Genomic DNA, 285,161 nt, shown 5'->3' on the forward strand with positions numbered 1-285,161 from the left:
CTAATTCAACACGGAAAGGGGTGAAAAAGACACAAGAACACAACAATCGAAGTTCTGACAGCACGCAACGAAAACACAACAAGCAGTCACCCATGAGGGGCTGCCTTGCTGCGCCCAGGCGTGGAAAACTGCGCCCAGGCGTGGGAAGGCAGTAGCCCACCTGCGACGCAGCTCTGTGCAGTCCCATTTTTTTCGGTTTCACCGTTTCGTCCGTAAAAACCTAACCGTTACTCCGAATCCGATTCCGTTTTCGCCTACGCGTTCTATTCGACAAATCCTATCATATTTTACTGAAAAATCATATTTTTAAATCTCCAAAACAGCTTATCCTAGAATCACTTACTTCTCAAAAACACTTAAGATCACTTTTTCTCAGAATCTCAACTTTTCATCCATTCTCATGTTTCTAACCATCAAACTACTTCTAATAACATTCCTATAGGATATCTAAGGGTTGTTCATGATTCTCTCATCAATTCTACGGTTCTTCATCATCTAATCATCAAAATCGCTCATAAACCCTAATTCTTAAACTCACCGACTTCTCATCTAATCATATGTTTTAAACCTCAAAACTATTCCAATAATCATTCTACGGATTATCTAAGGACTGTTCACAGTTTCTACACCAATCTAACAATTTTCATCCATTAATCCTCAATTCTTCACTCAAAACCCTAATCATCTTAATCTCACAAACTCTCCCCAACTTTGTTAGATGTAATCTAATGATTTACAACTTAATATTAAAGCAAGATAGTCTCACCATTACCTTAATTTTGCAGAAATCGCAGCTCTCTCTTCTTCTCTTCTTCTCTTGGCTTTTCTCCTCTTTTCTCCAAAACTTGAACATACGTTGTCAACTATTCTCTCAACCTAGCTTCCTCTATTTATAACCTTTCTATTCTTTCTAAATCTATTTGGGCCCAACAACTTAATCTCCTTTCTATTATAACCCCCAATTCTACTTACACTAATAATTCTCATATTCTAATAAATAATAGAAATATGCCACGTAATAAAATACTAACACCTCTTATAAATAATTAAATCACATAAATAAATTCTAACTTAATAAAAATAATTAAATAAAAGGGAGGGCGTTACATGCGGGTCCCTTACGGCTTGAATCGTTCTCATGATGAGAACCCCTTGTATCCCCCTGGTGTGGATAGCAAGAGACATGCCACCTACTTAAAACTTTTCATAAATTTAGAATAAACCTAATCATGCATACATGTTTACCTCGGAACCTTAATCGATCCGATTAGTGGTAAATTCATACTTGTTCATGCTTGTAGTTTCTTAATCATGGTGGAGTGATTAACTAATCAAACCACGACTTAACATGCTTGCTAAACACTCTTAAACATACGCGAAGAGCTTATACTTCGCGTCTTGTCATTCTAAGAATTCATGCTAACTAGCTAGTTCTCGACAACTATGTCGAGGCTCTAGTTTTCCCTTGCTTAATGAGTAACTTACTACCCGATTCATGACATGATTCTTTCGTATACCATGCCTTACTAACATGCATAATACTTGCCTCTTTAACATAAGAATCTTGCTTTCCTTGATCATCAATTGGGACCTTGGTTTGAGGGGTTTACATTCGTAAAAAGACTCCACGGAGAAAACCGCGTCGCAAATCCCCATGCCTGCCTGAAGCAAGCAAAACAGTGAGATTTCTCACTGTCTTACTCACCTAGGCGAGTGATTTCACTGGGGAGGCGAGTGGTAGCTCGCCGTGGCAAGTTGGGGGCGAGCAGGACCCCCCTTTCGGAGTTCTAGCTCGCCGTGGCGAGTAATAGCTCGCCGTTGCGAGTTAGGACAGTCCAGAACACTTAAAAATGGTATTTTTGACCCAAAAACCTCAAACCAAGTGTCTCTATGTGTTTTGGAACATATTTGATCATTGGAAACTTATAAAACATTCATTTGGCAAGTATAAACATGTTTTGCATGCATGGCAAGAAAAGGGGCGACTATCACAATACATAATCCTAGACTTTTCATAGTTTTCATAATAAACTAACATGGCATAAACATGATCCCAAAGGGTAGGAAAACTAGCTATGGAACTCACCTAGTAAATTTTCTTGAAACATCTCCAAGCTTATAAGCTCAAGAATCAAAAACCCTAACTTGATTTCCTTGCAACCTTAGCTCATGCCTTTCAAACTTGTTGTCCTTATCTTGCAAACCAAGACACCATTTCAAGCTCAAAACCATACTCCAACATTACCATCAAAACACATATTCAAAACTTAAAATCAAAAGGAATTCTTGGTGAGGAAGAATAGAGATATTAATCCATTCAAACTTAATATTATTACCTTGATCAAGTGGAGACCATACCTTGTACCAAATTAGAATCCATCTTCACCATACACCAAACCCTAGTTTCCAATCACTTCTTCAAGAAGAGGAATAGAAGAAATCAAACATAATCCATACTTCCTTAAGCTTAAATGATCATAAGGGAACAAGTTTGGAAACTTACCATGAGAGGATGAAGTTTCATGAAAGATTGGTGAAGAGGAAAAAGAGATGGGATGAGCTTCATGAGAGGTGGAAAAAGGGAAATCAAACCTTAATCAAGCTTCTACTTGTACAAGAGATCATGAGGGAACAAGATTGATTCACTTGCCATGAAGGAAGGAAGATTTGGAAGATTTGGTGGAGAGAGGAAGGGATGGGCGTGTGGGAGAAGAGAGAAGGAAGAGGAAATGTTTTCCCAACTTAGAGAGAGAAAGGATAAGGGAAAATAAGATATTTTCCATCCAAAAACATATAAATATCCTTTTTCCGTGAAATTACCATTATGCCCTTGCCTCAAGCGTGTTTAAAACGACTCTGATACTTTTTCGTAAAAAGCTGACATCTCATAAAATATTAACCTTAACTTACTTTCCATGAATTAAATTCATCTGACACGGTCAAAGGGTAATATACTGATACTGTCAGGCGGGATATTACAGTTATAAATTTCTTAAATGAAAATTTACATTCTCCTTAATTATAAATGCAGAATATGTGGTTAACTACGAAACCCAATTCTTGATGATATCTGCCATTGATAAAATATGTATTTGAGGGGTTTTATATTATCCTTGAGTTACCACTTGTGTTAATAATTCTGCTATGCTTATGTGCAAAATATGTGGTTGAGTTCATGAAACTCTGTTAGTTAAAATTATATAACCACTTATGTTAATAATTTTGCACTAGCAATTAAGTATCTCACTGTTGAACATTACATTATTATAATATTTTTATATCAGTGATCACTAATGAGAATCTCACTTACTCTTGTTTATATATATGTGAGATCAAGAGAAATGTGTACACAATATTATTCTCGTTATCGCCATATAATCTTGTGCACACTATAATATATGGCATAACTTATGAGACTTTAAATTTTAGTCTCATTCTATTGAGATATATATTAAAATTCTATCAATCTCAATGAGCATCATAATTGGATGCTTAAGTCAATTTTGTTGGAATATGCACAATAACTTCTTGGCATGCAAATATACATTGTGCTTCTGTTTTACCAACATTCCACATTTTTGAGGTCATAAATAGTAAGTACAATGTATAATATCAATATGATATTGTGTTCTTGTGGTACTTATAATTTGAGATAATCATAGATGTTCTTTTGTTATTGACATTCTAGTGGCCACATTAATCCACATTTTTTCTTTAAACTAAGTGTCTATGTTAATCCAATTTGGGGATTATTGAATTTCCTATTTTCCTTTTATGGATTTTCATAGTCACAATTTTTGTAAAACTTGGATTAATTGAATGTCGTAGAACATTTATTGATTTTGACTATATGTAATTACACTCTTAATAGGCTATCCCTATAAGTAATTACTATTCGTGTACCTATGTGGATATAGGACTTCTGTAATATTGAAAACTCATTGGCAGAACCACTAACCACAGACTTATATATATGAGTATTGTAACTCATAATGATTTGATCAAGTCTATGCTATTTTTGGTTAGTGGGAGTTTGTTATTGCATTTTTTAAAATGCTTGGGCTATTCTTTAGTGACACATTCTTTTTAATTCAAACGTGTCACTATAAAATCATCATTTGTTAGAAAAATGAATCTTTGATCTGTATGATTTGTTTTCCGTATCGGATTCAATTTCTGCAACATTAAAGCTCACTTCTCTTTTGATTTATTAGTGCTTTGACCAAATTCTTTATGACAAGTGAAATTTTAAATTCTTTTAGTAATTGAGTATTGTCATCCAAGTGGGAGACTGTTGGATTAATTATTTAATTAATCAATTATGGATTGACAATAATCAATTATTATAAGTTAATATTATATTATAAATTATGGTCTATTGTGTTAAGCACTAATTAGTTGATGAATTTGAGTGATTGTGCTATTGTTACTAAATGGACCGTGATGGGTTGAACCATTTAGATAAGCCCAATGAGAGGTCCCTGCCCTCAGCCGTTTAGCTATTTATTCATCATCCCATCAGACGGTTAATTATGCTGAATGTCATGGTGAAAACCTAGAGCTAGACGGAATGAGGGTAGTTATCCCTCTCATAGTTGTCGGAGTTGTCTACGTTTATCCTTCATCAACCTAATTCAAAGGTACACAATTTCTTGTTCCTTCTTTGTTACTGATGATATGCTATAATTTGTATCTAGTGATCTATGGCTAAACACTAAAACTTTCATCACTAAAGTGACTAATTCCCCTTATTTTAATTTGTCCAAGGCAACGAAGATCTCAGGATTAGCCCTCATTGTGAATTTGAGGCAACTGGTAAAAAATTAATTATGAAGTGTCAAGGATTACCTTTAGCTTTGGAATTAATCGGAGGTTTATTGTTCGTACAATTATTCTTGTTGGAAGGGGAGAGGATATCAGAAAGTGATATATGGAACTTACGAGGAGAAAACAATATTATCTTTACTTTGATGTTAAGTTATCAAAAGCTTCCATCTCATCTCAACACATTTTTTGGGTATTGTGCATCAATCCCTAAAGGTTATCTTTTTGACAAGGATCATTTGATTTTATTATGAATTGGTGAAAAATTTCTTCAATGTCCTCGATAACAGAATGAGAGTATGAAACAAGTTGATAAGTGGTAGGGTTGTTCATCGTTCAGAAGTTGGTTTCTTTGTATTTTCTTACAAAAATTGTTACCAATAAAAGGCATTACCTTATATACTGATGTGTGCCATATGAAGGCATTTCTTGGATTTTACCTTTTGAAAGTGGAATTTTTCAGCTTTTTTTAACCATATATCCAAAAGGATCTTGACCCTCAAAGGTGGGTAATTCAACTTTGTATAAATAAGAACGAGAGATTTCATCAACAAAATCTTCATGTCCATAGGAATCTTCTGGACCTGGTGGTGTCTTGTTCTAGAAATGCTCATCATCCTTAAGACTTATTATCTTCTTTGATTCTTGGAGTAACACCTTGAAACCAGCTCACAATTCGTCTACGACTTCCTTTAATTGTGTTGCATCTATCTTAAATTCTTGAATCACTATGTCGTGATCACTTGTCATTGTCCATAACACTAAAACGGGTTTCTGTGGCACTCACCATGGATCCGGTAGGTCGGACCAATTGTTATATTTTTCTTGATAAGAACTGGAACGGGACTGGTTAGGTGTAGGGGAATTATTTGTCCCCAAAGTTTATTAATTTTTGAAAAAGGGTAACAATACACCGAGGAAAGATATTTCCCACTACTAGTGATTCCCATCAACTAAACTAAAAGCCAAAAATCCTTCTAACAAGGGAGAAGAAGGTCTTTAAGCTACTGACTCTTAAAAATCAGAGCATCCAACAACCTCTAACTGCCTTGGTAACAAATATTTAGTAATAGAAAACAAAATCTCTTTTTAATAGAAAACAAAATCTCTTTTTTTTTTTTTATGGTGGTCGGGGTTTGAACCTCGGACCTTGCATATATTATACATTGTCCATACCAACCGAGCTAAGCTCACGAGGACATAGAAAACAAAATCTATCGACTCCTAAAAGAAAACATAAGATGAACCCCTAAAAACATAAAACAAAGAGAAAACATAACAACTGATACAAAGTATTAATTATTCCCATTTCTATATTTTTTTCTAACATGAACCCTTAGAGGTTGAGCCTCTGTATTCTCACTCCTATCACAATGCCTTATATGAATGTGGTACCTCCATTGAATTGTTCCAAATTGAAGATTTCCTTGAGATGAATATTCCCTTACACGATTGCTACAATTTCCTTGTAAAGTTAGACATCACTGGTAGCTATGACTCTCTAATGACCTCCCGTTGAATCATATCCCAAATCTTGATTATCTCGATGTTTATAAGTGTACTAATTTTGAAATGATTTCCTAGAAAAATGAACATCTTATACTTAGATATCTCTCAATTAGGAAGTGTCCTAATTTTGGATCATTCCCCAAGGAAGGATTGTCTGCTCCAAGTTTACAACACTTTAATATTTCCAAATAGGAGAATTTAATTTAAAATCACTTCCTAAATGCATGCATATCTTTTTTCCATCTCTTCATAACCTATCTATATTTGATTATCCACAATTGGAGTCGTTCCCGGATGGAGGTTTGCCAGGAAGCCTTAGAAGCCTTTTTCTCGTGAAATGCTTTACCTTCTCCTCAACTCACTGAAATGGGCTTTCCTAACAAATACATCTCTATATGACATACATATTGAAGATTTTGATGTGGATTCTTCATTACAGTGATGAACTTAAGAGGGAATCTAGTGGAAATACTTTTATGTTAAATATAGAAAGTTGTGGTCCGGGATTGCAACCAACATATGGTAGATACTATGTTTGTTTTGATGGTTGGGCAAAGGCTACGGTGGGAGACCTCTTTAGGTCTCCTACCGTAGGAGACTTGACTTTTTTATTTTTTTGTTTACAAAATGGATGTCAACCATTGGATGTACTTGAAATTTTTTTAAGTCCATAGTATTATCATACTCTCTCAATACTAGATTCTTCTTACACTATGTTCCATCATCATTCTCTCTCCCCCCTCCATGTCTCTGCTTACCCGCTCGCCCACCACCACCAACAGCAACCTTTCGTGGTTTTTTAACTCATCCTTTCAAGATTTATGCTAAATAATTTTTTCCATTTGCTTTAACATCTAGTTTCTCGTGGATTCATCGTTGCAGCTACCACACAACACTATTAAATCAATTTCAATCAATTTTTTTTCCATTCAATAAACATCTATTCAAATCTTTTTTTTTTTTTGAAAGAATCTATTCAAATCTTTTAGGGTGTGTTTGGATAGTGGAAGGAATGAAAGTTAGAGGAAAGAATGTTAATGGAAAGAAAGTAAGATGAAAGTGTGTAGAAAGTGAGATGATTTGTTGGTTGTTTGGTAAGAGTGAAAGTGAAAGAGGAAAGAAAGAGATGAATTTAATAAAAGACATAAATAACCCTATGTTATTGTGTTATTTAAATAATTTTTCAATGAAAATACATTTAAATAATTTTGCTATAAACACTATATTAAAATTGGTCCAAAAAAATGGCTATCCATGAGTATGTCTCATAAGAAATGTGTATAAGTATTAAAAATAATAAAATATTGTTTGAGATTACTATGCAAAAGACAAAAAAAAACATTGAAACATGGATTGTAAAAATATACAAGACAGAAGGGCACTTTAGTACATTCAATAAAAATAGGGGTATCTTTCCACTTTCTCCCCAATCTATGTGGGACCTGCCAAAAAGTTTCTTTCCTTTGTTGTGCCAAACCGTAGAAAGACCATCTTTCCACTCTCTTTCCATCCACTCACCTATCTTTCCTCTCTCTTTCTTTGGAACCAAACATACCCTTAGGCTTTGTTTGGACAGGAAGAGAAAGTGAAAGGAAAAAAAGTAAAAGGAATGATTGTTGAAGGAATGAAAGTGAGTAGAAAGTGAGTAGAATGTGAAATGATTTGTTTGATTGTTTGGTATAAGGGAAAGTGAAAAGAAAGTGAATGGAAAGAAAGATTTATATATATTGAAGGACATAAATACCCACATATATTAAAATGAAATATTATATATATAGATATTAATATATTAATATTTTATTTATATTACATATTGTAAGTATCTAATATAATAATATACTATATGAATATCTTTCTTTATATTTTTATATAATATACGAATTAATTAATAACTGATGGCATAGAGATAAATGTAAAATACCATTTAATTTTACATAGGGATAAAATCTGCACGTGAGAATTTTTAAAGAAGGTCAACTTTGTCATTTTTCAAGTTCCAGCCTTTCTCACTGCTTTCTTCGCATAATTGAGCGGAAAGTTTTTTAAGCGTGGACCCCACCTAAACCACCCTTTCCTTCCTCTCTGACAGAGAACCAAATGGTGGAAGGAATGTGTTTTATCTTGGTTTTCGGGTGTCAAACATTGATTACGTTTGAACCTTTTTAACCGGTGATATCTTATTTTTTCTTGGGAAGGGAAAAAGTAAGCAAAACCCTTGAGAATCGAGGTCCGGGAGTTGTTTTCGCTATGGGAAGGTGTTAGGCACCCATAACGACTATAGCTCCCGGACCTCGATTCTCAAGGGTTTTGCTTACTTTTTCCCTTCCCAAGAAAAAATAAGATATCACCGGTTAAAAAGGTTCAAACGTAATCAATGTTTGACACCCGAAAACCAAGATAAAACAGCTGGCGACTTCACTGGGGAATAAATTCTTTTCATTGCCCCATTTTTGCTTAAATTGCCTTCACAGGTTGTCAATCAGCGGGGTGCTCATTTTTGCCTAAGCCGCCCTTTCGGGTTTTCAACTTAGCGAGCTTTTCATTTTTATTTTTTCAATTTTTTCATTTTCATTCTTTTTTCATTCTTGCCATTGACCACAGATCACCCTGGGGAGTAACCTGCTTGTAACATGTATTGAAATAGACATTGACATTCATTCATTCATGCATGTTTCATTGAAATGTACCCTGTTGCTCAGGTTTGCTTTCAAAATAGATAGAAAAAGATGTTTCAATTTACAAAAATGTTTGTTTCAGACATTGACATTATCAAAATGGAAAGAAAATATTTTGTATATAACATTGAAAGTAGAAAGAAGAATAGAGTTTCAAACAATAGCACATGCTCAAATTGATGTAGAAGAGTGAGAGTTAGCCAAAGGCATGACTTCACGGATTTACAAATCTTGGAAAATGGTAATTTTATTGGTTGGTGATACATTGAACACGATGACCACTACATTTCATAGAAATTTTGAATTCACAAGTACAGAAGCCTCTGATGAAGATGATCATTGACAGTTGCAGATGCCCCAAGGGGTGATGGTGATTCGCCAGATATAGTTACTTGTCTTTTATTGTCAACCTCATTTTTGCATGAACCGCCCCTTCGGGTTTTCGGCTCATCGAGGCGCTCATTTTTGCCTGAGTTGCGTACAATCTCAGCGAGCTTTTTCACATTCATTTTTTTTGTCCCTAACTTTTGCCTGGATCGCCCTTTCGGGTTTTCGATCCACCGGGAAGCGCATTTTTGCCTAGGCCGCCCTTTCGGGTTTTCGACCTACCACGCTGTTCTTTTCTTTTTAGACAAAGTATTTCTTGACTATATCGGCATTAACAGGATTTGAGAGTTCAACACCATCCATGTGTGTAAGAATCAAAGCACCACCAGAGAAAGCCTTCTTGACAACATAAGGACCTTCATAGTTAGGTGTCCACTTGCCCCTTGGGTCGGGTTGCTGACTTATCCTTCTTTTCAATACAAGTTCGCCTTCCTTGAATTCTCGAGGTCGGACTTTCTTGTCAAAAGCATTCTTCATTCGCACTTGATACAACAGTCCATGAGTCATAGCATCCATACGTTTCTCTTCAATCAGATTCAATTGATCATACCGACTTTGACACCATTCAGCCTCAGTTAATTTTGCTTCCATGATTATTCGAAGAGATGGAATCTCCACTTCCAGAGGGAGAACTGCTTCCATACCATATACAAGAGAGAAAGGAGTTGCCCCGGTTGAACTACGCACTGTAGTACGATAACCATGCAAGGCAAAAGGTAGCATTTCATGCCAGTCTTTGTAAGTAGTGACCATCTTCTGAACAATCTTCTTGATGTTCTTGTTAGCGGCCTCAACTGCACCATTCATCTGAGGTCTGTAAGGAGAAGAGTTGTGATGTTCAATCTTGAATTCTTCACATAAAGCTTGCATCATGCTATTGTTCAGATTGGAACCATTGTCAGTGATAATTTTGTTGGGAACACCATATCGACAGATAATATTATTCTTGATAAACTTCACTACCACTTGCTTGGTCACATTTGCGTAGGAGGCAGCCTCAACCCACTTGGTGAAGTAGTCAATTGCCACTAGGATGAAACGATATCCGTTGGAAGCCTTTGGTTCAATTCTTCCGATCATGTCAATGCCCCACATAGAGAAAGGCCATGGGGAAGAGATAACATTGAGAGCATGTGGAGGCATATGGATCTTGTCAGCATAAATTTGACATTTGTGGCATCTCTTAGCATGTTTGTGGCAATCACGCTCCATAGTTATCCAGTAATAGTTAGCTCTTAACAGTTTTCTTGACATGGTGTGACCCGAAGCATGGGTCCCAAAGGTACCGTCATGTACATCATGCATCAATTTCTCAGCTTCTTGTTTATCAACACACCTCAATAGGACCATGTCATAGTTCCTCTTGTATAGGATTTCTCCGTCCAGAAGGAATTTGCTAGCCCATCGTCTCAAAGTCTTTTTATCCCTGTTGGAAGCACCAGGTGGATATTCATGATTCTGCAAGAATTGTTTGATGTTGTAATACCAAGGCTTTTCATTATTCACACCCTTATCCGCTTGATCTGGCATATTTTCAATGGTAAACACATGAGCAGGTCTGTCAAGCCGTTGCACCATAATCACAGGCACATCATTCCAGTGATTGACACGAAACATAGAAGACAAAGTACCAAGAGCATCAGCCATCTGGTTTTCATCCCGAGGGATATGGTGCAGCTCAACCTTGGTAAAGTATGTCAACAGACGTCTTGCATAGTCACGGTAAGGGATCAGCTTCTCATGATGAGTCTCCCATTCACCCTTTATCTGATTAATAACAAGTGAAGAATCTCCATAGATGTCAAGGTGTTTAATTCTCAGATCGAGGGCTTCTTCAATGCCCAAGATGCATGCTTCATATTCAGCTATGTTGTTCGTGCATTCAAAAGTTATTCGAGCGGTGAAAGGAATGTGGTGCCCCTGCGGAGTTACAATGATGGCCCCAATTCCTTTACCATAAGCATTAACAGCACCATCAAACACCAATCCCCATTTGCTATTGGGATCCGGCCCTTCATTGATCAGTGGTTCCTCACAGTCTTTTGCTTTCAGATACATAATCTCTTCATCAGGGAAATCAAACTTAATTGGCTGGTAATCATCAAGAGGTTGACAAGCAAGATGCTCAGCAAGGATGCTTCCTTTGATTGCTTTCTGAGCTTTGTACACAATATCATATTCATACAACAACATTTGCCAACGCGCAATCTTTCCAGTAACAGCAGGCTTTTCAAAGATGTATTTGATTGGATCCATTCGGGATATCAACCAAGTTGTATGATTCACCATATAATGACGCAGGCGTTTGGCAGCCCAAGCTAAGGCACAACATGTCTTTTCAAGCATTGTATACCGAGTCTCACAGTCAGTGAACTTCTTGCTCAGATAGTAGATAGCATGTTCTTTCTTACCAGTTTCGTCTTGTTGACCGAGAACACAACCCACTGAATCATCTAACACCGACAGATACATGATCAAAGGCCTTCCTTCCACTGGTGGGACAAGGATAGGTGGCTCTAACAGGTATTCTTTAATGCTATCAAAAGCTTCCTGACATTCATCATTCCATACAACAGGCTGATTCTTTCTGAGTAATTTGAAAATTGGTCCACAGGTAGTAGTCATGTGAGATATGAATCTTGAAATATAATTCAGACGTCCGAGGAAACCTCTGACTTGCTTCTCAGTTTGAGGGGCCGACATCTCTCTGATGGCTCGGACTTTGTCAGGATCAACTTCAATGCCTCTTTGACTGACAATGAAGCCTAGCAACTTTCCAGATCTTACACCGAATGTACACTTGTTAGGATTCAACCGCAGCTTGTACTTTCTTAGTCTTTCAAACATCTTTTTCAAATATACCACATGCTGCTCTTCATCACTTGACTTCACAATCATATCATCAACATATACTTCAATCTCTTTGTGAATCATATCATGAAACAAGGTGGTCATACCCCTTTGATAGGTAGCACCAGCGTTTATCAAGCCGAACGGCATCACTTTATAACAGAAAGTTCCCCACGGAGTGATGAAGGACGTCTTTTCTCTATCTTCAGGTGACATTCGTATCTGGTTATAGCCAGAGAAATCGTCCATGAAGGAGAACACTTTGGATTGAGTAGTACTGTCAACAAGCACGTCAATATGAGGCAATGGGAAGTTATCTTTTGGACTGGCTTTATTCAAATCTCTATAATCAACACACATTCGAACTTTCCCATCTTTCTTTGGTACTGGTACGATGTTGGCAATCCACTCAGGGTATTCAGCTGTCATGAGGAAACCCGCATCAATTTGCTTTTGTACTTCAGCCTTGATCTTAAGAGCCATGTCTGGACGAGACCTTCTCAATTTCTGTTTGACAGGAGGACATTCAGGTCTTGTCGGTATCCGATGTTCCACAATCTTGGGATCTAGACCCGGCATATCTTCATAGGACCATGCAAAGACATCTGGATAATCGTGGAGGAGCTGAATAATCTTCCTTTTCACTTCTGGCTCAAGTGCAGCACCAATCTTGATCTCTCGCTTGTTTTCTTCAGTACCCAGGTTGATGAGTTCAATCTCTTCCTGGTGAGGCTGAATGGCTCTTCTTTCTTGCTCAAGCAGTCGTGTGATCTCATACGGTATCCCTTCATCATCATCCTCATCTTCAGCTTCATACACAGGGAATTCAAAATTTGGAGGAATCATAGGGTCACTATGTTCAACGGGTTTATTGTGGTTCAATCTGCATAATATGATTGGGATGATTTTTAGAAAAAGTTTTTCATGCAGATTTTTGAAATTAATAAGAAAATACAGATGTTTTGGTTTTTTCTGGCATTACCATTATTTCCAAGAAAAAGGCACTAAAAAGTATAAAAAACAAAGAGTCGCGGAAAAGACGACGACTTTTATTAATAACGGCAATGCCGAAACAAACATGCCCTTACAATGATATCACTTTCGCCTTGGGTAGGGCGAAAGGATTGTTATTTTGAAAACAAAGAAAACATGAGCAACAAGACACATTACATGGAAGCATGCATGACTAAAGGAACATCAATGGCCTCCCAATTTCTCACAGTGCCTCCTGGTACAACAAATGTAGGCACATATCTACTCTCAGCAGCATCTTCAGCAATAGCATTGATAAACCCAGCACTGTAGAAAGTTCCTGTTGAAACGCCAGAGGTCGGGGAGAATCCAAGGCCCTCTTTACGCTTGTTTTCCAGATTCTGAATCACTTTGCCCCAGCCAGCAGCTTGCCCTTCTTGCACAGCTTTCTGGGCGTCTTTCAATGAAGCCATAGCAGTACCAGCCCTTCGAGGCTCCGCACCTTCAACAGTCAAGCCTTGAAATGACGTCCCTTCAGCGGACCCTGCTTCAACACAAGAGAAAGATGACACTTGGCTAACCAGATATGCTTCTTCACCATGCACATTGACAATCTTACCGTTCTTCACAAACTTGAGCTTTTGATGCAAAGTAGAAGTGACTGCTCCAGCGTCATGAATCCACGGTCTTCCGAGGAGACAACTGTAAGAAGCATTGATATCCATGACCTGGAAAGTGATCTGAAATGTCTCAGGACCAATGGTAATTGGCAAGTCTACTTCCCCAAGAACATCTTTGCGAGATCCGTCGAAACCCTTAACCAAATAGCTGCTTCCCCTCAGAGAGATTCCATGATGACTCAACTGTCTTAGTGTAGATTCAGGCATTACATTCAAGGATGATCCAGTGTCCACCAGCACGTTGGATATCATGTCAGACTTACAGTGTACTGAGATATGAAGAGCCAAGTTGTGGTATTTCCCTGCTTCGGGGAGTTCATCGTCACCAAACCCTAAGCTATTGCAAGCAGTAATGTTACCCACTATTCCATCAAACTGATCCACAGAGACTTCATGATCAACATACGCTTGTTCCAGTACCTTCATCAACACTTTCCTATGAGCTTCTGAGCTCATGAGCAGAGACAGGATGGATATCTTTGACGGAGTTTGCAGCAGCTGGTCAACAATCTTATAGTCACTCTTTTTAATGAGCCTCAGAATTTCATCCAGATTAGACTCGTCAATAGATTGGCCTGTTGGGCCGGGGCTCTTGTCAATAGGCGGAGCAACTGGTGGAATTATTGTGGCAATAGGTGTAACCACCTTCTTTTGGAACAAGGGTGGACGGACTTTTCCACTTCTCAGAGCTGTAATTTCACTAGCAACGTTATCAATTGTAGCTGGGGATACCAGAGGCACCTCTACTCCATCCTCAATCATGGTTGCATTGCACTTGTAAGGGATTGCTTTTGTAGAGGCATAAGATATTGGACCAGGTAACCTGATCACTAAGGGCTCAACATTCCTTGTCTTAGATACACTTTCAGCCGGGGAATCATGAAACACTGGCACAATCACACATACATCACTGGCAATCAAGTGCTTGTCATCCATCAGGCTCTGTATATCATCTTGCACCACACAACAGCCCATGGGATTTTGAAGACATTCTGAACAAGAAGCATGATCGTGATTGAACAAAGAAGCTTGGCAAAGTTTGACATGTAGCGGCACCAAATGAGTAACAACATTGCGGACATCCAACATGGGATCCTCTTGAGGAACAGGAACTCTTTCAAAAGCCTCGATCATGTTAACTGCGGCATGGTTTGGAAGTGGATTGTCAAGAACATGAGGAACATTATTTTCGAAAGTCAACCGTCCCTTTTCTATCAGGTCTTTCACAATATATTTCAGAGCATAGCAACCTTCAACATCGTGGCCTTGGGCGCCCTGATGGAATTCGCATGTAAGATCCTGTCGGAACCTGGGAGGCAATGGATTAGGCGGAGGCTTGCCTGGCCTAGTGACACAGTGTCCCTTAGCAAGTAAAGTTGGGAGCAGCTCAGCATACCGCATAGGTATTGGTGGAAGAGAAGGTTTGGGTCGGGGACCCTGTTGTTGCTGTTGTTGTTGCTGAACAGGAGGCTGGTGATGCACTTGTTGAGCAATGGCATTAACGGGCACTGATGGTTGACCCGGTGGCAGAGGATATTGCTGATAGAATGGCGGGAAGAAAGGATGTTGGGAGTATTGCATGTATTGATAGGGCAAAGGTATTTGAGTAGCATTAGCAGGCGTAGACTGATTACCAAATACCATCCCTACTTCAGATTCTTTCCTCTTGTGATGGCCATTACCATACTTCTTTGGTGCACTGGCTGAAGATTCACCCTTTTCAAGAACAATGATACCCTCTCTGACAGCCTCCTGTTTGGAGAGGGTATCATTGTTCTAGACGAGTTCCCATAGTAACCATGTCGGAGAAGTTGTTTGGAGCAGAGACTATCATTCTTTCCTTATATTCCTTCTTCAGAGTCTTCAGGAATGTCTGTGTCAATTCTTCCTCATCGAGTCGAGGAGAAACACGAGCAGCTGCCCCTCTCCATCTCTGGGCATACTCACGGAATGTTTCATCTGATTTTTGAGACAGGGACTTAAGAGAGTCCCTATTTGGCTTCAGACGGGTGTTGAACTCATAATGGCTTTCAAAGGCAGCAGCAAGATCCTCGAAAGTATGGATGTTGTCTTTGCTCAAACCAGTGTACCAATCTGCCGCATCTTCTGCTAGGCTGTCTTGGAAGCAGTGTATCATCAGTGCATCATTATCTGCATAGTTGGCCATCTTTCGGACGTACCGAATGACATGGCTATGTGGACAAGAAGATCCATTGTATTTGTCAAAATCTGGCACCTTAAACTTCTTAGGGATCTCAAATCGGGATACCAAGCACATATCACGAGCCTTAGCAGAGACATTGTTCCCACGGCTAGCCTTGACTTCACGGAGTTCTCCAGCCAACTCCCTTAACTGTCTTTTCATGGCTTCCATTGCAGGATCTTGTCCACGCGGAGTATCGACATCAATCACCTGTTGCACAGTGTGGACAATAGGATCGGTGACAACAGTAGTCACCTGAGGCATAGCAGTGGATACGGGAATCTGTCCTTGACCAGCAAAACCAGAGACACCAGCAGCAGTATTAGGAGAATAGTAAGCTGAGAGCCCATAAGGACGCCCATTGGGCATAACAAACCGAGCATCAGTAGCCACAGTAGACAGTGGGATAGATGGAATTGCCTCAGTAGAAACTGGGACAGATGTGGCTGGTTGTTCCTGTGCAGCCATCAGAGTGGACATAGCGTCATGAGCCTTAGCCAAGTCTTCTTTCATAGTAGCCAATTCGGCACGGAGCTGAGCATTTTCTTCTTCAAAGTTAGCCATAATCCTTCTCTTGTGAAATCTTGTTTGATGAACACTGTCTGGTTGGTAAACCTTGCGAACACGAGCCACTTTTCAGACTGCGGCGGACAAAACCAGGAGGCAATGAGCACGAGAGAAGTTTTTTTGTGACCAATGAATGCATATGATGCATGAAATGTGTTAATGCATATGCAAAAAGACTCTTTTTATGTGTTATCGAAGGGTTTTAGACAAACTAGAAACTTGTAAACATTACTAAACAACAATAAACATAAACGGGGAACAAACAACCAACATATAGTTTTACAAGACGATTCCCTTTGAAATGCTAAGCCAAGGGATAGACTTTGAAATGTAAAACAACATAAACAACTGGAAATAACAACAGGAAAAAGAAATCCTCAAGCATAGGAAGTGGAAGCATCATCCTCGGACTCAGACTCGGACTCATAGATGCAGTATCGTGCATAGAAGTCACGGGCACCCCTAGCCCTCTTGGAGTCTCTCATAAGCAACCTATCTTTCTCTTCAATCTCTCTCCTAGCCTTAGCTAACTCTTTCTTCAGTGTCAAGACCTCATGAGTCTGATGCTCATCCTTTCCATCCAAAGTCATGATCAAGTTCTCAGCCTCATAGTATCTAGCCCTCCACTGATGCTTCTCCCGACTCTCCATAGCTAGATGCTCCTGATACATCTCCTGGGTAGGTGGGAGTAGAGGCAAAGGCATGGTAGGAACAGATGCAGACACATATCTCATAGAGGGGTAAGGCATACCAATCTCCTCAGCCTGATTTATCACCCACTGTGTATAGGCCTCATGAGCAACACCGGACCTTACACCCATATGCTTCACCTCTTTCTTTCGAAGTCTAGACCAAGCTTCCATGAAATCCTCTCTTATTCCCGTGGGAGCATTGGAGTAGTGGAAGAAGTAAGGAGATGTAGCAAGATTGATGGGCTTTCCTTTCATCGGGAAACCGAATTGTCGCAAGGCAAGCTCCGGGTTATAGTTGATTCCACCCCGGGTACCAAGAAGAGGTACATTAAGAAATTTCCCACCACCAAAGATGATTTCCTTGACCCTAGAAGCAGGAGTGAGCCAAACCACTTCATTAGGAGTGAGAGCCATAATCCTCTGTGAAATAGACCAATTCTCTGGATTGTCGTGGAACGACTTCGGAAGGTGCGAAATAAACCACCTATAGAGGAGAGGCACACAACAAAGAATGTATCCACGACCTTTGCCGGAACGATCATGAATAGCATGGTATGTGTCAGCTAGCAGAGTAGGAACCGGATTCTTGGAGTGGAAGATCATAATGGCATTCATATCCACGAAGTCATCAAGATTTGGAAAGAGAATAAGCCCATAGATGAGGAGTGCAAGAATAGCCTCAAGAGTGTCCTGACAAGTGGTATTGAGGTTGGCTTTCCCCAGAAGATACTCTGAAGTGAACCCTCGGATGCGTGCCTTAGTGATAAGATTCTTGGAGACATCAGTGGTCCTGAGATAGAGATCTTTAGCAATAACCAATGGAGTAGGAGGATTCTCAAGTCCCGCAAAGGGCACCCCCTTAGCAATAGATAGACCCATCAAGTGAGAATAAGTCTCTAGAGTAGGCACCAACTGAAAGTCCGGGAAAGTGAAGCACCGATACTCCCGATCATAGAATTGCACTAGAGTGTGCACAAGCTTCTCATCCACATTAGTCTGGAGAATGGTAAGTAAAGCCCCGTAACGATGTCGGAAACCAGTCGGATCCTCAATCTTGAGTGCCAGGTCTCTTAATCTAGCCAAATCCATTTCCTTGAACTTGTAGGACTTAGTCTTCTTCATTCCTACAATGTTTACAAATTCAACTTGTCTAAGCCCTTCGATAACAATGCATGGAAAAAGTTTGTGCATGTATGCATGTATGCATGAATGCATGATTATGTTCAAGTTCGGAGAAAACATGGTGGGTTGAAGTTCAAAGTCGAGGAGTCACGGGTGGACACGGTGTCCGGTGAAACTAGGGCTTTAGGAAATAGTAACCGGGTTCTAAAAAGGTTCCCAAGTTGCAACCTCTCCGACGTGTATCATGGTGTCACGAGGCAACACTCGCTCCATGATTATCCGTGGAAGGCCTAACTTGAGTGTAGTATCGCGTGACGACTAAAACTCGAGACAACACTCGGTTTAGCCTCCGCACTACGTCCTAGAAAATGGCCATGGATGGGTTTGGTTATCTACGGTTCATAGCGTCATAGAACAATTAGAAGTAAAGTGCCTAAACGCGACAACACGCGCCGACAACATCACTCCCAAAATGCCTTAGCTATGTGGGATTGATCGCATAATCCAAAACACGAGGCAACCCCCGGAATGAATTGTCGATTATATCCCTCCTAAATCCTAAGGTCACTCCGCCCGGGTGCAGGACTTTTGATATTCTCACCCCACACGTTTGCAAGAAATTAAACATTTATTCACATAGGAAAGCAAGTAAAAGAAACAAGTAAAAGAGCGCAAGCGTGGAAATAAAGACTAGGCGTAACTCTCGAATCCCCCCAGCTGTTTTATCTTGGTTTTCGGGTGTCAAACATTGATTACGTTTGAACCTTTTTAACCGGTGATATCTTATTTTTTCTTGGGAAGGGAAAAAGTAAGCAAAACCCTTGAGAATCGAGGTCCGGGAGTTGTTTTCGCTATGGGAAGGTGTTAGGCACCCATAACGACTATAGTATCCTATAGGAATCGTCTTTATTTTCTACGCGCGCGCTTTATTTTTAAATGCTATTTGAAAGTGATATTTACACCTAAGAGTTTACTAAGTCAAGAATTGGAAGGAGAAGAATGTGTTTGAATTTTTATTTTATTTGAATTGAAGGAATTTTGTTCCTTGCCTACGTACCCGTTTAAGGGATCAAATCCACCGTAGTTCTCTTCCAAAAATATTTTTGTTTTTTGTTGGTTGATTTCAAGTTTGAAAATGGGAGTTTGAAGAATGGAGAGAGAGGCCTCAAGGGCATAAGATTGAAAAAAAGGTGAGATGGGATTAGTTACTTTGCAAAATGTGGTCTAAGTATGGTTAAGATTCATTAAAGTTTGATTAAGAAAAGAAAGGGAAAATTCAATGGGATTTTGATCCCAAGGTTTATTAAGAAAAATATTTGAGTGATGTTGCTTATATTTTTTGGAAAAAATGATTTTTCTAAGTGTAAATCCTAGGCATTCATCTAAACATACAATCCTAAACATACATCTAAACATGCATATTCTAAGCATACATCTAAAGTGAGGTGTGTGCATGTGTCGGTGCTTGTGTCGGTGTACATTATTAGAGTCCATTGTCCATATTACATCCTTTCCTAGTTTACATTCTATGGTCTTGCAAGAATTTAAAATTGCATGAAGTAAAATACAAAATCCCTAGGCTTTACATTCTAAGTCTTGGTAAAATTTAAAGTGTAGGAAGATAAAAACCAAGAATGTGAGATGAAGATTGAAATGCTTATGGGATGTATGAAATATGAAATGAAAGGGTTAGTATCACAAGATGCAATAGGATAAAGAAATAAGGCAAGAAAGTGTTAAACAAAAGTGGTAAAATCAACAAGAATAAAGTGTTAAAATATACTAAAAGTTTACCATAACTTCCCAATATGCACATGACCTATAATTCTCTTATCATGAGCAATGTTCAAAGACTTCATTGTATTATGAGTGTGACAGTCATAGGGCACATTCAAGTCAAGGATTATGGCACATTTTTAGGTCCATTTTAGCACTTTATTTTCACTCACACACATTTACATGACTTGTAACACAAGAAACTAATTACACATATCCATATGCAGCAAGAAACACACACAAACAGTAGCTAAATTTCATACAATCAAGTGGTATAGGTCACAAGTATTCATCAAGAAATTGGAATTGGAATCAAGCAAATTTTCATCAATTTTTAGCACAAAATATCACAAAATAGTAAGAGAACCACCACACTATCTTTTACCAATTTTTAATATGTAAAATTTATCACAAAATACTACAAAACTATCAAGAAGCCTATATGAATCTTTTTAGGAATTTTTAAAGGACTTTTAGACTTAAAATGTGCAAGAAAATTACTAATTTTATCAAGAATAGTAAAAAATGCTACACATATTTTTTATCAAATTTTATTATGCAAAAATGTTATAAAAACATCAAGAAAGTTATCAAGAACTCATGGAAATTTATTTGGAATTTTTTAAAGAAATTTTGAATGAGCAAGGGGCGTAAAAAACAAGATCCAGTGGTGCACATAGCAAGAAATAAGCAAAAACGAAGAATCTGCCAAGGACAAGCCCAGGCCCAAGGTTATTGATGGATCTTGGACTATCCAAACGCCATAGGGACGTTGGATTGATCCGACTCCATCACACCCTAGATCCAAGGGTTGAGAGCATGCAGCACATGGTAACAAAACTCAGACACATGGAAACAAAGGATCACAAGCATACACGTGGCAAACCATGAATCAAACGGTGCAGATCAAAAAGAGAATGAACCAAAATGAACCAGACCGGTTCAGGTGTTTATATAAACATGAACCTACCGGTCCAATTCATTCCTCCTTCTCTCTTCTCTCTCTACAACGTTTTAGAGAGAGAAGCTCTGCAACTTCTCTCTTCTTCTCCGTCGTCTTCTCCGACGAACACCACGATGGAGGTACGGTGGCTGCCGGTGGCGCCGCCGTACCTGAACCCTTTTTTGAAAACTTTTCATGTCGTTGTGTTCGTCTTGGACTCCTCTTCATGATTTTGACACTTATTTTTGGAAATGAGTCTTAGATTCAAGCAGATCTAAGCCTGAAGCTTACGTTCCTAGGGTTTCGAATTTTTTTGAAATCTTTTGGAATGAAACCCTAACTTGAACTATTCTCTACTCTGATGTTGAATTTGGACTCTATTCTGAAAAATAAACGGTGAACCTTCGTGATTTTACATCTTAGGGTTTCGTTTCAGATTTTTTTTGAATCTTTTCGAATTTCACATCAATTCACCGTTTATTTTCCATTATGAACCTTCGATGATGATTACGAATGAGAAGGAGAGGGTTTTTCATATGTTTACCTAGATTTGTTTGGAGATTCGAACAAAAGAGATCCTGCGTTCGTTCTTGATTGTTCTGGTAAGCTTTCAAAACCTTCGCAACCGAAAATAAATCGGTGAATCTTCTTCTCCTTCTTCACCGGTCTGATTCTTGCTTCGATCTCTTTCTTCTCTTCCCTCAACAAAACCCTTCGTGATCGCAAATTCGTCTTCGACGGATTCTTGCTTGAATTGCGAAGGTGAAGATTTAGTGATGAGGTTTTCTCTGAGAATCTTCTACGAATTCGTATCCATTTTGTGTAGATGTTGTTGAATTGAGTTTTTCTGATGATGATTGGTACGAATTGGTATGAATCTGAGGGTTTGTTGCGGTGGTTTTGAGTTTGTTACGGTGGTGACTTGGTTCAGTTACGGTGGTGACTTGGTTCAGTTACGGTGGTGACTTGGGAGAGAGAGAAATTATGTTAGGGTTTTCTGATGATGTGGCAGTGATTGAATGGTGATTGTTCTGTGCAATTGGTGATGTGGCTGCTTTTATAGGCTGCCATGTGTGCTTGGTGGCCAATGGCTTGTCGACATGTGTCCCTGGACTTGCTTGGGTTCGAAATTGGACTATCTCTGGATTTGAGGACCTCTTTGCAATTTTGAAACTTTTAAGGACTGACCTGCAAAAATTGTTAAGGACTATTCTGCAAATAAAACAAAGACTTTAAGAAAAAATAAAATTTCGAAATGGACAACAACAAAAAAGACTTAAAAAAAATATAAAATTTGGACTTAGAAAAAGGACTTGAATGCAAATTTGGAAACTTTAGGACAAAAAATGAAAAAAATAATAAAATTGAATTAAAAAACGTAATTTGAAATAAACGTAAAGTGAAACGACTAAAATTTGACAAAACGGACTAAAATGAACCAATGGCTTAAATGAGGTACTTTAAAGTAACCTCTCTCTGCCGAAATTTCGTGTGAAAAGACCAAAATGTCCCTAGGGACTAAAACGACTCAAAATGACTCAGATGCAAATTTTAAAATGGTTTTTTGGCAGGGAATTAAAGCAAGAATTTATACAAGCAACTTAAAAGACTCAGAGACAAATTTTAGAATTTAAGCAGGGTTTTAACACATGAAAAGACTAAAATGCCCCTAGGGGCTAAACTGACTAAAAATGACTCAAATGATATTTTTGGAATGGATTTTGGCATGAGATTGAAACAAAGACTTATACAAACCAATTGAAGAGACTCAAACTATTTTTCAAAGACTGAAAGAAATTTTAACATAGGAAATGACTAAAATACCCTTTTTTGTGAATTTTGCAGACAACATTGAAATAAAATACAGAGAAAGATGTAATTGATCAGAGATAGTTCATATGGCTTGAAATGCAAGAATAGAAGAATTGAGTTAGTGTTTTTAGGTCCAAAATTAGGGTATAACAGAATGAGTTTCAGAAAACTTTCATTCATGCTGGAATCCGTCGTCCCTACTTTCTGTGGAACCAAACAATACCTTAACGATGGAAAAATGTTATCCTTCCATCACGCTCACGTCCAGAATTTCTCAAGACAACATTTTTTCTAGAAAAATTGTAAGTTCATTAACAGGAAGAGAAATGTGGCTCATCACAGCCTTTGATTTCACTTACGGTTGTTGTTGTTACCATAATTGCTCTCCATTAAATTACATGAGAAGAGCAGCAACAACCCAGTTGCTATAGTACACGTATCTCTCTCTTAGATCTACCAAATGAAAAAAAAAATCTAGTGTGGAGGGATTTGATGAGTCATAGATAGTATAATTTATTGCCTTATTTAGTTTAGTTTTATTTTAGATTTGATTTAGTTTTATTGCATTTTATTTTATATTGGAATATTTTACTTCAAATTATGTTTTATTTTATTTTAGGAATAAATATATGGTGGAAGGTGCCTTGGAGCAAAAGAAAGAGGACTGGAGCAAATACAGCGCAAGAATACGAAGATACGGGACAAAAATAAGTTCCCCCAAAGTCAGAAGCTTGGCACGGCCCGTGCCAACATGTGGCACGGCCGTGCCCGTCCCCAGAGTCTCTTTTGCTGCTTTTTCTTCGGGCCCAAGTTACCCTGTTGCAGCTTTACTGTTTTACCCTTTTAGTTGCTTAGTTTCTAAGTCAATTGTAAAGCTATAAATAGAGTAGCTCTCCACCATAAACAATCACGCTTTACTTTGTTTATTTCAATTGCTATTTTAATAAAAGTCTTTATTTTCCCTTTTACTTTCTTTGCAATTTATTTTACCGTATTTCTCTCTTCTTCCTCCATGTCTACGATGAACATGAGTGAGTAGACTTCTTAGTCTTAGGATTATTGGGGAGTCTAATGACTCAATCCTAAACAAAACATGTCTAAACCCTAATTTCTATGTAACCCTAATTTCTAATCTAGATTCACCGTCTTAACGTGGATTAACAATTATCAAACTGTGGAAGCGAAAGCGGAGGGTTTGATAATCGTTAATCCATCATCCCAAACATCAATTCATAAAGCGAGAGCGGAGCTTTGATGTTGGAACAAGTGAATCTAGACAATAATTGCAAAACAGTGAAATAGTCTTTGCAACTATTGAGACAAAGAGTAGTTTCAATCCTCTATGCATCTTCTAGTAATCATGTCGGTGAAATAGGCTTGGTTGCTAGAAGTAAACTCTCACCGGACTTTCATCGGAAAGGTGAGGGGCTAAGGGAAACCGGTCTTTAGAAATTAGTGTGTAAACCATGAAATTAGAAGTTTAGGTTTTGTCTAGTGAAGGATTAGTTATTAAGATAAACCAATGATCCTAAGGCCCTTTTATTATTATTGTTTTTACCTTCAGCAATCAAACCCTTTCTAATCAACTTTCTCTCCTCTAATCATTCATTAAAAGTTAATTAAGTTGACCAACTCCCTAGCGGAACGATACTCTACTTACTACTATTACTTCGATAGGCCGTGCGCTTGCGGTTTGGCTCTATCAAGTTTTTGGCGCCGTTGCCGGGGAGTTGTTGAAATTTGATTAACTTTTTAATAGTGATTAGACTATAAAAAAAAAAAAAAATCTTTTTCGTTGTTTTATTTTATTTTATTTTATTGTTTCTATATTTCCTTCTAAAAAAAAAAAAAAAAAAAAAATCTTTATTTGATTCTATTTTATTTTATTTACTTAATATAAAAAAAAATCTTTCTCTTTATTTTATTTTATATAAAAAAAAAAAAAAATCTTTTTCTATTTCTTCTTTTGCCTTTAACTTCTTGGGAAGATAATAACGATATGGCTAAGGAATGCACTCTCATAGAGTATGCAATCCCATCTTCAAATGAGTCATACGATGCTATTGTGTACCCAACGGTTGATGACAATTTTGAAATAGAACCTGAACTTATTGAGTTAGTTCAGCAAAATCAATTTTTCGGATCAACCACTGAGGATCCGAATTTTCATATTTCAACTTTTTTAAGACTCAGTGGAACCGTGAATGCAAACCAAGAGGTCGTAAGGCTGCACTACTTTCCTTTTTCCTTAGGGGGAAGAGCTAGTGCTTGGTTTAATTCATTAAAACTTGGTTCTATCACTTCATGGCAACAAATGAGGCAAACTTTTCTTGCCCAATTCTTTCCTCATTCTAAAATTGTTCACTTAAGAAAACAAATCATACAATTCACTCAAAAAGATGGAGAATCTCTTTACGATGCGTGGGAGCGTTTCAAAGAAATGCTTAGACTTTGTCCCCATCATGGTTTAGAGAATTGGCTTATTATTCACACTTTTTATAATGGCCTTTTGTATCCCACAAAAATTTATGTTGATGCAGCTGCAGGTGGAGCTCTGATGAACAAAACATACACAAAAGCATATGCTTTGATCGAGGACATGGCACAAAACCACTATCAGTGGACCTACGGAAGGGACACCACTAATGTTGCTCCTTCACCCTCTCAGAAAGAGGTAGGTATGTATGAAAATTCTTCCCTTGATCATCTAGCTGCTAAAGTTGACGCACTCACAGAAAAATTTGATAAAATAAATACTAGTGCTGTCACACCTCCCCCTGTATCACCTCTTTGTGAAGTTTGTGGTGTATTTGGCCATATTGGCATTGATTACCAACTAGGTAGTGTTGTTAGAAGTCCTGAGCAAGTAAACTATGCTCAATATAATCAAGGGTTTAAAAATAACCAAATTTTTTTTCAAACCCCTCAAAATCTTTTTGGACAAGAAACAACACCACTCAGTTATGCAAACAACCAAATAGTCCCTCAAAAATCCAGCTTGGAACTTTTTTTAGAAAATTTTCTTATAAATCAATCTGAGCAGCTCCAAGAGTTTAAAAACCAAACTGAATTTTTGAAGGACTCTCTTGCCAAACATACATTGAACGTAGACTCCATAGTTACTCACAGTAAGATGATAGAGACTCAGACTTCCCAAGTACCCCAACAGCTGGCTACTCCCTCTCAAACCTCCGAAGTCCTTCTAAGCCAAACCGAAACCAACCCCAAAGACCATATACATGCTATTATTTTTAGGGATGGTAACCAATTAGAGGACCCCGTTGTGAAAATTAAGATCAATGAACGAGAGATAGGAAGTGATAAGCCTCAAAGTGAGAAAGCTATAGGAGAGAATGACAAGCCATTTGTTTCACCATCTCATGAGCCTAAAATTCCTTTAACACAAGAGTTTGCTAAATCCAAGTTAGATGAGCAGTTTAGAAATTTTATTGAAATACTTCCAAACAAATTGCCACCTAAACTTAAGGATCCAGAGAGATTTTCCATACCTTGTGTCATAGGATATAAAACATTTGAGAAAGCCATGTGTGATTTGGGAGAGCATGTTAGTTTGCTGCCATTATCTCTTTCTGAGAGATTGGGTATAGGATAGATAAACCACCTTCTAACCGTCAAGCTAGTGACTCTAAACAAGCGCTTCGTGGGAGGCAACCCATGACTTTTATTGCTTTTATTTTGTTTGTTTTGTGTTGTTTTAATTTGTTTTATAGGTACTTGTCCAAATATGATGCGAAAAAAAAAATGAAAAAAATTGAAGTCATTGACCCGTGCATGGCACGGCCCGTGCCCGTGCATAGCACGGCCGTGCTAACCAAACCTGCCCACAACCATTTTTTTTCCAGAAGCTTGGCACGGCCCGTGCCTATGCATGGCACGGCCGTGCCTGTCCAAAACCAAAAAAAAAAAAAAAAAAATCCCGTGCATGGCACGTACAGTGCCTGTGCTTGGCACGGTACGCACTTGTGCATTGCACGGCCGTGCCTGACTTTTTCTCCCTAAATCCTTAATAACCAGAAACCTTCAAACCTTCATATCTCCCTAAAAACTTCACCAAATCAATCAACTCTTAACTTCATTCTACACAAAACCCTTCCATCAAAAACAACTTTCATCCACCCAAACCCATAATTCACCAAAGCCTTATTTCCCTAAAACCTAACCCAAAAACCACATATTCTTAACCAATCTCCACATATATACTCATAACCCTTACTTGAACATCAAACCCAAACCTAAACCAACCTTTCCTACCAAAATTCTTCCCAACCCTAACCTTGACCCAAACCACACAAAGTCAACCTAAGGTTAATGGCTTCAAGAAGAGGTGGTAAAGAAGTAGCAAGCTCTTCCGGAGGACCTCAAGCAAAGAAGAAAGCACCGGCAAAGAATCATGGAATCCAATTCAAAGACAACACACAAAGGGATAGGTATAAAGTTCTAACTTCTAAACCTGTACATCCTTGTCGATATCCTGATTCTCATAGCTTGAATGTGCTAGGCATTAGAGATAATGTGTATAAGTTGCTAGGAAACTTAGGATGGATTGAGATATTGAAACCTATGAGAGGGTATGAGAATTTCACCTATGAGTTCCTAAGTTCAATTGTTTTTTTTCTAAAAATAGGTTGACTTTTGATAATCCTAACCATAGAGTTGTTTCCACTTAGGCTATGAACACTTGTTTCTACTTGCTTGATTATCTTGCGATGTAGGTAATAGACCTGCCGGAAAGGGAGAGATAGTAGTGGGTGGCATCATCACATACATAACTAGGCAATTTTGAGTGGGTGAAAATGAGGGGGTAAATCCAATTGAGAGAAACAATAGGCTAAACATAGAAACCCTCATTGCAATGAACTTCATAAAACATCATCTGCCCATGCAATATTCACTCAAGCTTCATGTGTCTATTTTGTTACTACTTCCTAACCCATCTCGGACTAGCATCGAGGTGGAAGCAAATTTGTTGTATGTTGATCAGGTACATGAAGAGAACAATCTTGATGAAGGAGACAGTGCTAACTTGCACCAAGAGGAGGAGCACCATGGCCATAACACCGATAATCTAAATGAAGATCAAAGATGGACATGGATCCACAATGAGATTGAGAGGATGAGCACCGAGCAACAAAGGCAAGGTGTTGAAATCTTCGGGCTTCGAAATGATGTTCAAATTTTTAGAAGCAACCGCTTAACACAAGAAAATAATGAAATGCTCCGCCGGATGATGCAACACCTTCATCTCCAAGGTCCTCCCTATGGACCTCAATGAACAATTGTGAGCTTTCATCTTCCTCTCTTTCCTTATCTTTTCTTCTTCATCTTCTTCTCCTATTCTTCTTCTTCTACTCCTTCTTCTTCTTCTCTTTTAATTTCTTTTTCTTTTTGAATCATTGAGGACAATGCTTCTCCTAAGTGTGGGGGGGGGGGGGGGGGGCCTAATAAAGTGTCTAGAGTCGTAGTGTTCCCAAACTCCCTTGAACTTTATTCTTTTGTTTAGTTTTTATAGCAAGAGGCATGACTAGTAGCTTGTTTTTAATGTAAATATGGCATGAAAATTTTTGTTTTGTCTCTTCTTTAGGTCGCCTCTTGTACATGAAAATAGTTTCTTGTGTTTCTTATGTTCTTGCTATACCCATATCATGTTTTATTGTGAAAATTCTCCAATGAGAAAAGCACCCGGTTGCAATCCTTGAGTAAATGTATGAATAGGTATTTTAAGGAACACGTTCTATCTTTAGTGTTAACTTAGACCCTTTAAAGTCTTAAGAGTAAAAGTAGTATAAGTTTGTGTGGGAAAATTAATCAAATTGTTCTTAATTGTTATATTCTTTTTAATTTGTTAAATGTTAAATGGGGCGGGAGAATGGCACCAACATGTGGGGGAAAGGACAATTACATCTTAACTTCCTAATTGTGGTGGTGACTCCTTAATTTGAACCTAAAGTGAAACAAATTCATCAATGCTAGGGGGAAAGGACAATTACATCCAAAAAGACTTCCTACGCGGAGATGAAACAAACAATAATTTTGCAGCACTACTTAGGGTGATTTTGAATCTAGGGGGAAAGGACAATTACATTCGAGAAGACTCCCTACGAGGATAGATAGCCCCTAAGCATCTGCAGCCCCTTGTGCTTAATTGTTAAATCTAATTTAATTTTAACTCAAATTCCCATCACTCTTATATGAAATGAAGAAAGGACTTTTCTCGGTTACTTTAGCATTAAGGATAGAACCTATTCCTCATAATATCTGTCTTATACAGGAGCAAGAAAAGGGTTGGACTGCACACACACACACTCACTTGAGACTTGATGTTGGGTAGAATAGGTTCATGAGAAGTATTTGAAATTGTAATTAGTGTACTTGAGGCAAAGCCTTTCTCTAGAGACATGTGTTCTTAATATTGCCAAAGTAATCTTTTTGTTGCTGCTATGTTTGTTGCCTTTTGCTTGAGGACAAGCAAAGATTCAAGTGTGGGGGAGTTTGATGAGTCATAGATAGTATAATTTATTGCCTTATTTAGTTTAGTTTTATTTTAGATTTGATTTAGTTTTATTTCATTTTATTTTATATTGGAATATTTTACTTCAAATTATGTTTTATTTTATTTTAGGAATAAATATATGGTGGAAGGTGCCTTGGAGCAAAAGAAAGAGGACTGGAGCAAATACAGCGCAAGAATACGAAGATACGGGACAAAAATAAGTTCCCCCAAAGTCAGAAGCTTGGCACGGCCCGTGCCAACATGTGGCACGGCCGTGCCCGTCCCCAGAGTCTCTTTTGCTGCTTTTTCTTCGGGCCCAAGTTACCCTGTTGCAGCTTTACTGTTTTACCCTTTTAGTTGCTTAGTTTCTAAGTCAATTGTAAAGCTATAAATAGAGTAGCTCTCCACCATAAACAATCACGCTTTACTTTGTTTATTTCAATTGCTATTTTAATAAAAGTCTTTATTTTCCCTTTTACTTTCTTTGCAATTTATTTTACCGTATTTCTCTCTTCTTCCTCCATGTCTACGATGAACATGAGTGAGTAGACTTCTTAGTCTTAGGATTATTGGGGAGTCTAATGACTCAATCCTAAACAAAACATGTCTAAACCCTAATTTCTATGTAACCCTAATTTCTAATCTAGATTCACCGTCTTAACGTGGATTAACAATTATCAAACTGTGGAAGCGAAAGCGGAGGGTTTGATAATCGTTAATCCATCATCCCAAACATCAATTCATAAAGCGAGAGCGGAGCTTTGATGTTGGAACAAGTGAATCTAGACAATAATTGCAAAACAGTGAAATAGTCTTTGCAACTATTGAGACAAAGAGTAGTTTCAATCCTCTATGCATCTTCTAGTAATCATGTCAGTGAAATAGGCTTGGTTGCTAGAAGTAAACTCTCACCGGACTTTCATCGGAAAGGTGAGGGGCTAAGGGAAACCGGTCTTTAGAAATTAGTGTGTAAACCATGAAATTAGAAGTTTAGGTTTTGTCTAGTGAAGGATTAGTTATTAAGATAAACCAATGATCCTAAGGCCCTTTTATTATTATTGTTTTTACCTTCAGCAATCAAACCCTTTCTAATCAACTTTCTCTCCTCTAATCATTCATTAAAAGTTAATTAAGTTGACCAACTCCCTAGCGGAACGATACTCTACTTACTACTATTACTTCGATAGGCCGTGCGCTTGCGGTTTGGCTCTATCAGGATTATGGTAAGATCAGTGCTCTTCATCAATCTAACGGTAACACATGTCATTTTTTGTTATATAAAAAAAAATCAGTCTTTTTAATGTCTCCTACCGTAGGAGACCTATTCAAGTCTCCTACCGAAAACGGCACCTTGATGGTTGTAAGAAGGCCATAAACTTGTATACCCTTTATAGGATTGGATGGCTTCCACTTGAAGAATAAGTATGAGGACATATTGTTGACTGTTGTAGGCAAAGATCCAAACAATCAATACCTACCTCTTGCATTTGGTGTTGTGGAGACAGAAATTAAGGATTCATGGATTTGGTTCATGAAATTACTCTTGTTGGACACTGGTGAAATAAAATGGTGATTTATCTCTGATCAACATAAGGTGCACACTCTGAAATTTTGCAAGCATACTTTATTTATGGTATTTTTAGTTGTATATGTTGAAGTTGGTTTTGAAGTTCTTTGTAGTTTATTATTTGTCCCACATTGCTCAAGTTTTCGGGTTGTTTAGTGTATAAATATGTTTGAGTACCCTCATCCTTTGGAATTCTGCTCTTCTCCCATAAAAAATTGCTCGCTTCCAACCAAACTTCCGATGAGATCCTTTGAACTAGCTTTTGTGACGAGATCCAAGCCCATTTAACATGATATCAGAGTCGGGCTAAGGATTTCAATGTGGAAATTGGACCCAGGCCCATGTTATGCGTGAGGGTGGGTGTTGAAGTTAGTTTTGAAGTTGTTTGTAGTTTGATATTTGTCTCACATTGCTTAGGTTCCTGGGTTGTTGAGTGTATAAATATGGTTAAGTACCCTCATCTTTTGAGCTAACTTTTGGAATGAGATCTGATTTGTCCGGTGAGGAACTGATGGAGGCAACAGTGGCGGAAAGTGCTCTGGTACAGTGACGATGAGTCTTTGCGGTGGGACGAAAGGTGCTTGCAGGCACGCGTTAGCACTCCAACGCTTAAGTAAATATAGGAAATGAGATGGAATGTGTGAAAAGTGTGGGAAAAATGAATCATACCCACTGTTGCCTCCATCAGCTCCTCACGGGACAGATCAAGATCTAAGCCTATTTCACAATATAATCCTTTTATAGGGTTTGATACAAGTGTTTGAATAGAAACTTTCCAGAACAGAACATAGGTTCTGCTTGCGATGTTTGTACGCCAATTTTAAAAAGAAATTTGGTGGACGAGCACTTTTGACTTTTGAGGGACATCATGATGGCAGCTTACTTATTTTGAAGCTTGCGAAGGAAAAATGACACAAATAAAGGAGTTGAATCAAGCTCCTTATGACTGGTTAGTTGCTATACCTGCAAATAAGTGTTGCAAACATACTTTTCCTTTCTACTCCAGGTGAGATGTATTTATGAACAACATCAGCAGTAACGGATCTTGAATTATTTTGTTGTGGGTGCCAAATGTATGTAATATATATTAAGCCGTTTCAAGAAGTAACCATGAGTAATTAACAAGTAAAATGATGTTTCTTTTGATTATAGTGTGAGGAGCCGGTTCAAATCCACACAGAATTTTGAATAAAATATAAAAAATACAGTAGAAAAATTAAAAATAATAAGAGGCGGTAGGACACGAACCTACGCCATTTGATGAAAGATTGGTCACACTTCCGCTGCAACCAAGGGAAACTTGTTGTATGCTTATGTCTAATATGATATATGTAGCAATCTTTTAATGCCACTATTATCCCGCAAAGAGACATGCCCATAATCACAATGTTTGAATGGATAAGAAATTATTTGATGAGGAGATTTGCAACTCTTAGAGATAAGCTCAAAGACAGGAGTTTTTGTGTCAACAGTTAGGAAGTTGAAGACATAGGGACATATACGACTTAATTTCACACAATGATACTGTTGCACCTATTTTATTATGGATTGAGGAAATCGTGAACTTTTTTACTTTGACTAGCATATATTGGATTTTGGGTTATTGTATAATCAGTATTTTGAGTCATGTGTTTTGGGTCATTTAGTGGCTAATCTCATTTGGAATGACCATTATTTTAGGGTCTTGTATGATACATATTTTCTATGATGCTTGTTGGTTTCTTAAGCTTTGTTTAGCCAATGTTAACAAGCAAGTAGCTAATCATTATTATATGATGATGTTGATGGTTAGTTAGGGATATATTATATAGAAGATAAACATTAGGTAACACCGTAACGATATGGGACCATTCAAATTGATGGCCCTATGAAAGCCAACTACTAAGGTTATTTTAGGATGTGTTCGATGGTGAGAGCAAAATGCTTTTCCCATTTTTGTGGTTTGGATTATGAATTGTGAGTCATTATGGATAAGTCATAACTAAACATATATCACATCTTCAACAACAGTTATAACAACAACTAGATCAAGAAAAACCACCCTTCTTTTTTCATTTGTGGGTCAAGAATATCATATTATCCTCTCATATTATCCTAAACATTAATATTCTTTTTTGAAATATAAACATTAATATTCTTATATAGCAATATTTTATCTCAAGCAAAAATATTTCATTGTAGTCAACTTAAGCAACTCCATGATCTTGAATGTCTTTAGCAACATTGAGACAAAAATTACTTATTCTAATACTCATAAATGTATGTAGCAGCTCACACAACTTAAATGTTGCTCACCTTTTCAACCTTGATTTGTGCACTTCATTTGAAGCACATTTTATTACAATTTAATTTAACAAACAAGAAAATGGGATAAACTTAACCAAACTTGAAGATATTTCCAATCCTTAAATCATACAGATTAATTTTTAATTGATATATACTACTATTATATAAAAGTGATATTGTGTCTATTAAACCGTCCCAAATATAATTGCAAAGTGATCTTTTGTGGACTATATAAATAGTGGCCCACATTCTCGTTGTATCAAACTCTACTCGTGAGTGGAGTGCTTATAACAAAAAATCACAAACACAATTGACATAACATTTCACATCACAACATTTTCCAATACCCACCTTAACACATAAGCTATTAAGTGACTACTATCACTATTTAATTGCTTTATTAAATTTCCACATCAATTTAAAGAGTAATAATATTTGTACAGTCATTTAATCACAATTTTTGTGATAATTTTTTTTTATTCTTTTTTCTTATCAATCAAAAACAATAAAGAGAAAAAACAGAAGAGAAAAAATATGAATATTATATAAGTATAAGAGAGAAAGGTGTCCAAGATTTATCACAAAATAATTATATAAATATCGTTTCTCCAATTTATAACCTGAAACTTCTAGTATTTAACCACTTAACCAAGTAAGGTCAGCTTTTTTTTAACAATACAAGCAAGGCTAACTTGTTGTCCAAAAGCCTCGTTTAAATCTTTGAATCAAATAAAGGCAAACATTATCCAAAAATAATGGTTAAAAGCAGCACCTTTCTCATGTATGGTTGTTAGAAAGAAGAGTGAATAATAAATAATAAAATATATGATAGAAAAAAGAGAAATGATATTTGTACAACCATTTTTTGACAACTCTTTAAACAACCCTCTCTCTCATACTCACATGTGTTTTTTATTCTCTCTCTTCTTCTTTCTCTCTCCATTGTTTTTGTCCAATCACAAGAGAAGAAAATTGGTTGTCTTCAAAGTTGTCTAATTTGGGTTGTACAAATATCACTCCTCTAGAAAAAATTATCAATAATGCAATAATGTTGTAAAGTGATTTATAATAAAACACAAATGTCTTTTTAAAGTAAATTACAATAAAATACGGATAGAGTAAGAATCTATTTAAGACATATAGTAAGTTAAATATTTCAAAGGAAAATTAGGTTGCATTCCAATGATTTTAATAGAATGTTGTATTTTAACTAGGGGTGGACAGATGGGTTACACCCGCCCGAACCCGTCTGACCCGTAAGCAAAAAAGGGGAAACGGGCGGGTCGAAACGGGTTGAACGGTTTGACGGGTTAAAAATACGGTTTAGAACGGATAAGACCGGTCGAGTTCGGATGACAGAATCAAACCCACGGTTCACCGAAACCCGACCGTATCAATAGCTGTATTTTATTTGATTTGACTAGACACACTAATAAATTAACTTTCTCTCTCTCTCTCTTCCTTGAAAAGTGGAAACCACTCTCAAAAACCATCAACTCTCTCTCTCTCCAAAACCATTGTACAGAAAAAGAACTAGGGGGTTACGCTTCTTTCAACTTGCTTTCTAAATTTCACTTTACTTCATCAAAGTTCAAGCTATTCACGTTGATTCGGTCGAAGAACACAAATTGATTTTTTTTATGTCCATTTCCCATTTTACTATACTTCATCAACGTAAATGACCTTTCATGCTCCATGTCATACAAATTGATTTGTTTTCATAGGATATCCTTCTCTTGACTATGAAGGTCGAAGAACACTGCCATTGAGAATGTTACAAGGCCACAATTTCAAGCTATTCTTCATCTTCTTTGTTTTTTTATTTATTTTCATTCTGTATCACTTCTTCCATCATCTTCAACAATGGATCTGACCAACTTTTGACTTTTTTTAATTGTTATGTTTATGGATTTGTGCTTATATGTCATATGAGGACTTCTTTGTTCAAGTTTTTTCGTGTTTAAATGCTGGATTTGTAAAGCTTTTCTATCAATTTTTTTACTGTAAAACCGATACAATCCGTCGGAGAAACCGTCAAAACCGCCAAAACCGGAATTGTTGAAACCGAAGTCTCTATTGGACGGAGACGGAGGGTGATATTCAAACCGTCGGTTGACACGGTTTTGGATTTTGAACCCGAAAACCGGCCGAAACCGTCCGCTGTCCACCCCTAATTTTAACCCTTTTGGATTGATTCAATAGTGTTGATTTGGAATCTTATTAAAGTATGTTTTCACCAGTGTCTTGTCTCATATTCAATTATCTTCAATAATAATTTAAAGGGTTAATTATGTTTCTAGTCCCTATAAAATAGCGACCTTGTAAGTTTAGTCCCTACTTAATTTTAATAGCATTTTTAGTTCCTAATTTTGTTTTTCTGCACTGAGTATTAGTCCCTACTCAATTCAAATTTGTTTAATTTATGCTTAAACTCTTAAATTTTTGAACAATTTTTTGCAGACATGTTTAGAACATTATTAAAAGTTCGTCCGCAAAAAATTATCGCAAAATTTGATTTCTACATCCAGATTTTATTACTTTTTATCTTTAACTTTTGTCGTTTTAAAAAATTCATATTTAATTCATTTCATGTCAGAAAATTCTAAATTTTAGTAAACGAATCTTTCATAGTGTTCTAATCTTGTCTCAAAAAAATCGTTCAAAAATTTAAGAGTTTAAGGATAATTAATCAAACTTTGTTTTAGCAGGGACTAAAATTATAAGTAAATTTTTTTTATAGGGACTAAAAATGCTATTAAAATTAAGTAGGGACTAAACTTACAAGGTCGCTATTTTATAGGGACTAGAAACATAATTAACCCTAATTTAAATGGATTACATTAACTTTTTTAAAAAAAAAAAGAAAAAAGAAATATTGCCTTGTGCTTACAAAAAAAAAAAAAACAAAGAAATATTGCCTTTTGATTGCATCGATGTGAATGAAAAAATTGATGCCATTCACGAGTTTGCAGCTATCACACGATGTATTATTATATTTCTAAATATAGAACTAACTAATACAAGACTTTATCAATAAAAAATCTGATATTGCATGAGAAAGTGACACCTGGAAAACTTTCTTTCCATAGGTGTATAGTCTTCAAATTATAGTTTATAGTTATAGTTATAGATCTAGATAGATAGAATAAAATTCTCTCACCTATTTTTGTGTCTTGAATTGATTGATTGAATGCAAGAAAAGCCATGTCTTCTTACTCTTCTCTGATCTGCAGATCCATTGAATTTTGCTCTGATAACATCCTCTATTTTGCTCTGGTAATTATTATTCCTCATCTAAATTCAGTTTATTTTATGCTATGCGTTTCAATTTTAGTTGTTCCAAACTGTGTAACTTGGTATACTATTCACACAGGTCAACATATAAACCATGAATAGGTCCTTAATTATTTTTTGCCAATTATAGTTATTTGGTTTTATTTGATATTATGAGTTTTTTAAAAAAAATACTAAATTAATTCAATTGTTAACTTTCATGCTTATGCTTTTGTATGCATTTTGTGTAAAATGGTAGGCAATTCTGCAGCTCTTTATAAATAAATAAATTTATTATATAATCTTCTTAACTTGATATTATGTATTGTGGATTGATGGTGGTATTAGAGATTGGGGTTAGGCATTAATTGGGACTATTGTGCTTACAAGCATTATGGTCAACATATGAAATACAAATATTCTTCGAATTAGGCGTGTTTTGGTGTCGAACATTATGCATCGACACGACACCAACACAAATAATTATGTTGAATTATATGATTTTTAAATTTTTAACGATACCGGCATGTCCGATGCTCGTGACCGTATCCGTGCGTAATAGTGGTCAGCAATGGAAAGATTGAATTTTAGTGTTTCTTTCTCTGTCGCTGTAATGCAAATGTGCAAATGCTAAGTTCTGAAAGTGTGTGTAAAAAAAAATGAATAAATATGTCAATTTTATCTAAGATTGAAAGTTTATTACATCAATGAATGGCTTATGAAAACTACTCACATTTCGTTTGTCAACATTTGTTAAGGCCAGGAGCATGATGATTAACCAAGTGGCATTTTAACACTATTATGCTGAAGGGATGAAAGACTCCAAAAGATGCTTGGCAGGTTTTTCTATCTCAATATTTACTCTGTTATGCTGCTTCTCTTTATTCTTTGCATCATTATCTTTAACTATTTTTCCTCTTTGGATTTTGTTAGTTATTCTCTTCAGATACCATTTTTTTCAAAGCAGAAACTACCTAACTTAAGTTTCTCATAGATAATAAAGGGAGTGGTGATAGGAAGTGAAAGACGCAGTCAATATGTCGATCATTTTCACAAGGTTTAAGGTATTGTTATTTGTTACTATGCTAGCTAGAATTGAGACCTATCATGCATCATGTACAAAACTAATTTTTATCATTTGATCAATAAATCTCATCATTCAATTGGTTGAAATACGATGTGACTTTTTGATCTAATAGTGAAAAATACATTATACATAGTATAAGATCATTTTGTTTATGCATGTTAGACAAAACCATTAATTGTAAAGTGATTTATATCAAAGATGTTGTTTAATAGTTTAAATACGTAAATACCTTAACATACACTCCCTCTATTTTGGATTTCAATTGTGTGACTCTGATTACTTTAATGTATTTAAGGGATGAATGAATGATCAAAATAATTTATTTAGATGAAAAAATGATTGATTAAGAGAGAGATAAAAACAAAGGCACCAGACTCACTAAACTCAAACTCATCCAAGTGAAATCCATCCATTTCAGTCAATTCATATCTTTAAAGTAAAACCAATATTATTGTTAGAAATCTACGCATGTTAAAATAAAACGAATGGAGTATAAAAACTCACAAGTCACAACACACCATTTGCAACAAAAAAAGAAGTTAAAAGGTCAATTTTTGATCCCAATTTTTGTGATTTAAAAAACATTTCAACCCATCCCTCCCTCTCAATGGAATTGGCACCACCCACTCTCTATTTCTCCATAAACATGATAGTATGAGTCGAGTTGAAATCCTCTCTATTTATCAAAGAGCAATGCTATATATCAAGAAAGATTTTATCAAGAAAATTTCAAGAATGACATGGCAGAATAATCACCCTTAGATTTTATCAAGAAATTATTCCGAAATTAATATTAGCCAATAAAATCTCAACCTGGCCGGAAATCATGGGGTGATGGGTGTTATGTATGTTTTTTTTATGAAAGGTTAATAAATAAGATTGAAATCTAAGGGTGATTATTCTGCCATGTCATTCTTGAATCTTTCTTGATAAAATCATTCTTGATATCTAGCATTTTCCTTTATCAAAATAAAAGGATGATGTTCTTTGAATAGTGATATCTACAAAAATAAATAGTGGATTATACCATTAAGCGGAGTTAGTTCCACCATTATTAATTATTTTATTATTCTTATAATTTTTTTTTGTGTTTCTCTTTTTGAATAAAAGAAATTGAAATACTCTTACATTGAAAGGATCCTAACTCATATAGTATAAAGGATCCAAACTCATATATTATGCTAGTTCATTTGATTAACAAAGGGAGTTATGATCATCTCCAGTCACACGATTACTATAGTTTTGAAAATACGACATTAAATAAGTTAGTGTTTTTGATTTATTTTAAAACTTCAATAATTACATCACAATTTCTTTTGAAAAATGGAGAGGATCTCAACCATAACAAAATATGTAAAGGGAAAAGTTTCAGTGTTAGAATCTTACCAAAAAAAAGAAAATACAAATATAACAACTAAAACAAACATTAAAAACAAAATAAAGAGAATGGTAATGAATACCTTGGAGAATTGGTTAAAGACTTAAAGAGTTAAAATTAGTAAATTTGCATAAAAAAATGACGTAATTATTGTTAAAATAAACGTAAAAATTTATACTCATTCCGTCTCATATTAAACGACACAGTTGACTCTGTCACACATATCAATGTATATTTTTTATCATTAATATCTTTAATTATCTATTAAAAAAAATTATGAAAATTTAATATTTTAAAAATATTCATCGAGACGAATCCAACAACATCTTATATGATATTATTTATCTTTGTATATTAGTAGAAAAATATAGTCAAAGTATATCAGATTAACATTGTCGATGCAAATCGTCAAACAAGTCATTTAATATAAGATGGAAGGAGTAATTAAAAGCAAAATTTATATTAATGGATTTCTCAACCATATCATTAGGACACTGATTAGCAAAAACCAATAAAATAAAATAAAAATAAAAATTTATTAATACAAAATGACGATGTACATAGAAGCTTGAGAGGGTCCCACATTAATTAGTTATTACCAAGATAAACCATACTCCCTCCGGTCACTATTATAAGCAAATTTTGACTTTTTAGATTCATTCAATAAATGATGTATATGGTCTACAATATAGACCACATACATAATTTATTGAATGAATCTAAAAAGTAGAAATTTGCTTATAATAGTGACCGGAGGGAGTAACAATCATGTGTCAAAATCTAGGCTAAACAGGTAATAATAGTAATAATGCAGAATCAATTAACAAACATTTGGCTGGACCCACTATATAAAAAGAGAAAAGCTCACCTTATCTTCTTACACTAATCGGATTTATCTCTCTAGTGTTAGTGTTCAGTGTTGTTTGTGCATTTGAAACCCTAGTTTTCCTGCTCACTTGCTTGCTCCTTTTTTCTGCCATGGCTGCTGAATTTGTTGGCGGTGCAATTGTTAATTCAATCATTGAGGTCTTGGTTGATAAGTTAGCTTCAACCGAAATGATGGATTACTTTCGAACCAAACTCGATGAGAATTTGCTGAAGAAGTTAAACAATAGTTTGATTTCCATCAATGCTGTTGTTCAAGATGCTGAGCAGCAGCAGATCAGAAGGCCTACTGTCAAGGAATGGATTTGTAATGTCAAAGATGCTATGATGGATGCTGAGGATGTTCTTGATGAAATCTACATACAAAATTCGAATAATGAGGGACACTCTTTTAGAAATCAGTGGTTCATACCCTAATGATACTAATTTCACCCTGGTTCAACGTAAGTTAGCAAATGAACTGAATGGGAAGAAGTTTTTTCTTGTTTTGGACAATATGTGGAATGACAACAAAATGCAATTGAAAAAGTTGAAGATTCCATTTCAGCGTGGGGCTAAGGGAAGTAAAATCCTTGTCACTACGCGCAGTAGTGAAGTTGCTTCAGGCATGGAGTCAGATCATACTCATCTTCTACAAAAATTAGAAGAAGAACATGCATGGGAGTTGTTTTCCAAACATGCATTCAAAAATCAAGAGAGTTCTCGAATAACCTTTGGCTCGGGAATTTTGGAGGGAATTGCCATAGGTGTCATGAGGAAATGTGATGGATTACCTTTAGCTTTGGAAGCAATTGGGGGTCTGTTGAGCGTACATTCATCCTTGCAGGACTGGAATAGGATATCGAAAAGCGGTATATGGAACTTACCAGGAGAAACAGAAATTGTCCCTGCTTTGATGTTAAGTTATCAAAAGCTTCCATATGATCTTAAGAGGTGCTTTGGGTACTGTGCATTATTCCCTAAAGGCTACCTATTTGACAAGGATGATTTAATTTTACTATGGACGGCTGAAAACTTTCTCCCTAGACGAGAGAATGGTGAGTGGTACTTTAACAATCTACTGTCAAGATCATTTTTCCAGCCATCAGAAAAATATAAAAATTATTTTATCATGCATGACTTACTTCATGACTTAGCTGAAACTGTGTTTGGGGATTTTTGCTTAACATTGGGAGCCAAAAGAGGGAAAAATATATCGGGGAGGACTCGTCATTTTTCATTTGTATGTGATAAAATTGGATCTTCAAAAGGGTTCGAGACCTTATATAAAGATAATAAGTTGCGGACATTTATACCACTGTCTATGAATTCTTACCAACATCGTTGGTTGTCGCCCTTGACGTCATTGGAGCTTCCAAAGTTGTTCTCGAAGTGTAAGTTGTTGCGTGTATTGTCATTGTGCGGGTACATGGATATGGTGGAGTTGCCGGATACAGTAAGAAATCTTAAACATCTCCGTCATCTCGACCTTTCCCGGACTGGGATAAGAAATTTGCCGGATTCTTTATGCTCCCTTCTTTACTTGCAAACATTGAAGGTGAAGGATTGTGAGTATTTGGAAGAGCTGCCTGTGAATTTACACAAACTGGTGAATTTGTCTTATCTTGACTTTAGTGGAACTAAGGTTACAAGAATGCCAAAGCAAATGGATAGACTACAAAATCTTCAAGTTCTTAGTTCTTTTTATGTGGACAAGGGCAGTGAGTCCAATGTGGAACAGTTAGGAGATCTCAATCTACATGGAAATCTGTCCATTTTAGAGCTACAAAATATTACCAAGCCATTGGATGCAGCTCTTGCAAAAATAGAAAGTAAGTCCGATCTTTTGAAACTAAATTTAAGGTGGAATGCTACTAGTACCAGTTCACAAGAAGAAAGGGAGGTGCTCGAGAACCTTAAACCTTCCATATATTTGACAGCGCTCTCAATCGAAAAGTACGGTGGTACATCGTTCCCAATTTGGTTTCAAGACAACTCACTGGTAAGTTTGGTGTCCCTAGAGTTGAGCAATTGTAAAAATTGTCTTTTGCTTCCTTCGCTTGGAACTATGTCATCACTTAAGCACCTTAGGATCACTGGGCTCTCTGGGATAGTGGTGATTAGCACGGAGTTTTATAGGGATGTGAGCTGCTCTTCTCCATCTGTTTCATTTCCATCCTTGGAAACTTTAATTTTTAAGGATATGAATGGATGGAAAGAATGGGAATCTGAAGATGTTGTGGGTGTATTTCCACGCCTACAAAAGCTTTATATAGTGCGATGTCCAAGTCTGAAAGGCAAAATGCCAAAGTCACTTGAATGTTTAGTGAATCTAAAAATCTGTGACTGTAAACAACTTGTTGATTCTGTTCCATCTTCTCCGTTAATCAGGGAATTACGTCTAATCAATTGCGGAAAATTGAAATTTAATTTTTGTTCACCCTCTCTGATGTTTCTTGAAATTCGTGGATGTTGCGTGGGAGGATCCTCCATGCATTTCATCGGGAGTGCCTTATCTGTATGTGGTACCAACATTAAAGTGTTGAAAATTGAAGACTGTCCAACTGTGCAAATTCCACTACTTGGTCGCTACAATTTCCTTGTAAAATTGGGCATCAGTGGTAGCTGTGACTCTCTAACGACCTTCCCTCTCAAACTGTTCCCGAATCTTGACACTCTTGATGTTTATAAGTGTATTAATTTCGAAATGATTTCACAGGAAAATGAACATCTTAAACTCACATCTCTCTCAATTGGAGATTGTCCTAAATTTGCATCATTTCCAAATGGAGGATTGTCTGCACCCAGGCTTCAGCAGTTTTATCTTTCCAAATTAGAGAAGTTAAAATCACTTCCTGAATGCATGCATATCCTCCTCCATCTCTTTATAAGCTGTCTATAAATGATTGTCCACAATTGGTGTCCTTCTCCACTAGAGGTTTGCCTTCAAGTATAAAAAGCCTCCTTCTCATTAAATGTTCCAACCTTCTCATCAACTCCCTGAAATGGGCGTTTCCAGCAAATACATCTCTCTGTTACATGTATATCGAAGAAATAGATGTGGAGTCTTTTCCCAATCAAGGGTTGATTCCACTCTCTCTTACCACTCTAAATATCACTGGTTGTCAAAATCTCAAACAACTTGACTACAAGGGTCTCGACCACCTCCCCTCTCTTTCATCACTAACTCTTAAAAACTGTCCCAACATACAACGTTTACCGAAGGAGGGTTTACCTAGATCCATATCAACTTTACAGATTTCGGGGAACTGTCCATTACTTTTAGAAAGATGCAAGAAACCTTATGGAAAGGATTGCGAGAGGATTGCGCATATTCAATGTATAATGATTGACGGTCCTGAGAGGGACCAACAGTCATAGTGCCAACAATTACTCAGGTACCGACTATTTACATGTTTTCTTTTGGTATATCTCATATCAAGTGGTGCAGATTTATATTCAAATAGTATTTACTTGAACTGGACCCACTTTAAAATGACAAAGTTTGAGAGTGCGTATGGATCAGTGGGATTTATGTTGTAATCTGAAATGCAGTGTTTAAATACAAATTTGTACCCTGTAAATCCTAAGTGGGTAATAATAGAGATCAATACAGTTGGAGACGTAGACGCAATTGGCCGAGCTTAATTAGTTACCAAACGTTGTGTGTTCATTGTTTGCGTTTTTTCCTATCTTTAATCTTTTGGACTAGAGTTGCTGTTCTAACACTATCTGATCTGTGTTTGCTGATCTCTACTTATCGTAACACAAAAGTTTAATATTTTCAAATATTCATTTAACCTTGAATTTCACTCGTATTGCTAGGGATGGGTATTGAGCTATCAGGATTCTGGAACTTGGTTTCTTGCATCGTTGAAAAGTGTACGATATAAAGGTAATGTGTTTTGTTATTAAACATGAATGATATCTTTGGACTCCTGCTATGCATACTGAAGTGTGTAGTTACCTGGCTAATTGGTGACATATGCTATTTTAAACTTTAAGCAAATACATAGAACACTTTGTACAACTTTATTAGATGACGTGATTTGTTTTTTGAGTTTCTAAAAGAACATTGAGTTTTATAGCAGAATTAATTTCTTGTTCAAATCTGTCACAATAAACTATTAATTTCCGCCTCATCCTGTCAACTGTGTATTATTCTCTTCATGATGTGATTATTTCAGAATTAAAAGGCATGCATAAGCTATTTCATATTGATTGATGAATGCTCCATTTGATTTTTCACAATACAGGTTAGAAGGACAATCCAGTGAGAGTTTGGTTTGCTTAAGCATTACAGGAAGAACTTTTTGCTTATTCAAGTGTTGGTTTTTGGTTCTGATTCAAGTGTTGGTTTCATATTGTGTGTCATGTACCGAGAACTCATGTCTGATTATGTTTTGGTTTCATATACTCAAGTCATATTTTGGTTTGGTGGACAATTTATAGTCATTTGCTTCTGTATTTTCAGTTTCTCTGTACTGTATGGACCTATAATTTTTTGTCTGATTATTACTTTGTCCTTGCTTGTTTAAATTTTTGAATATTTATGAGCTAAGCGTTGTTTATTTGAATTGATTGCATATCATTTGTTTTTGTTGAAGAAATTGCATATAATGGGTGAGGGCTCACTTAAGATGATGCTGATGGTTAGTTAGGGATATATAGAAAGATAAACATCATGTAACACCACAACGAGTGGGGACATGAAAGCCAGCAACTAAGGTTATTTTAGGATGTGTTCAATGGTGACAGCAAAATGCTTTCCTCGTTTTTGTGGTTTGGATTATGAATTGTGAGTCATTATGTATGTTTATGCCTAATATGATATATGTAGCAATCTTTTAATGCCACTATTATGCCGCAAAGAGATATGCCCATAATCACAATGTTTGAATGGATAAGAAATTATTTGATGAGGAGATTTGTAACTCTTAGAGATAAGCTCAAAGACAGGAGTTTGTGTGTCAACAGTTAGGAAGTTGAAGACATTGGGACATATACGACTTAATTTCACACAATGAAGTTGTTGCACCTATTTTATTATGGATTGTGGAAATCGTGAACTTTTTTACTTTGACTCGTATATTTTGGATTTTGGGTTATTGTATGATCAGTATTTTGAGTCATGAGTTTTGGGTCATTTAGTGGCTAATCTCACTTGGAATGACCATTATTTAGGGTCTTGTATGATACATATTTTCTATGATGCTCGTTGGTTTCTTAAGCTTTGTTTAGCCAATCACTAGTACAAAAATCACTTTTTAACTCAGGGATATTAAATAGGTTGGTATCCACATGATTTAAAAGCTCAAACCGGTGATAAGGCTTTAACAAAGAAGTTTTTTAAATTGGTCCACCTGACTTAAAAAAGTTTTTTAATAAATTAAAAACTATTAAAACAAAATACACTAGTTTGTCCAAAAAAAAAAACACTAAACTCTATCTTCCATCTCATTACGCATTAACGCGAGATCTCGTATCTTCACTGTTCAGAAACCTTCTCTACAGTCGCCTCCCCTCCGCCGAGCCTTTCCACAACCACCACCTAGCACCTCACTCCTTCAACGTTCTCTGGTTTTTCTATTATTATTTCCACGCAATTTGTAGATGTCAAATCTAGGGTTTGCGATTCGAAGTAGAAGAATGGTTGTCTCGCAGATCTACACGAACCTGTCACCATTAGTGAGTAAATTTCCTCTTCCTCTTCTTATTTGATTTTGATTTTGTGATTTTGATTAGGATTTCCTTCTAGCGATTTTAGCTTTCTGTGACCTGTGTTTTGGATTTCGAGATTTTGGCAACATGCAATTCATGGCTTCAGAAAGTGAATATCAATAATTTCATATTATAGACTCTGGTTTACATTCAGTTATTTGATATGTTGCTGGTTGAACATGAATTGTTTGATAAATGTTCTTGTAAGTGATTATTTGATAAATCTACGCTATTTTATATGAACTACGTAAGGGAATGACTTCAGGATGGCATTCTTACTCGCAAAGTTACAATGTGTTAGTCATGTTTGGTAAATTTGAGAAAGTTGCTGCTATAATGCTCAATCTACGAATTATCCTTTCTTATATGCATTGGAGATTTTTAGTAATGGTTCCGTTTTTATTTGTGATTCTTTCTTGTAGGCATTTCTTGTTATGTTTTTATGGAATTCTTGGCAATTGGCATTGGCTTCATTCTCATAAGGAGATAAAAGAAATTAAGATTTGAAGGTAATATCTATCTTTCTTGATTGTTTTCGAGTCTTCTAATATTGGATGTAGAAAGAAACAAAAGTCACGAGTCCATGACTCATAGTATAAGTGAATCTTCTTACAGGCGCATTGTTCATTCTCTAAAGTTATTATACTTTTTTGTCTTCATCGCCATGATACTGAATTAGCTTATACCTTAATGTCAGAGAGGGTTGTTGATCATTTAGCATGACGTTGTGTGGTCAATTTGGTAGGAGTGGAGTGGTTTTATTTTTAATAATAAAGTGGTGACAGTTGATATGTAAATTTGGTTGATAGTATTGTGAGGTAAGAACTAGTTTTCTGCTGTTAGGCTGAGTCTGTTTATGTTCTGTGGTTTTGTGGTGGCTGTCCTGTTTCAGCCCTGGTGCTCTTCGCATGCTTTTGACAAGCTTTTTTGCTACTGCTATGGGGATTTGTATCTCTGATTTTTTTTCCTTCAGCTGCAGTTTTCTTTGGAGCTTGGTGTGAGCTTCCGATGGTTGCGGTTCATTTGTTTTGCTTCATGTTGGGTATGGAGGTTTTGATTGCGTCCTTTCTCTTGTTTCGTTGCTCCCTGTTGTTTTACTAATTACCTTTGGTTATTGTTTGGCTTTTAAGTTGTTTGAGGTGTATGTGGGTTTGTTTCTTTGTACTGTATTTTTGGTTTATGCTCTTGACAGTTTTGATGTGATCTTATCTGATAGTGCCACAAGAGAAGCTCTTAGAGAGGGATGGCGCCATCGAAAACTCAACCTGGTAATGATGCATCTTATTTCAATTATCAGATTTTTCTGTCTTATTTTTCTAGTTCAATTTTAAATTTTTAAAGTGAATGGATGCATAATGATGATGGTGGTGCATGCATCAGCAACTTAACTTCTAGAGCCTTACCGTATTCATACGTGTGCTAGTTGTCTTTGTTCAATTCTTTGAATTTCCATATTTTTTTCTCTCTATATTTGTTCCCTCTAAACTATCTTAATTGGTGCAGACTTTTATTGTTCTTTATTGGTTTAAAAAAATCGAATTGTTTGATTTTATAGTAAGGAGGATACTATTGTTCAGTATATATTTATTAAGAGAACACTCTGTTTCTTTGATTTTGTTGGAAGGAAATTGACCATTGAATTAAAGATATTAGTTAAAAGTTCACTTACATAAGGAACTTGGATTTGAGTACAATTTAAATCTTATTTGTAATGTCTTTAATCTCTTGAGAAAAACCCTCTTTGCATTATTTTACTACTTATAACTATTCAGCAGCACATACACTTTCCATGATCCCATCATTTATTCAAACAAGAATTTGCTCAAACATCACCATCCCACAGCTCCTCCAAGGTTTTGTAAGGTCCATTATCAGATACAAACATTTCTGCCTTTTGAAATCTGCTTTGATGAATCTGATTGATTTTGTCTAATTCTTCTTGGTTCAATTCCCAATCAAATATTTCAATGTTTTGTTTCATCCTCTCCTTGTTGAAGCTTTTCACAATGGGAATTGCCCCTTGCTGGTATATCCACCTTAGTGCTATCTGCATAATATATATCCACATTAGAAATAGACTTTCTTTCAGTATAACAGTCATCTCAATATACTAGTTTATGTATGACTTTGAGAGGTTTCAACTGTTAAAAGAGATAAAATATAGAACCAATTATTTGTTCTCACCTAACAATCTAAGGTTTTGAAGAGTTGGTTTATGATGTGATATTATATTAGGACTTCTATGACCAAGTCTAAAGTTTTACCATTGAAAAAAAGAAGCTGAATTTTAAAACAAAAGGATGTATATTTTAAAAACCTTATTAAAATTTTAATTGGCTAAAACATATGAAATAAAATAATGAGCTGCGGGATTTCGTGCAGAATTGGATTCTCCATCACTGTAGGCGAACCCCAACTTAGTTTGTATCCTCCTAGTGGTGACCATGCACTGACATGGATTCCTTTCTGCTTTCAGAATTCTCTGAGTTTCCCCTGTTGCCATGATGGGTTCATTTCCACCTAAATCCAAACAAGAATTTGTAACAAAAACATATAACACTGTGACTATAATTAGTAAGATGTATCATATATAGATGACAATTGTGTGCTTAGTCCGTACGAAAGTATTGAAAAATGTATTTAAGAAATATCAGTGGAAATTTTTCACACAATTCACAATTGTCTCTTGTGAATGTTAACTTTGAGATTTGAGTTGTGGTTATAAAGGATAGTTTAAGACAAAAGTAAGATATTATAATTATTATATTATTGGCTATTTGACTATTTAATAGGGGTTTGCTTGGTGACTAGGTTATCACTAAAATTGGTGCAATTGTTAAATATATGACAATAGTTAAATATGACATCTCTTATGCATACAACACAATTCACAATCAATAGAATGCCTAAATACACATGACATGTTTTCTTGACATTTTCAACAAACATTATATGTGGCATTTTGTTTAATCATGTGCAATACTTTAACAAAATTGGTTTAACCCATTGACAATTGTTATATTAACTCATTCATTTATTTTAATTCATTCCATTAAATTGTGGTTCATAGTGGTTTGTGATCTTGTGTTCAACAATATTTACTTCCTGTTTTCCGAACATAATTACTCAATATAGTCGATACTTTAACAATACTTTAACAATATTTTTTTCCTGTTTTCCGAACATAATTACTCGATAGTCGATACTTTATTTTATAAGAGCATGTAATCATGAAAAATTTGTTGACATCAGGTTGGACCTATACCGATTGACGATGGAGTGGGCAAAGAAATTGCAACTGAGATTAAAACAAATCTAGCAAGCAGCAAAACCTTCTATTACTGATTCTAATGGACGTGATTTCATCGAACGGGTATGTCAAACAGGTTTAACAATTATTTTCTAGTTAGAGTTTTTCTATGACAATACTAAATACAATGAGTTTTTAACTTCTATGATGATGCATACTTGTACAGGTTCGAGACTAGAGAAAAGACTGGAACTTGGAAGTGAATCAACCTGTTACTGGAAATTATTACCCTGTATGTTATGTTGATTGTTAAGCCATGTGTATCACAACATCTATGATTTTATGTTGAGCCTTATTATTGTAATCTGTAGGATCTTGGCTAGTTGAATTTCTATGCAACCTTGAGATAACACTGATTTAGAATAAACGTGTGTACTAGTGCTACCCCATGATGTTAGTGTATGTTTTTTATTAGAACTGATGTTGGAAATTTATGCAAGGTTGTGCATTCTGTTATTGTTCTATAATCGTGTATAAAAAAAAAATTAAAATATAAGAGAGAATTTAAATGGGGTGAACCGATTTAAATTCTAGGATTTTTGACTCTTGTTAGCCTTTTTTAAATGGGTTCAACCAATTTAAATTAAAAGATTTTAGATGGGTTCAACCGATTTAAATTAAACGATTTTAAATCGGGTAAAGGGGGCTGACTTAAAATCAAATACACTTTTTAAATCGGCCACCTATAAATCGGATGTTCACCCGATTTAAAAAGTCATATTCACCTGATTTAAAAAGTGTTTTCTGCACTAGTGAATGTTAACAAGCAAATAGCTAACCATTATTATATGATGATGTTGATGGTTAGTTAGGGATATATTATATAGAAGATAAACATTACGTAACACCCTAACGATATGGGGCCATTCAAATAGATGGCCCTATGAAAGCCAGCTACTAAGGTTATTTTAGGATGTGTTCAATGGTGACAGCAAAATGCTTTCCCCATTTTTGTGGTTTGGATTGTGAATTGTGAGTCATTATGGATAAGTCATAACTAAACATATATCACATCTTCAACAACAGTTATAACAACAACTAGATCAAGAAAAACCACCCTTCTTTTTTCATGTGTGGGTCAAGAATATCATATTATCCTCTCATATTATCCTAAACATTAATATTCTTTTTGAAATATAAACATTAATATTCTTATATAGCAATATTTTATCTCATGCAAAAATATTTCATTGTAGTCAACTTAAGCAACTCCATGATCTTGAATGTCTTTAGCAACATTGAGACAAGAATTACTTATTCTAACACTCATAAATGTATGTAGCTCCTTGATAGGAGTATGTAGCAGCTCACACAACTTAAATGTTGCTCACCTTTTCAACCTTGATTTGTGCACTTCATTTGAAGCACATTTTATTACAATTTAATTTAATAAAACAAGAAAATGAGATAAACTTAACCAAACTTGAAGATATTTCCAATCCTTAAATCATACAGATTAATTTTTAATTGATATATATTATATAAAAGTGATATTGTGTCTATTAAACCGTCCCAAATATAATTGCAACGTGATCTTTTGTGGACTATATAAATAGTGGCCCACATTCTCGTTGTATCAAACTCTACTCGTGAGTGGAGTGCTTCTTATAACAAAAAATCACAAACACAATTGACTACCATCACTATTTAATTGCTTTATTAAATTTCCACATCAATTTAAAGAGTAATAATATTTGTACAATCATTTAATCACAATTTTTGTGATAATTTTTTTTCTTCTTTTTTCTTATTAATCAAAAACAATAGAGAGAAAAAACAGAAGAGAAAAAATATGAATATTATATAAGTATAAGAGAGAAAGGTGTCTAAGATTTATCACAAAATGATTATATAAATATCGTTTCTCCAATTTATAACCTTAAACTTCTAGTATTTAACCACTTAACCAAGTAAAGTCAGCTTTTTTTTAACAATACAAGCAAGGCTAACTAGTTGTCCAAAAGCCTCATTTAAATCTTTCAATCAAATAAAGGCAAACATTATCCAAAAATAATGGTTAAAAGCATCACCTTTCTCATGTATGGTTGTTATAGACATCATCACTTGGATTCAATTCTTTAGCCACTATTGCCAACAAGACTGAGTTGAGTTCCTTACGCAACAATGCCTCCAACATCAAGTAATACACTAAGCTGTCACTATCTTATTGGTTCATTGTATCCAGCTTACAGAGTTGCACTTAAAACATTCTTTAAATAAAATTGAACTAGAAATTTTAATTTGAAAATTTGTTACTAACGATTTCTTTATGAGAAATTATGAGTTTTCTTTGGTTCTTTATTCTCACCTGACTAGAGGTGGTATTTTAAGATATATGGACGGACTCTTTTATTTTAAGATTATATAAATCAAACTCTTGCTACTAACTCTAGGCCTCCAAAATAATAAAATTTACTTTATAAAAATTCCTATATTTAATTATTTTCAAACTTAAAGTTAAAAAATAAAGTTGTTAGAATTAAAACTCTTTCCACAAAAATTAAATCAATTGACTTTATTACTTAAAAAATTAGCAAATGAAATTGATTAAATTAATTTAAATATTAATTTTTATTCTAAAGATTATAAAAAAAACATTTAGATCAAAATTTATAATTTTACTAAAATATGTATATGTTTTTAAAAAGACTTCCTCATTAAATTTTCTTTAGACCATATAACGTAGTGGGCGGGACATGTAAGTAAGTGAGATTGTACTTGAGACATAAATTGAAACCCCCTTGATTTTTTCTTGAGAAGTATACTAACATGTACCATAAAGATAGATATTATATATTAGAAATAGTGTCAATGTAATTTTTAAAATTTTAAAATTATTTTTCCTTCAATAAATACTTATTTTTTGAAAATTCTTAGTTGGTCATAACCACAAATATTAATTTTCTTTTTTGTTAAACAATATTAATCATTTAATCACACACATAAAATATATCCATCATTTTAATTTAAATATTTTAACAAAAAGAACAAATTGAGTATTTTCTTTCTTTCTACCTTTTTCAATTTATTTGAACGTAGTTAAATGCTTAAATTTCAGCTTGTGACCACACAAGCTTCACTCCCATTTACAACTTCTCTCACCAAGAAAATAATTCATAATTTGGTAGTGTTACGTGTGAATAAATCAATGTAAAAATATGTGATAAAATAGCAAGAATCTTTATGAGTGTCAAGATTAGTTGAGGACTTAAATTTTTGTTTGAATGAGATTGGTGGTGCAGCTGGTGCTGATGGAGTGATGGTTGAAAAAGGAAAACATATGCCACTTGTAGTTTCAGAGTCAAGTAAAGCTGTATTATTCATCATAGAACTCACCCCAAAAAAAAAAAAAAAAAAAACCATTCTTAACAAATCCGCAAATATTGATCTATAATTATAAATTATACGTGCTTTTTTTGAGGCATAATTAACAACTATATTTTGAAGGAAAAAAAAGTTCAATATTGGTGAAAGTTCAATTCTTTAAGGGGAATCAGTCACTTTAGTCCCTGAATGGGAGAGGATTCGTCACTTCAGTCCTTGAATGAAGAGAAATTGCAAAACAGTCCCTGCATGGTCAATTTCAGGGACTAAAGTGACTAACGGAGACTACATTCAGGGACTAAATTGACTAACGAGGTTTGCATTCAAGGACTAAATTGACTAACAAAATCTACATTCAGGGACTATTTTGCAATTTATCTGCATTCAGGGACTAAAGTGGCGAATCCCTTCCAATTCAGGGACTAAAGTGACTAATTCCCCATTCTTTAACTAATACGTAATAAAGTATACAAACGAGTCAATGATGATATTTTATTATTATTGTCTTTAAATAAAGTGCATGTATCTTTCAAAAATAAAAAATAAAATAATAAAGTGCATGCAATTTTCCTAATATGTATTGTCAGTAGGGCTGTCAAAACGGGCCGGCCCGAAAGTCCGAATTAAATGCAGGGCCTGGGCCGAAAATTTGGAGCCCGAATCGATTCAGGGCTTTTTGGCCCGGCCCGCAAGCCCGCCAAAAAATACAATTTTTTTTTTGTCTTTGTGTGTATATGAAATTCAGTTCTTAGTTCTCACACAGGCGCCAGACAATACCATCTTCGCAAGCTCACTCAAGTCTCAGAATTAATATAAAATAATATCCAGTCAATTGAGAACCCTTTTTTTTTCGTATTAATGTTAGTTTTTTTTTTGGTCACATTAGATGTGCAAAAGTGCAACACTTATAAACTTCAACTGTTCACATCACACCCATGTTAATTGCATCCAAGTGATTGCCTCGATATTTCATTTTCAACTTATTTTAATAAAATTATTTTTTGATTTTTGAAAGGAAAAAAAAAAAAAAAGATACGGGCCAGGGCCGGCCCGGGAGCCCGTGCAGGGCCGGGCTCGGGCCCCAATTTTCTAGCCCATATTCGAACCGGGCTTTTTAGCCCGGCCCTAAAAAGCCCGTTGCCCGACCGGGCCGGGCCTAAACGGGCCAGGCCGCCCGTTTTGACAGCTCTAATTGTCACTATCAAATTTGTCTTTTAACTACCAACCTTGTTTTGTCACCTAAGTAAGCAGACCTAATTGTTTATGTTTTGAAAATACAAGCTCTCACTCTAATCCATCATCTCTAATAATACAATTCTGACTTTGTCATATTATTTCAAGTAAACCCAAATAAATTATAATTTGATCAAAAATTTAAGAAGTTGGTGGAAGGTGCAGGCATCTGATCCATTAACTTTTTTTTTCCAAGAAAAAAAAATAAGAAAAAGAATTCGATTATTAAAGCCTTAAATGTGGGGTTAAACAAATATCTCATCAATCTCTTATTTATGTTTTTCTTTTTTTAATTGAATTTTCTATTTCTTTTAGAAAAATCAACAAGGTCTCAGCTATTGAGGTTTGGATTCTTTAAATTTATCAAAGTGAAAAAAATCAAAGATTTTTATTTTAATAAATTCGTGATTTATTATGATGTACTTATAATATTTACTATTAATTTATTAATTAACGATTTAAAGTGAGTTGTTCACTCTTGAAAGAAATTTCCTCTTATTGAATGTGTGCCATTTGTAGCAAGACATCATAAACCATTTGCACAATAATATTTTTTTTCATATAAGGATACTAGTTCATTTCATTCAAAATCAAACGATCAATATATATATGCTAGAAAATCAAAGAGAACTTGAGAACAAGCATTAATATGATGGCCACTTTCTAAGACTATGAGCATTCGTGCTAACTAGTCACATGTAGTGAACTATACATGAGAGTTTAAACGATAAAACGAAATTAGTTACACTCTTGAACAACGGTCAACGGATCCAAGATTATATGCCGGAATACTTAGGTTGAACATCATCTAAAAAACACACCAGAAGGACATTGGAATACTTCGGTACCAATTTGATTGGTTTCATTATGTTAACGTAAGTGATGCATAATTAAGATAATTATAGATTGGTAAAACATAGCCTTTAACATTTGGTACAAAGTATCAAGCAATCATCTGATAAAGAGCATAAGTAGTTTATATTTATTCATAGAATTTTTCTATCATGTGCAAATTTGTAAATGATAGAAGTTTTAAATAGTAATATTCATATAATTAGAATGAAGAGTTACTTGAAGAAATATATTGTTGTATGAAGTTTGCACGCGAAAATCAAAATAATATTTTTTAATCTTACAACTTGGTCATTTAAGAGAGCATATTAAGCGGTGTATGTACTTGAATCGAGGTTTCTTCTCTACGATGACTACATGATCAACGACTATCTTTCTTACACTAACAATGACTTGCAAATAAACACTCCAACCAGATGAAAAATAAACCATGCAACAAAGTCTATGTAATGGGTAGTTGAAGGAGATGAAGACATGGAGTAGGTATGTGCCTTGAAGCAGTAACCAAAATAAACATTACAACCACACGAACATTGCAACAAGATGGAAAATAACCTCTAGAAAAACAAGATGGAAAATAAAAAAGTATCATACTAAGAAGACGAAAAATACAACACCGCCTTCAAACGAGAAAATCGTGGAAAAAAACCAAATTTATGTGTAAACAACTTGTTTAAATAATATGAGAAATAACGTTGCAAAATGATGATTTTGGGTTAAATAAATGATGCAAAACCACTCTTTGGAGGAGGAAGAAAGAGGAAATGAGTAGAGAAAGATTGAGAGAATAAATTTCTAGAAATAGTAAGGTTTTCTTGTTTTTAACTTTACTAATTATAAATTTCTTGTTTAGGTTAGGGTTAATTGTTTAGGCTAGGGTTAATTGTTTATCAAACTTGGTAATAGTAAGGTTTTCTTGTTTTTAACTTTACTAATTATAAATTTCTAGAAAGAATAAATTAGTTGGAAAAATCTGAATTGCGAAACAAACAGATATGTCAAAAAAATGGTCAAGGATACATTTAATTGCAATAGACTCTAACATTATATGTTGAATGAATTATATTTTGTATTTTGTCCTTTAAAAGTAGTTTATATTTTGAAAGTGAAAGATATGTTTAGTTAAGAGCGATATATATAACGAACACTTCTTTATGTATGTTTTCAAAGTTTTTAACACGTATTTCCGTCAACATCGTCTTCAATGATGGATTGAGAGACTTATTTGTTGAATGATTAGGAAAAGGATATAACACTTTAGATATATATCATTTTCATGACATTTTTTTTTGAAGGAATCATTTTCATGACATGTTAGGATAAATATAAACACTAGTACTATTGGATTGGATATATTCAAAAATAAATAAATACTAGTGCTATGGATAGAGAGTGGAGTTTTTGGATAAATTGGAGTTGAGTCCCCGTTTATAAGTTTAATTTTACAAACAATCAGATAGAGTTTTGCTATAATAATAATTTTAAATATATACATTCAAATTAACTATTGAAGTTTTTTTTTTTATATATAAAAATAAAAGATATTCATTTTACATTGATACAATACAAATACAAATTCAAAATCGCAAAAACAAAAATGATGATTTTGCGAACAAACTCACATCATCCATGTTAAAAGTATAAAGCGGCAGAGTATCTATACCTACAAATATGGCTATATTCAAGTCTCCGAAATACTTATGTCTCGGATCTGCAACGTTGACGACGCCAAAATCATTTATTAAATTTCCATTTTCTCAAAGTTAATCTTTCCACTATAATCAAATAAACATTGCACTAAGGCGGAAAATAAAAAAAATACACCGCACAAAGACGGAAAATTAAAACAAACAGGGTCGTGCAAAGAAGACGAAATCACATAAACAAACGAAAGAAGACTGAAAATATGTGAAAATCACTAATTTAAATAAAAAAATAAGGAAAAACAATTCGGACGGATGATTTTGGGTCAAAATTGAACCTAAATCACCCTTATTCAATAGACAAGAAGAAGGAGTGTGGTGACGACTATGGTTTGGGAAAGAGAGAAGAGAAATACTCAATAGCAAATCAAATTAAGTATCGTAGTTATATAGTTTTTTTTTCTTTTTTTGACAAGATATAGTTTTTTTCTTAAAATTTATATAAATAAAATTAAAATATTTTCCTCGTTTTTTATATATGGATCCATCAATCAATGATTGTAACACGATAATAAAAAATATCTTAATTTTTGATAAAAGTGATAGATACATTTCCCTTATTTAAATAATCATTTTTATGTCAACTTATGAAACAATAAGAAATATACAAAAAATATATATATATAGTCACTAATAAAAAACCCAAAACAATAGAGAGAAATAAAAAAAATAAGAACATCATGATTGTATGAGAAAGTTGTTGTTGACGCAAAATGGTCGTAAAAATATCGTTATATATTTTACTTCGTTTATTTTGAAGGTTTACGCATGACCTCATGTATAAAATATGTCTATGTACTACATGCCATATACTGGTATCTTATTATGGTATTTATATCTACCACAAAGTGTCGAGTATAACAACAGATTATCGAAGACATTAATTAGAGTTTTAATTTTAGTAAAGTAATCTTTGTAGGAAAAGTATGTTAATTTGTTCATCCATATGTTAAATGAAGTGAAATTATAGTGAATAGAACTTAAAACAGAACAAGTTTAATTTTATTTTTCTTTAAATTAATCATCGAGCTGGGAATAATTAAAGCTTATTTCAAAGTTCTAAGGAAACTAGATGCTCACGTTTCAATTTTAAAATCAACGGATAAGACTTTGTATAAAGGCTTTCTGGATGTCCTTTGACTAAATGTGTTCTGAATTATATAATTTTAAATTGGCTTTGATCAATATGGATTAGGAATTTAGGATGATGGACTTATCTGTATATGTTTATTTGTTACATAAGAGAAAAATCTGTATATGTTTATTTGTTACATAAGAGAAAAATAAAAAGAACAAAAACTAAAAAATCTCACTCATCGGACGGCCGATGCAAGGATTCTTATAATATATTAGTTTTTTTTAGGGAATATTATTAAGTTACAAATTGAATGACAAATATTATTAAACTGACGTATGAATCGTTTGGCAACACAGAAATAATTCAAGATCCATCAACTCCCTGCACATCAGCAAGCATTAACAAATCTTTCGAGTCCGCACCGTCCTATGTCAAACATAATGATAACTAGGATACGAAACCACAGAGTACACATGATCGAAATTATGTCGAAACCGAACCTTCTCTTCCGACGTTTGACCCATCTTCTCTTACACGACTGACGCAATCCTTAAACTTTGAAATCCTGCAGATCTTAACAAATCTGTAATGGAATCAGAAAAACAAAGTTAAAAATGAACTGCAGCCATCTTGCAAGTGAAGCACGGATCCGTCGCTGCCGCCACCTCCAAGGAAGATAAACCAAAAAAACTGATCCAGATGTTGCAGATCTAGCAACATCGAGTATTCAACCATCTCGGCCCAAAAAACACCAGAGTCGTGTGTTGAGAGCACCTAGGACCAAAACCCGCGAGGGTTTTCATAAGATCGTCGACAAAGGGAGAATCCAACCCGTGAGGATGGATCGATGATGCGGAGTTGAAGACTCGTCACACCATCACCAGGAACCACTACATGAGAACGATGAGAGGGTTGGAGAATAAGGGAAGGGGTGCGGCGGCTGTTACGTTAGAAGAGAGAGGTCATAGAGTTTTTTTCAAGTTTGATTTTCGGATTGAACCAGAGACAACTTAGGAAAAAACACACATTATTAAATTATAACTAAATAGGCTAATCAGTTCGCTCTCATTTTTCAATGATTTCTTTAGGAAGAAAAGTGATAACAACCTTATCTTTTTAATACTTCCTTTAACATTCACTCTTTTATTGGATAAAATTAATGTAAATATCCAACTACCTTAAATGAGACTAATTTCCCCAATTTAGAATCCATATTTTTTATTCAATAGAAGAGTAGATGTTAAAAAAAAGTGTTGCTAGTACCATTCTCTTCACCAACATTCCCTTTTCGAAGAGTATGTTTTAATATTAACTTTTTTAGAAAAGGTAAATCAACGTTACCTTATAAAAAAATAAAATGAACCATTAGAAATGCTAAATGGTTAGATAAAGAAATTAATTCTAATGGTTCATATTTTCTATCGGTTAATGTTGATTAACTTTTTCTTAAATAAAGTTAATGTTGATTTCTTTTTACCGTTCCTTCAAAAAAAAATTAATGTTGATTTTTTTTTTTAAAAAGAAATAAATTTTACGAGTTGAGTTTTGAAAGTCTATCAAAGCTAGTTAGATAAGGTTTTAGAAAAATTGCTCTAGAAGTCCCACGTTGCTCAACCTTAAAAAGAGGTCATTCAAAAGATAGTTTTCAATTTGGCAAAAAAAAAAAAGATAGTTTTCAATAAATTTTGATTAAAATAAATCCGATTAAAAGTATATATCTAAGTAGGTTTATACTTTTAAAAGATATGTTCAGATAAATTAAGGAACTCTCGATGAAAACTGAGAGATTCATAAAATAAATTTCCAAAATTTTAACTGGCCTGGCAGAAAACCCTTCAAAATTATAAGGGATCGATATAGTAGGAAAAGATAGATTTTAGATCTCTATGTTGCTAGTTGGAACCCCAATAGTTTCCTTCAAGGAAGGTAGATGTAAATTTCGGTATGAATGATCTTTAAGCTTATGTTCTTTATTTTTAGATTTGGGGCACCATCTCCTTACTTTAATTTTTTTCCATAAAAAAAGCTACAAACGTTATTTACTTATTCACAGGCTCTCATCTTATTAGCATTTATATTTACTTGTTTATTGTCTATAATAATAATAATAATAATAATAATAATAATAATAATAATAATAATAATAATAATAATAATAATAATAATAATAATAATAATAATAATAATAATAATAATAATAATAATAATAATAATAATAATAATAATAATAATAATAATATATTCATGATATTCCTTCAAAAAAAATATTCATGATATGGTTGTTATCAAAGAAAAGGGCTAAGAAACTTAGAAGTCATAACCGAAGGATTCGTTTCTACCAAACCATGTTTATCAACCAAAAGATTTCATTCACACCTTTTCTAAAAGCAATAGTTAATCATATTTTTGTGGACTGCTTAACTAAATTAAATACATGATAATGTATTCTTATTTATTTGTAGACTTTCCCTAAAAAATAAAAAAATTATTTGTAGACTTAACCATGTTTTTTTGAGGAATTGTAGACTTAACTATGTTTGTAGTAACCCACTTGCGTTGGCCTAGTGATATAAACTTGGGATCTGAGAGTGTGCTCCTGGTTCGATTCTCTCTGATTGCCAATTTGAGGAGGTTAGTTTAGCTTCTTAAAAAAAAAACTATGTTTGTAGCCCGTGTAAGTTTAGTCCCGGATTAATTTTTGTGTGAATCCCTCACATTTTTAAACTGTGTACATATATGTGGGAAAGAGCCGATAATCGATCGACCATCAATAAATCTTTACAGGAGATTATAAAAGATCACAAAAAATTAACCTAAATTGTTCAAGATGAACAATCCATAATTTCTCATGTTTTCTCCCAATCCTCGATAATTTTCATTATACGACTCAATTGAGAAGGATTGAATCCTCTCCGTAATGATTCATAATTACCCAAGATGCTCACTATTTGTTTCCCAACAATAATAAATTTGTATCCCTTTGCATTCCCATGTTTCTACATCGGGTTTAAATTGTTTCTACAATCCTATTTTTCATAAAAATCTAGGCATGTTGTATAGAAAGCATACATGGATTGTTTATCTCCCTTTTGATTCTTATGTTTGATTGCTCCTATATTTGTTGATTCTTCTTTGTTTGATTGGTCTTCTCTCTATTGGTCTCTTCTGTTTGATTGTTTCTCTCCCTATTGATTATTGTGTTTGGTTGCTTCTCTCCCTCTTAGTTCTTCCGTTTGATTGTTTCTCTCTGTAGGTTTTGTTCTTCTCTATGATTGTTTATCTCTTCAACTGCTCTTCTTCTTTGGTTGCTCCTCTCTATGCTATTCTGTTTAGCTGCTTCTCTTTTTGTTTAGTTTGGTTACTCTCCCTAGGTGCTTCTCCTCTCTTCGTTGGTTCTTCCCTTTGGCTACTTCTCTTCTCTTTGATGGTTCATCTATTTAGGCTGTGGTTCTCTTTCTGTTGGTTACGATGTTAGTTGTTATGGATTTTATTTCTGTATTATTGAATAATTTTTTCATTTTTTGTTTGACAAATTCTCAATGTTTCATGTTAATGCATTGTGAGTTTGTGTTTCATGTTAATGCATTGTGAGTTTGAGGGGAGATGTTAGACAATATATAATGAGTCTTTGGTTGTAATTAGGCTAAGGGTAGTTTAGATTTTTCTAGTATATATCTAATATTTATATTCTATTATAACTCTTTCTCAATTGAACTATTGTCATTATAATGAAAACCCTAGTCGCTTTTCTCTTTTGTTAACGATTACCTCAATTGTATATTAAAGAAATTATCATATTGCATGGAATACCATCAAATATTGTATTGGATAGAGATATGAGATTCATAGTGGCGGAGGGCCTATAGGGCCAAGGTGGGCCATGACCCACCCACCTTACCAAAAACATTATTTTTTTTATATGGGAAATTATTAAAATATTTTTTATTTTTAACTAAAATTACCTTGCGACCCACCCTCTTTTACATCTCAGTACGTTTTATTATCACAATTTCAAGTCAATCGAAATGTATAGGTAATTATCTTGAATTTTTAAGATATACAATTTAATTTTGATGGTCAATCTTGTGTTTAATGCTTATTATAACATAAATTTTATGTTTATATTATAGTTTATTTTTGTGACTCATCCAAAAAAAATCTGACTCTGCCATCGGAGATTCACATCTAGAGTACCCTTTGTATTTCTATATATTATATACTTTTGATTATAGAAAAAAAATGATTTTCACAGACTGAAAAATTGAAACAATATTGACAATATCTTACGTTTAGGTTCTTAAATAAATATTTGTTACTTAAGTAGAAGGAAAAATATCTACTATTTATTACTATTTTTTTCTCGAAAACTCGATATTCAATCTAAGAAACGATATTAATCTCGATGATCAATCCCACCATGCACTAGTAGAGGGTTCAATTGCTATGTATTGGCTAACAACACATGAATTGTTGGGACACGTGGGTTCAAATCTGAGACGGAGCACATTCTAAGTTTCAAACCGTGACAACTATGCAGGTAAATCTCCCCCCAAAAAATAAGTTAAATGTAAGCAAAGGGCTGATATTAGCCTCTAGATTCATTGTTTCTCATTATAACATGGTATACCTTCTTGCAACAAATTATTCTTCCCAATTTGAGAAAGCTCTCATGTCGCCGTAGCCTATATGCGGCAACACTACGGTGCCATACTCGTTTGCATCACCTCCATGTGAAGTGAATCATCCTTGAGGGACACTAAAACTATAAAAAGGTACTCTTTCTTAGTACTTCTTTTCAGTCCTTGTCTTATTTTTTTCTTCTTTTGTGTTGTGTTTGTTTAATGTTAAGTTAGTTTCCTTAAATAGAAAATCAACTTCACTTATGCGTCTTTTACTTTCACATCTCTTTCTAACTTTTCCCTTTTATCTCTCGACTCTCACTTGTAGGATGTTTATTTTGCTCCTTATTCTTTGTGAGGTATAAATCAATCCAAGAGTTAAAAGTTGCGGCACACCGTAGACCACTCTACTGTAAGGTATAGCGGTCGTTAGGGGTGGGCATGGTTCGGTTAACCCAAAAAACCGAACCGAACCGAACCGAAATTTTGAAATGGTTCGGGAAAACCGAACCGAACCGTTTTAAGTTTGGAGCTAACCGAACTGAACCAAAGTTATGGTTTGGTTAACCATTTGCTTACCTATTAACCATACCGAACCGAACCAAAACAAATATTTTTTATCCAATGAATAAAACCACTTTTATTATAAAAAATAACAAATTAAAATTAAAAGTTAGAATAGTTTATTCCTTCAAAAATAGCTTATCTTATGCAAAACAGTTTATTTTAAAAAACAGCTTATTCAAAAAAACTTATTTTATGAAAAACAATTTATTACGATCTCTTTTTAAAAATAGCTTATTCAAAACCGCTTATTTTATGCAAAACACCTTATTTTAAAAAACAACTTATTTAAAACAGCTTATTTTATGAAAACAACTTATTTTTAAAAATAAGCGGTTAGTGTTGGTTAGTCTTGGACCTAACAGGCTAATTCAGGTCGAAAACAAATGTCTAAAAAATAAAAATCCTTTGAAAAACGAAAGTCTAAAAAGAAGATAAAAATCTAGGATTTGCACTAGAAGCACTTAAATTGGCCCAATCACGTGAGCATGAGCTCAATCTTGTCACCTTAAATCTTTTGAAATAACTTGAAAATACCCAACAAACAGCTATCAACCCATGGATACGAAAGTGCTTATTGGCGGAGAATAATTCACAAAGTGAATGAAATGTCTGTAAGTTACTCAAGGTACTAAAGCTACATATAATGAAAATATTTCAAACAATTTCAAGCTTAACCAACACTAACCGCTTATTTTTAAAAATAAGTTGTTTTCATAAAATAAGTTGTTTTTTAAAATAAGGTGTTTTGCATAAAATAAGTTGTTTTGAATAAGTTGTTTTTTTTTTAAAAATAAGCTATTTTGCATAAAATAAGTTGTTTTGAATAATCTGTTTTTCAAATAAGCTGTTTTCAATAAGCTGTTTTTTTAAAATAAGTTGTTTTCATAAAATAAGCTGTTTTTAAAATAAGGTGTTTTGCATAAAATAAGCTTTTTAAAATAAGCTATTTTAAATAAGTTGTTTTTTTTGAAAGATCCAACAAAGAGTTCAAGTGGTTTCCTTAAAAAAAAAAAAAAACCAGTTCAAGTGGTTTGGTTTGGTTCAAACGGTTCGGTTCAGTTCAAGATGGTTCGGTTATGGTTCAAGAACTGTTAATAAATTAACGGTTCGGTTCGCGAACCATTATAATGGTTCGGTTATTTTTGGTTCGGTTCGCGCGGTTCAGTTCGGTTCATGGTTCTTTTTGCCCACCCCTAGCAGTCGTAGAAATCGTTGGATCTCATGGTAGAAAATTATATCTTTAAATTCAACGATCTTTACAACCGATATACCGTACAACGGTAAAAACTCTTATTCATTATTTTTTATTTTCTATTACACTTATATGCATTTCAAAAGTATATATGAAATTCAAAATATACAATATTTGACATCAAAATTTTAATTTTTTATATCAAAATATCATTTATCTTTTTTATGGACCCACTATTGCCACTTGTAATTTAAGTATATCTACTTATCTTCAACTCTCTCCAATACAAGAAGATTATTTGGTTCTTAATTTATTCTAAGGTGGTCTCACAAAGGACCCCACATATTTAATACCTCAACATCTTTTTCATATAGAAATTACATTTTTATTCTATTAACAACCATTCTTCTTTTTTCTGATACTGAACTATTAAGAACTTTCTACTGTCATAATTGTTCTTACATACAAATGTACAAGCTAACTCATCTTTCTCCAATCTTATGTGAAAACAAAAACCGTCCTTAGACATTCTTAAAATTTAAGAAACATGCAATGTAGTTGTTCCAATAATGCCTTTAGTAGTTACGTGTGAAGAAAAAAAAAAATGGAAATGGGTCCCATACATTACTCTCTCCTCTTCCTATCTCTCTCAAAATTCTATATAAAGAAGGTTGCAGTTTTATTCCCTCCACTTCAACTCAACCCATCAAAATAACACACCTTACCTTATAACATTACCTTTTTAATGTTTCAAAAACTACAACAAAAGTGAAGAAACAAAAAACAATGTTAATGGAGAGTTTTACAAGGAGGAGAAATTGTTACATATTGTTTTTGTGTTTTTTTGTTTGTTATGTCACAGCTTCTGTGACTTATGATCATAAAGCTATTGTGATTAATGGAAAGAGAAGAATTTTGATCTCTGGTTCCATCCATTATCCTAGAAGCACACCTCAGGTACACTCCATTTTAATCATGTTCATGAAATTTTGTTTTTTGTTTCATTTTTCAATCATGTGTTGCAATTTTTGTTTTCTCATTGGTGTCACGGACTTATGAATAATGAGTTCTCAGGTTTAAGTCTTGTGAATAGAAAAATAGATAGAGTCTAGTCTATGAAGCTCGGATACGTATACGGACACCGGACACCACATGGACACTGACACGTATGCGGACATCAGACAATACATGGAGACAATACATGGACACTGATACGCTGACACCGCTAAAAATTTGAGAAAATCATACAATTATGAGTAATTATATGTGTCAGTGTCGTGTCGCGTCGGACACGACACATGTCTGACATCGGGATGCGACTACTCTGAGAGTTGACTCTGCTTCATAGGATAGAGTAGAGTTTTGCCATTTATATTGATCCACCTAGCTCAATGATCCAATCAAAAACAAATTCTCATAGATAATGTTTGTTAATGCAGATGTGGCCAGATTTAATTCAAAAGGCTAAAGATGGAGGTGTTGATGTGATTGAAACCTATGTATTTTGGAATGGACATGAACCATCTCAAGGAAAAGTAATGAATGATATTTATTTTTATGATGGTGTTTTTTCAATTTTTATTTTTTATTTGTTATTTACTAATTCATGTTGAATTTTTTTCAGTATTACTTTGAAGATAGATTTGACTTGGTTAAGTTCATCAAAGTTGTTCAACAAGCTGGACTTTATGTTCATTTGCGTATTGGTCCCTATGTTTGTGCTGAATGGAATTTTGGGTAATGATTTTAGAGTTTAAATATTTTTTACATGATTTACAGTTATAATTGATTGACGGTGTAAATATCATTTACACTGACGGTGTAAATATTATTAACAATTTCTTAGCAATTACTCAAAGCTAACATGTTCTGTTTTGTATGCAGGGGATTTCCTGTTTGGCTAAAGTATGTACCAGGCGTTGCTTTCAGAACAGACAATGAGCCGTTCAAGGTTGGTGTTATTTTCTGTTTGGTGATTGCTTCATTAATTAATTTTAATTATTGGTTGTTAGAGAAATTTAATTAATTTTGATTCAATTAATTTTCTAACAACCGTCCTAATTATTGTCATGATGTATGTTAGGCGGCTATGCAAAAATTCACTACCAAGATTGTCAGTATTATGAAGTCAGAGAATTTGTTTCAAAGCCAAGGTGGTCCAATTATTTTGTCCCAGGTAAATAAATAAATAAATGGTATTTAAATAAGTTGTTATTTGTAGCATTTTTTTAAAAGATATTATTTTACCATAAAGTTCATGCAGCCCATTATTTGTAATAATAAACTGTGATGATAAATTTACTGTTGAATTAAACCTCTAATCCGGAGTTTGGCTGTGAGATAGTTATAGTCTGGCCAAAGATTGATCTGGTCAGGATTTGAACTTGGATTCTCCTGGACGGATCATCTTGAATTGAAGTTTATTAACCACTGATTTGAATTGATACAGATTGAGAATGAGTATGGACCAGTGGAATGGGAGATTGGTGCACCTGGAAAATCATACACCAAATGGTTTTCTCAAATGGCTGTAGGACTAAACACTGGTGTTCCATGGGTTATGTGTAAGCAAGAAGATGCTCCTGATCCTATTGTAAGCCATTCATCCCTTTTCATATATTTGATAAATGTTTTTGTGTGTTGAATGGCTTTGAAACTGTCTTTTTCATAATAAAATTCTTATCTTGTTCTTTTAAATTTATATGAATTATGACTTGTTTGGTGGTGGGGTTTATGACAGTGTTATGATTATTTGTTTTGATTTAAGGTTGTCCATTTCACCTTTTTCTCTATTGTTGTTGTTTTTCTTTTGTTTGAAGGAAGGTGCTTTTTGGTTTTCCTAAGTACTTCTGTTATCTTCTACTGTTTTCTTTTCCACCTGCTAAGCTTTAAATTCACTTCAACTTTTTATGAAGGGAAACCTTTGTTGATCCTTCTGTCTTGCATCTTTTTCTCTCTGTTGAGTATAACTCATAGTTACTGATAAGTGTAGAACGACTAAACGTTTGTTGGGTTGCGACTGGGGGGTGCGGGGAGGTGAAGCCTCCTGCTGTATATTTCAGGCATAATGTTGTGATTTGAACTATAGTATTTAGATACAAATTTGTATACTGTAAAACACTAAGCGTGAAATATTAGAAATGAATGCAGTCAGAGACGTACACGCAATTGGCCGAACTTAGTTACCAAACATCGTGTGTTCAATGTTTGCGTTTTTTGAATTTCTACTCTTTCGAACTAGGGTTGATGTTCTAACACTATCTGATCTATTTACCGACTGTGTTCTGTAGATTGATACCTGTAATGGATATTACTGTGAAAACTTCTCTCCCAACAAGAACTACAAGCCAAAAATGTGGACTGAAAATTGGACTGGCTGGTATGTTATGTCATACAAATGCAACATTTAAGGCTGAGAAATATTTCGTTTTAATTCCGATATTTAGTTGCGTGCTTCTTGTTTTTCAGGTACACTGATTTTGGTACTGCTGTCCCTTATAGACCTGCAGAAGACTTGGCATTCTCAGTTGCCAGATTCGTACAGAATCGCGGCTCATATGTTAACTACTATATGGTATTTTTACATTATCCTTCTACATATTTGATTTGTTCGCAAATTTATGTTCTAGAAACTTCGATTTGAGTCTAATAATATCTTATATTTGAGTCCAGTACCATGGAGGAACTAATTTTGGAAGAACATCTTCTGGCCTTTTCATTGCCACGAGTTACGACTATGACGCTCCTATCGATGAATACGGTATGCAATAGTAAGGTTTAAATTGTTAATCTGTTTTGAATGATGATGATTAAATATATTGATGTTTGTTCGACTCTACCATTATATCAGGACTTATAAGTGAACCGAAATGGGCGCATCTAAGAGATTTACATAAAGCAATAAAACAATGTGAGTCGGCTTTAGTGTCTGTGGATCCGACAGTGTCATGGCCTGGAAAAAACCTTGAGGTAAAGTACACGATGTGATGGTTCATTATAAAAGGTACTGAATTACGACTATGTCGAAGTTTCATTTGATTTTTTATGTTAATGTAATTGTAGGTACACCTTTACAAGACAAGCTTTGGTGCCTGTGCTGCGTTCCTTGCAAATTACGACACTGCATCATGGGCAAAAGTTCCATTTGGAAATGGCCATTACGACCTACCGCCTTGGTCTATCAGTATTCTTCCTGACTGCAAAACTGAGGTTTTCAACACCGCAAAGGTAACACAATACTGCAAAAGTGATTTTGAATGAACGGGATTTTGTTAAAATTAAGTTTTAAGTGAAGTTATTTATTATGTATAGATCTTTTTACACTAAAAAAGTGTTACATGTAAAATTTAGTATAGTTTTTTCAATCTAACAAGGAAACTTCGTTTTACCATTTCTACTTAAATAGATTTTTTCCTAAAATCACATTTAACAAAGAAAAAGTCAGTTATGATAGTTTCGACATTTGAACCAAACATTCATTTCTTTGAAAATCTGGAAAATTCCACTCTAACCGTTCTAGAAGGACAGACAAAGATTATACTGTTTTTAGCATAAACTGTTTGTATTTACCATGTCAAGGTTTTTTGAAGTGTGAACATTTGGGAACATTTGCCAATTTTATCCAGGTTCATGCACCAAGGGTCCATAGAAAGATGACACCTGCGAACAGTGCGTTTGCTTGGCAGTCTTACAATGAACAACCTTCCTTCTCCGGTGAAGGTGGTTCCTGGACAGCAAATGGACTTTTGGAGCAGCTCAGTCAGACTTGGGATAAGTCAGATTATTTGTGGTACATGACAGAGTAAGAATCTTTCAACTTCTTAAACGCAATGAGTAATTGGAATGCTAATCTATTGAGTATTTATTGATACTTCAAATTTTTATCCTTCTTCAGTGTAAATATTAGTCCTAATGAAGGTTTTATAAAGAATGGCCAAAATCCTGTTCTTACCGCAATGTCAGCTGGCCATGTTCTGCATGTTTTTATTAACGGTCAATTTTGGGGTAAGCACGCCTATTTTGCTAGGCATTTTTCTATTAGGAAAATTCCAATTTCACATACGAGAAATACTTATTAGTATGAAATCCAGAGATAACATATTTAAAAAATGTACCACATCAGTATTCACGTGTTTCGTTAAAAAAGTTATCATACTAAATAAAGCTCTCTTTACATTTTCATCTCTCGTTTGAATGTAGGAACTGCGTATGGATCTTTGGACAATCCTAAATTAACATTTAGCAACAGCGTGAAGTTGAGGGTTGGCAATAACAAGATTTCTCTACTTAGCGTTGCCGTCGGTCTCTCGGTTAGTTGTCCCTTTTCTAATGTTATGTTATATGTGACATTTTCAATTTGCTAATGAGAAATATGTTTTTAATCACTTTCTGTATCCAAATTGATACCAGAATGTTGGCGTGCACTACGAAAAATGGAATGTTGGGGTGTTAGGTCCAGTAACATTGAAGGGTCTAAACGAGGGGACACGAGACTTGTCTAAACAAAAATGGTCTTACAAGGTTTGCTATCATCTTTATTTTGTGGTGTTAAGAAAACATTTTACCATTAATCATGTACATTGTTGAGCATATTGTGTGTATTTACTATCATATTTAGAGGCACATCAGTAAAGTTTATGTTAATTGGCAGATTGGACTGAAAGGTGAATCCTTAAACCTTCATACCACAAGCGGAAGTTCTTCTGTTAAATGGACACAAGGATCATTTTTGTCTAAAAAACAACCTTTGACATGGTACAAGGTAAGAATGAGTTTTCAACAAGTGTTACAATTTTGTTATGATTACCTGCATCTGCATGAATTTAGACTCATTTTATGTTTCAATGTTATTAGACAACTTTCAACGCGCCGGCTGGAAACGATCCATTGGCTCTAGATATGAGTAGTATGGGAAAAGGTGAAATATGGGTTAATGGTCAGAGCATTGGTCGCCATTGGCCGGCATACATAGCACGTGGTAATTGTGGCAGTTGTAATTATGCCGGAACTTTTACAGATAAAAAATGCAGAACAAGTTGTGGACAACCCACCCAAAAATGGTAAGAATTCATCCAATTTACTTTACAACAATGATGTAAGTACTTGAATATCATGAGATCTTATTTCGTCGTTCGACAGGTATCATATTCCTCGATCATGGCTGAACCCAAGTGGGAACGTCTTGGTTGTGTTGGAAGAATGGGGAGGTGACCCTACCGGAATTTCATTGGTGAAAAGAACATGAAGTGTGCTCATTTGATTTTAGTTTATTGAAAAGGTATTGCAACAAAAGTTTTAAAAGACGGTCCGTGTCCACAATCGATATTTTCTCTCTAATATTAATCATCGAAACATAACTGTGTCCACAACTCTTTCGGATTATCATTTTTTTCTGCTGCTTATTATCCTTGTGATCTAGTTTGCAGAACTGCATTAGCAAGCAATAGTTGTCTAGTGACTCATGTCTAGGAAAGCAAAAGAAGCTCTCAGCTAAGTCCCTATGCAACTAGGATCCTCTGATGCAGCAAAGTACCAAATAAATGTGATTCAGATCATATCAGATTCAGTATATAGTGTTTCAAGTTCAACATTGATGCTCCTTAGTTCAATTTTACACACAAGATTGCCAAGGTCTAATATTGGACAACTTGGCCAAAAATAAAATATATTTATATATACACATTTGAAATTTGATGCAAAGATGCTGTATAGTGTACACTGTACATAGCCAAACTATTCTGCTGAATTTTGTTTCATGTATTACAGGGCTTGATATAATGAAAATTGAGCCCTCATACATAGAATAATAAAAATTTGAGATTTGGACACACAAAATGTGTGTCATTGTCACACTAGTGTTATACATTTTTTCCAGAAATAAAAGTTGCTTCAAATAGTTTATGAAATGATTCCTTTTAAATCATAATTTTTTGTTATTTGTTCTACACTTCTACTTGATATTAAATTTTTGTTCTAAAGGAAAGTTCTAAATAAATTAACAAATCTTGCATTAAGATTTATAAGAATAAGATGCTCTCTCTCTTTTTTATATGATTAGAATAAGATCCTCTCTCAAAACATAAGCACTCTCTTGGAGTCTAAGATAAGATATAATATTTATTATAAATGGACCTACATTAGGTGTCTTTCTCTCATCTAGCAATTTGAAGTTGAATTGATGAATTGATAAACTTGAGCAAGAAATAGATTGTCCAACCAACCCTTGCTAAGGAACATATGTAGGGACAGACACTTTGAATAATACCTACTAGTAAAGATCATATTCTTCCTTAGAAGCAAAATTTTGCTGAAACAAAATTCAAGGGTTTAAAATTGGTAATCCATTATCCATCTCTTAATACTGAATGTTTCACACAACTCTCCCACAAACACATGAACTTTCATATTTATATTTTTATGTTTTGAATTTAAATTTAAAGAAAACTTTTTTTTCTTTTTTTTTTTTTTTGTGCATAAATCAAGATATCTCCATTCGCAATTGCTGACTAATTCCACGGTATAACTAGAGATGTATTCAATTATGGCTACATCGATTGATTGATTATAAGCATGCAAAAGTTGGTCACTCAAGACATGTAAATAAAAAATATGATAATTTAATTGGAATAAACAATAAAAATATGAAATAAAATAAGATAAAACTAAGACATTAACGGGGTTTTTCAAACTTCATAATGCAATGGAGACTCTATAAGAGATATTATCTACATATAGTGAACAAGAGTAAAAAGAAACAATTTATTATAAGCGAAATTTATACCCCTATACTCCTAAACTCCACTCTCTTGCTTCAACTCTAGGGTTTTCAAAAACATGGCTCCTAGGTTTCCAAGATGGCTCCTCCCTCTCAAAAGGGATAAAATTAAGTTATTTATAGCCTACAATACCTAGAAAGGTTTTAAATAAAGGATTTCGCGATTTCGGTTGTTTATGGATATTGCATTGCGGATTGCGGTTGCAGTGTGAATTAATCATAGCATTTCATAACTCATAATAGCTTCAATAACTTAAATGAGACAAATTTGAAGTTGTGAACTAGAGAAAGAGCTTAAAGGAGATAACATTATGTGATTTGTATCCATCTCAATTGAAAAATAACGAGATTACCCGTCTATTGTCATGAATGCCATTTTGTTGCGGTTGTAATGGTGTTTCGTCGTGATTTTTTTTTCATTTTATAAAAACAAGAAAAAAATTGTAACGGTGGCTACCTATACCTTTATGAAGCGGCTTTTTTCTTGGTAAAGAAACTTTATTTAAAACCTTCCCTAAAACTCGCGCCCAGAAATTGAAACTATTTTGGTTAAAGTGGCACAATCATGCCCACCTAAATCAAAAATTTAATGTGTGTGTAGTGTAAATTTAATTTGCTAGTGGTTGACAACTTTATGGTTGCTGCAAGACACAAGAAGGGGGGTCTATCTTTAGGCTTTGTTTGTGTGTTGGGTTTTGGAGGGGAGGGGAAGGGAAGGAAAAGCTTATGGAGAGGTAAACCTTTGTTTGCGAGTTTTAAAAAAACAAGGGAAAGGTTTTGGGGGGTTTTTTGAAGGGCTTCATTTGTCCACTTTTAAAGTTCTCCCAAATTGGGGGGTTTTGGGGGGTTAAACATACAAATTGACAATTTTATCCTCATAATAATTCAAAATTTCAATTTTAGACATGACTGAATTATTACAATCCTTTTTTCAAAAACAACTTATTCAAAACAACATATTTATACAAAAAAAACTTATTACGATCTTTTTCTCAAATGCAACTTATTTAAAACAACTTATTTATCCAAAAAAGCTTATAACGATCTCTTTCAAAAATGACTTATACAAAACAACTTATTACGACTTAAAAAATATTGGTTGATTAATTAATTAAGCAAGTTGGAGGCTTGATTAGTCATCAGTTCTAAGACCGATTGTAGGAGCTTTTTTAAAAATAAATCAGACTAAAAAATTGAAAAGTTCAATAGCGTACACCCTATCCCTTTTTTCAAAAGCGTGTTGTGTGCATGAATCTTTACCAGATACATATTCAATTATCTTAACATTAATAATCTAATTCCACGTTTTTGTTGAGTAAAATAAATTCAACATTTTTACTCACGGATGATCTTTTCTTTTTTGACCAAAATGATATGTGGTGAGAGATGGTGTCATAATTCAAGATAGAATAAGTTGTTTTTGAAAAGAGATCCTAATAAGTTGTTTTATATAAATATGTTGTTTTGAATAAGCTGTTTTAAAAAAACAGTTTTTGAAAAAGAGATCGTAATGAGTTGCTTTGGATAAATAAGCTGTTTTGAATAAGCTGTTTTTGAAAAAGATGTCGTAATAAGTTGTTTTGCATAAATAAATTGTTTTGAGTAAGCTGCTTTTTTGAAAAGAGATTGTAATAAGTTGTTTTGTATAAATAAGTTGTTTTGAATAAACTGTTTTTTAAAAACAGAATAAGCTTTTTTTTTATAAATAAGTTGTTTTTTAAAAAGATCGTAATAATTTGTTTTTTATGAGATAAGTTGTTTTGAAGAAATTACAAGATAAATTACAAAGTATAACACAAAGTATTGATTTTAAGAGAAAGAAAGGGTAAAATAGTAAAATTATAACATATGCCTTCCATCTTCTTTCCTTGTTGGTATCTTTAACTCCCAAACAAGGGGAAGATTTTCCCTCCTTTCTCCCTTCCCTCCCTTTCCTTCCCTTCCCCTCCTTATCCTTTCCTTTCCTTCCCCTCGCAAACAAAGCATAGACGTGGATCAAAAGAGAAACGATCTATGATAAATATACGTCATGTGATAAAAATGTTATACTATTTGGTATATTATACTTACTAAAAAATCTAAAAACTCTGTCTATGTTTAGCCACAAGCCCACATATGCTACAATATACATTCGGCCCTGGGAGAACAAAGATGTTCTTTTTTTGTTGAGTTCAATGCAACCATCACTGCTATTGAGAAGGCCAAGATGGAAGGTTGGACTAAAGTATGGCTTGAATATGATTCTGAGGTTGCAATTATGGCATTTTCTAACAACATAAGTGTTGCTTGGACTAGAAGAAACTACTCGGTCAACGGTTTACGGTATACAAATTCCATCAATTTTCATTGTAGTCATATTTATAGGAAAGCAATGAATGTGCACGAGCATGGATCTACTTACATTAGAGTGGGGGCAATTCCCCAAACTAATGCATGTGTTTTATTGCGAAAATTTTATATATTATTTTATCACTTATACATTTCTAAAATTTTATTTAAAAAAAAAAAACTCTGGTATATTTGAATTGATGGTATACAATGAAATGAAATAAAACATAATATATTGAAATGAATCTATATTGCATTGTTTAGATTACTTAAAATATTAGGGAATGAAATTCAATAGGATAGAATACATTTCATCATATCCCACAACCTTCAAATTTGTTCAAGGATTCAGGTACATCCAACTTCCACGGAAATTGCTCTTCTAACCTTGATATTGTCCGAAGTATATTTTTTTTCTTTTCATTTTAAATTTTGATCTAGTACACTTTACATGTTTACTTGAGTGAGTTTGTATATGTACCGAATAGCTCACCACTCACCAGTAACCAAAAATACATTACATAAGTAGTGCCTAACTTTTATTTCCGAAAAAAAGGTAGTGCTTAACTTTTCAAATAATGCCTAAGCATTATTCTTTTACCGTGTATTTGAATATTGTGAGATAAGATTTCTGTTCTTAAAACATGAAGTAAATATTATATTAGTTCCGGCAATAATAAAATTTGTACTTTTTGATACTCTTTTGGCTTTTGAGTTTGACCAAGGTATTGAGACACACTATGAACTTTGGAAGTTTATTGACTCCAACAACACTCAACTTTCATTGGAGTTTTTATCTTTCAATTTTTGTGGCTCGAGATATGCAGGTCCAGAATGGAACGGTAATTAATTACCATCGGTAGCAAACAGCAATTAACTGCTGTGGAGGATATTTTAGTATTTTTTGGATATTAAAGAGCAATACTTAAAGTTAGAAGAGCAATTTCCAACTACTACCACCATTTTTTTTTATCCAAAACAAATTGCATTGTTTTTGGACCGTTACTTTTTCCACTCTATCCATTTTTTGTGCTTCCTATTTTTTTACGAAAATGCCCATTAATTTTCGGATTTTATAATCTGAATTGAGTTTTCCCCATATTTTAGGTGGAAAAAATGAGCTTTTCACCAATTCAGATTTTATAATCCGACCACCCAAAAAATAGGGCGTGTTCCTTGTTTTTTTTTTTTGGATTATAGAATCCGAAAATCCCTAAACACCCTTATTCAGAGAAAAACAGTTCGGATTATATAATCCAAATAGTATCAGCACAAAGTCTGAGCCTGTTTGTAACATGGATAGCCAACTTAAGGACCATATTAATCTTCCTAACTCACATCCTTCTGTTTTAGTTCATTGTTAGTTGTTTCCAGTCGAACATTCGGTTTTCAGGTTACTTGATCTGATTGCTCCGAAACTTTCCCAAAAAATCAGAAAAAAATAAGGATCAAGACTCCCCTGGAAGGGACTTCTTACGGGGCTCCTCCCCTCAAAATCCAAAATTTCACCGTTTAAACCCTTTTTTCATTTTTGTAATTTTTAATATTCTCAGAAAAATCTGAACAAAATTTGCATTACTTTTCTTTTCATTTTTAGAATTTTTTGGTGGTATTTTTATATTTTTCTTGATTTTATTTGACATGTTTTTATCATTTTTTTACTTTGTTTTTTTTGTTGTTTTTAAAAGTGAAATTTGCAACGGCTGAAATGAGAGAGATTCTGATTGCAGCATATGTATAAACATATTTCAGATTATATAATCCGAACACATCCAAACTGTGTTCGGATTTTATAGTCCAAAACCCCGTGGTCATTTTTGTATAAAAAAACATAGGACGCATGAGAAGGTAATAGGGTGGGAAAAGTAATAGTATTGTTTTTGCCATATTTCAATGCCTTCAACTACAAGGCTTGGGTCAGTTCCAACCCAATCATAAATATTTAGGCCCAGAATTAATATTTTATAGGCTATCATTTTTTTCACCCTATGACCTTCTCATACACCTTAATTTTTTCTCTTTTTGAAAATGCCCTTAGAATTCCGGATTCTTTATGCTTATACATAAGCAGCAATCAGAATCTTTCACATTTTAGCAGTTGCAAATTTTGATTTTAAAAACAACCAAAAAACAAAGTAAGAAAAAAAAATCTATCCAATAAAATAATATATATATATATATATATATATATATATATATATATATATATATATATATAGACACACACACACATAACAATACTACCAAAACATTCTAAAATTCAAACAAAGCCAGTGCAATATTATTTTGAAAGGAAACCCAATGCAATTTTGTTTTTTGGATTTTTCTAAGAATGTGAAAAAATTTAAAAATTAAAATAAGGGTCTAAACGATAACATTTTGGATTTTAAGGGGTGGATTCATCCAAGAAGCCCCTTCTAGAGGTGTCCTGGTCTATGATTTTTGTATGATTTACTGGACAAATTTTGGAGCAATCCGATCAAACAGCCCAAAAAATATATTTTCGACCGCGACAACTAACAATGAAATAAAACACAAGAATAGGGGGTTAGGATGGTTATTAAATTGGTTGTTACAAACAAACTCAATCTTTGTGTTGTTATCTGTGAAGCCCGGATACGAGATAGGATACGGATACGATACTGCACCGATACATCGATATGGAAAAATTTCAAAAATCAAGATACGATACGGCTGGGATACGTTAATAAAAAAAATTATATAATTAAATGTATAATATAATTATAACCATTTTTTTAATATGCAAATATATTAACAAACAAAAGAAACTAGACATAGTCTCTCAAAAAAAAAAAAAAAAACTAGTCATAGGTTTGTAGCACATCAACATAAATATAAATAATATTGACGATTAGGAGAGATGGTTAGTCAATTACATACACAATATATCCCAAAAAGAGCACCATCAATGCTATACTATATCCGTTAGTGTTATACTTTATCGATCCAAAAAAGAAGCATTATATCCAAAAACAGTTAAGTTATTTTAGTTAACATTAATTGGGAAATATTGGGGCAGGTATCGGTGCATGATAATTATCGGATACTCTCCTGATACGTATCGGGAAGTATCAGATAATTATTTTTTAAAAAAATAAAATTTAATCTTCGGATACTCTCCTGATATGTATCGGGAAGTATCGGGCAGGTATCGGTGCAGGATACGCAGTGGATACGATACGTCATCTATTTTGAAGTATCAGAGCTTCACATGTTGTTATAGTTCGGATTTGATATTGTACATGAGGTGTTTCGAATTATAAATCTGAAATACTTACTGTATTCGAATTTGTATAATCCGAATAGTGAAATCTTCCACCAAAAAAACCGGGGAAAAACTCATTTCAGATTCTATAATCCGAAGATCTTCAAGGGCATTTTTGAAACAAAATATAACGCGCAAAAAATGAATACGGTGGGAAACGTAAACCCCCTAATTTATATAGTATCTTAAAGATTTAATTATTTTATAGTTACTTCAAGTTTTTGGAAAAGTTTGATTTGGTCTTTGTGGAATATATAGCCCTTTGTTCTGTCGATTTGAGAGGGGAATTGAAAAAATTGCTTAGATCCAAGGGAATGGTCTAGAGATCGAAGATGAGTGTGTAGAGCCACGATTTAGAAATTAAATTGGGAAAAAAAATCAAGCATGACAGTTAATAAAATAAGAGTTTTAATATTAGCCATTGATTTTGATAAGTGGTTGATAAAAGATCCTCTCATCCTCTCATAACAAAGAGTCTTCTCATTATATATATATATATATAATTGAGTATTGAAATTTGGTCTTGGTTTTGATGTATGAGATTCAAATTTGCTGGAACAAAAGTCTATAAAACATTATTTGCTACACTGAATCCATGAATACTATTGATCTGGCACAACATGTACATGTTTCAACTCATCACTACGAGAATGAGATAGCTATAATAAAAAAAAAATACATGGTAAGGATTGGATATTTCAACTTTGTCATGCCCTCGAGTAGTTCTTTGAGCGGAATGTTTATTGTTCTTGTTCCTCCAGTTGAGCTTCATTTGGTGCTTCATACATCTGGTTCATACGCTCAACCACCTTGTGTTGGAACAAAATTGAATTTGTACAATGCTTTTAAAGTTTTGACGATAACAAAAGTATTGAAGGACAATTCGATATGCTAATATATGTTTAAGTGTGCAGGACCATAGATTAAATTTTAGCAAGGTATGCACATATATAAGAGCATCAGAAGCACAAGAGAAGCTAAAGACCTCATAGAAGATATAGAGAAAGGTCAATCAGAAGTCAACAATGTGAACAGAAGTAAATAATTCATCCAGAAGCTACAGAAGACCAAACTCTGGATCATCAGACTCTGAATCAGCAGATTCTGAGCCACCCAGACTATGAGTCATCCAGACTCTGAGGTGTCAAGACTCTGAGGACTTGGAAGCCATGTCATCTTTGTCTTCTTCTTAGAAGGGTCGCTTTCAAGATATGACCAAGTACAATTTGTCTTCTTTTGAATCACGTGCTAAGTCAAATTCAAGGACAAAAGGAATGAAAGAGATAATTCTAGTTGTAGCAATGGTTTGCAAATGTCATTTCAAACGATATTAACCATATCATGCAACATTCCAACGTCTTGATTTGATAGCTTCTCAAGAACTCTTAATGCGCTAGCACTTCTCCAACGTCTTTCAAATCATTCCCTATTAAGGAACTGAAGACCGGAAGAACATAACAAGTCTCTGTCATTTTAACTTGTGTTACTACTCTGTCAAATTTAGAAGCGCATAAACACTTACGAATGTCTTACTAAGGCTCTGTTTGGTAAACCCAAAAAAAGAGCTTTTAGCTCTTAGCTTTTAGCTTATAAGCTCATTTGACAAAAAAAGCTCTGTTTGGTAACACTTTAGCTCTGTTTGGTACAACGAGCTTATAGCTTATTTCAGGAGCTTATAAGCTATTTTTCAGAAGCTACTTCAAGTAGCTTTTGAGCTTATAGCTTTTAGCTTCTCATTTTTTCTTCCATATTTACCCTTATTATTCAAAGCAAAAGCTATCAGCTAATTTTACCAAACACTTCAACTAGCTTATCAGCTAAAAGCTATCAGCTATCAACTAATTTTACCAAACAGAGCCTAAGTTCATATCTTATATATTCTAAAGTCTTTAGAATTTTACTCTATTTTGTAATTGATTGCACCTTTGATTGTATATCAAGTGTAAAACCAAACAATCTTTTATTTAATTAAGTTTGTTAGAAGTCTCTTTCAGATGTGATTGAGCATTAGAAGTCTCTTGCTTGTTTGCTTGAACATTTGTAAGTCTCTTGCTTGTGTGCTTGAACAGTTGTAATCTTTAGTGATTATAGTGAAACCTTGTAAGTACAAGATGACTTGACTACTTCTGATTTGTAGGAGGAACTAGTATGATTGCTCCGTGTCTCTCTTTCTCTCTTCCTCTCTTTGTGTTTAATTTAATCCACTGCTATAAGAACCTGAGTCAGACTCTGATTCCATTCAGACTCTAATTAGTGAAGCACTTAGAAAAAGTTTGAAAAAACCAACCCAATTCAACCCCCATCTTGTGTTTTTCTCACCTTCACATTGTTGTATTGATGTGAACCTGTCATAATTCTTTCCATTCTCAACCAAGGTTTCAAAAAACGGACCTGTACCTGGATTGCGGCCGTTACAAATCGGTATCGGCAGCCACCGTGACCGTTTTTGGATCTTTTCACGTTGAGAACAAAAATCACAGCAAAATCGCCGTTACGACGTTACGGAATGCCGTTACGGCCGCGAAACGCCGTTACGGACTCCGTTCAGACTTGAAAATTCAGTCAAAACTTTTTTCTCACTTTTCTCTCTATACAAACATTCATTGTGAAATATAAGCTTAGATTCATGATCAGCGCGAAAATCCAAGTAAAATGGTATTTTAGTTTGTGAGATTTGGTGAAGAATTGAGATTTTAATTTTTGAAGTGATAATGATGTTGTTGTTGGTGTTTTACGTGAACTAGAGGAAGAAGAAGGAGTTGACCTCCTTCCTTCCTTGTTGACTGCGGGCCCCTCACCTTCTTTTGTTCATATGCAGCTTGTTATTACACCCCCTCTGTTTTAATTCTGCACCCTTGTTTTTTTAACTCTTTGATTTAGATCTTGTGGCTGTGATGAACCCTTTAGTGATTAAGTTTGGACCCCTTGATGCATCAAGTGGTCCAGATTTAATCCAGCTGAGCCAATTTTGTTTTTATTTATTTCTTCACCATTTTTATTATTTTTTACACCATTTTTGGCACTTTAATGCCTCTTTTTTATTCATAAAAATTTATGATGTGAACTAAATGTGGTTAATTGATCATGAACTTTGATTAAAGATATGTTATGAGTAGTTATTTATTAGTTAATTTCTTTTTAATCTGTCAAACATTCTATCTTTACTAAATGTAGTCTATTTTTATTATTATATTTACTTTAAACATGTTATAATTATGGAAAAAAAGTATTAATCTAAGTTATTATACATTATATGATAATATAAATAGTTTTAATACGTTTTGTGAAACGTTTTGATTAATTCACATCGCAGCGTCCGTTACAGCCGAAATCGCGACAACCTTAACGCAACCGCGACCGTTTTTTAGAACCTTGATTCTCAACCCTGTCTCGTTTTCTGTAATGGTTTTCCAATTCTTAAAAGACAATAAATGCAGAATAATAAAATTAAAAGATTGATAAGAAAGTTCGGCCAACTACGTCTCCGGACTATTGCAAACATTTATATTGAAAAGAGAAATTTACACAAACCATTTTCAAACACTCACAATCTCTTGTTACCCAAAACTGAATTACACCCCAAGAATTTCACTAACTAGATTTTTCTCTATAGCTCTCTTGAAATCTCTCTCAAGGTTTTAGATTTATTTCTCAATGTTAGAATGAAGTAAACCTTCATTATACCTCTATTTATATATGATTATGAGTCATATGTCCAAGAGTAATAAAAAAATTCAACCGAAACTGTCAAGGTTTGTGTAACCTGTGTGCAATTCAACTGTCAAAATACTTGTTTCGATCGTGTATTATTTTCTTTTATCCTTTTTTACTTTTGTAATTTTGATTCTATCAAATAAAGTAGTGGAAAATTATTAGCCGAGCATTGAGTTTTCCTAGTGTTGCAAGAAAAAATTGATGAATTGCCAATCAATTTTGGTAACTTAGTGCTTGATAAGAGAGGACAACACCTCAAAGTAAATCTTGTACTCACTTTCACATAATTCTATTGTTTGCCGTGGAAGCATTAAGTCTCTAACATGCTACTCATTAGACAAATGAGCTTAGATCGACTATAAAGCATTCAAGTTGGATTTAAAGAATATTGTTGATGACAAATAATTTCGTAAGGATGATCAATATGAATATGGCCCTAGCTATTATTTTAAATTTTAGGAGTACATATATTTTCATTTTCCAAAAGTGTGATGTTCCCATATGTATTACATAAATGTTTATTAATGAATTTCTTAGTTTTGCTTTTGTAGTGTCAAGACATTGATTAAAGACAAAATCTCTAAGTGATAAACATAATTCCATTGGCTTTTACATATCGAGCCCTCAAAATCACCATCACCATCAATGGTGGATCATTGATGCCAATCAATCCAGGGATTGTGTATCACTTTCTTCAAAGCTCACTTCCTTTTGTTTTTTGTGTGAGTTGAAAGAAAGGAAAAGGTCATTAGTGCATCTTAAGCTTAGCTTTATATAAAATTGGCAGCTATTACCACCTTTTGCACCACTCAACAGGTAAATAGAAGAAAAGAAGTGATTTGGGGTCATTTCATTATCATTTATCATTTTAAATATAGTAGTCTTAGATGACAAATTATTGTATTAAGATACTAATCAATATAAAATCTCTTATCTTGTTATGTCTTTAATCATACTATTCTTTTCACATTCTTTTGTTGCTTCTTAAACATCTTAGTTAAACCAGGTCGGCTGCAAGATCACAAACTTCAATCTGCTTGGATCATAATATAAAGTGAATTGATTAAATGGACAAATGAATATGAAGAAAATTCTAGGAAGTAGCTGTTAAAATTATAAAGTGTCTATAGTTAGATTGAATTGATTGATAAAATTTAGTTTACCTCTTGATACTGTTTTTTCGAGAGAGATACTCGGTCATCCATGTTCACATTATGAATGTGTGGGGGGAACGAACTATCTATTGGACCAGTAGTTTGCTAGAAAGGGGATGTGTTTAAGTGCTTCTGAGCGGGGTCTTGAGTTTGTTTCTTGATCTTTGCGTATCTGCTCTTGAGGTAGTAGATTTGGCTCATCTTCCCTTGGGTTGGCTCTTTTGATTGAGGGTTTCTAGGTCGGCCGTTGAGCGAGTATGTGGTGTTTTCTCCAAAAAAAATTGTTGTTGGTGGGTTGGACCGGGGTTTGTTGGTTTTCTTTCCTTTTCTATGTGGGGATGTAGAGTGTGTTGTTTTCTTTTGTTAGCCTTCAGGGTTGCAATGTATTTCTTGTACTATAGTACATTTGTACTCTTGACTCTTATTTAATTTATGGGTCTTGCTAACCAGTGCGCTCAGGGCAATGGTTAATGAATCTATAAATAAAAATTTTGTCTTGGAAATATAAAATGTTAATTTTGATAAAGTAATGATTACACAACTTTTTCATTAAAACTTACTTGTTTTAGATGTCTATAATTAGATTGAATTGGTTGAAAAAAATTTAGTTTACCTCTTGGTACTGGTTTTGTGAGAGATACTCAGTCATCCATGTTCACATTATAAATGCGTGGGGGAACGAACTATCTATTGGACCAGTAGTTTGCTAGAAAGGGGATGTGTTTGAGTGCTTTTGAGCGGGGTCTTGAGTTTGTTTCTTGATCTTTGTGTCTCTGCTCTTAGGGTAGTAGGTTTGGCTCATCTTCCCTTGGGTTGGCTCTTTTGATCGAGGGTTTCTAGCTCTGTCGTTGAGCGAGTGTGGGGTGATTTCTCCAACAAAAAAAAATGTTGTTGTTGGTGGGTTCGGTTGGGGTTTGTTGGTTTTCTTTCTTTTTCTCTGCAGGGCTGTAGAGTGTGTTGTTTCCAAAGGTTGTAAAATTGATTTTTATCATATTTGGATGATTTAAAAGATGATTGATTTTGTTTACAGAATTGATTATACTTGAAGGTAGAATTCGCAACTTTTAACTTCTAATATTCATTTTACCATTAATTTATTGCTAAAATCACTTTTAAATAAATATATTTAAAATATAAATCACTTTACATTCAATTCACTTTTATCAAAAATCAAATTTACAGAATCAATTCACTCAAAATCAATTCTTATCAGAATAGAATCAAACATACATTTATCTCATCATCTTCGTATATTTTCCCCCGGTTAATAACTAGTAAGTGTTGTAACATTGTGTGGTTTATTGCTAGTCAAAAGAACATATATAACAAGGACTGTCCTTATCATGTCATGGACATTTCCAGCTAAAATACTATGCTTTGCTTCAATCATCATGATAAAGAATACAAATTTGCAAAAAGATACTCCCTTCGTCCCGTTTTATCTGAGTCAGTTTGGTTTTTCACACAGATTAAGAAAAATGTATAAATAAAGGGGAAAGTGAAATATATTGTATTGAGAATGATGAAAGTAATATTAATTAGAGTTATATTGTATTGGGAATGATGAAAATTGTATTGAAAATTGAAATGACTCAGTTATTTTGGGAACCTTTTTTTATAGAAAATAGGTCAGATATTTCGGAACGGATGGAGTAATAAATAGTTTGATCTTCCACTTCAAGTATATGTGATGGAAATCTCATAAAGAAATTTGGAAAACCTCAAAAACAGCCCTATTAGCCAAAGACTACGACTATACCTAAAGATTCCATACTCAAGATTTAAGTGGCCTACTTCGTGATCTTTCTTTACTATTATTAAACAAAAGGGTCTACATCTATCTCTACGTAGACCTTCATAAAGAAAATTCCAATATGTGTCATCTTTTCCTTTGTCATCATTGGCTCTCTTGAGCTATAGAAAACCGATACAAATACGGATATCAAACACGATACTTACACAGAGACATTAATACTAATACTTAAAAAAAAAATCTTGTAAAAAAAAATACTTTCAAAAAATATAAATTATTGAATGTTTACATGAGTTTGTGTCGGTGTCAATGTCATGTCAGTATTTGACATTAACATATGTCAAAGATCAGACACACCTTTGATCTGAATTCTTGTTCAAAAAAAAAACCTTTGATCGAGAATGTAAAAAAAATGTTATTAACATTTTTTAAAAGAATAAAAGGATAGAGCCCTCTTAATTAATCATCTATCATTAAACTTTTAATGTAAGATTTGCAAAAAAGGAAAAGCAGAATCATTACAATAAAGAAGTTGGACACGTAAAATTAAAGAAATGTTTGTTCAAAGGTGAAAATGATAGGAATAATAATTTTTGAGAATGAGAATGATTAAAGTACATCCAATTAACTGAATAAACAGAAAAGAAATATTGAGGTTTAGTGGTTCCTAATAAGTATATTATATGATCACTTGTCAAACATCAACTGTTTATAAGAGAAAATGGTGCATCCTCACAAGCTTTGGTCCTCTGAACCAATTATGAGACTAATCTCTGCTCAGGCGCTAAGATCGCATCTTAAAGTTTTTGGACCCACTTTAAAAATGTATTATGTGGGGAAACATTGGTTCTATCCCCCACAAACTTGGTGATGCTCAACCAATTGACACATCAACTTTTTATTTGGCAATTATATATTTATTGAGGAGGGAGAATTACAAGTGAAGATAACTATAATGATATTTACAGTCAAAGATGTCAATTTTAATGGTAATTAAGATGTTGGATTAGTAGGTAAGAGGGTAAAGGAAAGGAAGTTAGATTCTGATTTAGTTGTATATGCATGAGACAAAGACTAAATGACAGATTGGTCTGTGATATGCAATCATCAAAGGGTGATTGAAGCCCACAAGAGGCTAAAAGAGATAGCATGTGGGCCATTTATGTTTTTTTTTCTCTTTTATTTTCCTTATTTTTTCTTTTAAAAGGAGGATGAGTGATGATGAGTTAATTAGAAGATGAGAAATGTTACAATAATTGAGAGTCACTTTACATTGCACTTGATTTGACCACACAGTCTCCAAACAGATATTCTTAAGATAATTCTTGTCATTTTATTATATCAAGTTAATACATCATACTATTGACAGACTTTTAGTGACTGAATGACACAGGTTGTTATTGCATGTGATGTTTGTTTTGTGTTTTGGTATGAAAATGAAGGATGATTATCATACATGGACCCCTTTAGGGGTCTATTTATAACCATCAAATTTGATTGTATTATGCTTTGCTATATCAGATAGATCATATTAAACATGGTGCATAAAACATGTCATTGACATAAGTATTTTTGTAATGCCAATTGGGCTACCTCAAGTGGTTAAGAATTAGGGAGCTAGCACTCCCCTTCTTTAAGGGTGGGGTATTGATCCCTTTTGAGACCACTAAAAGTTTCTCGGTAGACAACCCTACACAGATCGATCCAACTATAACCAATGGTGTGGACAACAATTTTGAGATACTATTTGGATACGAGCCTATAGGGTTTGGATTCCACGCATTAAATGGGTGACACGTAAATTTTGATTGTCCAATCTCAATTCAATGGTCGAGATCAATTGATATGTGCATTTGTTAATGCATGGAATGCAAATATGAGCCTAGGTAGGAAAAAAAGCCACACTTTTAGGTTTTAACCACCTTAGTATATCATTAGCACTTTGTTCAATTATTAGAAAAAACTCATGTCTCACTTAAAGTAGAGATAAGGTCGGAAAGTAATTTATAAAGAATATGTTTTTTTTTGCAGGGGTAGACTCAAGTTAGACCTAAAACCTAAAAACTTAAGATAATATTTGAGTCTATTTTAAAAATAAAAAAAAATCGAGTCTTACATTAACTACTGACAAGTCTGAAAAGAGTATTCTTAGAAATGGTGGTTGGGTCTAACACAACCTCACAAAACCGGCTTATGAGATGAGGATTGTCCCCACTTATAAACACATTGTCAGGTCATCTCCAATCCGATGAGGGACTCTTAACAAGTATATAAAGAATAAGCATCCGTCATCTTAACCGTTGGGATTGAGTTAAACACAAAATCTAAATAGGACCATATGATGCCTTTCCTCCTCTTGCTACCACTAGGTTGAGGGGGAAAAATGTAAGTATTTTTGTAAAAAGGACAAAAGAGTAACAAGTAAGGTGGATTTGCATTGAATAGATCCAACTCATCAATAACAATTGGTAGGTAAGAACATTTTGTTACTTGGAGCAAAATGGTGTACATGTATATGTCTGTCCTGTTACATTGTATATGTATGTACTACTGCTTAAGGCAGGGAGAGGAATGGGACCAGTCATTTCATTTTCATGAATCATGACCAATAGAGCTTCTGCACAAAAGATCACTACAATCAGATGGCTATATATGCATCTACAAATTCTGTCTCATTGTTAAAGGACATTTTGGTTATTTGTTTCGTTTTAGACACCACAAACTAGTCATGAGGGTAGGAGAGGTGCAACATGGGACCCCATCATTGGTGTTTTATTTCTTCCCATTTTCATGTGATTCTTTTACAGTTTTGGCCAGCTCATTTATTGTCTCAATTTCTCAGAAGGATTTAATGCTTTTGTATTCTAGTTCCTTATGTAAGTTAAGTGTTTTGTTTGGAATGAAATAAGTACTATTTGCAATCTTGTGCATGTTTAGAACGGTGAAATATTGCACTCACCTATGAGAAAGTAAATAGGTAAATTGGTATTTGAAATTGTATGTCTAGGTAAAAATAGTCTTTGGTTTTCGCGAATTGGTATATCCATTAGTAAAATTGTGAAACAAAATAGTTCATCTATTAACTTTTATCTTTATAGATTATGACTTGATAAGTAAGTTGAATATGCGGACCTTTTACGTTGATTCCACATTAATCTTACCACAACGTATACTAATTTGCATATGAAATTTAGATTTCTTATTTACTTTTGTGATGAAAAATTTGACCCTAAGATGGTCCAAATTACATAGAAACATTAGTCTTTAGTGAGCTGACGTTGATGCAAGATCAACTTATAATCTTGAATTTTTATGATTTCGGAGGTATATTTCCAACGAGGTTGATCGATGATTACAACTTCGAGGATTAAGTTGACTATTTTCTCATTGCCTGGTGAGAAGGTATCATATGTGGATTTAGGATGGACACATGGTGGTGGATGGCCTTAAAACTTAGTTCCAAAGACACATTTGTAAGGCCAAAGCATATAAAAATAATAATTTAAAAGGCTATTAGATTTAACATAATCATATGCATTCATGATCTCAAACATGCAATTATAAGTAGAGTTTGGATACATAATAACAACATGAACATCTTATCACTTAGCATACAAATATATATCATGTCAAGGAGGGACCAATTCTTATATAGAGAGGTAGGGTAGCATCAAAGATGAGTAGAATTTTATAACATGACAAGAAGGACACATAAGCCTGAGCAGTTGACAAGCCATATTTCATTTCATAGATGAATGAATAGCCGTGTTTGGTGGATCATGTTATTTGCCTTGATAGAAGTGAAGCCAGAAAACACACATGGAGGAGAAAATTGATTCCCTATTGTATGCAGATACAGATCTCGATCGTCCGATCTCAAATCAATAAAAATTAGTTTATCGAATGTATACATCGAACCTCAAATCAATAGTTGAGTCTGTTTATTGTGGGTGACACTTTGGTGCCATTAATGGCACCATGCCATTAGATCAGGGCCACATATTGCCCCAAGTGTATGTGTGATGTGTGTGTTGGGTGCTATCAAGGCCAGGATTTAATGGCACGATTGTCCGTTTATCGTGTGTAATTACGTGATATTTTTAGTGCACGGAATCCAAGTGCGAGATAGAATCTTTAAAGATTATCACAGAGATTAATTAAAGGAAAGACAAGTACACTCATAAATGAAGAGATAAATAAATATTTGGAGAAACTTTACTTCAAGTAGTAGTACAAACAAGCTTAAGTCCCCATTTTTTTCACTATTGATCTTGACCCTTCTAATATTGATTTTTTTCCAATCACTCACTCACTACTACTTTACCTATAGAGAAACAACAAAGACCTTTTTTTAAGTTGAAAATGAGAATAATAATAATAATAATAATATGATAGAGATTAATATTCAAAAATTTAAACTAATTGTTAAAAATCCCAACACAATGATAATGTTGAAGAAGCCTATTAGCTTCCCTAAGACCACTGAAGTAAGCTCCATGAGTTGTTGAATAATGAGTTCTGTGAGTTGCTTCACCTGCAAACAAAATTTGAAGTGGATATGAAAAATTGCTATTATCTTTCATCATTGGTAATGGTTCAGCCATTGTATCTAAATCTTCACCACTTGAACCAACTGCAACATAACTGTATGATCCTAAAAACAAAGGATCAGTCCCCCATTTACTCTTCAAAACTTTATCAAATTTCACTTCATTTTGAGGTAAAAAGCTTGAAACTGTTGATGTAACACCATTGATTATTTCATCATCTTTGAGTGATTCAAGTGCTAATGCTTCTTCACCAGCAAACCAAGACAAAAGAACACTTGAATTGTTGTAAATAGGAAAAAGTGTAGCTGTTTTTCTCATCCACCATGGTATTTTCTTGTCCTTTGTTTCATTTTGAGGTGAATGAAACACCATTTGAAGAAAAGGAAACAACCCTTCTGAATTTTCATCATCAAGATTTGTTGTTTTTTGAGTACTCAATTGCATAAACAACTTGTTCACAACTCCAAAACCTAGCCTTGAAATTGCTTCAACTTTGAAAGATGGAAGCTTAGGACTGAATAACATACCTTTATCATCATCATGATGAGAAATAGAAGCTTTTAAAATACCTAGTGAAACAGTAACAATGACATGATCTGCATACATAATAGATCCATCACAGAAATGTAGCTTAACAGGCCTAAAACAATTATCATCATAGCTTTTTTTTTGTGACTGCCATTCAATTTTTTTTACTTTTTTACCTAACTGAATTAAACCAGGTGGTAAAACAGAAGCTATGTGCTCAATTATACTCAAATAGCCTCTAGCAATTGTGATTTCTTCACCTGGAAACATTCTATACTCACTTTCAGCTTCATAATCTAAACACTCCAAATCACCAGCTGAAGTATAAGTCCTCTCAGTATTCTCATACATTGCAAAAACTGCTTCTTCAAGCAATTTCTTGTTCCAATCTCCATAACCATTTACCTCTTCTTCTTCTTCTTGAACTGATTCAAAGTAAGCATCAAGCCCTTGTCTCAAAAAAGAACCAATACTAAGATTCTTTTTAGATCCAAAGTTTGAAGAAGCAGCTTTAACAGCCATGTTATAGTAACTAAGAACCTCTTCACCTTTTGCAGTTTCTTTAGTTAACTTTCCTTGAGAATACTCCATGAGATATTTGAAAAGCTTTGAAACAGGATCAACAATAGAAGGTTGAAGATTGAAACCACCTTCAGAAATTGTTGTGAGAGATTCATCATTGCTATTATTACCATCCATGCACTCCCAAGGTTGGTCAGAGTGAAGTGAATGGATTTGTTGAGCAATCTTGTGAATAGGACTGTTACCAATTCCATGGATCCATGTAGCTCCCATCTCAATCTTGTCACCACCAAATTCTGATGTGTTGATTCTTCCACCAATTCTTGTTCCACCTTCAACAACAATGAGTTCAAATAAGTCCTTTGAAGCTGTTGAAGTGTAGAGCTTGTTTGCTGCTGTTAAGCCTGCCATTCCAGCTCCAATTATCACAATCTTTGGTTTTTTCACCACCATTGTTGCTTTTGCTATAGGCTATATCTTTGTTTGTGAATCTATCTCAATACACAAGATAGTTACATATAGAAAAAGAAGAAAGAGTGGTAGAAATTAGAATAGAATAGAATACAAAGTGTGTGAAGGTGAGATTTAAGTTACTGACAATGAATTTATAACTGATTTCTGCTTTGTGGACTGAATGGACTTTTTTTTTTGGGGTGCAGTGTGAGGCCAACTTGGTCCTTTAATGTAAATTATTATATGTAGGACAAAATTATTGAATACTGCATGGAAAAAAAAATAATATACTGTTCAAAGTCCCCTACTTATTAAAACAGTAAATCCAAACAAATAGTTACTGATTTCAAAGAAATCATGTCTGTGAGAAAAAGTGGAAATCATATCATATCATAGTAATTACAAGCAAATTGGATCCTATAGTACATGTAACATACATCATCAAATAGTGTAGCTTGATATCTTAGTATGGCATTAAGCTAAAGCTATAAACTGTAGCTTATTTGATAAATTTGCATTGGGATGGAATAATTCCAATTAAGACATGAAATCAAATATAAACTTGTTACCTCAATTTCTGTGTATTTTTAAACTAGGCGTTTAAAATACACAAAACGGAAAATGAGGTATCAATATACAATTGAACCATCATATTTATATTCTCCTCGTCTGTCTAGAATATATGATGTCTCACTCATCAGGTTGCCTTTTAGATCCCTTAGTCACCATTCACCGCACAGCCACACCGCTCCATTTCGTCATTATTCCACCCATGATCCATCTCCCTTCCCACTCCCGTCTAAAATCCACTCGGAGCACCATCTTTCGGCTAACTCACATCTCACCCCAACACCATCTTTGACTCATTTACTACAAGTATGACGATTTTGACTCGTTTACAAACATGTCTCACAAACAATTATAACTTAGATTTTAGTCAATTTATATATCGATACACAAATACGGTAACAAAATGCATGCAATTGCACATTAGAGTCAATTTTAGCCTTCAATTTTAAATCGAACCATTCAAATTACACAATAACAAAATTAACTTCAAACAATCTTAACCCTTAAGTTGAGATGCATTATTGCATGATGCAATAAATGTAAGAAATCCAAATCCCTTCTTTTTGCCCTAGACAACTCAACTGCACCACAATTAAGACCAAAAATGATTCACTTTGAAAATGGAACTATACCCCACATCCATAAATGCCCACGAGTGAGTAATAAACTAATAATTCACAGACAATCACTGAGCCCTGAGCTATAAGACTAGTGAATAGTGATCACCTAGACCAGGTAACCCACAGGCGAAAAAAATACAAAACAAGTTACATTTTTTTTTTTTGAAAGGAACAAAACAAGTTACTGGTAACAAGGAAAATGTGAACAAAAATATAAATAAATAACTAAATAAATAAAAAGGTTGATAGTGCCTTTCACCAACCTCACATGAAAAATAAGATTTGGGACTCCCTACCAAAACAAGTCAATGGTCTAGATCAACTGATGGGCTGTCCTTAGATCAGGTCATATGGCGGAGACCATACAAATCTAACTATTATAATCAAATTGTTGCATACCACCAGCTTCTTTTCTTCGTATACTATCATTTTTAGGGTATCCCTATGACTTGTGATATTATAGCAGCCATGTTGGAGCTTCCATGATCACATTTTTTAAAACTTTGATGTTGGAGCTTCCATGATCACATTTTTTAAAACTTTGATTTTTTTTCCTCTGACACCTCATGAATGAATGTCATGAATGAATTTCTATAAAGAAAAACTTTTCAATCAAGTAAAATCTTGGGTTTAAACCCAGATGAACAAACCTAACAATATTAGCATTATCAATTGAGTTACGTCTTATAAAACATTATCTTTTTTAAAAGATATTACTTTAAAAATATTATTTGATTCTGTTAGTAATCATGGAATCCAAGAATATAGATCATAATGATCATCAAGAAAACAAACATAAGAGTACTCATGTGAGAAATACTTATAAAAATTCATAGTAGAATGAATAGATTGATAAAAGATAATGATAGAGTACAATAGTGAGAGTTATTTATAGGGGTGAGTGATGAGATAAATCCGCAGGTGCACGGTTTATCGAAGTAGTAAAAAGAGAGTATCGTTCCGACAAGGAGTTGTTCAATTCAATTAACCTTAATGGGTGATTGGAGAAAAGTTCAGTTGTAAAGTTTGGATTTTTAAGGATTAAAATTGACATTTAATAAAAAGCGCCTTACGATTATTGGTTCATCTAAATAACAAGCCCTTCACAGAGAAACCCTAACCAGAATTTTATATTGGATTTACTTTCTAAACACAAGTTTCTTTTAAGTTTATCACATCTCCTTTCGGTTTCAGTGAGTGTGTTCCTCTAGCAAACCACGCTTATTCTCATGGTTGGTTGCTATTAGAATCCTTGAAGAATGAAACTTTATTTGTCTCAAGGTTTGCTAGACTATTCTCATGTTTCGCAATCCTTGTCTAATTTCACTTGTTCCAATATCAAAACTCCACTATCGCTTTATGAATTGATATGTGAGATGATGAATTAACAAATACTAACCCTCCACTTTCGCTTCATGAGTTTGATATTTGTTAATTCATTATAATAACGGTGAAATTAGATTAGAAAGTAGATTTATATAAAATTAGGGTTCAAGGCTTGGTTTGATTAGGGTTATGTCATTTAGACTTACCCAACAATCCCAAGACAAGAAGAGTCTACTCACTCATGTTCATCATAGACATAGAAGAGGAGAAGAAGAAGAAATTAAAATAAAATAATAAAAAGGAGAACTTTTATTAAGAGAAAACAATTGTCTATTGAATTCCAAGAACAAAAGATGATTTGTTATGATAGCTAGCTACTCTATTTATAGTCTATATCGACATAACCCTAAGAAATACATCACTAGAATGTTCCACAAGAAACCACGGACTTTTAGGTCGGAAATAAACTAATAGGTAGCTTGTCTTTGAAGCAGAAGCAGCAAAAGAATATCTTGGGAGGTGGCACGGTCGTGTGGCTGGTGCACGGGCCGTGTCAAGCTTCTGACTTGGGGAAAATGTATTTTTGTCTTCAATCTTTGTATTTTTAGCCTGAAGCAGCTCCAAATCTTCTTTCTTTTGCTTCAAGACTCAATTTTTCAATTATTCGTTCCTGAAATTAAATAACTTGCAATTGAAGTAAAATAGTTCTAAAAAGGAAATAATAATAAATAAAACGGAATCAAATCTAAATAAAACGGACTCAAATATTATATTAAAAACACTAATTATTGACTCATCAAACTCCCCCACACTTGAATATTTGCTTGTCCTCAAGCAAAAGGCATAAACATTAGCAGCATAAACAAGATTAACATATGACAACACAATTAAAAATTTATGTCTCCTCTAAGGCTTCATTTCAAGTGTACACTAATCACAACTTCAAGCATTCCTTGTGAACCTATTCAACCCAACAACAAGTCTCAAGTGAGTGTGTGTGTGTGTGTGTGTGTAGCCCAACCCTTTTCTTGCTCTTGTTTAAGACATATATTATGAGGAAACAAGTTCTAACCATAACACTAAAGTAACCGAGAAAAGTCCTTTCTTCATTTCATATAAGAGAGATGGGAATTATATGATCATTGGATCATTTGACATTTTAAGAAGGAATCACATAAGCTATATTTAATTGTAAAGGAAAACACCACATTCACGTGGGAAGTCAGCGAGGGGTATCCTTTCCCCCCAGATCCAATGATGTCTCCTCTAAAAATATATTTGCTCTCAACCCTCTTGATAATCAACCAGTTTTAGGCACTTGATCATTTTAATGTCTTAGTGACCAATCAGTTTTGGGCACTTGCTCACTTTATTTATTTTTCAAGTCTTTTCTCCCCACACAAACTTATACTACTTTTACTCTGAAGACTTTTAAGGGTTCAATTTACCATTAAAGTTAGAACGTGCTCCTTAAAATACCTACTCATACACTTGCTCAAAGGCTGCAACTATGTGCTTTTCTCATTGAAAGTTTTCACAATAAAACAAGATGTGGGTATAGCAAGAACACCTAAAACACAAGAAATCATTTTCATGCACACAAAACAACCATTTTGGAAGAGACAACAAAAAATTTATGTCATAATTTATAATAAAAACAAGCTGCTTTTTGTGCCTTTCGCAATAAAACATAACAAAAGAATTAAAGTTCAAGGGAGTTTGGAAAACACTACGACACTTAATAAGACAAGACACTTTATTGGCTCCCCCACACTTAGGAGAAGCATTGTCCTCAATGATTAAAAAATAAAAGAAAGAAACAACAATAAATAATAGGAGAAACGGGTGCGGAAAGCTCACAATTTGGCGAATGAAGAGCAAAACTGGCTTTTCAGCCAAAACCTCTGCGCACGGCCGTGCCTCTGCAGGCACGGGCGGTGCCTTCCTTCAGCTGTTTTGATGACTTGTTGGTGCATGACACAAGCACAACCGTGCCACCACAGGCAGGGGCCGTGCCACTCTTCTAGCAATTGGCTCCTAAATTTTTTTTCTCCTTTCTTGAATCGTAAGCGGACAATTACCTACAAAACAATACAAAATGAAATAAAGCAATAAAAATTGTGGGTTGCTTCCCACCAAGCGCTCTTTTATCGTCACTAGCTTGACGAAAAAGGGAGTGAAGTGTTTTTCAAGGGGGTCCCTTAAGAGCTCAGACGGCTTTTTCTTCAACGGCTTCACCTGCATTGTAAATCTTTAGCCTTTGGCCATTAACTTTGAATGGTCCGGTTTTTTCAGAAAAAATTTCAATAGCTCCATAAGGATAGACCTTGCGGACTTTAAACGGACCGGACCACCTTGATCTTAGCTTACCTGGGAAGAGCCTTAACCTAGAGTTAAAGAGTAGCACGAGATCACCGCTCTTAAAGTCTTTTTTTAGAATATGCTTGTCATGCCATTTTTTAGTTCTTTCTAAATGCGAGCATTTTCATAAGCATCCATCCTAGTTGAAGTTTTCTTTTTTCACCAGATAATTTCGGGTCCAAGTTGAGGTTTCTGATTGCCCAATAAGCCTTGTGCTCGAGCTCAACCGGAAGGTGACAAGACTTCCCATAAATTAGTTTAAATGGAGTCATTCCAATGGGGGTCTTGTATGCCGTTCGATAAGCCCAAAGAGCATCATCGAGCTTAGTTGACCAATCTTTTCTAGAAATTGAAACAATTTTTTCAAGAATTGCTTTGATTTGTCTATTTGACACCTCAACTTGGCCACTAGTTTGTGGGTGATAGGGTGTTGCAATTTTGTGTCTCACTCCAAACTTTTGTAGAAGTTTTTCAAAAAGTTTAGAAATGAAGTGAGATCCTCCATCACTTATTACAGCCCTTGGCACTCCAAACCATGGGAAAATAAATTTCTTAAACAATTTTATAACAACTTGTGCATAATTGGTAGGGGAGGCAATTGCCTCAACCCATTTGGACACATAATCAACCGCAACTAATATGTAATGATTTCCGAAAGAAGAAGGAAATGGTCCCATGAAATTAATACCCCAAACATCGAAAATTTCTACTTCAAGTATTTCTTTTAGTAATATTACCGGTGCGTTTGTAACGCCCACTTTTTCATAATTAATATTTAAGTGATTTATGGCTTTTTATTAGAATATTATGTGAATTATTATATATATGTGTATATATATATATATATATATATATATATATATATATATATATATATATATATATATATTGGTAAAAGATATGTTAATAATATAAGTATTTTCTTAAGTGGGGGAGAAATATTGTTATTAGTAGAAATAATTAAATTACTAGGGGAAAGAGTAAGTTGTGGTGAGAAGAGCAATTAGGGAAAGAATAAAAGTCTGAAATTGGGAGAGAAAATTAGAACGCGTACAACAGAGGAAAGAAGAGAGAAAGAAGAGAAAACCAGAGAGAACCCTAAAGAACGAAGAACGCGGCTGTTGGATTTCAGAATCATAATCTAAGGTAAGGGTGAGACTAACTCTCATTATTAACAAGTTTTAATTCATAGAAGTGATCAATTGTTGTAGGTTTAAGGGATTGGGATTAGGTCAAAAATCATTAAAAGTGGAAGAATTAGGTGAATTTTGATGTAGTTTGATGTAGACAGATGTTAATTAGTCATAGAACACGTTTAGATGCTGATTGGTGATGAATTAGAGGACTGGGTAGTGAGAATTCGAGTGCTGAGATGTGTTGCAGAGCTCCGACAGAACCCTGTTCTGTCATCGCTCGCAACTGCGAGCGTTCCTACTCGCACCTGCGAGTAACCCTTTTAGCTCGCCACTGCGAGCAATGTTGTACGCAACTGCGAGTTGCCCCGTTGAACTCGCCATTGCGAGTTGTTTAGCTCGCAACTGCGAGTTAGTGCAGTACAGACTTGATGTGGTGCGAAATTGTGTCTTTTCGCCCGTTCCTTTGATGAGTTAGTTTCTGATGTTTATATTATAGATGATGTTGCTAATTACGATGTTCCAGTGATGCTGTTTTGATGTAATGAACTGATATGGATCTTTTGTTAATTAATTTAACATTAAAAATGAAGATTGTTGCATTTAGAGTCGAGTTGTTGCATAGTCGGCGATGGGGGCTTAATGCCTGACAGGTTTTTATGACCTTAGCGATGGGGGCTTAATGCCCGACGGTCCAAATATGACCTTAGCGATGGGGGCTTAATGCCCTGGTGGTACCACATGCATGTTGTTGTTGTCTAAGTTGTTGTTGATGTTGTTGTTGCATTGTAGAGTCATCATAACTAAAAATAAATGATGAATATTGTGATGATGTTGCCGTTTTGATGCTGTTGTTGCTGTCCCATTATTTATAATGATGTAAATGGAGTGAATTAAGATGAATATGTTACCTTCGAATAACTATGAAGTTGTGGATTACTTAACCTCGTTAAATGATGACTAAATGATGATATTAATGTTAGATATATGCTGTTGGTTATCTTTTATGAATTTTTATTTGTTTTTAATGAATGTGAAATCTCACCCCTTCTGCGTATATGTTGCCTCGACCGTGGGTAATGTGCAGGTAATAAAGACTAGATGTGTTCGTGAGTAGACTCCTCACTTCGTGTCGTCTAGGATGCTCTTATACGTAACGGGATGGGGGTGTCTGATGATTGTTTTCCTTGTTACGTATTTTATTTAATAAATGTTGAACATTTTATGAAGACTATTTGAGATGTTAAGTTGTGGCCTTTTATGCCAAGATTTTATGTGACGTTGCGAACTAAATTTCCGCTGCATTTGATTATTGAATTTTATAAAGACAGGTTGCTTTAATAAATAGTATTTTCCCATTATTATATTGTTGTTAAATGATGTATTGATGTATGTGATGCTCCGTTATGTTGATGAACTCTGATAAATTTAATGAAATTTTTAAGTTGGGAAAACGGGGTGTTACAATTGGTATCAGAGCAGGTCGGTCCGTCCGGCCAAGTAGTGAGTCAAGTTGTGTTAATTTAGCAATTGGAATACCATTATTATGTTATTCTAAACGTTGTGTGTTGTGCAGTAAAGAAGAGTAGATCTGGAGGCTGCAAACCTTATCTGTTACAAGAGGACTAGAATGGCTGGAAGAAATGATGCTGCGATTGCTGCTGCTTTGGAAGCTGTCGCCCAAGCTGTAGGACAACAACCAAATGCTGGTGTTGGTGTTAATGCTGATGTAAGGATGTTGGAGGCCTTTCTGAGAAATCATCCTCCCACTTTCAAAGGAAGGTACGACCCTGATGGAGCACAGGCATGGCTCAAGGAGATTGAGAGGGTGTTCAGGGTTATGCAATGTACTGATGATCAGAAGGTGCGTTTTGGTACGCATATGCTATCTGAGGGGGCTGATGACTGGTGGGTGGGTCTATTACCTGAATTAGAGCAAGGTGGTGCGGCTATTACTTGGGCTGTGTTTAAGGGAGAGTTCCTAAACATATATTTTCCTGAAGATGTTCGTGGAAGGAAAGAGGTCGAGTTCCTTGAGCTGAAGCAAGGAAACATGTCAGTGACAGAGTATGCGGCAAAGTTTGTGGAGCTGGCTCAGTTCTATCCACACTATACTGGAGACAATGCTGAGTTTTCTAAATGTATCAAGTTTGAGAATGGTTTGCGTCCTGATATTAAGCGAGCCATTGGTAACCAACAAATCCGTGACTTTTCTGCGTTGGTGAGCAGGTGCAGAATCTATGAAGATGATTCGAAGGCTCATTATAAGATTATGAATGAGAGAAGGGGTAAGCAGCAACAGAATCGTGGGAAGCCTTATAGTACTCCAGCTGATAAGGGCAAACATAAAGTGAATGATGAGAGGAAGCCTAAGAAGAATGAGACTCCTGCTGGGATTGTTTGTTACAAATGTGGAGAAAAAGGTCACAAGAGTAATGCTTGTGGTGCTACTGAGACGAGAGGGTGCTACCGTTGTGGTGTCAAGGGGCATACAGTTGCAGAATGCAAGCACGATGACACTATTTGTTTCAATTGCGGTGGGAAAGGACATATTTCTGCTCAGTGTACTGAACCAAAGAAGGCCCCGGCCAGGGGTAAGGTTTTTGCTCTGACTGGTACTCAAACTGAGAATGAGGATCGTTTGATCAGAGGTACTTGCTACATTAATGATACTCCTTTAGTTGCTATTATTGATACTGGTGCTACACATTGTTTTGTTGCTTTTGATTGTGTTTCTAAGATGGGCCTTGCTATGTCTGATATGAATGGAGAAATGGTTGTCGAAACTCCAGCTAAGGGTTCGGTGACCACTTCTCTCGTCTGTTTACGTTGTCCCCTGTCTATGTTTGATCGTGATTTTGAGATTGATTTAGTATGTCTACCTTTGAGCGGAATGGATGTGATTCTTGGTATGAACTGGTTAGAGTACAACCATGTTCTCATTAATTGTTTTAGTAAGTCGGTGCGTTTCTCTTCTGCTGAAGAGGAAAGTGGCGCGGAGTTTTTGTCTACTAAGCAGCTGAAGCAGCTAGAACGCGATGGAATCCTAATGTTTTCTTTGATGGCATCCTTATCTTTGGAGAATCAAGCAGTGATCGATAAGTTACAAGTAGTGTGCGATTTCCCTGAAGTTTTTCCTGATGAAATTCCTGATGTGCCACCGGAAAGAGAAGTTGAATTTTCTATTGATCTTGTTCCAGGAACGAAGCCTGTGTCTATGACACCTTACCGTATGTCAGCTTCTGAGTTGGCTGAGTTGAAGAAACAGTTAGAAGATCTACTCGACAAGAAGTTTATTAGACCAAGTGTTTCACCTTGGGGAGCTCCAGTGTTACTGGTTAAGAAGAAAGACGGCAGTATGAGGTTGTGTATTGATTATCGACAGTTGAACAAAGTAACTATAAAGAATAGGTATCCACTTCCAAGAATTGATGACTTGATGGATCAGTTAGTGGGTGCACGTGTGTTCAGCAAGATTGACTTGAGGTCGGGTTATCACCAGATTAAAGTAAGAGATGAAGATATGCAGAAGACGGCTTTTAGGACGCGATATGGACATTATGAATATAAGGTGATGCCTTTTGGTGTTAGTAATGCACCTGGTGTATTTATGGAGTATATGAATCGCATTTTTCATGCATTTTTGGATCGCTTCGTGGTTGTGTTCATTGATGATATTCTGATTTATTCTAAGACGGAGGAAGAACATGCTGAGCATTTGAAGATTGTCTTGCAAGTGCTGAAAGAAAAGAAGTTGTATGCTAAATTGTCTAAGTGCGAGTTCTGGTTGAAGGAAGTAAGTTTTCTTGGCCATGTTGTTTCTGGTAGTGGTATTGCAGTTGATCCATCTAAAGTTGAAGCGGTATCACAATGGGAGACTCCGAAGTCAGTTACAGAGATTAGAAGCTTTTTGGGTTTAGCGGGTTACTACCGACGATTTATTGAAGGATTTTCTAAGTTAGCACTTCCGTTAACGCAGTTGACGTGTAAAGGTAAAACCTTTGTGTGGGATATTCATTGTGAGAACAGTTTTAATGAATTGAAGAAGCGTTTGACGACGGCTCCGATTTTGATCTTGCCGAAACCTGATGAACCTTTTGTAGTGTATTGTGATGCGTCCAAGTTGGGTTTGGGAGGTGTACTTATGCAAGATGGTAAGGTGGTTGCGTATGCATCAAGAAAGTTGAGGACTCATGAACGAAACTACCCTACTCATGACCTTGAATTAGCTGCAGTTGTATTTGCACTTAAGATTTGGAGACATTACTTGTATGGTTCGAGATTTGAGGTGTTTAGTGATCACAAGAGCTTGAAGTATTTGTTTGATCAGAAGGAATTGAATATGAGACAGCGAAGGTGGCTCGAATTGTTGAAAGATTATGACTTTAGTTTGAATTATCATCCGGGTAAAGCTAATGTTGTTGCAGATGCCTTGAGTAGGAAGACTTTACACTTGTCGGCACTGATGGTTAAAGAGATGGAATTGCTTGAACAGTTCAGAGACTTGAGTTTGGTTTGCGAGATGTCGCCACAGAGTGTGAAATTGGGGATGTTAAAGATCAACAATGAATTTCTGGATAGTATCAGAGAGGCGCAGAAAGTAGATGTGAAGTTGGTGGATTTAATGGTTGCAACCGATCCTGCTGTAGACAGTGACTTTAAGGTTGATGACCAAGGAGTGTTGAGGTTTCGAGGAAGAATTTGTATTCCTGATAATGATGAGATGAAGAAGATGATCCTTGAGGAAGGCCATAGAAGCAGTTTGAGTATTCATCCAGGAGCTGCTAAAATGTATCAAGATTTGAAGAAAATGTTTTGGTGGTCAGGTTTGAAGCGCGACGTGGCACAATTTATGTATGCATGTTTGACTTGTCAGAAGTCAAAAGTTGAGCATCAGAAACCTGCTGGGTTATTGACACCGCTAGAGATTCCGGAATGGAAATGGGATAGTATATCCATGGATTTTGTGACGAGTTTGCCGAATACCAACAAAGGGAATGATGCAATTTGGGTGATCGTAGATAGATTGACGAAGTCGGCCCATTTCATTCCGATTAATATTACTTTTCCTGTGTCCCAGCTAGCAGAGATTTATGTTAGAGATGTCGTGAAGCTACATGGTGTCCCATCAAGCATTGTGTCGGATAGAGATCCGAGGTTTACATCGAGGTTCTGGAAGAGTTTGCATGAGGCCTTGGGCACTAATTTGAAGTTAAGTTCAGCATACCACCCGCAGACGGATGGACAATCGGAAAGGACAATTCAGTCACTGGAAGATTTGTTGAGAGTTTGTGTGCTTGAGCAAGGTGGAACTTGGGATAGTTATCTACCCCTGATAGAATTCACGTACAACAACAGTTACCACGCTAGTATTGGAATGGCACCCTTCGAAGCATTGTATGGTCGGAGATGCAGAACTCCGTTGTGTTGGTTTGAATCCGGTGAGAGTGTGGTATTGGGACCAGAGATTGTCCAACAGACTACTGAGAAGGTGAAGTTAATCAGAGAAAAGATGAAAGAATCACAGGATAGACAGAAAAGTTATCATGATAAGCGCAGGAAGGATCTTGAGTTTCAAGAAGGAGACCATGTGTTTCTGAGAGTCACTCCGGTGACGGGTGTTGGACGTGCATTGAAGTCAAAGAAGTTGACTCCGAGGTTTATTGGCCCGTATCAGATTTCAGAAAGGGTCGGAACGGTTGCTTATAGGGTGGGTTTGCCACCACATCTTTCGAACTTGCATGATGTGTTTCATGTATCGCAACTTCGAAAGTATGTGCCGGATCCATCAGATGTGATTCCAAGAGATGATGTGCAGGTAAGGGATAACCTTACAATCGAGACCCTACCGGTGAGAATAGAGGATAGAGAAGTGAAGAGGCTTAGAGGCAAGGAGATACCTCTTGTGAAGGTTGTTTGGGAAGGAGCAGCCGGTGAAAGTTTGACTTGGGAGTTGGAGAGTAAGATGCGGGAATCTTACCCAGAGTTGTTTGAACAAGGTACGTTTACGAGGACGTAAATATTCTAAGTGGGGGAGAGTTGTAACGCCCACTTTTTCATAATTAATATTTAAGTGATTTATGGCTTTTTATTAGAATATTATGTGAATTATTATATATATGTATATATATATATATATATATATATTGGTAGAAGATATGTTAATAATATAAGTATTTTCTTAAGTGGGGGAGAAATATTGTTATTAGTAGAAATAATTAAATTACTAGGGGAAAGAGTAAGTTGTGGTGAGAAGAGCAATTAGGGAAAGAATAAAAGTCTGAAATTGGGAGAGAAAATTAGAACGCGTACAACAGAGGAAAGAAGAGAGAAAGAAGAGAAAACCAGAGAGAACCCTAAAGAACGAAGAACACGGCTGTTGGATTTCAGAATCATAATCTAAGGTAAGGGTGAGACTAACTCTCATTATTAACAAGTTTTAATTCATAGAAGTGATCAATTGTTGTAGGTTTAAGGGATTGGGATTAGGTCAAAAATCATTAAAAGTGGAAGAATTAGGTGAATTTTGATGTAGTTTGATGTAGACAGATGTTAATTAGTCATAGAACACGTTTAGATGCTGATTGGTGATGAATTAGAGGACTGGGTAGTGAGAATTCGAGTGCTGAGATGTGTTGCAGAGCTCCGACAGAACCCTGTTCTGTCATCGCTCGCAACTGCGAGCGTTCCTACTCGCACCTGCGAGTAACCCTTTTAGCTCGCCACTGCGAGCAATGTTGTACGCAACTGCGAGTTGCCCCGTTGAACTCGCCATTGCGAGTTGTTTAGCTCGCAACTGCGAGTTAGTGCAGTACAGACCTGATGTGGTGCGAAATTGTGTCTTTTCGCCCGTTCCTTTGATGAGTTAGTTTCTGATGTTTATATTATAGATGATGTTGCTAATTACAATGTTCCAGTGATGCTGTTTTGATGTAATGAACTGATATGGATCTTTTGTTAATTAATTTAACATTAAAAATGAAGATTGTTGCATTTAGAGTCGAGTTGTTGCATAGTCGGCGATGGGGGCTTAATGCCTGACAGGTTTTTATGACCTTAGCGATGGGGGCTTAATGCCCGACGGTCCAAATATGACCTTAGCGATGGGGGCTTAATGCCCTGGTGGTACCACATGCATGTTGTTGTTGTCTAAGTTGTTGTTGATGTTGTTGTTGCATTGTAGAGTCATCATAACTAAAAATAAATGATGAATATTGTGATGATGTTGCCGTTTTGATGCTGTTGTTGCTGTCCCATTATTTATAATGATGTAAATGGAGTGAATTAAGATGAATATGTTACCTTCGAATAACTATGAAGTTGTGGATTACTTAACCTCGTTAAATGATGACTAAATGATGATATTAATGTTAGATATATGCTGTTGGTTATCTTTTATGAATTTTTATTTGTTTTTAATGAATGTGAAATCTCACCCCTTCTGCGTATATGTTGCCTCGACCGTGGGTAATGTGCAGGTAATAAAGACTAGCTGTGTTCGTGAGTAGACTCCTCACTTCGTGTCGTCTAGGATGCTCTGATACGTAACGGGATGGGAGTGTCTGATGATTGTTTTCCTTGTTACGTATTTTATTTAATAAATGTTGAACATTTTATGAAGACTATTTGAGATGTTAAGTTGTGGCCTTTTATGCCAAGATTTTATGTGACGTTGCGAACTAAATTTCCGCTGCATTTGATTATTGAATTTTATAAAGACAGGTTGCTTTAATAAATAGTATTTTCCCATTATTATATTGTTGTTAAATGATGTATTGATGTATGTGATGCTCCGTTATGTTGATGAACTCTGATAAATTTAATGAAATTTTTAAGTTGGGAAAACGGGGTGTTACAGCGTTGACATTGGTCACACTTAGAAACAAAAAGATGCACATATTTAAAGAGCGATGGCCAACAGAAACCAGATTGAAGAATTTTGAAAGAAGTCTTTTGAGTACTGGCGTGGCCATAATAGGGAGAAGAGTGACAATGGTTCAAAATATCACTTACCTCGTTTTCAGGAATGCATCTTCTGAAGATTTCATCTGATCCCCTTTTGAAGAGGTAAGGCTCATCCCAATAGTAGTGCTTGAGATCATGAAAGAACTTCTTTTGTTGGTAGTTCAAATCAGGGGATAATACTCTTGATGCAAGAAAGTTAACAAAATCTGCATACCAAGGTGCTTTAGTTTGTGCCAATGAGAAGAGTTGATCATCCGAGAAGGAATCATCTAAGGGCAACTCATCCTCATTGATTTCCCTAAGACGGGACAAGTGATCAGCTACAACATTTTCAATATCTTTTTTATCTTTTATTTCAAGATCAAATTCATGGAGGAGCAAAATCCACCGGATCAGTCTCGGTTTGGCATCTTTTTTGTTTAGCAAATATTTTATCGCCGAGTGATCCATGTAAACAATGATTTTTGATCCTACTAAGTATTGTCTAAATTTGTCAATGGCATAAACTACCGCCAACAATTCTTTTTCTGTTGTGGCATAATTTACTTGTGCCCCATCAAGGGTCTTAATTGCATAGTATATCGCATGCATCTTCTTATCTTTCCTTTGACCTTACACCGCCCCTCACACATTATTTCAAAAGGTAAGTTCAAATCTGATGGTTGTATGATCAGGGCTGTGACCAAAGCTTCCTTCAACCTCCAAAATGCCTTTAGGCATGAATCATCAAAGACAAAATCTACATCCTTAAGGAGCAAGCTTGTTCGTGGCCTAGTGATCAATGAAAAATCTTTAATAAAGTGGCGGTAAAATTGTGCATGACCTAGAAAGCTTCTTACTTCTTTGACCTAGGTAGGGGGTTGCATTTTTTCAATAATTTCAATTTTTGCTTTGTCTACCTCTATTTCTCGCTCGAAGACCAAGTGTCCTAAGACAATCCCTTCTCTTACCATGAAGTCACACTTTTCCCAATTCAAGACTAAGTTCACATGTTAACATCTTTCTAAAACTTTTTCTAGGTTAGCCAAACAATCATCAAAACTGGATCCATGCACAGAAAAATCATCCATAAAAACTCCCATTATATTTTCAACAAAATCAGAAAAAATAGACATCATACATCTTTGAAAAGTAACAGGAGCATTACAGAGACCAAAAGGCATCCTTCTATAGGCAAAAGTGCCAAAAGGGCATGTAAAAGTTGTTTTCTCTTGGTCATTAGGGTGAATGGGTATTTGAAAAAAATCCAGAATAACCGTCCAAGTAACAAAAATGTGAATGCTTAGCTAACCTTTCTTGCATTTGATCTATAAAAGGAAGTGGGAAGTGATCCTTATGGGTTGCCTTGTTAAGCTTCCTATAATCAATGCACATCCTCCACCCTGTGATAGTTCTAGTAGCAATGGATTAATTTTTTTTATCATTTTTAATAACTGTAAGACCACCCTTTTTAGGTACTACTTGAACCGGACTAACCCATTTAGAATCAAAAATTGGATAAATAACACCTGCATCTAAGAGTTTTAAGACTTCTTTTTTCATAACTTCTTTCATGTTAGGATTTAATCTTCTTTGATGTTCAATGGAGGGTTTATAGTCCTCTGCAAGTAGTATCCTATGCATGCATAATGAGGGGTTTATTCCTTTAATGTCTTCGATGGTATACCCTATAGCTTTAGGATATTTCTTGAGGACATTAAGTATTTTTCAGTTTCACCCTTATTTAGGCTTGCATTAACAATAACAGGGTAAGTAGAGTTAGGACCCAATAATTCATACCTCAGATTTGGTGGGAGCGGTTTAAGCTCCACCTTTGGTGCCACTCTTGGAGGAGGGATAACTTCTTCTTCCCTCAATTCTTCTATATCTGAGCCTTCTATAGGGGGGTTTCCATCTAGCAGCTCTTCATAGGCTTGGGCATCTCCTTCTAGTGTTGTACCTGAATTGTTCATCAAACACATTTCCAGGCCATCGTGTGTAGGTGATGCTAAAGAGCATTCTTTCACATAATGGTCGATTATATCTATCATGCAACATGAGTCCTTAACGGAAGGACTCTTCATGAGGTTAGCAAGTTCAAATTCAACAGTTTCTTTGCCAACATTAAATGCCAATTTGCCATTCTTAACATCAATTATAGCCCCTGCAGTAGCAAGGAAAGGCCTTCCCAAAAGAATCGGTACTTGGCTATCTTCCTCTATTTCCATCACAACAAAATCGGCGGGGATATAAATTTCTCCTACTTTGACCGAGACATTGATGACATGCTGTCATTATGTAATTTTTAGGACTTATTGTGACATTTTATTAGAGTTCTCATGCAATTTTCACTATTCCGGGGTGCAAAAAGATGAAAAACTGAAGTTCTGCCAGACCAAATCGCGCCACGCCAAATTGAAGCCTTGCCGCGATTTTGAAACAACAAATACACACTTCCTGTAAAGAGGAAATCGCGGCGCGCCTATTAACAAGGCGTGGCGCGATTTTGCTAGGTCAGGCCCATAAATCTCTATAAATACTGCACTCATTCTGAAGAAAAGGGTTACGATTTTGGAGAGCAAAGTGCTATTTTGAGACATCGGAGACGGCTAGAAGGGCGATTTCTTCAACCTTTTACCCATTCATGTATATTTTAATTATTTCATTGATTATGCTATTTGTAATCTCGATTATGAGTAGCTAAATCTCTTAGAGATTAGATCCGAGATGAATCTTTGTAACCCTTGATGACAGTCAGTCATTCACTATTTTTAGAGTCCTTTTAGTTAAGTTTTTATTCTATCATTATTAGTTTAGTACTTAATTTAGAGTCATTTTAAATAAATTACCATTTTATTATTTACTGTGTCAAGTAGAGAAAGGATTGAAAGCATGGGTTTATTATTCAATTAGTAGCCACATGAGTTAGCAAAAGATGTATCACGTTTTGGAGGGCTGAATAGCATAGAATAATTAGAAAAGAAGTTGGCTTCTTTGCATTCAGTGTTGGCCCAATAGAAATACAAAGGAGGCATGCGATTGGCTGGAAGGAAAAGAAAAAAATTTGGTTTGGAAGGATATAAGAGAGAAGCTAGCCGCACATAGAAAAGGAGGGGAGGAGACGTTTTGGAAAAGAGAAGGATGGTCACGCAGCACGAGGCAATATTCCAAGGAGGGAGGTGACATCACGTTTTGGGGAAAAAGGTGGAGAACTAGCTACACACATCAGTGGGAAAACAACAACAGGAAACAGAGAAATTCATGAGTATTTTCCTTTTGTCTTGTTTGTTTATTCCCATAGATATGATTAGCTAATTTTCTGTGATTAGGTCATGAGATGATTATGTACTAGCTCATGTGATGTAACCTGAAACTCTTTCGTTTATGAATGTCAATCTAGTTTATTCAGCATATTTTGTTCCTAATGTTTTTATGATTCTGACCCAATATAATTGTTTTAAGAGATTATATGACTACTGACACTAGCGTGTATCTCAGAAATATTTATGTTGTTCTATCTAACGGACAATCTAGGGATGAAGCGTTGTTAGATAGTGATAATTGAATTAACGGACTAAATAGCCATTGATGATTATAGGTTCACCTAAGGAATTAGGGAATTATGATTAGATGAGAGGATTTAGGATCAAGGGATTGACCTAAGTTAATTTGTTAATTCGTCGTTGACTTTGTGACGTTCGTAGGCTTAAGAAACAGGTTACTAATGAGTGATGTATAGATGAATCGAATGACCTAGTCATTTCTCTAAAATTATTTCAAAACCAAGTTTATATTTCAGTTATTTATTTATCATTGCAACCAACAATCAATTTTCCTAAGGCAACCCACTTATTTACTTACAACTTAAATGTTAATGAAATTGCCAAGTAGAGATTAGAACAGTCCCTGTGGATACGAATTAAATTATTACTTCGATAAAAGTTAATACACTTGCTAATTTTCTATCAAGTTTTTGGCGCCGTTGCCGGGGACTGTTAAATCATTTCAACTTTGCAATTTTGTTTCTATTTAGGATTTTTGTCATTTTTTTTTGTATATATATTGAAAAAAATTGAAAAAAAAATATTATGATTTATGCTCTTCATATCTCATTGTACTTTGCTGCTAAAGAATTTATCTAAGTTTTGCAGCTATGATAGACAGGTTAGTAGACATGTTACGCCTTTATGACACAGAGGAGATTGTTACGTTGGAGTATGAAAAACATTTGCTTTCTTGGAAGATAGAACAACGGGACAATCAAATCTCAAGATTAAATGCGAGATGTGATCATGAGGCGCATCATCAGGGTACAGATTGCGAAGGGCTGAAAGAGCTTATCAACATCGATTACAATACTCAGCTTCAAAATATTTTAGATGATTTCTTGATATTAAATCAAAGTTCATTTGAGAAATTTGAAGTTCAGTGTGGTGATCTTGTTGGGAAAGCGAATGAATGTGAGAAGCAACTGGTTGAGATGGAGACTGAGTGTCATGTTGTGGTGGAAGAAAATGCACAAAAGAGGAGTGTTGGTCTCTACCTGAAGTCTCAACCAACGGGGTTGAAAGAAATCATTCCTCTGCAAGGGTATATCTATTCTTCTTTAAGGTGGGATAGCTCAAATGCCAAAAGTCTAGCAGTTGGATCATGGGAGCATCTGCTACTTTGTATGAAGTTCATGGAATTCCTACCAAACAAGAGGAAGAAGAAGGATGATGTGTTCTTTCTGTCATATTTTCCACCCTAACAGTGGTTGAGGCGTCAAGCTTAATGACGTAAAAGAAAGTGCTTGATGGGAGGCAACCCATCCTTTTTTTTTTTTTTTAATGTTTTTTATTTTGCAGGTATTTTTATTTGGTAAAGAAAAAAAAATGAAGAAAAAAAAAAGCAAAAAAAAAAAAGAAAGTGAAAAGATGGACAAAAAAAAAAATCAGAGTCCACATCAGTTCTTATTTTTTTTCAATAACTTGTCAGATGTCAGTCGTGTCAGTTTATTTTCATTTTTCAGTAAATTTAATTGTTTGCTTGTTTATTATTAATGAATTTTCTTGTTCTTGACTTTTTCCAGTTTAGTAACAAATGTTTGTTCAAGTGGTATTCCAAAAGTTCAAAAGGAGGAGTGACTTGTGTTTCAAAGGCGAAGTGTACGGCAGTTAAAGATAGGTAGTCACAACTCCCAGAAATCTAAATTGTAAGGTTCATGGCCAAATTTTATTTTTCCAATTTACTTATATAGAGTGTTCCATGCATTTACATTTCTAGAACTTGCAATTTTTCTCTACTGTCGATTGATCTTTGTCATTAGCACACTGAGGCAAAAGTGCTTGGTCCTGTGAGCCTTTTGAAGCCTACCCTGATTTTAATTGTTATAATTTATCCTTTTCTTAGCCAAATTGAGCTGGTAGGTTTAGAACTTTTTGTTCGGTGACAAACTACATTACAAGCTTAGAGACTTTTAGGACTTGTCCCATATTGTTTTTCTGAGTTAGGCATTGTAGAATGTTGCTAAAGATTAAGTTTGGGGTTGCTATTGGAATTTGCAACCAATTAAGTTTGGGGTGGGGGTACTAGAGAATAAAGAGAACAAAAAAAGAACATTATCATAAAACATAAATAAAAAAAAAAACACACAAAAATGGTGTAAAAAAAACAATAAAATGAAAAAGGGACAAAACATTGAAAATCCGAGTAACTTTAAACTCGATTGTCCCAATAGTTACAAGTATTCTCTAGTACCTTTACAATTGTTGTTCCATAAGGTGAATGAATGATGGATTGAATTTTGTGCTTAACTTCCGTAGTAATGCCTAACTCAAATTTTGTGTAGCCTACTTATCCAAATATTATCCCACCTTCACCTAAGCCCCGTTATAACCCTTAAAGACCTCAAAGTGTGCATTGACATTGATTTTGATTGACGTTTAGAAACTTTTCAAGCATATGGTAATATGTAGATTGCATGTCGACTGTTGATAGGGCCAAACCGCAAGTGCACGGCCTATCGAAGTAATAGTAGTAAGTAGAGTTATCGTTCTGCTAGGGAGTTGGTCAATGATAGAGGTTTGGCAAGTGCACCAAATACTATCGAAGTAGTAAAAATATCGATCCCACGAGGACTGTGTTAATCTCAATTCAGCAATAAGGTTAATATTTAGGATGTGTAAAAGTTATTTTTAGTTTGCCACTAGGCAGTAGATTTGATTTGCATAAAAAAGTAAATGAACATAAAATAAAGATTTGGTTAGAAAATAAGAGAGAAAGATGAGATCAGATCCTTCGAATCCTCTAAGTTCCCCTAATTGGTCTACTGCACCTATTCGTTATGAATCCTTTTCTAATTTATGATGATTAACAAAATAGCTCTAATCAATCCCTTGAGTTAGAACCCTCTTCTTAAACTACAGCCCCTAATTCCTTAGGTGGTCTAATAACTCTTGAAGGTTTTACCGAACGTTAGCCTATTATCACTAACAAACGATTATCTATTCCTAGACTAACCCTGTTTATTAGAACAATTCAATTAGGTCTAAGTTGAAAGCCATGGTCAGTGGTCATTCATTCTCACGAAATCAAGTTATATGTGATCAAGATATAAAAAGCATTAAGAACAATTGAATTGAATAAACTAGAATTGAATTCATAAACAAAATAGAGTTTCACAGCAACATGTGTCAATTAGGGTTACAAAGATTCATCTCGGATCCAATCTCTAAGAGATTTAGCTACTCATAATTGAGTTTACAAATAGCATAATCAATGAAAGAATTAAAACATACATAAACTGGGTTAGAGATGATGAAATCCTCTCCGCTGCAGCCTTCTGGGTGTTAAAATCGCACTTTCGTTCTCCAAAATCGTAACCCTTGTTCTTCAGATTGAGTGCAGTATTTATAGAAGTCATGGGCCTGACCCATCAAAATCGCGCCGCGCCATGTATATAGGCGTGCCGCGATTTCCTCTTTACAGGAAGTGTGTATTTTTGCTTCAAAAATCGCAGCACGACTTGAAATTGGCGTGGCGCGATTTCCTTCGAACAGACTTCAAATTTTAAGCTTTTTGCACTCCAGAACAGTATAAATTGCATGAGAACTCTATCAAAATGTCACAATAAGTCCCTAATATTATGTAATGACAGCATGTCATCACAACCCCAAACTTAAACCATTCCTTGTCCTCAAGGAATTTGCTTGCAACAGTGACAAATGACAGTAAAATAACAGTTACCTGACAAAACGATAGTACCCAAAAGTTCATTCTCCTTCTAGCTAAAGATGAGCTAGTTTGACTTGTTCGCATCCACCAATTCACAACTCCTCGCATCAAATTGAAACAGGGTTCTACCAGTCGACATGCAGGTCTACATATTACCATACACTTGAAAAGTTTCTAAACATCAATCAAAGTCAATATCATTACACACTTTTGAGGTCTTTAAGGTTATAACGGGGCTTAGGTGAAAGGTGGGATATATTTGGATAAGTAGGCTACACAAAATTTGAGTTAGGCATTCCTAAGGAAGTTAAAGCACAAAGTTCAATCCAACACATTCATTCACCTAATAGAACAACAATTGCAAAGGTACTAGAGAATATTTATAACATTTAGGGACAATCGAGTTTGAAGTTACTCGGATTTTCAATGTTTTGTCCCTTTTTCATCATTCAATTTTTTTTTTTGATACACCATTTTTGTGTGTATTTTGCATGACAATTTCATATTTCTTTCATTTTTGTTCTCTAATTCTCTAATTCTCTAGTACCCCCACCCCAAACTTAGTTGGTTGCAAATTCCAATAGCAACCCCAAACTTAATCTTTAGCAACATTCTACAATGCCTTAACTCAGAAAATACATTAAGGGACAAGTCCTAAAAGTCTCTAGGCTTGTAATGTAGTTTGTCACCGAACAAAAAGTTCTAATCCTACCGGCTCACAATTGGTTAAGAAAGGATAAATTCAACGAATTAAAACAGGGTAGGCTTCAAAAAAGGCTCACAGGACCAAGCACTTTTGCCTCAGTGTGTAATTGACAAAGACCAATCAATAATAGAGAAACAATGCAAGTTCTAGAAATGTAGTTGCATGGAAAACTAATCTAAATATAAGTAAATTGAAAAACAAGATTTGGCAATGAACCTTATGGCTGAGATTTCTGGGAGTATGTGACTACCTAGCAACGCCGTACACTTCGCCTTTGAATCAAGTCACCCCTCCTTTAGAACTTTTGGAATACCGTTTCATCAAACAACTGTTACTAAACTGGAATAGGTCACATGAAACAAAACAAATTCATTAATAATACAAGTGCAGGAGCAATTACAATAGGGAAATAGTTCAATGGACTTCGACATTAAAAAGAAAAGAAAGAAAATACATCAAAAGAAAAATGACTGAAAATAAAATACAAAGCAGAAAATGCTAATCCATCAGTAGATCAGCCCATGTTCACATCATCATCCGAGTGTCCAGCCCCCGGTGTCCTCAATCCTTCAAAGATGCCATCCCCTTGATCTTGCTCGGTGGTATTGAAATCATCAGTGATTTCCCTCCTCAGTTTCTCAACCCAACACTCCTCCGGCGGTTGAACATTCAGCAATGCATTAAGGGCTTCAGGGCTGAAATCAATGATCTTGCCCCAAACAAAAGATTGAAAGGGTGTATCAGAAACCCGTGCATTTGCAAAGAATTCGACGATCACGATTTTGTTGTTCGCTTCATCGATCATCTCATTCAACTTTGTCCACCCTCTCCTTCGTAACTCAGCCTCAAAGAACGGATAATTCACAAGCTTTGTGAATTCAAACTTCCTCTCCCCCACAACTTCAAAACTTTTCATGGCTTTGTGGAACTCTTGGGCTTGGTCATTGATAAAATGAATGGTGTTTTCGGGTGGTTCGGATGCGGTACGAGGGCGTTTGGCTTTGCTTGTGGATGGCTTGGGGTTGGTGGCTTTCTTTGAGCGGGTGTTTCTTTGGTTGGAGGCCATTTGTGGTTTAGGAAGATGGTGAAAGGGAAGTTTTGTGAAGTTTGGGAAAGTTGGGAATGATGGTGGTTTGGTGGTGGTTTGGATTGATGAATTGATGATAGGATTGTGGGTAGATGATGTTTAGGAAGTGAAAATGGAGATGAAGATGAGAAAAATTTGTGAATGGAAGTTTAGGGAAGTTTTGGTAGAGAAAGGTAGGAAGACTGGAATGGGAAAAATGGTGGAAAAGCTGGGTTTTTATAGACTGGTAGGCAAAATCGCGGCACGCCATATAACAAGGCGCGACGCGATTTTGATCATACAGGGAGCATGCTTTGCTTCCTCAGGCCAAAAATTTTGTTTTCTTGAAAAATGCCTGAGTTCATTGAATTTTTGAAAAACTTTTGAGGAAAGAATCATGCAAGACATCAGTACCTTGCATGATTTTCTTTGCAGGAGGTATACTTGAACAATTTTTTAAAACTTTCCTGCCTCGTATTAAAAAGAAAAGAAAAATATTTTTGTGTTTTTGTTTTTGAAAGCAATAAAATCATACCTGAAAATTAAATAGTGGGTTGCCTCCCACCCAGCGCTTTCTTTTACGTCATTGAGCTTGACGTTTCAACCACTGTTAGGGTGGCAAATATGTCAAAAAGAACACATCATCCTTCTTCTTCCTCTTGTTTGGTAGGAATTCCATGAATTTGTAACAAAGAAGTAGATGCTCCCATGCACTCACAGTTAAACCTTTGGAATTTAAGCTCTCCCACCTTAGAGAAGGACGTGCATCCATCTGCACACGAGTGATTTCCTCAACCTCCGTTGGTTCAGACTTCGGGAAAATGTCAACACTCCTTACTTTGGGATTTTCTTCCACAACAACCTTGTGACATTCAGTCTCCATATGAACTAGCTTCCTCTGAGACTCATGTGCTTTCTCAACAAGATCACCACACTGAACATCATACTTTTCAAATAAAACTTGATTTGACACCAAGAAATCATCTAAAATATTCTGAAGTTGAGTATTGTAATCGATGTTGATCACCTCTTTCTTCCCTTCACCATCACTACCTGGTTGATCCGCCTCATAATGACCACAACTCGATTTTGTTGTCCAAAATTTTGATCTTAAAAGATAGCATATATTTTTCATACTGCAACTTAGCAATCTCTTCTGTGTCATAGAGGAGTAACCTGTCTATCATAGCTGCAAAACTTGGATAAACTTTTCAGTAGCACAGTACAATGAGAAGAAAACAAAGAGCATAATATTTTTTTTTTTTATAAATATATATACAAAAATATAAAAGACAGAAATCCTAAATAATAACGTAATTGCCTTGTTGAAATGACTCAACAGTCCCCGGCAACGGCGCCAAAAACTTGATAGAGGTTTGGCAAGTGCACCAAATACTATCGAAGTAGTAAAAATATCGATCCCACGAGGACTGTGTTAATCTCAATTCAGCAATAAGGTTAATATTTAGGATGTGTAAAAGTTATTTTTAGTTTGCCACTAGGCAGTAGATTTGATTTGCATAAAAAAGTAAATGAACATAAAATAAAGATTTGGTTAGAAAATAAGAGAGAAAGGTGAGATCAGATCCTTCGAATCCTCTAAGTTCCCCTAATTGGTCTACTGCACCTATTCGTTATGAATCCTTTTCTAATTTACGATGATTAACAAAATAGCTCTAATCAATCCCTTGAGTTAGAACCCTCTTCTTAAACTACAGCCCCTAATTCCTTAGGTGGTCTAATAACTCTTGAAGGTTTTACCGAACGTTAGCCTATTATCACTAACAAACGATTATCTATTCCTAGACTAACCCTGTTTATTAGAACAATTCAATTAGGTCTAAGTTGAAAGCCATGGTCAGTGGTCATTCATTCTCACGAAATCAAGTTATATGTGATCAAGATATAAAAAGCATTAAGAACAATTGAATTGAATAAACTAGAATTGAATTCATAAACAAAATAGAGTTTCACAGCAACATGTGTCAATTAGGGTTACAAAGATTCATCTCGGATCCAATCTCTAAGAGATTTAGCTACTCATAATTGAGTTTACAAATAGCATAATCAATGAAAGAATTAAAACATACATAAACTGGGTTAGAGATGATGAAATCCTCTCCGCTGCAGCCTTCTGGGTGTTAAAATCGCACTTTCGTTCTCCAAAATCGTAACCCTTGTTCTTCAGATTGAGTGCAGTATTTATAGAAGTCATGGGCCTGACCCATCAAAATCGCGCCGCGCCATGTATATAGGCGTGCCGCGATTTCCTCTTTACAGGAAGTGTGTATTTTTGCTTCAAAAATCGCAGCACGACTTGAAATTGGCGTGGCGCGATTTCCTTCGAACAGACTTCAAATTTTAAGCTTTTTGCACTCCAGAACAGTATAAATTGCATGAGAACTCTATCAAAATGTCACAATAAGTCCCTAATATTATGTAATGACAGCATGCATCAGTCAATCCAATTAGCTTTTAGAAATTGATTAGAAGAGAAAGGAATAAGAAGTTTGGAGAGTGCAGTTTTTGAAGGTAAATAACAATAATATTAAAAAGTCTTGGGATCATTGGTTCGTCATAATAACGAATCTTTTCACAAGCAAGCCTTAAACTTATAATTAAACGTTAATCCTAATTACTAAGGACAAGTCTCTCTTTAGCACATCACAGCTCCTCTCGAAGTCAGTGAGTGTATCCCTCCAACAACCACACCTATTCTCATGGGTGATTGCCTTTGGGACCCTTGAAGATCGAAACTTTATGCGTCCCAAGGTTTGCTAGACTATTCTCATGTTTCGCAAACCTTGTCTAAATTCACTTGTTCGGATATCAAAGCTCCGCGTTCGCTTTATGAATTGATATCTGTGATGATGAATTAACCATTATCAAACCCTCCGCGTTCGCTTCCACAGTTTGATAATAATTAATTCATGTTAAAACGGTGAATTTAGATTAGGAATTAGGGTAACAATTAATTAGGGTTTAAGACTTGGCTTGATCCGGATTACGTCATTAGACTTATCCAACGATCCTAAGACAAAGAAGTCTACTCACTCATGTTCATCGTAGACATGGGGGAAGAAGAGAGAAAATAACAGTAAAGTAAATTGCAAAGAAAGTAAAAGGGAAAATAAAGACTTTTATTAAAATAGCAATTGAAATAAACAAAGTAAAGCCTGATTGTTTATGGAGGAGAGCTACTCTATTTATAGCTTTACATCTGACTTAGAAACTAAGCAACTAGAAGGATAAAACAGTAAAGCTGCAACAGGGTAACTTGGGCTTGAAGAAAAGTAGCAAAACAGGTCCTGGAGACGGGCACGGCCGTGCCACATGTTGGCACGGGCCGTGCCAAGCTTCTGAGTTTGGGGGAACTTATTTTTGTCCCGTATCTTCGTATTCTTGCGCTGTATTTTGCTCCAGTCCTCTTTATTTTGCTCCAAGGCACCTTCCACCATATATTTATTCCTAAAATAAAATAAAACACAATTTGAAGTAAAATATTCTAAACTAAAATAAAATGCAATAAAATAAAATCAAATCTAAAATAAAACTAAACTAAATAAGGCAATAAATAATACTATCTATGACTCATCAAACTCCCCCACACTTGAATCTTTGCTTGTCCTCAAGCAAAAGACAACAGACATAGCAGCAACAAAGATTGATTTATGGCAATATTAAGAACATAAGTCTCAAAGAAAGGTTTTGTTCCAAGTACACTAATTATAATTTCAAATATTCCTCATGAACCTATTCTACCCAACATCAAGTCTCAAGTGAGTGTGTGTGTGCAGTCCAACCCTTTTCTTGCTCCTGTATAAGACAGATATTATGAGGAATAGGTTCTATCCTTAGTGCTAAAGTAACCGAGAAAAGTCCTTTCTTCATTTCATATAAGAGTGATGGGAATTTGAGTTAAAATTAAATTAGATTTAACAATTAAGCACAAGGGGCTGCAGATGCTTAGGGGCTATCTATCCTCATAGGAAGTCTTCTCGGATGTAATTGTCCTTTCCCCCTAGATTCAAAATCACCCTAAGCAGTGCTGCAAAATTATTGTTTGTTTCATCTCCGCGTAGGAAGTCTTTTTGGATGTAATTGTCCTTTCCCCCTAGCATTGATGAATTTGTTTCACTTTAGGTTCAAATTAGGGAGTCACCACCACAATTAGGAAGTTAGGGATTATCCTTTCCCCCACATGTTGGTGCCATCCTCCCGCCCCATTTAACATTAACAAATTAAAAAGAATATAACAATTAAGAACAATTTGATTAATTTTCCCACACAAACTTATACTACTTTTACTCTTAAGACTTTAAAGGGTCTAAGTTAACACTAAAGATAGAACATGTTCCTTAAAATACCTATTCATACATTTACTCAAGGATTGCAACCGGGTGCTTTTCTCATTGGAGAATTTTCACATTAAAACAAGATATGGGTATAGCAAGAACACAAGAAACACAAGAAACTACTTTTATGTACAAGAAACAACCTTTAAAGAAGAGACAAAACAAAAAATTTTCATGCCATATTTACATTAAAAACAAGCTACTAATCGTGCCTCTTGCTATAAAAACAAAACAAAAGAATAAAGTTCAAGGGAGTTTGGGAACACTACGACTCTAGACACTTTATTAGGCGCCCCCCCCCCCCCCCCCCCCCACCCCCACACTTAGGGGAAGCATTGTCCTCAATGATTCAAAAGAAAAAGAAATTAAAAAGAAGAAGAAGAAGAAGAAAGAAGGAGTAGAAGAAGAGGAGGAGAAAGAGATGAGTAGAAGAAGAATGAGAGAGATAGGAAGAAGAAGAAGGGAAGAGAGGAAGAGGAAAGCTCACATTTGTTTATTGAGGTCCGTAAGGAGGACCTTGAAGTTGGAGGTGTTGCATCATCCGACGGAGCATCTCATTATTTTCATTATTGACACGGTTGCCCCTTTGAACTTCATTGCGAAGGCCGGAGATTTCAACACCTTGCCTTTGTTGCTCGGTGCTCATCCTCTCGATCTCATTATGAATCCATGTCCATCTTTGATTTTCATTAAGCTCACCGGCTGCATGGCCATGGTGCCCCTCTTGGTGCAAGTTAGCACCTTCTCCTTCATCATGGTGCAAGTTAGCACCTTCTCCCTCATCATCATCTTGTTCACCAAGAACCTGCATATCATTAACATACAACCAATTTTCTTCCACCTCGGTGGTAGTCCGAGATGGGTTAGGCAATAAAAACACGATTGGCATATTTAGCTTAAGTTGGTAATGGAGCGGTGGACGATGTTTGATGAAATTCATAGCAATAAGGGTCTCTATGTTAAGCCTATTGTTTCCCTCAATTGGTTTGATCCCCTCATCTTCACCCACTCCAAAACACCTAGCTATATATGTAATGATGCCACCCACCATTATGTCTCCTCTACCGGCCGGTCTAGTACCGACAAAGTCTAGGTAATCAATCAAGTAAAAACAAGTATTGACGGGGTGGTTGTAGAGCATTGCCCATAGCATGAACAATTCATCGGTTCTAGTGTTTCCTAGCTCGGTTCTACCCCAAATAGTGCAAGCCATTACCCTTTGGAGGTACCTAAGTACGGGGTTGTGGATGTTGCTAGCTTTGTTGGCTCTAGGAACATAGTTGGAAACGCCGGTGATACGTGTCCAAAAGGCAGCTGGGTCATAGTTATTCGGTTTTAGGCTAGGATCCCAATGATCATGAATATATCCTTCATTTGCAAAACCTAAGGCCTCACAAAAGTGCTGAAGTGACATGTCATAATCAATATTCATCGACCGAAAAACAACTCTATGGTTAGGGTTATCAAAATTCAACTTATCTTTAGTGAAAACAATTGAGCTTAAAAATTCATAAGTGAAGTTTTCATAACCCCGCATAGGTTTCAGCAAATCAGTCCAACCTAACTTTCCTATCATCCTAGAAACATCATCAAACAGCTCTAGCACATCTAAAGTATTGGGATCAGGATAACGAGAAGGATGCAAGTGTTTAGAGATTAGAATTTTATACCTGTCCCGTTGCTTGTTGTTCTTGAAGTTTATTCCATGATTCTTCACTTGTGCTTGCTTCTTTGGGGGAGGTCCTCCTTGAGAGCTTGCTGGTTCTTTACCACTTCTTCTTGAAGCCATTTACCCCTGTTGGAATTGGTTTTGAAGGTTTAGGGTTGGGGTTGATGTTTAAGGAAGGTTTGTTGGTTTGGATGTGGAGATTGGTTAGGTTTTGTGGTGTTTGGGTTAGGTTTTGAAAGATTAGGGTTTTGGTGAATTATGGGTTTGAATGGATGAAAGATGTTTTTGATTGGTGGTCTTTGTTTTGGATGAAGTTTGTGGTTGATTGGTGAAAGAATTGAGTGGTTTGGTGAAGAATTGAGGGAGATATGAAGGTTTGAAGGTTTGAAGGTTATGGAGGTTTAGAGAGAAGTTTGAAAGATGAAAGAGGGTTGTGGTTTAAGAATGAAGAAGAGGAAAGAAAAAAATTGTGTATATAGGCAACAAGAACACGGGCACGGCCGTGCCACCCTTGGCACGGGCCGTGCCATCTTCCTGACTTCAATCTTCAATTTTTCTTTTAAAAACTTGGCACGGCCGTGCCATACCTAACACGGGCCGTGCCACCTCTCTGATCCTGGGGGCTTCAGAATTTTTCAATTTCTTAATTTTTCTCGAATCACACTTGGACAATTACCTACAAAACAACTTAAAACAAAGAAAAACAAAACAAAAGCAATTAAATGCGTGGGTTGCCTCCCACGAAGCGCTCTTTTAATGTCATTAGCTTGACGGTTAGAAAGAGTCCTTAGAATGGATCAAAGATATCATATTGTGTAGATGACGCTATAAAACGTTCTTTCACAACATGATCGTTAAGCATGCAACAAGAGTAAAGAGCGGGACCTTTCATAACGTTTTCCAACTCAAATCCTACCATCTTATCACTCACTTGAAAGACTATCCTACCGTGCTTGACATCTACGAGAGCTCCCGCAGTGGCTAGGAAAGGTCTACCTAGGATTATAGGGACGTCATCGTCCTCTTCAATGTCAACGACTACAAAGTCAGTGGTGATGTATATCCCCTCTATTTTGACGGGTATGTCCTCGACAAATCCTACAAGTTTCATGGTAGAACGATCTGCTAACTTTAATTCCATTTCGGTAGGCTTCAACTCTCCTATCCCTATCCTTTTAAGAAGAGACAAAGGCAGCAAACTAACACTAGCTCCTAAGTCACATAAAGCTTTGTTTATGGTTTCATTCCCAATTTCACACGGTATGGCAAAGCTACCTGGATCTCTAAGCTTAGGGGGTGCTTCTTGGATGATTGCACTAGTTTCCTTAGCCAAGGCTATTGTCTCATTATGCTTTATAGCCCTTTTCTTTGAAAAAATTTCCTTTAAAAACTTGGCATATAGAGGCATCCTAGACAAAGCTTCAGCAAAGGGAAGTTTAATGCAAATCTTCCTAAGTATGTTAACAAATTTTTCAAACTTACCCTCTAGTTTAAGCTTTTCAGGATTTAAGGGGGATGGAGTTTTGTTTTCTTCAAGTGGTTTTGCTTCTTCTATCACAACTTTATCACCTAAGGGCTTGACATTTTCTTTCCCAATGTTTTTAACCTTAGCAAAAGTTTCACCTAACTTACTACCCCTAAAAGATATGACATTAACTTGGGCTTTGGGATTGGCTTCGGTTTGACCAGGAAAGACTCCCGGTGTTTGGGAAGATGTAGCCACTTGTTGGGCTATTTGGGCGATTTGTGTTTCAAGCATTTTAGAGTGAGTAGAAATAGAATCAACCTTGGTATTGAGCTTGGAAAGAGAATCATTCAGAAATCCAGTTTGGTTTTTAAGTTCTTGAAGTTGTTTGTTTTGGTTGGCAATGGAATTTTCCAACAAAATTTCCAAATTGGATTTTTGAGTGAATCTTTGGTTGTTTGCATAACCGGGTGGTGCTACTTGTCCATAGGGATTTTGGTTTTTATAAAAATTTTGATTTTGTCTCATCCCTTGGTTGTATTGAGCATAATTCATTTGTTCAACACCATTAATAGCACTACCTAGTTGGCAATCAACACCAGCATGACCAGTTATACCACAAATTTCACAAGAGGGAGTAGAAGCAGAATTGATAGCGCTAACATTGAGTTTTTCAAGTTTTTCAGTTAGTGTATCAATTTTAGAAGCAAGGTGGTCATAGTTAGAGACTTCGTGTATACCTGCCTCCCTTTTGGAGGATGAAGAACTAGAGATGGCTCTCTCGTCGGTCCATTTGTAATGATTCTGAGCCATGTCTTCAATTAGGGCATACGCCTCCGTGTAGTTCTTGTTCATAAGTGCTCCACCTGCAGCTGCATCAACAGACATCTTAATGGTATAAGACAAGCCATTATAAAAAGTGTGGACTATAAGCCACTTCTCTAGGCCATGGTGGGGACAAAGTCTTAGCATTTCTTTGAAACGCTCCCACGCATCATAGAGAGACTCCCCATCTTTTTGGTTGAACCGCGTGATTTGGTCTCTAAGTTTAGCGGTTTTAGATGGTGGAAAGAAACGGGCAAGGAATGCTTGCCTCATCTGATCCCATGAAGTAATGGAACCGACTTCGAGGGAATGGAACCAAGCGCTAGCTCTATCCCTTAAGGAAAAGGGAAAGAGATGAAGTCTTACGGCTTCTTGGTTCTCCTTCATGGTTCCACTAATTCGTAGGAAAACAGAGATGTGAAGATTGGGATCCTCAGTGGGGGATCCCGAGAATTGGTTTTGCTGCACCAAGTTAAGTAGGGCAGGCTTAATTTCAAAATTGTCATCCTCAACCGTTGGGTACACAATAACAGCTTGTGGCTCAGCCGTAGACGGCATTGCATACTCTTTGAGAGTGCGATTGGCCATGGCGGTGTTATTTTGTGCTGCTCTCCTTCTTCTATGTAAGAACCTTTCGATCTCAGGTATGAATACCGCTTGATTTCTAGTTCTTCGCATACAAGGTTGAGAACCCAAGAAGTTAACGATAACAGAAAAATAAAAAGTTAAAAATAAAAAGAAAAAAGAAAGAAGAGAGAATTCTAATCACTAAGAAAAAGCTAATTAAATTAGTTAACTCCCCGGCAACGGCGCCAAAAACTTGATAGGGCCAAACCGCAAGTGCACGGCCTATCGAAGTAATAGTAGTAAGTAGAGTTATCGTTCCGCTAGGGAGTTGGTCAATCCAATTAGCTTTTAGAAATTGATTAGAAGAGAAATGAATAAGAAGTTTGGAGAGTGCAGTTTTTGAAGGTAAATAACAATAATATTAAAAAGTCTTGGGATCATTGGTTCGTCATAATAACGAATCTTTTCACAAGCAAGCCTTAAACTTATAATTAAACGTTAATCCTAATTACTAAGGACAAGTCTCTCTTTAGCATATCACAGCTCCTCTCGAAGTCAGTGAGTGTATCCCTCCAACAACCACACCTATTCTCATGGGTGATTGCCTTTGGGACCCTTGAAGATCGAAACTTTATGCGTCCCAAGGTTTGCTAGACTATTCTCATGTTTCGCAAACCTTGTCTAAATTCACTTGTTCGGATATCAAAGCTCCGCGTTCGCTTTATGAATTGATATCTGTGATGATGAATTAACCATTATCAAACCCTCCGCGTTCGCTTCCACAGTTTGATAATAATTAATTCATGTTAAAACGGTGAATTTAGATTAGGAATTAGGGTAACAATTAATTAGGGTTTAAGACTTGGCTTGATCCGGATTACGTCATTAGACTTATCCAACGATCCTAAGACAAAGAAGTCTACTCACTCATGTTCATCGTAGACATGGGGGAAGAAGAGAGAAAATAACAGTAAAGTAAATTGCAAAGAAAGTAAAAGGGAAAATAAAGACTTTTATTAAAATAGCAATTGAAATAAACAAAGTAAAGCCTGATTGTTTATGTTGGAGAGCTACTCTATTTATAGCTTTACATCTGACTTAGAAACTAAGCAACTAGAAGGATAAAACAGTAAAGCTGCAACAGGGTAACTTAGGCTTGAAGAAAAGCAGCAAAACAGGTCCTGGAGACGGGCACGGCCGTGCCACATGTTGGCACGGGCCGTGCCAAGCTTCTGAGTTTGGGGGAACATATTTTTGTCCCGTATCTTCGTATTCTTGCGCTGTATTTTGCTCCAGTCCTCTTTCTTTTGCTCCAAGGCACCTTCCACCATATATTTATTCCTAAAATAAAATAAAACACAATTTGAAGTAAAATATTCTAAACTAAAATAAAATGCAATAAAATAAAATCAAATCTAAAATAAAACTAAACTAAATAAGGCAATAAATAATACTATCTATGACTCATCAACTGTGTGTGAACCCCTTTCATATTTTGGCGTGGAGTTGTGAATTGGCGGATGCGTACAAGTCAAACTAGCTCATCTTTAGCTAGTAAGGTGTTGAACTTTTGGGTACTTTCGCTTGATCAAGTAATTGTTATTTTACTGTCGATTGTCAATTTAACAAGTTTGTTCCTTGAGGACAAGTAACGTTTCAAGTTTGGGGTTGTGATGACAGTCAGTCATTCACTATTTTTAGAGTCCTTTTAGTTAAGTTTTTATTCTATCATTATTAGTTTAGTACTTAATTTAGAGTCATTTTAAATAAATTACCATTTTATTATTTATTGTGTCAAGTAGAGAAAGGATTGAAAGCATGGGTTTATTATTCAATTAGTAGCCACATGAGTTAGCAAAAGATGTATCACGTTTTGGAGGGCTAAATAGCATAGAATAATTAGAAAAGAAGTTGGCTTCTTTGCATTCAGTGTTGGCCCAATAGAAATACAAAGGAGGCATGCGATTGGCTGGAAGGAAAAGAAAACAATTTGGTTTGGAAGGATATAAGAGAGAAGCTAGCCGCACATAGAAAAGGAGGGGAGGAGACGTTTTGGAAAAGAGAAGGATGGTCACGCAGCACGAGGCAATATTCCAAGGAGGGAGGTGACATCACGTTTTGGGGAAAAAGGTGGAGAACTAGCTACACACATCAGTGGGAAAACAACAACAGGAAACAAAGAAATTCATGAGTATTTTCCTTTTGTCTTGTTTGTTTATTCCCATAGATATGATTAGTTAATTCGTCGTTGACTTTGTGACGTTCGTAGACTTAAGAAACAAGTTACTAATGAGTGATGTATAGATGAATCGAATGACCTAGTCATTTCTCTAAAATTATTTCAAAACCAAGTTTATATTTCAGTTATTTATTTATCATTGCAACCAACAATCAATTTGCCTAAGGCAACCCACTTATATACTTACAACTTAAATGTTAATGAAATTGCCAAGTAGAGATTAGAACAGTCCCTGTGGATACGAATTAAATTATTACTTCGATAAAAGTTAGTACACTTGCTAATTTTCTATCAACCCTAATTGACACATGTTGCTGTGAAACTCTATTTTGTTTATGAATTCAATTCTAATTTATTCAATTCAATTGTTCTTAATGCTTTTTATATCTTGATCACATATAACTTGATTTTGTGAGAATGAATGACCACTGACCATGGCTTTCAACTTAGACCTAATTGAATTGTTCTAATAAACAGGGTTAGTCTAGGAATAGATAATCGTTTGTTAGTGATAATAGGTTAACGTTGGGTAAAACCTTCAAGAATTATTAGACCACCTAAGGAATTAGGAGCTGTAGTTTAAGAAGAGGGTCCTAACTCAAGGGATTGATTAGGGCTATTTTGTTAATCATCGTAGATTAGAAGAGGATTCATAACAAATAGGTGCAGTAGACCAATTAGGGGAACTTAGAGGATTCGACGGATCTGATCTCATCTTTCTCTCATATTTTCTTAACAAATCTTTATTTTCTGTTTCTTGATTTAATTAAAATCAAACCAAATCTACTGCCTAGTGGCAAAACAAAATAAATTTTATACATCCTATTTCTATAACGCAATTGAATTATTGAAGTTAAAAACAGTCCTCGTGGGATCGATATTTTTACTACTTCGATAGTATTTGGTGCACTTGCCAAACGTCTATCAAGTTTTTGGCGCCGTTGCCGGGGACTGTTGAATTATTTCAACAAGGCAATTACGTTATTATTTAGGATTTCTGTCTTTTATATTTTTGTATATATATTTATAAAAAAAAAATATTATGCTCTTTGTTTTCTTGTCATTGTACTGTGCTACTGAAAAGTTTATCCAAGTTTTGCAGCTATGATAGACAGGTTACTCCTCTATGACACAAAAGAGATTGCTAAGTTGCAGTATGAAAAATATATGCTATCTTTTAAGATCAAAATTTTGGACAACAAAATCTCGAGTTGGGGTCACTATGAGGCGAATCAACCAGGTAGTGATGGTGAAGGGAAGAAAGAGGTGATCAACATCGATTACAATACTCAACTTCAGAATATTTTAGATGATTTCTTGGTGTCAAATCAAGTTTTATTTGAAAAGTTTGATGTTCAGTGTGGTGATCTTGTTGAGAAATCACATGAGTCTCAAAGGAAGCTGGTTCAGATGGAGATTGAGTGTCACAAGGTTGTGGTGGAAGAAAATCCAAAAGTGAGGAGTGCTGACATTTTCCCGAAGTCTGAACAAACAGGGGTTAAGGAAATTACTCGTGTGCAAATGGATGCATGTCCTTCTCTAAGGTGGGAGAGCTTAAATTCCAAAGGTTTAACTGTGAGTGCATGGGAGCATCTACTTCTTTGTTACAAATTCATGGAATTCCTACCAAACAAGAGGAAGAAGAAGGATGATGTGTTCTTTTTGACATATTTGCCACCCTAACAGTGGTTGAAACGTCAAGCTCAATGACGTAAAAGAAAGCGCTTGGTGGGAGGCAACCCACTATTTATTTTTCAGGTATGATTTTATTGCTTTCAAAAACAAAAACACAAAAATATTTTTCTTTTCTTTTAAAAACAAAAACACAAAAACCCACTATTTATACCTCCTGCCAAGAAAATCATGCAAGGTACTGATGTCTTGCATGATTCTCTCCTCAAAAGTTTTTCAGAAATTAAAGGAACTCAGGCATTTTTCAAGAAAACAAAAATTTTGGCCTGAGGAAGCAAAACATGCTCCCTGTTTGACCAAAATCGCGCCGCGCCTGTATATGGCCGCAGCGCGATTTTCACAAGCAAAGAACCAAACTCCCTGTTTTGAGGAAATCACGGCACGCCTGATATTAGCCGCGGCGCGATTTTCCTCCTCAGCCTATAAAAACCTCACTGTTCATCATCATTTTCATTCCATTCTTCCTACTTTTCTTTACCAAACTTTCCCTAGACTTCCCATTCACGAATCTCTTCCATCTTCATCTACTTTATCACTTCCTAAACATCATCAAACCACAATCCAACCACAAATTCATCAATCCAAACCATTATCATTCACAGTCCTTCACAATTTTCCCAAACTTCACAAAACTTTCCTTTCACCATCTTCCTTAACCACAAATGGCCTCCAACCCATGAAACACCCGCTCAAAGAAAGCCACCAACCCCAAGCCATCCACAAGCAAAGCCAAACGCCCTCGTGCCGCATCCGAACCACCCGAAAACGCCATTCATTTCATCAATGACCAAGCCCAAGAGTTCCACCAATCCATGAAAAGTTTTGAAGTTGTGGGGGAGAGAAAGTTTGACTTCACAAGGCTTGTTAAGTATCCGTTCTTTGAGGCTGAATTACGAAGGAGAGGGTGGACGAAGTTGAATGAGAGGATCAGTGAAGCGAACAACAAAACCGTGATCGTCGAATTCTTTGCAAATGCACGGGTTTCCGATACACCCTTTCAATCTTTTGTTCGGGGAAAGATAATTGATTTCAGCCCTGAAGCCCTTAATGAATTTCTGAATGTTCAACCGCCGGAGGAGTGTTAGGTTGAGAAACTGAGGAGGGAGAGATTTGGTATGACGGAGACTTCAGACCAACTGTGGGTGAACCGTCCTAGGTTCTCAGCTGCGTTTGCTGCAGAGGCTCAATTGAATATGGGTCCGATTAGTGGGTCCTATGAGAGGTTTGGAGGCTCCCGTGAGCGCATGGAGCAATATTTTACACATCAGGAGGAGTATGGTATGCGCATGAGGAGGGAAATCACTGATGATTTCAATGCCACCGAGCAAGATCAAGGGTATGGCATCTTTGAGGGATTGAGGACACCAGGGGCTGGACACTCGGATGATGATGTGAACATGGGCTGATCTACTGATGGATTAGCATTTTCTGCTTTGTATTTTATTTTCAGTTATTTTTCTTTTGATGTATATTTTTTTTTTTTTAATGTCGAAGTCCATTGAACTTATTTCCCTATTGTAATTGCTCCTGCACTTGTTTATTATTAATGAATTTGTTTTGTTTCATGTGACCTATTCCAGTTTAGTAACAGTTGTTTGATGAAACGGTATTCCAAAAGTTCTAAAGGAGGGGTGACTTGATTCAAAGGCGAAGTGTACGGCATTGCTAGGTAGTCACATACTCCAAGAAATCTCAGCCATAAGGTTCATTGCCAAATTTTGTTTTTCAATTTACTTATATTTAGATTAGCTTTCCATGCAACTACACTTCTAGAACTTGCATTGTTTCTCTATTATTGATTGGTCTTTGTTAATTACACACTGAGGCAAAAGTGCTTGGTCCTGTGAGCCTTTTTGAAGTCTACCCTGTTTTAATTTGTTGAATTTATCCTTTCTAAACCAATTGTGAGCCGGTAGGATTAGAACTTTTTGTTCGGTGACAAACTACATTACAAGCCTAGAGACTTTTTGGACTTGTCCCTTAATGTATTTTCTGAGTTAAGGCATTGTAGAATGTTGCTAAAGATTAAGTTTGGGGTTGCTATTGGAATTTGCAACCAACTAAGTTTGGGGTGGGGGTACTAGAGAATAAGAGAACAAAAATGAAAGAAATATGAAATTGTCATGCAAAATATACACAAAAATGGTGTATCAAAAAAAAATGAAATTGAATGCTGAATAAGGGACAAAACATTGAAAATCCGAGTAACTTCAAACTCGATTGTCCCTAAATGTTAAAAATATTCTCTAGTACCTTTGCATTGATTGTTATTCCACAAGGTGAATGATTAAAGGATTGAATTTTGTGCTTTAACTTCCGTAGGAATGCCTAACTCAAATTTTGTGTAGCCTACTTATCCAAATATATCCCACATTTCACCTAAGCCCCGTTATAACCCTAAAGACCTCAAAAGTGTGTAATGATATTGACTTTGATTGATGTTTAGAAACTTTTCAAGCGTATGGTAATATGTAGACCTGCATGTCGACTGGTAGAACCCTATTTCAATTTGATGCATGGAGTTGTGAATTGGTGGATGCGAACAAGTCAAACTAGCTCATCTTTAGCTAGAAGGAGAATGAACTTTTGGGTACTATCGTTTTGTCAGGTAACTGTTATTTTACTGTCGTTTGTCACTCTTGCAAGCAAATTCCTTGAGGACAAGGAATGGTTTAAGTTTGGGGTTGTGATGACATGCTGTCATTACGTAATTTTTAGGACTTATTGTGACATTTTATTAGAGTTCTCATGCAATTTTCACTATTCCGGGGTGCAAAAAGATGAAAAACTGAAGTTCTGCCAGACCAAATCGCGCCACGCCAAATTGAAGCCTTGCCGCGATTTTGAAACAACAAATACACACTTCCTGTAAAGAGGAAATCGCGGCGCGCCTATTAACAAGGCGTGGCGCGATTTTGCTAGGTCAGGCCCATAAATCTCTATAAATACTGCACTCATTCTGAAGAAAAGGGTTACGATTTTGGAGAGCAAAGTGCTATTTTGAGACATCGGAGACGGCTAGAAGGGCGATTTCTTCAACCTTTTACCCATTCATGTATGTTTTAATTATTTCATTGATTATGCTATTTGTAAACTCGATTATGAGTAGCTAAATCTCTTAGAGATTAGATCCGAGATGAATCTTTGTAACCCTAATTGACACATGTTGCTGTGAAACTCTATTTTGTTTATGAATTCAATTCTAATTTATTCAATTCAATTGTTCTTAATGCTTTTTATATCTTGATCACATATAACTTGATTTTGTGAGAATGAATGACCACTGACCATGGCTTTCAACTTAGACCTAATTGAATTGTTCTAATAAACAGGGTTAGTCTAGGAATAGATAATCGTTTGTTAGTGATAATAGGTTAACGTTCGGTAAAACCTTCAAGAATTATTAGACCACCTAAGGAATTAGGGGCTGTAGTTTAAGAAGAGGGTCCTAACTCAAGGGATTGATTAGGGCTATTTTGTTAATCATCGTAGATTAGAAGAGGATTCATAACAAATAGGTGCAGTAGACCAATTAGGGGAACTTAGAGGATTCGACGGATCTGATCTCATCTTTCTCTCATATTTTCTTAACAAATCTTTATTTTCTGTTTCTTGATTTAATTAAAATCAAACCAAATCTACTGCCTAGTGGCAAAACAAAATAAATTTTATACATCCTATTTCTATAACGCAATTGAATTATTGAAGTTAAAAACAATCCTCGTGGGATCGATATTTTTACTACTTCGATAGTATTTGGTGCACTTGCCAAACGTCTATCAGACATCTTCTACAATTCCAGCTGGGTATTTAACGGAACGGTCCTCTAATTGTAGGGTCATCCATGTTGACTTAAGTTCCCCTATGCCCTTTCTCTCATAAAGGGATAACGGCATTAAACTGACACTGACTCCTAGGTCACACATTGCTTTCTTTACTATTTCGGACCCTACCCTAGTTTCCTCTCCTTGTGGCTCACTACTTTCTTTCTCAGTCTCACTTGGTTTGGCTTTTCCTATAGGGTTCTCTAGTTGCCTACCATTCCTAAGTGTAACAACATTTATTTTGTTAGGTTGGCTAACTTTTTGGGCCACTTGGGAGATTTGTGTCTCTAAGATTTTGTTGTGAGAAGAAATAGAATCTACCTTCGATGTAAGTTTGGTGAGAGAGTCGTTTAAAAGTCTAGTTTGATTTTCAAGCTCTTGGAGTTGTTTGGACTGATTTAAGAAATAAGTTTCCATTAAACGTTTCAAGCTAGACTTTTGAGCGACTCTTTTGATGTTTGCATAACTGGGCGGTGCCGCTTGTCCTAAGGGATTTTAAGGATTTTTACAAAAGTTTTGGGCTTGCCTCATCCCTTGGTTGTTTTGAACAAAATTTATTTGTTTAACACTCTCAGAAGCAGTACCTAATTGTCATTCAATGCTAGTATGACCAGATATACTACAAGCTCCACAAGAAGGTAAAATAGAAGTTGGTGTGATAGCACTAATATTCATTTTGTCAAATTTTTCAGAGAGTGCATCTACCTTAGCAGACAGATGATCAAAGTAAGAGATTTCATTCATACATGCCTCTTGTTCAGAGGGTGAAGAAACAATGTTGGTTTTCTCATTGATCCGTTGATAATGATTTTGAGTCATATCTTCAATCAAGGCATAGGCAATCGTGAAATCCTTGTTCATTAAAGCTCCACCTCCAGCTGCATCAACAATCATTTTTATGGTATATGACAAGCCACTTCTCTAGACCATGGTGGGGACAAAGTCTAAGCATTTCCTTGAAACGCTCCCACGCATCATAAAAGGATTCCCCATCTTTTTGAGTGAATTGGTAGAGTCTTGCCCTTAGTTGGGCGGTTTTAGAAGGGGAAAAGAATCGGGCGAAGAATGCTCGCCTCATTTAATCCCATGAAGTGATGGAACCCACTTATAATGAATTGAACCAAGCACTAGCTCTATCTTTTAAGGAAAAGGTGAAAAGGTGCAGTCTTACGGCTTCTTGGTTTTTATAGGTTACACTGAGTCTAAAAAAAAGTTGAAACATGCAAATTTGGATCCTCAGTGGGTGATCCAGAAAACTGATTTCGCTGCACTAACTTAAGGAGTGCAGGTTTAATTTCAAAATTATTTCCCTCAACCGTTGGGTACACGATAATAGCACATGGCTCTTCCATAGAAGGGACTGCATACTCTTTGAGAGTGTGTTCCTCAGCCATGTCGATATTATCTTGTGCCTCCCAAGAAGTCAACGGTAAAAGAAAGAAATAAAGAAAGAAAGAAGAAAAGAAAAAGTAAAAAGAAAAGAAAAATCTAACCACTACTAAAAAGTTAATCAAATTAGTTAACTCCCCGGCTACGGCGCCAAAAAACTTGATGAGATAAATCCGAGTGCGCACGGTTTATCGAAGTAGTAAAAAGATAGTATCGTTCCGACATGGAGTTGTTCCATTCAATTAACCTTTATGGGTGATTGGTGAAAAGTTCAGTTGTAAAGTTTAGATTTTTAAGGATTAAAATTAACATTTAATAAAAAACGCCTTGGGATTATTGGTTCATCTAAATAACAAGCCCTTCACAAACAAACCCTAACCAGAATTTTATATTGGATTTACTTTCTAAACACAAGTTTTTCTTAAGTTTATCACATCTCCTTTCGGTTTTAGTGAGTGTGTTCCTCTAGCAACCACGCTTATTCTCATGGTTGGTTGCTATTAGAATCCTTGAAGAACGAAACTTTATTTGTCTCAAGGTTTGCTAGACTATTCTCATGTTTCGCAATCCTTGTCTAATTTCACTTGTTCCAATATCAAAACTCCACTTTCGCTTTATGAATTGATATTTGAGATGATGAATTAACAAATACTAACCCTCCACTTTCGCTTCATGAGTTTGATATTTGTTAATTCATTATAATAACGGTGAAATTAGATTAGAAAGTAGATTTATTTAAAATTAGGGTTCAAGGCTTGGTTTGATTAGGTTTATGTCATTTAGACTTACCCAACAATCAGTGGCGTATCCAGGACCCTGGGTCATGGGGTGCAGAGTCTTGGCTTAAATAATTTAAACGGCAAAATTTATAATTTAATAATTTTTTACTTAACCAAAAACTATTTTTTCCAAATATAAATAAAAGTAAGCACATAAATTTTCATGTTTTTCATGATTCAAAAGTATGTAGACAATATTAATTTAGAAGTATATTTAGATAAAAAATTAATATAAAATTAAAAAAGCAAAATGATATTTATTTTAGACATTTTTATATGACAAACTGATGATCCACAATAATTTTAGAATGGATATAGTAAAAAAAGAGAATGAATGAAATAAACAAAAATGATTTGTTGAGTATTATATGAACTAGTTTCGGATGAACACAATACAAGGGTACACTCACATATTTGAGAATAACTGTGTAAAATATAAGTAACATATAAGTATTTTTCGTATTAAATATGCAAACTGTGAACTTGGCCATGTGCTATAGTCCTGATCATGACTTGAATCTATTTGTTCTACATTTACTTTTATTTTAACTCTGAACTTAATTTGAAGTGATAAAATATAATAAAAAAATGAGGAAAACTAATCTACACACTTTTAAGAAAGTAGACGCTTGTGTTGACGGAAGACAAGTGGAAATATTTGTCAGAGCACCTCTTTATGCTTCAGAAGGTGAGAGAGAATAATTGGATAAGTGCAAAATCCCGAAGTGAAACAACATGCTGGTGCAAAATAAATTTTTTAGGGTGTGCAAATGCAAATAAACTGAGATAGTTGGTTGAAATTTTACAATCCCAGGGGGTGCAGGTGCACACCCTCACTAAGAGGTGGCTCCGCCCCTGCCAACAATCCCAAGACAAGAAGAGTCTACTCATTCATGTTCATCGTAGACATAGAAGTGGAGAAGAAGAAGAACATAAAGTAAAATAATAAAAAGGAGAACTTTTATTAAGAGAAAACAATTGCCACTATTGAATTCCAAGAACAAAAGATGATTTGTTATGATAGCTAGATACTCTATTCATAGTCTATATCGACTTAAACCCTAAGCAATACATCACTAGAATGTTCCACAAGAAACCACGGGCTTTTAGGTCGGAAATAAACTAATAGGTAGCTTGTCTTTGAAGCAGAAGCAGCAAAAGAGTATCCTGGGACTGGGAGGTGGCACGGCCGTGTGGCTGGTGGCACGGGCGTGCCAAGCTTCTGACTTAGGGGAAACATATTTTTGTCTTCAATCTTTGTATTTTTAGCCTGAATCAGCTCTAAATCCTCTTTCTTTTGCTCCAAGACTCAATCTTTCAATTATTCGTTCCTGAAATTAAATAACTTGCAATTGAAGTAAATAGTTATAAAAAGGAAATAATATTAAATAAAATGAAATCAAATCTAAATAAAACAGACTCAAATATTATATTAAAAACACTAATTATTGACTCATCAGTGAGTTAGTCTAATTAACTCCTAACTACCTAACCAACAAACTAACCATAGTTCACCTATCAACTAACTATGGTTTATTCAATATACTCTAATAGATTCCATAATATAAATAAGCCTTCATATATTTGCATTGTTGAATGGGATAATAGTCATTTTAGTCCTTGAATGTGTAAGGAGTAGTCACAGTAGTCCTTCAATGTACCAAAATTTCAAAATAATCCTTAATTGTGCATTTCGTTTTTCAAAATAGTCACCGACATTAAAATACTTCGTTAATATTGTCATATTAGTCTTTCAATATACTTATTATCATATTAGTCATTTATTGTCATTTCAGTCTTTATATGAAAAGAGTTATTGTGAATATTGTAAGATTGTTTTAACGCCAGAGACTATTTTGATTAACAAAGTGCACAATCAGACATTATTTTGAAAATTTGATACATTGAAAGACTATCGTGACTACTCCTTATACATTTAGGGACCAAAATGACTATTACCCCATTGTTGAATCTTTGAGTGTTTGATTGATTCTAAGTTGGTTTGATTGACTTAAAAAAATTCCCTTCACACGTACCATTTGCATTCATACGATGCTAAGCTGAAATAGCGGCAAAAACTTATTGTGTGATAAACATCGAGTTGTTTTTTATGTTATAATATTAAACAGAGATGCACAAACCTCATACATACAAATTATGGCATATTATAAAAACAATAAGGTAAATGTATACCTTGATAGATGGATTGTTTTTGAGGCGATTGAGCAGCGATCTTGACAAAGAAGCTAGGGTTGACAGCCTTATTCTCTCTTCCAATGTTTTTTTTTCCTGTTTGGTATTGAGTTATTTTTACCTAATGGATGGTTAATATATGTAAACACCAAGTATAAAGTAAATATCTTAATTAAAAAAAGTATATAGAGTGCATCTAAATCATGAGAAATAGTCTGATCCATCACGACTCATTAATAAATATCGTTTTCTTAAAAATTTAGTGCAATATATAATTAGAAATTAATAGTTTATAAAATAATTTATTATTTAATTGTTGTTTGAGGTTAATCCATAAAATCCAACCATTTTCCCATTTGGATAACCTTAATCAATTACTAAAATATCAACTATTTACAAATAGCATTTGTTATTATAATAGTATAAGAAACACACACTTTAACAATGCAGAAATTGAGTCTGATAGAAAAAACAAAAACAAAAACATATACGTTAAATATTTACGTTTCTTTTCTTAAAAAAAAAAAATACTTACGTTTCGCATAATGATAATGAATATGGTATCTAATGCAAGAATGGTTTAAACATCAGAAATGTTGTAACAAACTCCCATTAACCCAAAATATCAAAGACTTAATCAAATCATTATGAATTACAATACTCATGTATATATGTCTATGGTTAGTGGTTCTGTCGATGAGTTTTCAATTTTATAAAGTCACATATCCATATAGGTCTAAGAAAAGTAATTACTTATATGTATAACCTATTAAAAAAATAATTATTTTTAGTTAAAAATCAATAAATGTTCTACAATGTTTGACATTTAATTAGTTTAAGTTTTAGCAAACAATTGACTATAAAAACTGATAAATAAAAGTGAAGAATTTCCAATTAGATTAACATGAACAGTTAGCTTAAAAAAAATATGATATGGATTAATTTCTCCACAAAAATGACAACAATGAACAAACGTTTATGATTATACAGTTTATAAGTAATTTAAGAAGATGGGGACGGAGTATCATATGATATTTTAAGCTATCTTTATAGTTATTTTATTTCTATTTTAAGGCAAATAAGATGTCATTTAGAGGAGTTGTCAATGGTTTGAGGAGCATTTTGTATTGTTTTCATTCGAGACGTTACAATTCACTTTTTTAGTAAATCATTCAACTTTGTAGGTGTCTTGAGTCTTTTTAGTGAGAAATCATGTAAACCGACAAAACAAGACATCACGTGAAGAATCAAGGATATGAAAAATTAATATCAATGGTTCTTAGAAGGTTTTTGAAGACAATACAAGTTGGGGAAAATTCTTCCCATGTTCTAAGGCTGTCCATTGTGATGGAATAACGCTAAAAAAGAACGAGAAACTGCAGAATTCACACTTGTCTCTCAGTCCGTACGCCCCTGCTCACGAGACCGGAAAAAAAATGTAGTTTTAGCTTATTTTTCAAGATGGATCGGAGAAATAAACTCAGTTCTCATCTATTAATCATTAAGTAACAATGAACTATAAATAGAGACCCATGCACACTATTTTATTCCTTCATAAAGCTAACGGTACAAGGCATGGGTCAAGCATCAAAGCTTCAAGGCAGATCTCCATCCTCTGCTTGTTCTCACTAGAGTATGTTTTTATATTATTTTGTAATGATGTTTGTTGTCAGGTGCAAATAAATCTCTCTTGATTATGGTTCCAAGATGAACCCCTTCTTATTTGTTGGATTTAATTAAAAAGTTTTTCATTCAGCTTGTGATTTAAGTGTCTGATTATTTATATGTTCTCTAATGCTTTTTCAACGTGAATATTATTCCAAGGTATTTAGAAAAAAGATGTTTGCTTAACATTATAATATTCATGGGAACCATAAAAATAGGAGTTATAATAGGAAATTACTCATGAATTTATTCCCATCTCCATGGGAACTTTATTCCCACCATTTTCTTTGGGAAAATTTTTCTATTCCCAGGAACGTTTTATTCCCGGGAATAAAATTTAGTAAACTTGTAACAAACATAGGCATGTGTATTCCTATCGTTTTATTCCCGGGAATCTACGAAGATAACTTGAAACAAACGCACCCTACTATTTTTATTACTTACGTACGATTTGCTGCACTTACCAATTTTCGTCATCAGAACATAATAATGATAGGAGTATTTACATTTTATATTGTACATATTATTTATAATTACACAAGATGCGGACTGTTGGTAAAAGAAATGGAAAATTACGATGTTTACCGAGATTAAATATTTTTAATTATATATCTCAACATAACATAACAAGACTGAATTTTTTTGTCTCTCAGACAATGCCATATTTTATACTCCCTCCGTCCCAGATTAACTGAGCCACTTGCTCATTTCACACATATTAAGACAAATGTATAAATAAAGGAAAGAGAAAAATGGTTTTAAGTGTTCTTGTTAAGTATTGGTGCAATCTCCACTATCATAAATGCAAAGTGGGATATATGAATTGGGAGTGATGAAAGTAGTATTAATTAAAGTTATAAATAGAAAAAAGTAATTAATGTTGTATTGAAAAGTGAAATAGCTCACTTATTTTGGGACACTTTTTTTTTTTTTGTAAATGACTCAGTTATTATGAGACGGAGAGAGTATTATACACAAAAATATATGGCAATGATTAAAAAATTGAAAAAATTAAGTTCTATGTTTATAATACAGTTTACACATTTCCGTTGAACTAACATATATAAACAAAAGTTAGATTTTTCAATCAATCTCTAGGTGGATTATAGGATTGACAACCCTACTTCTGTTTGACCTGACAATAGTAAATTGCTTAGTTTCTCAATTAAATTCTTTTAATCGAATCTAAGTATGAAGTTATTGTTTTAACTCATTTTAAGGGAATGCCGCAATTGTAACTGTTTTAATTGCGGTGATATAAAAATAAAACTTCCACTGTTATATCACGGGTCATAATTCTATTTTCTTACATCAAAAGATATGCATGTCATAAACTAATGATTAACCGCATTATCAATGGGATCTTCAAACAAAGCATAATCAATGGACGTCCATTTTCAAGAGAAGATACTTCACTAATGGCATGCCAAATATGCGATATTGCAAATCATCTGTATGGGCTGGAATTAAATCGCAAATTGCTACTGTCTTGGAAAATTCGATGTGGGTTGTTGGATCAGGATAGAGTATACACTTTTGGAGGGATAATTGGCTAGGAGAACCATTGGTTGACTTAATGCATCTTGATACTAAATTTCATGCGCAACTTAGAGGTATGGTGTCGGAAGTTATAGACAATGGAACCTTGAGGCTGCCTGCGGCTCTTACAGCTGATGTGGCCATCCAAAATTATGTCAACAACATAATTTTACCAATAAGTCAGCTCCCTGATGTGTTGGTTTGGCGGCATACATCAGATGGGAAACTATCATCGAAGCAGGCTTTTGAATTTATGCGTCCTAGTGCTCCTTCTTTGTCTTGGGCAGAAAATATTTGGAGCACCGCTATTCCTCCCTCGCATTCTTGTATTTACTGGAGGCTACATCATAATAAAATGCCAACGGATGAGAATCTCAGACGTCGCGGTTGCATAGTAGTCTCGATTTGTAGCTTGTGTATGTCAACAGACGAGTCCTCGGAGCATCTTTTTCTTTGGTGTAATTTTACCAATCAGTTTTGGGACTAGATAGGTACAAAAATTAATTGTATTATTGACCGTTCTACTGCTGGTTCTCTTCTCTCTTGTAGACCAGCTAGATGTTTTTCGCAAGTCTCTGATATCTATATTGTTGCGGTCTTGCACACCATCCATTCTATTTGGTGGGCACGAAACTCTTTGCGGTTTTCATATGTGGTGCCTACGTTGCATGCAGCCAAGGTCCGTATACACTCCTTTATAGCAATGTCAGGTAATGTTTCTAAGGGTTTTTGCCTTCCTTCTGACTCTGTGTTGCTGGACTCATTTACGGTTTCACCTCATTGCCGTAAGATTAGAGATATTGTGCCGGTTTTGTGGAAGACTCCCACCGCTCCGTGGTTGAAAGTTAACACGGATGGCTCGGTGATTGGTGGGAATGCTGCTTGTGGGGGGTTGTTTCGTGACCACCGCGGGACGTTCCGTGGTGCTTTTGCTTGTAATATTGGAGTCCAATATGTTTTTTATGCAGAGGTCTTGGCCATTATTATTGCTATTGAGTGTGCTGCCCGTAACGGTTGGAGGAATATTTGGTTGGAGAGTGATTCAACAAGCGCTATCATGATTTTTTCGAATCCTCATTTGGTTCTTGTTTGGCTTCGTAACAGATGGCAAAATGCTCAAAATCTTGGGATTCAGGTGATTGCTTCTCATATTTTTCGTGAAGGTAATAGCTGTGCAGATTATGTTGCGAATATGGGTCACTCTGTGGTTGGTGCGGTTTGGATGGACTCTCTCCCTCGTGCTTTATCGCTAGATTTCTTTCGGGACAGATGCGGTTTACCGAATTACAGATTTCCTTAGTCTGTTTGTGTTTTTTTTCTTCTGTTTTTTATGTTTCAGTTGTTCCTTTCGGAGGGTTTTGGCCTAGTCCCCCCTCCTTTGTAATTATTTTTCCTTTTTTTTTAATAAAATTTCTTTGAGTTAGGCGGCAGAGGATGGCGGTGTCTCGGGATGCCAACCTAGTTGGGATGTCGACGATGTCTCCTGATGCCTGTCCTCGCTCCTTGCTTATCAAAAAAAAAAAACGGCATTAATTCCAACAAAGATAGAAGGGGGATTCAAGGATTTCCTAATCACCGTTACGCATCTGAATCAAACAAACCTAATCTCGTGTTGGGCGGGACAATTAAATCCATGTAACCACTTTCATATTTTATATTTTATTTACTTCTAATAAATTTCGCTAATTTACATTGTACATATTATTTATGATTTCACAAGATGCTGAATGGAAAATTACGATGTTTACCGAGATTAAATATTTTTAATTATATATCTTAGTATAACATAATGAGACCGAATCTTTTTGTCTCTCAGACTATGCCATATTTTATATTATACACAAGAATATATGGCAATGATAAAAAAAAAGGGTTAATATGTGTTTACCCCCTTGTAATATAGGTCATTTCCGGTTTTCCCCCCTGTAAAATATTTTTTTTGAATTTCATCCTTGAAATTTGAAAATATTTTGGTTTTAGACCTTCATTGAAAATTTCACCCCCTGTAATTTGAGCAAATTTAGGTTTACCCCTCTTGTAATTTGAAAAAAATTTGGTTTACCCCCCTGTTCATTTGAGCAAATTTCGGTTTACCCCCTGCCATATCTTTGATTTTGTACTGTCAAAGCTCATGAAGGTCCAAAACCAAAAATCTTCAAATTACGAGGACGAAATCCAAAAAAAATATTTTACAGGGGGTAAAACCGGAAATGGCCTATATTACAGGGGGCTAAACACATATTAACCCTAAAAAAAATTAAGTTCTATGTCTATAATACCGTTTACACATTTCCGTTGAACTCACATATATAAACAAAAGTTAGATTTCTCGTTTGAGCTCATAGTATATAATATTCTGTACACACCCTCGAGTGTATATATATATAAACAAGAATGAGTGATATTCTCATTAGTGGTCACGGATATATATAAATATTATAATAATGTAATATTCAACAGTTAGATACTTAATTGCTAGAGCAAAATTATCAATATAGGTGGTTATGTAATTCTATTTTATTTCATTAATAGAGTTTCAAAAACTCAACCACAAATTTTGCACATGAATGTACCAGAATTATTAACTCAAGTGGTAATTCGATGTAAACATTAATCTCAATATATATACATAATTTATCAATGACTTTTATCATAAGATTTGGATTTGCATTTAGAGTTAAGGAGATTGTAATTATTTTTACTTAACAATTTATTAAACAAAATTTCCTTATCAAAGATAAAAAATTTAAAGTAATTTAATTCATATAGTAATTTTTATGTGTTGTCAGATGTCATCCTTTTGGTGCAAGAATTTTTTACTTCAGGTGTCTTACTGCCAAACTTGAATTCAAATACCATGGTTTTGATTCCTAAGGTGTCAGGAGCCTCTTCCATTGGGAGATTTCCGTCTTGTTGCTTTGCCTAATTTTCCAACTTGAATTTCTTATTGAGCAGCAAAATTTACACTACAAAAATTTGCAACGTGGCTTGGAATACGATTTGTCTTCCTTAGAACTCTGTGTAGGTTTGTAATTTGAAGCCTACACACTTTATCAATGGTGCACTCGTCTTGCACTTGAGTTGGAAAATCTATATACTACTATTAAAATTGTAGCAATATGAATTTCCCATTTTACCTATAGGAGAGGCATTTTTGTAATTTTCTAATTAGTGGAATTTGGTTGTTGCCGCCTCACTATGATATGGGTGCATTTTCCCATTTAGCCCCTTACCAATTTTTTTTAAGGTTAATTAAGTTTTTAGTCCCTATAAATATTCACAGTTTTGTTTTTAGTCCCTATAAAATAAAATCAAACTTTTTAGTCTCTGTGACATTTTCCTTAAGCATTTTAGGGACCAAAAATGTTGATGGAAATTTTTTATAGGGACTAAAAATGTTAATGGAAAAATTTTATAGGGACTAAAAATGCTGATGGAAAATTTTATAAGGACTAAAAAATGTGATTTTATTTTATAGGGACTAAAAAACAAAATTTTGAAATATTTACAGGGACCATTTACTTAATTAACCCTTTTTTAAATTATTTTATAATTTTTAGGGTTAATATGTGTTTACCCCCCTGTAATATAGGTCATTTCCGGTTTTCCCCCCTGTAAAATATTTTTTTTGAATTTCATCCTTGAAATTTGAAAATATTTTGGTTTTAGACCTTCGTTGAAAATTTCACCCCCTGTAATTTGAGCAAATTTAGGTTTACCCCTCTTGTAATTTGAAAAAAATTTGGTTTACCCCCCCTGTTCATTTGAGCAAATTTCGGTTTACCCCCTGCCATATCTTTGATTTTGTACTGTCAAAGCTCATGAAGGTCCAAAACCAAAAATCTTCAAATTACGAGGACGAAATCCAAAAAAAAATATTTTACAGGGGGTAAAACCGGAAATGGCCTATATTACAGGGGGTAAACACATATTAACCCTAATTTTTATATCTTTAATAACTTTTAACTATTTTCCAATTTTTATGTTTATAACTATTTTTCAATTTTTTTCTCCCAAATTCAGTTGCATCTACATTGCCGTTGTGGGAGATTAAGGTATCGTTTGACCCGGCTTTTTTCCAACTACTCTATATTTTTAAGGAGAAGTTAGTTCAAACACAGTATCAATTAAGTACTTACTAAAAAAAGTTATTTTTTTGAATGCAATAAAATTGAATGGAATGAGCTTTGGCCAAAAATTGTTGAATGTTACTTTAAAAAACTACTTCTCGACAATTTATTTCACAAGCACCTTTTTCAACTCACGCAGGGAGCCTTTTCTTTTATTTTTAATATTATATTTCAATATGTTTTTTCTTCCATTAAACTTAATTTTATTTTATTTTTTGAACCGTTCCATTTAATTTTTTAAGGAGGTTCTATTTAATTTTATTATCTTTTTTTCAAAGGAATTTTATGATCTTTTTATCAATTATATATTTAATTTCAATATCGTTTAATCATCACAACCACACAAATATTTTTATTCACGCTGTCATTTAATGATACCAAATATTTTTATTTCCTTTCTTCAACCTCGTGAATATATGCACACACACACACATTAATGTTTAGGTCAATATTTTATGTCTGTATGTCTGGTTTTTTTGTTACACTAATGCATATAATTTTTGTTAGTGTTGCTTGGTTGAGTGCTACCTCACCGATTTTTTTTAACTATTTTCCAATTTTTATATTTTTAAATTTTTTTACTATTTTCCAATTTTTTTATTTTTAACTTTTTTCCAATTTTTTCTCCCAAATTTAGTTGCTTCTACACTGCCGTTGAGGGAGATTAAGATATTGTTTGACCCGGGTTTTTTTCAACTTCTCTACATTTTTAAGGAGAAGTTAGGCCAAATACAATATCAATTAAGTACTTACTAAAAAGGATACATTTTTTTAATACATAAAATTGAATGTAATGAGCTTTGGCCAAAAGTTGTTGAATGCTACTTCAAAAAACTATTTCTCGACAATTTATTTCACAAGCATCTCTCTTCAATTCACGTTAGTAACCTTTTCTTTTATTTTTTAATATTATATTTCAATATGTTTTTTTCTTCCATTTAATTTTTTTTTTGAATCGTTCCGTTTAACTTTTTTTAAGGAGGTTTGCATTTAATTTTATTATCTTTTTTTCAAGGAATTTTATTATCTTTTTATCACTTATATATTTAATTTTAATATCGTTTAAACATCACAACCTCACAAATATTTTTATTCACGCTGTCATTTAATGATACCAAATATTTTTATTTCCTTTCTTCAACCTCGCGAATATATACACACACATATTAACGTTTAGAGTAATATTTTATGTCTGTCTGTCTGGTTTTTTTGTTACGCTATTGCATATAATTTTTGTTAGTGTTGCTTGGTTGAGTGTTACCTCACCGATTTTTTTAACTATTTTCCAATTTTTATATTTATAGAAACTTTTAACTATTTTCCAATTTTTTCTCCCAAATTTAGTTGCTTCTACACTGCCGTTGAGGGAGATTAAGATATCTTTTGATCCGGGTTTTTTTCAACTTCTCTACATTTTTAAGAAGAAGTTAGGCCAAATACAATATCAATTAAGTACTTACTAAAAAAGATACATTTTTTTAATGCATAAAATTGAATGGAATGAGCTTTTGTAACACTCGTACTAGACGTATCTAGAAAGTCTAGCATGTGTATTAGTTTAGTACTGGATACATTAAAATTTACAACAATACAACTACGAATGAATATATATACAACCAAATGCGTTCGTACATAATAATACAACTCAACTTTCTAAAGTATAATAGATGCATCCTTGAATATCCACATCGTCCTGCAGCGGTACAAACGAACACTTGTCGCATCATCCATTCGGCTACTAGCTTGCTAATCCAACTTGTTTATCTGAAACAAATAAGGATTGGGATGAGACATAATGTCTCAGTGAGTTCCCCTGAATCCTAGGCTATAGGCAACCTCAAGGGAAACCTACGTTCACCACGTGTCTAAAATACAACCTAACGGTTGATTATACGTGTGTGGGGACTTGCATACTTAGACGGTCGTGCATACTAGGGCCGTCATAGCCTTATCTCACTTGTTATAGGCTTCACTTCCTATACGTGTCATGGCGGTCAAGGGGAATCTAAAACCGCAATGCCAAGAATACGCTCTACGTATCCAGGCCTAATTCTAACATAATCATGACACGGTTCTAAACCGGACGATTAGGGGAAACCTAAGATCGTCATCGGCATATCTTTCTCTATTTGCTCTAATGCAAAATACGATGTTTCTAACAACGTATCTTATCTTGCTATCATACTAGTTTTGACGATCTACGTCTATGTTCTACTATTCTTGACAATCTACGTCAAGGATCTACTAATTCTTGACGATCTACGTCAAGGCTCTATGACATAACATAAATATGTCTAATAAATATGCACAGTCAGATTCATTCATAAGTTAGCGTTTAACAAACAAGCATTATTTGAGTTCATTTTACGGAAAGCCTCGAGTGGAGTAACCCCGAGCGCAATCCCTATCTATCCGATGGAAACCTATCTAAGGTATAACCAACGGCACTCCTGCAGTGACGTGCGGGATCCTTACGGCTAACCCCGTTTCTCCTAATGGAAACCCCTTGAACCAACCTAGTGTGGACACAAGAGACACGACCACTACATCTTGTTTACTAAGTGACATGCGGGTTCCTTACGGCTAACCCCGTTTCACCTAATGGAAACCCCTTGAGCCAACCTAGTGTGAACACAAGAGACATGGCACCTTTAACTTAAAAGTCTTGGTCTATATATATGCATGAGTATTAAATCTATACGTGCTATTCCTTTTACCTCGGATTCTATACGATCCATCTAAAGGTAAACTATATGCTTGCTTAACTTGCTATGTGAAGAGATATCTAATCAATTCACGTCTTGCCATAGTTGTATGGCACTCTAGGTTCTATACGAAGAGAATACTCTATATCACTTCGCATCTAATCAAGCATAATACTCATGCCTAGCATTCTATTCTTTACTAACTATTCTAGTTCTTGACAAGCTATGTCAAGGCTCTACTTTCATCCCATGCCTAGTTCTTTGCTACCCGAGTAATTCGGCTAATCTCTCTTGAATCACTCTTGCCATTCATGTTAAGATTGCCATGATTTTCATTTCAAGAATCGTTTGATGTTAGGTGCATTGCCTAGATGTTGTTTTGGGGTTATAAAGTTATAAAACGATGAAAGAAAGGCTATGGAATGCACCACCGACCCTAGGATGGACCAACAAGCCAAAGCATGTTGGCCAAGACCAGTGAGCTGCGCTAATAGCTCAGCTGGGGCGTGGCTCATCCTGAAGAATTTCGCTATTAGCGTAGATTTCGCTAATAGCGTAGTTCTTCGGGTATGTGGTACCAAATTTCCAATTTTTGACCCAAAACTCATTCTAATGGTTCCTGCAATGCACCAAAACATCCAGCAACATATATATACCTTATAAAACGTCTTTCATGGCAATATTAACATGTACAAGCCTAGATCAAGGCTAGGGTACTAAAAATCTTTTTTCTCTAAACTTAACTAAAATCATGATTTGCTTGCAATTAAACACATAATCCCAATGGTGGGTTCTATCTAAGAACTCACCTAACATATTCCTTGTGATTCCTCAAGTTCCAAGCTTTCCCAAGTTCAAACCCTAAGCCAAGAATCCTTGCTCAATCCTTTCTCTTTGTTGTTTCTTGTCCTTGAAGCTTCTATGATTCTTGTTTGGTTACCAATTGCATGATTTGGAAAGCCTTGGATGGATTGGAGAGGGAAGGAGGGGCGCATATCTAGAGAGAAGGAGGAGAGAATTCTTTACCCAAAAACCTAGAGAGAGAAGGAAGATGGAAAATGTGATATTTTGGTGCCAAAATCCAATAAATATCCTTTTTCGTGCAATTACCAGAATACCCTTGCCTCAGGCGTGCTAAATCCGATACTGATGCTTAACTTGTATTAAGTTGACATCACATAATAAATATTTCCGTCAACTTACTTTTCGTAAACTTTCTTCCTCTAGCACGCTTGACTGATAATATTCCGATACTGATAAACGGGATACTACAGCTTTGGCCAAAAGTTGTTGAATGCTACTTCAAAAAACTACTTCTCGACAATTTATTTCACAAGCATCTCTCTTCAATTCATGTTGGGAACCTTTTCTTTTATTTTTTAATATTATATTTCAATATGTTTTTTTCATCCATTTAATTTTTTTTTTGAACCGTTCCATTTAACTTTTTTTAAGGAGGTTTGCATTTAATTTTATCACCTTTTTTTTCAAAGGAATTTTATTATCTTTTTATCACTTATATATTTAATTTCAATATCGTTTAATCATCACAACCTCAAAAATATTTTTATTCACGTTGTTATTTAATGATACCAAATTTTTGTATTTTCTTTCTTCAACCTCGCAAATATAGACACACACACATATTAGCGTTTATAGTAATACTTTATGTGTGTCTATTTTTTTGTTACGCTAATGCGTATAATTTTTTTTTGCGTTGCATAATGCGTATGATTATTTTTATAAAATTTTGATTTTAATTAAAAGTAAAATTGTAAATGTCTTTTCTTCAAAAAAAGGTCTAGATGCCTAAAAAAATTATACTTATATATATATATATATATATATATTGCACCTTTATATTGTAACAAGCTCAGTTGGTAAGGACAATTCATAATATATGCAAAGTCCGGGGTTCGAATCCCGGCCACCACAAAAAAAAAAACTATGCATATCTTTTTCTTATTCAAAATAACTAAACATATATGTTTCCATGACACTGACAATGTAACAAATATAATATCATATAATATAAATTCTTATCTTTGTGTAACGAAATTTGTTATAGAGTATAATTGAAATAGAAAAAACCAACTATTTTGATATTATTTATGTTATTATTTCAGGCTCCTTAAATTGTTTCTCCTATTCAAATAATTAACAAGTCATTTATATGATGATACAGATTTGTATTCATGTTACACAAAATAAACGTTATTGAGTAAATATAGTATTTGTAAAATAAAATATCTTTTATTTTTTAACATTTTTAGCCTTCAGAAAATATTTTGAACATTTTTTTATTTATTATGTTAATTCATAATAAATTCAAATTTTTGTCCTAGTGAGTTTAGCTCAGATGATAGGAACAATGCATAAATATATGCCAAGTTCGGGGTTCGAACCCCGGACACCATAAAAAAAAATTAAAGTTTGTACAATATTTTGTCAAACAACATTTAACTTAAAAATAGCTTTAAAACTAACAAAACAAAGAAACCAAACAACTTTACCTTCTTTCTTAAAGACCTTTATTTTAACTTTATTTTGAAGTAACTTTTAGACCATAAAAAACCTTGGCCAAACGGTATCTAAGTTCAGCTGGGAACACTATTTCACTTTCTTCTTCATAAGAGCTCATTTTCTTCCTTTTTTCATGGTTCTAAGACCATGCATGACTTGAGTTGACTCATTTTTATGGCTTGAGGGATTCATTTTTCAACACTGTTTTAGTTTTTGCTTCATCAATAGGTGGTTTTCTTCCCTTTTTCAAGATTCTGCTTTTTAAGGTTTTTTTTTTATTTTTAAATTGTTAGTGGATTATGTACCAGAAATTGTTATGTTGCATGGCTGTAGAAAAATCTTCCTTTGTTATGTGGAGTATAGTAGAGGTCATGATGATTGAATATTAGCTCATGGTAAGGTTTTGACACAATTGTTATTTTAGCTTCTGGTACTGTAGTTGAAAAAATTGATGCATGTGGGTTATTTTAGTTTTTGTGAGTAATCCTAAAGCTGTAACAGTTTTCATATTTGGTTTATTCTTTTTTATATCATTGAGCCGTACGAAAGTTGATTGGTGTAAATTTGTTTTGATCATATCAATGAGGACCAGAAAGTTGATGATACAAAAATTTGTGCATTTAAGATCAGGTTGATTTGATGATACAAAAATTGATCACATAGAAATGTGTTAGCTTTTTTTGATATCAGAATGAACAAAGGGAATAAAATTAAATGATGCATTATTGTATTTCTATATAGGAATTTCAATGTCAAGGGATTATGACTACATTAAGGATCTCAAAAATAATTTGGACATTTGGAAAATAGGATTTGGATTGTTGGATTCTTTGATTGTGACTGGTAGTAATGAGAATCAACATATGAAGTTCATTATTTGTGATGCAAAGGTTAGATTAGTTAGTTAAGATTTGCTGTAATTTCCTTTATGATTTATCAATGTTACTTATTAATTTACAATTTGATTTATTTATATTTTTTGGTTTCTTTCTCGGAATTAGGGTGATCGAGTTCATGTAATAACTCGATATAGAGAATTGGAGCATTGGAAGGCTTTGATCGAGGAAAACAAGACTTATACTTTGTATAATTGTCAAGTGTTTGATAATGACATTGCATTTAATCCTTTTAAGGTTGTTTTTGGTTCTGGTACAAAGGTGCAGAAGTGTGACAAGTTAACAAACGTTCTTACTCATGAATTTCGCTTTAATTCATTTAAGGAAATTCAAGATGGAAAATTCAAAACTGACGTTTTATATGGTATAGTTATGTGCTTTAATTTATTTATGTGTTTTCTTCGATTATAATGTTCTTATAGATGTAAAAAAAAATAAGAAATCATCGGCCTTCTTCATCATTCATATACAAGCATCCCCCTGGTGTGGATAACGAGAGCCGCGACACCTACATCATTTCATTCATATACAAGCATTTAACATAATCATGTTACGTCTAAGTATGTGCTTTCTTATATGTTCTAGACCACTAGGTCGAGGCTTTAATATTTCTTTGCTTACATAGGTTCCTACCCATCCACGTTTAGGAATGACTCACTTAGAGATCTACGTTTTTGCTTAAAACTATGTGCTTCTCGTACATTCCCATTTCTCTTCAAATAAAAGATGTCTAGGGTTGCAAGATACTTGTTCAAGTAATGAGGCTTTTCTCTTGAATATAAAGAAATTTAAGGATGAATTCAAGTGGTTTAATGATGCTCCAAGTAATCAAATCAAAGCGACAAAAGTGAAAGCCTGTGCTTTGTTTGCAAATGGCGAAATGTCCAGAATTTTCCAGACACTTTCGCTATTAGCGAACCTTTCCATACTACCTTCACTATGGGAATCTCTTTGCTCCTGAGAGATTTGACGTCACGGTCTACTATCCTCTCTGGTTCTGGCTGAAATGTCAAGTCCGATTTCAACTCTATAGAGTCTAATTCAATTGGCTGAAAAGGATCCGGAACATACTTCTTCAACTGAGATACATGGAACACATCGTGTAAACCCGACATAGCTGGATGTAAGCCTAATTGATAAGTCGCTGGACCGACGCGCTTGAGTATTTGAAATGGCCCCACATACCTGGGACACAATGTTCCCAACTGTTTAAGAAGCATTTTTTTTCCTTCGTTTTGTCAGCCTATTCACCATTATTTCAAATATTCCGTCAGGTTAGGTATCAAGGATCATATTGAATTAAATTGAATTAAATATGATTTTTTTCTTTTGTAAACAAATTTGAATTTTTCAACGAGATATGAATTAAATATGATTTTTTAAGCGTTAAAAATTTAAAAATTTATATTTAATTCATCACTTGTTAAAAAAATTAATCTTTTGCAATAGAGATTTCTATAACGTACTAAACATGACCACAAAAAATAATACAAAATTTTGAAGAATACACATAATTTTACTTAAATGCAGGGACTAAAAGTTGTGACAGAATTTTTTTAAGGGACCAAAAATCGACGAAAAATTTTATAGGAACTAAAACTTGAAATTTAAAAAATTTATAGGGACCAAAAATATATTTAACACAAATAATTATGATACCAAAGTGACAAAAAAATAGTTAAAAAACTAAAAGAACAATTTAGAAAGAAAAAGTAAATCATTCTAGGACGATTTGATTTATGAAATACTCCAGATCACTCGTTGTGACTGATAATACAATGACAAAACAATGCAAGTAAACAATTTCTAGATTTGTTTTACCCATAATTTTGACGACTAACATCATAAACTTTTTCCTTTAAAAAAAAAAAAAAAAACATCATAAACTTTTTGCTTGTTGAAAACATAGAGAACTATTATATGTGTAACGTCCTAGTAGTAGTACTGGTCGTACTTGAAGACATAGAACTATTATATCAACAAAACAAAAACAATTTGGTCAAATAAGACAAAACAAAAACAAAGAGAACTATTTTACCAAAAACCTAATAAAAAAGAGTAAGAGAACAGGGAACCATATAAAATGTATTCAAATCATATATCGACAACGTGCCAAATAAAATAGTGGAATGTAGGGTTAATCACCACCATACACACCCCTCAAAAAATAATCACACCATACGCAGTTTTTCTAAATTATTTATTGAGTTCGAATCTTTACAATCATTTTTACTTAATTACAAAATATAATGCGCCATTATCAAGGCTTAACTAATTACAACAAGTCAAAGCCCTAAGTACTCCATCATTTATTATCACTCCACATTGAATGTTGTAAATATTTTCTCTAAGCTTGAATCAAAGGGGTCCACAGCTGTCACCTGTCTGCTGACCTTTTATGTAAAATTACTACTCCTTCCGTCCCTTAATACAAACCCTTATTACAGATTTCACAACGGGAGAAATACTAGTAAGATTCATTTTTCAACACTATCTTTAACATTTACTCCCTCCATCTTAAATTATAAGCAAAAATAACTCATTTTCTTTGTCCCAAATTATAAGCAAAAAAGATCAACTTTTATCATATTTAATTATGTTTTTTCAAAAAATTATCTTTTCCAAAGAAAAATTAAATGCAAAGTGCTTTCAATTTGCTCTTTTTTTTTATTTTCTCTATAATCAACTACCAATGAAAATTGTTTTTACATCTGCCTATAATACTTATTTCAAAGATAACACAAAAAACTATGTTACAAACTACTATGTTTTAATTTTTTTAATAAGTGAATTTTTTTTCTTATAATATGGGACGAATGGAGTACTTTTTTATTGGATGAAATCAATGTATACTTCATCCCTTTTCGTGGATTACAGTTTCAAAGTGTAGAACCATAATGATGGAGTAAATCAATAAGAGAGTGTGTATCAAAGAGCGTGTTCAAAAGAGAGTATCGCTAGCATTACTCTTCACAATGATTAAAAATAAAAAGTGTAATTAATATGTTTATTTTGTGTGGGGATGTCATACTAAATTGTCATTATTTGTAGTGTATTCAAATTTGACTTTTTCATATAGGTCATGCTAATTTGTGTGTTTATGGCACAAGTTAAGAAGCTTAAAATAGAAGTCAAAAATTAATTTTATATTGAAAATATTACTCCCTCCGTCCCTTATTAGATGACTTGTTTGAAAATGTACATTTTTGACCTGATATACTTTGATCGTATTTTTATACTAATATACAAAGATAAATAATATCATATAAGATATTGTTGGATTCGTCTCGATGAATATTTTCAAAATATTAAATTTTCATAATTTTTTTAAATAGATAATTAAAGATATTAAAGATAAAAAATATGCATTGGTACGTGTGTCAAATTCAACTAGGTCATCTAATAAGGGACGAAGGGAATACTTTTGAAACTTTTAAGACATTGAATGCACAATTTCGAATAAAAAACTTCTACATTTGACTTCTTCACTTGTGCCCCAATGACACAAGTTAGCATTTCCCTTTTCATATTTCAAGGTGAATTAGTAGTATTAAATAGGATTATGTTTGGAAAAAAAAATAATACAGTTAAAACTCTATAAATTAATAATGTCAGGACCGGAGAAATTTATTAATTTAGAGAGTTATTAATTTATCGATAAATTAATAATTATTAATTTAAAGAGTTTTTAAGTAATTATATTATACATACCAAACAAAAAGGCAAATTAGTCTATGCCTCCTAGAATTATGTTGCAGCGAACCTTGGGGCTCAATGTAAATTAGTAACTACTGTGTTCATATGCATTGGAAATCAATAATGACTTTTGAAGTACAGTAAATATAAACAAGAGGAATAAATGTGTTCAATGTATTCTTGATATATTTTTTTCAGTTTCTATGAATTATTAATTTATGATTTTCATGGGACCAAAAATTATAAAGGGATCTCCCGAAAAATTATTATCTTATTATTTTATCGAGTTTTTCAATTTTTTACATTGGCCCAAGTCGGGACCAGACAAATTTATTATTTTAGAGAGTTTATTAATTTACCGAGTATTAAATTAAAGAGTTTCTACTGTAAATGCATCTAAAAAATTGAAACAAATGTTATATTTAAAGACACAATTTTTTCTCAATGGATGCTTATAATTTGGGAGGTAAGGAGTAATATTTTATGTACAATCTTATTAACGAGTGTTCTAAAAGCGTCGGTTAAAAAACTTATTAACGGAAAATCTATGTTGAGAATAGAAGTCAAACATTTGTCAGTGTAATAAAAACAAAGGTTAAATATGATTTTAATCTTATAAATATACAAACTTTTCATTTTAGTTCATTTAAAAAATTTATTCAACTTTTAGTCGCTAAAAGTTTTTTATTTTTACTTGTCCCTCCTTTTAAGTAATCTCATATGTAGAATTCATATTTTTTAATATATTTTTACACAAAAATTTATACATAGTGTTATGGACCGGCCAAAAGGACTTTTGGCCCATTTGCTTAGGCCCAATACAATCCAAAGCCCAAACGCCACGTTTGGCAACGTTACTTGCGACACACCCCTTCCGCGCGAGGGGGTGCACGGAGCGAGCGAGACCGGTTCAAAAGAGCCACAACGTCTCTCTGCACGTTCCCGCAATAAACTCTCTGGCGGATACACTTCCCACGATTTCGTAACAGCTAGAGACAGGTGTGCCACTACAATGGCTCTGCAGCCCTCCACCTCTATAAATAGGGGACTCACTGGAGTCCCCAAGGTAGAATATATCTCTTCTTCTAAACCTTCACTCTCTAATCTCTACTGACTTAAGCGTCGGAGTGCCTGTAGGTACACACCCCCCATTCGCTCTAAGAAGCATTCTGACGTATTCCACCACCGTCTAAACCACCGCATTCAAAGCACCGGCAGTCATCTTCTGATCAAGTACGATCAGTGGCGCCATCTGTGGGAACATAAGCTCTCCCCGTTTTTATACTCCTAAGAACCAAACCTTTCTAAAAAATTACCATGGCTGCCAACGGTGCCAGCTCCCAAATACGAAGTGAGATACGCTTTCCTTAACGGGATGATATGACGTCCTCACCTTCACCTGTGGGCACACCCAGAGGGGAACCAGTACAGATAGTTCCTCTCCAAGAAAGACCTCTACAGGATCCTCTACGACCTACAGAGACACCTAAAGATACCGCGCCAACTAGTACCCTCGTCAGCAACCTGCTCCGCACGGTTCAACAACAAATGTCGTTAATCAAGGAGCAGAACCGACGCCTGATGGATCTGGAGCAAGCGCGCCCACTAGTCCGGACCAAACAGACTCCTTCCCCAGTACATAGCAGAAGAAGAAGGAGCCCTCGCCAGTCACGTTCCAGATCCCTGAGGCACTCAGTAAGCATCAGATCCCCGAGTTACACCAGGAGATCGACGAGAAGGAGGTCACCCAGACGAACTCCTCCAAGGCGGTCTCCTCCCAAACGATCTCCCCCGAGGAGATCCCCTCCACGACGATCCCCTCCAAGGAGATCTCCACCAAGACGTAACGGGCGCTCTTGGTCATCCTTTAGCTCTGAGGACACTCGTGATGCCTGGAATGATCGTAACGCCTACGGTTCATTCACACGGCGCATCCGAGAAGCTCATATCCCCCGCGGGCTAGAGAAGCCTCCCCAGATGGACTCATACGATGGGACAAATGACCCAGATGAGCACATCGAGAACATTAAGGCAGTTCTCACCTACAGATCGGTGCAGAGCGCCGTGAAATGCAAGCTCTTCGTCACCACTCTGCGACGAGGAGCCGTAACCAGGTTCAAGAACTTAAGAAGAAACTACATCGATTCATGGAGCGACATCTGTTACGAGTTCACAACCCACTTCACTGCGTCAAGGACGCAGCCAAAATCGGTGGCATCACTTGAAGCCATTGTCCAAGGAAAGAGCGAACCTCTCTGAGACTACATCGAGAGGTTCAACAAAGAAGTTGTTCAAGTAAGAGATGCCGACGAAATAATGAAGCGGTACCTAATCGCCAAAAGGCCTGCGCGAAGTCACAGACGTGAAGAAAGCCGTTCGCTTAGATCGCCCAAGGACTCTCAACGAGCTCTTAGCGATCACAAAGATCTACATAGCGTACAAAGAAGAGTTGTACGCGGACAGCCTCAACAAATCCAGGAATGAGGAACCTGCTGCTAAATCCTCCAAAAAGCCCTTCCATGAGAAATAGAAGGAAGGCAAAGCAACTCCTGAAGGCAAACGACCCAACGGTCACTTCACCCCTTTGGTCAGGCCAAGGGAGAAAATCCTCGCCGAGATCGCTGTAGCCGATCTAACAGAAGCTGGCGTCAAGCATCGAAGGCTTCGTCTCAAGAGAGGAAGGGAGTTGACAAAACAAAATATTGTCGATTCCACAAATGTCACGGACACACCATAGATGACTGCATCCATCTGAAGGATGCTATTGAACTCCTCATTCAACGAGGACGACTCAAGCAGTTCATCAAGAACCCAGAGGCGGAAGGAAAAACCGCTGAACTCATTGGTAACGGCACCGAGCCTAGCAAAACGATTGTCATGTTCGTGGAACACCTAGTTGATTTCCCCGACAACGTGGATATCACCCCCTATTCATGCACCTGGGAGCAGTTCCCCTCTACCAACGTCATCACGGGAGGAACGCTAGACATCTCCATGGGAAGCATAAAGAGGAAGTTCGAGGAGCTCATAAGCATCAGAACTACCTGGTGGAGCTTCGAATTCTGCCATTACCTTGCTCGTGCGAGCATCGATGGCCAACATAGATATCCGTCGATTCCTGATTGACACAGGGGCCTCATGCGACATGTACACCAGCCTGTTCAAAACTCTTCAACTGACGGAGAAAAACCTTTCTCCCTATGTTGGAAATGAACTCTACGGCTTCAACAGCTCGTCCACTCAGCCATGGGGCTATGTAGAACTACTGGTCACCTTCGGCGAAAAGGAGCCCAAAAAGACAATAATGATCCCATTATAGGGAGAATCGGGCTTGCCCAACTGGGTGCAGCATGTTCAACCGCTCATCTCACGTTGAAATACCATGCAAAAGAGGGCATTATCGCCTCTCTCAACGGAGACATCGAAACTGCAAGGAGATGTTTCCTCTAGGCTAATAAGTCCCAGAACTCGGTTTCCCAATCGAGCAAGCCTGCTGAAGACAAAGGGAAAGCTGCTGCGAGCTCTCTGGATGCCAACTTGGTTGAACTTTATCCCAGGTTCACCAAGGAAGACCTCAAGGAACAAAAGATGGAAAAGAAGGATCCGCTTAACGCGAAACTTCTTAGACCCATTCCTAACGGTGAATTCGAGCTGGTCCCTTTGGGGAACGACCCCTCGAAAAACTTCAAAGCACAGCTGATCGCCTTTGGTAAGGATCTTCCTAAACTTGTCAAAGCACAGCTGATCGCCTGCCTCAGGGAGAACGCCGACCTATTCGCATGGAGTGCGGCCGACATGCCCGGAATCGACCCTAGCGTCACTTGTCACCAGCTGACAGTAGATCCCGGTGTAAGCGCTGTAGTTCAGCGATGTAGAAAGCAGTCTCTTGAAAAATCAGAGGCTGCAGAAAAAACTGTAAAAGACCTCCTAGAGGCAAATTTTATTTCAGAGGCCAAATACACTATTTCAGAGGCTTTCCAATGTTGTACTTATCAATAAATCAAATGGAAAATGGCATATGTGTGTTGACTATACCGATCTTAATAGGGCGTTCCCTAAAGACTCATATCCTCTTCCTAACATCGATAAACTCGTGGATAATTCCTCCGGCTATAAACTTTTATCCTTCATGGACGCCTATTCCATGTACAACCAAATACCCATGGCCGAAGAAGATAAAATGAAAATAGCCTTCATGACAGAATTAGTGAACTATTACTATAACGTATTGCACTTCAGTCTACCAAATGTGGGGGCTACTTATCAACGTATGATGAACAAAGTCTTTGACAAGGCACTTCTAGGCGACATCCTTGAGGTCTACATGGACGACATGATTGTAAAATCCCAACAAGAGGTTGATCATGCCGCTCATCTCAGAAGCATGTTTGAACAAACTCGGAAATACAACATGCGGCTCAACCCGGAAAAATGCACCTTTAGGGTTCAAGCGGGTAAATTCCTTGGTTTCTACTGAACGAAAAGAGGAAATGAAGCGAATCCAGATAAATGCCGAGCATTTACTGAGCTTCCCACACCCCACTCCAAGAAGTGCATCCAAACACTCAACGGTATGATGACTGCCCTCTCAAGATTCGTGGCTAAGTCCGCTCAACATGCTCTTCCTTTCTTCAAACTCTTGCGAAAGAAAACGAAGTTCAAATGGACAGACGAGTGCGAGAACGCCTTAAAACATCTCAAAGAAACCCTCTCTGCACCACTAGTGCTCTCACGACCCGACCAAGGTGAAGTATTGTACCTATACCTTTCTGTTTCTTCTAACACAGTAAGCGTCGTCCTCATCAGAGAAACAACAGAGCGACAAAAACCAGTCTACTTCACTAGCAAAGCGTTTCTAGGGCCGAAGATGAGGTACCAAAGGATCGAAAAGGTGGCTCTCGCCCTCCTCACAGCAGCTCGAAGATTGAGGTAGTACTTTCTAGCTTATACGGTAATGGCCGGTCGGATGATGAAGTGGTCACTCGAGCTGTCCGAGTTTGACATACACTACGAATCCAGAAAAGCACTGAAGGCGCAGGCGTTCGCGGATTTCCTTGCCGAAATGACATTCCCGATCGAGGACAACACAGAGGAATGAACCGTCTTCGTATCCAACTCCAAAGGAAGCAGAGCAGGGATAATCATAAAAAACAACAAAGGTATCATTGTTGAAATCTTTCTTGGTTTATCTTTTCCCGTAACCAATAACACTACAAAGTACGAAGCCTTCTTAGCTGGTCTGCGAACTACCCAAGTCCTGGGAGCCAAAAAGGTAAAAATCTTTACCGATTCTCAGCTGGTAGCTTCCCAAGTCACAGGAGAATTCCAGGTCAAAGAGGAGCACCTCCAACAGTACGTCCAGCTGGTATTAGAAAAGATGAAAGAATTCAAAACTGTCACGGTAACTCATGTTCCCCGTGAACAAAACACTATGGCAGATATGCTTTCGAAGCTCGCCAGCACACGGACTGCTAGTGGAAATAAGACCGTCATACAAGAAGTTCTCGACAAACCAAGCGTCCACAGACGAGATGCTCAACTCCTCGAAGTTAACACAATTATTGGGATGGAGGATTGGAGAGGACCCATTTCTCGTTACATAGAGAATGGCGAACTTCCTTCCGATCCACATGAAAGGACAAGGCTGAAACGAAGGGCTTGCTCATTCACTTTAGTGGATGGAACATTATACAAAAGGGACACGATTACGTAAACCATGCTGAAAGATGCCCAAGATTACGTAAACCTTTGTGACAAATGTCAGCGACACGGGGACATGCATCTCGCACTTCCCGCTGAGCTAACGCCATTGGTTTTCCCTTGGCCCTTCGCATGGTGGGGCATTGACCTTCTTGGACCATTCCCTCAAGCCCCTGGACAGCTCAAATATCTCGTAGTGGCCATCGACTAGTCGACAAAATGGATTGAGGCTGAACCATTAGCGAAGATCACAGCCAAAAATGTACTTTGATTTTTCAAAAGGAAAATCCTAGCAAGATTCAGAGCACCTGCTTTAGTGATATCCGACAATGAGACTCAATTCACAGACCAAAGGTTCACACAACGAACTTCTCGCTCTCCAAACGAGCAATTAAACGGAAGAGGAAAGTTGTGCCACTCCAAATCCAAAAAATTAAAGGATAAGAGGGATCTACACAACAGATTCTCTTACTCCTCAGTATGTACGCTTACCGCTGCGACATCATTGCTCGGCATGTTAGGTAGAACCCCAGCTCGTGATGGGGATTCACGCCTCAATGCATCGAAATTAGATTGATTTCTTCGTTCATCCGTTGTTCTACGTCCGAAAGCACAACTTTGGACACACATCCAGATAAACTATCTCTTGGATGTGAAATGCTTCTGACAAATACTCCGCGTAACAGTCAGAACCCTCGCCCTCGAACTCTTCATTGCAAAACAACGCAAAGGGTAAAATGTTCCAAACAGAGCAACTAATGCCTGGGAAGAGAAAGGCAAAACTTGATTCAAAACAACAAGTCAAATCAACAAGGCCGCAGGCGGGCATGTAAAACTCTCCAGCCATTAATTCACTTCGTCGAAATAATGACTACCGGGGGGTAGGCCATCCCACCTCAGCTGACTTACATCACTTCAAGCCTCGTTTCTCAAAAAGCGAGCATCAGAATACAGTTAAAAACTAAGAGCATACGAATTGTTACACACGCAAAATGAACAGTTCGCTCTCAACAAATACTTCAAACAGTATAAATAAGCATCACACAACGAGCATTCATATTCAAAACATTATACTTGAAAATAAATCATACATTTTCAGACAAGTGTAATTGAGAATAGACTAATTATATTGCAAAGGTTCTAAAACCACGAAGGGCTCACAATGTCATTACAAGCATGGTTGTTGAAAAAGATATTAATTACAAGGCCTCATTCGCCTAGGCGTCATCAACATGCCCTTCATCTTCCTCCAAGTCTTGGGGAGGCTCGATCAGTCCATCTCTTACATCACGAAGATGGTGAGTTCCCTCAACAATCAGGTCGACGTCAGGGTTCGCCACATTCAGCTGAGCCACTGCACGATCAAAACCAAGCTTGACGTCGTCCAACAAGCTCCCTTCAAGCTCACCAATCATGTCCACAAGCCCAGCACGCTTCAGGACAACCGTGTCTTCGGCTTCATCCTCTCCAGGAAGGTCCGCCTTCTTCAGAGCTTCCTCCAAAGACACCTTCTCCTCAGCCAGCTTCTGGGAAGAAACGGCCGCTTGCTCAAGAGCAGTTCGAGCTTCCGCCAATTGCGTCTCCATAACAGCAAATTGGCAGTCATGCTCCTCAGCAGCTAACCTCTTCCTCCTTGCCTCTTCTTTAAGAGCAACAACCTTAGCGGTCAAAGCGTCCCTCTCCAGAGCCAATGCATCGGCTCGGACTTCACTCTCCAGCGAAGCATTATTCAGGGTTGCAGCAACCTCCAAAGCCTTCATAGTAGCAATAACCCCATTAGTTATCGCTTTACTCCGGCCAGCTGGACCTAAGTCCTGAATAATCTTCAGCTCGAGATCGTCCAAGAAAAGAGTCGACTGAGGGCCGCACAGATCCGATTCAGGCCACACTTTCGGAAGCTGAATGAAGTCTCCCCTCTCAGAACAAACAGGAATCGCCCTGATCGGCGTGATCGGCTCCTTGGAAGGCGTCCCCACCTTCTCCCTTTTTGCAGACTCCTGCACCAGCTCTTCAGGAGGATCCTCACCTTCCAAGTCCACCACAGGACTAGAGGTTGAGCCGGGACCAGAACCGGCTATGAGGTGCTCCAAGGACTGGACATTCTTGCACCGCTTCTTGACAGAGATCTTCTTGCTCGTTGCGTTAACAAGAGCCCCCAAGTCTTTCATTTTTCCTGCAAAACATAGAAAGGGAAAATTCGTCAGATAGGGGGAACAAAACAAGAAAACAAGCAGATAAAATATGAAAAGAGGGTACAAACTACCGAGGCAATCTTTAAAATCCTGTGATGTCAACAACTCGTGGGTATTGATGAGGCGGGGCTCTGTTACTTATGTTTCGTCCGCGTTCGTCAATGGGTTCCCCCGTTTGTCGGTTTTGACCCTCCGTGGGAGAGATTGAACAAACGCCCAAAGATGTTGGCGCACGTCTATCTCCTCCTCCGTGAGACTAGAGGGGGTTTGGCCAAAATGCTTCGGCTCGTAACCAAAGTGGTCCTGAGACCAGCAGAGATGGAAGAAAGGACGGCGCTCCTGAACACCATCATTTGCCGCCCTCAGAAGGGAAGCCAAAGTCACTTTGCTTTTCAGCCTTACCAAAAAGAAGCGTTCTTTGAAACTCCTCACTTTTCCAGCAAAGATCTCAAACATTTTCTGGGTCTGACAGAAAAAACCCAGTCCGCACCCCTGTGTACGGTGAAGACGGAGAAGAAAACGTTCTTAGAGGCAGGAAGTTGAAGATAGTCACACAGCAACTCAAAGGCCCTCATAAAGGCATAGGAGTTAGGATGGATTTGGGAGGGCGGCAACTTGGTCCACCGAAGTACCTCCCGTTGGAAGTCAGAGAAAGGGAGTCTAAAACCCATATCTTTGAAAACCACTTCATACATGGGAAAGGCGTAATTCTCGTACTCCGAACACACCCTATCGGAAGTGCTCGGAAGCACCAGCTCCCAATCCTCTATGTTTCCAATCAAGCCGAAAAGGATCTCTCCCACACCACCTTAGGCAATGACGACTCTGTTTCCAGGGGCTCTTCCCCCAACCAAGAGAAGACAGGCGCAGTAGCTTCCTCGTTCGCCATGGAACCTGAAAAAGGAAAAGGAAAAGTGAATCCAACATTCAGATCCACCCTTCCTTCACCCATCAGGTCTACCACGGTGAGGAAGGGATCAAACAACACCGCTAAAGGTCAAAGAAATAAAATAAAGCGACGGATCTACTACACACATTAGGGAATCCGCTTCGAGGCGAACATGGTTCTAGCTTATGGACTAAACTAAAGCCTGTCGCCAATGTTTTTCTAATACATACAAAAAACAGACAGCAAATCCTAATAACTCCTCACGCACGGTGGAAACCCCCGTAACAAAAGACGGAAACCACTGAGTCGGAGTAACTTCTACCCTAAAGCATGCATTTCTATGGTTGCTAAAAATAGAAACTAAAGAAATCAAAGCACAGAAACAAAGGAAAAAAACGGGTCATTTGAGCATTACCTATTACGATGGATGGTTTGGACTTGAAGTGAGAAGTTGAAAGTTCGGAAAGGCTTCACCTTTGAAGGGACTCTTGGAAAAACTTCTAAGTTTCTGAGAAAAATGAAAATGTAGTAATGTTCCAAACAATGTTTGAACTATTTATACTCGTTTCATAAACCTCTCACAAGTCGCGAGGTCCCAATTCGGTGCAACCCTACACGTACAACTCTCCACTCAAGTAACATGCCTACGGTCCTGATTAAATCAAATCATCAACCCAAGGGTTCTGATCACTCGCAACAGTTCTCTAAACGTCAGGATTGAATCAACAGCACTGATGACATCTTGGAAACACAAACCAAGAACACTGTGCATACTATAGGTACTCAAGTACTACAATAGTCTTTACACGTGTCACTCAGAAACCAAAGGTCATGTCTTCTCCGTTTCTCCCTCGAGACGTGGGCATTAATTGCGGAATGACATTCGACCAAAATTCCTGGCGAGGGAATCTTCTCCTTCCAATCCTGCTCGGTCGGGCACTCAAAGGCCGAACATAACCCATCTCACTTTCGAACAAGATAGTACATAAAAGTGAACCTCCTTTCTACGACCGACCACGAGCGATCAAAATGCCCGCACTTAAGTCATCACTCTTCATCAAGAGCAACGACTTGGGGGGGCTACTGTTCTGGACCGGCCAAAAGGTCCTTTGGCCCATTTACTTAGGCCCAATACAATCCAAAGCCCAAACGCCACGTTTGGCAACGTTACTTGCGACACACCCCTTCCTCGCGAGGGGGGTGCACAGAGCGAGCGAGACCGGTTCAAATGAGCCACAACGTCTCTCTGCACGTTCCCGCAATAAACTCTCTGGCGGTTACACTTCCCATGATTTCGTAACCGCCAGAGACAGGTGTGTCACTACAATGGCTCTGCAGCCCTCCACCTCTATAAATAGGGGACTCACTGCAGTCCCCAAAGTAGAATCTATCTCTTCTTCTAAACCTTCACTCTCTGATCTCTACTGACTTGAGCGTCGGAGTGTTTGCGGGTACACACCCCCCATTCGCTCCAAGAAGCAATCTGACGTATTCCACCACCGTCTAAACCACCGCATTCAAAGCACCGACAGTCACCTTCTGATCAAGTACGATCACATAGTAATCTCTCCAAAAAAATTACCATTTTATAACATTTTTTATATTTTTAGCGATTAAAAATTCATATTTTGTTAAAAAAAATCCTTTTTTTTTGGAGAGATTTTTACAATATTCTATACATTTTTGCACAATGTTTAACCCTAAAAACAATGTTTTCCCATACAAACTTACATCATTTGATGACTTAATCAATGCTCTAAAGGCATTCATTTTGTGGCTTTTAGCATGGGACAAAGGAAAATTTTCCAACCATGGACCAGTTTGATTTTAACCATTTGATCAAATAAAGTGCACATTATTACTTTGTTATTGGAAAATGTTAACTTGGGGCACAAGATAAGAAACCAAAAATAGAAAGAAAATCTTGAAAATTGTGTATTCTTAATTTTAAAAGATTCAAATTTTATCTTTTTAACTTATGCATTTATTGATTATTTTCTTTTTTAGTTTCTTAACTTGTATCTTCCCCAATAATTCTCTCTCCTCCTAGTCTATCTCACCACCACCGATCCACTACCACCAACAACTCTCCTTCGAACAATCAATTTCAACTCAGCGCTAATGATATTGTTGAAAAAAAATAACTTATTACAATGACTCTAATTAGTTGTCGCTATATGCATATTTTCACCAACAAGTTTATTCTTGTAGTGCTTGAGTAACAGGAAACTGCATATCACATTTTCCTTCAATGTCTCTTTGCGATTGCTTTTTGAATTGGCTGCAGAATATTCTAAACCTCAACATTTACTTAACATCCATTTTGACCATTTTTTATGTTTTTTTTGTGGTGGCTTGAGTTTGAAGCCCAGACCTTGCATATTTTATGCATTGTCCATACCGACTGAGCTAAGCTCACGAGGACCCCATTTTTTATGTTTGTTATAAAAGCTTGAGCCCTTAAGTCAAATTGATTATTTACACCATACCAACTTTTAATTATGCAGTTGCTAAGATAACTGCTAATGCATTTCTCTCTGAAAACCTTACAAAAGCATTCACTGGTCCAGCTATCTTTGATTTTGTGGTGTTAAAAGCTTTCAAATTGATTCAGCTCCACAGGAAGACAATGCAACTATATTGCTTCCTTCTTAGAACTCCATGACACCACTGCATTTCCATACATAAACACTATTGTCTGGTTAAAACATCATTAATTATTATTAGAATTTCGATTAACTTTTAGGTACATACCACTTATCAAAATAATCTGCAGAAAAAGTATTTTCTTTTCACTCCCCTAGAAAAAAAATGTATTTTCGTTTAACTATTTTTTTCAAACAAAAAAAGTTAAATATAGCCTGGTTTTTACTTTTAGGGTCATGTTAACTTGTGCCCCAAGGGCACAAGTTAAGAAACTAAAAATGGAATTAAAAAGTAACTTTTGTATTGAAAAGACAAAATTTCAAACTTCTAATATATTGAATGTACAATTTTCAAGAATAAGTTTCTATGTTTAGTTTCTAAACTTGTGCCCCAAGGGCACAAGTTAACATTTCCCTTACTTTTATCAAGTAAATCTTTATACTAACAATTTAGAGTTTTTAGAAATAGCCTATTCTAAAATTTTGTCCTCTAAAGATGTCCACATCATCATAATCCTACTTGGCCTTTGTTCCAAAAATTCCTCCTAATTTTTAATACAAGCTTAATAATTATAAATATTATTAAAAACCGTTTTTTATTTAACATTAAATTGTACATAAAAAAGATAGTTGGTTACAATCAAATAATTATTAATATAAGTATTGTTTAGATTAAAATATATATGTTACATTAAAAAATTGTTACGTTACAATCCAATAATTATTAATACAATTATTGTTTTGATTAAAATTTATATGTTACTTTTAAAAATTGGTACGTTACAATCAAATAATTATTAATATAATTATTGTTTCGATTAAAATTTATATGTTACATTAAAAATTTGTACGTTACAATCAAATAATTATTAATATATTTAGTATTTGATTAACATTTATACGGTACATTAAAAATTTGGTAAGTTACAAAATTATAATATAAATAACTTGAATAAATTATATTTTGAATTTTGGTCCATTATACTATGACAGTAACCTACTAATTAAAAATTTAATTGTAGTAATTAGTTTTTAAGGTTATATAATTAATTTTTATTCGTTACAAAATTATATTACTTAATATTAATAAGATATTATTAAATTTCAAATGTTATGAAGTTAATTTTTTGTAGGTTACATGAAATATAATCTAATCGTTTAATGCACATTTTATAATATTAAAGACGTTGATAATATTAATTTTAAAACGGTCAAATTAATAATTAATAGATATTAACCGTTATGGTACTATTTTTCTATATAAATAGTAGCGCTTTTGGGTACGAGTACACAACAATCACAAAATATAGTTCTTCTTTTACTGTTATCTAATATCTATATTCTAAGTTATTTATATAATTTTTTTCTATTGCAAAGGAAAATGTCTATGAAACACGAGTTCATCTTTGATGTTTCGCCAAGAAAACAATCGTGGACATTGGTTGTGAGGGTTGTTAGTGTTTGGTTTGTTCAAGACTACAAAAATAAAAAACTACCATTTTCCATGGAATTGGTTCTAATGGATCGAAAGGTACTTTTTTCATATCGTTTTTGTTTTTTTTGTTTAAGGTATAGTGTTTTAATCTTTGTTATCTAGGGTGATCGAATTGGTGCGTCTATACAAAGAATATTGATCTACAAGTTCATGGAGCAACTCCAAGAGGAAATGGTGTTCACGATTTCCTCATTTGATGTTGCTTGCAACAGTGGTTCATATCGACCATCAACTGAATTTCACAAAAGTCAAACTATCTAAAACTACTTTGGTCCCAACAAACATGTATTCATTTACATATGCATCTGATGTTTTCAATGATTTTTACAACAACTACTTGGTTGGTAAGTGACTATCCCTTTCTTCGTATCAATTGAATTATTTGATATTGTTTATTTACAATAATACAATAATGACCACTTTGCTTTCTCTCTTACACTCAGATCCGCCGCCCTCCCTCACCCTCCAAATCCTTTACGATGTAGCTACAAATCTTGGTGGTGCGACGAGCTACGCCTCCGCATCGCCGGCTAGACCCCGTTTCTCTCCAGTCTTGGTGAATTCGGGTGCAGAGAATTAGAGATTCGAGAACTGCCGACGGCTTTCCGGTGGTTTTGCGTATGGTTTCCGAAACGTGTTGGTGGTTGGGTTAAACCACCATCTTTTCGTCTGTTACAGCGGGTCCTTTCACCGCGCTACTGCAAGATTGGTACACAGTGGTGTTGTTCAAGTTCCGCTCCAAAACTCGTCGTGGTTGCACCGTTTCTATTTTTCCAGATCCAGTGTTGCTTCGTGTGGGGTTCGATAGGCTCGAAAGGGCTTTTAATGCTTGCTGTGATTTATCCAGGGGGCTTACATGGTTCGTGAACTTTTCCGTGTTGGCGGTAGTATCATACACCATACATAATAAAAACAAAAGTTCCATTGGTATAAGGTTGAATTTGGCCTCGGTTGTGCTTGTATGATCTCTTGTTGTAGGCCAGAAATGGTTGATTTGCTGATCAGTTGGTGCACGTGGATTCGCTACTTACCGTGTTGGCGGTCGAATTCACCCCATTTTCAAGCATTAGTCGGTGGTTATCTACCTACCAATTGACATGGGACTGTATGGACTCGAAAGAGTTGTCAATGCTTGATGTCGTTGTTGCAGGGAGTTGCTGGTACGTGATCCGATTCGTGTTGACGAGTGGTTCATTCGCCAAACTTTAGACCCGCGCTTAATGTTAGAATTGTTTAGGGTTGGATCCACCTTGTGGATTTTTATTTTTATTTTTTCTTTTATTTGCCCGTTAGGGTTGCTGACTGGGTCAGGTTTTATGTCCCCCCAGTTTTTATGTAATTTTTCCTTTTTTTTTAATAATATATATGAGCAATTGGCAACAAATTAGAATAGGGTACCAACTTAGTTGGACACTATTCTTTTTGATGTCATCTTGCTCTTGGCTTATCAAAAAAAAAATTAATTATTTTTGGTGAAAATAGTTTTATTTTTCAATATTTTTTTTTCAACCTTGATTTTTTTCATTCATATATATTTTGTTTTTTAATGATATTTCAATGTTACACATTATTTTTAAACGTTGTATAATTACCTTAAAGGTTGAATTAATATGTTTAATAATTAAGTAACCGTTTAGATCTTTTTTTAATGCTAATAAAACGTTTTGTTTAATATGATTCAAGTATACATTATATTCTTATAATATTAAATTGTAATTTAATCAATATTTTAATTTGTGTTATATATGCAAATGTAATTGGAGTCATGACTAGAGTGAGTGTTGAAAGAGGATATGAAGAGATGGTGGAAAAACTAAAATGAATGTCATTGAACAGGATTCAAATTGCTAAGCTTTATTTTTTGTATGTTTTTTTTTTTTTTTTTAAACATGTATTATGGGTAAGCTTAAATGTACTCTTTAGACAATTTTTATGATAGGATTTAATGGATAAGTTTTCTGAAACAAGTCCCACAACTCCACAGGATGTAAACTCGAAAGATGTTATTGACTCATATTCTTAATCATTTGCACCTCCTAAGAAGAGAACATTGCCAATAAATGAAGATTGCGGGACATCTGACGCAATTGTTCAATTGGTCAAAAAGATTGTGAAGATGGAGAAATAATATTTACAAGTGACTTGGTTACGTTTAAGTTGTTTATCCATTATGTCAATGTTATGTGTCTGTTTTTAATGTAGTAGAATAAAGTCCATGTTATAGACAACGGAATTACGATTTTCAATTGAATAAATCAATATGGTTGCATGTATTGACACTTCAATGAAAAATATTTCAGTTTTCATATTATCAATTTACGATTTACTTATGTCTTAAACTTTACACAAATTCAAAAATAAATATAATAATTAAATTAAGGATTCTATGGAAGAAGTTATGTATTGAACAAGATACACCTTATCTCTCTTAATCCAATTAACCTTTCTAGATTCCTTACTCCCTCCTCACAAAAACAAAAAGAAAAAAAATAAGGATTCAATGGAAGAAGTTATACTTGTGGGAGCCTTAAAGAATGAAATAAATTAAACCAACTGAGGTGGTATTGGAATAGAATACAAAAGATATAATACAAGAACTAAAATGAATGTCATTGAATTGAATTCGAATGAGTGACCTTTATTTGTTTTTATTTTTTATTTTTAATATGGAATAGACTATGGTATTTAATTATAATTTTGATTATTTGTCAATTCATTTTAAGAGATATCGGTTTGAATGTAGTCTCTTCATATATTATGTTGAGGAATTAAATTCTTTGTTTATAATTATCAACTTGATTGTTTAATATGATTGGAAAGTAAAAATCTATTCATTTACTTAAAGCGTTTTATTTGTTTCTTTAGGGATAGGAAAATCAATGTTACAAAATCTTTTTTCATCAACTAGGATCACGTTCAACCCTGAAATTATAGAGACAAATGAACTAAAGAAAATGTATTATTATTTTGGTAGAGAGAATTTTTTGGTCACACTTTACTTATGTCTTTTTTATGCTCCATATCTTGGTCACACATTAACTTCAAAAGGTTCCATATAGATTATGATATTAGATGAGTTCAGTCTTTATAATGAAAAACAATTCTACATTCAATCGAGGGAGTTGACACATATCTTATACCTTTTTATTCTCCGCGTTTAGGTTTGTTGGTTTCAATTAGGAACTTTGAGAAGGAGGGATGGTTCTTTTTGAAAAATGGAAAATAATGATTTGAAAATCAGAATTACGGTAAAGTAAAAGGACATTAATTTAGAGTGTTTTAATTTGTGACCCTTTGATCTCCAATAAAATAAAATTGAGGGAAGATATTAAAGAAAATTGTTTTCTCATTTTCTCTCTCTTCTGAGAAAAATACTATCTTCAATATTTTTTTAGGGACTCTTTCCAATCTTAAATATAAATAAATAATTAATTTTTTTAATCTCAAATCAAATATAACTTACTTTGTCTCTATTTAATGTTGTTTATCCTATGTGGTATTGTAGAAATAATCAGATTCAATAATTCAAGACTTTTGTAACCCAAAAAAAAAAAACCAAGACTTGCTAGAAATGCAATTATTGCTATGATCACAACTCAAGTTTCTCTATCTGGTAGGACAAAGCTAACAAATGGTCCAACTATCTTTGATTTTGTTAGTTTGAAAGCTTTTAAAATGGATACTCATCATCAAAGAACACAAAAATTATTGAGGTTATTTGACAACCACCTATCCATAGTTGGATAAAGTGTAATACTGATGGCATAACTTAAGGCAATCCAAGACCAACAACTTCTGTAGGCATCTACAAAAACAATCATGGAGAGAGTATTGGTTGTTTTGTTTCAAACCTTGCAATTTGTAATGCTCTGTTTACTTAGATTATAGCAGTCATTCTTACAATGGAATGTGCTTACCAGAAAAATTGGCATAGTATTTGGATTGAAAGTAATTCAAAAATGGTTACCTTAGTCATCAAGTAATTCAAATTGTTCCTTGGCATATCAAAAATAGATGGCTTAACTGTCTTACTCCATTGCAATCAATGAATTTCATGATGTCCTATATGTTCAGATAGGAGAACTGTTGCGCAGATAAGTTGGGTACTTTAGGTCTGTCTATCAATGATTTTATTTGGTGGTCTTTCACACATGTTTAGATTACTGAAGATTTAGTTTAGAATATACTTGGTCTTTTATGTTATAGACTGTTTTAACATTTTGAGGGTTTGGTTTGCACACCCTGTAACACCCATACTAGACGTATCTAGAAAGTCTAGCACGTGCGTTGAATTTAGTACTGGATACATTAAAATATACAACAATAAAATTTCGAATGGATATAATTTACAACAATATGCGTTCGTACAAAGATATACTTCTCATCTTTTCTAAGTATCATAAATACGTCCTTGAAAATCCATGTCATCCTGCTGCGGGTACGAACGATTACTTGTTGAAACATCCATTCGGCTACTAGCTTGCCATCCATCCTGTTTATCTGAAACAAATAAGGATTGGGATGAGACATAATGTCACCACGTGTCTACTTTACAACCTGACGGTTGATTATACGTGTGTGGGGACTTGCATACTTAGACGGTAGTGCATACTAGAGCCGTCATAGTCTTATCTTACTTGTTATAGGCTTCACTTCCTATACGTGTCATGGCGGTCGAGGGGAACCTAGAACCGCGTTGCCAAGAATACACTCTATGTATCGAGGCCTAACATAACATAATCATGGCACGATTCTAAACCGGACGATTAGGGGAAACCTAAGATCGTCATCGGTATCATGTTCATAACTTGCTCTTGTCTTGTAGCATCTAATGCTCTTGCTCTTAACTTAATCATAAACATAAACATAAACATAACATAATCATATCGTGCATAACGTATCTAAGTTCATTCATATTGGTTAGCGTTGAACAAACAATTATTATCTTGATTCATTTTACGGATAGTCCCGGGTGGAGTAACCCCGAGATCAATCCCATACATAACCGATGTACGTACATCGGACTCCCTCGGTGTCGTGCGGGTCCCTTGCGGCTTAAACCGTTCCCCTTAGGTCGAGAACCTCCCGTATCCCCCTAGCGTGGATAACAAGAGACACGAGCACCTACGTCTTGTTTACTCAGTGACATGCGGGTCCCTTACGGCTTGAATCGTTCTCATTATGAGAACCCCTTGTATCCCCATGATGTGGATATCAAGAGACATGTCACCTACACTTATTAGTCATGGTCTTGTCGTATACATAAGTTAAACATGTACATACTTGATTGTTTACCTCGGAACCTTAATCGAACCGATTTGTGGTAAACTCTTACTTGTTCATATACATACTTATTCATGGTGGAGAGATTAACTATCCTATCCACATCTTAACATACTTGTTCTATCATTCTTAATCATGTGCGAATATAATATAATTCGCGTCTTAACATCCTAGGATTTCTTGATACACTTGCTAGTTCTCGACTACTATGTTGAGGCTCTAGTTTTCCCTTGCTTAATGGATAATTTGCTACCCAATTCATAACATGTTTCACTCGTATGCCATGCCTTGCTAACATGCATAATACTTGCCTCTTTATCATAAAAAATCTTGCTTCATTTAATCATCACTTGGGACCTTGGTTTGAGGGGTTTACATTTATAAAAGACTGCACAAAAGATCTGGAACGGAAAAACAACGAATCTGCCTGAACGAGCAAGCAGTACCAGAAAGTACCACTTGCTCGCCATTGCGAGCTCCTTTACTCGCAGTTGCGAGTTCACTTACTCGCCGTTGCGAGTTGGTGGCGAGCAGCACTCCAGGGAGAGTGTTTTGCTTGCCTTGGCGAGCTGTTTACTCGCCGTGGCGAGTTATGACAGTCCAGACCTGCATAAATGGTGTTTTTGACCCAAAAACCTCAACCAAGTGTCTCTAATCATGTTATGACCCTTAGAGGTCATAGGAAACATTGTAAAACATTTTCTTGGCAATTATTAGCAATTATAGCAAGCATAGCAAAAAGGGGCAACTAAACCTACACATTAAACCCTAAAATTTCCATGTGGTTCATATTAATTTTATCATGGCATAAACATACTCCCAAAAAGGGTGGGAAAACTATCTATGGAACTCACCTAGCAAGCTTCTTGAGACATTTCCAAGCTTCCAAGCATCAAAGCCCTAACTTGATTTTCTTGCACTCTTAACCCATACCATTCAAACTTATCATACTATTCTTGCAACCCAAGACTCCTTTTCAAGCTCCAAACCATGATCCTAACATCACCCTCAAAACACATAATCAAACCTTAACATCAAAAGGAATTCTTTGTGAGGAAGAATAAAATATCAATCCATTCAACTTAATATTCTTACCTTGATCATGTAGAAACCATTCCTTGTACCAATTTAGAATCCATCTTCACCACACACCAAACCCTAGTTTTCCAATCACTTCTTCAAGAGGAGAAAATAGAAGAATCAAACACAATACACACTTTAGCTCTTCAACCCATCATCTATTCACCTTCTTTAATCATAAAGGAACCACTTCAAGCACAACTTCATGTTTAAACTCCCAAACTACCAAAACCCTAACTTCTTGAAGGAGAGGAGAAGTAGAGTAATTAAACAAAATTCAAGCTTTCCTTAACTTAAGAGATCTTGAGGAAACATAATCCAAAAACTTGCCATGAGAGGATGAAGATTTGGGAAGATTTGGTAGAGAGAAGAGAGGAAGAGGGCGTGTGGGAGAAAAGAGAAAGAAGAGAGAAGTTGCTTCCCAACTTAGAAAGAGAAAGAAATGAGAGAAATGAGATATTTTTGCCCAAAAATCATTTAAATATCCATTCCACGCGAATTTACCATTTTACCCTTGGCTCAAGCGTGTTAAAAACGACTCTGATACTTTTCCTGTAAAAAGCTGACATGTCATAAAATATTTCCAATAACTTACTTTCCATGAATTAAATTCATCTGACACGGTCAACGGTAATATACCGATACTGTCAGGCGGGATATTACACACCCCCCTCCTTTTTTTTATCCTACTTTTCATTTTAACACATCTATAGTGTGTCCTTCATAGGCCTTCAATTTATAAAGTAATGTTATTTATCCTAAAATATATTTTAATTCATGTAAGTTTATTTTTAATGACTTTTACATTCTCATGAAAGAAAGTTTTAATAGATGAACTTTTGCGAATGTTGTATTATTTATGAAACCCAAAATAATAATTGATACAACTAAATTTTTGAATTTAGGTATTTTTGTTTATAATTGAGATCTGAGAGAGTATTGAAATTAAGTATTTTTTTTTTATTAAGAGTGGAAAATTAAAACATGGGTAATCATATCCATTTGATAAATGGATATATTCAATGACTGATAAACCAAATCTAATATGAACTCTTACTAATTTCCCTTAAAAAAATGAACTTTTACTAATTGGTTAATTTTTTGGGAGTATATTAATTATTTATAGTGTTTTTATCTTTTAGGCTTAATTGTACTTTTGTTAAATATTTTATCCCTTTCACAAAAATAATCATCTCTTTATAAAATTTAACATTTTTTATCTCAATAAATGATGATTTATTGTTTCAATTTTAAATATAAAGATAAAATACCACATGAAGCCGAAATTATAGATGAAAAGAAACAAAAACAATAATATTTAAAAAATATGTTAATATGTAAAACCTGTTAAATAATTTTAAATAAAATGTATCTCGTGCTTGGCACGGGGCGTTACACTAGTAAAAAACAAAAGAAAGACGATTGAGACCATATCTAGGCTCAATTTGACAGGTAGCTATTCATCACTAAATGATTGTGTTGTGAATTATTACAAATGTTATATAGGAGTGGATCATAGCTCAATAGTTGCGGGTGTTGGGTCAAGAGAGTATGAGTACTCCATTATATCGGACTATAAAACACATGAGAATTTAACATTACATTTAACCAAAATTTTTGAAGCATTAGATACATGGATCGTTTCATTTATGTGTTGTTTAACATCTACTTTTTCATTCGATATGAGATTCTAATTCACACTTATTATACCAACACTCTCTCAAGTACGAGTCAATCTTGGCATCCCCCCAAAGAATATCATCACATTGAATAAAGAGGGAAAATAAATTTTCATTAAATTTATAGTCTTATAAAAATACGATGTCAAACAATTTTCTTATTGTCCAAATAATTTTTCTACGCTATTATTTTCGGACTATCAAAGTTGAAAAATCCGAATGAGATACCATAAGAAATACAATAAAGTTCATACTGCTGCAGAGGAGGCACATAAAATAAAAGGAAATCAGTTTGAACAATAAAGTTCAGATGGACTCAAAGACATAAGAATTTCTAAGATATAAAAGTTTATAAGAAATTCTCGAAGTGTTTATGCGCTATTAATTTTGACAGAGTAAGGGCACATGTAAAAATTCAAGGTGTCTTATTTTTCTTCAAGTCTTCAAGTCCTTATATAGGCAAAGTCTTGAGAGAGTTGGAAAGTGCCCGTGCATAAAATGAGTTCTTGAGAAGCTTGAATTCAAAGGCATTAGAATGTTTTTTGATTTGGTTAATGTCATTCAAAGCTCATTCGAAATTCTTTTGCTTCAATTGGAATTATGATCTATTTCATTCCCTTGTCCTTAAATTTCTTTGTTTGTTTCTGCACGTGATCAGTAGAAGACAAATTGTACTACTCAGAGTCTGATAGTATCATTTCTTCAGAAGATGACAAAACTGGTTAGAGTCTTATGATTCTGACGCGGCATCAGAGGCTTGACACCTTCAAAATCTTCAATCATTGAGATGCTTCCTACCTTCATATTCTTGACTACTTCAAAGTCTGTTCCAAATCGTCAGCTTCTCACTTGTTTCAGATGCTCTTATATGTGCTCATAATCTCATTCTTTTAGAACCCGAACTTAATTTAACGGTTTGAATTTAATTCTAAGGTCCTACCCACTTGAACACATATTAACATATTCAATTGTTCTTTCATATTTTGTCATCATCAAAACTTCAAAGACATTGTACAAAACACATGTTGGTTCAATGGTTACCACTTACACTTAAACTCAACACAAGGTTGATATTTATTTTCTCTTATTTGTGTTGAACCAATTTTGATCAAGTCAACTCACTATCTTAGTTGCAAGAACATAGAGAACTCTAAACATCTAGTTGAAGGGGGAGGAGATTGTCTCCTGTGAGATTTCTATCCAGTGGAATCTCCTCCACTCATGTTATGTTTATTAAATGCAGGTCCAATTATCCAAAAAAAGGTAAACGGTGTGGATCAGCACTAGACAGCCTGCAGTGGATTTCTCAATGGAGAGGATCCCTGCCCAGTTGAAGGTGTTGACGTTGACAGCAATTTCAAAACATTGATTCACTATAGACCACATGGGACACTTACTGGCCAAGAAATGTTATTTGAACAACTATTTATATACAACTTATTGGACAACTAAAGATGTTTTTGATTTTGTATTAATATCCACATTGTTTTGTATATATTTGGTTGTCGCATAAGTTGTCCTAAATAGTAGTTTCAATAATATAACTCTACAATCCTATTGGCGGTAACTTTGTATAACATAGTAGTTTTGCTATAAATCAAATGATTTCGGTTAAAATTAATATGAAATACAACAAAGTATGATTAGATGAACCTTTCAAAAAAAAAAAATGATTAGATGAAAACACTCATGGAGAAGTGATATCACTGATGTGAAATTTTGGCTTGTAGAGGTGCAAGTCGGCATAGGATTCTTGAGCCACAAACTCCCTCGTCCAAGTTTCTTTTGGAGTTTAGTGGATAAATTAAATATTTTTTTTCTTCTATTTACCCTCTACTGACAAATCTCTAGACCAAATATTCACGGTAAGGTACAACTAAAATGTTACGTGTATCTATTGACTTAGTGGTCCAAAAATTCTTTTTTTTTTTGAGGGATCCAAGAATTCTTGTTCTATTCTAATTGACTTATTTTAATTCTTCTAGACTTGTTTTCTAGCCTTTGATGATCATGTGATAGTGTTCCTTGCAAAAGAGAACAATGATATGATCGATGATACTCATTAATTTGATTTTTTCGAACCTTGCCAAAGTAGATTCACCCATTATTGGTCATAATCAATTAAGTGCACTCGTTTTGTCATTGATTTCTTATTAAGGCATTGACTAAGGGACAAAATATGAGATTATGTTTTGTTCACACGCAAATGAAATTTTATTGGGAAATGTTAACTTGTGCCCTTAAGGCATAAGTTTAGAAACCAAATGTAGAAATAATGTATTGGAATGCGTGCATTAATTTTAATCTTTAATGTTTTAATAAATTGAATGCACAAAGTTTAAGGGAATATTTCTTTTTTTGGATTTCTTAACATGTGCCCTAAGGGCACAAGTTAACACTACCCAATTTTATTACTCCCTCCGTCCCATATTACTTGACCTATTTAGAATATTTGCACTATTCATGTAGCATGCTTTGACTCTATTTTTATACTAATATATAAAAACAAAATATAGCATATAAGATGTTGTTAGATTCGTCTCGATTAATATTTTCAAAATATCAAATTTTCGTAATTTTTTCTACTAGATTATTAAAGAAATTTAAGTTTAAAATTGTGCATTGGCATACGTGACAGAGTCAACTAGGTCAAGTAATATGGGACGGAGGGAGTACATGTTAATCATTGTCTATGCTATGACATGAAAGTTAGGAAGATTGTCTATCATCTGAGACTAATCTAAGTCTTTGTGTTTTTCCTTAAAAAAAAAAAAAAAAAGTATTTGTTTTGTTTGTAAAACAAAAAAATCTAAATCTTTGTTGGGCAACTTTGTATAACTACGACATCCTAATCTCAATATCTTTTAAACTAATTGTATCTTGTCACTTGTAAGACATAGACGAGTCAAAAAAAAAAATTGCAATGTATAGATCCCTTATACTATAGTATTTTCAATATGTCATTCACTACTAGGAAAAGCAAAATTTGGGAGGGAAATTAGTGACGGAAAAAATAAATTTCCTCACAAATTCCTTGGTCACAAAATTTAGTGACGGAATTAAAGAGGGATTTCATGTTTTCCCTCACTAAATTTTCCTCACTAATTTTTGTTTTTTTAATAGTAATTGTGAACTTAGCTCAATTGGTAACAATGTATAATATATGTAAGGTTTGGGGGTTCAAACCCCGACCACCACCAAAAAATAATATTTTCAATATAATACTTCTATTTTTATTTTTTAATCGATACTTTAAGTGCACTATTAATATTTTTTTAAATATTTCTTAATTTTTTTGTCAAAGTAAATATACCATATATATTTTGTTTTAGTTACATACTAAAGTCAAATATTTTGTTTATAGTGGGCTAGTTCATTTGCTCTGCCTTTAAATAGGTCTTTGTAAATGAATGATAGGATCAAACTCTTCAAATTAATCGATCATCGAGTCAAATATTAAATATTTTGAAAAAATGTATTTTTTCCCCCACTATAATCATTGCTTTATTTTAATTTATATAATATTTTTCTTTGTTTTTGTTCCATGCATGATGCATGTAATATCTTGTTTGTGTCCAATTAGTCCCTGTAAAATAGAGACATAAAGAAAATAATGTATGAAAAATTATTGCAAATATAATGAAGGAGAATTAAAATGAAGAAAATATAAATTAAAGATAACATTTTTTAAAATGTGTTAATTTTAACTCAATTCTACATTATCAATTTTAAAGGTGAGAGATATGTCTTACTTTTATAAATACATTTTCAAGTCATGTCTCATTCAATTGAGATTCTGAACGTACATCTGTGACTAAACATTTGGAGCGTATTTCGAATGAACCACTAGTAGAACAATAGGTAATCCAAAAAATCTAAAATAACTTTGGATATCATCTTAAAATTTGAGTTGAGCATAACACACAACTGACTTTTTAGGTTTTAAAAGTTAGGTTTGGTCCCTTAACTATAAAACCGACTAATTTGGTCACTTTACTTATGCAAGTTAATGTAACTTGGTCCATTAACCTATGAAAATATATTATCATATTCATCTATTGAGGTAGAGCTAAAGTATGAACAACAACTAAGTTGCATTTACTTACACAAATTAAGAGACCAAATTGCATTAACTTACATAAGTTAAGGGATCAAATTGATCAATTTTAAGGTTAAGAAACCAAATTGACTGATTTAAAAGTTAATGAACCAAACTGAATTTATAAAGTAAGTCAAGAAACCAACGTTGTATTTAAGTCTATGACCATTTAGGTTATATTCCATTTAATATAGGACTTCAGAAAAAATTGAAGATAAATCACACAAAATGAAATAAAATATGTCATCTACCACACATAAAAAGTTATTGTGTGAAAAAAAAAATATATCAATCAAGTCTTCTCTATTTTGAATTGAAGCATTGTCCCTCACCATAATTTTTTCAGACAATAAAAAACAAAAATCAATCAATAATTTTTAAAAGAAATGATATTTGTACAACCATTTTTTTGACAACTTTTAGAATAACTCTCTCTCTTTCTCTCTCTATTTTTTTGCCTAATAAAAATGGTTGTACAAATATCATTTTCTCAATTTTTAGTGGTACATATTTTTGGGTTGTGGAAAAAAAAATGATAGAAACGACTATATTATCCATTAAATTGGAAAGAAAAACTAGCTGGAGAGATCCATAGCAAATCCTAATGTAAAATTTGTGTTTTATATGATCAAATTAGCCAACCAATAATCTACACACGTATATCTGCTTTTCTTCCGTTGTTAAATAGGGAAACGGTACCTAAAGTCACTCTCAATAACAACGTTTTTGTAACATCCTATGCCATATTTAAACCAAACAAAAATTCCGAATTTATACATAAAAAGGAAGAGCCAAGACCAATAATGGAGTTATATATGAAAATCCATAAATTCGTTGGTTGTTATCACCACGAAGAACACGTTGATACTAGCTTCTATTTAATTTCCTTTATATGTTCCATCCGGCTTGACACTCAATCCAATTATCATATGAGGGGAAACGCCACCAACTTATACTCCATCATATATTTTTAGGAGGAATCATCATTCGGTTGGTGCCATTGCTTTTTGCAGGGGAAATAATTTGCTCCAAGATAAGTATGTGGGAATAATGTGGGGTTTTGCATAGTTATAATAAAAAATCTAGTTGCTTCACTTCAAAATCATCTTGGAAGTGTTACGTATAGGTTTAGCTCAGTTACTAGGGACATTGTATTATATATGTATGATTTGGGTTTGAACCCAAACACGCCACTTATACACTTTTTTTTTTTTTTGAAAGAAAGAAATATGCTTATAGCATTTCATTAATAATAAGAGATTCAATACAATCGGGTATGTTAAAATAAACAATGGGACTAGCTAGAAACGTGGCTTCTCCTGCAAGCACATGAGCAACAGCATTTGCTTGTCGCTTAGCAAACTCCACCTTAGAGCTGGTAAAAGAAGAGCTGAAAAGAGATCGACAAGAAGAAATAATGCACCCAAATTCAGAAATGTCGTCTCGAGTAGAATGAAAAGCGTCACGAGTAATCTTGGAGTCAGTTTCAAAATCAACATTGTCAAATTGCATATCACTCAACCATTGCATAGCACTATGTAACCCCAATGCTTCACCAACATCAACTGAGTAAATACATGGAAAACTAACAACTTTTACCAAGACAAACGTACCTTCAGAATCCCGAACACAAATGCCAATTCCAGATCGGTTAAGACTAGATGAGAATGCAGCATCGATGTTACACTTATACCTTCCTGACAAAGGATGTTGCCAACAATTGGAAACCACTGGTGCCGTACTGCTACCTGTATCCAAATTTACAGCCGAATGCTCCCCACCATGAGGCTGTTGCGCTTGCTGTTGAGTTGCGGGAGCAGCTACGCTAGAGCTGTTTGCAATATGCCAATCGTCGACCAAATTATTTGCACGCTCAACAACCGTGGCACTTACCTCTGTGACATCATCCCAAACTTTTAGATTACGATGCTTCCAAAGGCTCCATAATGTTGCTGCCAACCGTTGGTTTTGTTCAGCAGACAATGTATCCAATAACAAAAAGATAGTTTCAGCTGCCGAAGTAGTAGATTGAATAGCATGTTGAATGGCTCCCAAAATACCTGTCATGTGCCAAACTTGGACAGAAAAAAGGACAATAAAAAATTAAGTGAGCAAGATCCTCATGGTTCGAGTTACAACTAACACAATGTGTGGGGCATTGGACTCCTTTGTCAAGGAGACGAACACGAGTCGGCAGGCAGCCCCGACACATGCGCCATACTAAATTTGTTACTTTAAGAGGAACCTTAAGCTGCCAAATTCCTGACCAAGAACCCGAACGACGGAGATGAGAAGAATCAATGAGCTCGTCCACACAGAGCCGATAAGCACTACACACAGAATAACGACCATTCTTTTCCGCTTTCCAGATTAAACGGTCATCTTGGACTTGAGCAATAAGTGGCGTGTTAAGAATCTTAGCAACTAGATCAACACTAAAAACCTGGCGAACTACCTCTTCGTTCCAGCTCTTGTTATTAATGGTAACATTCTGAACAAAATGAGCTCATATAATACTTCCATCAATACACTCCCCATTAGATAACCAAGGGTCATTCAAAATAGAAATAGAAGAGCCAGAACCAATACTCCATCGAGCACCTCCACGAACGATAAATCGGGCGCGTAGAATGTTGCGCCACACATAGCTAGGATTGTGGCCAAGTTGGGCCGTGAGATAGGTATCAGAGGGAAAATATCGTGCTTTAAAAATACGAGCAACAAGAGAGTTAGGTTCCGTAAGAAACTTCCAACCTTGTTTACCCAACATAGCCAAGTTGAAAGCGGAGAGATCCTTAAAACCCATTCCCCCATGAACCTTGTGTACTGACAACTTCTCCCAACTCATCCAGTTAATACCACGTTGGGTAGTTCTACCATGACGCCACCAGAAGGAATTCATCATTTTTTTTGATAGTATTAATTAACGTAATTGGTAACTGTAAAATGCTCATAACATACGAAGGAATGGCCTGCAAGATAGATTTAATCATAACCTCACGTCCTACCTTAGATAAGCATTTGCTACTCCAGGAATTAATTTTCTGCCAAACTCGATCTTTGATATAAGCAAAAGTTGCATTTCGATCCCTACCAACCATAGATGGTAAACACAAATATTCGCCGGTTCCCAATACTGCCTGAACCCCAAGAATGTTAGTAAGAGTTTGTTTGAGAGGGTCAGGAACATTTCGACTACAATAAATCTCAGACTTAGGCAAACTAATGGCCTGGCCATAAGCTGATTCATATATAGAGAGAATATTCTTCATAACATTTGCTTGGCCCTCATCATCTCTGAAAAAGAGGAAACAATCATCCACAAATAGAGGATGGGAGACAGGGGTCGCCCCTCGACAAACTTTGGTTCCTGTAATAACACCTTTTACCACTTATACACTTTTAAAAAGTGAGTTTTTGGTAATTAAAAAAAAACACCCTAGAAGTAAAATTTGAAGACACGACTACCATATTATCTTATTAGTGGGAGCGACATGATAACACATCTGAATGGTATGAAGTCAAAACGGTATGCATTTTTTATGTCAGAAGACCATCCAATTAAGATTAGACTGTCAAAAATTTAAGTTGACTTTGTAATACTTATTATCAAGTCTTGCATCTAAGCTTGAAATATGAATTATCTAATCGTAATCGGATGATCTCGGATCTTTTGATTGCAAGGTTGCATGAAGTTTTAATTATATGCAATCTGGATCTAGCAATGACATATGTGTTAGTTTAAAATGTTATTTAATGATGGAATATCGAATAGAATAAGTTTCCACTAAATATCGAATAGAACAAAACCTTGTTCTTTTTGTTGTTGTAGGGATATAGTGCTTAGTCGATCGATCGGTCTTTTGCTCGGCAATTAGAGTACATGTAAGTTAAATTGCATTGCTAAAAATAATTCCTTTTTTCTTCAAAAATAAAATTAGTTATTGAGTTCCTTAAAGATGGGTTTCAATTCAAATTGGGGGATGGTAACTCTAGTTTTTGGTATAGCCCTTGGCTAGATATGGAACCTCTATGTACTCATGTGCCTTACGTTCATTACCATGATATGAACTGGAGTATCAAGGATGTTGTTGATGGGAATGATTGGAAACTTTATCGCCTATATTCCATACTTACCACCAACATTATTAATAAGATTAAATTGGCTCCTCATTTCTTATGCATGACATTCTTGATGTGTGGGTGTGGACCAACTGCACATCTGGCGTATACTTTATTCAAGAAGGCTACCAATGGTTAATGGGAGCTCGTACTTCATTGCTCGGGGAAGAAAGTTGGAATTGGATTTGGCGCCTTTGTGTTCCTTCAAATATTCGGTTCTTCTTATGGCAATTGTGTTACGACTCTGTTCCCTTCAGGTCCGTTTTATTGCCTCATAGTCTTATCTCTTATAATGTATGCTCTATTTTTAATCAAGGTAGTGAAGATATGTTACATGCTTTGTGTCCCTGCCCGCGTGCCAAGGACGTGTGGGGAAAGAAGAGAAAAACAAAGCAATGCCATCGGGTCTGGATTTATCGCGTCGTTTCAGTCGTCCTTTTGTCTCCATAAGTTGGTCTCTTCTCCAGATTGAGATAATTTGTGTACTTGGATGAAATAATTTATTTCAAATATTGGCCTCATTGGTCCCATTATCATGTGGAAGATTTGATGTTCTCGCAACAAATGTATCTTTGAGGATATCAAGCATTCTATCCAAGAAATTGACACTAAAGTGCTATTATCTCTGCATCATATATTGAAAGCATTTGCTTATCCTATCTCTCACAGTGTTCAACAGCATGCGGTTAGCCTGCATTTTATCTTGTGTATATTCGATAGGTAAAAGAAGGTTTAAAGTTGTAGGATTCTCTAAGTCCATGACTGGGAGGTGCTAAGTTTGATGGATACTGAGAGTTTTTGACAGAAGCCACAGTTCGACAGGCGTTGGAAGTTGTCGACAAAAAGGTGGAAACTGACGGGCAGTTAATTTAATAAAGAAGTTGGTTTCAAGTAGTTTCAAGTGTCCAGATAAGTGGAGAGCATGCAGGTCTCGTCGAAGGCATACAGTTTTTAGCAGTTTAAATCTTTGCAGTTATTTCTTCTATGTATACATAGTAGTTTGTCATTAGGAAAAAATGTCGCAAATCACTTATAGAATTCTAGCACTAGAAGTACGAGCGTCCAGAGAAAAGAATCATACAGAATATATGTAATCTAATTTGTCGAGCCACGTTTATATTAATGCAATGCAATTTACCTTTTCTTTAAGTTTTTGCATTTAAACTTTTAAAGTCTTTTACTTGCATTTTATTTACTTGTCTCTGTCGAAAGGCAGTTATCTTCATACAAAAACAGTTTTCTTCATTTTGTTCAAAAAGCAACCTATGAATATGATGAACATTCATGTATTTTCTAGAAAAAGATTGCATAACATGTCATACGATTTCTGGTTTGATCCTACTTGTAATAATCAAATTTAGTCCTATTGTTTACCAAAAATACTGGTAAACAAATTGACACGCTCGGTGGGACCCTATTTGTGCAATTTTTAAAAGAGACTTCCAAAACTTTTAAATTTTTTCTAAGTATTCTTGTGAAAATATTTCTAGAAAATTATAACTGCTTTTAGTAAACTTTTTCTGGGAAAAATACTTGTTTGTGCATGCATTTATGAAGTGGTAAAGCCTTGAAAGAAATGGCTCGACCCACCAATAGTGGTACTTTGGAATCACCATAATCATCATAGTCTTCTTCACAAGCACAATCCACACAGGCATCTGCCCTTACAGTGGGTGTCAATGTGTCAACTACCATGGAGGCAACCATGGCAAAACCAGTTTTGACAGAAATGAGAGTAACTGCTTCCCAACTGTTTCGACAACTGTTTTTGCAATGACACAACCACACACAGGCATCTGCCCTTACAGTGGGTGTCAATGTGTCAACTACCATGGAGGCAACCATGGCAAATCCAGTTTTGACAGAAATGAGAGTAACTGCTTCCCAACTGTTTCGACAACTGTTTTTGCAATGACACAACCAGAAATGAGGAATTTTGTGCCACCATTCACTACTAGTATTCATGTGTCTACTACAGTTCATATGTCTCCGTACTACCAAGTTAGGGCTAGATTAGATGATAGGTTTATAGCCATGCAAAACCTCACTATACCCATGACCACAAGGGAACAACCTTATGGATTGCCAACATTATTGATGGCAAGTTTGCATAACAATGCATCTACATTTGTAGATCATGCAAATCCATTCACACCATATAATGAAAATAGTCCTTCGAGTTCTAGCGTTCTTAGTCGAAATGCTCCACCAGCCTTAACTACAAAATCCATGATTTCCTTAAGGCAACAAATGGATGAGAGTAATCATGAGATGGTTAACATGTTAACACAACAAATTGGACAACATTGGACTCAGATGGAAAGGTTATTTCATAAACAATTCTACATGGGTCAATCTAAGATAAGTCTAAAAGAATTGGCCAGTGTTAAGAGAAAGACACTTGAATCCATTGATGATTATCTGAATAGATTCATATTATTAAAGACTAGATGTTTCACTCAAGTTTCTGAACATGAGTTAGTCGAAATGACTGTTGGTGGTCTAGATTATTCTATTAGGAAGAAGGTAGACACTAAACAATTGAGAGATATGGCCCAATTGGCTGATAAAATTTGACAGGTCGAGAGACTAAAGGCTGAAAAAGCAAGAACTCATAAATATCATAAAAGAGAAAAGGTTGCTTATGTTGAAACCAATGATAGTGACCAAGAATTTGACATAGCCTTTAAAGATGTCGAAGATTGTGAGGTTAATCTTACTGAATTAAAACATGGGCCTCCTTACACATGTAAATTGTTAAGGCCATTTGATAGGAAGAATCCTATCGAGACAAAAATGAAAAATATGTTCCTAAAACCTACACATTTGATGTACAAAATGCGATAAGATTTTTTATCTCTTAGTTGCTGGTGAGCAAGTGGTAGTGCCAAAGGGCCTAAAAATTTCACCACTAGAGCAACGCAAGAAGAGAGGTTTTTGTAAATTTTATAATTTTCTGGGACATGAAACCTCACAATGTGTTCTTTACAGGAATTTGGTTCAGAGAGCTTTGAATGAAGGCAGACTGAAATTTGGAGACAAATCAAAGCCTCAGATACAAGTGGATGTTGATCCTCTGAAAGTTGTTCTCATACACCCCTCATACTATCGACATTCGAATCCACTAGTCTCTCTAAATATGATTTAGCTCCTCTGATCTTCTATATCCTCTCCATCCACTAGATCGTCATAACACAAAGGTATCAATGAGTTATTGGTATACTCGTGATCATATCCGTTAACTTTCTTATAATACTCTTTTTTTTAGCTTCTTATTCAATTGGAGTTATTTGGGCTTCCAGTTGGAAACATACCGCTTGTTAAATAAGGAACACATTTAGGAGTTAGTGAGAAAATAAATCATAGGCACAAACGAATTGCCATGAAACGTTCAAAATAGTTGTTTTCTAATGAATACCCTACCGGAGCATGTTGTTATTATATTTATAAATTTTAAAATTATACCCTTACAATGTAGATAGTTTAATCATTCTATAATAGTTTAATTACTATATTGCAAATACAAATTTGTAATTGAAAGACTTTAAAAAACTGGAAGTTACTTTATAAAAAAGTTCAAAAAGTCTCTTTTATAAAAGTTATTTTAAGAACATGCATATTTTCATCTCTTATTATTATCATTATTGTAATAGTTATTATATTTTTAATAAAGACATGTAATTATCAAGTTTAACTCCGATAAGGACAATACCTTGAATTTTCATGAAGTATGATTAACGACTTCAAAAGTAAAAATATGTTATAGATTGACATCGGTGATTTTGACCGACAATAACTTCAATATTCTATAAAGTATGGTAACAACTTCGAATATGGTAAGGTGTTATAGATTGTCATCAGTCACACAAAGTTGTCATATTGTTAATTGGATTATTGAAGCATATGATTTTATCCTCCCATAATTGAATAAAATAAACAAATATTTAATAAGCAAAAGTTAAAAAAAATAAAAATAATAAGGAGCTTTATTTTGCTCAGTCAACATGTTTTGCTGTTGAATGTTTACTCAACATATTAAATTATATATATATATATATATATATATATATATATATATATATATATATATATATATATATATATATAATACAATTATACACAATTTACAATTACTTTGTTTGTTATGCCAACAAAAAAAAACTGTAAGAAAAGAATCATACTGCTTAGCAACATGTGTTAGTCCTGACTATTCATTGCATCAAAGCAGGTTCATCCTTTTAGACTAGACATGCATTGTTATAACATCCTTTTTGACTTGAAGTTGAACCAAGGTTAAGATCAAGCATGTTGCTTGGAGCATTGGTTTTGGAGTTACTAGCACCATTTAAGAACTGTTGTTTGAACTGAGATAAAAGTGTTTGATTCTCTTCACTTAGAAGTTCAGCTTTCTTCCTCAACTTTTCATTCTCTTTCATTAAGCGACAGTTTTTCTTGTACAACTCTCTGTTTGATTTTTCCATCACAATGAAAAATAAAACAATTAAGACAACTTAAAAATTATTTGGTATTAGGACATATATTATCAGAAAAAATATAAATATAAATATTCTTCACATCGTGAAAAAGATAAGCATGATAAAAAAAACAAGGAAATGATATCATTAAAAAATTATATATTATAATGAAGAAGCTTCTTATAATAATTTATTCAAATACAAACGGGCTAAAAAAACCATATTAATAATGAAATAGGTATGATTTGGTTTGTTTAATTGTATTTGGACAAGTTTATTGTTTTATTTTTGGTACACTCTGCCTTCGATAGTTTTTATTAATATACTTATCTGGATTCTTAAAAAAAAAAAACTACCCTTAGTTTTAAATAAAATAATATAATACTAATGTATAACTTTTACTTAGTCAATATCACAAGGAGTATTTCGTAAAAAATAAAATAAAAATTATCCCAAGATTAAAAAGAAAATTATACCAATGGGCTGCATCAGTGGTGTACGATTTGAGAGTTAAGATTGAGTTCATTTCTAGGTCTTAGGTTTGAATCATTGAGATTATAATAAGACTTTGATAGTATAGAGTAGGATTGTTCTCCAAAAGAAAATTATACCAATGGGCTGCATCAGTGGTGTACGATTTGAGAGTTAAGATTGAGTTCATTTCTAGGTCTTAGGTTTGAATCATTGAGATTATAATAAGACTTTGATAGTATAGAGTAGGATTGTTCTCCAAATTAGTCAATTATTGGTCGAATACCTTGAAAAAAGAACTTTAACTTATTCATATGGGGAAGAAAGTAAGATTGTGTTTAATAAATTTATTTCCAATATTATTGAGAGGTTTCTCTTAATTTCACGTCTTATATTCTCCGTAATAATGAGAATATCATGTTTAACCATATGCACAAAGTGTTTGCAGTTACGTAAAAAATTAGAGTTGATAAATCTTATAATTCATTTCCTCACTCACAGTGTTGATACCAATAGTTTCTTTAAGTTATTTCATGTTTGAGTCCCCACTTCCAGACGCATCAACAAATTCTTCTATATAAATTGCATTGTCCTATTTTAACATTTGCAAACGATCCATCTTTATTATCAGCGGTCTACCATTTTGATGAATGGCCTTATTCAGCCCACCTAGACATAATTGGGCTTTTCATTGTGGGCCGAGTCTAGTCAAGCACCTAGAAATGGACAAGCTTTGGATTGAATAATCTAGTACCTTGATTTTTTTCTAAATCGATAAGAAATGTATATTTGCATCCTATTTTGGTCCAAGATTTCCATAATATTTTCTCTTTAAACTTCATTATTTTACCTCTTAGGGCTATCATGTCCAACTTGTGTTAAAATTAATTATCTCGATTGTTTTATCTATCAAGTGGATCCTATTTTGTTTCCGTATGTACTGTTTTATAATTTGTTCCTTTTTTTTATGCCATGCACCACCTTATTATCACGTACATGGATTTCACACCATAATATGCTAGATTATGGTGTTGTCACGTACATGTAAAACCTCATTCATGATATTTCCTTCTATAACTTCCTCATTTTTCTCTTGCATTAACGCAAATTCCAAATTCGAATTTCCCTCACTTAATAACACAAACCTAGATCCCACAGTTTGTAGTGCACCACTAGAAATTCCACACAGCGAAATACTTCCTTTGTCCATTCTTCCATCTTCCCTCTCTTTCATTCTTGGACGAAACACTTTTTGCTCCATCTTTCAAGGTTCATCAACAATATTATTTTCCCCCTCCAATATCATTCATGTCCACACCATTCATCTCCTCTTCTTGAGTAATTCACCTATTTGAACATCCTTCTTTATAATGTCACAATTTGACACAAGTGAGAAATAACAAATGAAGTCGTTCATACTCCACGTGATAATGTCCACCCTTGATCGAAAATTTGTCAAACAAAAATTTTTGTGGTTGGTGGTTGTTTTGTGGTTGTATTTATTGCGCTCTCGGGGAAACTATATGCGTAGCTTTGATAAAAACTATTAAAAAAGTAGTCAAATAAATGAGTAAGTGAAATAAGGGGATGAGAGAGATGGCACAGTGAATGGGTAACACTCTCTGTGTAAAAAAAATAGAGATAAAAAATGATATAGTGGAGTCCGTGAGGGTGAAGAGGACCTCGGAGGGAGGAGAGATTGATGAATGATCGAAATAAATTTATGCATACGTTTATCATAAGTGATGAAAATGACTGATGAAGAATAATAGTTTCTTTCATGATAATGACTATTGTGGTTCTAAAAATATCTAGAAAAATATTTAAGATTAAAGAAATTATCAAACATCTTAATTACTTTTCATCGTGTGAAAAACCTTCTTACCTGGTTTGATAAACATGTCCCAATTTAACTCTTCAATTTCTCAATAGGTGTTCATGACCTATTATCTTCACAATCAACAAAACGATATATATATTTTATTTTTATTGTACAATATATATTATCTGATCAATCTAATCTTATGATTATTTTATATATTTTGTCTGAAAATCTCTACAAATAAACATTGATTGAATTCATATTTGACTACAGTATACTCTTAGTTGATCAATGATGAAAACACATAATTTTATCTTGATATTTTTTTGTGTGCAGAAATCATTATCTATTCTGTTGGAATTAAACCATCCAGAGATAGAAATCAATGTATATAAATAAATTATAAGTGCAATTAAATTCTTCTTTTACTATATTTGATAAAAAAAAAAATTGTTGAGTTGCAGTTGGTGCAGCAAAAGAATCCAAAACAAAAATTGGGATAAATGGTTGGGAAGACTAGGAAGTTGGGGAAGTGGAGGAGATAAAGAAGGTGGAAAGGGAGGATGATAACAAGGAGAAGCTGAACACAATGGAGGTGTAAGAGTAAAGGGAAGTGGAAAAGACAACTAAAGTGGAAGAGAAAATGGAAGTGGGAATGTGAATGGAAGTGGATTCAATAGTGAAAATTGGAGAACTTGGGGACGCTGGGGAGGTTGGGGAGGTTTCTTTTCCCACAAAAATGGTACATTGTGAAGTGTGTATTTGAAACCACTTTTCTTGATCAAATTTTTGCGAAATGATAAGTTTTAATATTGTTTGTAGCCGCTTTTCTTGATCAAATTTCCGTGGAAGTAGGTGTTTTTTTACCGCAAAAAGTGAAGCTTCAGTATCTAGTATCTATCGAAATGAGCAAATCCGCGGCGTAAATTGTGAAATTCATTGTTAAACCGAACATAAACTCTTAGTCATGTTTCATCAAATACTGAGAGAACGAAGTTGATTGTAAATAACAATAATATTGAAAGAATGATTTATCCACCAATATTTTCATTAAGTGTGGGTGTAAAAACAAAAACTAATTTACTACATTGTTGAGTGTGTATTTAAAATTAAAACTGCTTTACTTGATCAAATTTCTACGAAATGAGAAGGTTTAATACCTAGCTTCTACATAAAGGAGAAAATTCAATGTGGAGATAGTAAAAAGCCACCGTTAAATAAATCAAATGTATGATCTCAATCATATTTCATTAAATACTGAGATAACAAAGTTGCTTGTAATTATATTAAGTGTGGGTGTAAAAAAAATTACTCCAATTTACATTGTGTGTTTGGAGCAGTTTTTCTTGAAAACAAAATCGCAAAAACGTGCATTCTTTCACCGCAATATGAGAAGCTTCAATACCTAGGTTTTACCCAAATGAAAACATTTGCCACAAAAATGGAAAAAGACATTGCTAAACCAAATGTATGCACTCGATTATAATTAACTAAATACTAAGAGAACGGAGTTGATTGTAATACAATGTTTATGTTTGATATTTTTATGATAACGATATTAAGAGAACATTTTATTCATTAATTTTTGTTTAAGTGTGTCGAAAATATATCTTAAAAAACAAAGTGAAATAATATATTGTTTAGTGTTATTATCTATCAGAGTAATATTAGAAGTGCTCATAACTAAGAATGAAATGTTTAGACCTTAATATTGTTAATTGGCTTATTGAAACATATGATTTTATCCTCACAAAATAGAATAAAATAAACAAATATTTAATTAGCAAAAGTCAAAAAAAAATAAAAAAATAGGAAGCTTTATTTTGCTCGGTCAACATTTTTTGTTGTTGAATGTTTAGTCAACATATTAAATTATATATATATATATATATATATATATATATATATATATATATATATAATACAATTATACACAATTTACAATTACTTTGTTTGTTATGCCAACAAAAAAAACTGTAAGAAAACAATCATACTGCTTAGCAACATGTGTTAGTCCTGACTATTCATTGCAACAAAGCAGTTCATCCTTTTAGACTAGACATGCATTGTTATAACATATATGAGTCAATGTCAACGAAATTGCATCTTTTTATTGTACAATGATTTAAAAATAAATTAAAATATGTGTATCGAAATAGAGTAAACAAATCATAAACTAGTATAATTTTTAAAAAATAATAATAATCGAATATACACTGCACAAAAAACTTAAAAACATAGTCATTTTAAGATAAAGATAAAAAAAAAATTATTCCATTATTGAAGATAGTCTAACATCATTACAACCACAATGTTCAGAAATTCATATCTAAAACAGATTGAAACAACTACATTGCTCACAATTTGATTTTTTTTCAAGATATAAAAAATCCCCTAGTAATTGGGTCATGATGATGATGATGCCTCATATATCTAATTGTTGGATGAAGGATTTTGACTTGAAGCTGAACCAAGGCTAAGACCAAGGTTAAGATCAAGCATGTTGCGTGGAGCATTGGTTTTGGAGTTACAAGCACCATTTGAGAACTTTTGTTTGAGCTGAGCTAAAAGTGTTTGTTTCTCTTCACTTAGAAGTTCAGCTTTCTTCCTCAACTTTTCATTCTCTTTCATTAAGCGACAGTTTTTCTTGTACAACTCTCTGTTTGATTTTTCCATCACAATGAAAAATAAAACAACTAAGACAATTTGAAAATAACTTGGTATTTGGACATATATATAAGAAAAAAATATAAATATAAATATTCTTCACATCGTGAAAAAGATAAGCATGATAAAAAAAAAAAACAAGGAAATGTTATCATTAAAAGAATATATATTATATGAAGAAGCTTCTTATAATAATTTAGTCAAATACAAACGGGCTAAAAAAACATATTAATAATGAAATTGGTATGATTTGGTTTGTTTAGTTGTATTTGGATAAGTTTATTGTTTTATTTTTTGTACACTCTGCCTTCGATAGTTTTTATTAATATATTTATCCGGATTCTTAAAAAAAAAACGGAGACTACCCTTAGTTTTAAATAAAATAATATAATACAAATGTATAACTTTTACTTAGTCAATATCACAAGGAGTTTTTCGTAAAAAAAAAAAAAAAACTATCGCATGATTAAAAAGAAAATTATACCAATGGGTTGCCTCAGTGGTGTACGATTTGAGAGTTAAGATTGAGCTCATTTCTAGGTCTTAGGTTCGAATCATTGAGGTTATAATAAGACTTTTATAGTATACAGTAGGATTGTTCTCCAAATTAGTCAATTACTGGTAGAATACCTTAAAAAAAGAACTTTGACTTATTCATATAGGGAAGAAAATAAGATTGTGTTTAACAAATTTACTTCCAATATTATTGAGAAGGGTTTCCTTAATTTCACATCTTATATTTTCCGTAATAATGAGAATATCATGCTTAACCATATCCACAAAGTGTTTGCAGTTACGTAAAAAATTAGAGTTGATAAATCTTATAATTCATTTCCTCACTCACAGTGTTGATACCAATAGTTTCTTTAAGTTATTTCATGTTTGAGTCCCCACTTCCAAACGCATCAACAAATTTTTCTATATAAATTGCACTGTCATATTTTAACATTTTGCAAAAGATCCATTGTTACTCTCAGCGGTCTACCATTTTGATGAATGGCCTTATTCAGCCCACCTGGACATGAATTGGGCTTTTCATTGTGGGTCAAGTCTAGTCAAGCACCTAGGAATGAACAAACTTTGACTTTGGATTGAATAATCTAGTACCTTGATTTTTACTAAATTGATGAGAAATGTATTTTCGCATTCTATTTTGTTCCAAGATTTCCATAATATTCTCTCTTTAAACTTCATCATTTTACCTCTTAGGCCTAGCATGTGCAACTTGTGTTAAAATTAATTCTCTCAATTGTTTTCTCTATCAAGTGGTGTAATATCCCGCTTGTCAGTATCGGTATATTACCAGTCGATCGTGCCAGAGGATTAAAGTTTAAGGAAAGTAAGCGTAATGGAAGTATTTATTATGAGATGCCAGCTTAATACGGATAAAGTATCAGTGTCGGATTTAACACGTTTAAAGGCAAAGGCATAATGGTAATTTCACGGAAAAGGATATTTATATGTTTTTGGTGGAAAATATCTCATTTTTCCCTTATCATTCTCTCCCTAGGATGGCAAGCTTTCTCTTCCTTCTCTCCTCTTCTCTCACGCCACTCTATCTTCTCCTCTCCACCAAACCTTCCAAACTTCTTTCTCCTTCCATGTCAAGATTTCACCCTTTCCCTCTCATGTCACCATAAGTTTGTGTAAGCTTGGCTTTAGGTTGAATCCCTTATTTTCTCTCATGAAGTTCATTCCATCTTTTCTTCTTTGGAGCAAGAATTCTTCCGAGTTTGTTATAAGTGAACCAAGCATGGATTGTTAACAACATAGCAAGCAAGAACAACTATGATTTGGTAATGAAGCTTTGAGATTATTTTGGGAATCTAGGGTTTGTTAATTGGTAAAGTGGGAGCTTGTTTAGGTTATGGTTTCTTTGAAATCAAGAACCATAGAGAAAGAAGTAATATGGAGGTGGGATGGCAAGAGCTAAGGACTCAAGAGGATCAAGCTAGGGTTTTGGAAGATGAAAAGTGGAAGTGATGCTTGGAAGCTTGGGAAACAAGTTCATATCTTGTTTTAGGTGAGTTCCTTAGTTAGTTATCCACCCTTGGGATTATGTGTTTTACTTGTGTAAGATAACTATGATTTCTAGGGTTTTTACATAAGAGTTTAGTTACCCCTTTTTATGCCATGCTTGCTAACCATGTGAATACTTGCTATAAAGATGTTTTGAGGCTTTTGGGTCAAAAACACCATTTTTACAAGTGCTGGACTGTCACAACTCGCCACAGCGAGCTGGTAGCTCGCGAGGCGAGCTGGAAGTCAGAACAGGGGGTCTTGCTCGCCCCCAACTCGCCACTGCGAGTGGTTACTCGCCACCAACTCGCCACCAGCTCACCATGGCGAGCTGACAACACCAAAGTGTGCTATTGACAACACCAAAGTAGAGCCTTGACATAGCTTGTCAAGAACTAGAGTAGTTAGAAAGAAATAGAATGCTATGCATTAGAGATATGTTTGATAAGACGTGAGGTGATAAAGAGTATTATCTTCGCATAGAAGCAAAGTACCATACGAGTATGGCAAGACGTGAATCGATTGATATCTATTCACTAAGTAAGTAAGCAAGCATATAAGTTTACCTCTAGTGGGATCGTTTAAGGATCCGAGGTAAAATAGATAGTATGAATAGGTTTAACCTTCATACATGCATAAGACTAAGATTTTAATAAGAGTGTCATGTCTCTTGTAATCCTTCCTAGGTTGGATTCAAGGGGTTCCCCAAGGGGAATGGTTAAGCCGAAAGGGAGCCGCATGTCACTAAGTTAAGGTGTCGTGTCTTTTGTATTCCTTCCAAGGTCGGATATAAAAGGTTCTCCAAGGGGAACGAGGTAAGCCGTAAGGGACCCGCACGTCACTAAGGGAGTCCGGTGCGCTCTTGCTAAGCATTTCACCGGTAGTAAGGGATTAACTTCCGGGGTAACTCCACCCGGGACTAATCCGTAAAATGAACTCAGATAATGTTGTTTGTTACACGCTAACATAATCAATGAAGCTGACTATGCATATTTATTATACATGTATATGTACTTTATAGAGCCTTGACGTAGATCGTCAAGAACAAGTAGAGACTTGGCATAGATCGTCAAGAAGTAGTAAGATAGCAAGAATCACTTTTGTGATAAGAGATGATATGTTGTAGATGTTATACCCTAATTTTGGACCTAAAAATACTAATCAATTCTTCCTTTCTTGCATTTCAAGTCATTTGATATGTCTCTGATTAATTGCATCTTTCTCTGCATTTTATTTCAATATTGTTTGCAAAATTCACATGCAAGGGTATTTTAGTCATTTCCTATGGCAAATTTCTCTTAGTCTTTCAAAATTTTGTTTGAGTCCTTTCAAGTAGTTTGAATAAGTCCTTATTTCAATTCTATGTCAAAATCCATTTCAAAAATTGCATTAGAAGTCATTTTGAGTCAGTTTTGCCCCTAGGGGCATTTTAGTCTTTTCAAGTGTCAAAGCTCTGTTTAAACCCTTAAAATTGTCTCTGGGTCTGTTAATTTTGTGTGTATAAGTTCTTGCTTTGATTTCTTGTTAAAAATCCATTTTAAAATTTGCATCTGAGTCATTTTCAGTCGTTTTAGCCCTAGGGGCATTTTGGTCATTTCACACGAAATTTTGGCAGAGAGAGGTTACTTTAAAGTACCTCATTTAGGCCATTGGTTCGTTTTAGTCCGTTTTGTCAAATTTTAATCGTTTCACTTTACGTTTAGTCAAATTACCATTTTTATTCCAATTTTATTTTTAGTTTTTTTTTTTAAGTCCAAAACTTCCAAAAAATTGCATCCAAGTCCTTTTTCTAAATTTCAAGTTTTATTTTTAAGTCTTTGGTCTATTTCGAAATTTTATTGTTTTTAAGTTTTTATTTGCAGATTAGTCCTTAACATTTTTGCAGGTCAGTCCTTGAAGTTCTCAAAATTGCACAAAGGTCCTTTTGTCAAAAATCCAGCAAGGCCGAATCAGTTAGAGTCCAGTCCAGGTGTCACAAGTCCATTGGTCAAGGCAATGCACATGTCAGCTATAAAAAGATCCAATCATCACAAGTTCCATTCAGAAGGGAACACATCATCAGAATCACAGAAACAACAAACAAATTTCTCTCTCTTGGCAGTTAGATCAAAATCTCAGAATTCTTCAAGAACACGAAGAACACACTCAAACCCTAACTTTCCAGTAACAAAAATTTCAATCAATTGCAATGAATTCGAGGCAGTTCTCAGAGATTCACTGAGGAATCTTCATCATTGAACCCAGCCACTGCAATTCAAGCTCCAATTCAAAGAATTCGAGCGATCACAGTTCGAAGAAGAGAGAAGAAGAGAAGTTGAAGCAAGATCAAACCAGTTCGAAGAAGGAGAGGATCAAAACACCGATTTATTTTCGGTTTCAATTCTCATCGAAAGAACCAGAAGCTCATTCAAGGATCTTTTGTTTGAAACTCCAATCAAATCCAGGTATATTCGAAGAAAACCTTCTCGTTTGTTCATAATCATCATCGAAGGTTTAAAATCAAAGATAAACGGTGAATCGAAGTGAAAATCCTGAAAAGCTTTTGAAAAATTCAAAGTCGAAACCCTAATTTCAGAAATCACGAGGATTCACCGTTTGTTTTCCAAATCAGAGTGTATAATCGTCATCAGTGAAGGAAATAGGACGAATTAGGGTTTAGTTTCAAAAAAAATTAGGAAAAGAATTGAAAACCCTAAAATCGTAAAGTTGCGAAACCAAACCTGTTCGAATCAGTGTAGAATGAAATGTTTTGAACAATTTCCTTCAAGAAACATCCAGATCGAAACGTTTCGAGCAATTTTCTTCAAAAAGTATCAAGATCGAAACGGTTTGAACAAAGAATCAACGAAATCGAAACGTTTTGTGTACAAACTACACTGATTCATGGTTTATTCATGACTTACGGTTTGGATCAATGAGTATTGTGAGAAGAAACCACGAAAGAAGCCATGAGAGAACGAGAGAATCTGAGAAGAAGAAAGAGGAATTAGGTTTTAGAATGATTTGGACCGGTTTCACTTGCTTTTATACAGGTGTGAACCGGATTGGTTCATGTGAACCGGTCTGGTTCACCCCTGGATACTTTGTCAGCCGTTGATCTTGCTATGTGATTAGATGTGTGGTCCTGATTTGCTCTTGTTGTGTGTCTCTCTTAGCTTATGATGCATCATGCGTTCCCAGCCCTTAGATTCAGGTTTGTGATGGACTTGGATCAATCCAACGCCTCTGAGGCATCTGGATAATCCAAGATCCATCAAGACCTTGGGCCTGGGTCGTTTCTTTGTGTTCCCCTGGATTTTGGCTTGTTTTCTTGCTATTTGTCACGCAGTCTTGTATTTTTTACACCCTCACCATGCCTAAAATTCTTTGGAAAATTTTATAAAAAATTTTGTGAATGTTTCTTTCCATTTTTGCAACCTTTGTATGATTTTTTGTACTGAAAATGGATAAAAAAAAATAATAAATAATAATGTGTTGTGTTTTGCTTTATTTCTTGAGTTTTATGACAAAAAACTAGTGAAAATGTGCATCAATTTTGATTCCAATCCTTGATACATGCTTGAGATTTGTGATGTGTGAATTGGTGATGGATTTGTCACTGTTTGGATGAGTTTCTTGCTGAGTGTGAATATGTGTGACTAGTTACTTGTTTTACAAGGCAAATTAGTGCTTGTTTGAGAAAAAATAAAGTGTTAAACGCATCTAGAGATGAGTCATGATCTTGCAAGTAGAGTAGAAACTTCTAATTCCCACACTTTTGCTGCATTAAAACTCACTTTAAAATGGTCATAATGTGGAAGTTATAGGTCATGTGCATCTTGAAGTATTGTGATTAATTTCTAATATGCTTTAGCACTTTATCTTTGTGTTTTTGCCTTTGTTTAGTATCTTCTTGCCTTATTATTACTTCATTATACTTGGTACTACTAACTCCTTTCATTTCATGTTTCACATATTTCATAAGCATCTCCATTTCATCCCATATTCATCTCTATTTCCCTTGCAATTTAAATTTTTACCAAGATTTAGAATGTAACCCTTAGGAATTTTGTAATATTTTCCCTTATACCTTTTAAATTCTTGCAAGACCATAGAATGTATCTAGGCCAATGATGTAATAAGGACAATGGACTCTAATGATGTACACCGACACAAGCACCGACACATGCACACACACCACTTTAGGAATGTAGCTAGAATATGCATGTTTAGATGTATGTTCAGGATTGTATGTTTAGATGAATGCTTAGGGTTTACGCTTAGAAAAATCAATTTCCAAAAAATATGAACAAACATCATTCAAACTATTTTCAAAATAAACCTTGGGATCAAAATCCCATTGTATTTTCCTTTTTCATTTTTCTTAATCAAATTTCAATGAAAATAATCATACTTGACCTCTTTTGCAAAATGACTAATTCAACCCCACTTTTTTACAATCCCATGCCCTTGAGGCCTCTTTCTATTCTTCAAACTCCATTTTCAAACTTAAAACCAACCAACAAAAACGAAAACATTTTTTGGAAGAGAACTACGGTGGATTTGATCCCTTAAACGAGTACGTAGGCAAGGAACAAAATTCCTTCAATTCAACTAAAATAAAAATCCAAAAACATTCTCCTCCCTCCAATTCTTCACTTAGAAACTCTTAGGCTTAATATTTTCTTTCAAAATAGCATTTAAAAATAAAGCGCGCGCGTAGAAATTAAAGACGGTTCCTATAGGATACTATAGTCGTTATGGGTGCCTAACACCTTCCCGTAGCGAAAACAACTCCCGGACCTCGATTCTCAAGGGTTTTGCTTACTTTTTCCCTTCCCAAGAAAAAAATAAGATATCACCGGTTTAAAAGGTTCGAACGTAATCAATGTTTGACACCCGAAAACCAAGATAAAACAGCTGGCGACTTCACTAGGGAGATTCGAGAGTTACGCCTAGTCTTTATTTCCACGCTTGCGCTCTTTTTTTACTTGTTTCTTTTACTTGCTTTCCTATGTGAATAAATGTTTAATTTCTTGCAAACGTGTGGGGTGAGAATATCAAAAGTCCTGCACCCGGGCTGAGTGAACTTAGGATTTAGGAGGGATATAATCGGCAATTCATTCCGGGGGTTGCCTCGTGTTTTGGATTATGCGATCAATCCCACATAGCTGAGGCATTTTGGGGGTGATGTTGTCGGCGCGTGTTGTCGCGTTTAGGCACTTTACTTCTAATTGTTCTATGATGCTATGAATCATAGATAACCAAACCCATCCATGGCCATTTTCTAGGACGTAGTGCGGAGGCTAAACCGAGTGTTGTCTCGAGTTTTAGTCGTCACGCGATACTACACTCAAGTTAGACCTTCCACGGATAATCATGGAACGAGTGTTATCTCGTGACACCATGATATACGTCGGAGAGGTTGCAACTTGGGAACCTTTTTTAGAACCCGGTTACTATTATCCTAAAGCCCTAGATTCACCGGACACCGTGTCCACCCATGACTCCTCGACTTTGAACTTCAACCCACCATGTTTTCTCCGAACTTGAACATAATCATGCATCCATGCATACATGCATACATGCATAAACTTTTTCCATGCATTGTTATCGAAGGGCTTAGACAAGTTGAATTTGTAAACATTGTAGGAATGAAGAAGACTAAGTCCTACAAGTTCAAGGAAGTGGATTTGGCTAGTTTGAGAGATTTGGCACTCAAGATCGAGGATCCGACTGGTTTCCGACGTCGTTACGGGGCTTTACTTTCTATTCTCCAGACTAATGTGGATGAGAAGCTTGTGCACACTCTAGTGAAATTCTATGATCCGGAGTATCGGTGCTTTACTTTCCCCGACTTTCAGTTGATGCCTACTCTAGAGGCTTATTCTTCCCTGATGGGTTTATCTATTGCCAAGGGGGTACCTTTCTCAGGACCTGAAAATCCTCCTACTCCATTGGTTATTGCTAAAGATCTCTATCTCAAGACCACCGATGTCTCCAAGAATCTTATCACTAAGGCACGTATCCGAGGGTTCGCTTCAGAGTACCTTCTTGGGAAAGCCAACCTCAATACCACTTGTCAGGACACTCTCGAGGCTATTCTTGCACTTCTCATCTATGGGCTTATTCTCTTTCCGAATCTTGATGGCTTCGTGGACATGAATGCAATTATGATCTTCCACTCCAAGAATCCGGTTCCTACTTTGCTAGCTGACACATACCATGCTATTCACGATCGTTCCGACAAAGGTCGTGGATACATTCTTTGTTGTGTGCCTCTCCTCTATAGGTGGTTTATTTCGCACCTTCTGCAGTCTTTCCACGACGATCCGGGGAATTGGTCTATTTCACAAAGGATTATGGCTCTCACTCCTAATGAAGTGGTTTGGCTCACTCCCGCTTCTAGGGTTAAGGAAATCATCCTTGGTGGTGGAAAGTTTCTTAATGTACCTCTTCTTGGTACCCGGGGTGGAATCAACTATAATCCGGAGCTTGCTTTGCGACAATTCGGTTTCCCGATGAAAGATAAACCCATCAATCTTGCTACGGCTCCTTACTTCTTTCACTATTCCAATGCTCCCACCGGCATAAAAGAGGATTTCATGGAAGCTTGGTCTAAGCTTCGGAAGAAAGAGGTGAAGCATATGGGTGTAAGGTCCGGTATTGCTCATGAGGCCTATACACAGTGGGTCATAAACCAAGCTGAGGAGATTGGTATGCCTTACCCCTCTATGAGATATGTGTCTGCATCTATTCCTACCATGCCTTTGCCTCTACTCCCACCTACCCAGGAGATGTATCAGGAGCATCTAGCTATGGAAAGTCGGGAGAAGCATCAGTGGAGGGCTAGATACTATGAGGCTGAGAATTTGATCATGACTTTGAACGGAAAGGATGAGCAGCAGACTCATGAGGTCCTGACACTGAAGAAAGAGTTAGCTAAGGCTAGGAGAGAGATTGAAGAGAAGGATATGTTGCTTATGAGAGACTCTAAGAGGGCTAGGGGTGCCCGTGACTTCTATGCACGATACTGCAGCTATGAGTCTGAGTCTGAGGATGATGCTTCCACTTCCTATGCTTGAGGATTTCTTTTTTCCTGTTGTTATTTCCATGTGTTTATGTCAGAATTGTCTTGTAAAACTATATGTTGGTTGTTTGTTTCCCGTTCATGTTAACTGTTGTTTAGTAATGTTTACAAGCGTATAATTTGTCTAAAAACCCTTCGATAACACAAAAAGAGTCTTTTTGCATATGCATTAACGCATTTCATGGATTCATTGGTCACAAAAAGCTTCTCTCGTGCTTATTGCCTCCTGGTTTTGTCCGCCGCAGTCTGAAAAGTGGCTCGTGTTCGCAAAGTCTACCAACCAGATAGAATTCATCAAACAAGATTTCACAAGAGAAGAATGATGGCTAACTTTGAAGAAGAAAATGCTCAACTCCGTGCCAAATTGGCTGCTATGAAAGAAGACTTGGCTAAGGCTCATGACGCTATGTCCGCTATGATGGCTGCACAGGAACAGCCAGCCACATCTATTCCAGCTGCTACTGAAACAATTCCATCTATCCCACTGTCTACTGTGGCTACCGATGCTCGGTTTGTTATGCCCAATGGCCGTCCCTATGGCCTCCCAGCTTACTACTCTCCTAATACTGCTGCTGGTGTCTCTGGTTTTGCTGGTCAAGGACAGATTCCTGTATCCACTGCTATGCCTCAAGTAACCACTGTTGTTACCGACCCTATTGTACACACTGTGCAACAGGTGATTGATGTCGATACTCCGCGTGGACAAGATCCCGCAATGGAACCTATGAAAAGACAGTTGAGGGAGTTGGCTGGAGAACTCCGTGAGGTCAAGGCTAGCCGGGGAAGCAATGGTGCTCCTGCTAAAGCTCGTGATCTATGCTTGGTATCCCGATTTGAGGTTCCTAAGAAATTCAAAGAGCCAGAATTTGACAAATACAACGGAACTTCATGTCCACACAACCATGTCATCCGGTATGTCCGAAAGATGGCTAACTACGCAGATAATGATGCACTGATGATCCATTGCTTCCAGAGTAGCTTGACAGATGATGCGGCAGATTGGTACACTAGTTTGAGCAAAGACAACATCCATACTTTTGAGGAACTCGCTGCTGCTTTTTAAGGTCAATATGAATTCAATACCCGTCTGAAGCCAAATAGGGACTCTCTTAAAGCCCTATCTCAGAAATCAGATGAAACCTTCCGTGAATATGCTCAGAGATGGAGAGGGGCAGCTGCCCGTGTTTCTCCCCGGCTTGATGAGGAAGAATTAACACAGACATTCCTGAAGACTCTGAAGAAGGAATATAAGGAGAGAATGATAGTCTCTGCTCCGAACAACTTCTCTGATATGGTTACAATGGGAACTCGTCTAGAGGAGGCTGTCCGAGAGGGTATTATTGTCCTTGAGAAGGGTGAATCTTCAGCCAGTGCACCGAAGAAGTATGGTAATGGCCATCATAAGAGGAAAGAATCTGAAATAGGGATGGTGTCCGGCAACCCATCTGCAGCTGCTACACAATTACCTCTGCCTTATCAATACATGCAATACTCTCAACATCCTTTCTTCCCGCCATTCTATCAACAGTATCCTCTGCCACCGGGTCAACCACCAGTGCCCGTCAATGCCATTGCACAACAAGTACAACAACAGCCTCCTGCTCAACAGCAACAGCAGCAACAACAGGGTCCCCGACCCAAACCTTCTTTTCCACCAATACCAATGCGGTATGGTGAGCTGCTCCCAACCCTACTTGCTAAGGGACACTGCATGTGAATTCCCAGGTTCCGTCAGGACCTAACATGTGAATTCCATCAGGGTGCTCAAGGCCATGATGTTGAAGGTTGCTTTGCTCTGAAGTATATTGTGAAAGATCTAATAGAGAAAGGAAGGTTGACCTTTGAGAATAGTGTTCCTCATGTTCTTGACAATCCGCTTCCAAACCATGCTGCTGTTAATATGATTGAGGTCTTCGAAGGAATCCCCGCTCCTCAAGAGGATCCCAAGTTGGATGTCCGCAATGTTGCTACTCCCTTGGTACCGCTACATGTCAAACTTTGCCGAGCTTCTTTGTTCAATCATGATCATGCTTCTTGTTCAGAATGTCTTCGAAACCCTATGGGCTGTTGTGTGGTGCAAGATGATATTCAGAGCCTGATGGATGACAAACACTTGATTGCCAGTGATGTATGTGTGATTGTGCCAGGCTTGACCGTTGAGGGTGCAGAACCCCGGAGGGCTGGTACTGCTATGGCTTCACTGAAAGACGCCCAGAAGGCTGTTCAAGCAGGGCAAGCTGCTGGCTGGGGCAAAATAATTCAGATTTTGGAAAACAAGCGCAAAGAAGGCCTTGGATTCTCCCCAACATCGGGTGTTTCAACAGGAACTTTCTACAGTGCTGGGTTTATCAATGCTATTGCTGAAGATACTGCTGAGAGTAGTTATGTGCCTACATTTGTTGTACCAGGAGGCACTGTGAGAAATTGGGAAGCCATTGATGTTCCTTTAGTCATGCATGCTTCCATGTAATGTGTCTTGTTGCTCATGTTTTTTGTTTTCAAAATAACAATCCTTTCGCTCTGCCCAAGGCGAAAGTGATACCATTGTAAGGGCATGTTTGTTTTGGCATTGCCGTTATCAGTAAAAGTTGTCGTCTTTCTCACGACTCTTTGTTTTTTTTTACTTTTTAGTGCCTTTTTCTTGGAAATAATGGTAATGCCAGAAAAAACCAAAACATCTGTATTTTCTTATTAATTTCAAAGATCTGCATGAAAAACATTTTTCTAAAATCATCCCAATCATATTATGCAGATTGAACCATAATAAACCCGTTGAACACAGTGACCCTATGGTTCCTCCAAATTTTGAATTCCCTGTATATGAAGCTGAAAATGAGGAAGATAATGAAGAGATACCGTATGAGATCACTCGACTGCTTGAACAAGAAAGAAGAGCCATTCAGCCTCACCAGGAAGAGATTGAGCTTATCAACCTGGGTACTGAAGAGAACAAGCGAGAGATCAAGATTGGTGCAGCGCTTGAGCCAGAAGTGAAAAAGAAGATCACTCAGCTTCTCTATGATTATCCAGATGTCTTTGCATGGTCCTATGAAGATATGCCGGGTCTAGATCCCAAGATCGTGGAACATCGGATACCGACAAGGCCTGAATGTCCTCCTGTCAAACAGAAATTGAGAAGGTCTCGTCCAGACATGGCTCTTAAGATCAAGGCTGAGGTGCAAAAGCAAATTGATGCGGGTTTCCTCATGACAGCTGAATACCCTGAGTGGATTGCCAACATCGTACCGGTACCAAAGAAAGATGGGAAAGTCCGAATGTGTGTTGATTACAGAGATTTGAACAAAGTCAGTCCAAAAGATAACTTCCCATTGCCTCATATTGATGTGCTTGTTGACAGTACTGCTCAATCCAAGGTGTTCTCCTTTATGGATGGTTTCTCTGGTTATAATCAGATACGAATGTCACCTGAAGATAGAGAAAAGACGTCTTTCATTACTCCATGGGGAACATTCTGTTATAAAGTGATGTCGTTCGGCTTGATAAACGCTGGTGCTACCTATCAAAGAGGTATGACAACTCTGTTTCATGATATGATTCACAAAGAGATTGAAGTATATGTTGATGATATGATTGTGAAGTCAAGTGATGAAGAGCAGCATGTGGTGTATTTGAAAAAGATGTTTGAAAGACTGAGAAAGTACAAGCTGCGGTTGAATCCTAACAAGTGTACATTCGGTGTAAGATCTGGAAAGTTGCTAGGCTTCATTGTCAGTCAAAGAGGCATTGAAGTTGATCCTGACAAAGTCCGAGCCATCAGAGAGATGCCGGCCCCTCAAACTGAAAAGCAAGTCAGAGGTTTCCTCGGACGTCTGAATTACATTTCAAGATTTATATCTCACATGACCACTACTTGTGGACCAATTTTCAAATTGCTCAGAAAGAATCAGCCTGTTGTATGGAATGATGAGTGTCAGGAAGCTTTTGATAGCATTAAAGAATACCTGTTAGAGCCACCTATCCTTGTCCCACCAGTGGAAGGAAGGCCTTTGATTATGTATCTATCAGTGTTAGATGATTCAGTGGGTTGTGTTCTCGGTCAGCAAGATGAGACTGGTAAGAAAGAGCATGCTATCTACTATCTGAGCAAGAAGTTCACCGACTGTGAGACTCGGTATACAATGCTTGAAAAGACCTGTTGTGCTTTAGCTTGGGCTGCCAAACGCCTGCGTCATTATATGGTGAATCATACAACTTGGTTGATATCCCGAATGGATCCAATCAAGTACATCTTTGAAAAGCCTGCTGTTACTGGAAAGATTGCGCGTTGGCAAATGTTGTTGTCTGAATATGATATTGTGTACAAAGCTCAGAAAGCGATCAAAGGAAGCATCCTTGTTGACCATCTTGCTTGTCAACCTCTTGATGATTACCAGCCAATTAAATTTGACTTCCCTGATGAAGAGATTATGTATCTGAAAGCAAAAGACTGTGAAGAACCACTGATCAATGAAGGGCCGGACCCCAATAGCAAGTGGGGATTGGTGTTTGATGGTGCTGTTAATGCCTATGGTAAAGGAATCGGGGCCATCATTGTAACTCCGCAGGGGCACCACATTCCCTTCACCGCTCGAATAACTTTTGAATGCACAAACAACATAGCTGAATATGAAGCATGCATCTTGGGCATCGAAGAAGCCCTTGATCTGAGAATTAAGCACCTTGACATCTATGGAGATTCTGCGCTTGTTATTAATCAGATAAAGGGTGAATGGGAGACTCATCATGAGAAGCTGATCCCATACCGTGACTATGCAAGACGTCTGTTGACATACTTTACCAAGGTTGAGCTGCATCACATACCTCGGGATGAAAATCAGATGGCTGATGCTCTTGCCACCTTGTCTTCCATGTTTCGTGTCAATCACTGGAACGACGTGCCCGTAATCAAAGTACAGCGTCTTGATAGACCCGCTCATGTGTTTACTGTTGAAAATGTGCCAGATCAGGCTGATGAAGATGCGAATGATAAAAGGCCATGGTATTACAACATCAAACAATTCTTGCAGAATCATGAATATCCACCTGGCGCTTCCAACAGGGATAAAAAGACATTGAGACGATGGGCTAGCAAATTCCTTCTGGACGGAGAAATCCTATACAAGAGGAACTATGACATGGTCTTGTTGAGATGTGTTGATAAACAAGAAGCTGAGAAGCTGATGCATGATGTACATGATGGTACTTTTGGGACCCATACTTCGGGCCATGCCATGTCAAGGAAACTGTTAAGAGCCGGCTATTACTGGATAACTATGGAGCGTGATTGCCACAAACATGCTAAAAGATGCCACAAATGTCAAGTTTATGCTGATAAGATTCATGTGCCTCCACATGCTCTCAATGTTATATCTTCCCCATGGCCTTTCTCTATGTGGGGCATTGACATGATCGGAAGAATTGAGCCAAAAGCTTCCAACGGACATCGTTTCATCCTAGTGGCAATTGACTATTTCACCAAATGGGTTGAAGCTGCTTCCTATGCAAATGTGACCAAGCAAGTGGTTGTCAAGTTTATCAAGAATAACATCATCTGTCGATATGGTGTTCCCAACAAAATTATCACTGACAATGGTTCCAATCTGAACAATAGCATGATGCAGGCTTTATGCGAAGAATTCAAAATTGAACATCACAACTCTTCTCCTTATAGACCTCAGATGAATGGTGCAGTTGAGGCCGCTAACAAGAACATCAAGAAGATTGTTCAGAAGATGGTCACTACTTACAAAGACTGGCATGAAATGCTACCGTTTGCCTTGCATGGTTACCGTACTACAGTGCGTAGTTCAACCGGGGCAACTCCTTTTTCTCTTGTGTATGGTATGGAAGCTGTCCTCCCTCTGGAAGTGGAGATTCCATCTCTTCGAGTGATCATGAAAGCAAAATTAACTGAGGCTGAATGGTGTCAAAGTCGGTACGACCAATTGAACCTGATTGAAGAGAAACGTATGGATGCCATGACTCATGGACAGTTGTATCAAGTGCGGATGAAGAATGCTTTTGACAAGAAAGTCCGACCTCGAGAATTCAAGGAAGGCGAACTTGTACTGAAAAGAAGAATAAGTCAGCAACCCGACCCAAGGGGCAAGTGGACACCTAACTATGAAGGTCCTTATGTTGTCAAGAAGGCTTTCTCTGGTGGTGCTTTGATTCTTACACACATGGATGGTGTTGAGCTTCCAAATCCTGTTAATGCCGATATAGTCAAGAAATACTTTGTCTAGAAAGAAAAGAACAGCGTGGTAGGTCGAAAACCCGAAAGGGCGGCCTAGGCAAAAATGCGCTTCCCGGTGGATCGAAAACCCGAAAGGGCGATCCAGGTAAAAGTTAGGGACAAAAAAATGAATATGAAAAAGCTCGCTGAGATTGTACGCAACTCAGGCAAGAATGAGCGCCTCGATGAGCCGAAAACCCGAAAGGGCGGTTCATGCAAAAATGAGGTTGATAAAAGACAAGTAACTATATCTGCCAAGTCACCATCACCCCTTGGGGCATCTGCAACTGTCAACGATCGTCTTCATCAGAGGCTTCTACACTTGTGAATTCAAAATTTCTATGAAATGTAGCGGTCATCGTGTTCAATGTATCACCAACCAATAAAATTACCATTCTCCAAGCTTTGTAAATCCGTGAGGTCATGCCTTTGGCTGACTTTCACTCTTCTACATCAATTTGAGCCTGTGCTATTGTTTGAAACTCTATTTGTCTTTCTACTTTCAATGCTATATACAAAATAATTTCTTTCTATCTGATAATTTCAATGTATGAAACAAACATTTTTGAAGAATAAAACATCTTTTTCTGTCTATTTTGAAAGCAAACCTGAGCAATAAGGTACATTTCAATGAAACATGCATGAATGAATGAGTGTCAATGTCTATTTCAATACATGTTACAAGCAGGTTACTCCCCATGATGATCTGTGGTCAATGGCAAGAATGAAAAAACAGAATGAAAATGAAAAATGAAAAATACAAATGAAAAGCTCGCTAAGTTGAAAACCCGAAAGGGCGGCTTAGGCAAAAATGAGCACCCCGCTGATTGACAACCTATGAAGGCAATTCAGGCAAAAATGGGGCAATGAAAAGAATTTATTCCCCGGTGAATCGAAAACCCGAAAGGGCGGTTCAGGCAAAAGTGGGGTTTTGAAAATGAAAAATGAAATATTAAAAAGCATTGACCACAGATGCGAACATCCAATGTGTACCCAGCACTGACACGCCTAGCAACGGCGACCTGTATTCAAGAACCTTCCAAGGGTCCCTCCTCTACAAGTTTTATTGCCCTCAGCCATGGTTTTGATACGTCTCTCAACGACGGTCTCTCCAAAGAGGTTTTCCCCTGTAAATATGTTGCAGCACGAGCCACTACGTGCCCAACCTTCCAATGTTTTGTCTGTCTTTGTGAAATTTCTCTGTCGAGTTTCAAACCAATCATGCATTTCAAGCATTCATACATGCATAGTCATGCATTTTATGTGCTCATACATCCAATAATCTTGTTATGCCATACATACATGTTGCATATCCAACTCTCAACTGTCAAATCCAAATTGCAACTGTCAAACTCAATTTCAATCACAATTTCAATTCCAACTGTCAAATTCAATTCAATTTCAATTGTCAAAATTCGATGCAATCTCAACTTTCCAATCTCAATTTCAATTTCAAATTCAATCTTAATTCGAAGCAATCTCAATTTCAATTTCAACTGTCAAATTCGAAGCAATCTCAATTTCAATTTCAATGATAATCTCCAATTTCAATCCAATCTCAATGTCAATGTCAATGTCAGTTCCCAATTCAATTCCAATCCAATTTCAATGTCAATTGCAACTCTCCAATCCAATGTCTATGCCTATGTCTCTGCTCAATCTCAATTCTCAATCTCTCTGCTAACTTTCAATTCAATTCAATTTACTCTCAATTTGCTTTTGGGCCAACAAAAATGGTCCTGTCTATTTTCAAACCAAGTCAATGACAATTTACCCTCAATTGGTATCTTGTTAAGCCAGACTTTCAATTCATATCTTGTTACTGGTCAAGTGCCAGGTTCGATCCAAAAAGGAACCACTTGTACCTGCTTGCATACCTATACTTCCGGACAAACGACAAGTTCGATCTGAAGAACAGTTTGTACCCAGCATATGCTTTGTATCGGTCAAACGGCAAGTTCAATCTAAAAGAACAGTTTGCACCTTCCCACATGACGTGGTGATAATCCAACAAGCAAGTTCGATCCAAAGAACAAGTTGTATCTACCCTTTTGTCTATACCTCCAGCCAAACGGCCAGTTCAATCCCAAGAACAGTTTGTGTCTGCCTATCTGTTTGTATCTTCAATCAAGTGTCAAGTTCGATCCAAAGAACAGCTCGTATCTGCCCGTATGTCTATGTTTCCGGTCAAGTGCCAAGTTTGATCCCAAGAACAACTTGTACCTATCTCTTGTTTTGTATTCCTTGGTCAAGTGGCTAGTTCGACCCAAAGAACAACTTGTACCTTGTTTTCTACTCCCTGGTTTGTCTACCTTGTCAATGTCCACCTAAATCCCCAGTGACATGACAGGTTCCATAGACTCCAGTTGTTTGTCTTGCATTCATAATCAAAGTATTGCATGGCATTCATATCCTTGAAACTCTGAAAGCGTATTTTTATGTCCAAAAGCAGTACAAATGTTAATATTTAAGTATCTTCGTCCCGTCAACTCTAAGACTTCGTCTCTTGACTCTCCGGACAAAGAAACTTAAATAGGGGCAGCTGTTATACCCTAATTTTGGACCTAAAAATACTAATCAATTCTTCCTTTCTTGCATTTCAAGTCATTTGATATGTCTCTGATTAATTGCATCTTTCTCTGCATTTTATTTCAATATTGTTTGCAAAATTCACATGCAAGGGTATTTTAGTCATTTCCTATGGCAAATTTCTCTTAGTCTTTCAAAATTTTGTTTGAGTCCTTTCAAGTAGTTTGAATAAGTCCTTATTTCAATTCTATGTCAAAATCCATTTCAAAAATTGCATTAGAAGTCATTTTGAGTCAGTTTTGCCCCTAGGGGCATTTTAGTCTTTTCAAGTGTCAAAGCTCTGTTTAAACCCTTAAAATTGTCTCTGGGTCTGTTAATTTTGTGTGTATAAGTTCTTGCTTTGATTTCTTGTTAAAAATCCATTTTAAAATTTGCATCTGAGTCATTTTCAGTCGTTTTAGCCCTAGGGGCATTTTGGTCATTTCACACGAAATTTTGGCAGAGAGAGGTTACTTTAAAGTACCTCATTTAGGCCATTGGTTCGTTTTAGTCCGTTTTGTCAAATTTTAATCGTTTCACTTTACGTTTAGTCAAATTACCATTTTTATTCCAATTTTATTTTTAGTTTTTTTTTTTTAAGTCCAAAACTTCCAAAAAATTGCATCCAAGTCCTTTTTCTAAATTTCAAGTTTTATTTTTAAGTCTTTGGTCTATTTCAAAATTTTATTGTTTTTAAGTTTTTATTTGCAGATTAGTCCTTAACATTTTTGCAGGTCAGTCCTTGAAGTTCTCAAAATTGCACAAAGGTCCTTTTGTCAAAAATCCAGCAAGGCCGAATCAGTTAGAGTCCAGTCCAGGTGTCACAAGTCCATTGGTCAAGGCAATACACATGTCAGCTATAAAAAGATCCAATCATCACAAGTTCCATTCAGAAGGGAACACATCATCAGAATCACAGAAACAACAAACAAATTTCTCTCTCTTGGCAGTTAGATCAAAATCTCAGAATTCTTCAAGAACACGAAGAACACACTCAAACCCTAACTTTCCAGTAACAAAAATTTCAATCAATTGCAATGAATTCGAGGCAGTTCTCAGAGATTCACTGAGGAATCTTCATCATTGAACCCAGCCACTGCAATTCAAGCTCCAATTCAAAGAATTCGAGCGATCACAGTTCGAAGAAGAGAGAAGAAGAGAAGTTGAAGCAAGATCAAACCAGTTCGAAGAAGGAGAGGATCAAAACACCGATTTATTTTCGGTTTCAATTCTCATCGAAAGAACCAGAAGCTCATTCAAGGATCTTTTGTTTGAAACTCCAATCAAATCCAGGTATATTCGAAGAAAACCTTCTCGTTTGTTCATAATCATCATCGAAGGTTTAAAATCAAAGATAAACGGTGAATCGAAGTGAAAATCCTGAAAAGCTTTTGAAAAATTCAAAGTTGAAACCCTAATTTCAGAAATCACGAGGATTCACCGTTTGTTTTCCAAATCAGAGTGTATAATCGTCATCAGTGAAGGAAATAGGACGAATTAGGGTTTAGTTTCAAAAAAAATTAGGAAAAGAATTGAAAACCCTAAAATCGTAAAGTTGCGAAACCAAACCTGTTCGAATCAGTGTAGAATGAAATGTTTTGAACAATTTCCTTCAAGAAACATCCAGATCGAAACGTTTCGAGCAATTTTCTTCAAAAAGTATCAAGATCGAAACGGTTTGAACAAAGAATCAACGAAATCGAAACGTTTTGTGTACAAACTACACTGATTCATGGTTTATTCATGACTTACGGTTTGGATCCATGAGTATTGTGAGAAGAAACCACGAAAGAAGCCATGAGAGAACGAGAGAATCTGAGAAGAAGAAAGAGGAATTAGGTTTTAGAATGATTTGGACCGGTTTCACTTGCTTTTATACAGGTGTGAACCGGATTGGTTCATGTGAACCGGTCTGGTTCACCCCTGGATACTTTGTCAGCCGTTGATCTTGCTATGTGATTAGATGTGTGGTCCTGATTTGCTCTTGTTGTGTGTCTCTCTTAGCTTATGATGCACCATGCGTTCCCAGCCCTTAGATTCAGGTTTGTGATGGACTTGGATCAATCCAACGCCTCTGAGGCATCTGGATAATCCAAGATCCATCAAGACCTTGGGCCTGGGTCGTTTCTTTGTGTTCCCCTGGATTTTGGCTTGTTTTCTTGCTATTTGTCACGCAGTCTTGTATTTTTTACACCCTCACCATGCCTAAAATTCTTTGGAAAATTTTATAAAAAATTTTGTGAATGTTTCTTTTCATTTTTGCAACCTTTGTATGATTTTTTGTACTGAAAATGGATAAAAAAAATAATAAATAATAATGTGTTGTGTTTTGCTTTATTTCTTGAGTTTTATGACAAAAAACTAGTGAAAATGTGCATCAATTTTGATTCCAATCCTTGATACATGCTTGAGATTTGTGATGTGTGAATTGGTGATGGATTTGTCACTGTTTGGATGAGTTTCTTGCTGAGTGTGAATATGTGTGACTAGTTACTTGTTTTACAAGGCAAATTAGTGCTTGTTTGAGAAAAAATAAAGTGTTAAACGCATCTAGAGATGAGTCATGATCTTGCAAGTAGAGTAGAAACTTCTAATTCCCACACTTTTGCTGCATTAAAACTCACTTTAAAATGGTCATAATGTGGAAGTTATAGGTCATGTGCATCTTGAAGTATTGTGATTAATTTCTAATATGCTTTAGCACTTTATCTTTGTGTTTTTGCCTTTGTTTAGTATCTTCTTGCCTTATTATTACTTCATTATACTTGGTACTACTAACTCCTTTCATTTCATGTTTCACATATTTCATAAGCATCTCCATTTCATCCCATATTCATCTCTATTTCCCTTGCAATTTAAATTTTTACCAAGATTTAGAATGTAACCCTTAGGAATTTTGTAATATTTTCCCTTATACCTTTTAAATTCTTGCAAGACCATAGAATGTATCTAGGCCAATGATGTAATAAGGACAATGGACTCTAATGATGTACACCGACACAAGCACCGACACATGCACACACACCACTTTAGGAATGTAGCTAGAATATGCATGTTTAGATGTATGTTCAGGATTGTATGTTTACATGAATGCTTAGGGTTTACGCTTAGAAAAATCAATTTCCAAAAAATATGAACAAACATCATTCAAACTATTTTCAAAATAAACCTTGGGATCAAAATCCCATTGTATTTTCCTTTTTCATTTTTCTTAATCAAATTTCAATGAAAATAATCATACTTGACCTCTTTTGCAAAATGACTAATTCAACCCCACTTTTTTACAATCCCATGCCCTTGAGGCCTCTTTCTATTCTTCAAACTCCATTTTCAAACTTAAAATCAACCAACAAAAACGAAAACATTTTTTGGAAGAGAACTACGGTGGATTTGATCCCTTAAACGGGTACGTAGGCAAGGAACAAAATTCCTTCAATTCAACTAAAATAAAAATCCAAAAACATTCTCCTCCCTCCAATTCTTCACTTAGAAACTCTTAGGCTTAATATTTTCTTTCAAAATAGCATTTAAAAATAAAGCGCGCGCGTAGAAATTAAAGACGGTTCCTATAGGATACTATAGTCGTTATGGGTGCCTAACACCTTCCCGTAGCGAAAACAACTCCCGGACCTCGATTCTCAAGGGTTTTGCTTACTTTTTCCCTTCCCAAGAAAAAAATAAGATATCACCGGTTTAAAAGGTTCGAACGTAATCAATGTTTGACACCCGAAAACCAAGATAAAACAGTAGATGCAACATATTAAGCAAGTAGAAGCAAGTAAAGAAAGATATGCCGGTGACGATCTTAGGTTTCCCCTAATCGTCCGGTTTAGAATCGTGTCATGATAGAAGTATATGAGAGCCTTGATGCATAGAGCGTATCTTGGCATTGCGGTTTTAGATTCCCCTTGACCGCCATGGCACGTATAGAAGAGAAGCCTATAACAAGTTAAGAAGAGCCTATGACGGCCAAGTATGCACGACCGTCTAGGAAAGCAAGTCCCCACACACGTATAATCAACCGGCAGGTTGTACTGTAGACACGTGGTGACCGTAGGTTTCCCCCGAGGTTACTTATAGCCTAGGATTAGGTGGAACTCACTGAGACATTATGTCTCATCCCAATCCTTATTTGTTTCAGATATCAGGATGGATTAGCAAGCTAGTAGCCGGATGGATGTTTCAGCAAGTGTTCGTTCGTACCAGCTGCAACATGATATGGATATTCAAGGAAGCCTTTATCATATTTTAGAAAAGTTGAGTTGTATTCTATTGTACGAACGCATTTGTTGTATACGATATTTATTCGAAGTTTTTATGTTGTAAATTTTTAATGTATCCAATACTAAACTAATACACATGCTAGACTTTCTAGATACGTCTAGTATGGGTATTACAAGTGGGTCCTATTTTGTTTTCGTATGTACTGTTTTATAATTTGTTCCATTTTTTGATGCCATGCAGCACCTTATTGTCACATACATTGATTTCGCACCATAATATGCTAGATTATGGTGCTGTCACATACATGTAACACCTCATTCACGATATTTTCTTCTATAACTTCCTTATTATTCTCCTGCATTAACGCAAATTTCAAATTCGAATTTCCCTCACTTAATGACACAAACCTAGATCCCACAGTTTGTAGTGCACCACTAGAAATTCCACTCAGCGAAATACTTCCTTTGTCCATTCTTCCATCTTCCCTCTCTTTCATTCTTCTCGGACGAAACGCTTTTTGCCCAATCTTCCAAGGTTCATGAACAATATTATTTTCCCCCTCCAATATCATTCATGTCCACACCATTCATCTACTCTTCTTTAGTAATTCACCTATTTGACATCCTTCTTTATAATGTCACAATTTGACACAAGTGAGACATAACAAATGAAGACATTCATACTCCACGTGATAATGCCCACCCTTGATCGAAAAGTTGTCAAACAAAGGTTTTTGTGGTTGGTGGTTGTTTTGTGGTTGTATTTATTGCACTCTCGGCGAAACTACAGACTAGGTTTGATAAAAACTATTAAAAAAGTAGTCAAATAAATGAGTAAGTGAAATAAGGGGATGAGAAAGATGGCATAGTGAATGAGTAACACTCTTTGTGTAAAAAAATAGAGAGAAAAAATGATATAGTGGAGTAGGTCCGTGAGGGTGAAGAGGACCTCGGAGGGAGGAGAGATTGATGAATGGTCGAAATAAATTTATGCATACATTTATCATAAGTGATGAAAATGACTGATGGAGAATAATAGTTTCTTTCATGATAATGACTATTGTGGTTCTAAAAATATCTAGAAAAATATTTAAGATTAAAGAAATTATCAAACATCTTAATTACTTGTCATCGTGTGAAAAACCTTCTTACCTGATTAGATAAACATGTCCCAATTTAACTCTTCAATTTCTCAATAGGTGTTCATGACCTATTATCTTCACAATCAACCAAACGATATATATATATATATATATATTATTTTTATTGTACAATATATATTATCTGATCAATCTAATCTTATGATTATTTTATATATTTTGTCTGAAAATCTCTACAAATAAACATTGATTGAATTCATATTTGACTACAGTATACTCTTAGTTGATCAATGATGAAAACACATAATTTTATCTTGATATTTTTTTGTGTGCAGAAATCATTATCTATGCCGTTGGAATTAAACCATCCAGAGATAGAAATCAATGTATATAAATAAATTATAAGTGCAATTAAATTCTTCTTTTACTATATTTGATAAAAAAAAAAAATTGTTGAGTTGCAGTTGGTGCAGCAAAAGAATCCAAAACAAAAATTGGGATAAATGGTTGGGAAGACTAGGAAGTTGGGGAAGTGGAGGAGATAAAGAAGGTGGAAAGGGAGGATGATAACAAGGAGAAGCTGAACACAATGGAGGTGTAAGAGTAAAGGGAAGTGGAAAAGACAACTAAAGTGGAAGAGAAAATGGAAGTGGGAATGTGAATGGAAGTGGATTCAATAGTGAAAATTGGAGAACTTGGGGACGCTAGGGAGGTTGGGGAGGTTTCTTTTCCCACAAAAATGGTACATTGTGAAGTGTGTATTTGAAACCGCTTTTCTTGATCAAATTTTTGCGAAATGATAGGTTTTAATATTGTTTGGAGCCGCTTTTCTTGGTCAAATTTCCGTGGAAGTAGGTGTTTTTTTACCGCAAAAAGTGAAGCTTCAGTATCTAGTATCTATCGAAATGAGCAAATCCGCGGCGTAAATTGTGAAATTCATTGTTAAACCGAACATAAACTCTTAGTCATGTTTCATCAAATACTGAGAGAACGGGGTTGATTGTAAATAACAATAATATTGAAAGAATGATTTATCCACCGATATTTTCATTAAGTGTGGGTGTAAAAACAAAAAATAATTTACTACATTGTTGAGTGTGTATTTAAAACTGCTTTACTTGATCAAATTTCTACGAAATGAGAAGGTTTAATACCTAGCTTCTACATAAAGGAGAAAATTCAATGTGGAGATAGTAAAAAGCCACCGTTAAATAAATCAAATGTATGATCTCAATCATATTTCATTAAATACTGAGATAACAAAGTTGCTTGTAATTATATTAAGTGTGGGTGTAAAAAAATTACTCCAATTTACATTGTGTGTTTGGAGCTGTTTTTCTTGAAAACAAAATCGCAAAAACGTGCATTCTTTCACCGCAATATGAGAAGCTTCAATACCTAGGTTTTACCCAAATGAAAACATTTGCCACAAAAATGGAAAAAGACATTGCTAAACCAAATGTATGCACTCGATTATAATTAACTAAATACTAAGAGAACGGAGTTGATTGTAATACAATGTTTATGTTTGATATTTTTATGATAATGATATTAAGAGAACATTTTATTCATTAATTTTTGTTTAAGTGTGTCGAAAATATATCTTAAAAAGCAAAGTGAAATAATATATTGTTTAGTGTTATTATCTATCAGAGTAATATTAGAAGTGCTCATAACTAAGAATGAAATGTTTAGACCTTAATATTGTTAATTGGCTTATTGAAACATATGATTTTATCCTCACAAAATAGAATAAAATAAACAAATATTTAATTAGCAAAAGTCAAAAAAAAAAAAAAAAATAGGAAGCTTTATTTTGCTCGGTCAACATTTTTTGTTGTTGAATGTTTAGTCAACATATTAAATTATATATATATATATATATATATATATATATAATACAATCTTTATACTAACAATTTAGAGTTCTTAGAAATAGCCTATTTCAAAATTCTCTCCTCTAAAGATGTCCACCTCAACAAAATCCTACTTGGCATTAGTTCCAAAAATTTCTTCTTATTTTTAATACAAGCTTAATAACTATAATTATTATTAAAAACCGTTTTTTATTTAAATTAAATTCTACATAAAATACATAGTTGGTTACAAACAAATAATTATTAATACAATTATTGTTCCGATTAAAATTTAGGGTTAATTATGTTTCTAGTCCCTATAAAATAGCGACCTTGTAAGTTTAGTCCCTACTTAATTTTAATAGCATTTTTAGTCCCTAATTTTATTTTTCTGCACTGAGTATTAGTCCCTACTCAATTCAAATTTGTTTAATTTATGCTTAAACTCTTAAATTTTTGAACAATTTTTTGCAGACATGTTTAGAACATTACTAAAAGTTCGTCCGCAAAAAATTATTGCAAAATTTGATTTCTACATCCAGATTTTATTACTTTTTATCTTTAACTTTTGTCGTTTTAAAAAATTCATATTTAATTCATTTCATGTCAGAAAATTCTAAATTTTAGTAAACGAACCTTTCATAGTGTTCTAATCTTGTCTCAAAAATTTAAGAGTTTAAGGATAATCTAGTAGATGAATAAAGGAATTCTTATTTGACTACAGTATACTCTTAGTTGATCAATGATGAAAACACATCATTTTATCTTGATATTTTTTTGTGTGTAGAAATCATTATCTATGTTGTTGGAGTTAAACCATCCAGAGATGATATAAATAAATTATAAGTGCAATTACATTCTTCTTTTACTATATTTGATAAAAAAAATGTTTGTTGACTTGCAGTTGGTGCAACAAAAGAATCCAAAACAAAAACTAAGATAAATGGTTGGGAAGACTAGAGCTGTCAATTTGGTATGGCTTGGAATTTTCAGCCCCAGCCCACATGTAAAGGGGGTTTAAAAAGAACAACAGAAAATTGGCCCCCTTTGACATAGGCCCCAATAGTGTTAAGCCCTAAAAAATATACATCAGCCCACAAGCCCCATCTTTTTTCAGTTTTTTTTTTTGGAAAATGCTGTTCGGTCAACAACAGAGGTCAACGCCGGAGCTCCGGCTGACCGCGGTGGTTCCGGCGGCGGAGCTCCGGCGACCCACGGTGGCGCACCAGAAATTTTCCGGCGAAAAGTGGTGGTTGACGGCGGCCGGCGCGGTGGCTGCCGGAGCTCCGGTGGTGGTCGGTGCGGTGGTTGCCGGAGCTCCGGCGGTGGTTGATTTTTAAATTAATAAAAAAATATAAAATCTTTATATATATTATTTGTTTTTTTATAAATATTTTTATCATAGTAGTTTTTTTTTTTTGCAAAGATAAAGTTTATAGTTAATGGGCCTTGAAGCCTTTGTCACTAAGCCCACAAAAAAAATTAATTTTAGTGGGCTGGGGCCAAACAAATTTATTTTAAGAAGGGGGCCAACAAAAATGGGGCTTAATGTGGGCTTTTTAAGTGGGGCTTTGCATTTTGGGGCTCTATTGACACCTCTAGGGAAGACTGGGGAAGTTGGGGAAGTGGAGGAGATAAAGAAGGTGGAAAGGGAAGAGGAGAACAAGGAGAAAGTGAACACAATGAAGGTGTAAGAGAAAAGGGAAGTGGAAAAGACAACGAAAGTGGAAGAGAAAATGGAAGTGGGAAAGTGAATGGAAGTGGATTCAATAGTGAAAATTGGAGAACTTGGGGAGGTTGGGGAGGTTTCTTTTCCCACAAAAATGATGGGCGTAGGTGACGTCCACAAAGACCAGACACATGCACATGTTTATTTTTATTTTTTTTTGACAAAACATGCACATGTTTATTGTATCTCATTTCTATGTAAAATAATACCAGAGAATCTATCTTACTTAGGGATGTCAATGGGTACCCATGGGTACGGATAGTATGATACCCGTGTCCGTCCCGTTGGATAAATATCATATCCGTGTCCGCCCCGTACCCTCGTGGGTACCCACTATGCGGGTACCCGCGGATATTGAAGTATCCATGGGTATTCATGGGTACCCATGAATTTTTGAATTTATTTATTTTTTGGTACAAATAATAACTTTTTTTTAACTACCAAAAACTTCAACTTTTAAACATCCATACATAATTCATTCAAAATTCCATAAATCATACATAATCCATAGAAAATTCATAAATCATACACAATCCATAGGATATGTTTCATGATGTGAATGAAGTGGGAACCGTGAACTTAATAAGATGAATTAAAAATAAAAATAGGTTATTAATGAGGAATCTTATGTGGGCGGAAAAATTTTCTTCAATAAGGTAACAACTTTAAGTAATAAGATAAGATATATAAGGATATTTTAGTAATTTACTTAATTTATTATCGAGTATGGGTACTCGTGGGTATATGTACAATCAAGTTTGTATCCGTATCCATATAATAATGGGTAGTCAAATATCCATTTATTATACCCGTGGATACTCGTTTAGCTACCTGCCCCGTGCCCGTGACGGATTTTACCCTAGGATACCCGTGGGCATGGGTATTTTTGCCACCCCTAATCTTACTCCATGTCTAGTCTATACTTTAATGAATTGTGTTGAACCTTTTAAAATCATTTTTGTTACACACGACCTTAGTTAAATTACAGTTTTATTTAAAACTCATTTTAGCAATATGTTTCTGCTCTCCATACCGGGTATTATTTACCACCTCTTTAGTTGAATATTTTTCTGGTCTGTCTTGGTGAGAAACTAGAGTTGGTAGTTATCAAAGAACTCTGCTTTGATTTTTTTTATATACAAAAAAAGTTATGTGAGTTAGGCTCCAAAGACTTATTTGGGCTCGAACAAGTCTCAAGGCTCAGCGAAAACTAACAAAAATATGTACATATCAGTCGTCTAAGAAATTCTCACACTTATGGTGGGGCTTGAACCCATTACCTTATGGGTAAATTATTTATTTGTCGGTCTTTGCTAATTTTTCAAAAGTCTAAAAAATGTGATTTTTAATTTAAAACTTTCATTTTTGGTTTCTTTAACCAATACCTCGGAGACACAGGCTAGCATGATATCCTTAGATTGTACCACTTATACTTTCACAGTTAAATGGATAAAAAAAAAAAACTACAATTTCATGTTACAGTATTTTGTTCAATGTGTTGCTTTAATTTCAATAATTATTTAAGTCATGTTATTTAAATCGATAGTGATTAATTTACTGGAAAATTCAAATGAGTGCATTTAAAAAAAAAAGGAAAATAAAGAGATATTGAAAAGAAAGAAAAAAAGTGATTGCTATAACTCAATATAAAACAGTATGCATTTTTTATGTCTGAAGACCATTCCATTAAGATTAGACGGTCGAGAATTTAAGTAGACATTGGAATACTTATTATAAGTCTTACATATGAGCTTGAAATATGAACTATCTAATAATAATCGGATGATCTCGGATCTTTTGATTGCAAAGTTGCATGAAGTTTTAATTATATGCAATCTGGATCCAGCAATAGCAGTGTCATATGTGTTAGTTTAAAATGTTATTTAATGATGGAATATCGAATAGATTAAGTTCCACTAGAATAAGTTAAATTGCATTGCTAATAATAATTCCCTTTTTTCTTCAAAAATAAAATTAGTTCTCTTTTTTATCAAACAATTATGTTGACACTCAGGTTTTGTTTCTGAGCTGTATTTTTAATAATTTTGTACATCAAAACATATATCTTACATGTTTTTATTAATCAATGTTAGTCTAATTAACTTTACTCAAAAACATATTAGAAGATTTTGTGTTTATATAAAAATTTACGTAGATGATTTATATGATAAAATTTGGATCCAAATATTTGTTTTGTAATATAGGTATAAAATTTGGATCCAAATATTTGTTTTGTAATATAGGTATTTAGTAAAAAAGTTATTGTTGCTCAATAGCTTTTTATCGAAAATCTATGTTACAAAACTCATTGTTGGAGTTGAAGTTTATATCATAAAGATCTTCTCTATTAATTTTCATGTAAATTGAAAATTTATTGATATGTTATTGAGATACATTAAGATTAACGTTGGAAGTTATAAGCACTTAAAACATTGATTTTTTTATGTACGAAAGACATTGATTTTGACGAACCAGACACATCAAATATTTCAAATATAGTTAAAAGTTGGTCCCGATGCAATCTCTACTTCTAATATTTTGATGATAACAAAATAAGATAACAATATAATCTCTAACATTTTTTTTGTAAAAAAGAAATCTCTGACATTTTCTTAACTGCACAAGTATACCGTGACAACGACTCATACATCTAAAAAAAATTATCAACAGTTGTATTCTCAAGATTTATAAAAGGAATTTGAAAATTGCTATTGACACATATGATAGGGCTGAAAACACATGTAAAAGACGAAAATGCCCCTGCGACAATTAACTACCGAAGTAAGGAACAGGCTGTAGTTAACTACCGAAGTTCCTTCGGCAGTTAACTGCCGACGAAATAAGGGGAGAAAAAAAAAAAAAAAAAACCTCGGCACTTAAGTGCCGAGGATCTCAAAAGTGCCTAAGTGCCTAAAGGTCACAACCTACTATTATAACTTGGCAGTTTTGAGCTCCTCAACAATTGTAATTGTCAAATTCACATGTTATAAAACGTGTATGTCAACTTTTACGTGCAGGTGTATGTGTAAAGCACTTCAATAAATGATGTATGTGGTCAATATTGTAGACCACATACATCATTTATTGAATGAATCTAAAAAGTAGAAATTTGTTTATAATAGTGACCAGAAGAAGTATGTTGCAAGGTTTATCTTTTATATCTTTACTAATTAAAAAGGAGATAATGCTGATTAATGGATTAATTATCTCCGGTTATCGAGAATCTACTAACAACTTAACTACTATATACACATTCGTCAAGAGAAAAGCAAAAAAGCTTATCTAACAACCATTCAATTCAGAGAAGAAAGCTTAAATTTAAATTTTTGATGATGAGTTGCCTACTTGTGTCATACACATATGCAACCTAAATTTGATAGATATAGAAATAGTAAAGGTTCAAAGAACATAGAATAAAATATAAATGAACAAACAAATGACTATCCAAAGGGTAGAAGGTCAATTCAAGAAATTCAAGTGGAAGGGTCAATTCCATTATGAGGAGTGCTAGCAACACTCTCTATCCAGCACTCACTCTTTTATTGGGTAAAATCAATGTATGTCTCACCACTTTATATGAGTTCCATTTCCAAAGTGTAGGTCATGCATTGATTTCACCCAATAAAAGAGTGAGTGTTAGAAAGAGTGCTCAAAAGAGAGTGTTGCTAGCATTCCTCTTCCATTGTATTAATTTGGCAGTTTTGAGATCCTCGGCACTTAAGTGCCGAGGTTTTTTTTTTTTCTTTTTTCGTCGGCAGTTAATTGCCGAAGGAACTTCGGTAGTTAACTGCAGCCGGTTCCTTATTTCGGTAGTTAACTGCCGCATGGGCATTTTCGTCTTTTACATGTGTTTTTCAGCCCTATCATATGTGTCAACAGCAATTTTCAAGGAATTTCTCCCTTACAAACGAAGTTGATGATTTGACGGATATTGAAGGAAAAAAAACCATATTGAAATCAATCATGAAATAACACACGTTCTAAAAAGTCATTAAAATCATATTAGAATAAATCACAAAAGAACACACGTTTTGAACTTAATTGGTTTATCATTTCTTGTTGAGAGTTATCATTTGAGAAAACTGTGTTAGTCAAACACAAACTAATTTTGTAATACACCAAGTAGTGACATATTTATTCCTATAAGGTAGTTGTTTTGTATACAAAAGAGTATAATAGACTTTTATTGGTTTAGTGAGTATCTAAGATAGTTAGTAAATCAAAGAAAGAGGGCTTGTGACTAGGTCGGGTATAGTGGATTATATTTATTGTGAGCTATGGTGAAATCTCTCACAGTTGTGAATTGTGCAGGTTGTAGGTTCGAATCCTGCTTTACCGAATTTTTATGGCCGACCCCACTTAGTGGGATAAAGCTTGGTTGTTGTTGTATGGTGAAATCTCTCACGAGTAAGTGTACTATAGATAACAACTAGATTGGATTATGAACTAGCATATTAGCATAAAATAATTGTGTGTTTCAAATTTATTTTATGATAATAGGTATTTTATGTCAAAAGAAAGAAAAGTTTTGGAATGAGTTTTATATTCAATACAATACAAATATCTCTTTTTTGTGTTTTCTTCCACCTTCACGTAGTTATGAACATGTCGAAACAATTTTCGACAATCATTTTAAAATACCCTCAATTATTTTATTTTCTTAAACCTTAAAGGAATGGATAAGGATGCAATTGAGATGACAAACGGGTTTGGTTATAGCCAGTGGCGGAGCCAGGAATTTTATAGAGCCTGGGCAAAAAGTTTATCGCAAATTCATATGTGACATAATATATATAAATAGTCATAAATCGAAATAAAATAGGTTCGTCATTTTTTCAACAAAAGTACAATTTTAAATAAGAAAGATGAAATATAACATGTCAATAGCGTGCTAAATAAAATTAGGAGGTAAATGCCATTTCCGCGACCTCTTCCGAGTGAATGTTCGAATAATTTTAAGTAGGAAAAATGGCATTGGGCTGGACTTTTACAAAGCAAGCAGCAGTAGAGCCTGGGCTACAGCCCAGCCTAGCTGGGTGGTGCCTGCGCCACTGGTTATAGCATGTTGGTGATTGTGGTTGGTAGTTGTTTTGACTTTTGTGAATTCGAGCCTTGTGGAATTCAAATGGGAGGCAAACTTTCCTAAGAGTTTTAACGCTATTGCATGTTCGAGACTGGATTCGAGCCAGGACCTTGGTTAAGATAGAAGAGACTCGTGTCATCTCATCTAAGCAATCTTAGATGGTGATGAAGAATAATATGTTCTTTCATGATAATGACCACTGTGGTTCTAAAAAAATCTAGAACTATATTTAAGATTAAATAAATTATCAAACATCTTAATTATTTGTCATCGTGTGAAAAAACCTTCTAACCTTGTTTGATAAACATGTCCCAATTTAACCCTTCAATTTCTCAAAAGGTGTTGGTGACTTATTATTCTCGCAATCATCCAAATGATATATATTTTATTTTTACTGTACAATGTATATTATCTAATCTATCGAATTTTATGATTATTTTATATATTTTGTTTTATAATCTCTATAAATAGACATTGATTGTATTCATATTTGACTACAATATATTGTTAGTTCATCAATGACGAAAACGCATCATTTTATCTTGATATTCTTTCTGTCTGTAGAAATTATTATCTCTGTTGTGGCAATTAAATCATCCAAAGATGGGAATCAATGTATATAAATAAATTTATGTTCAATTACATTCTTCTTTTATTATATTTGATAAAAATTGTTTGTTGACTTGCAGTTGGTGCAACAAAAGAATCCAAAACAAAAATTGGGATAAATGGTTGGGAAGACTGGGGAAGCTGGGGAAGTGGAGGAGACAAAGAAGGTGGGAAGGGAGGAGGAGGAGGTGAACACAATGGAGGTGGAAGAATTAAGGGAAGTGGAAGATATAAGGGAAGTGGAGAAGACGACGAAAGTGGAAGAGAAAATGGAAATGGAAGAGAGAACGGAAGTGGATTCAATACTGAAAAATGGAGAACTTGGGGACGCTGGGGAGGATGGGGAGGTTTCCTTTCCCACAAAAATGGTGGGTGTAGGTGACGACCATGAAGACCAGACACATGAACTTGTTTATTGAGTAAACCATCAAATTGGTTCATGTCTTTGTAATTTATTATCAAATTAGTTTCTGATTCTGTTAATATTTTATTGTATCACATGCCAATATAAAATAATAGCATGGAATCTATCTTACTACATACCTAGTCTATAATATAATGAACATATTTTCCTAAATTGATGTATCACTGATATCCTTAGATCGTATCACTCATACTATCAGGTTAAATGGATAAAAGTACCATTGTTTCATGTTATCATATATTGTTCAGTTTGTTTCTTTAACTTCAATCATTAATTATGTCATGTTATTTAACTCAATAGTGATTAAATAATTAGAAAATTCTAATGAGTACTTTAAAAAAAAAGAGGGGGAATAAAGAGATATTGAAAAAATAAAAAAAATGATTACTATAATTCAATACAAAACAAGTCAAGAGCCAAAAGAAAAACCAACATCATCGATAGCCAAAAGAAATACTTGGAAAAATAACCAAAATAAGAGGGTAACTATTAGGAGCAAAAATAACCAAAATAAGATATGTCGAGCTAATAACTTCTCAAAAACCCTAATATAAGAGCTCGTCGTAAACCTCTTTATCTACACAAACACAACAAAGGTTTCAGAACTCACTCATATTCTTCAAAGAGGGGAATTTAATTTGTTCTGTCAATTTTTCGACACAAATAACCTAGTCTTCTGGTGTTTTAGAATGTGTTGGGAAACATAAGAAATAGTGTTTGAATTGTGTTGAACATTTTAAAATATTTTGTTTCACACGAGCTTAGTAGAATTATAGTCTTATTTACAACTCATTTAAGCACATATTAAGTTATTTATTAAATCATTTAACTTTGCAAGTATTATTGACTTTGCCTCTCCATGCATTGTGACTATTGAGACATTGTCTCTCCATACCGAGTATTATTTACCTGCTGCTCCATTCTGAGTATTCTCTACCTGCCTCTTCAGATTTAGCATTCTTCTTAAACTACATCTCTAGGCACCAACTACCTCAACACTTTCTGGCCTTACTCTTGTTGAGAAACTTGAGTGTTGAACCATCTCTTCAGACATACCTTTAAAAAAAAGGTTGGTTTGCCGATACCAGATGAATTACAACATTGAGTTTGTATCTGAGTGATACAAAGTCGGAGTTTGGAGGTGTTATTCTCTTTAAAGGATTTACATTATATTCCTATATCAAAGCAAGTGTACAACGACAACTTGTGTAATTCGTATCAAGATCTAATGACTCTCCCTCTAGAGGATTTACATTGATGTTCTAGATAAACTTCATGGTTTATTTTGTTTGTTGTTGGACACTGTCCATGATCACAATCATTTCGATACAGTTGATTTTTCATTGAGCTATGGTCATTTGATATTTGTCCTTTGACAATTTTGATCGTTTGACTGATATAATCATTTCAATACCATTAACTCTTTGATTTTTTTTTTTATACAAAAAAGTTATGTGAGTTGAGCTCCAAAGGCTCATAAGGGTTTGGAACCACCTAAGAAGTCCTCACGCTGGCCGTAGGAGTTGAACCCGCGACATTGAGTTGAGTCAACTCCTAGCCAACTTAGGCAAATTGGCAACAGCTCTGCTTTCATCATACAAAGTATATGCTATAGGCTATATGCTAAAAGCTGGCAATTTCAACTTAGCAAATAGAGCCTAAGAAACAATTGATTTAGACGAAAAATATGTAACCTCATTTGCTTACGGTAGAAAGCATTTCTAGGGTTTAATGAGCCTAATCATTCTCCAATCTCCACCCTACATGTTCTGTCCAGTGAGAATGGATCCACATGAGCTAAGAATTACATATAGCTATCAAACATGCCATTATGTTCACTAAAATGGCTAATGAACATCCACATCAAGTTTGACTGAAATAAAACTGAAAATTACAACAATCCATGAACTAAATTATTTGTCGGTCTTTGCTGCACAAGCCACCACATGAGATTTGAATTTCTCCAGCTCTGCCAAAACCTCATCCTCTGGTCTGTAGAGCAAATCACTCATGCGCCATATCTGCAAAAACGAATTTAAATGAATCAACCAAAATAGTTTGTTACAACAGGAAGGAAAAAAAAATTCATAATGGAAAATGTAAACAGGTTGTTGAACACACTTCAGAGTCTATTCATCTCAAGTTAACATAGTTTTTCAAAACAGTAATCAACTTGTGGGAAAAATGATTCTTTTATATAAAAACACTCGAGCATCAAAGTGTATTCAAAAGTGTCAAAAGTGTCAAATGGTGTATTTAGCTATTCAGTTTGGTCATGCATTTGACCTGCTGTTAAACAAGTTCTAATATGCATGTTTGGATTTGTTGGAGCATTATTCACATTAAGAAAAAGAGGGAAAAGTGACAACACGGATGTTCCAATACGCAGAGTGCATTTACTATAATACAAATTACTGCTCTCCCTCGGTTCAAGCACTAAAGCTGCTCTCCACTATGAGTGCTCCAACTAACATGACTAGAAATACCAGGAAGTGCTTGGTGCCATGAATGAAAAGCACAAGGAGTATTATATATACCCTGTCTTTCAAGAGTTGAGACCTTATCCATTTGGAGATAGACACAAAAAAGTAGATAGTGGATCCCACCATCATTAAATTTTTAAAATATTTTTCCAAATTTGTGTCTCTCTAAATCGAGCTCTCCATTTCTTGAGAAATGGAGAGGATCCTAACACAAGATTATCAGACAGAATAATGGGTAAGATTTTGATATTGAGATTTGGTCTATCTCTATGTAATACAAATACTCTGACACTTAAGACATTATCCTGAAACTGCATCAAACAAATTTGGCAATCCCATATGTATGCTTGTGCAGTTTCAACAAGCAGGCAATAACAATTTCAATTGTATAAAAGTGGGATAATTACTAAATATACTTAGAGGATGGAAAATCATTTAACATACCTGCAATGTTCCCCCTCCACCAGTACTTTCACAATCATCAGACACACTAACAAGTGTCCATGGATCATGTGCATTCCAGTGAAAGTCAACAACTTTGTCTCTGCATATAAACAAAAAAAAAGATCGTATTTAAAATGAAATAACAAGGTCAGGCAAGGAGAAGCAGTAAACATTTTGACAGACACATTTAGTACAAACAAGAAAACCAGTCTAACAAATCCAGTATTTTGACATTTAATAACATATCAAACAAGAAAACCAGTCTAACAAATCCAATATTTAACATATGGGATGAATGATTCAGAAGGAAAAAACAGTCGAATGAAAGCAACCTGAGGATGACACAAAATGCTATTCAAGAAAACCACTAGGTCGATGCTATCTTTAAGAGATAAGTTCTACTGGAAATCATCAATTGGTATCACAAGCTTGAGACAGTACATATTGAATGTACAGTTTCTAGGAAGACTGTGTTTGGAAAAAATCAAATACAGATATTGAAAAGACAAAATACCATTTTAACCAATAGTAATTGATGCTCAGAACTTCATATGAAGTTGACATCAAAATGTGGTGGAGAATTACAGATTAATACGTTAAAATAGAATCAAACAACTTAAAAGAAACAGAAATCCAACAGGTGTAAGAAAACTATAGAGTTGGTATCAAAACTATGAGAGGAACATAAATAACATCAGGTTAAGAGTCAGAAAATTATATTTAATTGGCATTTCATGTGGAGAATTACAGATGAATATGTTAAAGATGGAGAATCAAACAACTTAAAAAACAGAAACCCAACAGGTGTAAGAAAATTTGAGCAAAATCAGATGAGGAACATAAATAAGTTAAAATCAGAAAATTATATTTAATTGGTCTGGCTAAAAAGTAATTTTAAATAATCAAGTAAAGAGTAATAAGTCAGCTACAGATCTAGATGGTTGAAATAATTAACACTAAAGTAAAATTAAGTTTACGATAGAGAGAGAGAGAGAGACAGTAGGTTCGTACCTATGACCAGCATGTTGGAAAAACAACCCTGGAGGAGAATTTATTGTTTTTCCAGCTCGCTCTATCTTCTTGCCAACCTGACCACAACAAAAGCAGAAGACATTGACACCTTGCAATAAAACATAACTGGTGTGGGAAGATAGCAGCAAAATACTATCCAATTAAAACTGTACCTTCTCATAATCCCAAATGTTCAAGAGACCATCTTCTGCTGAACTTCCAAATACAGATGATTTGTCTGGAGACCACTGAATTATACAAAGTGTTATTAGCATATGATGTGACATAATTATAATATATAAAATGCCTGAAGACGTGGAAAAGCATGGAATAAATAAGTCACCTGAACACAAAGGACAGCAGCCTTATGAGCCTCAAATTTGTGGATAGGAGACCCAACCCCATTAGAAGTGAGATTGCGACGATCAAACATGCGAACAGAATTATCTGCCGACCTGAATTGATAATGTGGCAAGTCAAACACAGACATGATATGATAGAACCAAACAAATATTGAAATCAAACTGGACTGAGGGAGATAACTCCTACAATCAGACTGTAACTAATAAACCAACAAATGCAAAAATGGAAAAAGTTAAGAAAAAATTTGGATCATTACAACAGAAAGATAACTCCTACACCCCTAATAAACTCCCTCTGATTCCAGAATCAATTCCCACCCACTTCCCTTATGCTAAGTTTCCCATTCTGTAATATTACAGCCATTTTACAGCAAGTATTTTCAATATTTCCTCTCCTATCCTGCTAACATACGTGGATCCAACACGATACTTCATCATCTTGCTCAAAATGATATGAATCAGCACACGAGTTGAAACTGAATTAAACAACGGATTAGTGAAAATAAGACATAAAACCGGCAAACATACCCAGTAAGAATCAGATTATCATCATGGGGATTCCAGTCAACACAGTGAAGATCAGCATCGTGAGCTTTTTCAACCTGTCACCAAATTCACATCAGATATGAAAAATAATAAAAATTTATAATACAATGACACATTACTATGTTACACTATAAAAAAAGGGGGTTATGTATGTAAATATCTAAAATGATAATTAAACATTTTCCCAGTTGATAAAACATCAGTGTTGAGCACTCCTATTCCAATGAGTTCGTGAATAAACTTAAAAAAAGTGTGTTTGCTTCATGCTTCAAAATTTGTACTTCTTATAAATTTAAATACATTTTTGAAGTGTAAAACATATACCTTCCAAAAAGCATGCCTTAAAATCCATACATGTATAAAACCAGTAAAAATTAAAGTCATGTCTCACTATACGGTGTCACCTACTACATGAATAGAACATGCCAAAATGTCCCAAGTAAATGAAGTCCAATGATAGCATAATTAAATCTTAATATTTTTTAATGGTTTAGCCTATTGTTTTTCGGGTCTCCCTCAACCACAAGTCAAATTTATTTATTAATAGTGCCAAATCAGACCACAGAAGTGAAGCAAAGCAGAGCAGCATTATGCTGCTAAGGAAAACAAATTGAAATACATGGTTTAAGAAAAAAGCATATACCTTAACCACAGGACTAGAGCCAACACGTGCATCCCATAATATGAGACAAGAATCATCTCCAACACTACAGAACTCCTGCGCACTTCAGGATGATAATATTTATGTCAGGAAGATATGGTTGAGCCATAAAATATAGTATTAATCCATGTTGCTATTAGAGTGCAGATAGGCAAGATTCCTTGAATAAAATTTGAAAACATAGAATATTTTTTGTTGAGCTCTCCCCTTTCAAAACATACTTGAAAAAGAAGTAGCTAAGTCATTGATAAAGGATAATATGGAGTTGAATGAACAGAAAGAATAGCGACTAGAGAGTGACCTAGATTTCACCCAAAGTTCATAAGGTGAACAACAAAATGAGAATAGCCACTTTAATAAGGAAAAAGCACATGAATACTACACTGCTTAGCAGGGTAAGCAAATTACCTAGAAGGGCAAAAAGCCACGTCTTCAACAGTATCCTCATGCCCAGAGTATATACCTCTTGGTCCGACAGTAGGGCTATCAGCAGTTTTGGTAATGGATCCACCAGACTTGTTGGAGTCTGTAGCAGCAGATGTTATATGGTCTTCAATACTCCACAACACGACTGTTTTGTCTTTTCCTGAAATGCAACTCAGTTTTTTCAGATACAGAGTAACCAACACAATGAATGAACAAGGATTTCAGATACAGAGTAACCAACACAATGAACAATGAATAAAAAAGAAACATGTTTACCAACCTCCAGAAAGCACATAGGGATGAGTAGGGCACATTGCAAGAGCAAACTCTGCATTATCTTGGTGTCCAGTCAATATCTGCAAAAGAAGCTCGGTGAATATACCAAGAAGCATCAACCATGACAAATAACATAACAAAAATAGAACAAGCAATAAAATTGAAATAAGTTTTTTTAAAACAGGATGATTCAGGGGAAATAATGAAGTCCACATAATTCAAATTGGAGGGACCGATTTGATAATGTCCATCCCAATTTCAAAGTTTTTGAACCCCCAAGCCCTGTTCTACCCCATTGTTCAGTTCAATAGAGCTACACCCTCATGAAACAGAAAAGTTTAATAAATTAAACGATCTAACAAAACTGCAGTGTAATCTGGCCGAATCACAATTCACAAAAACTTTGATCTCATGTACAAAAGGAACATGGATCTGCTTCATTCTGTGATTTTGATCTCATGTACAAATTGGATTGAACTTTCCTAGATTGAAAATGTTATGGACTATTAGTGCACACTGCAAAGTCAAATAGACGTACCAGATCTGGACGAGAGTTTGTAGCTCCAAGGACAGCATGACGGTTAGGTTGACTCTCAACATCCCAAATGAGAACCTGATATTCGAAGAGTCATAAATAAGGAACGAAATAGCCAGGAAACAAACCATTTCTAAAGAATAAAAACAATGGCAAGGAAAACTGTAAAGTTCTTACATCAGGGCTGTCTGTGTGAGTGGCCACAATCTTAGAATTTTGTGGCAATTCCCTAATTCTGTTCACCTGCAGTTCAAAGCATAAAGATCAGATCAGCAAACAACCCTACTCATATCAAAAGCATAATGACATTCAATTCACGCCAATATATAAACCATTAATTACAGGCATATATAAATGAACAAAATCTCGCAGAAATCTCTAAAACGAATCCAAGGCATGTCAAGGAACAAGATATTAGCAGTGTTGCCAAATATCGGACATGGTGGCGCATTTTTGCCTGCCAATTTCGTAAAGGATGGCGGTGCCATGGCACCATACTCAGATATGGCGGCGCCACATGTCAGCCGATATTGCGGGCGTTTGGATTTCCGCCATCGACATGACTGGTTATTATTCATTTATCTTTGAATAATTGTGGGTTTTTGCATCTCCGCCGTAAACAACACTGGTTATTATTCATTCATATTTGAATAAACATCAGATGCATCCAATTTTCAGAATGTCAATATGAAATTTATACCTCGCCTGGATGTATGATAGTCTTGTACTTCTTGACAAATGGAGAGCGAGCCTCTTCATTAAACTGAAAAATAAACAAACAAATTAGTTCATTAATTGAATTTCAAACTATGTAGACCCCAAGCCTCCAGATTGAAGGTGTGTCCCGTGTACGACATGTGTTGGTGCCCAACACCAACACGTGAGGTGCACCAACGTGGCACACCAACACGTGATCTACACCAACACACGTCACCAACACGTGAGGTTAGTCAAGTTAAATTAAAACATTCCATTTTATCAAATTATTACTGGTGTTTATGTGTCAATGACGTGTCCAGTGTCTATGCTTCATAGATCTTAAACAACAAACTAAAACTACTAAAAGGTAAGAAATATCACAATAACATAATAAATAAATCACCTGAGAAATGTGCTCAGCAGCTGCAACCCTAGTCTTCACAACCTCACAATTCGCAATCACCAAAGTATTCGGAACACTTCCATCAGTCTAATCAAAAACCAAAAACCAAAAAATCAAAATGGGTTTTCCCTCTCATTCCATTAACAACATCAACAAACACAGATCACATTAAAACCCATTTCAACAACAAAAATCAATCAAAAAAAATCAATCTTTTTAACTAAAACCCATTTCAACAACAATAAAACCAACCAAAAAAGTTCAATCTTTTAACACTAAAACCCATTTCAACAACAAAAAGATTCGATCTTTTCACCTGCTCCGAAAGATAAAGCCTCTGACGATTCTTGTAAGTAGCCTGTTCAAGCTGAGGACCCCACCTATCAAAAATCACAAAACATAATCACAACATTAATCAATCAAATCAACCCAAAATTTCACAACCAAAACCAAAAAAACAAAAACCCTAAAAAATCATTACAACAAAAAGTCAAAAACCAAACCTCAACTACATGGATCAAATCACACTATCACAAACCATAATTCAATCCAACCACACTATCACAAACCATAATTCCAACCCATCAAACATAATTACAACATTATTCAATCAAATCAAACCTAAAATTTTCACAAAAACAAAAACCCTAGAAAAACACTACAACAACAACTAAACCCTAAAATATTTTACCATAAACCATAATTCAATCCAACTCATTAAACATCATTACAACATTATTCAATCAAATCAAACCAAAAAAAACTTCAAACAAAAACCCTAGACAAAGAAAAACAAACCATAAAATTCTTCAATCAACATCAAACCCAAAATTTTCCAAACAAAAACCCTAAAAAAAACACAACATTTCAAAATCACAACACAATTCCATCAAATAAAACCAAAAATTTAACAAAATCAAAAACCCTAACCGGCAAGAGAGAGAAGGCCAAACGAGGTTATGATTAGCGAGCCAATCATAAAGAACAGGAACAAGAGATTTCCATTGAGTGTACTTCTCATCAACAGAAGCTTGTTGCTGCTGCTGCTGATGAAGCTGTTGCTGTTGCTTTTCCTTCTTCGATTCTTTCGGTGTCTTCACTTGTGATGGTTCTTCCCTCTTGTCTTCCTTAGGTTTAGGTTTGCGTCCTCTTGTCTCCTTCTTCTTCACTGCGCCGGTTGATGGTGGTGTCTCCATTTCTCTCACACTCTCTCTGTGCTACTCTCTTTCTCTCTCTTCTTTCTTTCTCTCTCTAAACACTTCAAATTTCACAATGGCTCTCACAATGTTGTGAAGTATATTTATATTATGTGTTGGTGTAAGAAAAAGAATAAAAAAAATGATTTAGGTTGAGTGTGTGTTTGGAGCCGTTTTTCTTGATCAAATTTCCGCGAAAGCCGGTGGTTTTTTACCGCGAAATGAGAAGCTTCGATATTTGTTTCTACCGAAATTGGAAAATCCGCGGCCGAAATTGTGAGAGTCACCGTTAAACTCTTAGTCGTATTTCAACGAATACCGAGAGAACAGAGTAGATTGCAAATAACAACAATATTGAGAGAATAATTTATCCACCAATATTTGCATTAAGTGTGGGTGTAAAAAAGTAAAAAAAAAATTACTACATTGATGAAAGTGTATTTGAAACCGATTTTTTTGATCAAATTTCTTCGAAATGAGAAGCTTTAATATTTAAAATGTATTTGATTTAGCGAAATTTGTGGTGGAGATAGTAAAAAGTTGCCACTAAATCAAATGTATGCTCTCAATCATATTTCGCTAAATACAAGATAACAAAGTTGCTTGTTATTGTGTTAAGTGTGGGTGTAAAAAAATTTACTCCAATTTACATTTAAGTGTGTGTTTGGAACCACTGTTCTTGATTAATTTTTGTGAAAGTGTGTGTTCTTTTACTGTGAAATGAGAAGTTTCAAATATCTAGCTTTTACCGAAAGCAGAAAATCCGCAGCGGAAATTGTAAAGGTCACCGCTAAACCGAAGGTAAGGTCATTCGTATTTCAATAAATATCGAAAGAACAACGTTGATTGTATATGATGTTTACTTTGATGCTTTTATGATAATAATATTGAGAGAATAATGTATCCACTAACATTTGCTAAGTGTGTAGAAAATGTGTGTCTGGAAGCTTTTCTTAATAAATTTCTGCGAAAGTGTGCATTTTTTTAGCTCGAAATGAGAAGCTTCAATACATACCTTCTATTGAAACGAGAATATCCGTTGTGGAAATGGTAAAAGCCACCACCGCTGAACAAAACGAATGCTACATCATATTTTGTTAAATAATGAGAGAATAGAGTTAATTATAATGCGAGTTTTTAAAGAGTTATAAATATGATGTTTATCTTTGATGTTTTTATGTTAACAATATTGAGAGAATAATTTATCCACCAATATTTTCACCTAAGTGTGTAGTAAATGTGTGTTTGGAACAATTTAAAAAAATGCAAAAACGGGCTTTCTTTCATTGCAAATATTAAGAGAACGGCGTTGATTGTAATACAATGTTTATCTTTGATGTAAGAGAACATTTTATTCATTAATGTTTGTTTAAGTGTGTCGAAAATATATCTTAAAAACAAAGTGAAATAATAGTTTGTTTGGTGTTATTATCTATCAGAGTAATATTAGAAGTGTTCATAACTAGGAATGAAATGGTCTTAAAGATTGTGTAACAATCTTCTCTTATCTTCTTAAAGATAGTCTAACGGGTCAGTCTAGGGATAGATTGTTGTTAGGTTATGATGTAGAAATTAAAGTTCATTTAAAATCTTCAGTTGTTACAGACTCGCCTAAGAGATTAGGATGTTGTAGCCTTAGAAAAGTGTTATGAGTCAAGGGATTGATCAGAACTATTTTGTTAATTTGTCGTAAAAATAGAATAACAATTGAAAAAAAATATGCGTAATTTACTCTTAACAGTGAGAGACAATGGATTCGAAAGACATGGTCATATTTCCTATAAATCTATTACCAACTTTCATAATTAATCTATTTTTTGTTTATGATTTTAAAACCAAACCATTATCCTGTGCAACTAATGCACACTTTCGTGTTTAATTCGATTAGCGTAGTTGTGCAATGGCAAGTGTACCAGTTGTTTTCATCAAGTAATAAAGTTAGTAAGTAGAGTATCAAATCCACAGGGATTGTCCTTTCGTCCGAACAATTCTCGTTACTTATTTTTGTAAGTTAACGGTATAAAAGTGAGTTGCAACTTTTATCAGTTTGCAACAGAGCAAATTTACCTGTTTTTGGTTGCAAAAAAGTAAGCAGCGGTTGAGATTCTTCGAATCCCCTCTGTATATTTATTGTTGGATAATATATAATCTAAATGTCGCGTTTATATATCTCTTGGTGACTATAGAAGTGATAAGGTCGTTGGGAGTTTCCTAAATAGGTAGAGCACCACCTGACCCATTGGGTTTTAGCCACTAGTACCTAATTAGGCCTTTTCCTCCGATGACTAACTGCACATGTTGATCGCACGACGATCCTTACGTGTGAGGTCTTGTTAATTCAAAGGTAATTGAAACATAAACTTAAATTGGCTTTCCAGTGTTTCCCAAGGCAATGAACGCCAAGGTTCCCTTAGGTCTGCCCATCTATGAATCTTAGGACACTCATAGCACACTCTCTCTAAGCTTACTTAGTAGTTCTACAAACGGACAGCCCTAATCTATGCCTACCTTACTAAGGGTTTCAAGCGAATGGTCTTACTAGGTTATAACTTTAAGTCAGACAGCTAGGTGCTTGTTTCCCTAATTACTAACCAGTTAATTTCTAGCTTCGGTAATGCACCACACGACCAAAACGGTTCTAGGCCTAGCCACTGGGTACCTACGTCTAGGGTCAATAATTCCTATGGTGTCTTTGGCTAATTAATAATTACTTACTTCCTAGACAGATAGTTAACGATAAAATGATATAAATATCAAGATATAAGCATCCAGTTAGTGAAAACAATATTAGGTCCTGTCATAGCCTAAGTACCTAATCTATGGTTACACCTCTCGCAAAAATAAAGACTATAATCTAATAAAACTCTACAGTGGACAAAAGCATAAATAAAATAAATAAACGACAAATTATATTAAATAAATATCCAACAAAAATATACAGAGGTTCATCATATAACTCTAACCTAAAAAGATTTAGTTACACATGGTAACTAAAAACAAGATACTAAAGTTAAAAACATGCCCTAGAAAATTAAGGACAAGATAAAAACTCTCCTGAAGCTCCAAAGTTGCCTTTCTCTTGAACTGCTCCAGTTCTGAACGAAAAATTCTGAATGAGGAAGGCTAGTATCTATAGTGAGAGTTTCTACCTGGGTTTGGGCTAAAGGTGCGGGCTTTAGTCATTTCGGAAGCAGGAAAAGACAGTTGCGCCCTAACTTTTTGCGTGCACGGGGCACATTGCAAATGCATGGGCCGCATAGTGCAAATATTTTGCATGCACGGGCGCATAGGAAATGCCTTAGGCGCATGGATTTGATTTTCATGCCCTAGGCGCATTATGCCTCTCTTCCGGGCCCAATCTTCGATTTTCTGTCGTTTTTTAGATATGCGTCTTCAAATAACTTGCCTAGGTACTTTGGGAACATAATTCCTCTCACTTGTAAGTCTTATGAGGCCTCTTGAATCTTCATTCTTGTCTATTGAATCTTCACAATTCTTCGGTTGTTCTTGATTTGCCGATTTGCATGATTTCTTCGTGAATTACTTCAAAAACCCCCTCAAATTGCTATGTTTTGGGAAAACTAGAATTACAGACTCAAATATAGAAAACATTACAAAAGTCCTGAAGTCATAGGCAATCGTTCTAATACTCCTCTTTTTGCTGTTATTTCCTGCTAGAAACTACTGAAAAACATGCTAAGAATAACGTAAGATGACATGTCATCAGCAGTCCCCTCCCATCCTAATACATTCTTAATAATGTCTTTGCCGAGTAGAAAATGAGACAGTCCAAGTGGAGACAAATCTTATACATTTTACTACTTCGATTTATTTTTAGTATACATGTTACAAGTCTATTAGTAACTAAGTACCCCCGCAATACATTAGATGATGGATTCCTGGGAGGAGGAGAGTCCAATGTTACAAGGAGGCATTATGCGTTTTAGTTTGGATTGACTTTTGGATATACAAATTACAGTTTTGTGAAAAATCTATTAAAATTATTATTATAAAGACACGAAAAAATCACAGGTTTGATGCAAAGTATAACATATAATATACTAAAAATTAATGATTAAAAATGAAAATAGTCAATATGTTTAGAACACGTTAAATAGTGAAAAAGTAGATTAAAATCCTTTAATTTTATATCGTAAAACTCATGTTCCTGATGAAACTCTACACCATACAAATTCTGGTATCCCTAGTATACAAAAATTATCATGTTGTTATTCTTGTGTGTGGTTCAGGGTCGCATTTAGTTCCTATTGAATGCTAAAAATTTAAATGTTTTACAACTTTTATCTTCATGACTAAAATGAACACAAATTGATCATGATATATATGTTGCAAGTAGCAACCTAATAAGTATCCATTTTAAAGTGTCAATTAAGTTTTGAAATTTTATATATTTTTATTATTCATCCATGGCTTGGAACATGCGTCGCTAGGTCCCATTTCTCGGCATAAACTTTTAGATACTTATATTTTTGTTATTATTAATAGACCTTTTGATATTACAACTCGTTCCCACCAAATTAACAATTGATCACATAGAAAGCAAAGCTCCATTTTTACTCACAGAATCAGATATGTTAAGTTGTACGGTAAAGGTAATAATTATATTTTATCTTACATATTGAATCATATAACTAGAAATAAATTGTGTCGTAAGTCACGTGTTTCATCAAATATTAACAATTTGTATAGGCGAACATTGGTACGGATTCTTCAAAGCGCACACACATCAAGACTATAATTGACAGACGTTATGCAGTAAAAGGTAGACACCTAGTTTTCAAACCTACTAATCTAGTAAGCTTGTTCTATTAATAAAACCAAGGTTATTAATTCATTTGTACTAATCCTAGAATTTAATGTTATTGTAAGGCGAGACCCTTATTGTGGGAGACCAAAACATGGAGTAAACAATTTCTTTTATTTAAAAAATGTTTGAAGGATCGTTATCTTGTAAACTTTTATGTTTTACATTTTTTTACTATATCTATGTGGTTTTAAGTCTGATATTTGGTAACCTGATCCGAGAGAAGAAATTGAAATGAACTTCAAATATGTATGTGAAGAAACACAAACAACAATTGACGTTTTACGTAAGTCTATGGAGAAGATGAAGGGTCAGTACAAACATGTATGCATTTAATTCACGTTTTCTTAGTAATTATTAGTTATTAATGACGGAGGTTTAAAAACTAAATACAATACGTTATTTTCTAATTATGTATTCTGCAACCCATAGTTTATAACCTGTAAATGTATTCAGGTAAGAAAAAATAAAGAGAAACTTATTGAAATATATATAATCATCAGTTTAAATAATCTCGTTTTCTTTTTCATTTCTTACTTAAAATATTCATATGTTTAATATTTTTATTTGCACATTAGTTTTGTGATAAGTTGTTGAATTGTATCTTTACTGTTTTCTCCTTTTCTCTATTGTATTATCAAATCAACAACTTTCCCGAATACAAAAATTGGTTTGTAACCACTCAATGCTTGTTAATACCTATGAGTTTGCAACATTTTGTTACAATGTGTATTTTTGGTCTATTTATACATTTGTTAAATTATTTTACTCTGAACTTTTCACTCTTCTTTATCAACACAACCTCCATTTTCTCCAAATATTTTCAAGGATGTATATTTTTGGTGAATTTACCTTTGGTATGAAGAATAATTTGTTATTTATTGATAATGCCTATTATAATTCTATAAATAGCAAGAAATATATTTAAGACTAAAGAAATTATCAAACATCTTAATCACTTGTAGGTTATCATTGCATTAAAAATTGTCTTACCTCATTTGATATACATGTGCCAATTTAACCATTCAATAACTCATAGGTGCTGATAAAATATTATCCTTACAATAAACCAAATGATATATATTGTTATTTTTTATTGTACAATATATATTATTTATTCATTTTCTTTTCATTCTTATTTTATATATTTTGTTCAACGATGAAAACCATATTTGACCATAATATACTCTTAGTTGACCATAATATACTCTTAGTTGATCAAAGATGAAAACCAATCAATTTATTTTAATGTTATTTCATTGTGCACTTATTTTTATCTTTGTTGTTGAAATTAAGTCATCCAATGATGGAAATGAATGTATGTAAATATAAATGGTTCACATAATTGCTTTCTTCTTTTATTATACTTGATAAATTATTTCTTGATTTACAGTTGGTGTAACAAACGAAACCAAAAATTGGGATATATGGTTGGGGATTCTGGGGAATCGAAACCATTCAAATGAAAGAATTGTGATATTGCTAATAGGGAGGTAATCACATTCAATTCAACAATATATATTATGCGGTTGTAACTTTGTATTTTGGGTGGATTTATTAGTTCATAGTTATTCATATGATGCTTAAATTTCTAGTATTGATGTTATCGGATTATATTTCATTTTAACAGTTACAATTTTGTCATGTTTCAGTTTTTTGTTTAACAACGGAAATTGAAATTTGTGAACCCTAACCATCTTAAATTGCGATCTTTAATTTGATTAATAACATTTTCTAGCTTGAGGTTTTGTATAATGTCTGAAATGGGGCGTGTTTTTTCTTGTTACGGTCTCATTTTAATTTATACTTATAAACATGTTTGCAGCTGCATGGATAAGCTACTTTGGTCTATTCAAAAAATGGGGTGTGTTATTCATAAAATGGGGTGTTTTTTTTGTTGTTACGGTGTGGTTTCTCTCAATCGGAGCTTTAATTTTTTTGTCGAGACTGTCAAATGCTTACAAACAGAGCTCTACAGTGACCTATTTCACCAACCGTATCAACACTCTTAGAGGTCGATCTCAGCCCACCGAAGCCGCCGCCGCCGCTGAACCTGGACCATTAAACCTTCTCGGTGTTCATGATGGGGCTATCACTCTAAGATATCAGTTTCCCACCGATATTGAAAAGCACACATCGATTCAAGCTATCTCGCTATCCACTCGCAACTTGGTCCTTGTTTCTATCATGCACTTTATCGTGGTTGGAAGTAAAGAGAAATTAAAAACAGTTGCTATCGGTTTCGTTATTCTAAACATGATTGCAACTACGATTATGGCCTATCTTGCTTTGTATGTAAAATGGGTCGCTGGAATAGTTGCTTTGGAATAGTTTTTAACGGTTGTAGCAATTATTTTCTGGTTCAGATTTATTATATAGTACAACCAAAACCCTCCAATCATCTCAATCACTAATTGGGTGAATGTTCTTCGTGGCCGAGGCCGAGGCCAATGCCAAGTTGAAAGGGATGTTGAGATGCTCACAAGGGGGTAGTAGAATCAATCAAAATTTAGGTTTTGGTCTTTACTTCACTAGAGTTTAGGTTCTGTCTTTATTTTATGCATCAATCAAAATCAAATGTAATATTTCTCATTCAAATGAAAGAATTGTGATATTGCTAGTATTGTTTTGTTTCACCTTTGTCTATTTTTTATTGTTGTGATTTATTTATTCTTTGGCAATTTATATGTGTCCTTATCAAATTATCACATGTTTGTGTGTGTTTAACTATAATCTATCACGTGTTTAATTGTTAAAGGGATGCACAAATACTTGTAGCTATGAGCAATGAATTTTAGCGCGAGACTTTGTCAATGGCTTTAGGTTATGTTGTTTAAGATTATGAAAATATCTAATTTAGACGTGGTCAGTCAAAAGTATAGATATTGTTGATTAAGGGTTATAGAACTTATGAACAATTAAGTGGTTGTGGATTATGTGTTTTCTTATACTTTCATGAATTTGTTGGTGAATTAAGTTTAATTTCGTGCTTCAATTATTGTGGTTATTTTGAGTATGTGAAAAGTTGTGAAAACTTCTTGTTGTATGAGAATTTGTGTTTGATTACGATAAGTTGGTGTTTTTGAGTTTTAAGCTTAATTGAATGAAATTCTTGAAGTTGATGATAAATGATGTTAAATTCATGTTCTATCTTTTTGCTATGACATTGGATATGTGAAAAATGGTGAAATCATGTTCAAAAGCTATGTTTGATTATGTTATATTTAGACTATAATTGACAGACGTTATGCAGTAAGAGATAGACACTTAGTTTTCAAACCTACTAATATGAAAGTTTGTATTGTTAATAAAATCAAGGTTATTAATTCATGTGTACTAATCATAGACTTTGGTATTATAGTAACGCGAGACCCTTATTGCGGGATACCAAAACATGGAGTAAGTAATTTCTTTTAAAAGCTCTGAAGAAATTGAAATGGACATCAAATAAGTATGTGAAGAAACACAAACGGCAGTTGAAGTTTTACGTAAGTCTATGAAAAAGATTAAGGGTCAGTACAAACATGTATGCATTTAATTCATGTTTTCTTGGTAATTATTAGTTATTAATGACAGAGGTTTAAAAATTAAATACAATGCATTATTTTCTAATTATGTATTTTGTAACCTATAGTTTATAACCTGTAAATGTATTCAGGTAAGAAAAAATAAAGAAAAACTTATTGAAATATATATAATCATCAGTTCAAATAATCTCGTTTTTCTTTTTCATTTCTTACTTAAAATATTCATATGTTTAATATTTTTATTTAAACATTAGTTTATGATTAGTTGTTCAATTGTATTTTTACTGTTTTCTCTTTTTCTCTATTGTATTATCAAATCAACAAATTTTCCGAATACGAAAACTAGTTTGTAAACACTCAATACTTGTTAATACATATGGGTTTGCAACATTGTGTTACAATGTGTATTTTTTTGTCTATTTATACATTTGTTAAATTATTTTACTTTCAACTTTTCAATCTTCTTTATCACACGCAACCTCCATTTTTCTCCAAATATTTTCAAGGATGCGTATTTACCTTTAGTGTGAAGCATAATTTGTTCTTTATTTTTTTTTTGAGAGAAATAATTTGTTCTTTATTGATAATGCCTATTTTGATTATATAAATAACAATAAATATATTTAAGAGTAAACAAATTATCAAACATCTTAATCACTTATAGGTTATCACTACGTTAAAAATCTTCTTACCTCATTTGATATATATGTGCCAATTTAACCATTCGATGGCTCAATAGATGCTGATAAAATATTATCCTTACAATGAGTGAAATGATATATAGTATTATTTTTTATTGTACAATATATATTATCTAATCATGTTCTTTTCATTCTTATTTTATTTATTTAGTTCAATGATCATTATAAATAGATGTTGGTTGTATCAATATTTGACTATAATATACTCTTTAGTTGATCAAAGATGAAAACCAATCAATTTATTTTAATGTTCTTTCATTGTGCATTTATATTTATCTTTGTTGCTGAAATTAAGTCAGGTAATGATGAGAACAAATGTATGTAAACATAAATAGTTCACTTAATTGCTTTCTTCTTTTATTGTACTTAATAAAAAAATTATTTGTTGATTTACAGTTGGTGTAACAAAAGAATTTAAACAAAAAATTAGGATAGATAATTGGGGATTCTGGAAAGGAGACAAAGAAGATGGACACAGTGGAGGTGCCCAGGGAAAAGGTGAACAAAATGGACATGGAAGAGACAACCAAAGTGAAAGAGACAACCAAAGTGGACGAAGTGGTGGAGGCTGGAGAAGTTGGGGAGATTGGGGACGTTGGCGTGGGTGGGGACCTGGTATAGGCGGCATGAATGGAGGGCGTTGGAGACACCAATGAAAACCAATCGCATGCATGTATATTGTATCCCATATGTAAAGTAAAAGCATGAATTTTATCTTACTTCTTGTCTAGTCCATAATAGAATAAACATACATCCCTAAATACTGTAGCAGCAATCTACTTTTAGTTTATTATTATTTTAATTGTTTATTATTTATTTGTTTATTTGATGTGTTTGAATTGTTGGGTATTTTGGTAATTTGAGAGTGAGGTGTATTTTATTAATTTAGAAGTGGAAGGTAATTTAGGGACGTTAGTATAAACTTTGAGTAATTAGTTCTCGTAAGCTTAGCTCAGTTGGTTAGGACAATGCATAATATATGCAAGGTCGGGGGGTTCGAACCTTGGCCACCACAAAAAAAAAAAAAAAAACCTTTGAGGAATTAAGATGATAGAATTGTATGAGTAAAAGAGAGGTTTAATGAAGTAAATGTGTAGTGCTATTTGTACGAGGGAGAATAGTGATTAAGTCCAACAACAGTTAAGTGAACAAACCCAATTCATGTGGATATATAAGAGTGATAGTCTTCACAATTTAGGGTTAGAAAGTCATTTGATAAGTTTTGGAGAAAGAGGCAAAAAGAGAGAATATAGACAAGAGAGAAGAAAAATGGACCTAAGGAGAAAGAAAGGGAAATCTTGAAGAACAAAAGGGAAAAATGTGATTAAAATTTGTAGGAGGCTAACTTATTGGATTAAGAGGTAAGAGAGAAGGTTATTTTCTTATACTTTCATGAATTTGTTTGTGAATGAAGTTTAATTTCATGCTCCAATTATTGTAGTTATTTTGAGTATGTGAAAACATGTTGTTGTTGTATGAGAATCCATGTTTGATTATGATAAGTTGATGTTTTCGAGTTTTAAGCTTGATTGAATGAAATTCACGAAGTTGATGATGAATGATGTTAAATTCATGTTCTATCTTCTTGCTATGACATTGGGTATGTGAAAAGTGGTGAAATCATGTTATGTTAAAAACTATGTTTGATTATGTGTTGTTTTGATAAATAAATGATAGGTTATCAAAGCTTCCTTAGGATTGAATTGTTTATGTGGTTTTAGAGACGAGATGGAATGAGTTGTGAAACTTGAACATGAGTTAGAATGAAATAGAGTTTTCCCAAATGAAATAATGTTGCGATGTTTGAACCAGTGTGATTCTAGATGTATGGATAACATGTATGAATGATGAGGATGTATGTGAACATGAAACTTGGCTTATGTGAATATTAAAAATAGACGAACTTAGTGAATTGATGAACTATGACATGTTGACTCGTAATTGGTTATATGGTTAAGATAACATGATTACGTTGATGTGGTAAACACGACGATGTGGTTATGGTGATGATGATGCTATAAAGAAGATGTTGGTGTGTAATTGATTGAGTCGTTTGAATGTTGTGCATTGTCGAGTCACGGTGAAATATTCATGCATTCATAGTCTTGTAATCTTGATGATGTGAATCGCGATGATGTGAGAATAATTTGGCAACATAATTCCGAATTATCCAATAATCTTGATGATGTGGGATCAATCAATAATATAACTCCAACATCCAAAAATGGTACCACATGCATATAAAGTTGTATAGAGCATTGCATGCATATGAGTCTATGTGGAAGTCATATATTTGACTATTTGAATCTATGTGAAATATGTGTACATGATTATGTGTGTCCGTGTGATAATTGTGACGATGGTGATGAATTATGAATGCTATGTATTCGACTTGGTGATAAAGTGACGATGTGAATACTTGTTATATCCTTGTGGTGATGATTTGAGAGTTGTTGTATTTATTTAATTGATTGATTGAATGAGATTACATGTGATTATAGTATTGCTAGGAAATGAATATGTGTATTTATATGATGTGTGATCCTAAATACTATGCACGAGTTCGTATCTTCTTTATGTTGAACGTATATCTTACCCTACAGTGGCTTTTTGGTCACCTAAATCCTCATGGTGTAGACGTGCAAGTTGAGGACGCTTAGTCGGCATGAGTATCCGAGGACGGCTTGTGGCCTACTCGCCTTTTTATGCTTTGATTTTGGAGTCGTGTCTAGTAGGCTCTGATTAGGATGTTCGGGGATTTTATATATGTTTCAGATTTATGTTTGAGGAACCATTGAGTTCACATTGATGATGTATATGAGATTTTGAGATTATGATTTTATGTTGTTTTGAGATGTTATTTCCGCTGCGACTGTTTATATACATGATGATCTAGACATGTTTTGGATTAATGAAGTAGCAACACCTTGAAGTTATATGAATAAATGTTGTATTTATGATTTAATATTTTAAGAGGGGTTCAAGGGTATTGCATGTTACACTTTAAGCTGTGAGCCATTTTTTTCTTCTTAATATGTTATCAATATTGCTTAATATGTTTGTCGATGATTAATTATATTATTGTTTAGTCAGCTAACTCAGGTTCGATAACAAGGAAAATTTATTGGTGGTCATGGAATTTCAATTAGGCAGTTTACTAAGTATGCAAATTTTGATTTTACAAGATCTTTTAATTGGTGAAAGATGATGAAGATTTGAGTTTTTTATTTGGGGATTTTATATTCTCGGAGTTTATGTTTAGGTTGATTGATAAGAGAAAAGTAGAAGATAATTTTTTGATGAATTATTTCTGTAATTTTTTTTATGAAGTAATGAGTTTTTGGATGACTTCTTTGGATATAATTGAAATTTTATTTTATTTAAAATATATTTTGGTCATTTTGATGTGTAACTAGACTTTTGTAGGGTGTGACTAGAAATTTTCTAGTAATTTTAATAAGATACTGTTCTATTCTGCCCAAAACTTAACACATTGCTGTTAGTTTTGAAATGGCCTTGTATTTTTTGGCCATTACTTTTGCCACCCTATCAGTTTCTCGCGCGTCCTATTCAGATTCTAAAATCCAAAATATTTCAACGCATTTTTGAAGGTTTTTATGGGGTGTTTATGCCGTTTGGATTCTATAATCCGAACTGCATAGAACACCCGAGAAACTCATAGGGTAGCAAAAGAAGCAGTCGTATATTCTAGGCCTAACTTTAAAATTCAGTTTAGGCCTTAGTAGAAGAATTTTTCACCAAGTGGATGAATATCTTCATTTTCTTTGGATGGCAGTAAACTTTCTGTTTCCATGCTACTAGGTTACGTAGTTCTTACACAATTATAAGCAAAAAATTATTTACAAAATGTGCAGCATGAGAAGTTAAAATGTATTCAATTTACATAAAGATCTAGACATTAACTAATTAACCATATTTCATTCCCTCCTCCTCTAAATACAAGTATGTGTATTGATAGTTTGAACATTACACAACTCTCTCTACTAGTTTCATTAAAGGTCTTAGCAAAGGACAATTTTTTTTCAGTTATATTCTAATATCAAAGCTAGATTAATTCACATTACTTCTTCTCTTCACAAAGTTAGTACTAATCAGATATAATTTTGCAGGTTAGCAAAAAAAAAACATGTCATACTATATTTACATCTTGCTTCTATTCTCTTATCAAACTTCAAATGCCTCTATCACAGTTGTGACTTGTGAACTCTCAGATGAACATATTGAGAGAGAGCAATATGCACAGAGAAGATTCGATGGCTGAATCGGGACTTGGTTGTTACCTTAACGAATCTCCGTGTTCACTGACACTACCGCCGGAAAGCTTTCGAATTATATGCCATAACCGTTTGCTTCTTCCGGTTCTTAGAGGACCTGAATATGAATGTCTTCTAAATGATCCAGATGCTTGCCTTTCAAATCTTGCCGATGAGCTGAATATTTCTGATGTTGACAAGCCATTTTCGATATCAACTCCAAAATCATAGTTGGAGGCTGCGAAATGGTTTTGGAAATTATCTGGTAGTTGTTCAGTAACAGTATAGAAATCAGAAGATGAACCGTCCTTGTTAGAACTTGTTGAACCGGCTTCTTTTGCTTCATCACATTCATTACACACGAGTTTCAAAGCCTGAACAACCTCGCCCATGAAAGGACGATCCGAAACCTCTGGCTGTACACACATTGAAGCAATGGCTGCAACTTTAGCTACACTATCAAAAGGCACATTACTTCCTAGAGATGGATCAATTATTACTTCGAGTCCTTCTCTGCTTGTTAGGAGTGGACGAGCCCATGCAACAAGATTCTCTTGACCAGGCGGTTGTGAAAAGTCCACTGGTTTTCTTCCTGTCAAAAGCTCAAGAAGGACAACACCATAGCTGTATACATCACTCTTCACGAGAAGATGTCCTGTCATTGCGTACTCAGGAGCCACATAACTGAATTAATTTTTCAAACATGAAAGAAATTACCATGTCAGTAAAAAGGGTAATATAATAAAATTCTAATACTACCTATAATATTACATAGGCAAATGTTAACATGTGCCTCAATGGCATATGTTAGGGAATTTAAAATAGAAATAATTCTTTTAAAAGTTGTGCATTCAACTTTTCAAAGTCAAACTTTTGTTCTTTCTATGAAAAATTTCTAATTTTGGATTCTTTAACTTGTGCCCTTAGGGCACAAGATAACAAGACCCATTATACCAAGAAAATCAACAAAATTTATTATGTGTCTTTTTCCTATAATATCCGCAACTATCTATTATCTTATTCCACCTATTTATCTCATTGCAATAAAAGATAAGAGTATGATTGATAAAACAATAGTTAATCTTGCATTGAACTTTGAAAACTACAAATAAATAGAAACAAAATTCGTTTGCAAAAACGACAGATATTTCAGATAAGAAAATTGTGTACCCGAAAGTTCCCATGACACGGGTAGATATGTGTCTGTTATCCTCATCAGCTGCCGTTCGAGCCAATCCAAAGTCAGATACTTTGGGTGTAAAATCATTTTCCAATAATATATTGCTAGATTTGAAGTCCCTATGTATGACATGTGGACTTGAATCTTCATGCAGATAAGCGAGACCACGAGCAGCACCAAGTGCTATCTTTATTCGAGCACTCCAATCAAGTGGACTTTTTTCCCTGTCAACTCCTACCAGCAAACCAAATAGAAGAAAATAATTTAATTTTGATACACTTTTTACAGCATCAACAAATCACAATCAATCATATGTGTGACTTTAGAAGTAATTATTATTATAGTAAAACATTTTTAACGATCTAGCGATTATGATTGATTGACAGTGTAAAATATCTTCACATTGACAATGTATATGAATTAAATCCATAAACACTCATTATTTTGAAGAACTAAGCAATTGACACGGCACATGAGGCTGAAGCAAGAAAATTTAAGTACCATGTAAATGGGATTCCACACTGCCATTTGGAATGAGTTCATAAACTAGACATCGGAAGCTGAGTTCTGTACATATACCGATCAACTTCACCAAATTTCTATGGTGAAGACGGCTAAGCATCTCAACTTCAGATAAGAATTCACGATCACCATGATGATCCTCCCTCTTTAGAACTTTGAAGGCTACTTTTGACCCATCTTCAAGGTTACCGCTATAAACGAGACCAAAACCTCCTTCTCCAAGTATTCTAGAAGGGTGAAAATTATCAGTTGCTTTCTCTATTTCGTTCATACTAAAAGTCTTAGCAGATCCTGCGTAAGCAGCAATGCTAGATCGAAATGACGTTGAAGCTGAAGCAACTGCACCTCCATTTGATGGTCCAGCAGTACCTGTTAATCACATATTTGGTTATTAATAAAAATGCGATAAATGATAAACAAATTAAATTGTCACAACAGATTATAAGACATTACCCCTTGAGTTACCTGGTGTTTTGTTAAGAGATGGCGGATAAACCCGTGGGGTTGATGTTGGTTGAGACTCAGGAACATGATCTCTGAACTTAATTAATGCAAAAACAGCGGCAGAGCATAAAACAATTGCTAGAAGAGATGAAAGAGCAATAATGGCTATAATGCCCTTGCTAAGTCCACTTTTATGCGGCCTCTTCTGTATGTCAACCCCAAGAGGCTTTATTGTCCTACCATTGTTGCCATTATTTGTATACGGGCCACCATCTATCATGTTAACGCTTGAAGGTGGTAATGGAGGAGATGGAGGTAAGCCTGCATATTTAGAGGACCCTATAAACTTTTTATCCGAAAAAGTCATGAAGAGAACACAAGGAAATTGAGAATTTACATAAATATACCTGGATAGCTTATATATAGCACTTCATAATCACCGAAGTAAGAAGATTTTATAACAACTTTTTTGTGCCAAAATCTATCCGAAGTTAAAAAGGCGGTAGTGTTGTCAAATGTTTCCCCAAGTGGCACCAAATCTATAAGGGCATCAGTTTTATCTGGCTGATCAGTTGCTGCATTGGCTCCCATAATACGGACTTGACTTTGTTTCATGAAAACACCGCTGGATATTTCAGAAGCAAGCTCCGAAACCAAAGGGAAGAAGGTATACAGTGGAACATTGAGGCGAAGACCAACTCTCATGGGCCAGACACACATGCAGGGCACCCCGGGTGGAGAATTTGTATAAGGCTCCGAGCAAACAAATGATAAACAATCTAAAGAATGAAAGTATGTACTTCAGTATGATGAATCATACATTCAGAAAAATCCAACTTTACATATTCAATTTGAGTTTGCGATCTCGTGTGAGAGAACTTCTTGATCTACATTCTACAGTCCTCTTATAAATATTGTACTGTTATGAAAAATTTGTATCAGATATTTCTCAAAAAGAATATTCAAGTGTGCTAACCTTCATTGGGAGGTGGGGGTGGCAATGCTTGAACTCGAGGCAATATTGGCTTCTTAGGGCTCTTAGAAAGAGACCGCTGAGGAGATATTTTAGGAGGATGAAATGGAACTTGCAACAAACACAATTAGTAGATGCAAACAGATAAGTAGATGATGACAAAAAGATAAATTTATTTTAAAGTATTTGTAATAAATTTGGAATTGTAACCTTTCTTACTTTTTGTTGAGTGGGGGAAAGTCTTGAATGATGGAGAAGGAGAAGGTGAAACCTGGCTCACTGGTGATTGAATAGGGAAGGTAAACGGAGAATCTGCAGAACCTAAACAATGAAAATCCTCAGTAATTAAACCCTTCATTTACCTATCACTATCATAGAAGAAACATCTTAAAAATTTCCAAGGCACCTCTGTTCATTGGTGCAGGAGCAGTATGTCTTCGTCTACTTGTAGGAAGAAACGAGGGAGAAATTGGTTTATCTATATAAAATAACCAAACAAAAATTAATATGTATACAATCAACTGCAGTGAAAAAAAAAACTTAAATTGTGACAGGATTTAATTGGATGAGCTAAGAGCCAAACCTTGGTGTTTGGAAGTTGGAGGAGCAACGAAATATGATGATGCAGGAGCTGGACTGGTTATCGTGTTCCGTGTATGCTGATGCTTATGAAATGTGGTAGAAGGTGAAGATGCAGGAGAGTGATCTTCTTTGTTGAAAGGAGGTTTAGGAGGTGAAATCAATGGCTCAGGAGCATGATGAAATGGCCTTGCTTTATTTGCAGGAGCTACAGCAGATATAACATAAATAAATCACACAGACTCATTTGGACAGTCAATTATTGAACATGATAAAAAAATAGTTCTGCATATGGTAATTTTGAACACGTTAACAGTAAATTTCGGAAAGAATTCAAGCATGATGTCTATTTGGTAGCTCAACTGGTTTGAGTTAAGGGAAAAGGAGTAAATATAAATCTAACAAACTAACTAAAAAAATTATGTCTATTTAGTACGCTTTTACAAGAGTTGGTTTCGACATGATATTAGTCCATGATTATGTGCTCGTGACTATGTTAAGAATGTGCATCTCATCAAAAGTAGTTTAAAGTTACCATATATATACCTTGAGCAGGGGAATGAACTATAGCTGGTGGTGACTTGGGTGTTCTGTACAATGGCGCAGAAACAGGTTCTCCACCGTTTTTCCCATTGAAGCTTCTGGATGGTGTTAATGGGGGAGAGATGACAGGTGCTGCACCACGTAATTAGGAATTAAGGAATGATTTCACAAAAGCATTACCACATGATTAGGAATTAAGGATTTCACAATAGGTCAATAGCATTGTTTCTTCAGTTTTTGCCTTCCAAATTTCTGAATGTTTATTGTCTTTCTGGATTATCAACAGCAATAGTAATTCAAAGTTTCAATTCAAACCAGTAAGAAAGTATCCAATCATGCATAAGATTGTGTTTTAAACTTCCATCATTTGCAGTGTAGAGAGACAATAAATGTGGAAATGAAGAAATTAAATGATGTAACAGAAAGTAACTGTTAATAAAAAGCAATACAAGAACAAAATCAATTCTCAAAATATGCACCTGGTACTTCATTTGGAGGTGCTGCTGGTATGACTGGGTGGATCAATGGTGGATCTACCGGAAATGTACTTATTGGTGCTGCAAGAGTACAATAAAAGATATAACAATGAGACAAATACACATAAAAAGTCTGATAAAATTGGATATTGTATCCTTCTCCTTTCTTTCATTAAACTAAGTGGTTCATGAGTTTCAGTGAAGGTTGAATCGGCCGGACCCGAGTTCGAACCTTGATTGGAACAATCATTGGCCATGTTTTACTTACTTCCCTACCGAACTCCAGATTACCAAGGCTTTTTTCCCCGAGGAACTCGAGGGTTAAGGTCATAAATAAGTAATAAGATTAACTAGGTGAAATGGATGGAGTTATTTTTGGTGAAATAAGGTGGCCTAATGGTTGGTTATATTCCTTTTTCAATGATTGGCATGAAATAACTTGCGTGCTTTAATGAAAAGTAGGAATTTTAGAGATGACTTGACAATATTACACAACATACGTGGTATTACTGGTTCTGGAGTGTGAGTGTGTCCCTTATGCACAGTTGTATTATGAACATTAGGTGGAAAACTTCCATTTTGAGAGGGTTGACTGACTGGCGAAATTTTTGGAAAATTAGTCGGAGGATCTGCAACCGGTGCTGTTCAAAATGACGTAAAATGCATGTTTAGCGTCGATATCAACAAGAAATTAGGACCTAAAGGAAAAAATTTATAACCATGAATTAGAATTACCTTGTGAAACTGGTTCCAATGTGTGACTGATACTGGAATTCCTTCTATGGACAGTTGGAGGCAAACTTCTAGGTTCAGTTGACTGATTCACCGGCAAATGTTTCGGTATATTGAACACAGGAGCTGTGTTTAACATGCATTAAAATATAGTAATTTTTTTTGTCAATAACAACTGGAAGTTGGAGAAGAGAAAAGGAAATTTCAGAAGACAAGCATTAAAATTTTGTCACATGCCTGGTGAAATTGGCTGCGGAGGAGGCAAACTTCCATTATTAGTTGAATGGCTAATTGGTGAAACTTTAGGCTCATTGGTAGAAGGTGTTGCAACTGGGGCTGTTCCAATATTTCAAGAGAAGAGCATATTTTTCGGTTAATAACAACGGGAAGGTGGAGATGATGAAATGGAAAACAATTCTGTATATAATATAAATGAGTAAACAGACAAACCGTCATTTTAATCCCTAAATGTGCAAGAGGCTATCGCCATAATCTCTGAATGTTTCTGAATTACAATAACATACATAAGTGGACCAAATTGACTACATGTGTTTGGCAAGGCCAAAACTCTAGCTAATAGTAGATAGCTTTAGCACATAAGCTCGTATGATCAAAGTAGATATTTTTGGTAAGTTTTTTCTCTCGCAAACTTAAAGCGTGTTTTCAAAAGTTTATTGTGTGTTTTGCAATGCCACTTCAAGTAGCGTTTGATCTTATAGTGTATCGTATTTTCTCTCACTTTTATCATCAATATCTTAATTGAAAACATTTAAATATGAATTTAAAATATCTTTTTTCCATTTTTTATTTCTGAGATAGATGAACAACTGATTTTACTAAACACCTCAAATTCGATCAGCTAGCTAATCCGCTATTATCGACTATCAGCTAGTTTATCCACTATCAACTAGCTAGCTTATCTGCCATCCGTTACTTTTGAGTGAACCAGGCTAATATAAGACACATTCAAGGACCAAACTAACTAACAATAAAAGAAACGTTTGAGGACCAAACTGACTAACGAATGATGTATTTTAGTATCTTTTGTAATTTTGATACATTCAGAGACTATTGTGACATCACCACATTTAAGAACCAAACTCTTTCCTCAATTATCATTACATGACAAACTTTAATCACATACCTGGTGAAGTTTTAGGCAAATTTCCAGGAGGCGTTGCAACAGGAGCTGTTCAAGAAGCAATAGAAGACAAGAATCTTGGTCAATATCAATATGAACTATGAAGGTTCCCTCAATAAAAGAAACTGTCCAATCATGTACCTGGAGCTTTCCTTTGAGGTGGAATTGGTCGCATAGGTGGTGGAAAAATCCTTTCAGCAGTTGATGGGGCTGGAACAGCCTTATCCGGTGGCGATAACGGTTTGGTGCTTTGACTAGGACTAGGTGATATGGATGATTCACTTCCTTTAGTCTTCTGAGGAGGTGGAGCTGATGTAGGAGGTTGTAATGCAACTGGAGGATGCAAGAAAGATCCTGGATGATGAAAAGCCAATTTTTTGTGTCAGATGATACCGTCGTAAATAATTTTAATCGTTCATTAAAGAGGTCTGTTAGATATACAATAGTTTATATTTAAGCATATTAGCGTCTGGACTCGATTTACAACTTTAAAATAATATTCAGAAAATCATTTCACAATTCTACAGATCCCAATGTGGCCTAATGGACTAAGCTAGTTGAATTACCGTTTGGATGCAAGTTGAGACAGTGTCTCACATTTAAGGACCAAAATGACTCGTCACTCATTTTAATCACATACCTGGTGAAACTGGCTCTAGGTTGTGACTCTTGCTTCCATGATGAATTGGTTGGCTTATAGGTGAAGTTTTAGGCAAATTTGCAGGAGGTATTGCAACAGGAGCTGTTCAAGAAGCATTACAAGAGAAAAATCTCGGTCATTATCAATATGAACGTTCTACCAATTAAACAAACTTTTCAGTAATGTACCTTGAGCAATTGGTGTGGATATAGGAGGCCTAACAACAGGTGCTTTCCTTTGAGGTGGAATTGGCTGCATGAGTGGAGGAAAGTTTCTTTCAGCAGTTGATGGTGCTGGAACGGCTTTATATGGTGGCGGTAATGATTTGACGCTTGGACTAGGAGGTGGTGATGCAAGTGAAGGCTGCAAGAAAGACCCTGGACGATGAAAATCCAAATTTCCATAAGATGATCCTATCGTGGCCTAATAGATGTTATGATTCATGTTTGGGAGATCCGAAAGTGATTCTGAAGACTTAAAATTGATTTTAATATGCTTGGAAGTTCTCAATTAAAATTGATTTTACCTATAAATGTTTTGTTCAATTCACTGTTACGTGAACTTATCTAAACAAGACCATTTTACCTTAAAATCACATTTAACTAAAATCAATTCTACAAAACTAATTCAATCAAAATCAATTTTAGCCACTATAGAACCAAACACATAGTCCCTGAATGATGACATGGAAAACAATTCTGCAAGAACTGTAATTAAGTAAACAGTCATTTTAATTCCTAAAATGTGTGAGGCACTTTCCTTAGTCCCAGAATTTATTGAAATTTCGACGCCGTATCGGAACGTATCGATAGATATCTGACAGGATACGAGACAAAAAAATGATATATTGGTGCTTCATAGGCCATTTGTTAGTAATTATATGGGCCAAGTTGGCTAATAGAAGACACATTCAAGAACCAAACTAGGTAATAATGAAAGGAACATTTGACGAACAAACTAATTAACGAAAGACGCGTTTATGTATGTTTTTGTAATTTTGATACATTGAACAACTATTGTGACAAGGCCTCGAACATGTAAGGACCATAAGTTCTCTTTACTTATTTTTAATCCCATACCTGGTGAAATTGGCTCTGGGTTGTGACTCTTACTTTCATTCCTGTTATCAACGTTCGGAGGCAAACTTCCACGCTTAATCGGTTGACTGACAGGTGAAGTTTTAGGCAAATTTCCAGTAGGTGTTGCAACAGGAGCTGCTCAAGAAGCAATAAAAGAGAGGAATCTTGGTCAGTAATCAATATGAAAGTTCCCTCAATAAAAGAATCTTTTCACTTTTCAGTATTGTACCTGGAGCAGTTGGTGTCGATATAGGAGGACTAACAGTTGGTGTCTTAATTAGAGGTGGAATTGGTTGCATGGATGGTGGCAAATTTCTTTCAGCAGTTGATGGTGCCAGAACAGAATTATTTGGCGGTGATATCAATTTGGTGCTTGGACTAGGACTAGGTGATATGGATGATTCAATTCCTTTAATCTTTTGAGGAGGTGGAGCTGATATAGAAGGTGGCAATGCAACTGGAGGTTGCAATAAAGTCCCTGGATGATGAAAATTCAATTATTTTGTTAGACTATCCCAATGCGGACCTGATTAGATTATTTGAAATTATCTACTGTCATAAGCACTTGTGAGACTGTTCGGAAGAGCTTTTGGAAATATCTTATGACATGCGCACAAACTGTTTTTAGCTTATTTCCATAAGCTCTCTAGGATAGCTTATGAAAACACTTAATAGCTTATACGAAAACAATTTGACTCTATTTTACCTTTTGTCATAGAAATAGCTTTAAATAAGCTCTTATATGCTATAAGCGGTTAATTAAGTTATCTTATCCAAACAGGGCCTAAGGAAGTTAAATTACCATTTGGATGTAAAAGATTAGGTGCTTCACTAGAGGAAGGATCCGTAGGCAATGTTGCTGGAGACGGCGATATAACAGATCCTGGAAGAACAACGAACAGAAGTGAATATTCGAAGTTCGAAAGTGCATAATTCAATATCACTGATTGATATTAGGTTTACCATCTAGATCTGAAGGGCTTGATGCAGTGCTTCTCCATGACTGTCCATTATGGATAGGACCAGGTGCTTCTCCTTCAGGATGAACACCAGGAAGAAATGCTGGAGATGGGGATATAATAGACCCTTAAAGAAAAAATTATCAATCAGAAATCCAAATATCAATGGGATAAAATGCAAAATTTATTGAAAATTTTATATCTACAAGATCAAACTTATGAAATCAAATGACATGGACTGATCAATCTGACTAACTTATGGGATCATATCAACATTATATTACGCAAAATTGAACAATTCCGAATCTTGGTATATTCTAGTATATCTAAATAAAGGATCTATATAGTCCAATTGAGAGCAAAATTGGAAAGAATTTATAGATTTTCTACAAATACAAATTCAAATATTATAGACTACTAGATTCTTAAGGTACAACACTAGCCTACTTTAATATTGATTCAATGAGGGGTAAGAAATCAAACCACATGCATAAAGAATCCTAACTAAAAAAGCCTCTTTGGTCTTCTAAAAATTATGAGAATTACAATCTTCTTATACCAGTAAAAACCTATAAGCACTAATTTCTAATTTTCTATACATAGCATAGAATAATTCTTCATACAAAGCAATTCTTATATATTAACAAATCAGCATTTATCAGCTAAATATGTTATAATTAAGCAGTTGATCTTGATCTTATTAGTGTAAAATTTAAACCAATAAATTAATTGCAAATTAAGCAATCATGTTTAAAAGAGTTGTGAAGGTTAATTAAGTACCTACCTTCAGATCCTTGAGCTTCAACAACAAAACCAAAAACACAAATCAGAATCAATGGCAAAACCACCCTCATCTTCAAATCAATCTCAAAAGACTAACAAAGTAATAAATAGGTGAATATATTAAAAATTTAGAACTAGTTGATAACTTGAAGCAAAAACAAGTTAAATTGAAGAACTTCCACATATAGTAGTAACACCAAAACTATATGAAAGAAGATTATAGAACAAGCAAGAAGATATTTTAGTGGTATGAGAAATTAGAAGTGTATGTTGAGAATATGAGTTCAAGAATTGGTAGAAACAAAGGTTTGTGACTTCCATAGGAGAGGTAAGAAAATTTAACTGTTTAGTTTTGAACACTAGAGTTGGTAGTTAGATCAAGGTTAAAATTGTTGTAGTGGAATGAAAATTATGAAGGTTGTGTGTTACACAATTCAGTAACACTTGAAGGAAACTCTAGAATGGAGAAAGTGAATTAACAGACCTCTTCTCTTTCTCAGAGAGAGAGAGAGGGAGAGAGGCAGTTGGAGTGGGACAGAGAGCCTTTAGGAACAGAACAGTGTATTTTCTATTGAGATTATATATTATATAATATATATATATATATATATATATATATATATATATATATATATATATATATATATATATATATATATATGGGATTTGCTACAATAGACCCACCCTTTTTTATGAAGGTCTATTTTAGCAAGCAGCACCTTTTCCTTTGTACAAAAATACCCCTTTATTTGTTTCTTGGAAAAGGCAAAACTGAAGGACAAAGTTGTAATTTATTATTAAATCTTATTTTTTATTTTAAACTAGTTACAAACCCGTGCTTCGCACGGGGTGAATTGCCTTTTTTCGAAAAAATTTGTTATAAAGGAATAGATTATTACAGGCAAACACAAATTTCTTAATATACTTAAAAGTAAACTGATTTGAAACATAGATATTACAGGCATATAAGAATATTGCATTTACCTTCAAATTGTTTATTTATCAGAATTTTATGGTTTTATATGATACAAAGAGTAATCTGGTATGAAGAGTGGATACTAATATAAACACAGAGTTTAGTAGATACTAATATAAACATAGTTATTTAGTAGATACTAATATAAACATAGTTATTTATAAGTACAACAAAGTGGATATTTACATGCATCATATTTGAGCACAACACACTTATTGTAGTAAGTTTTGATGTCAAACTTAATATATTACACCTAACCAAAAGCAGCCATGGCTGATGCAAAATCAAAAGCCATTATGCGAAGGATATAACAATATAGACCGCAGATCAAATAACTTCGCAAGATACAATGGCATATCTTCCAAAAAATACCCAAGGATGAAACTGGTCACTCCGTTTTAATTTCTTTGCCCAACTTGGCGGAAGAAAACTGTGTCAAGTTACAATCGGTAGATGCGATACTGTTACGATATTTTTCATCAGAAGAACGCTTTGCGGGGGTGCAGCTTCCAAACTGTTTCGAATCATTATCAGCACAAACAAAGAAAGATTGCTGTTGCAATGGGAATAAGGAAAAATCATACACAAAATAATTTCTAAGTGTCATTGAAGTAATAGTTTTCATATAGTGGTGTTGCTAAGATCATCAACAATGTGAATAATTAGTATCGAACATATAGGTGTAGGATAGGTTAGCAAACTTGTATCCTTAACATGACCACAGTAGAATTTTGACAAAAGTGAATAACTGCAATTTAGAAACTTTTGTAAATATAACTTGTATCCTCTATTATTGCTAATACGCAATATCCTTTAAGAATATAATGAAAACATCAATAAAATTGCAACCAAGATGATTGATGTTATGAAAGTTGGATCTAATGCTAATTGAACAATTTCCAGATAATAAGTTGCATCCTTTTCTAAAGTGTACAATTTTCTTTGGAAGATAAAGTAGGTAATGTCAACAGTCGATGAGAAGATCCATGAGACCATGACTGATATTCGGACACATTTATGATTTGGCATAAGCATATCAGTACATCAATAGCTAAATTTCTCATCAACAATTTAGATCATTTACTTTACCCTCCAAAGTGAATAGTTCACTTCCAAGGAGTTAAATCTGTATGATTAAGATCCTCACTTACATCCTTGGATAAGAGCCGCTCTGGTCCATGGCAGTTCAACTATCAAACTGCTTACATTCTTAACGTCACTAAATAAATCACATCCATTCACAACATGAGGAGCTAAAATTTAAATCTCATTTGAGAGAGATATCTGCATTATGTGTGTGGCATGTCTCGAGTAAGATTACATTCAGCAAGGAAACCTATGGAAGGCAAAATTAAAATAACATTAACTTTATTTCAATAATAACATGCATATCCTTAATTTGATTGGGGACATACTTTATTTGTATAATTTATTTCAAAAATAAAAATATTCCATTAACTAAATTGAAGTATTTATCTATCCAAAAAATAAATAAATTGAAGTATTTATGAGAATGTGAATCGCCCTAGGAGGTTGAGGGTTGAGAAAGAAAGATCAATATTACATCTGATAGAAAAGGAAGCAAAAAAGTCCCCATGAGCTTAGCTCATTTGGTAAGGGATAATGCACAATATGTGCAGGGGCCGGGGTTCGAACCCCGGACACCCCACATATTCATCTTACTGCAAAATAAGATGCATAGCCACAAAAAAAAAAAAAACAAAATATAATGGAATTGAAGTCATGTAATTATCATAAAACAATCTCTTAATATTCATTATTAAGTGAAATGATTAAATCCTTTATATTATTTTATAGAAGTATTTCCCTTTTTTATTTCCGTTGGTGTTAAGCATGTGCACAGTGCAAAACAGGTCAAGTTTGAACCTTGAATAATAGTAATAAATTAATACTTTAAAGATTGCAAGGCACTGCTGTCTTACCTCAACCTGTTGTTGCAGTGAGTGCACATAGTTTATTATCTCATCTAGCATTACTGCTTTGCCATTTATCTAATAAGAAAAGAAACCGAAGACATCAGAAAAATTAACAAATAAAGACAAAACTAAAAGAGATAGCAAATTAAGGAATCCTGGAAATGAGTCGGTATTTTGGGTTTTAAAAACACATCAAGGAGGAGTATATGCTATATCTGCGCCAAGGCCGCAAAAATATCTTGCGCATTAACAAACCTCACTCCAAAAAAAAAAAAACCAGAAATAAATATGTTGAAAATGTTGTAGGAGAATGCCACTAAATAGATTTTCCTGAATGTTGCTGGAAGAAAAAAAAAATTAGCAAATAATGGTAGTGTAAACGTGAGAAATGCGTAGAGATAACATACAAATCAATGAGTGGAAGCTCAGTCAGGTATGTGACTGGTCGAATAAATATGTTATGCTGCAGGAACCTGCAATAAGTACCACATTATAGATCAAATCAACATGACCCGTAATTTAGTAAAATCTTTTCTTAGTATAGGACGGAATGAAAATCAAATAAAGGAAACAGGATGAGGGGCGTATGAAAGAAGATACTTACAATCTACCAAGGTTTATCAAGGAACCAAATGAACTTGGCAGATCTCCAGCAAAATTATTATAAGAAAGGTCCCTGATGAAAAGAATAAATCATCCTATGTGAGTTGAAAGACTAAGATCTGTAAACAATAATTGAACACCTAAACTTTGATGCCTCACTTTTTCCTGATTCAGTCTAATTTCATTATGTAGTCTAATTGGAGTGCTTCTCACCAGCTGACAGAGCATTTCTTTTCTTATCCAAAACAGCATCCTTTTTTGGCTTCTGAATTCTAAACTATCCCATGTATTTCCGACAAAAAATGACGATTATGTGGGCTATTCTATCTGGCTATTCTAAGGATTCTTAACACAAACACAGTTAATGAATTAACCTTCAGAATCCTATCACTTGAAAGAAGCCAACAACGTTGACACAACGAAATACATAAAAGTATGAACCACAATTGTGCTACCAGTTGTAACCATCTAGAACAATAGTGTGTGTGTGTGTGTGTGTGTGTGTGTGTGTGTGTGTGTGTGTGTGTGTCACAGTTTCTAAAGCTAAATTAAAAATCTGCATAGTAAACTAACATAAGCAAAGAGCTGCTATATTGTTTGATTCTAATTAGCAACAGTTCTTATTTTGAAAAATTGAAAAGCCCATCCCTTATGCTTAATTAGGATAACAATGAAACTAATTGAATATAAGTTCTATGATTGCTCAGAAAGTGATTGAGCACACAGATTTGACAGAGGCCACTTGAATGAAATATCATCAAAGTGGAATTACTAAGACCGATGAGAGGTAGTTTTAGTCAAACTCGTAATTCTTTTCAAAAAATATAAACAAAGTTGTTGTATTCTTTATAATTCATTTCATAATCCAAACCTATAATTGTTTACCTGCAGATGACATTGGGTAATATGAAGGAATGACATGGATCATGAAACTCTCATTCTGGAGCAAACTCCCTGACACGAACATATTTTAACAAATCTTTCTCATAACCTGCCAAGTGAAAGACACAACCAGAACTATCACTTGGTTCACCAAGAAGAAATATAGGAGACCAACAGCCAATAAATATAAATCCTTCACTCAGACTACTAAGGCAATGCATGCAAGCTAGGTTTGATTCTGATAATAAAAATTGTGCTTACCTGACCAGTAAGAAGAGGAGTATCGGCTGCAAGTTTTGATGCAACAGGCCTCGGTGTACGTACAGGCCAACTCTGAAAATTGGTACACCATGTATATTAAGTTATAATGAAGGATAAGGAAGACCAATACTTCAATCAAGCAACTAAAAAAGGGGTGGCCACAAACCTGAGGCATGGTGAACTTCTTTTTGACACCTTGAAACTCAAGTTCCAACACAATGCAAAACTTTCCTCTCTTACCATGCTCAAGGCCACCAAGAAAAGCCACAATTTTTTTCATTAAAACGGGAAATATCTAAAGAAAATGATTAACAAAGTAAGATAAATTGACATTTGAAGTATGAGAAAAATATAAAAAGTTACTTTACAAAAAGAAAGAAAGTGGCTCAAGAGTGTTAGCACAAGCACTAAACCTTTCAATGAGAACTGTTATTACTCAAAAAAGTTGATGTCATGGCTGAAAATGCATCTGCTTCAAGTCTTCCCACAACAGAGAGGTAATCGTTTTTTCCCTTTAATATTTTCTACAAATCCAAAAGTATAACTTAGACCTGAACATGTGATATAATAAATTTGTGAAGGATAATTGACAGTTAACCTTAAAAATTTCATAAGCAAAGAGCTGGATGACTCTATAAGTTATGGCCCTAATACGTAGCGATGCAAACCTATGGTACGTTACCCTTCAAGTAACCTCGAATGCCTTCTTCATTCCCTATCATTGTTATTGCCTGCATATCTTTTTTGACAAAATATATATGTAATGTTTTGACAAATCATCAGATCCAAATCCATCTAATATGGGCAATAAATATCGAGTCAGATAGAAAGTTTCCAGCATGAGTTCAAATTTCCTATACACTTCAATCAACCAGTCAATAAGAATTGATCTCATCTTAGCATTTATATCTGGCTGTGAAACCATGTAATCATGCACACGAACATCATCCTGTGTCATTCATCAAAGTCAAAATATTAGAGAATGTAAAAAAAGTAGAGATATATATAGAGAAGAAACACAAAACAAAGCATAGAACATTACTTCAGAGAGTTTGTAATACTTGTAGATGTCATCAATATACTCAGTTGCAGTCAATTCATTATCCTTATAAGATGAATCAATGTTCTCAACCAAATCCTTGGGCACAACTCTACAAGTAGCCTGTGTTTGACAAATTATGTTCATTCTTATTCTTAGTCTACATTGCTTCTGAGCATGTTCCACCCTTGCTGCAGGAACAATGTTCTACAACAACAAAAAGAGTTCCATCAAAACAAATTTAGTGATACAATGTACTAAGGAAACACAACCTTTGAAAATGGAACAAAGTAAACATGATAACAGCAACAACAAATGTACCTTGTTCTTCTCGGCTGCGGCTTGAGCAAGAGCCTCTAACTGAGCCCTGCAACAACAATAAAAACAAATAAAATCAGGCAAATTATAAAGATATACAACATGTGGTAATGATTTAATTTCAATTATAAAGTTATGGAATCAGCACCTTGTGAGGCGTTTGGTGACATTAGCATTAGCACCAAGATCTGCCGGGTTGATCACAAGATTTTGGATATCTTGAAGTACTTTTCTGTTTCTTCCTTCAACCCCCATATTCCTTTGCTTATTCTCACCTAATTCCATTAACAAAAAGCATAAATCAGACATTATTTCACTGATCAAAAATTATAAATCACACCATAGCAGAAAAATGTACAACAAAGGTACCACCCGTGGATTCACTAAACATTTTCCAGATTATTACATAAACCCTAATACTTAACTAAACCACCCTCAGATTTCATTTCAAAATCTATGAAAATTTGATAGACCCATATACACAGAACAAATTAATCACAAAAAATTCAACGTGAGATGGAACTATACTTGTATACAATTCTTTATACAATTCTTGTATAAGGAACTATACTGTATTTGTGTAATAACCAGAAAATCAAATAAGCTCAAACTCTTATAGTTTTTGGATTCAGTGCAGGAAAAAAATTATGATACCTGTAAATGGCTTTTAAGATGTTCCAAAGTGAGTCCTGGAATCTCCATCACCCTCATCAAACGCTTTGGTGTTGCCTCTGCCACATATGCATAGTATGAAAAATACATTAAAAATTTAGATTCATCAACCAAATTCATTAAAAATCAATCAAACTTTCAAGTCTACACAAAGAAAACTTATCATCAACAAACCCAGAAAATCACTAATTTAAACCTGACCAACATACACATAAAACTTATCACCTGTTCAGCCCACAAATAAAAAACTTTTCATATCATAAATTGGTAACACAAAGTAATTTATAGCTGAAAAATTGATTTATTATATGCTTACATAGAAAAAAGTAATTTACCTTCAATTATGATTCTGCTAGCAGAAACTTTTACCCTTGCCAATTCCCACTCTAGTGTCCTCTCTCCTCCTGAAAATTTATGCTAAAACCATGTTACTGTATAGATAAACCAGTAGATACAAAAGTCATGCAAAAGTTAGTCCAAAATGCAAGTGGTCATAACATTATTAGCATATGCCTACTTGCAACTCAGAAATCTGTCACTGGATAACACCTCTTTTCTTTTTCACTGTGCATTTCAACATTTCTTTATCAAGACAATCTATTGAAATAAACAATTACAACATCAATATTTTGAGCCTACCATTTTTACATTCAATTTAAATATAAATTTACATAGAACATACCTTATGGGATGAAATTATCATAGATTAAAATCTAGAAGTGTCCTGGAAAAAAAATCAGTAAACAACTTAAAAACTAAAACTAATTAACTGAAAATAAATTAAAAAAATTGTAGCTAAACCTGTTTTTGATCAAAGATTAACAACAATTAAAATCAACAACTATCTTCTCCAGCCCTCTTCATACCTACACAATCAAAATCACAAGATCAAATAAAAAACATCAATTAAATCAACAACATTAACAACATAATTAACAATTTCATTAACAATAACAAAAACACAGAAACCCAATTAAACAAAACTCACCATAAATCAGAATTGAGTGTGTGAAATAACAAAAACACAAAAACCCAATCAAACAAAACTCACCATAAATCAGAATTGAGTGGGTGAAATGAAGAATTAGAACTTGTTAGATCATTAGATTAGGCTGAAGATTACAAAATCATATTTGCATGTGTGAAATTTGATGGAAAGGAGAGAAGAGAAGTGAGGCCGTGTTTGAGAAGAGAGAAGGAGAAGAACACGTTTTTGTTTTTTTAGAGAGAGAAGGGAAAGAAATCTGTTTTGTAGTGAGAGAAAGTTGGTGGAGAAATGAGAGAAAGAAGGAAATTTAGCATATATATAGGGGAACACTCCCCCAATTACTAAATGACGAAAATACCCCTTCTGAGGGCAAAATTGTAAAATCAACGGACATTTATTTTCTTATTTAGTTTAGTAGATAGATTAAATCTAAAGATTTTATAGTTCTGTGTGTCTTTCTGTTTGTTAACTCATTTAAGCCATCTTCATCATTCCTCCTTGCTGTGTGGTTCACATCGTAGAACTCTCAAACCCATCTCTGCCAATCACCGAACTGATATACAACAATGTCCCCTGATCTGAATCTCACGACGTCGTCTCGCCTCTGCCGCCTAGTAGACGGCACCCACCTTCTCTTTCCACCGATTACAACCCCGTCGCCGTGATTCCTTCCTCTGCGCCTCATGGGATGTCACCGTCAATCTAGATACCGTTGATCGTACTCTGCAAATCTGGGATTGGTTCCAGCATGATTCTTCCATTTCATAAAATAAAAAATAAAAAATCATGATTCATTATTCCAGAACGTGATACATGATTCTTTCATATAATTGGTATAATTAGTATTACAACTTGATTTTTACTTTTCTTTTGATGAATCAAGTCGGAAACGTGAAAGAAGAGGTGGAGAACAATGATAACAAAAATTGACAGGAACAAGAAATAGACACGCAAAACTAGAAAACTTTTAAGTTTAATTTACAATAAAAAATAACATTTAATGGCAAATTACAATTTTGTCTTTCAAGTTTGTCTTTTCCAAGTGATAAATAAAGGGGTATTTTTGTACAAAGGAAAAGGTGCAGCTTGCTAAAATAGACCTTCATAGAAAAGGGTGGGTCTATTGTAGCAAATCCCTATATATATATATATATATATATATATATATATATATATATATATATATATATATATATATATATATATATATATCGTATAATATACTATGTGTATAAAATATACATCTGGTGTAATTAATAAGTTACATAAATTAAGAGTTTTTATTTTTATTTTTATAACTTACTAACTTTTTTTCCTTCTTATAAGTAGTTTAGTGGTTAGAATTTACGTTTTTCAAAGTAAATAAATAAGTGGGGTGTCCGGGGTTCGAACCCGATCCCTTCATATAATAATGCATGTCCCTATCAATTGAACTATGTTCACGGGAACATAACTTACTAACTTTTATTCATTGAAAACAATAGAATACTTATATTAACACGAACAACGAACATGACATTGACACATATGCATTGACCTTTGTAACAAAATGAGGAAATAGAAATATTGGTTGTAACCACATATGTCGATAGCGTGTTTATGTTTTCTTTTTTGAAGAACCTAAATTAGCCTACCTAAATTGAAATTGGAGATAATCGAACCTGAGATCTTGAGGATGAGTACACTTACAGATCTCAAGCTAATATCAACAAGACAATCCAAATAGGTTGAAAGTGTGTTTATGTTGAACATGAACACATGTATGGTATGAAGTGTCGGTAAAAATGAGTGGAGGCAAATATATTATATAATATATGTTGTAAGAAAGAAAATAGGGTTGTACTAGTAAATACTCCTTCCGGTCACTATTATAAGTCAAATTTGACTTTTTAGGTTCAAATATATTATATAATATATGTTGTAAGAAAGAAAATAGGGTTGTACTAGTAAATACTCCTTCCGGTCACTATTATAAGTCAAATTTGACTTTTTAGGTTCATTCAATAAATGATGTATGTAATTTATATATAGACTACATACATCATTTATTGAATGAATGAATCTAAAAAGTGAAATTTTACTTATAACAACGACCGGATGGAATAGTTTATTAAGTTTAAGTGGGAAGAATTAGACTTATGAGTTGGTGTCAATGAGGGGATAATTACCAAACTTTGTTTAATTTCAGTTTAATGGAAGTTGCCTAGTTGCTTTTCAACTTTTCTTTTTGGCAGGTCTTGTTGGCCATCTTAAGAAAATGATTTATAGGTAACACACAAGGTGTGCCACATGTCAAGATCTTGACTCTGATACCTCATCAGTCATTCCACATGAGCTCATATTGTTTACTCCCTTCGTTCCTTTTTAAGTGTCACTTTTGGAGAAATTTTTTGTTCCTATTTAACTGTCACTTTCAAAGTTCAATGCAACAATAAATGTTGTTTTACCAACATTACCCTTAGTTATTTATTGTGGAGAGAGAAATATATGAAATAAGATATTAAATGACTAAGGCTATTATAGTAAAAGTATAGATTATTGTATAAGAAAAAGTAACATTTATTGAGTGTCTTGGTTTGTGTAAAATGTTAAAAAGTGACACTTAAAAAGGAACGGAGGTAGTAATGGTTAATTGGCTTGTGCGGCACATAATAATAAATGTATCATCAAATAAGTTAGTTACTATAAATATTAATAGGGTCTACATTAGTTAGTTTAGGAAAAAAGCAAAGGATCCAATACAACCCTATAATAGGGTGTACAAAAACCATTATTATTTCAATAGAAATGAAATAATTTGAAGGGACTGATTCATCCTCATTTCACATATTGAAGCGGGAGAAATATTAAATTAAATTTTAAAAAAGTGATATAAATGTCATATGGTTAAGTGTACTATGATGCATAAGTGGAAAAATTGGCGCCAAGTACATTACATTATAGTGAATCTACATTAACTAACAAGACAAGACAATATATAATTATAATCTGATTGACAAGTAGTTTGAGTCTTTTAAATATATGTTTTACATAGAAAAAGTGCCTCATTGTTTATAAATAGAAATTAAATATAGTTTATAAACAATATTCACACTCGTTAATTCAGCAAACTTTTGTTTCAAATGACAAAACCGTGAGTTTCACATAAGATTTAAAGTGAGCAATACATCAAAAATGTATTATCATGAACTTGAGATCGAAACATTATTTTAAACATGATAGAAATAAAACTATCATGTTTAAGAGTCTAATTATATTACTATCGATCGATTCAGTTAGTATAGGTATTCACTCAATTTTACACAAATTCCGTGAGAATTTCATTGATAAATAGTATAATATTTTTTTTTGACAAAAATATGTGATAAATATAATATGTTTTTAAGTTTTGGGATTTTTATCAAACTGACGTGTTTCAATGTATGATGAGAAGTCAAACAATAGCACAGGTCCCATATTAAGCGATTAATAGCGGTTGATATTATTGCACCATCCAATAGCCTTTTTTAGGTTGATTATTACCTAACTATTAACTCGTAGATTTTATCTAACATTGCAATTATACCGTTGCTTAACTTGGTGGATTATACCATACCAGTCAAACAAAAACAAACTTGGTGATTATTTGGGGATTTTGACAGTTATTTTTACACAATATATTGTGTGAGAAGAGGTTAAAGTTATATATATCCAAAAATTTCAGCTGAATTTAGTTTTAAGGCAACTACTTTTATAGTTATTGCAGAAAATTTTACATTCATAAAATTTGAACCGTTAAAAAAATTGATAATATGACTCTATCTTGTAAAAATAGTTTGAGTTCGATTTTTGAATTCATTCATTTTGAATGTAACTCAATCCAAGTAAAAAAGAAAATCAGGTTTCTTGCTTCCATTTTGTTGATTAGTCACCTTGAGATTCAAAGAGTTTAAGTAGTGAAGATATTTTGAAGCGTCTACTAGGATTAAAGATCCTAATTACGATGAGTTTAAATTTCACATTATCACTATCACCATCACATGTCTCCTATTTTAATTAAATGAACTCAAATAACAAACTAATCATTATGAAGAATTTGAATTCAAATCTTAGTTAGAACAATTTTTGACTAAATTATATCTACTTTTCGATCAAACTTTAGATTACTAAAACCACTCTTTTGAAAAAGTAATGGTTAATATAAAAGATAAATACATCTTATAATGTTTAAATAAGACAATTTTTCATTTTCAAAACTTTTTTGTAAAGGGGAAAAAGACACTTGAGAAGGAAATGAAAATTAAGAAAATAAAGGAATAAGATATAAAATGAAATAAGACAAAAAACATCACCATTACATTGAGAATGATGCTTTATAGCACCACTATTTCATGTTGTAGTTGTGTGGGTTGGATAAGATAGAAATACATATTTCTTTGCATATCAATTTGGACCGTCATCACATTCCTATGGGCATGAGAGCCCTCCAAAGAAGGCTCTAAGCCCTCCAGAGAGGCCTGGGCGCCCTCCGGAAGGGCCTGGGCGCCCTCCAGAAGGATTCCTGAGCCCTGGCGCGCCCCCTGAAGGGCGCCGCCTCATTAAGCTTCTAGAACCCTCTAGAAACCGCCCAACAACCCCAAGATTACACAAATACCCCTGTTGCTTGGGAACCAAGCAACCAAAGCCCAAGCCCATAGCAGGCTATAAATACCACTCTTGAGAGCTTTCTCAAGGCATCCAATCATCAGTCTAAAACCCTAGTGCACGATTCTTAGCCCTAGAATCCTTGCCGTACTTTTGCAAGTACAGTTGGCGCCGTCTGCGGGGAAAGGTAAAACTAACCTTGACCACATTCCTGGATCGCAAACCGTGATTCAGAAACCCTTAAACGAGACCTCTAAGTCGTAAAGCTCCTTTGCGATTTAGAAACCCTAACCCTTTTTCGACCAACCTAAATCGCACCTCACGTACGATTCAGAGAAAAGCCTCTCATCATGGCAACAACCGAAGAATTAGAATCCATGCGAACCCAACTCGCTCAGCTGAAAGACCACAACGATGCCCTTCAGGCCTCGATGGAGACCATGCAACAAAAGCAACTGGAGGAAAGAGAAGACTCACACCAGGGCGAGCTAGATGACCCTGAACCACAACCATTATCCGCTGAAATTTGGGACGCACCGGTTCCAGAGGGCTTCAAGCCGCCCCACCTATCCACCTTCGACGGAAAGAACGACCCCATGGAGCACGTCACGGCCTTCAATACTCGCATGGCGGTTGTCGGGGCTCCCGATTCTTTGAAGTGCAAATTACTAGCAGGTACTTTCACTGACGCCGCCTTACGCTGGTACATGAATCTCCCACAGTTCTCCATCCTCAGCTACCAGGACATGACCAGGAAACTCACACAACAGTTCTCCGCCAGTCGACATCGCAAGGTCCCAGCAACTAGCCTCTTCAATGTACGACAAGGGCATAATGAATCCCTCAGAGACTACCTGGCCAGATTCAACGATACAACCATCAAGGTAATCAACCCCAACCAGGAAGTGTTCGTAGGAGCTTTCCAAAACGGACTGAGGGCAGGGCAGTTCAACGAATCTCTAGCCCAGAAACCGGCGGATTCCATGGAAGAAGTTATAGCCAGGGCAGAATGCTACATCAAGGGCGAGGAGAGCAACGCAGAAAAGAAGGCCAGAGACGCCAAGGAGCGCGCAAGCAATCCAGAACGGCGACCTTATCAACCAGCAGCTGGCAGAGATCGCGCCCCCTACAGAAGGCCGGAGAGGCGACCGTTCAACCCATATTCTCAAAGGGACTTCACACCCTTGAATACTAGACCAGAGCGGATCATGAAGGAGGTCTTAGAAGCAAGACTGATCCCAGAGCCCTTGCCAGCCCGAAGCCCCGTCATGGGAAGAGATGAAGATAAATGGTGCAAATATCATAAGGTACGAGGACACGACACAGACTCATGCATTCATCTTCGCCAAGAAATCGAGCGACTAATACAAAGTGGGAAGCTAAGAGGTTATGTGAGGGACAGTAGGGGCGAGAATAAACAAAAAACGGATAATAAGAAGGAGGAAGTGAACGACGAAAAAAGACACGCCATAAACACTATCTCAGGTGGCTTCGCCGGAGGGGGGGAGTCAAGTTCGTCACGAAAGAAATATGTGAGGCAGGTAATGCTATGCCAGGAATATGAAGAAACGGATCAGAAACACGAACCAGAGGTATCATTCGCGCCCAAAGATTTTCGAGATGTGATACCCCACGACGACGACCCCATGGTCATCACTTTACAAATCTTCAAGTGGGACGTGAAGCGGGTGTTGATAGACCCAGGAAGCTCTGCGGATATTCTTTACTACGACACATTTGATCGAATGGGACTAGACCCAGAGCAGCTGCAACCTTTCAGGGGAACTCTGGCGGGCTTCACAGGCGAGCAGGTTCATGTGAGAGGATACATCACCTTAAAGACAACTTTCGGAAGCGGATCGCACGCCAAAACCATTCGAGTTAGGTACCTCGTCGTAAACTCGCCTAGCTCTTACAACATCATCATTGGTCGCCCTGCCTTCAACCTGTTGGGCGGATTCTTGTCCACAAAGTATCTAGTAATGAAATACCCTCTTGACTCTGGAAAAATTGGAACTATTCGAGGCGATCAAAAACTCGCCAGGGAGTGCTATCATAACAGTTTGCGTTTGCAAAAGACCAGAAAGAAGTCAAGCAACGAAGTAAGGCACGAAGTCAACATGATCGATCTAGACCCCAGAGAAGGCTTCCAGCAAGAGCGCCTTGAACCCACTGAAGAGTTAAAAGAGGTCTCCATCGGACCGGAAGCCCACCATACAACAAAAATTGGCACGTCACTACCCCCTGAAGAGGAGATCGCCCTGGTCAAGCTACTAAAGAAGAATCTAGATCTCTTCGCCTGGCATCCATCAGAAATGCCAGGGATGGACCCCGACATTGCCTGCCACCACCTATCTATCAAGGCTGGCGTGAAACCGGTAGTACAGCGGAAAAGGAAGATGGGCGAGGAAAGAAGAAAGGCAGTTAATGAGGAAGTGAAAAAGCTAGTTGAAGCCCACTTTATCAGCGAAATAAAATACCCCACGTGGTTAGCCAACACTGTACTTGTCAAGAAAGCAAATGGGAAGTGGCGAATGTGCGTGGACTACACTGATTTGAACATGGCGTGCCCCAAAGATCCTTATCCTCTCCCTAACATCGACCACCTGATCGACAACGCCTCAGGTTACAAAACTCTAAGTTTCATGGATGCCTATTCAGGTTACAATCAAATACGGATGGACCCTCTGGACGCTCCAAAAACGGCCTTTATGACAAGCACAAAGAATTATCACTACGAAGTCATGTCGTTTGGTCTGAAGAACGCAGGCGCCACCTTCCAGCGATCTATAGACACCGCGTTCTCCGCACAGATAGGACGGAATCTGGAGGTATACATTGACGACCTAGTCGCAAAGACGAAGGAGGGATACAGTCACTCTGAAGATCTGGAGGAGATATTGAGCCAGGTTCGAAGATATAGGATTCGTCTGAACCCATCAAAATGTTCTTTCGGGGTGCAGGCGGGAAAATTCTTAGGTTTCCTCTTAACAAGACGAGGCATCGAGGCAAACCCTGACAAATGCCAGGCGATCATCAACATGAGAAGCCCCACCAACATCAAGGAAGTGCAACAACTCACAGGCAGGCTCGCCGCTCTCTCTCGTTTCTTGTCCTGCGCCGGCGACAAGGCCTTCTCTTTCTTCGCCTCCATTAAGAAAAAGGAGAAATTCGAATGGACTCCAGAATGTGAGGACGCTTTCCAGCAAATAAAGAAGTTCTTATCCAGTCCGCCCATCCTTCAGCGACCAACCCAGAACGCCATTCTTTTCCTGTACCTGGCGATATCTGACAACGCCATGAGCACAGTTTTGGTCGAAGATTCAGCAACAGGAGAGAAGCCGATTTATTTCGTCAGCAGGGTGTTCAGAGGAGCAGAGCTGCGATATCAGAAGATAGAACGTCTCGCCCTTGCTGTCGTCATAACGGCCAGAAAGCTTCGCCCCTACTTCCAAAGTCACAGAGTCGTCGTCAAATCAGACTACCCAATTAGGCATGTGCTGGGAAAACCTGACTTAGCCGGAAGAATGGTGGCTTGGTCCATCGAGCTTTCAGAGTATGACGTCCAGTTCGTACCAAGAGGGAGTATTAAATCCCAGGTGTTGGCAGACTTTGTAGTAGAGCTCGCCTCCCCAGCAGAGGAGCAACCCCCCTTCGTATGGCTCTTATCTGTAGATGGTTCATCCAACCTAAAAGGCAGTGGCGCGGGTGTTATCTTGGAGGGTCCGGACGGCGTCCTCATCGAGCAATCCCTCAGATTTGAATTTAAGGCAAGCAACAATCAGGCCGAGTATGAAGCTTTAATAGCCGGCATGACCCTCGCCCTAGAAATGGGCGCCGAAAATTTAAGAGCCAAGAGTGACTCCCAACTCGTAACAAGCCAGATCACAGGTGAATACCAGACAAAGGACACGCAGCTAGCCAAATACCTGACCAAGGTGCAGAGTCTCGCCAAGAAACTTCACTTCTTCGAAGCCGTTTATGTGCCACGGGAGCAGAATTCCAGAGCAGATTTGCTGGCAAAACTCGCCAGCACTAAGCGACCAGGCAACAACAGGACAGTTATCCAGGAAGTAGTCACAACACCTAGCACGAAGGTGGACGAAGTGCTTCAGGTCAACGAGAACACAGGAGGATGGATGGAGCCATTGCTTAGATATTTGACGGGGTCATTCACACCAACCGATGACGAGGAAGAACAGATAATCAGAAGACGAGCGTCCAAATTTACTTTGGTTTCTGGGAAACTCTACAAAAGAGGCCGCACGACTCCCTTGCTGCGATGCTTAGGAGAAGGCGAGACGCATTTGGTCCTTTTGGAAGTACACGAGGGCGTTTGCGGCAGTCATATAGGCGGGCGGGCTCTAGCCGCCAAACTCCTCCGCGCCGGATACTATTGGCCCACCATGCTTCAGGATAGCTCGAATTTCGTGAAGAAATGTGACAAATGCCAAAGATTTTCTGACAAGAAGCATGTCCCAGCTCAGGAGTTGACCTCTGTATACTCACCATGGCCATTTCACAAATGGGCGGTCGATATCGTTGGACCCTTTCCTCTCGCCCCAGGGCAGCTGAAATTTCTCATAGTCGGAGTGGATTACTTCACCAAATGGATCGAGGCAGAGGCAGTCTCTAAGATAACTGCGGAAAGGGTAAAGAAGTTCTACTGGAAGAAGATCATCTGTCGTTTCGGCCTACCTAAGTGCATAGTATCAGATAATGGAACTCAGTTCGCAAGCTCAACGGTGTTGGACTTCTGCAAGAACCTAGGGATACAGACAAAATTCGTCTCGGTAATTCATCCGCAAGCCAACGGACAAGCTGAATCGGCCAACAAAGTTATCCTTAGCGGGATCAAAAAGAAATTAGAAGCCGCCAAAGGTTTGTGGGCAGAACAACTCCATGAGGTACTATGGTCCTACCACACTACCCCTCATTCTACAACCAAGGAAACACCGTTCACTATGGTCTACGGCACCGACGCCATGATACCTGTCGAAATCGACACCCCCACATGGAGGCGAGATACGTTTTCAGAAGAAGCTAATGAAGTAGGTATGGCGGTAAGCATGGACGTCATTGATGAGGTCAGGGAGCAAGCACACATCAGGGAATTCGCAGCCAAGCAGAGAGCAGCTAGACGATATAACTCCAGAGTGATGCCCAGGGAGATGAAAGAGGGCGACCTAGTCCTCAAGCAGGTCGTCGCCCCAACCAGAATAGGCAAACTATTCCCAAACTGGGAAGGACCTTACAGAATCAGGGAAAAGTACGCTCACGGGGCGTATAAGTTGGAAGAATTGAATGGAGACGCCGTACCTCGCACTTGGAATGTGGCCAATCTGCGTCACTATTATAGCTAGATTCCTTTTCTTTTGCATTATTAATTCTATTAAATAAGGATGATGTAAAGATCACCACTGCAACTCTTATCTTTTGACTTTATCAATAATACAGGGTCAGGGTGGCACTCTTTTCCCCTGCAAGGGCAGGGGTTTTTAACGAGGCGCCCTTTCCTTTTTTCTTATCTATGACTCTATCCGCATTTTTTCTATCATGCAAACAGAATACGCCTGGCATTTTTTCCCAGATAAGGGCTCTGGCGGCTTCAACGCAATTACTCGACTAACCTTTCATCAGAGTTGAAAGCATAAAATACAAAGTCCTCCTTCAGAGTAGGAGGCGCCTTCCATCAGAGTTGGAAGTGAAAAGTCTTCCCCCAGAGCGGGAAGCCAAAAGTCCTCCTTCAGAGTAGGAGGCGCCTTCCATCAGAGTTGGAAGTGAAAAGTCTTCCCCCAGAGCGGGAAGCCCAAAGTCCTCCTTCAGAGTAGGAGACGCCTTCCATCAGAGTTGGAAGTGAAAGTCTTCCCCCAGAGCGGGAAGCCCAAAGTCCTCCTTCAGAGTAGGAGGCGCCTTCCATCAGAGTTGGAAGTGAAAGTCTTCCCCCAGAGCGGGAAGCCCAAAGTCCTCCTTCAGAGTAGGAGGCGCCTTCCATCAGAGTTGGAAGTGAAAGTCTTCCCCCAGAGCGGGAAGCCCAAAGTCCTCCTTCAGAGTAGGAGGCGCCTTCCATCAGAGTTGGAAGTAAAAGTCTTCCCCCAGAGCGGGAAGCCCAAAGTCCTCCTTCAGAGTAGGAGGCGCCTTCCATCAGAGTTGGAAGTGAAAGTCTTCCCCCAGAGCGGGAAGCCCAAAGTCCTCCTTCAGAGTAGGAGGCGCCTTCCATCAGAGTTGGAAGTGTAAACATCTTCCCTAAGAGTGGGAAGCAAAACATCCCTTCAGAATAAAAGATGAAAGAGTAAACGCCGGGCAACGAAATGCTTATAACGACATTTTAGGGCGACGAAATTTAAAAAGTAACGCAAATCACCAAAAGCTCTCGCTTTTTTGAAGAAACAACTCCTGAAGAACCATTCGACATATAAAAACAATCGCAGCATAGAGAGTCATAAACATTTACGGAATATCAAGCCATAAAGGAGTACCACATCTGACATAAAGAAAGCGTTCACAAATTGTCAAGCAACCAAAAGTGTTTAAAAGGGCGCTCTAAGAAGCCGCCAATATCAAGTTACAGACCAAGAAACATAGTTTAAATAAAAAACAAATAAAAAAGAGCAAGAACTATTCATCGTCCACCAACTCGCCGTTCGCAATAATCTTGAATGGATCAAGCTCATCAACTTTGGCCTCTGGGTTAAAAAGAAGCACCTGATCCTTGGCACGCATAAAGCCATCCTCAAAATATATCGCCAGAGCCCGCCGTCCTTCATCTACCGCCAACTCTGACTTTTCTAGTGCAGCCTTCGCCGCGTCCCTCTCTGCCTCTGCGGCCTCCTTAGCCTGCTTCATTTCTTCTAAGGCGGACTCGGCGGCTGCTTTATCTTTCAACGCATCCCTGAGACGGCTTTCTAGTCCAGAAGACTTGTGTTTCCACTTCTCCACATCTTCTGTAGCATCAGTATGCTTCTTCTCCACCAGGTCATACTTGCTCTCCAGGCAATGGCTCAACAGCATAGTCCTCAACGCCGCAGTCTGGATGTCCGCCACCAGGTCGCTACACTTAGCTTTCACTCCGGCTTCCACGTCCACCTTAGTGAAGGGTACCTGTTCCTTCACATACCTGCAAGATCCTCAAACAGTAAGGTCACTAGAGTTCAAAAGCCTAACGGCCAAAAGGAATCAACGCCTAAGAAAACAAAAATAAATATTATACCGGCGGATGTCGAATCCGGAATGCCAAAAGGAGTCCATCACGTCGTCGTTCAAAGAAGTCCCTCCGATTTCTTTTCCCGAAGGCGGGCGACTGCTGCTCGGCTTCGATCCTCTTCCCGTCCTCGCCTTCTTAGATGACGGCGAGGCCGCCGAAATAGGAGCATTTCCTCCACCAACAGCTTCGAGGTCATCTACCTCGATCACGCCAGAGTCGCCTTTGCCGGTTTCTTTCCTCTTCAGCCTCCTCAACGAAACGCCTGATGGACTGCTGGACACATAGCCATCAGGATTCTTACTCCTATCCAGATCAGCCAAGTACTTCTTCATCTCGGCACCAGTCAGGGGCAACATCTCGCCTGCACAAAGTGGAACAAACTCTGGTGAATAAACAAAACAAAGTGACGAAACAGGACGAATACAAAACTTTTAGAGGACACTCACGCAAATAAGCCGCCATGCGGACGCCGTCGCCCTCCCTATTTAACAAGTCATGGATATTTGTCAAGGGAACCTTCTCCAGGAACTGAGTTAGCTCATATTCGTAGGGCGACATTGCATCCAAGTCATACCCTCTAACCGCCAGAGGGGCACTGGTCCACCGAAGAGGGAACTTTGGTTCGCCTTTTACCAGAACTGAAGCCGTCGAACACCCCGGCGCCCCCTGCACTCTAACAAAAGTATCCCGCCATTCCTTCTTAAAATTACACGCATAAGGGGGGAAGAGCCTCTTTCCAGAGTGAGCAGAAATGGCTATCCAGGTCCCTTTATTGACGTCTTTTGTACCATAAAAGCAAAAAAAGACGGCGACAGAAGGCTCAAGACCTAGCGACTTGCAGAGAATTTCAAAACCCCGAATGAACGCCCAGCTATTTGGGAATATCTGTGTGGGCGCCACGTTCAGGAACTTCAAAACGTCCATCTCGAAGGGTGTGAAAGGGATTTTCACGCCGAATTCCTCTAAAACGGCAGTATAGACAAAGTAAGACTCGTCCCCCTCGCCCGCCATCTCCTGGTCGCACACGCGTTCATCTGGGTCACAGGACAACAACACCACATCCTCTTCCCGACCAGTGGCAGAAATATCGAATTTACTTCGAAACGAATCCATAGCAGTCACATCAACGTAAAGGGAATCTTCCAACAACACTTCCTCCGCAAACAAAGACATCCCTATTAGCCTAGAAGGTAACCTCTTTCCCTCCACGCGAGAAGTCCCCTGAAGTGGACGAATTTCCCAGCACTCGTCCTCCTTAGCTGCCCCTGAAGTGGCAGACAGAAACACACAGTCACTATCACGACCTGAACTATCACTTGACTCGCTCGAAAGGTCACTAAACAATTCCTCCCCGAATAACCCATCGTAATAAGCATCCCAGTTGATAACCCCATCAGCACCAGTAGCGTGCCTCAGACACGCTTTCCTCAGATTTTCTTTTTCAATCGGATCACTGGGTTGGATCAGTTTCCCCTCACCGTCGCACTCTCTAATTAAAACCATATCCTATGCTAAACGTTGTCGCTTTAAACGTAAAAATACAGAAAAGGGAAAAATGAAGGGAATAGTCAAAGTACCTGCGAGAGCGTAGAAGGCAGACCCTCGATGCTATAAAACCAACGAGCGAAAAGAGTAGAGAACCGGAGAAGAAGGCAGCAAAAAACGTCGGGAGAATAGGAAGTGGAGAAATGAAAACCCAGAAAAATCGCTTTTAAAGGAAAGCCAAAAGGTCGCCTCGGGAAGCGTGTCGGGCACAGTTAAGATCACGACACGTGGCGGTCATCGACGATTAATGGAATACCAAAGGTCCGTGAATACACCAAAAACGCCCCGGGAAACTCGCCACGAACAAGGAACGTACGAGATCGCCTAATGGCGACCACCTTCAAAGCAAAACATACAGCAAATCCGGATCATCAATCATCTCGCCTTGTCCCAAGACTCGTGCTTGGGGGGCATATAGAATACGGGCACGCAGAACATAAACCCTCAGATTCCGTCAAATCATTCCACGACAGACTCAGTGCAGCGCTCCAAAGTTCAAGACCTATATCTACCCTTGGGGTATCCGTGACATCCGTAAACCGCCCCGGAGAAATCCTTTGAAATAGTCCGACGGCATAGCGAGATTTCACGAAACCGTCATCACTTCGCCTTGTCCCAAGACTCGTGCTTGGGGGGCTGTGGACCGTCATCATATTCCTAGATGAATCAAATGGTCCCAGAAAGACTCTTCGCATGACGTCATCACTTCGCCTTGTCCCAAGACTCGTGCTTGGGGGGCTGTGGACCGTCATCACATTCCTAAGGGCATGAGAGCCCTCCAAAGAAGGCTCTAAGCCCTCCAGAGAGGCCTGGGCGCCCTCCGGAAGGGCCTGGGCGCCCTCCAGAAGGATTCCTGAGCCCTGGCGCGCCCCCTGAAGGGCGCCGCCTCATTAAGCTTCTAGAACCCTCTAGAAACCGCCCAACAACCCCAAGATTACACAAATACCCCTGTTGCTTGGGAACCAAGCAACCAAAGCCCAAGCCCATAGCAGGCTATAAATACCACTCTTGAGAGCTTTCTCAAGGCATCCAATCATCAGTCTAAAACCCTAGTGCACGATTCTTAGCCCTAGAATCCTTACCGTACTTTTGCAAGTACACAATTGATGACTATTCAATGAATCCGAAAAATAAATTTTTGTCTATATTTTTATCTCTTTTGATGGGATGCGTCAAGTTTATGCAATACTGCAACATATAAGTGAAACATGAGAAGCCCAACATCAAGTTATTCAGATGACTTCTTCTCCTCAAAAAAGTAATTTAATATCATGTGACCCATTGAATCACATATTAGATATTAAACTGATAAAAATAGATCTTACGGTTGATAACAAAGAAAGTGTATAGTTATATTTAATCATTTCAATGTTCTTAAATGATTACTGAAGGCTACCTATTAGTTTATGAATGATGTATGTCTTTGTCCTTCATATGTAGGAATTAGAAAAGTTGCACAAAAATGGAATGAATGACACATACAAAATGGCAGAGAGAGGGGCCATAAATAGGAAGAAATTAGGTCCTTAAGGAAGGGTATGGTCAGTATAATGAGTGCCTGAGTGGTATTTTTCTTGGATTGTAGTAAGGGCAATGGTGGTGGAGTAGTATGCAATTTTTGCTGTCCACATGCTACACCATTGCAACACATATTATTAAAGGCTTGAATTGAACCAGGTTGGTAGGGTCCATATACAAACTCCAATTTTACACTATTTTTTTAAGGAAAAGTTGTGTCACCAAACATTAATTTATGAGTGGAATTTAGTGCCTTCATATGGTATCTAACTGACAAGGGTAACCGTCCTTGTTCAGGAACAACACTTCTCAAATACAACTCATTTGCAGCTACTGAATCAAAATTTGAAAATGGGGATGACAGGATTTTTTTATGTTTAGTACAGCATATTATAGTACTATAACTCAATTGAATATGCTGCCAATAAAAACAAACTCAAGTAAGTAAATATTTTAAGATTTACGTTGACAAATGTTCAAATAACACTTATTAAAAGAACCTAAAAGAGAAATTTTATGTTGAAAAAAGATCTTTTTATACTTTTTCAAGGTTGATCACACAATTTTTAATAAATACTATTTTTTTCGAAGTTTTTGTTAACGTTTTTCATATTTTAAAATCCAAAATGCCCCCCATTTTTTTTACTTATTTGATATCCTTAAAAAGAAAATTTGCTTCTCATTTCTCATAAGTAAAAGGCAAAATTATACGATTAGTCCCTTAACTTAATTTTAGGTAACACTTTCGTCCTTTATCTTTTTTTTGTAACGATTTAGTCCTTTCTGTTATAAAATGACAATATTTTATCATTTTTTATGAGATTTTTTCAATGAAATTTGATTTTCTAGGCTTGTATGATGAAGATTTGCGTTTGTCTATGAGTTTGATGAATTTTTTTTTGGAGTTTTTGATTATTTTTTTCATAAAAAGGATAACTACGTTGTTATTTTATAACATAACTAGTATTGATACCCGTGCTATAGCACGGGTAGCGCGGCTTCGCCGCGCTGTATGGCCGCGGCTCCGCCGCGTGTCGCGTATCGACTGTGCTTGATATAGTATTTGTTTTTGTCCATAGTGAAAATATGTAAAATATTTAAATCATAATAATGTATATGTTGATCGGTAGTAATGAAAAATTGTAAAATAATTAAATTTTAATATGAACAAATATATATTAAATTTTAGTATTGACGATATTAAAAAAACTAATAAATAAAAATAATCATAGTTTTTATTTTACTAATATGTTTTAATGTGAAAAATACTAATAAGCATCCCGTGAAAAATCATAACTAATGTATTATATAATATTGTTATAGTAAAATATATTTCATAAATAAGCATATTGTAACATATTCCCGTAAAAAAATACAATGGAATGTGTCATTGTTAATATATAGTCAATACACTCATATATATTTTATCGATATATTTTTATTAATATATAGTCAATACATCAACATATACTTTATTAATATATTAATAAAACTTAGACAAAACTTAGGCAGTTCCTTCAAAAAAAATTAAAACTCAGGCATTCGCGGTGTGTAAATAGAGATATTAAAAAAATACTAATTTTTTTTAAATATTAAAAATACTAATTACAACTGATAACTCGTTATAGTTACTAAAATGGGTCCCGTGTTACAATTGTACACTCGAACGGGTTTTTTATTGATACATTTTAAAAAATGGAAAAAATTGAAGTATGATTAATCATACTATATTATAATTTATTTGTTTGTTTTAGTATTGACGATATTAAAAAAAATGTAAATACATTTCACAATAAACATGTACTAACATATTCCCGTATAAAAACATATAATGAGATATATTTTTATTAATATATAGTTCATACACTCACATATATTTATCAATATATACTTCTCATTAGATTGTAGAAATAAGAATATAATAATATATTCCCGTAAAACAAACATATACTCACATATATAGTTTTATTAATATATAGTTCATAAACCCACATATATTTTTTTAATATATTAATAAAACTTAGATAGTCACGATGTTTAAATAGAGATATTAAAAAAATACTAATTAAAACTGATCACTCGTTGTAGCTGTTAAAATGAGTCTCGTATTATAATTGTACGCTCTATTTGAATTTATAAATAAATATATACTAACATATTCCCGTAAAGAAATATAGTGAGATATATTTTTGTTAATATATAGTGCATATACTCATTTGTATTCTATCAATATATAGTTTCCATTAAATTTCAGAAATAAGAATATATTAATATATTCCCATAAAAGAAACATATACTCATATATATTTTTATTAATATATAGTCAATACACCACCACCTTTTATTTCTTATTCTTCTTTAATTTTATATTTTTGGTTTTATAATTACATAAAATTACAATTATCGATTATAATTAAATTAAAATAAAGAAAAACTGAAAAAATATTTAAAAAATTTATTTAAATAATTTTTTGGGATCCATTTCACTAAAAAGAAGATTAAAACTTCACTTAGTTTGCTAATAGAAAGATATAATAAGAAGAAAATAATGAAAAACTTGGTATTTTTTTCTGTGCCCAAATGAAATGAACCAAGTCTCTATTTATAGAGAAAAAAAAATCATGAATTTTGATATAATTTGTTTTTTTTAAAATTATTTTTCGACAAAATAATTGATTTACAATTATAAAAAAAAATTAAAAACCGACCAACCAATCGAAACATTACACGTGTCCACCTATGTCCAGCTTTTTTGCTTTCTCTCTCCGGGCTCTGTTCTTCACTTGCGCCTGTCGGCGAGTGAGCTACACGCGCCAGTTTTGCTCGAATCATAACGCGACACGTGGCAGTTGCTTCCTTTCAAAGGGCAATGAAATTCCAAATATACCCTTAATTAGTATAAAAAACAACTGTGAAAATTAATAGAGTTAGGGACAGTTAGGTAATTGTGCTAGTATTGTGTTTTGTTATATTGAGAGTAGAAGGACTAAATCGTTACAAAAAAAAGATAAAGGACGAAAGTGTTACCTAAAATTAAGTTAATGGACTAATTGTGTAATTTTGCCTAAGTAAAATTTTAAAGTTAAAATGATTTTTCTTAATTTATATTATATAAAATAAAATCTGTTTCTCATTTTTCATAATTTCTTAAATAAATAATTATATTTCAACTTTGATTCTAAAAATTAGATATTACCTAATAAGAGGAGAGTAATGAGAGCAACAAAGTCACATATATCGGAAGGGTTAGTCTCTCACATCAAGCGACAAATTAATATTCAAATTCTAAGTAGGGAGGTGTCCACATTTAGTTTTCGTCAATGCATCAAATAATAACCTATATATAAAGAAAATACATAAATTACTCCGGAGTATATAGATGAGATCACTCACATGTCTTACAGTTGGACTAATGGTTTCAACTCTCAAGTTCGAGTCTAGGGCATAAAATATTGTAGGATTATAACATCTGAACAAAACAACTTTCAACTTCCTTTCAAGAAAAAAAAAACTTCCCTTCAAGAAAAAACATCTTTCAACTTTGTGAACTCACCCGACCGAGATTAACCATTTATTTTTAAGTAGCTTATTGAATAGAAATTCACCGAGAAGATGTGGGGTGTCGGAGTTTGAACAACGACCCTTACATATATTATGCAATATCCATATCAAACGAGTTAAGCTCATGACGTACTGAGGTTAACCATTTTAAAACCCAGCAAAATTTTAAGATCAAAACTCAATTTTAACGGACAGATCTTAATTATAGTTCAATTGATGCTCATTGTCCCCTCCCCTCCTCTCTAGTGTTAAAATGTTTTTCCAATTTTGAAATATATGATAGTGAAATTCCAAACATATTCACAACCACCAACATCAAATCCCTTAAGAATCAAAATGATATTAATGTCAAGGACATGAATTCTATGCTGTCTAATCTACACAAAATATGTTACAAGATCAGAATACACAAAAGGGCAAATCCGTCATATAAGCCAAGATAGCTGGGATGGGATCTTGTTCAATATTTTTCATATAAATTGAAGAGCATATATTCCTAAAATTCAAAAATCAAAATTAAGGAAAACGTCACGTGGTATATATATGTGGAATTAGATATGCCAAAAGGAGTATATAATTATAAACCACGTGTATGCACTAAATATGGTCCACTTAATCTTAGAAAACTAGTTGTTCTTCTTAATTTTCAAGCTCCAACCCCACATAATACTTCCAAATTACGATCCGAAGATAAAAAAGAACAAATTTAAAGAAACGTTTTTTCTTTTCTTTTCAAAGAGTCTAGTAATCATAAATTCACTATTGAAGTGAATAAGTGAAAAATTTAAGGTTTAAACACTGAATATAATGGCGCAACCAACCCAACAAAACAAACATCAAAATCTAAGAGTAGTCACACCTGAGCATCTAAACGATTTAGTAGATTTTTTTTAATTTTTATTTTAAGTTGAAATAAAAAAAATCATTCTTTATAACAGAAAAGTAATAAAATCACTCCAAATTTGTTAATTGAATGTGACATTGAATTACTCCAAAGGCTTCCTTCACATCCCTTCATTTTCTTGCTACTTACTCCATCCTATATTACTCCTTTTGACCTATTCTTTTCTTTATCATTTTGCACTAGCTATCCATTATTACTTTGTTTCATGGCATCACCCTAGAGAGCTCAACCCCATGAACTTTTTCCTTTGAGAAAACAATCATGTTACCAAGGGAAGAGGGGGACCAATATAAAAGAGTTGCATCTAATGATTCAAACCATGTGCAAAGATGAAATGAGTTGTTAAACTTTGTTCTTTACTGTAGAATTTTTATTTTTAAGTACAAAGCTTTAGGATCTTCTCTTTTGTTAAGGCTGTAAGACACATGCTCTTGAAGTACATTCCGCATGCTAGTTAGTTGGCTCCTTCTTATACAAGCTTTATTTATTTATTTGTTTGTTTTTTCCTTTTTTATTATTTTGGTCAAGACACCTTACAAATTAAGCTGTATATTAAGAAACCTCTCTATAGAATCAGTGACAATTTATTTTTAAAAAGACTGAAATGAATTTATAGTCTTTTTTTTTTAAAAAAAAATCATTGCTTTTCATTCACTATTAATACTCCAAAAAGGTAATCCACTATCACAAGTTTACAAAGGAGGTTCATGGTAGTTGAATTAGATGGATGGCTCATAACATAGTTCTAATACTCCACAAAAAGTTTTCCATGTTGAGAGTTTCTTGATTGCGTGCATTGACTTAAAATAGCCAACGGATTACCTTACAAGAAGAAGGGGATAAAAAGACCATACATTGAACTTCGCCGAAGTTGAGTTGGGTCTAAGCTCTACAAAATCTACTTATAATGTGAGGATTGTCCGCCATGTACAAACACATTTTCAGACTTAATTCAACGTGAGACTCTTTGACACAACCATCATGCCTAATATTGGATATTTGAAGCATGACGAACATGTTCTGATAGCGAGAGACTCAATAACAGATGGCTCAATTGTTGGATCATGAGGATAGTCCAATGATCATCTACATTAGATGAAGAGCACCATACATGTGAGATGGACACCACATCTTAATCTACAGTAGCGGAGTCAGAAATTTTGAATAGTGAGGGCAATATTTATATATAAATTTCTAACATTAAATATATTTAAAATATCATAATAATTTTTGTGTGGATTTTCTCTATTCTAAAATGAAAAAAGAATAAAATAAGTGTTTCAAATATATATTGACTAGAACTTTTTTTTTATAGAAAAAAGGACTTTTATAATTGTTATTATTATTTCAAATAATAAATAAATCAAATTTAGGTATATAACATTATAGAAGTACTGCTTTCGAAAAACGAAGTTAAATAAAAGAAAGAAAGAGTAGGAAAACACATAGGGGAGAGATGCATGTATTATTAATAAGAGGAATGATATTTTGACAACCAATTTTACACAACTTTTCGTGACAACCTTTTTGCTCTCTTCTTATTGGACAATAATAATAGGGAGATAAAAAGAAAGAGAGAAAATAAAAGTACAATAAAAGTATAAGATAGAGTTATCATAAAAGTTGTTTAAAAATGGTTGTACAAATATCAATTCTCTATTCATAATATGTCATCTAGTTATCATATTCTAACATCATATTTATAATACTATTTGTATATGTGATGTAGTGTTATATAGGATGGATACGAGAAACTCAAAATTAGTGGGGGCACTGGCCTGCAGAAGAGCCAGTGGCTCCGCCACTGTTAATCTAAAACCTTAAGGCATCGAGTTTATGAGTCATTTCACTTATATGTTGTTCAACCTCAAATGAAAGTTTTTTTTTCATCCACATACACTTGCACTGTCGTTGTCACGTGAACGTATAAAACACACCGCCTGATCAACATTCTCAAGAACACTTTTGACACAAGGAACTAGTCAAACCCTTTGTCGAACCATTGGCTCTAATACAATTGTTGGTTCATAAGAGGAGTTCGGAAGATCATCCACATTGAGTCAAGAGCAAGCACACAAGTGAGAGAGACACCACATCTTTACCTAAAACATCAAGGAATAAAATTTATGGATCCTCTCACCTATATGTTGTTCAACCTTCACATTTTTTTTTTTTTGGTTACTTCAACCTTCACATTTCAAAGTAATGTCAGACTTCAAACTAATATTTACTACAAATATATCTTACACACACATGATATATATATATAATACAATCATAGGATTTGGTTAGACCCAAACACAGCCCCTATAAAATTACTTTTTCAAATAAATATTATTCATCACTTATAAACATATTTTCAAATCTTATCTCATTTAATGTAACATTTTTAAGAAATTTGATGTAACATTTTCCACAAAATGAGGAGATATATTTAATTTTGAGAGTTTTGGCCTCAACTGGGGGTTGGGTTAGGAACATGCTAGCTAACAAAGTTGTTTCTTGAGAGTGGCAAATTTGGCAGCCAAGGGAAGCTTAACATGAATTCGCATCTCTTATATTTATGCAAGACATTGGTTAAGTAAATCATTATTACTGTAGTCAAATTTTTTAGGTTTAGGAGACGATGAAAATGATAGCATCAAATGTTGCTAACTACAACTATAGTAGTGCATTTCAAGTAACTACAAAAACTCAGGGAATGATGAAACATAATTTAAAAATGAATTAGTTCTTCTCTACTCATTTACACTCTGTTTGGTAGGATAGAAATAGGGAAGAGAGAGTAAAGGAAGAGAGAAGTTGAAGAGAGATGGTGAACTTCTCTTGTTTGGTAGGGAAGAGAAATAGGGGAGAGAGACTAAAAAGCCATGGGTCCCACACAAAATTCTTTCTCCCCATAGCTGACGAGAAATAGAAGGAGAGATGGGATGCTTTTTCATATTCCTATTATACCCCTCATTTCTCTTTTCATTCAATTAATTTTTTATGCCTTTGTTATACTCCCTCAGTTTCAAAATGGGTGTCGTTTTAGGTGTTTACACACATATTAAGAAATGCAATGATTAAAAGAAAGAGAATGGTTATTTTACCAAATTATCCTTATTAACTATTGGTTAGTTTTAAAAGTAATACTTTGGAAGTAGTGTGCAGAGTATTAATTGGAGGGTACAATTGAAAAGAAAAAGTTATTATTGCATTGGAAACTGAAAGTGACATTCATTTTGAAACAAATTTTTTTGGTTAAAGCGACACTCATTTTGAAACGGATGGAGTACTTTATTGTACTGTAATTTTTTTCCAACGACAACTGTGCTTCGTTCATTCCTTAAAAAAAGCTTTATTTCATATGAAGTGGCTGTTTTCTAGTATAAATATAGAGTGTGTTTGCTATTTCACAAGTGTACTGCTGTTTATTATTTCACAAAACATTTACGAAATATTA

General features: G+C 35.2%; 13 protein-coding genes, 4 long non-coding RNA genes, 4 other non-coding genes and 1 pseudogene across 54 annotated transcripts; 9 read left to right on the top strand and 13 right to left on the bottom strand.

The window, feature by feature from the left end:
- Nucleotides 1-25,373: 25,373 nt before the first annotated feature.
- LOC146945820 (small nucleolar RNA R71) lies at nt 25,374-25,481 on the bottom strand. The gene has a single exon (XR_015029472.1). It is a non-coding gene; the product is annotated as a small nucleolar RNA R71 (small nucleolar RNA).
- Nucleotides 25,482-36,490: 11,009 nt separating this feature from the next.
- On the top strand, nt 36,491-49,393 carry LOC146945821 (putative disease resistance RPP13-like protein 1). Of its 4 annotated transcripts, none has more exons than XR_015026514.1 (8): nt 36,491-36,652; nt 37,408-37,489; nt 37,583-37,713; nt 43,804-43,873; nt 44,235-45,666; nt 46,122-46,967; nt 48,952-49,072; nt 49,176-49,393. XR_015026514.1 is itself a non-coding variant. In XM_085744107.1 (6 exons), exons 4-6 carry the CDS (start codon nt 40,331-40,333, stop codon nt 44,237-44,239), a joined length of 1,725 nt encoding a protein of 574 aa, XP_085600233.1. In that variant the 5' UTR covers nt 36,491-36,652; nt 37,408-37,489; nt 37,644-37,713; nt 40,141-40,330; the 3' UTR covers nt 44,240-44,517. The 4 variants fall into 4 exon arrangements, 1 of the variants encoding a protein (XP_085600233.1); XR_015026513.1 differs by having other exon boundaries at nt 37,644-37,713; XR_015026515.1 differs by having other exon boundaries at nt 37,653-37,713.
- Nucleotides 47,303-48,622, bottom strand: LOC146945822 ((1S)-1,7-diacetoxy-luvungin A aldo-keto reductase-like; annotated as a pseudogene). The gene is made up of 4 exons (XR_015028049.1): nt 48,614-48,622; nt 48,044-48,219; nt 47,964-47,979; nt 47,303-47,809 (listed from the first exon to the last, which is right to left on the bottom strand). The product of XR_015028049.1 is annotated as a (1S)-1,7-diacetoxy-luvungin A aldo-keto reductase-like (transcript).
- A 14,874-nt stretch (nt 49,394-64,267) lies between the features above and the next one.
- On the top strand, nt 64,268-70,482 carry LOC146945823 (beta-galactosidase-like). 2 transcript variants are annotated; one of them, XM_085744108.1, is made up of 19 exons: nt 64,268-64,534; nt 65,017-65,112; nt 65,202-65,314; nt 65,462-65,528; nt 65,661-65,753; nt 66,027-66,170; nt 66,868-66,956; nt 67,046-67,151; nt 67,250-67,337; nt 67,428-67,546; nt 67,640-67,804; nt 68,203-68,378; nt 68,472-68,581; nt 68,777-68,886; nt 68,987-69,097; nt 69,228-69,338; nt 69,431-69,636; nt 69,716-69,854; nt 69,996-70,482. In XM_085744108.1, the coding sequence occupies exons 1-18, from the start codon at nt 64,364-64,366 to the stop codon at nt 69,819-69,821; spliced, it is 2,181 nt and encodes a 726-aa protein (XP_085600234.1). In that variant the 5' UTR covers nt 64,268-64,363; the 3' UTR covers nt 69,822-69,854; nt 69,996-70,482. The 2 variants fall into 2 exon arrangements, with proteins under 2 accessions (XP_085600234.1, XP_085600235.1); XM_085744109.1 differs by having other exon boundaries at nt 70,003-70,482.
- A 17,289-nt stretch (nt 70,483-87,771) lies between these two features.
- PAO5 (polyamine oxidase 5) lies at nt 87,772-89,867 on the bottom strand. The gene has a single exon (XM_085744104.1). It carries the CDS (start codon nt 89,637-89,639, stop codon nt 88,005-88,007), a length of 1,635 nt encoding a protein of 544 aa, XP_085600230.1. The 5' UTR covers nt 89,640-89,867; the 3' UTR covers nt 87,772-88,004.
- Nucleotides 89,868-105,281: 15,414 nt separating this feature from the next.
- Nucleotides 105,282-121,540, bottom strand: LOC146945825 (uncharacterized). The gene is made up of 3 exons (XM_085748101.1): nt 121,150-121,540; nt 120,301-120,915; nt 105,282-105,881 (listed from the first exon to the last, which is right to left on the bottom strand). The coding sequence occupies exons 1-3, from the start codon at nt 121,480-121,482 to the stop codon at nt 105,282-105,284; spliced, it is 1,548 nt and encodes a 515-aa protein (XP_085604227.1). The 5' UTR covers nt 121,483-121,540.
- On the top strand, nt 121,013-121,119 carry LOC146945826 (small nucleolar RNA R71). Its single transcript, XR_015029427.1, has one exon. It is a non-coding gene; the product is annotated as a small nucleolar RNA R71 (small nucleolar RNA).
- A 7,631-nt stretch (nt 121,541-129,171) lies between the features above and the next one.
- On the bottom strand, nt 129,172-129,633 carry LOC146945827 (uncharacterized). The gene has a single exon (XM_085748102.1). It carries the CDS (start codon nt 129,631-129,633, stop codon nt 129,172-129,174), a length of 462 nt encoding a protein of 153 aa, XP_085604228.1.
- Nucleotides 129,634-130,139: 506 nt separating this feature from the next.
- Nucleotides 130,140-130,246, top strand: LOC146945828 (small nucleolar RNA R71). Its single transcript, XR_015029479.1, has one exon. It is a non-coding gene; the product is annotated as a small nucleolar RNA R71 (small nucleolar RNA).
- A 12,195-nt stretch (nt 130,247-142,441) lies between these two features.
- LOC146945829 (uncharacterized) lies at nt 142,442-144,744 on the bottom strand. The gene is made up of 2 exons (XR_015028202.1): nt 144,426-144,744; nt 142,442-142,675 (listed from the first exon to the last, which is right to left on the bottom strand). It is a non-coding gene; the product is annotated as an uncharacterized LOC146945829 (long non-coding RNA).
- A 12,904-nt stretch (nt 144,745-157,648) lies between these two features.
- On the bottom strand, nt 157,649-158,599 carry LOC146945830 (uncharacterized). Its single transcript, XM_085748103.1, has one exon. It carries the CDS (start codon nt 158,597-158,599, stop codon nt 157,649-157,651), a length of 951 nt encoding a protein of 316 aa, XP_085604229.1.
- A 28,213-nt stretch (nt 158,600-186,812) lies between these two features.
- Nucleotides 186,813-187,502, top strand: LOC146945831 (uncharacterized). Its single transcript, XR_015028203.1, has 2 exons — nt 186,813-187,070; nt 187,148-187,502. It is a non-coding gene; the product is annotated as an uncharacterized LOC146945831 (long non-coding RNA).
- A 1,441-nt stretch (nt 187,503-188,943) lies between these two features.
- LOC146945832 (uncharacterized) lies at nt 188,944-189,398 on the bottom strand. The gene has a single exon (XM_085748858.1). The coding sequence runs from the start codon at nt 189,357-189,359 to the stop codon at nt 189,117-189,119; it is 243 nt and encodes an 80-aa protein (XP_085604984.1). The 5' UTR covers nt 189,360-189,398; the 3' UTR covers nt 188,944-189,116.
- Nucleotides 189,399-212,769: 23,371 nt separating this feature from the next.
- LOC146945833 (uncharacterized) lies at nt 212,770-213,385 on the top strand. Its single transcript, XR_015026516.1, has 2 exons — nt 212,770-212,950; nt 213,029-213,385. It is a non-coding gene; the product is annotated as an uncharacterized LOC146945833 (long non-coding RNA).
- A 6,636-nt stretch (nt 213,386-220,021) lies between these two features.
- LOC146945834 (uncharacterized) lies at nt 220,022-220,686 on the top strand. Its single transcript, XR_015026517.1, has 2 exons — nt 220,022-220,296; nt 220,468-220,686. It is a non-coding gene; the product is annotated as an uncharacterized LOC146945834 (long non-coding RNA).
- Nucleotides 220,687-221,679: 993 nt separating this feature from the next.
- LOC146945835 (uncharacterized) lies at nt 221,680-222,498 on the top strand. Its single transcript, XM_085744111.1, has 2 exons — nt 221,680-221,847; nt 221,922-222,498. Exons 1-2 carry the CDS (start codon nt 221,751-221,753, stop codon nt 222,221-222,223), a joined length of 399 nt encoding a protein of 132 aa, XP_085600237.1. The 5' UTR covers nt 221,680-221,750; the 3' UTR covers nt 222,224-222,498.
- Nucleotides 222,499-223,938: 1,440 nt separating this feature from the next.
- Nucleotides 223,939-231,385, bottom strand: LOC146945836 (WD-40 repeat-containing protein MSI4-like). Its single transcript, XM_085744110.1, has 15 exons — nt 231,042-231,385; nt 230,428-230,491; nt 230,112-230,198; nt 229,710-229,772; nt 229,187-229,252; nt 229,013-229,087; nt 228,479-228,554; nt 228,181-228,358; nt 227,755-227,836; nt 227,094-227,167; nt 226,547-226,658; nt 226,377-226,451; nt 226,204-226,280; nt 225,193-225,292; nt 223,939-224,286 (listed from the first exon to the last, which is right to left on the bottom strand). Exons 1-15 carry the CDS (start codon nt 231,305-231,307, stop codon nt 224,179-224,181), a joined length of 1,503 nt encoding a protein of 500 aa, XP_085600236.1. The 5' UTR covers nt 231,308-231,385; the 3' UTR covers nt 223,939-224,178.
- A 5,956-nt stretch (nt 231,386-237,341) lies between these two features.
- On the top strand, nt 237,342-241,156 carry LOC146945837 (uncharacterized). The gene is made up of 2 exons (XM_085744122.1): nt 237,342-237,450; nt 240,757-241,156. The coding sequence occupies exons 1-2, from the start codon at nt 237,357-237,359 to the stop codon at nt 241,014-241,016; spliced, it is 354 nt and encodes a 117-aa protein (XP_085600248.1). The 5' UTR covers nt 237,342-237,356; the 3' UTR covers nt 241,017-241,156.
- A 3,123-nt stretch (nt 241,157-244,279) lies between these two features.
- Nucleotides 244,280-255,246, bottom strand: LOC146945838 (receptor-like serine/threonine-protein kinase ALE2). 10 transcript variants are annotated; one of them, XM_085744113.1, is made up of 23 exons: nt 254,687-255,246; nt 253,907-254,029; nt 253,746-253,826; nt 253,173-253,421; nt 252,944-253,078; nt 252,053-252,241; nt 251,865-251,966; nt 251,366-251,578; nt 251,228-251,272; nt 250,321-250,419; nt 250,087-250,209; nt 249,852-249,992; nt 249,355-249,432; nt 248,879-249,007; nt 248,337-248,540; nt 248,160-248,231; nt 247,973-248,065; nt 247,757-247,864; nt 247,188-247,559; nt 246,802-247,101; nt 246,316-246,705; nt 245,805-246,048; nt 244,280-245,318 (listed from the first exon to the last, which is right to left on the bottom strand). In XM_085744113.1, the coding sequence occupies exons 1-23, from the start codon at nt 254,754-254,756 to the stop codon at nt 244,658-244,660; spliced, it is 4,221 nt and encodes a 1,406-aa protein (XP_085600239.1). In that variant the 5' UTR covers nt 254,757-255,246; the 3' UTR covers nt 244,280-244,657. The 10 variants fall into 10 exon arrangements, with proteins under 10 accessions (XP_085600239.1, XP_085600238.1, XP_085600246.1 ...); XM_085744112.1 differs by having other exon boundaries at nt 247,973-248,074; XM_085744120.1 differs by having other exon boundaries at nt 254,683-255,246.
- Nucleotides 255,247-255,801: 555 nt separating this feature from the next.
- On the bottom strand, nt 255,802-262,659 carry LOC146945839 (cyclin-B1-4-like). 20 transcript variants are annotated; one of them, XM_085744131.1, is made up of 19 exons: nt 262,425-262,659; nt 262,175-262,239; nt 262,056-262,097; nt 261,891-261,970; nt 261,709-261,777; nt 261,356-261,432; nt 260,850-260,976; nt 260,705-260,750; nt 260,387-260,590; nt 259,943-260,293; nt 259,758-259,868; nt 259,511-259,639; nt 259,345-259,416; nt 259,087-259,192; nt 258,203-258,274; nt 258,006-258,071; nt 257,605-257,673; nt 256,813-256,945; nt 255,802-256,214 (listed from the first exon to the last, which is right to left on the bottom strand). In XM_085744131.1, the coding sequence occupies exons 7-10, from the start codon at nt 260,954-260,956 to the stop codon at nt 260,069-260,071; spliced, it is 582 nt and encodes a 193-aa protein (XP_085600257.1). In that variant the 5' UTR covers nt 260,957-260,976; nt 261,356-261,432; nt 261,709-261,777; nt 261,891-261,970; nt 262,056-262,097; nt 262,175-262,239; nt 262,425-262,659; the 3' UTR covers nt 255,802-256,214; nt 256,813-256,945; nt 257,605-257,673; nt 258,006-258,071; nt 258,203-258,274; nt 259,087-259,192; nt 259,345-259,416; nt 259,511-259,639; nt 259,758-259,868; nt 259,943-260,068. The 20 variants fall into 20 exon arrangements, with proteins under 20 accessions (XP_085600257.1, XP_085600251.1, XP_085600250.1 ...); XM_085744125.1 differs by having other exon boundaries at nt 255,802-256,175; nt 256,813-256,997; XM_085744124.1 differs by having other exon boundaries at nt 256,813-256,997.
- Nucleotides 262,660-273,444: 10,785 nt separating this feature from the next.
- On the bottom strand, nt 273,445-274,585 carry LOC146945840 (uncharacterized). Its single transcript, XM_085744144.1, has 2 exons — nt 274,195-274,585; nt 273,445-274,101 (listed from the first exon to the last, which is right to left on the bottom strand). Exons 1-2 carry the CDS (start codon nt 274,542-274,544, stop codon nt 273,603-273,605), a joined length of 849 nt encoding a protein of 282 aa, XP_085600270.1. The 5' UTR covers nt 274,545-274,585; the 3' UTR covers nt 273,445-273,602.
- Nucleotides 274,586-276,895: 2,310 nt separating this feature from the next.
- On the bottom strand, nt 276,896-277,087 carry LOC146945841 (U2 spliceosomal RNA). The gene has a single exon (XR_015029380.1). It is a non-coding gene; the product is annotated as a U2 spliceosomal RNA (small nuclear RNA).
- Between the last annotated feature and the right edge of the window lie 8,074 nt (nt 277,088-285,161).

The sequence above is a fragment of the Medicago sativa genome, chromosome 2 (genome assembly GCF_051527215.1).
Source record: "Medicago sativa cultivar Bolivia chromosome 2, Bolivia_mono, whole genome shotgun sequence".
Classification (NCBI taxonomy): domain Eukaryota; kingdom Viridiplantae; phylum Streptophyta; class Magnoliopsida; order Fabales; family Fabaceae; genus Medicago; species Medicago sativa.

Bases quoted from the DNA above. Each gene is read 5' to 3' on its own strand.
- LOC146945840 (XM_085744144.1), bottom strand. From the start codon at position 274,544: ATGTTGCCCCTGACTGGTGCCGAGATGAAGAAGTACTTGGCTGATCTG. The intron at 274,102-274,194 runs GTATAATATTTA...AGGATCTTGCAG, and splicing joins TCCGGATTCGACATCCGCCG to GTATGTGAAGGAACAGGTAC.
- LOC146945830 (XM_085748103.1), bottom strand. From the start codon at position 158,599: ATGAAAGACTTGGGGGCTCTTGTTAACGCAACGAGCAAGAAGATCTCT.
- LOC146945832 (XM_085748858.1), bottom strand. From the start codon at position 189,359: ATGGAAAAATCAAACAGAGAGTTGTACAAGAAAAACTGTCGCTTAATG.
- LOC146945836 (XM_085744110.1), bottom strand. From the start codon at position 231,307: ATGGAGACACCACCATCAACCGGCGCAGTGAAGAAGAAGGAGACAAGA. The intron at 230,199-230,427 runs GTGAAAAGATCG...GTTTTTGATTAG, and splicing joins GGCTTTATCTTTCGGAGCAG to ACTGATGGAAGTGTTCCGAA. The intron at 229,773-230,111 runs GTGATTTATTTA...TTTATTTTTCAG, and splicing joins CTGCTGAGCACATTTCTCAG to TTTAATGAAGAGGCTCGCTC.
- LOC146945838 (XM_085744112.1), bottom strand. From the start codon at position 254,756: ATGAGGGTGGTTTTGCCATTGATTCTGATTTGTGTTTTTGGTTTTGTT. The intron at 247,560-247,756 runs GTTAGCACACTT...TTCATTCTTTAG, and splicing joins ACCCCCACCTCCCAATGAAG to ATTGTTTATCATTTGTTTGC. The intron at 245,319-245,804 runs GTACACAATTTT...AAATTAATTCAG, and splicing joins CGTGTCATGGGAACTTTCGG to TTATGTGGCTCCTGAGTACG.
- LOC146945835 (XM_085744111.1), top strand. From the start codon at position 221,751: ATGACGAAAACGCATCATTTTATCTTGATATTCTTTCTGTCTGTAGAA. The intron at 221,848-221,921 runs GTATATAAATAA...GTTGACTTGCAG, and splicing joins ATCCAAAGATGGGAATCAAT to TTGGTGCAACAAAAGAATCC.
- LOC146945825 (XM_085748101.1), bottom strand. From the start codon at position 121,482: ATGGCCAATCGCACTCTCAAAGAGTATGCAATGCCGTCTACGGCTGAG. The intron at 120,916-121,149 runs GCCCGTTTCTTT...CTTATGAACAAG, and splicing joins AGATGAGGCAAGCATTCCTT to AACTACACGGAGGCGTATGC. The intron at 105,882-120,300 runs GTCTTTCCTGGT...ACATAATGACAG, and splicing joins CATCTTCCCAAACACCGGGA to CATGTCATCAATGTCTCGGT.
- PAO5 (XM_085744104.1), bottom strand. From the start codon at position 89,639: ATGGTGGTGAAAAAACCAAAGATTGTGATAATTGGAGCTGGAATGGCA.
- LOC146945821 (XM_085744107.1), top strand. From the start codon at position 40,331: ATGCTGAGGATGTTCTTGATGAAATCTACATACAAAATTCGAATAATG. The intron at 41,981-43,803 runs GTAAGTTTGGTG...TCGTATTGCTAG, and splicing joins GGTTTCAAGACAACTCACTG to GGATGGGTATTGAGCTATCA.
- LOC146945823 (XM_085744108.1), top strand. From the start codon at position 64,364: ATGTTAATGGAGAGTTTTACAAGGAGGAGAAATTGTTACATATTGTTT. The intron at 67,152-67,249 runs GTATTTTTACAT...ATTTGAGTCCAG, and splicing joins CATATGTTAACTACTATATG to TACCATGGAGGAACTAATTT. The intron at 69,637-69,715 runs GTAAGAATTCAT...GTCGTTCGACAG, and splicing joins GGACAACCCACCCAAAAATG to GTATCATATTCCTCGATCAT.
- LOC146945837 (XM_085744122.1), top strand. From the start codon at position 237,357: ATGAAAACCAATCAATTTATTTTAATGTTATTTCATTGTGCACTTATT. The intron at 237,451-240,756 runs GTATGTAAATAT...GTTGATTTACAG, and splicing joins ATCCAATGATGGAAATGAAT to TTGGTGTAACAAAAGAATTT.
- LOC146945827 (XM_085748102.1), bottom strand. From the start codon at position 129,633: ATGGAAACTTATTTCTTAAATCAGTCCAAACAACTCCAAGAGCTTGAA.
- LOC146945839 (XM_085744142.1), bottom strand. From the start codon at position 260,956: ATGGGGGTTGAAGGAAGAAACAGAAAAGTACTTCAAGATATCCAAAAT. The intron at 260,751-260,849 runs GTGCTGATTCCA...TTGTTGTTGCAG, and splicing joins GTCACCAAACGCCTCACAAG to GGCTCAGTTAGAGGCTCTTG. The intron at 260,591-260,704 runs GTACATTTGTTG...TTGTTGTTGTAG, and splicing joins CCGCAGCCGAGAAGAACAAG to AACATTGTTCCTGCAGCAAG.